This window comes from Macaca nemestrina, chromosome 14, assembly GCF_043159975.1.
Source record: "Macaca nemestrina isolate mMacNem1 chromosome 14, mMacNem.hap1, whole genome shotgun sequence".
Classification (NCBI taxonomy): domain Eukaryota; kingdom Metazoa; phylum Chordata; class Mammalia; order Primates; family Cercopithecidae; genus Macaca; species Macaca nemestrina.
This window is the reverse complement of record NC_092138.1, coordinates 84,564,039-84,845,294: the sequence shown is the minus strand read 5'-3', so window position 1 is coordinate 84,845,294 and position 281,256 is coordinate 84,564,039. Positions and strand designations below refer to the sequence as shown.

The following is a 281,256-nucleotide window of genomic DNA, read 5'->3' as shown; positions in this document are numbered from 1 at the left end:
GCCAGGCCTCTGTAGATGCCTCAGGATGGGAATTCCTGGCCTGGTGGGGACTTTCAGGAACTAGATAGTTTGCTCCCTGCTCAAGGAGCTCAGCCATGGACCCATCGGTCTCTGTGGCACATCTGCCTTAGGACAAGCTGTGGTTGCAATAACTTTAATGGTGGGCACAGAGTAGATGCTCACGAAATGTTTATAAATGAACCACTCTAGATGAAGTCTTTTTTTTTTTGGTAGAGTCAGGGTCTTACTTTGTTGCCCAGGCTGGTCTTGAACTCCTGGGCTCATGCGATCCTCCAGCCTCAGCCTCCTAAAGTGCTGGGATTACAGGCACGAGCCACCACACCTGGCGTAAGAGGAAGTCTTTTTTTGTTTGTTTGTTTTTAAGATGGAGTCTCACTCTGTCACCCAGGCTGGAGTGCAGTGGCTGGATCTCAGCTCACTGCAAGCTCCGCCTCCTGGGTTCACGCCATTCTCCTGCCTCAGCCTCCCGAGTAGCTGGGACTACAGGCGCCCGCCACCTCGCCGGGCTAGTTTTTTGTATTTTTTAGTAGAGACGGGGTTTCACCGGGTTAGCCAGGATGGTCTCGATCTCCTGACCTCGTGATCTGCCCGTCTCGGCCTCCCAAAGTGCTGGGATTACAGGCTTGAGCCACCGCGCCCGGCCTAGAGGAAGTCTTAACCTGCGGGACAGAGGTTGCATACTGCCCCAAGTATCAATCCACATCCATTTAACCACCAAGCTGCTTCTGAAGACCCACTGTGCACCAGATTGGGTTTTCTGCTCTAGAAGTGCTATGGTCTGAGGAAGGAGGCCAGCAAAGAGAAAGAAAAAAAAAAAAAAATGCAGGTCAGGAAGTCCTGCCTCAAATCAAGCCTGTTTAAGTCACACTGCAGAGCTTGGAGGAGAACTAGGGTCCTCCCACCAGGAGAAGAACTGGAGTTCTCCAGTCTTTCCGATACCCTGCACTGCTGTGGGCATACCAGGCTGGGTCTTTCTTTCATTTGGGGGCCCCACCCTGCATGTAGCAGAGGATACGCACACAATACATGTCTAACCATGGAGTCATTCTTTTCCTGGTAGGGAGATGCTGTCATGCTTCAGGCCCTGAGCGGGCCACTGGCAAATACAAGCTGTGGTCCCTGCTGGATGGGGCTGCCATGTTTAGCTTCTGAAAACAACACAAAGCACAATGCCTGGCACACAGGAAGTTCTCCACAAGTGCCGAGCGAATGATGGAATGAAGGCCTCAATGAAAACATGAAAGAAAGTAAATTCAGCAGATTAGACCAGGTTAACTCCCCCGGCCATCTCCTTCCTCTCCTCCATGATGACCCTCACCCACCAACAGATATTTGTTGGGTACGTGCAGACCCAATGCATACGGAAGACCCGATTTTAGGTGCTATAGATAGATATACTGAAGAACATACACACAAAGCACCTGTCTTAACAGAGGAACAGGAAATACACAAATCTTTTCTATGACGTCAGGTTGTCATGAGTGCTATGAAGGCCTCTAAGCAGGGAGTGGAATGGGAGAATGATGAGTGGGGCCATTTTATTTAAATAGGAGCTATTTTATTTAAATATCACCTTCTCTGAAGAGGTGATGTTTAAGCAGGAAAGAAAGAATGGAGGGAAAGAAATGAGTGAGTGAGTCACGTTCAGCGGAAGAACCAGGGGAAAGCAGGAATGGGTCCCCACTGACTTTTCATTCCTGTAATTCCTCGGTTAAATGTAGACCATACATTCCCTGAGGGCAGGGGCTGCTCTGCCCTGCTCATGGCTGTATTCCTAACACCCAGGACAAAGCATTTTGGTAAAATGAATTGAACTGAATTCCAGGCTGGAGAGTGAGGCAGATTCTAATAGTGTCTCCCTCACCCACTCCAGGCAATGCAGGCCCATTTCTCTCCCCAGGACAGGTGGCTGGAGCCAGTGCTGGCTATCCTCACGGCCCACTGCTCTCTTAGGGCCTGGGCTCTGCCTGCAGGACTACGTCACTCTGGCCTGGACTACATCACTCTACCAGAAGGAATAAGGGCAGAGGTCAAAGAAGCTCCCAGGCCACCACTGGGAGGGCAGCACCTTCTAGGCACATGGTCCCACCATCTGGGCCCTTCTGCCTCTTCCCCTCTCTGGGTTTATTTCCCAAGGGCTAGGCCAAGTGGCAAAGGGCTGTGAGATCCAAAGCCCACTTGTGGTGGCCAACACTGACCCGGATGCGGGGCCCCATGAGACATTTCAGACCTGGAAGAACCTAAGGAGCTGCCTAGCCCAAATTCCTCATTTTACAGGTGGGGAAACTGAGTCTCAGAGACAGCGTTCATAATTTTCTCAAAGTCACACAAAGTTAATGGCGGGGCTGGTATGAAGAAGCAGGGCCCCCCACCTTTGTGTCTAACCGCAGAGGGTCAAACCTGTCTCTCTAACCTTCAGCACAGTTAGTCATCCTTGGAAGAATTAGATCCATTTTCCAGATGTGAGCACTGTGGCAAGTTAAGGTCTCTGGCCTCTGCCCGGTAATGTGTCCGGAACCATTGGCTATACCAGACAAGCCCTTAGTGATGAGTTCTGGGTCACCCCCAGCAGCCCAGTGTGGGGATGAAAGCAATAGATGATTTCAGGCCTTGGCTCCTGTGGCCACCTCTGCCTAGAAATGCCCTTCCTGCTCTTCTTCACTGGAGTCCTGTCCCTCCGCTCTGCCATGCCAGCCCCCATCCTTCCTGTTACACCACACACCTATACAACAAGGAGCCCTGCAAGGCTATGGCTGTGTCATGTCCATAGAACCCCTCAGTAAATCTTAGATGGACAAAGGAAAGAAGGGAGGGAAGAAGCAGGGAAGGAGAGAGGGAGGGAAGAGAGGCAGAGCTGGGAGCGGGTTGACCATCATCCAAGGACATCCCTGCAACAGGGGCGGACACTGTTGTTGTGTCTTTGCTAACAGTTTCATCTTCATTCAACCTCTTTGTCCTTCAGTGGAGACTGTGTCCCTCCCAAACCCCAAGGGTTGAACCCTATTTGAACAAAGCCCAGCATGGTGGCCTCCTTCCTCTGGCCAGTGAGTGGCTTGGTCATGGACATAAGATACAGTCGCACCACTGAAATATGAGAAGAATTGCATATGCTGGGGCCTTCTGAGAAAGTTTTCCCCACCTTTTCAAGTGGACACAGACCAGCGACATGTCCCTTTATGCCCTTTGGACTTTGTGGGATGAGATTGTACTGTGTGGAGAGGCTGCAGTCATCTTGCCACTGTGAGGTGACAAGCCCTAGGTCCACGGCCAACAGACTGAGGGTGGCCAAGAGGAAGGCAGAAAGAACAGGATCCTGGGTGCAGTGGCTCCCACCTATAATCCCAGTACTTTGGGGGTCTGAGGCAGGGGGATCACTTGAGGTCAAAAGTTCGATACCAGCCTGGCCAACATGGTGAACTCCATCTCTACTAAAAATACAAAAATTAGCTGGGCGTGGTGGTGCATGCCTGTAATCCTAGCTATCTGGGAGGCTTAGGCAGGAGAATCGCTTGAACTCAGGAGGCAGAGGTTGCAGTGAGATGAGATTGCGCCATTGCGCTCCAGCCTGGGCAGCAGAGCGAGACTCCGTCCTAAAAAAAAAAAAAAAAAAGGCGCAGTGGCTCAGGCCTGTAATCCCAGCACTTTGGGAAGCCGAGACGGGCGGATCACGAGGTCAGGAGATCGAGACCATCCTGGCTAACACGGTGAAACCCCGTCTCTACTAAAAAGATACAAAAAACTAGCCGGGCGAGGTGGCCGGTGCCTGTAGTCCCAGCTACTCGGGAGGCTGAGGCAGGAGAATGGCGTGAACCTGGGAAGCGGAGCTTGCAGTGAGCTGAGATCCAGCCACTGCACTCCAGCCTGGGCGACAGAGCGAGACTCCGCCTCAAAAAAAAAAAAAAAAAGAAAGAAAGAAAGAACGGGGGGGATGCGCTTTTTTTGTTTGTTTCTTTAGTTTTTTTAGTTTTTGAGACAGAGTCTCGTTCTGTCGCCCAGGCTGGAGTGCAGTGGCGCTATCTCGGCTCACTGCAAGCTCTGCCTCCCGGGTTCACGCCATTCTCCTGCCTCAGCCTCCCGAGTAGCTGGGAATACAGGCGCCCGCCACCACACCTGGTTAATTTTTTGTATTTTTAGCCAGGTTGGACTGACGTTTCTCAAAACAAGTGTCCCTCATTGTTGACACCACTTTTAGTTGAGTTTCCCCCACTGGCAGCTGAAAGCATCCTAGCTTATATATCAATGTAACAAAAACTTTGGTCTGTACCAAATAGACCAGGGGATCCCAATGACAATGACAATAACAATCCCCTCCTCCATTCATGGCCGAAACAATGTCACGTTTAGCATTTTGGATTTTCATGCAACAACCTCATCAGGTTGACATGACAGATATCTGCATCTCTGATTTAGAGATGAATAAACCAAATCCAAATCAGAGTCTTGCCCAAGTTCAGTCAGCAGCAAGGTGACAAAACTGGGACTAGAACTGTGGCCCTAAGTCCAGTGTTCATTACAATATACCAAGACTCGTATATGTGCGTGTGTGCACATGTGCATGTGTGCGTGTGTGTGAGCGCGCGCGCGTGCAGGGGATGAGTTCCCTTCACAATGCGAGGAGTAGCCAGTCAGCGTCAGCCGGTGATGGAACCACCTGGTGAATTTCAGAGTTGATAATTCATCCAGTCCAGTGCCTGGTTGGTTCCATGATGCGGTCAGTCAACTCCTATGTGGCAAATCTGCTGTCAGCCACATTGGAGAGTCAATTGTGTTAGAGAGACTTCATTCTCCCTCCTCCAGCTGCAATCTGCACTCCAAGATCTTGGCTGCCTCATTACCCCATGCCCAGACCATGCAATGTGATACATTACTGCTTGCGGCTAGTTCCAGGAAAAGTTGGATGCTTCTCCTTGTCACAAAATGAGGACAGAGGAACCACACACGCGCACACACGCACACGCGCGCGCACACACACACACACACACCCCACTATGCCTCCCATCCGAGAAGCCCTTTCTGCAAAGAGCTTTTCAGATGCATTTCCAAGTGTCATCATGCTAGAGCTCCTTTTACAGTGACTATTGAGAACAGCAACTCTTGCATCAGCTGAAGCCTGACTGTGTGGCTCAAATCACTCTCTGAAAGTAACAACCCTGCCTTCCCCACAGGCCCTCCTTTTTCCAGGCCCAGGATTCTCATTTCCTCCAATCACTCCTCATCTGATACCCCTTTCATATCTTCCATCATTGTCTTCTCCAAGGGCATTGCAGTCAGTACCCAACTACTGCCAAGTGACCACAGCAAAGCTCAAGGGTTTGGGTGGCATCTGGCTAGCACAGAGTTGAGCAAGACTATCACCTTCTCCCATATATAATCTATGCTCCTGTTAATGCAACCTGCGTGCATGTTAACTTTTTTGGCAGCCACACCACAACATTCACACTGAGCTGATGACCATTAGAAACCCCTAAGATTTTCTCATGTGCCTCCCTCCTCTGGTGCAGTAAAGTTTTGTCCCCGAGTGGAGCCCTTATTAAGTATCATCTATGCTTGGCTGAGCATGGTGGCTCACGCCTGTGATCCCAACACTTTGGGAGGCCGAAGTGGGCAGATCACGAGGTCAGGAGATGGAGACCATCCTGGCTAACACGGTGAAACCCCGTCTCTACTAAAAACACAAAAAATTAGCCAGGCGTGGTGGCAGGCACCTGTAGTCCCAGCTACTCGGGAGGCTGAGGCAGGAGAATGGCATGAACTCAGGAGGCGGGGCTGGCAGTGAGCTGAGATTGCACCACTGCACTCCAGCCTGGGCGACAGAGCAAGACTCCATCAAAAAAAAAAGAAAGTATCATCTATCCTTTTAGCCTATCTGGATTAATGCTTATTGAATATGTTTCCCTTGTCTTTGTGGCTTACGGGCCTGTGACTGCATGACCTTGTTAAGGCATGAAACATGCTGATAAATAGTGTTGCTCTGAGGAGTTTCAGGGTGATTTGTGCCAACTTGTCAGCATTGTTTTCTAATAACAAGGGACTAACAATTTGTACCTGGCTTTCATGAGACCCATGGAGGGAACTGCCACTGGCGCTGGTTTCATAGCAAGAATATACCTAAAATGACCAAACGGGAATGAAAAACTTCAGGTGAGACTCCATTTGGGACTCCTGGGTTGTAGGTATTCCATACTCACGTCTGTGGCTTCTGATCCGAGCGAAGAAGTACATATTGGTATGGCCTTTCAAGGGAAGGACAATGGGGGCTCATGCCTGGCCTCTCCAGACCCCTTGCTATGAGATGGTCTTTAGCTGTGAAGCAGATTCTTACGTTAATGCAGTTGGAATGTTGTGCCCTTTTCCTGAAAGAACTGTAGGTGTGTACACATTGTCGTTTTGAGTCCTACCGGTCTTCTTTCAGTGGAGCCCTAATTGCTATCCTTAGGGCAGGATCCTACCACAGCCTCAGGTGTTTACACAAGCAAAATGGATATGACAGGCTGAGTGCAGTGGCTCATGCCTGTAATCCCAGCACTTTGGGAGGCTGAGGCAGGTGGATCACTTGAGGTCAGGATTTCGAGACCAGCCTGGCTAACCTGGCAAAACCCCATCTCTACTAAAAATACAAAAATTAGCCGGGCAATGGTGGTGCATGCCTGTAATCCCAGCTACTTAGAAGGCTGAGGCAGGAGAATCTCTTGAACCCGGGAGGCGGAGGTTGCAGTGAGCCAAGATCATGCCACTGCACTCCAGCTTGGGTGACAGCACAAGACTCTGTCTCAAAATATTTTTTTAAAAACTTTTTAAAAGGGAGATGACAATAAATACTCTAATAGGTGATCAGAGATGGGTGATAGCACTCCTCTCGCTCTTAGATTGGGTAATGTATTCATTGAGGAGTATTTCACCCCATCTTTTCTGCATTTTTTTTCAACCAGATTCTTATTTGGGGTCTCACCTATCTAGATATCTAGAAAGAGTTATGATTTCATATGAAGCCCGTTGCCTGAGGCTGGTTGCAGGGTGCGGCCAAGTTGACACACAGTGCCACCTTAGAGTAGCCATAGCACCTGGAGAGACAGACTCCCTTTACCTCTCTAAGCCTTTTCCTCACCTATGAAATTGGAGAAACTGACCTGCACGTCCGTGGTAATTACTCATTTCTCCCAACTTTACCAGTCCCTGGAAGGTGAGCTATCAGGTCAAATCCAGATGATCTTGGCACAATATGCCCCTCAAGCTAATGAGATCTTCTCTAGTTGCCTTGGACTGCAAAAGCACTTTCCTTCTGTCTTGCCGCCTTTGTGGTCAATGTGGATAGTAGCTAATAGCAGGCTACCTGGTGCAAATCCCAGTTTCCATCTCTGGCTCTATGGTCTTGGGTGTGTTGTTTAACTCTTTGTATCCAAGTTTCTCCACCATTTGAATTGTGATAATAATAGCATCCTCATCTTTTACACTGATATCTTAATAACAATATCTACCTTGTGCCTAGGATTTGATGATTAAGTAAGCTAATGTATATAAAGCACTTAGAACAGTATCTAGTGCATGGAAAAAGTAAAATAAATATAGGTTGTATTTATTACTACTATCGTTATTTTTGTTTTCTCAGATGGTTTAGGTGCCAGTGGCTTCTGAATAAAACAGCATTCTTGAAGTGAACAGCTGATGAGGACGTGAAATATTATGCCAAAGCTGGCATCGCACTGTTCTTTTTCCTGGATGAAAATCTCTCTGAGAATCATTTGCTCTTAACTTTGGTATCCTGGGGACTGCTGCCTTATCCCAGGAAGCCACCCAGAGTCTTGGATGTGTGGGATCCTTGGGACTTCATGGTAAATCTGCTGTAGTCCCACAGGTTAGGAAAATGAAGCCCAGGACATCTGGGAGCCCCCAGCACTTCCATAGAAATGGACCAAAATGCCTTCTCCAGTGGGAGAAACCTGGAATAAGCTCAAGAGGACAGACGGCTGAATTTTCAAAAATCGTGTGAGCTGCTGTTAAACAAGCCATTATTAAAACTTTAATTGTATAAACTTACAATTAGGTGAGTTACATTAAAAGTGATAAAATACCCCAAACTCATCTCTTTCAAGTTATTTTACTGTTTTCTATACGCTTGAAGTTTTTTACATCTATTGTAAGTGTGAGGGGTGGAAATTCAATATAATGATATGCTACCAAGCACCTCTTCTCAACTTGGTGTTTAGTGATATCACCAAGGTAGCTTCAAACAGGCTGTGACGGGAGTATTTACACCTCAGAAATTAGCAAATGCTATTAATTAGGGCTCTTTTCCCCCAGAGACCCTGGTATTAAACATTTATTAGCAGCCGGGTGCAACAGCTCACGCCTGTAATCCTAGCACTTTGGGAGGCCGAGGTGGGTGGATCACCTGAGGTCAGGAGTTTGAGACCAGCCTGGCCAACATGGAGAATCCCCGTCTCTAACAAAAATACAAAATTAGCCAGGCGTGGTGGCGCATGCCTGTAGTCCCAGCTACGCGGGAGGCTGAGGCAGGAGAATCGCTTGAACCTGGGAGGTGAAGGTTGCCGTGAGTCAAGATTGCGCCATTGCACTCCAGCCTGGGCAACAAGAGCAAAACTCCATCTAAAAACATTTATTAGCTCATGCTGCCGTCTCTTACCTAGCCCAGTACTATGGACAATTCAGAAGCAGCTCCCTGCCTCCTTCTCCACTGGATCTACAGTCGAATCCCTTGAGCATAGACCCAGATCTTGCTCAATTTGGGGTCATCATTTGGTGCTGTGGCCTCCTCAAAACTTCCTTCTTCTACAAAATCACACATTTCAGCTACACTCAGCTCCTTGCAGTTTCTTAAATAAAAGACAGGTTTTCCCATTCTTTTGGTGCTTTGCATATTAAGTTTCTTCTTTGGCCAGGGTAGGGGGGATGTTTTTTCTCTCCTTTTCTAGATCTTTATTCTGCAAGAGTCAGAAAGTATCTCCTCTGGGGAACCTTTCTTAAATCCCCCACACCTGGCTCATCCCACCCCACTGCAGGCTGCGTATAGCCATGTGTTGGTAAATATTTAACAGCCAACTTTCTGAAAACGGAGGGGAAAGTCCTGATTTTTAGCATCTGCCAATTTCCATGGTGTAAAGATGTCCATCGTGGCCAATTTTGAGCTAACAACATGCAGTTTTTGAGTGTAAATTTGGGAAGAGGCATGCCAGCTGGTCTGGGCCAATTCCAGCACATCACTGACTGGATCAGGTGTCTTTTCTGTCTCACAGCAGCCACACCCCCATACAGCCCCCATAATACAGTGCCATGCCAAGCCATGTTGGAGCCTGAAGCAAAAGGAAAAATTAATAACACTGATCCTGTCTTCATTTAAAAGTTTGATCTCAGCCGGGCACGGTGGCTCATGCCTGTAATCCCAGCACTTTTGGAGGCCGAGGCGGGTGGATCGATTGAGGTCAGGAGTTTGAGACCAGCCTGTCCAACATGGTGAAACCCTGTCTCTACTGAAAATACAAAAAATTAGCCGGGCGTAGTGGCAGGAACCTGTAATCCCGGCTCCTTGTGAGGCTGAGGCAGGAGAATTGCTTGAACCTGAGAGGCGGAGGTTGCAGTGATCCGAACTCGCGCCATTGCACTCCAGTCTGGGAAACAAAAGTGAAACTCCATCTAAAAAAAAAAAAAAGACATTAAAATATTATTTATCTTGTTTACTGAGATTTTGGCACTACACTGAATTTGTCCCTGAGACGAGTATCTTATTCACCTCTTCTTGTCCTGGCCCTGACCTAATAGCGCATATCACTCTGTTACAATTAATTTCAGTGTAGCTATCTCCCCCACCAGCTTGTGAAATTTGAGGACAGGAATCCATTTCTGTGTTCCTAGGACTTGGCACACAGTAGGTGCTTAATAACTATTGTCCAGTGAGGAAGTGGAAGAGTAGATAGATGAATCAATCACCCAGTTTCTTTGCCCACAAAATAAGACACACTGATGAAAGTCATCCTTGGCTATTAACCAGGGAGAGGTGTTAGTTTTTGAGGTTTAGCTCTTCCAGTTCAGCAAAGATTACTCTGCTTCTGACCCATGGAAGCCAGCTCCTGTGCTGGGCATTTTGACCAGGGCTGATCTGCAGATGCCTCCAGCCTGGGGAAACAATGAAGCGAAACTGAGTCTGGAAAGTGGAGACTCCACCAGGACCAGGGGTGGGAAGTCACAGAGAGGCAGCCATCCCTGAGCCCCCAGGCCTCAGGAGGTGACAGAGCTCCTGTCTCTAGATGGGTCTTAGGAGATTTTCATTTGGCAGGGGAAATAGAAAGGAGATCCAAGCACTAGAAACTTCAGGATGGCTTCCAAATGTAAAATTTGATGGGTCATCTGCCATCCGAGGGTACCAGGACTTGTTTCTGTGTGTGGTCACTTCCTCACTCTGAAGACCACCAAAAAAGAGGTTGTCTGGAGATATGGCATCATAGGCTTTGCAGACATCTCACTGGACTCTGGTCTGCGTGGGTGTGGACGTTAAGAGGCTCTGTTTACATAAGATTGGCCATGACATCTGTTTTCTAAGCACTTGATATCTGTTGGGCCTCCTGTAAAGAGCTTTGCACATATTAGCTCATTGATTACTCACGAAATCCTCAGATGTAGACATTATTCTGCTCCTTTTACAGATGAGAAACAGAGAAACTGGCAACCTGCCCAAGGTCTCACAGCTGGTAACTGATGGAACTGAAACACTAACCTAGAACCATCTGATTCTACAGCCCATGAGCTTAAGCACTCTACGCAATGAAAAGGAATTTCGAAGATGGGCCCCTTTCCAGCACTGGTGTCTGTAAACAGCAAAAATAGAGGTGGGAGTTGGCAGATGTAGTCATCTTTGTCCTTCTCTGAGCTGGCCTTGTCCGTCACAGAAGCCCCCAGGGTCTCTCTCCCCCCACCACCCACCCACTTCTCCAGCCAGTGTTCACAGGGGAGTTGAATGTCTCTAAAGGGAAATTCTTCCACTCAAAGACACTCTTGGAGGAGTCAGGAGAGAAGGAAGTGAAGAAGCAGTGAGCATCTCTCATCTGCCAGGCTCTATGCACACATTAGGGGTCCTTCTCACCCCAGGATGAGGGGGCAGGTCTTTTTCTCATCCTTATTTTAAAGGCTTGCATTGTTCAATATAGCAGCCACTAGCTACATGTAGCTACTTAAATTTCAATTCCTGAAAATTAAAAAAAAAATAGAAATTAAGTTTCCAAGTTGCACTAGCCACATTATAAGTACTCAGTAGTCCTGGTAGCTACCGTGCATACAGTACAGATATAGAACCTTTCCATCCTTGCAGAAAGTTCTACTGGCCAGCCCTGCACTGTGGGAAGAGGACTCAGAATGACTTGCCTAGAGCCACACAGTGAGTTGTAAACAGACCTGGGATGGGACTCATGTTTCTTGCTTCCAAAGCCTCTACTCCCAGAGCTTGGAATATATTTGCCACCGCCTGGCCCCAGAACAAGGAGGATTGTTTGCCTGGGATGGTAGGTCGACTTGGGAAACCAAATAAGAGATCAGAAGACTGCGGGTGAATACCAAAGTGGAGGAAAGGAGCCAGCTGTTCTTGAGGATTATTTTTATCCTGCCCAGATATCCTAGGGAGCTTCCCCCCTCCTCCCTTTAAGCTATTTTTATCTCAAGAGCTGGAATTGAAACACTGTCTCCCTTGGATGGACAGAGGGATCCACTAACACATCATCATTCTAGCACCAGGACCCCCCCAACGCGCCCCTACGCTTGCTTGACAATTTCCAAGGAGGGTTCATATCCATTCTCGAATGCTATTCTCATGCCAGTTCATGAGGCGACAGGGATAGATGGGGAGTACAAGCCCCATACGGCAGCTGGGAAAACTGAGGCTTAAATGGGTGCAGTGAGCTCTTTCAACAGCTCATATGTGTTAGAGCTGGGATTTAAACTCAGGCTTAGGTAGGTCCCTCCTTTCAGGGTGGGGAGTTAATTTCACAGGATGGGTGTCTGTCTGTCGAGTGATGGAAAACAGCCTGGTTTGTTTGCTGAACCTCACATCACCCCTTTCTGGCTGAGAGGGCAGATTGCTTGACATCCTTGAGCTTCTCTCTCCGTGTCCACAAGGCAGAGAATTCTCATCTTTCTCTTGCCTCCTCCACAGTCTTACTGGAAGTCTAGCCAGTGAAAAAGCTTTTGGTAAATTGAAAAAACACCCAATACCCAGAAAAAGACTTTTACTACTATCATTATCACCCTCATCTTCACTCTAAGCTGTAATCCATAATTGCATATATCTGTACTTGTACGCAGTCTCCATCCCTTTCCCCTCTTTGGGCCTCAGTTTCCCTGCCTGAAACCTGAGTAGTTTGGCCCAGAGACTCTCCATGGGGCCTTCTTTCCAGCTCCGGCTTACCATTTCTATGACCCATTCATTCGGTCAACAAGTGTTTATTGAGTTCGAGCAGCTTGACACGGTGGGGAAATGAAGGACCGGCCTCTCCAGAAGGCTCTCTGTCCAGGCTGTTTCAGCCACATACGCAAATTTCCTTGTGTTTTCAAAAGACAAATTATGGGAAACATGTTATTCACCAAAACACACTCGCCCCATCTCTCAGGGAGAAAAAAAAAAATCCCTTCAGTCCCATCAAGAATTAAGCTAACATTGGGTAGAAACTCACCCTTGTTCCTCTGGGCATCTTTCCAGAGGCTCACGTCCGTGTTAAAAGAGGGGAAACTGTACGTGGCCGTGTCTCTCTGGGGCTTCTGTAGACCTGGTAAACAACCTGTGTTTGTCCCAGCTTCTGCCATCCTAAGAGGTCAGCCATAGCCAAGGGAAAAAAGCCCCGTTCTATGCTCAGCCTGTCCCCAGAGTGAGAAAAATTGTCCATAAATATTTTCATCTTCATGATTACCAAGGGAGTTGAGAGGAAGGCTTTGATTCTCCAAGACCCTGGACCCCTCCCTTCCTCTGGGGACCCTGTGGTCAAAGCTGACCTGGGAGTCCCATCTCTCACCCCCAAATTATAGGCTGCTGCCCATGCCGCCTGCCCCCAGGCGGTGGTGGGATTAGAGGTAGGACCACACTGTACCACCCTGGCCAGCCTCAGAACTGCTGGAATAGCCTCTCCCAGGCAGCTGGTTTCCTGCCCAGAGCTGGGTGGTCAAGGCAAAGGCAGGGAGGACCCTGAGATGGCCTTTGGGGGTGGAAGATTGTACTGGGGGCAGGGAGAGGGTCCCAGGATGGGGGCTGGGAAGAGGCCTGGCGTTGCCATCTGGATCTTGAGTTGCTCTGCTCATCAAGGCCACGCAGAAGAGGCCCCGAGAGCACTGCTGACCTGGGGAGGGGTTTATGGCCCAGCAGATCCTTGGAGATTAATGGATTTGCAAGATCCAAAGGAAGAACAGCCAACAGAGGAATTTCAGTGATAGCCACTGACAAAGACATTCGGGGTCAGGAATCTTGACCCAGAACTCCTAAAATCATCCCACACAGAAACCTCCTGTGTCCTGTCCTTCCTTTCTATAACCTCCTTGCTCTACCTTCTGGAAATTTCTAAAAGGGAGTGTTGCATCAGGGTGTCGATCCAACTTGAGAATCTTTAAGGGTCATCCAAGTACAAGGTTCTATGGAGTCTGTGGTTCCTAGATCACTTGAGCCATAAAATTTTATGCCAAAAGTGCTAGACTTCTAATGCCTTTTGATGCCAGAGTTCAGAAGCTCAGAAACCCTGGAATCCTGCCTGGTACTGATTTTCAGCTTCTATGATCCCGTGCTTCTGAGGCTAGGATTTCTGTGATCCTTCAACTCTGTGACCTATTTCAAGGCAGACAGGGATCTTGCACAAGGGGGCGTTCATTCCCGGCAGGGATTACGTGTGGAGGAGCCCCGTGTGGCCAGCTGACTGCTCCTCCAGCTATCATGGGCAGCATTCCATGGCCCAAGGCTCCCAGAGCCCAGCTCACCTCCTGACATTTTTTGGCCAGATACTCACTTGGCCCTCACCTAGCCCTGAGCAGCTCCCCCCAGCCCGCATCACCAGGTGTGGGCTAGGATGCTGCAGCAGCTGGCACCAATGCCTTGGCCTCTCTCTCTCGGCATCCACTCCTATGGGCCAGGAGAAAGGAGGCAGTAAGTATGTCCCCTTGGGCTGTAATGTCCCCCCAGGGGACTCAGAATCCAAGAAAGCAGAGAAGGTGGGCTTGTCCCTGGACCCAGTCCTAACTGCTTTCATCCTGATGGACCCAGTGAGCACCAGAATAGCCATATCTGGGTGATTCAGAGGCCCTTTCGGCCTCAAAATTGTCAGTCCATGGCCTACCTCTGTTGGAAATCCCATGTAGAGGAGGTGTTCCTTTAGGTGAAGGTCTCTGGAAAGACCCTAATGTGCTGCAGGGCAGACAGGGACTCTCCATTCTTTTTTCATTATTTTATCCATATATTCAACATGCTTGAGAGCTAAATCTCAGCCCAAAACTCAAGGTACATGAAATATGACCTTCCTTTACTTCCTGCGGATAAACTAGAAATGCCATTTTGAGTTTACTTATCACCATGCTGGAGGAAATTCATCTTAGTCAGTATGGAGACGCCCTTACAGCCCCTTGCCCTGGTTATGCAAAAGTCCTGGGGTCTTATGCAGCATAGCACATTCTGAGAAGTTTATCTGTCCTTCTGTCCCCATCTGTGGCCCCTGAGGTGCTCACTGGGCCAGACGTCCCTTTATGTCCAGTGACCTGGTGACATGTCTTGGACATAGGAAGCTCTACTGAAGCTAGAATATCAATATGTTGGGTCTAGCCTGCCTAGGAATGCCATGGAACATCCCCTCCTCTCCCGAGGTTTTATCTGAACCCCACGAATCTAAGGACCTGCCACCTTCCCTCTTCTCCTTGCTTCAGAGGTGCTCTGCCTCTCTTCTTCCCCTCTGGGACCCTCATCCTCTCACTGAGCTCACAAAAGACTTAACATCACACAGCTTTGGCTTTCAGCTCTTTCCAAACTCCAGCAACCAGAACATCTAAAGGGCTGACCACCTGCTGGCATTGGGGATGCAGGAAGCAGCACACAGATGAGCACCCACAGTCATCACCCCATACACAGTGATTTGCACATTATCTTGGGAGAGTTCTTGGAGCAGCTGCCTGGCTCCCTGCTGACAATGACACAAGTTGGGCCCTGGAGGAATGGGGCACGGCATGTGTGTTATGCCCTTCTTGCATTGCTATAAAGAAATGCTGAAGACCCGGTCATCTAAAAAAAACAGAGGCTTAATTGGCTCACGGTTCTGCAGGCTGTACAGGAATCATGATGCCGGCATCTGCTCGGCTTCCAGGGAGACCTCAGGAAGCTTTTACTCTGGTAGAAGGCAAACCCGGAGCAGGCACATGTCATGGCGAAAGCAGGGACGAGAGAGAGAGTGGGGGGTGAGGTGCCACATACTTACAAACAACCAGAACTTGTGAGAACTCACTCACTATCGTGAGGACACACTGAGCCATGAAAGATCTTCCCCTGTGACGGAAACACCTCCCACGAGGCCCCACCTCCAATGCTGGGGATTACATGAGATTTATGAGATTTGGAGGCGACATCCAAACTGTATCAGCAGGGGGATAGGTTGTGGGGTCAAGAAGGAGGTAATAAGATCTGAGTACTGGGGCCCTTGGGGAAATTAAAGTTGGGTGTAGCCAGGTGCAGTGGCTCATGTCTGTAATCCCAGCACGTTGGGAGGCCAAGGTGGGAGGATTGCTTGAGCCCAGGAGTTTGAGACCAGCCTGGGCAACACAGTGAGACCTTCATCTCTTAAAAAAAAAATTTAGAAATTAGCAATGCATGGTGGGCACGTGTCTGTAGTCCCAGCTACTTGGGAGGCTGAGGTGGGAGGATTTCTTGATCCTGGGAGGTCAAGGCTGCAGTAAGCCATGATTGCACCACTACACTCCAGCCTGGGTGACAGAGTGAGACCCACCAAAAATAAATAAATAGCTGGGTGTAGCAATACTGGCAAGGTGGGGTCTGGAAAGAAGATGGCATTTGGGGAGATAACTAGACTTGACTAGCTCAGCCATCCCCAGGGCTCTGCCTGCAGCCTTAGGAAAGGGCCCAACAACTGCTAGGGAGAGAGAAGGCCACACCTTCCGAGGAGTGGGAGGTGAGGGGTGGGAGACAGGGTCTGCTAGCTGTGCAAAACAGAGTTGGGAGCCCTGGTTTCTGGCCCTGGGTTTGCCATAACTCACTATGCAACCTTGAGCAAGTTCTCTCTCTGGGCTTGGCTCCATCTGTGAATAAGTGCATCGGTCGGGATGGCACACAGGCTTTCCCCTCCTGTACAGTTGGGTCCTGAATACCTGATGCCCACTACTTCATATCTATCTCCAACTGGCTGTCTGGTACCATCCTTGACTTTGGTCTTTGTTGAGTCCCTCCTGCCATCTTTAATAGAGTCGACCAAGGGCTGTTGTCTAAGTGGAGTTTGGTCTGGAATCACAGCTCCAAGATGGCTGGGGATGGGGTGGAGCACACATCCATTGGAACCGGCTGCACCTCTTGGCTCTTTTTGTCCCAGCTGCAGGGGCCAGCCTCTCCCCTCACACACATAAGCCTCTGACATGCACACACACATGCAAACGTAGCTTGGCCCTCTGGAGGAGAATCAGCATTGCCTGGCAAGGAGGGCAGCCAAGGAACCAATGCTGCAGAGCCTGGAGGGCTGCTCTCAAGGCCTCTTGTTACCCCATAGCCACAAAGGCCCCTGTGGTCCAGCCCTATCAGACCTTTATAGCCCTATGACTCATGTCACTAGTCCCTGCCTGAAACCCAAGTTGCCCAGTCACACAGCATCAGGCCCAGCTGTGGGCAATAATGGGAAAGAAGGAAAGAAAGAGACAGAGCGACTGAGAGATAAAGACAGAGAGAGACAGAATTCGAGAGAGAGATGGAAGCAGAAAGGGAACCAGGAGAGAGAGAGAAGACAGAGATAAGGAGACAGAATCATGGAGAAGAAAAGAGGAAGATGGAGAAAGAGAGAAAGAGGAGTTATACAGAATGGGACTGGCAGAAAGATAGCTTTGAAAGGGAGAAGAGACTGAAGGAGAAATGAAGAGAGGCATGGACAAAGGAGAGAGAGAATACACGCGTGTGTGCGCACACACGCTCACACATACATTCTCATACACACACATACATTCTAATACACACACATTCTCATACACACACACTCACACCCACATACATACATTCTCACACACACATGCACACTCACACACTCTAACACCCATATTCTCACATTCACACACACTCACACACTCCAAGCACAGACCCAGAGAGGAGATGGCAGACACTCCTCTAGCCAGGAGTGCCCTTCACACTCAGCCAGACCAGCCATGACCCTCACGGCCCCTCAGAGGCCCTCAGACGCTGAGAGCCTGGTTAGCTCTCACCAGCCAGGGGAACCTGGACATCACACCTGTGAATGAGACTCTTTCCCTTCAGCAGCTAGGGGTGAGGGTGTTTCCAGGCCTTGGAAGAGTCTGTCCAGCTGCCCCTGCCTCTGGCTTCTTGTCTGACAGCCCCTCCCCATCAGGCACAGTGTCCCGGCCCCACCTCAGGATTCCCGTGACAGAGGACTGGGCTGTGGCACAGGCAACACAGGGAGAAAGGCTGGAGGCCCAGCAGACTGGAATTGCTTTTTCTGGGGTGCATCCCAGCCAGAGATTCGAAGGTCCCCGGCTCTGGGACAAGCAAGACAAAGAGACCCCTTAGGTCAGGACTCCTAGAAAGTTCCAGGCTCCATTCAACAAACATCTCCTGAATACATGCTAGGATCAGCCTGAGCAAGGCTACCCCCAGCTCTGTCATTTAGGCTTCAGCCCTCCAGAGCTTTGGGAATGTGGGCAGATTCTCTCACTAGGATGCTACTCCCCATACCTGCGTGCACCTGTGCCAAAGCGAATGTGCAGCTGCTAGTCTCCAGGTGATGCCTTGAGAGGCCAGTGCCTGGGGTGGGGATCAGAGGGCTGGCTGTGCCTGCTGTGCAGCTCATGCCACAAATTCACCTCTCCCCTGTCCCCTTCCCTCTCCTGCTCCCCTTTGCTGCCCTCACCCCTCTCAGATTTTGTCAACAAATCCCACACGTGGTGGGTCATGCCTGTAATCCCAGCACTTTGGATTGCTTGAGGCCAGGAGTTCAAGATTAGCCTGGGCAACATGGCAAAACCCCATCTCTACAAAAAACACAAAAATTAGCTGGGTGTGGTGGCACACACTTGTAGTCCCAGCTACGCAGGTGGCTAAGGTGGAGGATTGCTGGAGCCCAGGAGGTCGAGGCTGCAGTGAGCCATGATTGCACCACTGCACTCCAGCCTGGGCGACAGAGCAAGACCTTAAATCCCACACATCTGAATCTCTCTCTCTCTCTCTCTCTCTCTCCCCACCGCCACCCGCCGGCTTTGTTTCTAGGAAACTCAGCCAAAGATGACCACCACTCAGCTTCAGTTCTTTCTGAAAACAGGGGTACTAAGGCTGACTCCTCGGGGCTGTTTTGATCATTAAATGGAAGGTGGCATGCAAACCACTTGATATGGGGCATGTCTGGCACCAAGGAAGCCCTCGATACATGCCAGTTGTCATCACCATCATCATTGTCATTATCACCATCAGCAAGCATCACCATTGCCTTCATCACCATTCTTATCATCACCATCATTGTCACCACCACAGAGGGACGTGGGGAAGCCGGGATAGTGAGCCCAGGCAGGCCCTTCTTCTGTCCCATGCTCTATCTCTGGCACAGTCATCTCCCATGAGCTTCATGCCCCTCCATCCAACTCCCCTTGGTCCTCCACAGCTGTCCTCTGGATACATCAAACTCAACCTGTTTAAGACTAAAACTGTCATGTCCTCATACCCTAAACTTGCTCCCTCTCCAGGGTGTCCCTCCCACCTTCTGGCATAACCATTTTACAAGACAGAAATCTAGAAATCATCCTGGATGTTCTCCTTTGTCATGAAAAGTTACCAGTCACAGTGATCTTCCTGTCCCCAAGGACAATAAATATTATGCCATTTGTTTACATTTGTAATGACAAGGACAGAGTCTGGAGTAGAGGTGACACTCAAGACATATTTGCTGAATGGATGAATGGGAAGCCTCAACAAGGAAGAACATCACTTGCCTAAAGACACACAAAGCATGGTGGATACAGGACCTCAGACCCAGGGCTCCTCCCCTCGCAGGTTTCTGTGCATAGAGCAGGCAGCAGAGCCATGGTGAGCCAGCCTGAGGCCCCTTTCCGGACAGTGACTCTCCGGAACCCGGAAAGAGGACCTCCATCCTGGGCCCTTTGAGTCTCTGGGAAGAACACCTTCCTCCCAGCCCCGCCTCCTCCACTTGGCCCCCTGGAAATACAGAAGTAATGAGCAGCACCAGGAGAGGCCCGAGGACGCTCAGAGACTCTTTTGAGGTGCTGGCGATAGGCCTCTGGGAGCTTCCACACGCTTCTGAGTGATCTGTCCAGGTACTAGCCACACGGCAGGCTCCCCAGAGGATAAGGTATCTCCTTCTCTCCTTGGGGCAGATAAGCAGCTGCTGACCTTGCCTCACTGACTTTCAGGACTGGAGGGACCTGGGCCACTTTCTGTCACCCATATGTGAAGATGGAGGCCCAATGGGCTTGCTCAAGGTCCCCCTGTGGTTTATCAGCCACACCTCCCGAAGTCAGAAATAATAGTCACTGCCATAGTATATTTGCTTAGCCCTTTTTCTAGCCCCAGGCACCATGTTAGGTGCTCTTTTAGCTACGATATGTTATTTAACTGTCACATCAATTCCAAGGCACAGGCCTTATAACCCCCATTATGAACGTAGGGGCAATGTGGCAACAATGTGGCCTAGAAAAGCTGAGCCACTCACTCAAGGTCATGCAGCTTCAAGGCTCTGTTAGAACACCGGCTAGTCTAGCCATCTTGCTGTGACACAGGTCCCTCTCCCCGCAGATTTGCCCCTTGTCCTGGGGGCCTGGGCACAGGTACCCAGCCAGTGCTGGGGGCAGAGGCGTCCACAGCTCTCCCCAGCCGGCCCTCAAAGCCCCTTTCACAGTCCTGCTCCACACCCCACTGGGGAGCCAGACAAAACCGCTAGTGTTGGGATTATTTTTCTATTTCCAGATGGATCCGTTAGCTGGCTCCATCCAGGGCCTCCCATCACTGCGTGGGGGCCAGGGGCTCAGCGCCAGGTTAATATTAGGAGGCAGCAGGGAAAAAAAGGCAACCCAATGTAGCTCCTCAAAGAATTCTGGGCTGTTCTACCAGCACAGCCTCGAAGGAATATTCTTGGGGCATTTAAGGGGGCCTGGCAGCTAGGCAGGCCACCAGGAAAAAAATACTCTTTTTTCCCCCAAGGAAGCTCTTGAGTGTCTCAGTTTGGGCAGGGGGCCAGAACAGAGTCCCCTGGTGATCTGGGGAGCTATCTACTCAATGCTGAGCTGAGGAGGGTGTTGGTTAACTCCTCCAGGCAGTCACTCAACCAAAATTTACTGAGCACCCAGCATTGTCAGATGATGTGCCACACCCCGAGGATACCAAGGCTTCCAGCCTGGTGGAGCCTCATGGCCCAGTAGGAAGAGGGACTTTTGTGGGATAATCAACATATAAATAGAAACTTACAAGTGCTGATAAAGTGCTATGGAAAAGAAGACTCAGGTATAGAGGATATTAGTCAGTCATTGGCTTTTTTTTTTTTTTTTAACCACCTAATCTAAAAGTCTCACTTTTTCAAAAGAAGAAAAATAGGTATGACAGTGACTCTCCAGAACCCCGAAAGGGGACCAGAGCCAGAGCTGCACCCACTCCCTTTGACTGGTCCATGGCAGAGCAACACGGACAGTGATGGGATTCTGGTGGTGGGGGAATATGTGAGGAAGATCTGGTGTGGGGAACTCATTGATTACATTGATTGAAGTCAAGTGCATGAGAAAGTTGTCGCCAAAGATCATGAAATCTGGCCGGGCGTGGTGGCTCACGCCTGTAATCCCAGCACTTTGGGAGGCCGAGGTGGGCGGATCACAAGGTCAGGAGATCGAGACCATGGTGAAACCCCGTCTCTACTAAAAATAGAAAAAAAGAATTAGCCGGGCGCAGGGGCGGGCGCCTGTAGTCCCAGCTACTCGGGAGGCTGAGGCAGGAGAATGGCGTGAACCCGGGAGGCGGAGCTTGCAGTGAGCCGAGATTGCGCCACTGCACTCCAGCCTGGGCGACAGAGCGAGACTCCGTCTCAAAAAAGAAAAAAAAAAAAAAAAAAAAAAAAGATCATGAAATCTGTCTGATGGAAACCTGACTCGTTACTATTACCAGAAACTATAGCCCATCCACCAATTTTTTTTTTTTTTTTTTTTTAAAGCCAGGGTCTTACTTTATAGCCAGGCTGGAGTGCAGTGACATGACCACAGCTCACACAGTCTCTACCTCCTGGGCTCAAACAATCCTCCCAGCTCAGCCACATGAGTAGTTGGGACTATAGGTGTGCATGCCTGGCTAATTAAATTTTTTCTTTTTCTTTTTTTTTTTTTTGTAGATACAGGATCTCACTATGTTGTCCAGTATTGTCTTAAACTCTAGGGCTCAAGCGATTCTCCTGCCTCAACCTCCCAAAGTGCTGGGATTACAGGTATGATCCACCGTGCCCAGCCGTCATCCAGCTTTTGATCTCTGCCTGGACCCTTGGATGCCAATGCCCAGGAACAAAATCAGTGGATATGGACAAATTATTATAAGTCTAGATAGGAAGTTGGGACTGGCAGAGATGGGAGGTCCAAGGACCAGGTGAAGTCCCAGGGGCATTTGAGCTGAAACCATCCTCTCAGTCGGGGAGCGTTAACCATCGCCCCTGTATAAGATAGTCCACAGGATCTGGGGGGCCTTAAGAGGAACCTCTGGAGGGAGATTTCCATTTATGCTGAGAAAAAGGGCCAAACAACGAAAGAGTGAAAATGGGAGGTGGTAAACAACCAGTACTGGAGGGGGAAGGGGGCAAGCAGAAATCAATGTCCCTGGCAGAGACTGGAGGGGAAACTTCTGGCCTGGTTAGGGAACTGGACCAGAATCCAGGGCCAAATGAGGTCTACAAATGTTTGTCGCACTCAGGATTCTGGCAGGAGACAGCATACTCCAAAGGGGTCAGCTGAAAGAGCATTTAATGCTCCAGGAAAAATGACCAAGTAGCTTATAAATAAAGATGCTACTACTATTGATAATAATAAAAACTTTTCAGTGGAAATATTTAAGGCACGGCATCTACAATGGGCGGGGTTATGGGAACCAACCAGGGCTGCTAAAGCACCCTGGAGCTAATGACTGTAGCGTGGAGGGACAAGGGAAGGAAATGTGTTATACTGGGGCCAGGCAAGAGAAAGAGTCATGGAAGGGGGTGCCCGACAGGAGCTGTGGCCTCAGGACAGCAGTCATTACCAAAGCCACGGCAGGAAAGAGAGGAAGCAAATACCCTGACCTTGCTCCTTTCCTACCTTTGGATTGGTCAGTGTCTCCCATAAGCCAAACCCATTCAGGAATCAGAGGCAAGGAAGCCAAGTCCGGCAGTACCACCTGGAGAGGACAGCCTTCTGGGGCACAGAGAAGGGGAGGAAGGGCAGAGGGTGGATAGAGGGTGTGGTGTTTCAATGTATGTGCCCACTTGACTGGGCCATGGAGTGCCCAGATTAAACTTGCTTTCTGGGTGTGTCTCTGGGGTGTTTCCAGGTGAGATTAGCATTTGAATCAGTGGATTCCATAAAGTATATCACCTTCCCCAGTGTAGGTGGGCATCATTCAGTCAGTTGAGGATCTGAGTAGAACAAAACCTGTAGGAAGGAGGAATTTCCCAACCGTGCTCCCACCACCTTTTCCCCTCCCTCACTACTTAAGCTGCTCATCTTTTTTGCCTTTGAACTGGGATTTACATCATCAACTCCCCTGGGTCTCCTAATTGCGTGAGCCAATGCTGCTTAAATTTCTCTCTATATATATGTGTCTGTGTGAGATACACACATATAGGATATACGTATCCTTTTGGCTCTGTCTCTCTGGAGAACACCAACTAATATGGGGAGACCAAAGAGGAAGAAAAGAATAACCAAAAGAGATGTGTTTTAATTGATTATCCAAACATATCCACCAGTTAGTTGGCCACAGGCCTCTGCACTCCCAAGTGTCTTACAAGGCCACGACCTAGTTTGTACCTATGCTCCTAGCTGACCCCGAGGCATTCAAGTTTGTGACTCCTGGAAAGATGAACTCAGATGTACCTTCCAAGTCACCCTGAATTCATGATTCTCAGGGAGGTGAGGCTTAAATGAAGATAAGAGAGTCACTTGTTTAACATGTACTAAGTCCCTGCTCGTTGTAGGGACCTGGCCGGTGTTCTGGGGACCCAGAGATTGTTAAGACAGACCTGTTTTTAACCTTGGGGAGCTTACAGCCTGATAGAGGAGACACGAGTATATTCATTGAACAAATATCTGCCAGTCTTGGTGATAGGGTTTGGATTTGTGTCCCTGCTCAAATCTCACAGCGAATTGAAATCCCCAATGTTGGAGGAGGGGCCTGGTGGGAGATGATTGGATCGTGGGGATTGATTTCCCCCTTGCTGTTTCTTGTGATAGTGAATTCTCATGGGACCTGGTTGTTTAAAAGTGCGTAGCACCTCCCTGTTCGCTCTCTTTCTTGCTCCGGCCGTGTAAGATGTGCCTCCTTCCTCTTCGCCTTCCACCATGATTGTAAGTTTCCTGAGGTCTCCCCAGCCGTGCTTCCTGTACAACCTGCAGAACCAGGGGCGAATGAAACGGCTTTTCTTTACCCAGTCTCAGGTAGTTCTTTATAGCAATGCAAAAATGGACTAATACACCTGGTTAAAATATAGCAACAAGTAGCTGGGCACAGTAGCTCACACCTGTAATCCCAGCATTTTGGGAGGCCAAGGCAGGTGGATTGCCTGAGCTCAGGATTTCTCGACCAGCCAGGACAACACAGTGAAACCCAATCTCTACTAAAATACAAAAAATTAGCAGGACGTGGTGGCCTGCACCTGTAGTCCCAGCTATTCGGGAGGCTGAGGCAGGAGAATTGCTTGAACCCCGGAGGCACAGGTTGCAGTGAGCCGAGATTGCACCACTGTACTCCAGCCTGGGCAACAGAGCGTGACTCCATCTAAAAAAGAGAAGAAGAAGAAGAAGAAGAATACAGCAACAAGTATTGATTGCCCTGACCTTACATTCTAGTGGGAGACAGAAAATAAAGGAACCCCATAAATGTGTAATGTAATTTTATAAGTACCATGAAGAAAAACAAAGCAGGCTAAGTGGATTGAATATGAAGAGAAATATGGGGCTTGTTAACATTGTCAATTGCTATATATTAAAAAAAAAAAAAATGTAAATTGAGGAGCACAACACAACAGCCAGTTCTATGCTCATGGATTCTATGGGTCAGGAATTTGGGCAGGGCACAGTGGAAGGGCTCGTCTCAGCTCCATGATGTATGGGGCCTCAATTGGGCAGACTCAAATGGCTGTGGATGACTGGGACAGCTGGGGCTAGAATCACTTGGAGGTGTCTTCATTCACATGCAGTAAGTAGAATAATGCCCTCCCCACTACACAGATATCCACAATCAAATCCCAGGAACCCGTGAAATATGCTACCTTATGCAGCACAAAGGATTTGCAATATGATTAAATTAAGGATTTTGAGGTGGGGAGATTATCCTGGATCCCCTGTATAGAGCTGAAGTAATCCTGAGAGTCCTTACAAGGGAAAGAAACAAGCAGAAAAAGAGCTGATGACAGAAGCAGAGGTCATAGACAGAGAGAAATCAGGAGATGCCACTCTCCTGGCTTTGAAGATGGAGGAAGAGGCTGTGAGCCAAAGAATGCAGGAAGCCTGCAGGAGCTAGAATAGGCAAGGAAATAAATTCTCCCTGCTGGCTCCTTGATTTCAGCCCAGTGAGACTTCTTTTGGACTTCCGACTTTCAGAACTGTCTGAGAATAAGTTTGTGTTGTTTTAAGTCACTAAGGTTGTGGAAATTTTTTATAGTAGCCCTGGGACGCTAATATGGCATGCTAGTCTGTTGGCTGGGATAACTGATAAATGAGCCCAGCCAGCACAGTGACCACAGCACCTACGCATGACCTCTCTGTGTGGCTTGGGCTTCCTCACAACATGGCAGCTTCAGAGTGGTTAGACTTGCCATGGTGGTTCAGAGGTCTGAGAACAAGTGTCCCAGCCAAAACTGCAGATGTTCCATGGCCTTCTATGGCACAGCCTCAGAAGTCCCATAGTGTCCCTTCCATAGCACACTGTCAGAACAGTCACAGCCCACACAGATCCAAAGGGAAGGGACAGAGACCCCACCTTTTGACAGGAGGAAGGTCAGAGAATTCAGAGTCATGTTTTAAAAGTCACCATGAGGTTAATCTAGCTAGGGTGGTCAGGGAAGACTCTGAGGAAGTAACATTTGAAGAGCGCCTGGGGAAAGTGAGGGAAAGCAAGCAGAGAGTCCCACGGAGAGAAAACAGCAAGAGCAGAGCCCAGAGGTGAGAAGGGGGCAGGCAGATTCCAGGCAATTCCAATCCCTGTGACATGTGATGCAGGCTCTAGGGGCTATGGGAACCCAGCTGAAGGCACAGAACATGGCCTGAGAGGGCTCCTGAAGGAAGGCGGGTCTGAGTAGAGGGCTGGTGACTGACGATCGTTGGAGGACTTGGCAACCCCTCTCCACTCCCCTCCCCACCACCCAAGGACTGGTGCCCACAGCACTTCTCACTCTGGCCCCACCAGGTCTGGGGCCCGGATGCCTGTGTCCCAGTCAGGTGCCCACGGCCCAGGCAGACCTTGGTGGTGGCCTCTGCTTCCTGGGAATTGGGTCGGCTCTCTTTCTGCATCCCCTGTCACCAGCCCTTCCTCACAGATGTTCTTTCACTGGCTCCACTAGATGAAGTCTTACCTAATTGCGCGAGGGCTCCACCAGCGCACTTTCGCATTAAGATAAATAGAGCCAGTGGGGAACAGGGAGGCAGTGTTCACAGGGGCGCCTGTCTCCGGAACCGGATACCCGTAGACCTGCCCAGCCGCCCAACATTCGGGGCCCAATCAAAGCTTTCTTGCCTTCGCAGTTACAGCTGAGGAAGTGGGAGGAGGCAGGCCCAGGTTCAGCCAGTCAGGAAGGAGCAGGAGAAAACCTTGCTCTGGTCCTCAGAGTCAGTACGGGGAACTCAGGTCCTTCTAGGGGAGGCCACGGATTCCAGCCCCAGCACAGGGCCTGGTGTGTAGAAGATGCTCAATAAATATTTATAGGAAGAGAGAGAAAGAAAATGAGGGCGAAATAAAAGAAAAAGAGAGAGACAAAGAAGGACAGAAAGAGAAGGAAGGAAGAAGGAAGGAAGGAAGGCAGGAACGAAGGAAGGAACGAAGGAACGAAGGAAGGAAAAGAAAGAGGGGAAGGAAGGAAGGAAGGAGAAGAAAAAAGAAAGAAGGAAGAAAGAAAGAAAAAGCTTTTTCTCTGGTGCACAATGAAAATCATTAAGAATACAGGATCTTGCTTCTGTGGTCGTGGGTTCAAATCTTGGCTCTGACTTTACCTGACTTTCAAGTCATTTTACCTTTCTGAGCCTCAGTTTCCTCATCTGTGAAATGGGGATTATTGTACCATCCTTAGAGAATTGCTAGGAGAATTAAAGAGATCTCCAAAAAGGGCTGATGAAGACGCCGTGGGTGACTCACCTAAGCCCTTGGCATGGGCCAGGCATAGCTCTAAGACCACTAAGAGTCAGTGCATTTCATTCTCATGACAACTTTAGGAAGCATTTTACAGATGAGGAAATGGAGGCCAAGAGGAAATGGTGGCACCAATACCAGTGTCACTCTTGTTATATCCTTTAATGGGATATGAGTGCTCTGAAGTCAGGCTGCCTGGAATTGAATCCTGGCACCACCATTGACTGGCCCTGAGCCTCAGGTTCCCTAACTGTGGGTTGGGGGAGGGGGATCCGTGTACCATCTCACACAGTCTGTTACTGAGATCAGGATGAGCAACGCTAAGCAGAGTGCTTGGGGAGAGTACAGCGGGACGAGCCCAGCCATGGTTATCATCACCATGGCCATGTCTGTTGCTCTTCCGTACCCCAGCCAGGGTTCTCAATAGGACCCTGGCTTTGCAGGACCAGGCCATCTTCCCAGGCGAAAAACAGTTAACCAGGCTCCGTCTGTTGACAGGTAACTTAACTCCCATCTCCCAGAAGCAGAGGCAGAGGCCAATGCAGAGGTGAAGCTGGAACCCGAGATAGGCCCTGGGCCGTGTGCGCCCTAGCTAAATGGCCAGAGCTTTCACCCTGGCCCTTTCTTCTCCCGCTTTCCAGAGCAGTGGTCATTGATATGGTGAAATGAGATCGGCTTCAAGCGCAACTGGGATTGGGAAGGTATGGGAGGTGGGAGCGGGCAGGTTGAGGGTGTAACACAAGCTTTCTCAATGTCCCTCCCAGGCAACACCAAATCTGCCTTCCACATCCTTAGAGACTCAGAGAGGTTAAGGTCCTGGGCCTTATATGGCAGCCATTTGGACTTTCTGAACCTGAAGGTTCGTAATTCTAAATCTCTGTGACTCCTCGCCCCCATTGACCTGATCCAAATCACTTCTTAGGGGGTGGGGAGACTGATGGGGGTTCCTGGAGCCTTGTCTTGGACAAGGAGCCAGGCCAGAGCCTCCAGAGTGGGGAGGGCAGGGAGCCACCAGGAAGCAGGATCGGGTACCAGGCCTTGCTTCCTTGCCCATGGTCTGGGCCCTGCGGAGGATCTATTGCTCAGAGAAGGAGAGGAGGGCTGGCACTCCCAGGATGGGAGGCACTGGAGAGAAATTTCCCTGGGGGAGGTGGAAGCTGTCCCAGCCTCAGTCTTCTTTTCTAGCTCTGCCCGAAGCCCGCTCTGGCCCTCTCCATTGGCGGTCTCTGTGTTTGCATCCTGATCGTCTCTGGTGGTCTCTCTCTGCCCTCTCCCTGTCTGCCTTTCTCTGCATCTCGCTGTCTTTTTCTGTCCGCACCCCTCCCTAGTTCCCCTTGCCTCTATATCCTGTCTCCCTGTTTCTCCCTCCTCCTCTCATCCTCTTTCCACGCATCTTTTTCTGTTTCTGCCTCTCTGTGGCTCTGACTCTATTTCTCTCTTTTCTGAGGTCCCTCTCGCCCTCCCTGTTTCTGTCTTTTGTCCTCTTCCTTTCTCTTCCTCCTCCCTCTCCTCTGCCCTATCACCCAGATTCCCTGGGAGGAGATAAGGGACCCCAGGGTAAGAGAGTGACACAAACAGGGCTGGGAGGTTGGCCAAGTAGCCAGGGGTAGGGTGGGGGTGGGGGCAGCAGAGTGAGTGGACATGAGGCTACTTCGAGGGTCCAGGCAAGAGATAGAAAGGTCTGTGCCCAGTGAAAGCAATGGGATGCTAAAGGGAGGATGCTTGTGAGAAAGACTGCAAACGGGGGGCCTGGATGATGATGTGTGCTTGGAAGAAGGAGAAGCAGTCAGGGAAAACTTCCTGGAGGAGTGAAGGGGAAGGGGGATCAGTGTGAGGAAGTACAAGGGGATCATTTAGGCTGAATCCCAGGTCTGTCAATGGGGTGGGGTGGGGAGAGGCATGAGAAGAGGCAGGTGCTGAGACCAGGAGTCCAGGCTGGGGCCCGCTTGGGGAGGGCCTTGAATGCCAATCAAGAGTGTGGACTTCAGCCCATGGGACGGAGGTTTTTCACGTGAATCTGATGAAACCACATAACTCGCCCCAGACGAACGTGCATGCCTGATGATTGGCACCCAAGGCTTCTGGGACCCTCTGAAACACCTCCATAAGTCACAGACACCCAGGATATGAAGTTGGTTCCAGGCCCTGGGGAGCCATCAGAGGTTTTAGGGCTAAGGAGATGGCAGACGTGGAGCTGCACTTTAGGAAGGAGCTTATGCAGAGGTGCAGGCTTAATTTTGGGCAGAGAGACTGTGACAGCCTGGCCCACAAAACCAGGGCCTCTCCGTGTGTTCCCTTCTTCCTGGAGATCTGACAGGGCTGCTTGGGCCTCACCTAAAGGAGCAAGTCTGACCCCCAAACCAGGGTGGCGGCAGCCCAGGACACCCAGTATTACAGGGAGGCGCTGAAGTGGTCGCCTTGCTACTGCAAAAGAGCCTTGGTCCTGAGCACCTGGGCCTTGTCTGAAAGTACTGGAGCTTCACTTTGGATAATCAGCCCAGAAGACTGAGGCCGTAGCCCCTGCTCTGCCAGGCCCATCCCAGCCGAGCCAGCTCCTTTCCTCCCACCACCTCCTGCCTGTATGCCCCACTTGGAGTCTCCACCTCCTCCAACAATGTCTGTTTAGACAGGGAGCAGCCCCAGCACGGGTGCTGTCCTCATTCTACCAGCTGGGCCAACATGAAATTTGCAGTGGTAAGCTCCTCTGTCCCGACACTCCATTGTATAGATGGGGAACCTGAGTCCTGGAGACCTGCAAGACTTGCCCAGTTATTCCCCAGCAAGTTGATGACCCGGGCAGGCCACCTGTTTTTCAGCCCTAGGGCTCTTCTGCCTGTGCCTACAGGATGGTGCTCCAGCTCCTGAAAGGCCTGCATCCTGTCCCAGCCACGCCCTCCACTCAGGCTGCTCTGGCCAGTCACAGCAGAAGTCCTCGCCATTGCCGTAGCTGCCATTATGAAGAGCCTACTCTGCCTCAGACACTTGATATCAGGCAATCCTCCCAACAACCCAACATGTATAGGTGATAAGTTACCCCATCGTACAGATGAGAAAGCTGAGGCTCAGGGAGATTAAAGTAACCTGTCCGTGTTTATCCTGTTAGTAACTGACAAGACCCTGTTGTGTCCAACTATAGATCCAGTTGTGCCCAACCGTAAAGCCCAGTCTTTCTCTTACACCACATCCCTTTCTCTTTCTGTCATGCACAAGGGACTTCATTGGCTTGCCTGGAAGCCTGGAAGGCCCAGCAACCTGCCTTGAAGACCAGATGTCCAGGAACTTTGTCTGGTACCCAGGAGACCAGCCTGGGTTTCTTCAGCAGCAGAGCCTTGGGGGAGCATGAGATGTCCATGAACCTGGTCTCCAGAGTTCTAGCTCTGCTATTGACTTGCTGTGTGACTGTGACCTCATCAACTTCCCTCTCTGGCTATGTCTCTGTCTCCTGCTCTGAACCTGGGGATCTGGGCTCCAAGCTCCCAGAGGGCCATGCCCAATCGAGTGCCTGCCATTCCTTGGCTGGAAGGAGATGCCTTGGTGCCCTCTGGTCAGAAGCCTTGCCAAGCAAGGGGTTTGGCATGCCATCTTTGCCTGCTCTGTTAGAGGGTGACTGTCTTATTCCAACAAGGAGCCACCCCTAGGGTGGCCCACTCCAAACCCCAGTGAGTCACTTGCAGAGTGAGGGGCAGGCGGGCGGGAGCTGTTTCTGTGGCTCTTGGCGTCCAGCTAAGCCCACGGGCCCACGAGCCCACGCTGGGCGGGAACTTCTGTCAACCACTGGCTCCTGTAAATCGCAGGGGTAGGACAAGGTGGGACTGTCGGCGGCCCCAGAGAGAAAGCTGAGCCTGTGTGCTCCGGGGAGGTGACCCGGGGGGACCCTGGGCTGCTGCTCGGGGGCGTTAATGAGCGCTCCATCTGGTGCCATCCTCAACCACTAGCTGACGCTGACACAGCATTTCGACCTGGAGAGAGAGAGCATGTGTGTTCCAAGGCTAGCAAAGGCTCAGTTTTTCCGATCCGGAAAAATCCGTTCAAAGAAGGGAAAATTGAGGATGAAGAGCCGAAGATAGCCTGATTCGTTTTTCCTCAGTCCGTAACTTTAATGGTTCGTGGGAGACTATCTCTGTCAATGTGGAGCTGCGGAGACCCAAGCTCAAAGAAGTGTGGGCCCCAGGAGGAGGCCCATGCCAGCGCCAGCATGGACATGCAACCTTTCCTCTCCCAGCCCAGGGCTCTGACCATCCTGCCATCCTGCCTCCCTCGGTCAGGGGCCAACTGTGCCCTTGGCCCCAGTGGAATGTGTACCCTGGAGTTCTTTGCCCCGATTTGTATTTAAGATCTTCCTTTCACTGAAACCACAGACTCAACACATATTTTTACTAGAAGGCATAGTAGGCAGGGCACCCAGAGCCCAGAGCCCTGCCTTAAGAGGATTTATTATCTTTTTCAGGAGACGGGAGGGAGCATAGACATGAAACCATAAAAATGATCATTGTGGCCAATGTGTACGTGGGACCTGGTGTCTGGGCTCTGATCTCAGGGATGTCCATGTATTAACTCATTTAATTAACTCATTTAATCCTCACAACAACCTATAAAGCATTGTCAACCTCATTTTTTAGATGAGGAAACCGAGGAACCTTAAGATTAAGTAACTTCCTCTTGATCACACAGCTATGAAGTTGCAGAGTTGGGTCTCAGCCTCCCAGGCAGCCTGATTCTTGAGTCTACTCAACCAAAGAAGACACTCATATGGCAAGTATTAATCCCTCTGTACCAGGCACCATCCTCAGTATTGGGGACCCAGTGGTGGAAAGAATAGACCAGGACTCTGTCCTCAAGGAACTTGTCATCCTTTTTTCACTCACTTATTCATCTACCTAGCCACCCATCCACCATCCATCCATCCATCCATCCATCCATCCATCCATCCATCCATCCATTTACCCACCTACCCATCTATCCATCATCTATTCATGTATTTTTCTGCCTATCCATCATCTAACCAGCTATCTATCTATGTATCCACCCATCTATTCATCAACCTATCCATTATCCATCTACCATCCATCATCCATCCATCCATCAACCCATCCATCCATCATCTGTCTATCCAGTCAGCCAGCCATCATCCATTCATCTATCCATCCACCCAGCCATTCATCATCCATCTCTCTATCCATCTACCCACCCATCATCTGACCAGCATCCATCCATCTACCCATCCGTCATCCATCCATCTGTGTCGATTTTTATACACTGTGTATCTCCCATACTTGGCATAGTACCTGGACATAACAAGTCCTCGATCAATATTCACTAAAAGAATGAAGGAATGAAGACAGACTTGGGTCCCGCCCAAGACCACTGGATTCTTGTCCCTTGCCCTTTCCCAGTCACAGCGCCATAAGGTAGTAAATGCTGCCGTGACCACCTTATGGGATTCTTGGGAGGCTTTAATGGCAAGTAGGTGAATGCTTCACAAACTGTAAAGGGCTCTAGGGGCATAGTCAGCGTCAGGCTACTGAGCTGGTGTGCAGGCACTGAGACCTGCAGAGCTGTGTCTCTCTCCAGTCTGGCTGGTGAGACCTGTCAGACACTTCCCCTCGACCTGCCAAGAGGCCCAGAAAGGAAAGGAAATTGACATTTAATGAGCATCCATGATGTGCCAGGGACCTTCACATACTTTAACCCTCTCTTCTCTTTTCTTGTACAAATTAAAGAAATGGAAGCCCAGAGAGGTCCACGATTTGCTCAAGGTCACACAGCCAGAGAATAGCAGAGCCCACATTTGAACCTCATTCTGTGAGCCCCAAAGCCTGTGCTCATGGTCCTACCTACACTACACCACTTCTTAAAGGGGATGCTGCCAATTTTTCCCTAAGTCCCCACTGTTCAGGGTCACGCAGCAAGCTCCTGGCAGAGTCTTTTAAAATGCATTTCCATTTAGTTTTTGCATTGACTGTTTCCTTTTTGTTTTATAGGACACCTCCTAGCCCCACCACCACCTTTTATTTGCAAAGAAAAGCCAATGTAAATATTCCCTCCCACCCAGGTTAACCCTTGTCTGACAGAGGTGGATTCTCTGCAGCTCTCTGGGAGAGAGGATGAAAGGTCGCCTGTGCTTGCCTGGGCTTCCTGCAGGGCCTGCTTGACAGACCCTCGTGATAGTTCACACACACATGTGTCTCTGCCGCCTAGTGCCATGGGTGGCAGAAACCCCTGACTCTCAATTTACCAGCTTCTTAGGACCCTAAGCACAGACCAGCCTTCTAGCGTCCAAGCGTAAAGGAGACAGTCTTCTTGGAGTCTCTACCCTTGCACTGTGGGCTGGGACAGAAAAAGAAATGCCCTCAGCCACTGTTCCTGGGCCACCCACCGAGGGCCTGGCATAGCGCTGGGCACTTCACCAACATCCTCTCACTGAGTCTTCTGGAAAGGAGGGCTTGGTCTCAATGACCCCATTTTACAAATGGTGAAGCTGAGGCTCAGAGAGGCAAAGTCATCTGTCCAAGACCACACAGCTGGCCAGGGTAAAACTGAGCATAAGACATGGCCCTTGCTTATAAGTTGCTTTAAGTCCAGGGCTAAAAGTAAGACACTGTACATATGAAATGACAAGACAGCTCCTCAGGCCAGGTACTATCCTCAGTGCCGGAAACAATGACCCAACAAGAAACTGGTTGAAGCAAGTCCTAGTTCTGCTACACACTTGCTGAGTGACCTTGAACTGGTCACTTTCCTTCTCTGGGTCGAACATCTCAGTCTTTTATGCTCTTTCTTATGTAGCATCTGGTAAGAATGTACAAAGTAGAACTTCATGAGGGGGTGGGAGAAGATGGCTGAGGTTTGTAGAATAATACAGCATTATAGTTAAGAATTACTACAAAGCCCTGCTCCTACCATACAGAGACCCCCACCACCAGCACCCCAAGAGGCAAATTCTCAGGCAGAAGAGTTAAGGTAGACTGGGTTGGGGGACTGAGCAGAGGAGTTGCAAGCCCTGTGCCAGGCACCAAGGGGAGGAAGGGATGGCACGAGGCATTCCACACCGGTGGACAGGAATTCTCTCTGAGTCGGAACTCCAGTGGCTCCTCCCCAGCTTCTCTTCCCAGGCAGCCTTCACCCCAAGACCCAGCACCCCCAGTGCCCCTAGCCACAGCCCCCCACAGCAGAGGCTCCTCCTGGAGTTGGCTCCAGCTCCAGCAGGCCAGCCATTGAAGGCTCCACCTCACCCCTTTAAATTCTATTTTTTCAAACCACATTCTTGAACTTGGCAGATAACGTGGCAGCCCGACAAGAGCCCTATTTACTCGGAGAGCCGTGAATGGGCCCTTTATAACAAGCTTCATTAATATTTCTACCTATTGGCCAGCTCTCCGTTTCCTCCCCCTATACAAACAGATTCTCCACACAGAAAGACTTTTCAAATGCTCTTGTTGACTTTCCCCAAACAGGGAGGGCAGCCGAGCCGGCAGGGGTGTGTGAGTGTGTGTAAGTGTGTGTGCAGGGGAGGGGGCGGCCGTGGGCTTGCGCCCGCCAGGCCTTATGCAGGAAGGAAAGAGGCCCGCTATTCATGGGCAGGGGCGGGCAGCTCGGGTGAGTCCAGGTATGCCATGCCTCACAAAGGCACACTCAGCCCAGCCTGCCCAGTGAATTCCAGAGCCCTGGCCAGCGGAGGTAGACCTTCCCTTCTCAGCTCCTGCTGCCTGACCAGTGAACCCAGGCAAGTCCCTGACTTGCTCTAGGCTTCACGTCTTATTTTGTCAGTCGGGTCTCTACCTTGCTACTCAAAGTGTGGTCCATGCACCAGTGGTATCAGCATCCCCCGAGAGCTTAGGAGAAACACAGAACCTCTGCCCAGATTTGCTGTCCCTGAATTTGCATCCTAGGAAGATCCCTGGGTGACATGTGTGCCCTATCAACTTTCAGAAGCATCTGATCCACTCCACATGCCTCCTCCATCACGCCCCTGCCACCACCACTCTAGGGCCCAAAGGCCACAACGGACCTGACACATCATCGAGAAGGCGGCCATCAAGGCTGTTTTGCTCTCTAGTTCGACACCACAGGCCTGGCCCATGGTTGGGGCTCAGAAAATCAATGAATAAACAGAAAAGTATATTGTCCAAGTCCACAGCCTTGTGCTAATGACAGCAATTCTTCCTCTTCAGCATTTGAGAACATTGTGAAGGACTGCCTGTTCCATTGTTCTGAAGGTCGTAGAGCATTGGAAGAGACTTCTAATATTGCGGCGGATGGGGTGAGCTCCCTGTCTTTTGGAGATACGCAAACAGAGGTGGGAGGACCTGTGACGGGAAGTTGGAGGAGACACCATGCCCCATGTATAAAGAACGTGCCTTTGGGGCTGAGAAAAAAAATCACTGCAGGGAATATGGTGTCCTCACTGAGCACACCCACAGGTGAAATGGGGGCCTCCTTGAGACAGACAGACCAGAGTTTCAACGTTGGTGATGCCTTCTTTAACAATGAGGACATGGACGAGGTGGACGACAGCCTTCACTTCCCTTCCATCTATTCACTCAATAAATGTTGATTCTATTTATTCGATAAATGTTGATTCCCAGTCACAGAGCCATAAGGTAGTAAATGCTGCCGTGACCACCTTATGGGATTCTTGGGAGGCTTTAATGGCAAGTAGGTGAATGCTTCACAAACTGTAAAGGGTTCTAGGGGCATAGTCATCATCAGGCTACTGAGCTGGTGTCGAGCCCTCTGATGGACCTTGGGGACCTGATAGTTCATAAAATAGACTATTTTTATGGGGAGAGAGACAAACAAAAATCAATAAAAAATAAATATGGGCAGGGCGCAGTGGCTCACGCCTTGTAATCCCAGCACTTGGGAAGGCCGAGGACAGCAGATCACAAGGTCAAGAGATTGAGACCATCCTGGCCAACACGGTGAAACCCCGTCTCTACTAAAAATACAAAAATTAGCTGGGCGTGGTGGCATGTCTCTGTAATCCCAGCTACTCAGGAGGCTGAGGTGGGAGAATCACTTGATCCTGGGAAGCGGAAGTTGCAGTGAGCTGAGATCACACTGCTGCACTCCAGCCTGGTGACAGAGCGAAACTCCATCTCAATAAATAAATAAATAAATAAATAAGAATGCCTGGGAGAAAGTAGAGGAAGGTGACAGAGACAAGGTGTGCGCATGGGAGATGGGGGAACCTATGAGGGAGGGGAGCCAGGGAAGCTGCCACTGAAAGATGACCTTTCACATTCAGACCTGAAGACAGAGGAGCCAGTCACGTGAGAAGCCAAAGGAAAGGCACCCCCAGCATGGGGACAGCATGTGCAAAAGTCCTGAGTTAGGAAACACTGGGCGCTTCAAAAGGGAGGCAGCGTGGTGATCGCATTCCACACACAAGTGGGAGAGGAACCCGTGGGAGGCGGGAATTTCCACCTTACAGAGCTGCAGAGGATGGATGGCACCCAATAGGTGCTCAGAGCAGGACGTGTTTGCTCTTCACTGACCCACAGGTCCTGATCAGAACTGCTGTCTGTTTCCATCTCCCGAGAACAGCAGGGGCAGTGCCTCAGCCTGGGGGCCACGGCCCAGGACAGGGCCAAGGAGCTGCAGGGGCTGAATGGGCCGCCTGTGTGCATATTGGCTTCGTACTCCTGCCTTTTTGGGGAGGGAGTGGCCTGCCCTCTCCTGGGACGCCTGCCCAGCTTCGGCTGGCCTGGGTGGCTTGGAGAGGAGTTCCTGACCCCCTGCCCAGGTCTCAGCAGCCAAAGGCCAGACCCTCTTGGGAGCACAGAGCCTGCCAGCCATCCCACACCCTCCTTCCTCCTCCCTGGCCAGCCCTTAAGTACCAGGCTGGAAATAACCGGTTCTCTCCTTCCCTTGGGGCCATGGGTTCGCCCACCCTAGGGGCTGAGGTGGCTGGACAGGGAGTGGCAGGGGGACTGTCCCAAGAGAGACTTCTTGGAGTCTTCACCGGGAAGCTCCCATCCTCGGGTTAGTAGGGAGGAGCTGGTTCAATCCTGGATTTGCTGCTGTCTCTCCATGAGCCCTTCCAAAGCTGCCTTAGCATTCTGAATCTGGTTTTCCTTATCATGACAGTTGACCTGATCACCCCCTCTGAGGGCTGTTGTGAGAATTAAATAACAGATGTGTGAGCTTTGCAAACTGTGACGTACAATGCACACAGAAGACTTTGTGGTCAGGTCGGACAATTCACTTTGCATTCGAGGTCATGAAAGGACTGAATTCTAGCATCTAGTCCCAATTTCACCTCTTAGATAGACCACAGCATTTCTGAAAATCTCACTGTCCCCAACTGCAACATCAAGATCCTTGTTCCTACCTCAAAAGGTTATCATTAGAATCCAGTTTATTCAAACAATATGTATTAATCACCTACTATGTACATTGCTCACAGCATTCTAGACATCTGTAGAGGTAGGCCCCCTTTCCTTCTTTGACTTCAAATAATTCTTCCCAAAGGACTGAAGATAAGACAAGGATACACTCATGAAGGCAGACAAAGGACAAAGGAGAAAGGTTCTAGATCTCAGACTTGGTCCCTGTCGTTAGGTTGCTGGTTGAGATCTTGGTTCAGTCTTTTACTGTCTCTATGAATTTGGGCAGGTTACTTAGCCTCTGCAAACCTCAGTTTCCCCATCAATAAAGGAGGGAGGATATTGTCAACCAAAAGTAAAATTCTAAGCCCCTTGCCCTCCAACCAGCTGGACTCCCTTTTCTCAGTCAAGGCACTCCAAAGTTCACCTGAAAGATTGGTTCCGTTATGGGAAGGAGAGGTCAGACATGTGTCAGTAGCCCTCCTTCCTTTTGGGATTCAGGAAAAGACGATCCCCATTTAATATCAACACAGATCTGATAAGAAACACTTACAATGTATTATTTCTGAAGCCTGCTGCCTGGAGGCTTCATGTGCATGATAAAACTTTGGTCTTCACAACCTTTTATCATAACTCAGGCATTCCTTTCTATTGATAATAGCTTTCAACCAATTACCAATCAGAACATTTTTTACTCTGCCTATAACCTAGGAGCCCCCACCTGCACTCTGCTTCAAGTTGTCCCACCTTTCTGGCCTGAACCAATGCATAGCTTAATGTGTTTGATGTCTCATGTCTCCCTAAAATGTATAAAACTAAGCTGCACTCAACCACTTTGGGCACAAGTTCTCAGGGTCTTCTGAGTGAGGGCTGTGTCATGGGCCATGGTCACTCCTATTTGGCTCGGAATAAATCTCTTTTTAATAATAATTTTCAATTTAATAATAATTTTTAATAATAAAATAAATATTTTACAGTTTGACTCTTTTTGTCAATAATATTACGCCACAGACATCTGTGGCTATGATTTAAATTGTATCAATTGATACAGGGTGCTTAGCTCAGTCTTTGGCCCACTGTGTGTGATTCATAATGTTTGCTGCTATTAGGAGTAGCTGCAAATAGTATGTAGACATCATCATAGTAGTAGCAAAGTGGTAGTAGTATAAATACCAAGAGAAGCAATCGTGGTGGGTGTACTGCAGTAGAAATACTGGTGGTAGTATAGTAAGAAGTACTATGTTCTAGTCCATTTTCACACTGCTATAAAGAGACTACCTGGGACTGGGTAATTTATAAACAAAAGAGGTTTAATTGACTCACAGTTCCTCATGGCTGGGGAGGACTCAGGAAACTTCCCATCATGTGGAAGGTGAAAGGAAAGCAAGCACCATCTTCATAAGACGGCAGGAGAGAGGAAGAGTGAGCAAAGGGGAAGTGCCACACTTTAAAACCATCAAATCTCATGAGAACTCACTCACTCTCACGAGAACAGCATTGGGGGAACCGCCCCTATGATCCAATCGACTCCCACCAGGTCCCTCTCTCAACACATGGGGATTACAATTCAAGATGAGATTTGGGTGGGGATGCAGTACAGGCAGTAGAAGCAATAGTAGTAGAAGTACTGGTTGTGGTGGTCGTAGTAAGAAGTGCTAGCAGTAATAGTAGAAGCATTGGCAGGATCGTAGTAAAGGACTAGAAGGACGACGAGAAGACAGTGACAGCAATACTAGTAGAAGTCATAGTAATAGTAGTACCAAAGTGGGCATATGTGCCAAGGGAGGGAGGCAAGACTAAGAGAATCCAGCACCCCTTTAATTCTGGGGAGAAAAGAGAGGGTCCAGTTTATGAGAACTGGAAAAGAGAGGGATCTAAGTAGATGGAGCTGGCAAGAAGAAATGAAGGGTACAAAGCTCTAGAAAGTGGTGCTAATTAATCCACCTAAGCTGGATGAGAGGCTAGGACTCGGTCTTGGGATTGACGAGAGTTTCATCTAGTGTGTGGGGGGCTGTGTCTCCCCCTAGGGAGGCAAAGGCAGCATTTGCGCTCAGAAATCCCAGGTCCCTGGAGCAGGCAGGGCTTTTGACGCCTCTAGCCCACGCTCCTCCCCATGTACCTATGGCGACACTGAGGCTCTGGGCGCATGTTGCAGGGTTCTCTTGGGCAACAGAGCAAGGAATAGTGACTCCAGCTTGGGAGACGTGCTTCCCACTGCTCCAGAGGGACCAACTTTGAGGACTTGGATGCAGGACTTCTGTGGAAGTCCCAGCTCCACGTTCCAACTCCTTAGCTGCCAGAGCGGCAAGTCAGCAGCCGGGGCTGGCACCCATCCAGCCCTGGGAACTCGGTGTCCTCCGGGCAGATAAGGCGGGTGGGGCTTCCCAGGAAAAGCCTCAAGGAGGAAGCATCCCCACGTTCCGCTCATCTGGAAGAGGGAGTGGAAATCAGTTTTTAGCCAGGACTGTTCCCCGGGCTTCTGTCCTCTGAAGGCTTGGACTATGATTCCCCCATTCTTCCCAGCCTTCCATCCCACTAAACAACACTTCACCCTTTCACTTGTCTCACCTCTGCTGTTCCCTTTTGCCTGAAATGCTTCCCTTCTTCTCCTCTGCCTGTCCCAATTCCTGCCCATCTTTTCAAGCCTGTGCCAATGCTACCTCTTCCAGGAAGCTCTCCTGGACTCTCCATCCCTTGCTCTCTGGTCAGAAGTCTAGTTCCTTTCCTGGGCTCCCAGGAAAATTCAGTTCCAGCTGCTGCTGCTGTTGTTCAGTGTCACGGACATGCCCTGGAAACCTATGCAGTGTATCAGATAATCTTGCCCCTGCCTTCAGAGAGCTTAGAGTTCTGTGAGGCAGACAGAGGTTGACACCTTCTCCCCACCACCAAATGGGTAAAGTCATAGGGCTGGTTGGTGCGGGAGGCTGCAGGTTGTCAGAGGGGGGCTCCCAGCCCCAATCCAGGAGGGCTTCTTGGAAGAGGACCCATCTGTGTTCACAACCGGACAACACAGTAGGTCGTCAGCATGTGGGTGGAAAAACCTAGGAGAGAGAAAAGGTCTGGAAAACTCTTAAAGATCCCAAGGGCCCCTCAGGCAGGGTTTGTAGGCAGCTCTACTCTATTTGGCTCATTCTTTCTTGGTGAATTCCAAGCTAGCAATGAAAAGAGGGATTCCAGGAACCTCAGTGAAATGGCTCATCGGGAAGTTTGGTCCCAAGAGAAGGGTGGACAGCCTAGAAGGACACACACAATCCTCAAAATAACCACGAGGCCAGAACAGTGGCTCGCGCCTGTAATCCCAGTACTTTGGGGGGCCGAGGTGGGTAGATCACTTGAGCCCACGAGTTGCAGACTGTCCTGGGCAAGACAGCAAAACTCCGTTTCTACAAAAAATACAAAAATTAGCTGGGCGTGGTGGCACATGCCTGTAGTCCCAGCTACTTGGGAGGCTGAGGTGGGAGAATCACTTGATCCCAGGAGATTGAGGCTGTAATGCGCCATGATTGCACCACTGCACTTTAGACTGGGCATAAGACCGAGACCCTATCTCAAAACAATAAAATAAAATAAATAAATAAAATTAAAAGCCCATAGGACCCAGGAAATTACTCTGTCGGAAACCATTCCAATACATATGCGGGGTTAATGACTTTGGACATCAAGAAAAGCAAAAAGCCAAGGTTGTCAACCCTGGCTATGCATTAGAGTCACCTGGAGTGGGCTGGGTGTGGTGGCTCAAGGTTGTAATCCTAGCACTTTGGGAGGCTGAGGCGGGTGAATTGCCTGAGCTCAGGAGTTCGAGACCAGCCTGGGCAACATGATGAAACCCCGTCTCTACTAAAATACAAAAAAATTAGCCGGGTGTGGCGGTGTATGCCTGTAATCCCAGCTACTCGGGAGGCTGAGGCAGGAGAATTGCGAGAACCTGGGAGGTGGAGGTTGCAGTGAGCCGAGATCATGCCACTGCACTCAAGCCTGGGCGATAGAGTGAGACTCCATCTCAAAAAAAAAGAATCACCTGGAGTGGTTACTAAAGTGTCTTTACTAAAAGACAAAACCTGGCTTTAGGGTGTTTAATTTCCTCTTGTTGGACCATCATACTATCATCAAACAGACATTTAGAGGATGTGGCTCTGCATCAGGCCCTGTTCTGGTCATTGGGATGTGATCCTCACGCTCAAAAAGCTCATTGGCTCTCACCTGTAATCCCAGCACTTTAAGAGGCTGAGGCGGGTGGATCACCTGAGGTCAGGAGTTCAAGACCAGCCTGAGCAACATGATGAAACCCTATCCCTACTAAAAATACAAAAAAATTAGCGGGCCATGGTGGTGCATGCCTGTAATCCTGGCTACTTGGGAGGCTGAGGCAGGAGAATCACTTGAACCCAAGAGGCAGAGGTTGCAGCAAGCCAAGATCGTGCCATTGCACTCCAGCCTGGGCAATAGAGTGAGACTCTGTCAAAAAGAAGAGAGAAAAAGAGAAAAGACAGGAAGAGAGAAAGAGAGGGAGGAAGGAAGGAAGGAAGGCAGGCGGGCGTGGTGGCTTACGCCTGTAATCCCAGCACTTTGGGAGGCTGAGGCGGGTGGATCATGAGGTCAGGAGTTAAAGATCAGCCTGGCCAACATGGTGAAACCCCGTCTCTACCAAAAACTACAAAAATTAGCCAGGCGTGGTAGCACGCATCTGTGGTTCTGGCTACTCGGGAGGCTGAGGCAGAAGAATCGCTTGAACCCGGGAGGTGGAGGTTGCAGTGAGCTGAGATCGTGTCACTGCACTCCAGTCTGGGCGACAGGGCGAGACTCCATCAAAAAAAAATAAAAAGGGAAAGAAAGAAGAAACAAAGAGGGAGGGAGGGAGGGAAGGAGGAAGAAAGGAAGGAAGGAAGGAAGGAAGGAAGGAAGGAAGGAAGGAAGGAAGGAAGGAAGGAAGGAAGGAAGGAAGGAAGGGGGGAGGGAGGGAGGGAGGGAATCAACTGGAGTGGTTAAAAAATACAGATGCCCCGACCCCATCTCAATTAATGAGACTCTGTGTCTGGGGTCTAGGGTATCCAGGAGATTCTGGTGCCAGGGTGGAGATCCACTGGCTTAAAGCATCGCTCAGGATCTCCCAGAGAAGAAGGCAGGGCAGTGTGCAAGATGGTATGGAAACATGTTTCAACAGAGATGGTTAAACTAAGGCAAGTTGTCTATTTAAAAGTTCAACTGCAGTTATCCAAGAAGTTCAGCTCTGCAAAACAGCTCAAGGAAGCAGGCTGCTGAAAGGAGAGGATGAAGCTAGGGACTGGCAAGAGAAAGATCCCCACTCTGCCACTTGCCTACCTGCCCAAAGTGGTGCTGGACTTGGGGCAAGTTATTGAACATCTCTGAGCCGATTTCCTCATCTGTAAAATGAGGACAGTCATGGTGTCAGGCCCAGACTTTGACTATTAGTAACAATGAAGTAAAGAAGTGCCCATTGTTCAATAAATATTAATTCCCATCTTCTGACCCAGAAGGTTCCAGATACATGAAGGCACCATTGTGCAAAAGATGGACTTTAATGCCCCTTGACATTTTTACATAGTGATTTACCATTTTTAGAGGAATATATCCAGTTCATAGGTAAGTCATTCCCCGGTGAATGGTAGGCAGACATTGACTCAGGGAAAAGCTATGTATATTCCTAGAAGAAGAGCCAGATCCTGGAAATGACAGGGAGTTTCAACAACCCTGGAGTCCTTTGATTTCCCAACCAACCATAGAGGCTTGTTTTTACTAAAAGACAAAACCTGGCTTTAGGATGTTTAGTTTCCTCTTGTTGGACCATCATGCCATCATCAAACAGACATTTAGAGGATGTGGCTCTGCATCAGGCCCTGTTCTGGGCATTGGGATATGATCCTCATGCTCAAAAAGCTCATTGGCTCACCCCTGTAATCCCAGCATTTTAAGAGGCTGAGGTGGGTGGATCACCTGAGGTCAGGAGTTCAAGACCAGCCTGACCAACATGATGAAACCCTGTCTCTACTAAAAATACAAAAAATTAGTGGGGCGTGGTGGTGCATGCCTGTAATCCTGGCTACTTGGGAGGCTGAGGCAGGAGAATCACTTGAACCCAAGAGGCGGAGGTTGCAGCGAGCCAAGATCGTGCCATTGCACTCAAGCCTGGGCAATAGAGTGAGACTTTGTTGAAAGAAAGAAAGAGAAAGAAAGAAAGAAGGAAGGAAAGAAAGAAAGAAAGAAAGAAAGAAAGAAAGAAAGAAAGAAAGAAAGAAAGAAAGAAAGAAAGAAAGAGAGAGAGAAAGAAAGAAAGACAGACAGAAAGAGAGGAAGAAAGGAAGGAAGGAAGGGAGAGAAAGAGAGAGAGAGAAAGAAAGGAAGGAAGGAGGAAGGAAGGAAGGAAGGAGAGAAAGGAAAGGAAAAGAAAGAGAAAAACAAAGAAAGAAAGAAAAAGAAAGGATGAAAGAAAGAAGCTCCTTGTCTAGTGGAAAGCCTGACTTTAGTATCCTCTGGGTTGGGGGTGGGAGCAGGCAGTTAGAGGAAAGAGTGGCAGCCCAGGAGCACCAATGGGTTACTATGGCTCTCCATCTCTCCCTAGAGTCTCAGCTCTCCCACGAATGCAACTGCTGCCCCAGCCTGTACTGGCCTCCTTTTGTTTTCCCATCTGTAAAATGCAGTAGGGAGCCAGATAGGAGTGAATTCAATGATCTCTGTATGGAGAATTTTGGGAAACGTAATGAGTCCTACGGCCTCCACTCGTGTTTTAATTAAAGATGACAGCAAGCTCTGTTGGGAAAAATTTCACAACAGGCCCTGGACCCATCTGGCTTTTCCTCTGCGGGGGGTACAAGTGGAGCAATGATAGATGATCGTCATGTGATACATGGAGAACCTCCTTCCTCGCAGACCTTCTTTCTCATCTCCGCTCCACCTCAATACTGTGCCGCGCTGCCTGGCAGGGTGAGTCCCAGACTGGGCTCGGCCTCTTCCCACCAAGACTTCGGTCTCTGTATCTGAAAAATGACGATAAGCCCTCCTGTGTAATGTGCTGCTGGGGTGCTGGAAAGAGCAGACAGCAGCGACACGGGGGCTCACCTGGGCCTGGTACAGCCTGGCCTCCACCCTCTGGGGATTCCAGATTTGCATCGGACAGTTTGGTCTGAGAGGCCAGCTTGGCCCGGGCGAGGAGAATGTCACCCTGCTTCTGGGTGCATTTGAGAGCAGCTTTGTGACAGCAGCTGATGATCTCCATGATAAATGAGTCCCTAAATGAATCCTCGCATCACGGAGTTGAGTGTTTTTTGTTAGCCCTCAGAGGAAGGGAGGGAAGAGAGATGGAGGCCGGGGAAGGACACAAAGAAGCACCCAGCAGGCCTCTCACCAGCCCCTCTGCCTCCTTCTGGGCTCCTTTCTTTCCTTCCACCCATGTTTGCTAAGCTCCCAGTGTGTGCTGGGCCCTGTGCTGGCTCATAGAGCTCAGGGCTGAAGCATCCGCAGTCTCTGCTGCCCAGCAGACAGGAAGAGAAGCTCAGTGTGATCAGTGCTGCAACGGAGGGGAGGCCGGGAGACTGTGGGGACTCAGAGGCGGGCTCTGACCTGTCCTGGCGGGTAGGGAGTGGCAGGGAAGGCATTCTAGGGAAAGCTTGCAGGGCGAGTCCACCCGGTGGAAGACAGCACTCCTGAAAGAGGGAGAACCACCGGCCCAAGCAGAGGACGGAAGCAAAGCTTTGGGGAGTGGAGCGCAGGAGGCAAGGGTGCAGGGTGGTGGAGACCACAGCCGGAGGGATCAGCAGGAGCTAGAGCCCGAATGGCCTCGAGTCCCAGGCTGGGAGCTCAGACACTCTTCAGAGGCCCGAGGGAGCCAGGGCAGGGTTATCCCAGCAAAGGATGCCTGGGTTAACTGGAGGAGAGTGGATTGAAGAGGATGGACCGGGGGGCAGGAGGTTGGTGGGAGGCCCCCTGATTACTCGTGTTGCTTTCTTCACTCTCTCGGAGAGTGCATCTTGAGGGCCTGCTCGTCTCTCACCACGCATCAGCTGGTCAGCCCCTCCGCCGGGCACTGGCTCAGGAGCGAGCTGCAAAGCGCAGGCCCGCGCTCCACAAAGCTTCCTTTGTGAGGCGCCCGGGCGGTGGGGGCGTGGTGCTCTGCTGCCCTCTAGCGAGGGCTGGGGATGCGCCCTGCGGGGTGCCCAGCCGGCTGCTAAGGTCCCTGCAGGCCTTCCATCTGTCCTATCCTCAACCACGTCAGGGGAAGCTGAGACTTACTGCTCCTGAAGAAGGGATGCAGTCTGCAGACAAAAACAGGGTGAAGAGGAGAGGGGGCACACAGAAGAACTCAGCCCTAGCTGTGGGAACAGGGAGCACCGTGGTCAATGGGGGTGCCATTGGCTGGGAGCCCAGCTTAGCAGCTTTAGTTTCCTGGAATGAATAAGCCCAGACTCCGAAGGATGGAAGCGTAGTAATAGTGATGATGGTGGTGGTCACGGTAGAGATTTTGATGATGGTGGTGACGGTGGTTGCAGTGACTAAATGACTATGGCGCCTGCTGGTTAAGTAGGTGTTGGTGGTGATGGTTGAGTTTTGGTGATGGTGGTGATGGGGTTACGGTGATAGTGGTGGTAATGATGACGATGATGGAAGTAGAAATAGTGGTGGTGGTGATGGAGGAGGTGGCTAAACAGCTACTATGAACAGTCTGATATGTGTCTTTTTTTCTTTTCGTTTTTCTTTTTCTAGACTGGGTCTCACTCTGTTGCCTCTGCTGGAGTGCAGTGGTACGATCTCGGCTCACAGCCTCAACGTCTGGGCTCAAGTGATGCTCCCACTTCAGCCTCCTCACCCTGCTAATTTTTGTAATTTTTGTAGAGATGGGATTTCACCGTGTTGCCCAGGTTGGTCTTGAACTTCTGGCTCAAGCGATCCTCCTGCCTCAGCCTCCCAAAGTGCCGGGATTACAGGTGAGAAGCACCATGCCCAGTCTCATATAGGTCTTTTGTTGGATATTTGCACTCATTTCTCTTAGGCAGAGACCTAAGTGGAATTGCTAGATCATGGGATAGGGATATGTTTAGCTTTAGTAGATATTGCAAAATCGTTTTCTGAAAATGGTTCACAAACATTTTCGTTTGAATTGTATTCATTCTGTTATGTGTGTACTTGTATCTCACTATGGTTTTAATTTCATTTCCCTGGTGACTAATTATGTTGGGCAATTTTCATATGTTTATTAAATATTTGGATATCATATTTTGCAAAATGCCAGTTCAAACCTTTTGGTCAGTTTCAAGTTGGGTTGTTATTCTTTTTCTTACTGGCTTGTAGAAGCTCTGTATATATTCTGGATAGAAGTCCTTTGTCAGATATACGTATTGCAAATAACTTTTCTCAGTCTGCAGTTTGCTTTTTTACCTCTTAAATGCAATCTTCTGATGAACAGTTTTTCATTTCGATGTGGTCCAATACATCAATTTTTTTTATGGTTAGTGCTTTTTTGTGACTTGTTTAGGAAACCTTTGTCTACTCTCAATGTCAGGAAAATATTATCTAGATTTTCTTCTAAATTTAGATCCACCATAAATTTTAAATTAATATTGTGAATGATGTAAAGTATGAAATCAAGGATTTTTTTTTTCTTTCCCTAAATGGATATCCAATTAATCCAGCCCAATTTGTTGAAAAGAACTATATTCTGCCAACTGAGGGCAGCGCTTCCTTTGTCATAAATCAGGTGATGCTTATGGACAGATGTGTTGCTGGAGGCTGTTCTATTTCATTCGCTGGTCTTTGCACCAATGCCACACTGTCTTGATCACTGTAGCTTTACATTAAGTCTTGGGATCTGGTAGATTAAGTCCTCCAACTTTGCTCTTCTCCATTATTATCTTGGCTGTTGTAGTCTTTAGCATTTTCATATAAATTTTAGAATCAGCTTGTCAATTTTCATTTTTAAAAGTCCCTGCTGGGATATTGATTGGGATTGCATTGAATCTACATATGTCAGTTTACGGGAAAGTAACATCTTCACAATGCTCTATCTTCTAATTCATAAACATAGTAATTCTCTCCTTTTATTTAGGTCTTCCTAAATATCAGCAATGTTTTGCTCTTTTCAACATTTTATTTCAAATGCTTTTTATTAAATTTATTTCTAAGACATTGTGTTTTTTGATGCTGCTCTAAATGTTAACATTTTAATTTCCAATTGTGTATTTTATATGTAATTCACAAGTATATATAATATATGCATATTGACATTGTATCAGAGACTTTGGAGATTCTTAAGAATTTTCTATATACACATATGTCTGTGTATTTATGTATACTGTGAAAAATGACAGTCTTATTAACTTAATTCTTTCTTTCCAGTTTCTACATACGTTTCTGCCTTACTATACTAGGATGATGGTAAGAGAAGCGGAAGTTATTTTTATTATTAAATATGATATTACCTGTAGGCTTTTTCTGGTAAAGAACCTTTATTCAATTAAGAAATTTCCATCGTATTTTTAGTTTGTTGAAAGCTTTTATTTTTATAGTGAGCAAGTGTTAAATTTTACCAAATGTCTTTTCTGTATTTATTGAGATGACCATTCGATTTTCTCCTTTATTCTATCAATGTGTTGAATTACACTGATTGACTTTCAAATGTTCAAGCAACTTTTGAGTTACTGGACTAAATCCACACGTATTATGTATTTTCTATATTGCTGAGTTTGATTGGCCAATAATTATTTGGAATCTTAACAATTGTGCTCATGAGAGCTAAAGGCTGGCAGTTTTCTTTTCTTCTTATGTCATTGTAAGGATCAGATATCAGGGTTAGGCTGGTCGAATTTTTTAAAAAATGAATTTGGAAATTCTCCCTCTGGCTCTATTGCTGACATTTTGTCTAAGATTCATTTCATTACTTCCTTAAGTGTTTGGAAGATTCCCCTGTGAAGCCATCCAGGCTAAGTGCTTCCTTTGTGGGGAGGTTTTTAATTACAAATTCAACTTGTTGAACAGATATAAAATGATTCGGATATCCTACTCTTTTCTCTTATCCATTTTAGGAAATTGAGATTTTTAAGTGATTTGTTCGTGAATTCACAAATATGGTCACGTTCAGATTTATTGACATAAAGTTACTCATAATATCCTCTATTACTCTTTTAATATCTGTAGGATCTGTAGTAAACTCCCTTTTTTATTTCTGATATTTGTACTTGGCATTTTCTCTTTTTATTTTCTTTCTTAGTTTGTTAAGCATTTATACAAGTTATTGATCTCATCAAAGAAACAAGTGTTGGCTATTGTATGTCAGCTACGGGTTTCACTGATTTCCGCTATTAGCTGCATAATTTCTTTCCCACTTTGTTTGGGTTTAATGTGCTATTCTTTTTCTGGTTTCCTAAGATGAAAACTTCAATGACTGATTTTTCAATCGTTTTTTCTTTTCTAATATGAGCAGAGCTTATACATTTCTTCTCAGCATTGCCTAACTACATAGTTTACTTCCCTTATTGTTAATTTCAAAATATTCTCTAATCACCATCATTATTTATTCTTTGATCCAGAGGTCATTTAGAAGTATTTCCGTGTGATTTCCAATTATTTGGCAGCAGGGGAGGGAGGGCGGATTTTCTAGTTACCTTTCCCTTACTGATTCTAGGTTGATTCCTCTATGGTCAGATAACACACTCAATATTATTTTAATCACTCAAAATTGTTGAGGCTGGCTTTACAGCCCAACCTCTATTTTGGAAAATGTTTCATGTGCATTTGAAGATAATGTGTATTCTGCACATTATTGGGTATAGTGTTTTGTATATGTCATTTAGATCAAGTTGGGTAACAGTGTTGTTCAAATCTTCTATATTTTTACTGAATTTCTACCTGTTGTTCTTTAGTTACTGAGAAAGTTGGGTTAAGATTAGCATCTGTGGTGGTGAATTTGTCTATTCCTTTTTGTAGTTCTGTTATTAGATGGATACAATTTAAGATTATTATGTCTTCCTGTTGAATCATATAATATAATAAAATGCTTCTCACTGTCTCTGTTGATGCTTCTTGCATTAGAGTCCATTTTGTCTGATGTTAATATGGCTGTACTGCTTTCTTTTGGTTAGGGCTGGTGTGATACAACTTTTTCAATTCTTTCATTTTCAGTTATTTCTTTTCTTAAATTTGAAGTTGGCTTTCCTTTTTTTCAACATAGAAACATTTTGATTTTTGTATCCAGTTTGACAATGTTTGTCTTTTATTTGAAGTGTTCAGCCCATGTACAATTAATATACTTGCTGATGTAATTGGGTTTAATTGTATCTTGTTATTTGTTTCTTATTTGTTCCATTTATTCTTTGTGACTTTCTTTCTTTCCCTTTCTTCCTTCCTTCCTCCCTTCCTTCCTTCCTCCCTCCCTCCCTCCCTCCCTCCCTTCCTTCCTTCCTTCCTTCCTTCCTTCCTTCCTTCCTTCCTTCCTTCCTTCCTTTTTTTGAGATGGGGTCTTACTCTGTTGCTCAGGCTGGAGTGCAGTGGCATGATCATGGCACACTGCAGACTTGACCTGGGCTCAGGCAATCTTCCTACCTCAGCCTCTCAAGTATCTGGGACTACAGGCATGTGCCACTATACTCAGCTACTTTTTGTATTTTTTGTAGAAATGGCTTTTTTCCATGTTGCCCAGGCTGGTCTTGAACTCCTGGGCTCAAGCAATCCAGCTGCCTCAGCCTCCCAAAATGCTAGGATTATAGGTGTGAGCTACCACACCCAACATCTTTGTGACTTTATATCTCATTTTTTGTCTTCTTTTGAATCAGTCAAGTAGTTTAATTCATTTTTCTCTATTAGCTTCGTAGTTTTAACTCTTATTTTTACAGTAGTTATGTTAAAGATGTCACTATACATCCCTGAACTACTACAGTCTACCTTAAGTTAGTACTTTTATCACTTCCCAAACAATTGAAGAACCAACGCTACAATTCTATGGTTTAACTCCATTCACTCCACTTATCCTTTATTCTAGTGTAATGTCTGTTTGCTTCTATATATATTATAATGGTAGCAAAAAGTTAGTGCTACTTTCTTTTAAACAGTCAAAATGATTCTCTTTTTTTTTTTTTTTTTTTTTTTTTGAGATGAGGTCTCACTCTGTCACCCAGACTGGAGTGCAGTGGCACGATCTCAGCCAACTGCAACCTCCACCTCCCGGGTTCAAGCAATTCTCCTGCTTCAGCCTCCCGAGTAGCTGGGATTACAGGCACCCACCACCAGGCCCAGCTAATTTTTGTATTTTTAGTAGAGACACCATGTTGGCCAGACTGGTCTTGAACTCCTGACACCAGGTGATCCGCTCACCTGGGCCTCCCAAAGTGCTGGGATTACAGGCTTGAGCCACCATGCCTGGCCTCAAAATGAGTTTATATACATCCCATATTTATTCTTTCTGGTGCTCTTTATTTTTTCCTTTAGTTCTCATTCAACATGTAAAAAGTTTCCTTTAGTGTTTCTTGTAGTGATGATCAACAGAGGTGAATTTCTCAGCTTCTGTTTGTTTAAAAATGTCTATTTTACCTACATTTGTGAAGGATACTTTTGCTAGGCATATAATTCCAGTTTGATTTTTGTTTTTTAATCCCAGCATTTTAAAGATGCACTGTCTATTGTCTGTTGGCATCCATAGTTTCTACTCAAAAGTAGTTGTCAGTCTTATTATTGCTACTTTGAAGGTTATGCATTTTTCCCTAGGGCTGCTTTTATGGTTTCTTCTTTGTCTTTGTTTTTCAGCAGCTTCAGATGTGCTAGATATTTCTTTATCTTTAAAGTGGGCTACAAGGTTGCACATAACCAGGCTCCTATTACCTTTATAATCTTTTTTTTTTTTTTTTTTTTTTTGAGACAGAGTCTTGCTGTGTCACCCAGGCTGGAGTGCAGTGGTGTCATCTTGGCTCACTGCAACCTCTGCCTCCCAGATTCAAGTGATTCTTCCTCAGCCTCCTGAGTAGCTGGGATTACAAGCCTGTGCCACCATGCCTGGCTAATTTTGTATTTTTAGTAAAGACAAGATTTCACCATGTTGGTCAGGCTGGTCTCAAACTCCTGACCTTGTGATTTGCCCGCCTCGGCCTCCCAAAGTGCTAGGATTATAGGGGTGAGCCACTGCACCCAGCCACCTTTATGATCTTTTGTCTCCCACTCTTCCCTTACTAACTGTGTTCCAACCACCCTGGCCTTCTTCCATTCCTTGAACACACACTGGTCATACTCCACCTCAGGACCTTTGCATTGGACATTTCTTCTGCCTAGGATAATCTTCTCCCAAATATTTGCATGACTAACTCACATTCCTCCTTGAAGTCTTTCCTCAAAAGTCACCTTCTCAATGAGGTATTCCGTGACTATACTATATAAACAACAACCTGTTCCCCATCGCCAACACTGACTGATATTATTTCCATAGCACTTTTCAGCTTTTAACATGCTATGTAAGTTATTTATATGCTTATTTTTATTATCTTCTTTCCCCACCTCACTAGAGGGTAAGTTCCACAAGGGCAAGAATTTTTATCTGTTTTGTTCACTAATGTATGCATCTCAAGTGCCTAGAAATCTGCCTGACACCTGGGGGAGGCTTAATAAAAGCTTGCTCATGACTGTTCAATTAAAGGGTAGCAGATGTTTGCACTCACTGTTAGAGAAAAGAACCTGGACTTTGCTCCTGCATTTGTGATTCAAAGGACATCAAATCATGTACGCATTCTGACCCAGGATGGGAAGCCTGGTGCACAAGTCCCCACTGACCCGCTTGAAACATATCCCCTGTTTCTGCATTTTTATCAGAATCCCTTCAAGGCTGGGCGTGGTGGCTCATGCTTGTAATCCCAGCACTTTGGGAGGCTGAGGTGGGTGGATCACCTGAGATCAAGAGTTTGAGACCAGCCTGGCCAACATGGTGAAACCCCATCTTTACTAAAAATACAAAAGTTAGCTGGGCGTGGTGGTGAGCACCTGTAATCTGAGCTACTTGGGAGGCTGAGGCAGGAGAATCACTTGAACCCAAAGGTGGAGGTTGCAGTGAGCCAGGATTACAACATTGCATTCAAGCCTGGGTGATGAGAGATAAACTGCATCTCAAAAAAAAAAAAAAAAAAAAAATCCCTTCAGCGTGGCTCATCTCAGTCCAGCCTGAAGAGGGAACACAATCTGACTAAACCAATGCACACTAAGATGCTAGTGACTGATAGTCTTCAACACTTTCAAGGACTTTTAAAGGAGCACCTTGTTCATTTACTGGGTTTACTCCTGACAAAAGCAACTTGCCATAGCAAGCAGCATCAGGATGTACAGCTCATAGTTCTGGGTTTAAACTCTCAGTTCTGCCATTTGTTGCTTTCTCCTTAGGTAACCTTCCCTGCCTTTCACTGTTTTGTTCAGTTTTTTTTTTCCTCTGAAAAACAGGGATAGTAATTTTTGTCTTATCCACCTCAAGGACTCAAAAATATAATAGATTAAGGAACTTCAAAGTTGAAAGGGAACTTAGAGATCATCTAGGAATTTTTATTTTTGTTTTTAGGTAATTCTTTACAACTTTCACTTTCGATAACACTGTCTCATTGAAATCTCAGAACAACCATGTCAAATAGGAGAGAAGTCATTAATCCCTTTTTACAGGAAGGAAACAAGTTAAGAGAGGCCAAGACTCTGTGGCAAGTTAGTGTCAGAGCTGGGAGCAGTGGTACTTTGTTCTACAGAACTTTCCCTGTGGTCCCTGCTAGAGGGTCCTAAACCAAAAGGTCAACTGACTCTTTCTTATACATCTCCATTGCCTGGGGAGCTCACTGCCATCCAAGACAGCCCATTCTCCAGTAGGGTGGCTTTGATAGCTGGCTGTCATTTGTGGTGGTATAGAATGTGTTACATTGAGAAAAAGTGATTTTTAGGGCTTTCACCCTAATGTGTGTTTGGGGGCCAGAGAGTTTGCAGAAATATTCAGAGAACATACAAAGACAGCCAGGATGACAATAATAATAACAATGCCAATCTGATGGTGTCACATCCCTGTTTGTAATCCTTTAATGGCTTCCTGGTTCCCTGAAGAGTCCAGACTCCTTGATGTGCCCGCCATAAGCTAGGTCCAGCCTCAAACTACTTCTCCATGCCACACTCATCTCCCCCACCCCACCCTGGCCATCCTGACTTCTGTTTGCTTTGCCTGGAAAACCTTCACCTCCTCCCCACCCCCACTGCTCCTACAGGCCTCTGTACTCCCCCTAAAGGCCCTACACACTGCTGGGTTGTACTTATCCATCTCTCCAGACACACTGTGAGCTGGGAAGGGTCAGAGGCTGCATGGGGCTCCTCTGCCCTGGTGCCCAGCATGGAGACTGGCACAGAATAAGTGATTGCCCCATCCCTGCACACTCACAGACATCTCTGCTGTTCTCATAAGCCAGACCAGGAGAGGGTTAAACAATCATGCTGGCCTAGGATTAACTTTGGCATTAGAGAGGCAGGTGCCCCAGTGTTTTACCAGGTGCTTGGAAACCTGTTCTCAGGTCAGCTCAGAGACTCAATCCAGCCAGGTCATCCCTAGAGCTGACTGAGACCTGTGCGGTTCCTTGGGCCCTGAGCTGCGCTGCTGGGGGTGGGCGTGGGTGTGTGGAAAGAGTGGGTAGAGCCTGGTCCTGTGCAGGCTAGCTCTGTGGCCTTGGTTGAGTTCTTCCTACCTGCTTAGGTTTCCCCATCTGGGCACAAAGGAGGCGGGTCCGAGTGGTCCCACGGGTCCCTCTTGTGAGGACTGGCCAAGAGCAAGGGATCCTCAGACTCCAGAACCCCCTAGCTAGGGGTCCCCTCGCTTGGGAGAGACTTTCTCCACCGCAGGGGTGAGGAAGGGTAAATCTTTAACGAGCCAGCCCTGGGCAGGCTGGAGCCTTTCCGGATGGATGGCTGCCTGGGATGGGGGATGGGGTGGGAATGCAAGAAGTGTGTAGACAGTCCCAGTGTTGTGGAGAAGGGAGGGTATTGGGGGGAGTAAATAAAGGAGACGCGGGCGGAGCTAACTGCGTGTGCAGAGCAGGACATGGAGGAACGCGGGTCACCCGACGGGTAAGCAGATCTTCAGAGAGGTTCGAGGAGTCCTGAACAGCCGCTGGGTGCAGGTATGGTAACTCGCATTGCTGCCCACAGGGATCTCGCGCGAAGCCTGGAGCAAGGGCCAGAGGGGCCGGAAACGCCCATCCAGGTGGTGCTCAGGTGGGTATAAGTTGGCTAGGAGGCACCTGGGCGAGGCAGGGATCGATGAAGACATCAGGATGTACCATCTGCCCTTCTGTCGGACCCCAGGGTACGTCCCATGAGCGCGGCCGAGCTACGTCGAGGGCAGCAGAGCGTGCTGCACTGCTCAGGGACCCGGACTCTGCAGGTGAGGAACCCGTCTCTCTGTCTCCCCAACAAATCCCGGGGACGCCAGGTCCCTTCCCCCAGGCAGCTTTGCCCTAGGCCCTACCCTCCCCCGGAGTGTTCCTCTCCCAGGTACCCTACCCTCCCCAGAGTGCCCCTCCCTTCCAGGATGCCCAGCCCTCCGCCATGGTGCGCCGCGCCAACCCCTCCGAGTGCCCCGCCCCTTCTGAGGGCCCGCGCACCCAAGGTGCCCGCCCTCACCCAGAATGCCCCGCCCCTCCAGGGTGTCCCACCCTCCCCAGAATGCCCCGCCCCTACTGAGTGTCCCCCTTACCCCCAGGGCAGGGTGACCGCCCACCAAGTACCTCATCGAGAGTCCTACCCTCCTCCAGGGTGCCCCGCCCTCCTCCAGAGTGCCCCGCTCCTCCTGAGTGCCCCGCCCCTCCAGAGTGCCCCGCCCTCCAGGGTGCCCCGCCCCTCCAGGGTGCCCCGCCCTCCTCCAGAGATCTCCGCTCCTCTGCCCTACCTGCGCCAGGTGAGCCCTCCAGGCGGGGGTCCCGAAGTGGCGTTCCGTTTCGGTGCGGTGCTAGACGCGGCGTGCACGCAGGAGGACGTGTTCCGGGCGTGCGGTGTGCGGCGCCTGGGGGAGCTGGCGCTGCGGGGGTGAGTGAAGCTTCGCCTCCGCTCCGCGCCGGGCCTGGCGGGTCCCCGACGCACCCCCAACCCCCACCCGGGGTAGCCGCCCAAGTCCAGCTACACCCTTGCCGCCCGCAGCTTCTCCTGCACTGTCTTCACCTTTGGCCAGACGGGCTCCGGGAAGACCTACACCCTGACTGGACCCCCTCCCCAGGTGGGCGAGCGCCGGCGGAGCCCTCACGGGGCGGGGCTGAGTGGGCTGGAAACCCTGGGGAGTCGCAGGCGACGCAGACTCCCAGAGGAAAGGGACTGGGACGATGCAGCCTGACCCATTTGTTTGCAGACGAGGACGCTGAGGACCAAAGAGAAGGGACTTGCCCAATTTGGAGCATTTGGGCTTCAGCTTTGGCCCCTTCCTAGCTCTCAGTTTTCTCATCTGTAAAATGGAAGTGACAGTACCGACTATGAGTTAAATGAGCCATTGCTTGGGAACTTGGCACGTTTCCCGGCGCACGGTATCATACATGCGCTACAGAGGGTAGTCATTACTGTGGAGATGACGATGGCTCAGTTGGTTTTGCCCCCAGGGGGAGGGGGTGCCCGTACCCCCTAGCCTGGCTGGCATCATGCAGAGGACCTTCGCCTGGCTGTTAGACCGCGTGCAGCACCTGGGTGCCCCTGTCACCCTTCGCGCCTCTTATCTGGAGATCTACAATGAGCAGGTAAGGGAATGCGAGGAATAGAAAGACAGCCCATGAGGAAACGGAGCGCTTCTTTCCAGGGAGCCTGGATCAAAGGGCAGAAGGGGCGGTGGGGGACTCGGTTGTTAAGTAAGATCTGGGGGTGGGTGGACCCGTTTCCCCGTTTCCTCACCCTCCTCCCTCCCCTCCCAGGTTCGGGACTTGCTGAGCCTGGGGTCTCCCCGGCCCCTCCCTGTTCGATGGAACAAGACTCAGGGCTTCTATGTGGAGCAGCTGCGGGTGGTGGAATTTAGGAGTCTGGAGGCCCTGATGGAACTTTTGCAAATGGGTGTGTGCTGACCGCGGGGAGTTTTGCGGGGAGGGGTGCCCATTCCTCAATTATTCACTGAGTGTGGACTTGGGACCTAGACTGCAGCTGCAGCTTCAGAAATGACTCCTGGGGGAGGTGGGGAAGGACCAGTAAACTACAATTCAAAGACATGGCCCAAGGGTACCCCCTGCAGCCACTGCCAACAAGGCCTGCTAATTCTGCCTTCCAAACTCCTTTCACGCTCTCTCTTTAGCCCAGGGCCTCCGCCTCAGCCATGACTCATTCTTGCTCCCTGGTGGTCTCTGCACCTCAAGGCTCTCCCCTGCCAATCCATTCTACTCTATGCTGCAGACCCCATCTCTCTTTGCCTCCAGACCCTCCACCCTTCCAGGACCCCGAGGATCAAGGTCATTCCTCTTAGCTTAGCCTAAAGGCCGTTCCCTTTCAGCCTCATTCTTTTTTTTAAATCAAGTATTTATTGGACACACCTCCTTTGGCAGACACTGGAGATGCTGACTGTAGATTCTGGCCCCAACACTTTGCCACACCTCTCAGCTGATCTCGCTACCTCAGTTTCTCCTCCTTCTTTCACGAAGCCTTGGGAAAGATGTTTATAAAATGCAAATCTGACTGTCATTCTTCTGCTCAGTTTTCTCTATCCTCCATTCACCCATCTCTGCTACAGCAGGACCCAGCATCCCATCGTTCCCTGAACAACACCCACTTTGTTGCCTCCCTGCCTTTGCATGAGGCTTGCTCCTCCACCAGGATTCCTTTGCTCCTTTTTCTTCATTGGTGATGACCTGTTCTTCCTACCAGGTCCAGCTCCTGATGTTTTTCCCTTCCAGGTCTCAGCCGTCGAAGGAGCTCAGCACACACCCTGAACCAGGCCTCCAGCCGAAGCCATGCCCTGCTCACCCTTTACATCAGCCATCAAACTGTGAGTGCCCCAGCCTGGGAAGGTGCTTGTCCAGGGCCACCCAGCAAGAGTCTGTGTCTGGACATACAAACCAACTTGGGTGTGCATGGGGGGTACTAGTGGAAACCCTTGGCCCCATAACCTTGTGGCTTTGGTGGGGACAGTCCCTCCCAAGTCGCCATGAAGCTCTGACCCCTCAGGCCCAGCAGATGCCTCCTGTGGACCCCGGGGCACCCTGTGTTGGTGGGAAGCTGTGCTTTGTGGACCTGGCAGGCAGCGAGAAGGTTGCAGCCACGGGATCCCGTGGGGAGCTGATGCTTGAGGCCAACAGCATAAACCGAAGCCTGCTGGCCCTGGGTGAGACCTGGGGGCCACCAGTGTGATTTCCTGTCTCTCCTCTGCACCTGGCTCACAGCTGTCCACAATAGGGGATACCAGAGGAGTTGTAGTGCATAGAAGAGGGTTAAAGAGCTGCGATCCAGGAACCAGAGGCCTCATTCTGGCCCCAGCTCTGCTATTGACTTCTCCCTTCGTAAAACACTGCTTATGAATCTATAAACTCTAACGGTGTATGAAGTTACATGCTAATTTGGGAAACAGAACCACTCAACTGCAGAAGATGAGCCCTCAGAGACATTTGGCACGTCCCTTGTGCAGCTGGGAAGACTGAGGCCCAGTAAAGGGAAGGGACTTGACCTTTCTCCCCATCCCCACCCCAGGATAGCGAACCTGGAGATCCTCAGGGACTGGGCCCTCAGGATTCCTCTGTGGCATGCATGCGAGATGCCCACGAAACTCCTTTGTGTTCAATCCATTTGTTAGAAGTTTCCTGCTGAGTGCCTGAGTACCAGGCCCTTTGCTGGGCACTGAGGGTCAGGGTATACAGAGCCTTCTCTGCCCTCGAAGAGTCCCAGTCTGGCGGTGGGGACCAATCTGACTGAGTCATGAGATCATGTGGAAAGATGGGTTTTTAGGGCAACGCAGGCCTGGGTGGAGAGCCCAGCTCTGCAGCCTCCCAGCCTGATGGCCCTGGGCAAGCAATGTAACCTTCCCGACTCTTGATGTCTCTCCCCAGGTCACTGCATCTCCCTGCTGCTGGACCCACAGCGGAAGCAGAGCCACATCCCTTTCCGGGACAGCAAGCTCACCAAGTTGCTGGCAGACTCACTGGGAGGGCGTGGGGTCACCCTCATGGTACTTAAGCGGGGCCTGGCAGGGAGGGTTGGGTCTTGAGGAGGGGGCCCCCAGAGAGGAGCACTCAGTGGGAGTGCACTCCCCAGGTGGCCTGCGTGTCCCCCTCAGCCCAGTGCCTTCCTGAGACTCTCAGCACCCTTCGATATGCAAGCCGAGCTCAGCGGGTCACCACCCGGCCGCAGGCCCCCAAGGTGAGTATAGGCAGGCACAGGCTGAGGGACAGGCGTGGAGCTGCTGGACGATCAGGCAGGAGTTGGAGCCTGAGTCCCTTGATTGAGGTCTTGGACTGGGTCAAAGCTGAGATTAGGATTGGAATCCTGGAAATGGTGTCATGGCTGTGTAGGGTGAGGTCAGGGTCCCAGCCAGGGTCATGCCAGGTTTAGGGCAGGTCTAGGGTTGGAGTTTGAGTTGGAATCTGATTCAGGGTCTAACTCAGTTGGTATCATGGTTAAGTGGGAATTGATCTGGGGTCTAATAAGGGGTCTTGTCTGGAATCATCTGGCCCAGGGTTTGGACAGAACTGAGTTTGGGATTGGACTCAGAGCTGAGTCCAGCTCAGAGTGGGGCCCTCCAGGACAGTGCAGTTAGGACAAGGTAACCCCTCCAGGCAGATGCAGCCTTGTGCCAAGATGCAAGGCTGACGAGTGAAGCATGGGCTGGATTTTAGGCCCCAGTTACTTCCCACACCTGGAAGTCCTTGTGCAGTGCACAACTTATACAACCATAAAGGTGGCCCTGGGCCTCTTTCCCTACAGTCTCCTGTGGCAAAGCAGCCCCAGCGTTTAGAGACAGAGATGCTGCAGCTCCAGGAGGAGAACCGTCGCCTGCAATTCCAGCTGGACCAAATGGACTGCAAGAGTATGAGCTCCCTGGAGGCAGAGTAGGATGGGGATAGGGTCTGGGGCTGCTGTGGATCCACCACCTCCTGCTTCCCTGCAGCGTCAGGGCTCAGTGGGGCCCGGGTGGCCTGGGCCCAGCGGAACCTGTACGGGATGCTACAGGAGTTCATGCTGGAGAATGAGAGGCTCAGGTAGGGTCCAGCCCACAGCCAGAGGGATGCTGCCCCCCCACCCATCACTGTTAAGCTGCTTCTGCCAAGCTGCCCCCTCTCCCTGTCCCTGGCTCCCCTATGTCCCACCTGCTTCCTGAGCTGGTGCTATGCTGCAATGAAGAGGAGCTGACTGATGCCCCCGCAAGCCCCATTTCCTACCCCTTTCTGGCTTGTGCTCTACCCTAGGAAAGAAAAGAGCCAGCTGCAGAATAGCCAAGACCTGGCCCGGAATGAGCAGCGCATCCTGGCCCAGCAGGTCCATGCACTTGAGAGGTAAGCAGAGCCACCAACTTGGAGCCAGGCCTCCGGACAGAGGACAGCTGGAAAAAGGGATGAAATGCTTGAGGCTTAATGAAATGCGTGAGGCTGGCCTCTGGATTCAGACCAACTAGGTTCAGTTTCCAGCTCTGCCACCGACTAGCTGTGTCACCTGGGGCAAGTCATTTAACTTCTCACTGCCTGGGTTTCCTCTTCTGTAAAATGGGGGTCATCATCATGCTTACTTTATAGGCTTGTTTTAAAGATCAGAGAGAATGAGTTAACATGTAAAACCTTGAGAACAGGGCCTGGTACCTGGCACGGGATCCAGGAGTATTAGCTGGGAAGGGGATTTGAAAGCCAGCTTGGTGGTAGGGTTGGAGGCTGCAGGCATAGACCCCACTGTTCTTTTTAGGCGCCTCCTTTCTGCCAGCTACCGTCACCAGCAGGGCCCTGGCCTGACCCCACCGTGTCCCTGTTTGATGGCCCCAGCTCCCCCTTATCACGTGAGTCTCACTGCCCAGCCTGGAGGGGTGACAAGTAGGGACATCATGGAGGGAGCCTCTGACGCAGCCTTTTGCAGGCACTGCCACCCGTCTACTCCTGCCCCTGCTGCCACATCTGCCCACTGTGTCGAGTGCCCCTTGCCCACTGGGCCTGCCTGCCAAGGGAGCGCCACCTGCCCCAGGTAGGAAAGGCCAAGGTGGGAGTGAGGGAAGGCTGGGAGAACCGGAGCCCTTGATCTAGGAGTCATCAGTCCAGAGCCCCAGGGATTCCAGGGCTCCATGCTAGATCATGGGGAGTGAATGGCTGGCTTAGGGCTCCCTCTGCCTGGGTTTAAAATAGCTGTTTACCCTCCCTCCTCTCCACCCTGCCCTCTTTTAGGAATTCATCCTGTCATTCACTTATTCAATCACTCACATATTTACTCACTTATGGATTTACTGAATTGTACATTCACTCACTCCTTCAGTAACTCCCCAAGCTCCTTGCTTTATACCAACCTCTCTTCTGGGCTCTGAGGATTCGGAAATAGACCAGACATGGTTCCTGCTCTCAGGAGGCTTCTAGTCTCAGGAGAGGTTGGGAGAAGAACCACCTGCTGCACACAGAAGAAGGCGACCAGGACCCCACCCCTTTATGCCATCCTGACATTCTTGATACCTTGTGGGGTAGGCATAGCAGGGTTTCATGGCTAGCACCAGGTAAGTGGGACACAGAGAGGCAGGACTGAGGTCACCCAGAGTGCGCTCTGGTCTTTCCTGCAGGTGTTGGACCCTGAGGCCTCAGGTGGCAGGCCTCCATCTGCCCGACCCCCACCCTGGGCACCCCCATGCAGCCCTGGCTCTGCCAAGTGCCCAAGAGAGAGGTGGGTCCCTCCCTGGGACACTGAGGTCGGAGGGGGTTGGTCTGGGGAGCTCAAAGGCTCACCTCCCATCTCCCAACTCACCCTGGCCCAGGAGTCACAGTGACTGGACTCAGACTCGAGTCCTGGCAGAGATGTTGATGGAGGAGGAGGTGGTACCTTCTGCACCCCCCATGCCCGTGAGGCCCCCAAAGACATCACCAGGTCTGAGAGGTGAAGAAGGGAGAGAGGGAGGGGCCCCTAATGTTCTCTGTGATCTTGGGGTAGAACCCACCCTCTCCAGGCCTCATCTCTGAAATGGGGTGGGTATTGAGAAGTGGCTTCTAAGATCTTTCTACTTCCAAACTTGGAATTCTCTTTTTAGGAGCACCTGCATGCCCAGATGTATGCTGGAGCCCGTGGTGTATGGGGGTGGGGTGGGGGAAAGGGTGGAGGGCACCTACCCCCTGAGGCTTCTCTAGAGGATGTTGGGACCCAGATGGACCTCGGCGAGGAGGGGCCCAGGAGAGGGCAGGCCTTGAGTCTCACTGCTCCTTAGGTGGGGCCGGGGTTCCAAACCTGGCCCAGAGACTGGAGGCCCTCAGAGACCAGATTGGCAGCTCCCTGCGACGTGGCCGCAGCCAGCCACCCTGCAGTGAGGGTGCACGGAGCCCAGGCCAAGTCCTCTCTCCCCGTTGAAGGCCAAATGGGAACCCAGGAGACTGCTGTGTGACCTCAGACTGGGCTCTGTGCTCTTGGGCCTCAGTCTCCCCATTTGCCAAATGGAGACAGCAGCCACTCCACCTGAAGCTGGGCTGGGGCGGGGCCTGGGGGTGCTATTTAGGGGAGCAAGGGGATTCAGGAGAAACCAGGCAGCAGGGGATGAAGTACATGAATAAAGAGAGGCATCAGCTCCAAGTCTGGTCGGTTCTGTCCTCTGGGATTGTCAGTCACTTCCCCGTGGGGAGTTAGAGAGAGGAAGGGCTAGGACTCTTGGCACAAATGTGTGTCCCCTTCCAGTCTGGAATATCCCAAGCTCCCATCTCCTTTCATGTATTTTTTTTTTGAGACGGAGTCTAGCTTTGTTGCCAGGCTGGAGTGCAGTGACACGATCTCAGCTCACTGCAACCTCCGCCTCCCAGGTTCAAGCGATTCTGCTGCCTCAGCCTCTCGAGTAGCTGGGATTACAGACACGTGCCACCACGCCCAGCTAATTTTTGTATTTTGTTGTTGTTGTTGTTGTTAGAGACAGGGTTTCACTATGTTACCCAGGATGGTCTCGATCTCCTGACCTCGTGATCTGCCTGCCTCGGCCTCCTAAAGTGCTGGCATTACAGGTGTGAGCCACCGCGCGTGGCCTCCTTTCATGTATTATACAAGTTTTGATTAAGCAACTGCTACATGCCATTGGGTAGGCGGGGGGCAATTGAATGGCAAGCATCTCCATGAAGGAGACGTGAGGGAAACTGATTTGGCCTGGTGCACAGGGAGATGGGTGGTCAAAGGGCTCACTCTGTGTCACCGTGGGTCCTGGTGCTGGTGGGGATCAGGAGGCCTGGCTTCTTGTGCCATAGATCTGCGCTGGGACTTTGGGCAAGCCCTGTTCCCTCTCTGGACACTCTGATTTTCAGTCAATTAAGTGGGGGACACAGCTTCCTTCCCATTGAGTTCTAGTGAGGGTCAAGGCTGTGAGCAATATCTGGGGTCAAGGCTGTGAGCAATATCTGATTCATGGCATTAATGCCCTGTAAAATGCTGTATTCGTTTGTTCTCAGCACTGCTGTAAAGAACTACCTGAGGCTGGGTCATTTATGAAGAAACGCGATTTGACTCACAGCTCTGCAGGCTGTACAGGAAGCATGACTGGGAGGCCTCAGGAAACTTATCATGGCAGAAGGGCGAAGGGGAAGCAAGCACATCTTACCATGGTGGAGCAGGAGAGAGAGAGAATGAAGGGAGAAGTGCTACACACTTTCAAACAACCAGATCTCGTGAGGACTCACTGTCATAACAGCAAGGGGGAAATCTGCCCCCATGATCCAATCACCTCCCACCAGGTCCCTCCCCCAATATTAGAGATTGTAATTCAACATGAGATTTGGGTGGGGGCACAGAGCCAAACCATATACAGTGGGTCTGTGGTTACGGAGAAGTCCAGGTATGACATGAGGAATTGTGGGGAAGAGAGAGAGGGCCCATTATAGAAAGAGCTATGAGGCTAACCTAACTCTCCCGCTTACCGTTAGGGAAACAGACCCACATGGTTCCTTCATTTGTTCATTCATTCATTCAACAAACAACACTGATGGCTGGGTGCCTGTAATCCCAACACTTTGGGAGGCCAAGGTAGGAGGATTGCTTGAGCCCAGGGGTTTGGGACCAGGCTGGGCAACATAGTAAGACCCTATCTCTACAAAAAATAAAAAATCAGCTGGGCATGGCGGCACACACCTATAGTCCCAGCTACTCAGGGGGCTGAGGCAGGAGATCACTTGAAAACAAGTGGCTGAGACTGCAGTGAGCCATGATCATACCACTGCACTCCAGCCTTGAAAAACAACAAAGCAAAACACTGCTGGCATCAACTGCAAATCAAGCCATAAGGTGACAAGACAAACAAGGACCAAGGTGGCTTTTCCAGGGAGCTCACAGTGTGCTGGGGGACAGACAGACATTTACCACCTCACATGGGCTGGGGGAAGCCCAAGGGACTGTGGAGGCACAAAGGAAAGTCACTTGATCAGTGACCATTGAGGGGGTCAGGGAAGGTTTCCCAAGGAGGCCATGACTAAGGCTTGGAGGGTAGACAGCATTTGGTTCAAGGGAAGGTGGAGGGGCTGTGGACGCAAAGGTTACAGACCTCTGAGGTTCCAAAGGTGGTCAGGGCCAGGAAGGGCAGGGCCTTCCAGGACACAACCAGAGTTTGGGCTTGTGCCAAGGGCAGAGGGGAGCCATGGAAGGGTCTTGAGGCATCACCAGCCTAAATTTGTATTTAGGTCACGCTGGCCACCTGTGGGAGGTAGCCTGACTGGAGACGGGGTACTATAAAGAGACCAACACAGAGGAGATGAGACACCTCAGCCAGTAGTAGCTGAGCTGGGCCTCGGGCTGGGCATCCCCTCAGACCCATGACCTGGACTTAGGCAAGGTCCGGGCAGGACGGCCTTAGCCACAGGCTTGGGGAGCCCTTGGGAGGCAGCAGGCTGAGACCAGAGGGCCAGCCAGGGAGCAGCTGGGGTTGCTGGAGGGAGGTCACAGCCACCACCTGGAACAGAACTCAGACTGGCCACTTGTGCTCCTCAGACTGGCCACTGTGCTCCTCAGACCTGGCCTGAGGAAATCAGGATCGCTTTACCCCACCACACTCCCCAGTGCAGGACCAAGCAAAGAAAGACTCAGTGCTCTCCCACCCATCATTCTGGAAACTAGCTTTGGGAATGTACCCCCTTTTTCCTAGCGGAGTGGGGACCCAGAGATAAGAGCAAGCTGTTTCAAGGATACTTGAGTGTGCTGTGTGACTTGGGGCAGGCTGCTGGGCCTCTCTGGGTCTCCCCCACTGCAGGCCCTTGGCTCCTGAGTCTATGCAGGGCTGGTCCCTGAAGCTGGGAGTGGTGGAGTCCATTTGGGTTGGAGCCCCCGTGGCCAGGAATTGGTAGGCAACACTTGTGACTGGGCATTAGAGGTTTTCTACAGTGGTGGCTTCCTGGAAGGCCAGAATCTGTGGAGGCAGAGCCCAGGGACAGAAGGTGACAGCCAGATACCACAGCCAGCCGGACCAGGCAGAGCAGGCTGTGGTTCAGCCCACAGATGGAACCACCCAAGCTCAAACCCATGAGTGATCCTGGGCTAGTGACTCAACTGCTCTGAGCCCAAGTCACTTATCCCCAGAAGGAACACAATAACAGTACTTCTTTACAAAACTGTCTTGCGAATGAAATTCCCTGACATGTGGAAAGAGTGGAGCATGTAGCTTTGCCAGTTGCAGACAGTTTCGCCAAAAGCAACCTTTAGTCAACATGGCAATTTGATGGAATTGGTGATCAGGTTAAAAAAAAATTCATTCAATATATATTGACAGAACTGTTTAGAACAGAGCCTGGCATGTGGTTAGTGCTAAATACATGCTAGTGGTCTTTGCTGTCATTGTTACTCATGGATGCTTTCAGTGCAAACATTCTATAAGAACCTGCTTTTTGTGGGCTAGCACTGAATAAAGCATAGGACTTTTACCCTCATGGAACATAGACAACAAACAAAGAGGGCAAAATACGTGGCATGTCAGATGGTGATAAATGCTATGGAGTAAAATAGAGCAGGAGAGTGGAGCTCTGTCGGGGCAGGGGTGCAGTCCTAAGCAGGAAGTTCCGTTGGAGGTGATGTTTGTACAGAGACCTGAACAGGGAGGTTGAGCCTGATGACTGCCCTAAAGCCTTTATTTTCTAATATTGGTAATTTCAATGCCACGTTAGCTTGGGTGGCTCTGCAGGTTTGTGCCTGGGCTCCTCCCCACTCCCCAGAACCCTTATCTCACTGCGTTGTGGGCCTGCTTGCTGGGAGGTCCTCAGCCCCAGGCAGGGGAGGCCTTGGCACCAAGCGTGAGAGTGTGAGAGCTTTCCTTAATCGCCTTGGGAGGATGGAGGGGGACCACCCAGGGGGACCCTGGCCTCACTGGTTCATTCATGTTTGGACGATTCCTGCTGGAGCCAGCCACGATTTTCCAGTTTCCTGGTTCCAGTTCACACTCCAGCTCAGCAAAACCCCACATCCTTTTCCAGAAAGAGACATAGGACTCAAGGAGACTGGCCTTCACTACCCTTGTCTCATAAGTCATGCATCCATCTCTCAGTCAGTGACATAGTTTGGCTGTGTCCCCACCCAAATCTCATCTTGAATCGTAGCTCCCGTAATTCCTATGTATTGTGGGAGGGACCTGGTGGGAGGAAACTGAATCATGGGGCTAGGTTTTCCCGTGTTGTTCTTGTGATAGTGAATAAGTCTCACAAGATCTGATGGTTTTATAAAGGGCAGGTTCCCTGCACATGCTCTCTTGCCTGTCACCACATAAGACGGGACTTTGCTCCTCATTCACCTTCTGCCATGATTGTGAGACCTCCCCAGTCATGTGGAACTGTGAGTCCATTAAATCTCTTTTTCTTTATAAATCACTCAGTCTTGGGTATGTCTTTATTAGCAGCATGAGAACAGACAAATACAGTCAGCATCCTCCCTCTAGAACTGCCATACTTCTAGGATCCCTAAACCCTGGGGGAATTCCACAGGATCCCAGTAATGTATCAGTACCCTTCCAATTCACTTGGTGCTTATCGAGAACTTGTGGACTCAGAAGAACATTTCTTGAGCCCTGCAAGCTACAGGCCTTCTGCAGATTGCTAGAAGTAGGGGGCAGTTCTCTGGACCCCGAAACATGGTAGAGTTCTCAAGAACTGTCAAAAGAAGGTCTTCACTACTTCGGAACATTAGAACTGGGGGAAGCTGTTGGAAATCCTGAGACACTACAGAAATTTTCCAGGATTCCAAACCCCTAGAAGATCTTTCTGAAATGTTAAAACACTGTAGACAAGTTGGGAGGGATTCTCTAGAATCTTTGGCTGGGCGGGGATGTAGTGGGGAAGGGACATTCACCAGAGTTCTGAAGGCCATCCATGGGTTTCTAGAATGCTGGCTGCCCAGATCCTTGGTTGAATTTTCCAGATCCTTGGGGATCCCAACTCTTAGCCCCTTTTCATTGCACAATGAGGAGCATGGCAGAAAGCGTTGCAGTTGGATGGCACAAGCTTCTGGAAGAGCACTCCTGTGGACACTTGTACTTAAAAGGCTATGAGGTCTTGTCTGGGGGGCCAACTCCCAGATAGACCCCAAAACTGGGAGTCATTGTGAGAGTTTGTGAAGACCCTCCTGCCAAGAACATTTTGCTGCTTCAGCCACACCAGCTTTCTCTCAGCATCCCAAATGGGCCTGCCTTCCCCCCCTCAAGGTCTTTCTTCTCTTTGCCTAATGACACATTTGCTCCAAATTCATATTCATTTCCAGCCCCTTCATGATAGGATTCAGCCCCTTCACGGCATATTCTTGTCCTCTTCAATGTCCTTTTTCCATTTCTATCTTCTTGTTTAGCTTCCAGCGACTCATCTTCCTGTATTTTAGGCAATCAAGCATGGCAGCGCAGGTTGGGCAAGTAGGGGCAGTCTTGTTTTGAACCACAGACTGGAAGCTACTGGAACTCGTATATGGGTTAGTGCTGGGGTTGGAGACCAGGACTGGAATCTGGAGACCTGGGTTCAAAGCCTGCCTTGGCACAGACCTCCTGTGTATGTCAGACAAGTCCCTGGCTATCACTGGCATCTGCATGGGCTGGCAAAGACCTTTGAGAGGACTTTTTTGAAAGTTGGGCAGACGTGTCTTTCTCAAGAAACTTCATCCAGTGTGTGGCTCCCCTGCTTATCACATGTTTACTAAGCCCCCACTTGAAGGCCAGGCCGCCTCTGCTGGATACAAGTGACACCAACCTGACCCTGCGCCAACGACCTCTTCTCAAGAAGCTTCCAACCAAGTGGAGGAAAGGACAAGCAAAGCGACAATCAGGAGGCAAAGGGATAAATAATAGCAATTAGCAAATTTATCTGGTGCCAGGCACTGCTCCCAGCACTTGCCGTGTGTTAACTCGCTCATTTCTCACAACTCTGAGAAGTAGGTACTGTCAGTATTCTCATGTTGCAGTGAGGAAACCAAGGCAGGAAGGGGCTCAGAACTTGCCCAAGGTCACGCAGCCAGTAGGTGGCAGAAGCAGGATTTGAACCTGGCTGGCCTTAACCACCAAGCCAGGTGCCACCCAGTGGGACCACAGAGGAAGTACAGGTAGAGGATCAGCTTCTATCCAACTTAGGAACCCCTGAGGACAGTTGGGGTGCTTTCCTGGAGACATTGTTCTCCACCAAAGCCCGGCACAATCCAGCAAGGCCAGACCACGCAGAGGCACTTTGATGAAGCAGAGGAAGGGACTTTCTAAACCTCCTCGCTGGTGGTGGATCCTTCATCACCCCGACACCAAAGGGATTCTTTAAAAACCACCCAGTGCCTGAGCTGGAATCTAGACAATTAGAAGTGCAGCCCTGCAGCCCAGCCTTTGTCCACGGGACAGGGCCCTGGGTGGACGCAGGACATCTCCGTGGTCTCCAGGCTACAGAACTTTGGGCAAACCCTCTCACTTTCTCACCCTCTATCTGCCCAACATACCAGCTGTGGGAGGCTGGACAAAAGAGTGAATCTCTTTGAACCCCAGTTTCCTCCTCTGTAAAGTGGGGCTAAAATTGGTTTACCCTATGAGGAGTTAATATATGCTCACAGCGGATGATGTGAGAACTAGAAGTGAATTCGTATAAACTGTTTAGAACAGAGCCTGGCACATGGTTAGTGCTAAATAAACGCTAGTTGTTATTGCTGTCATTATTACCAATGGATGCTTTCAGCGCAAGCATTCTATCATTTCTGTACTTGCGGGGGAGGAATTGTGTCAATTTCTGGACTCCCATTATTACAGACTCATGAACTTGTTGACGTCCAGTTGGGCTGGCTCCTTCCTCCAGGGAGACCCTCCTAACACAGATTCTTCCAGGGAAAGAAGTGGAAAGAAGGACTTTGTCGCCCAAGGGCAAGAGCCAGGGAAGAGTTCCCACTGCCCTTCCAAGGCAACTGATTCAGAGAAATCCATTTGTCTTCACTGAAGAAAGGCCGGTGGGAATTTCCAGAGAGCTCAGCTTGCCTTGTGGTTTCAGGAAAGAACAATTTTAGTCCTTTCAGAGATGCTGGGTTGCATCAACTCGGGCAGCCAGGAGTTGGGGCAGGTCCCTGGAGGTCCTGCTTCAATGGACAATAAAATTGGCCTGCAACAAGCAGGAATATGCCTGTGACCCCTTCCTGGACACAGACAAGGCCTTTGGAAGTTTATTCTTTAGTAACCATTTCCTCAGGGGTGCAAAAGGAGCTAGCTCCTGGGCCACAAGCTCTGTCCTCAGGGCGCTCTGATCTCAAAGACAATCTGAGCTCCACATATGATAAGGGCAGGAGTGCTTCACCAGGCTAAGCCACCCACTCCTGCAATCAGGAGCCTGGATTGACAACATCTAAGGACACCCCTGACCCAGGGCCAGTGTTTATTATTGACTAAGCTCTCTCCAAGGGGCAAAGACATGACATGCTTCTAATCATTTAATTCTCATACACCCCTATAAGCTCTTATTAACCCCATTTAACAGAAGAGAAAGAAAAGTGAAGTCACTTAGCTAAGATCAAACAGGTAGGAAAGGGTCACAGTCATGACTGGAACTCAGGTCTGTCTGGATATAAAGTTCAGCTGCTTAATCACCACAGCATGCTGGACAACGCCTTGGGAGTATTCCAGGCCATAACACACAGACAAACTCAAATTTGATGACTCAAGGACAAGCCACCACAGAACAAGGGGTCTTTGCTTTGTAAATTTTGCCATTGAGTAGCCCAGTCATTCCTTCCTTTGCTCATTCACTGAACATAAGGTTAAGGGATTTTTGGATGTGGTGAGTCCAATTTCCCAGTATCCCTCAGCTGTCTGCTTGGGTGGTCCTTCTTGGGACCTGACTTAAATCTCCCCCATGGTTCTGAGTAAGTCAATTAGCACTGTTGGCTGAGCACCTATTATGCACCCAGCACAGTGCTGGGCCCCAAGGAGGGACAGAGGATCTGGACTTGGTATAGCAGACACTGAGATGACCCTTGGCTGGGGAAGGGAGAAATAAGCCTGACTTTGGCTATGAAGAGTCCAATGAAGGGAGACTCATCAATTCCAAGTGTCTAAAGAACAGGGCCTAAGTTCTAGCCAGGAGACGAGAGATGGGGTCAGCAGAGTGCCTTAAGTGTAACAGAAACAGATCTTGGTTTGAATTTCATGTCTGGGTGACCTTCAACACATGATCACCTGATTTCTTAGCTTCAGTTTCCCTATCTACAAAATAGGGCTATCAGCAGAATACGATTTTTTTTTTTTCTTCAACTTTTATTTGAAGTTCTGAGGTATATGTGCAGATCTGCAGGTTTGCCACATAGGTCAACAGGTACCATGGTGGTTTGCTGCACAGATATACCCATCATCTAGGTATTAAGCCCAGGATCCATTAGCTATTCTTCCTGATGCTCTCCCTCCCCACCACCCCACAAAAAGATTCTTTTTTTTTTCCCTTTTTCTTTTATTTTGAGATGGAGTTTCACTCTTGTTGCCCAGGCTGGAGTGCAATGGAGTGATCTCAGCTCACTGCAACCTTTGCCTCCTGGGTTCAGATGATTCTTCTGCCTCAGGCTCCCAAGTAGCTGGGATTACAGGCGTGTACCACCACGCCCAGCTAATTTTGTATTTTTAGTAGAGGTAGGAGTTTCACCCTGTTGGCCAGGCTGGTTTCCAAGTCCTGACCTCAGGTGATCCGCCCGCCTCGGCCTCCCAAAATGTTGGGATTACAGGCCTGAGCCACTCCACCCGGCCTCCAAAAAGATTCTTAATAGAGGATTTAGAATGACATGCTCTTGCAGTGCTCTGCATGGACTTGGCAGGCAGTAAAAACTTAGTAAAATTATTGTAGCCTTTGTGGTCTGCAGCAACTGCTCCCAATTCTAGTTCCACAGCAAAACTATTTTTTTGAAGGGCCCCAACCAAGCATCAAACTCTCTAGCAGGGTAGGGATGGGCAAGGTAGAGGCCAAATGTTTTATACTCAGCAGGGGATTTTAAGTAGGCTTGGGGCAAGGAAGCCTGGGCGCGAGCTCTCGTTGTACCTCTTTGAGCCTTTGCTCCTGGCCTGTCTCCATCTCTACAGAATAATCTCTGAGCAAACCCTGCTAGGTCTTTCTGGAAGTTCTCTGCTGCCCCCTGGTGGACAAGGGAAGTTCACACCTTAGTGCAGTTCCAGCTATGTGTGGAGTCCTTAGCTGGAGCGCACGCGGTACCAAGTGCCTATGATGACAGGAGTCCTACAAATCTACACATTTGGGGTGCATTTTCACAAGTGACCCTCATTCAGTTATTATTTCAACTCTGAAGCCATGAAGGGAAAGGACTGCCCTATTGTTCCCCAGCAAGCTACAAGGACTAGGACTCAAGTCTCTGGGTGGATTTGCTCTTTGGGACGGAGGTGTAGGGATGAGTAGCGATGCCTAGAAATCACAGGGCAGTGAGAACACCCCTCCACGCCACTGGTCATGGAGTTATGGGTGGTGTGCACCTCCTGCCACGCCATGGGGACCCTGAGTGGACAGGCTGTGACACGAGGCCGTGGAAACTGAACAAGGTCAGACATTGGAGGCAAGGCCTCCTGTCACGGAGAAAGTCACCTTATCATTCCACCATTGGCAGAGGAGGACTCAAACCTTGACCACACCCTGTGGTCTGAGTCCCAGTCAATGTCCCCGATGTCCCTGCGGGTCCAGTCACCAGGTCCTAGTGCCCTGGCCTGGCCCCTTCCTTTTTCTTGGAAAACCTCCTAAGGAGTTACTTTCCTGGGTCTCCTGCTTACGCTACCTCCTGATGGATCTCTCCCGATTACTTATGTGGTTGGCCTTGACTTCTGAAAACTCGCCAGCGCCCCCCCCCCCCGCCCCCCGTGTACTCCCAAACAACACCCCTTGGCCCGGCAACAAGGTCCCACCTACTGGACCTCAGCCACCTCCCCAGCCTCACTCTCACCACTCCCTTCTGTCCCCAAGCTCCAGACCTGTGGATTTATTTTTATTTTCTGGATTCCAAATGCATCTCTCTCTCTCTGTTTTCTTCCTCTAAGCCTTTGCAATTGCTGTTCCCTGTGCCTGAAACCCACTCCCGTCCCCCTGCACCCACTCCCCCTGCACTGTTGTCTGGCTCACTCCTACTCTTGGGTTCTGACTCCCTTGTCCTGGCCTCTGCTTCCCCAATCACTGAAGCAAACATCCTGTCTCATCGTCTTCTCACCTTGTCTGTTTCCCAATCCCAGGCCTTGAGGAAGCTCCGGGAGGCCTGTCATATGTCCATCCTTTCCCTAGCACCAAACAAGGAGTGCGTATTTGGCAAAAGAATAAGTAGACACAAGAATAAATGATGAGGGGAGAGCCTGGGTGCTACAGTCAGGCCTGTCTGGCCCCAACTCAGCCACACACTGGGTGACCTTGACGAAGTCCCATCCCCTCCCTGAGTCCCAGTATGTGCATCTGAAAATTGAGGTCTCTATTCCGTATTGCACTGGGCACCCCTGAGGCTCTGAGGTCTCCTGCGAGGGGCGAGACCCTCCCCCACAACCAAATGGTTTCAGAACCTAGCAATTCCCATGGACTCTTAGACCCCTGGGCCCCCTAGGAGGGCAGGGACCCCAAAGGCTCCATCCTCCCACCCCAGCAGCCAGAAGGGAAAGGGGGCAGAAGCTCTCTGACCACTGTTGGTCACAACCTCGTGTCCCAAGGTTAATTTTTAAAAAGCAGTCAAAAGTCCAAGTGGCCCTTGGCAGCATTTACTCTCTGAGTTTGCTCTGGTTAATAATCTCAGGAGCACAAACATTCCTGGAGGCAGGAGAAGAGATCAACGTCCTGGACTTCTCCTCTGGGCTTCTCCCCACCCCCAGGAGAGGCTGTGCAACTGAATGAACAGCCCTGTCCAAGAGAGGCTAGGACTGGGGCTCTGAACACACCTGCGCATCTCAGGCTTCCCACCTGGACGATGGGCCTGATAACCCTAGTCGTGCCGGCCCAACATGAAGGTCAGCGAGCCATCTTCATGCACTGTAAGCAGGCTTAGTAGGATGACTTTATTCCTATTAGTGGTTCATTGTTATTTATTCTTATACCAGGCCTGCCTCCTCCAAAGACAGACACCCTGAGCCACCACACAGGTAAGGCAGTGGACAGTTTATAGAACACTTCCTCACACATTGTCTCTCTTGGCCTCTTGACAGAACAAGAACTGTTTTCTTCAGTTCACAGATTAGGAAAGTGGTCTTTAGCGAGGGAACGCCACCCCCAACGTCACGCAGAAAGAGGAGAAGTCGGGGGTTTACCACCTCCTTGCTACCATCATTAACCAAAACCTCAAAGATTGAGAAACTTTGTGAACACAAGGAACAGGAAGATGACTGTCCCAGAAAGCTAAACCAAGACAGTAACTGTGCTTAAACTTACATCATGGCTTTGAGCTTCCTAGCAGCCAAAGCAAGAAGGGAATGCAATCACTGGCCAAGGTTAGGGTGACGGAGCAAAGGAAACACATTTATGAATAGAAGCACGCTTGTTCTGGATACCAGTGAAACAGGGATGTACTGACTGAACGTTACAGAAGAGACATGATGCACCATTTGTTTCTGCACTGACTACATGGGGGAATCCTTCGATTCTCACATAAGCAGGGGTCTTATTCTTGGGACTGCCTGCCTGAAGGGGTCATTCCCAGCTCTAGCAGAGAGGTGGCTGAGAGTATGGAATGTTCCAGGCCAAGAGCAGGGAGGAAGTAAGGACAGTAGCTTTGACCACTGGAGAAGGGAAATTAATAGGCCTGTGGTATTGCTGGCAAGAGTGTGAGCACACAGACAACTGACCTGGGTTTTAAAAAGTTCTCATTTAAAATCTTAAATGTAGGCTGGGAGCAGTGGCTCACGCCTGTAATCCCAGCACTTTGGGAGGCTGAGGAGAGCAGATTACCCAAAGTCAGGAGTTAAAGACATCCTGGCCAACATGATGAAACCCTGTCTGTACTAAAAATACAAAAATTAGCCGGGTGTGGTGGCGGGCACCTGTAATCTCAGCTACTTGGGAGGCTGAGGCACAAGAATTGCTTGAGTCCAGAAGGCGGAGGTTGCAGTAAGCTGAGATTGCACCACTGCACTCCAGCCTGGACGACAAGAGTGAAACTCCGTCTCAAAAAAATAATAATAAAAATAAATAAATAAATAAATAAAACCTTAAGTTTAATAATTACCATATTAGTTTCCTAGGGCTGCTACGAAATATGTCTTCTCCCAGCACTGGAGGTCAGACACCTGAGTCCAAGTTTTCAGCAGAGCCACGTTCCCTTTGAAGGCTCTGGGGGAAAATCCTTCCTTGCCTTTTGCTAGCTTTTGGTGGCTGCCATCAATCCGTGGTGATCTTTGACTTGTAGCTGCATCCCTCCCATCTCTGCCTCCGGCTTCACGGCACATCTTCCTTATGCTTCTCTCTGTGTCCCTGTGTCTGAGTCTCCCTTGCCATTCTTTTATAAAGATACCGGTCATTGGATTTAGAACCCCTGTCATCCAGTTCAATCTCATCTAACTAATCACATCTGCGAATCAGGTTCCTTCTGCGGTTCGGGATGCACATGGATTTTGGAGGGGGTACTGTTCAACCCGCCACAAACACTCAGCTCTTATTCTATGCTGGGTACTGTCCTAGCACATTGCAGGTGCCCACTCAACAATGCTAGGAGCTAGGAGCTATTATGATCCCCATTTACAGATGAGGAAACCAAGGCACTGAGAGGCAAAGTGACTTGCCCAAGGTCACACAGCAGTGAGTGCCACTGTAGGCTGCTTGGCTCCCACGTCCATGGTCTCAACCGCGCCTTTCCCAGCTACTCCACTCCCGGCTGAGGGATTCTGGGTAGGTCGCTTCACTCTTGGAGACTCAACTCCTCTGTCTGTAAAGGGGACAAATAGCGCCTACTTCATAAGCTTGTTGTGGGGATTCCCTGGAAGCCCGTGGCACGTGTAAAGTGCCTGGTACACAGCCAGCACAGAGTAGGTGCTTAGTGAATGGAAGCTCATAACAGTCATCATTCTTAATGTCTCTATTATTTGCAAAGGCTAGGACAAGCCTGGGGGCTGGAGAAGGAAATCTGGGGACAGGATACCTGGATTCTGGGCTTGGCTCTGCCCATAGACTTCCCTGAGGTCTCTGGCAAGCCACTTCCTCTCCTTGGGCCTCAGTTTTTTCCTGTGAGAAATGGGCCCAATCAGCCTTGACCTGCTGGCTCACAGGGCTGTGAGGTCCAGATGGTATGACTCAGCAGAAAGGCCAGGTCACTCCCCATCCTCGCATGACCCCAGTGACAGGTAGGGAATCTGAGGGGGACTTTTGGGGGGGGCGGAGCCCAACCCTGGTGCCCCAGGGCCCTATTGCTTGACCAATGCCTCTTCTGAAGCAGCCATCCCGGCCTCTTGGTACTGTTGACCCCAGCCAGGCTACAGGGATCGATCGGAGCTGGCCTTGGGGCTGTAATTGGCCCCAGCCGAGCAGGGCAAACACTGAGGTCACCGACAAGCCACAGGCCCCTTCCCCAGCCTCAGTTCACAGCTACCCTGGGCAGGGAGGCAGTGGCCCTTCTGTTGCTAGACCGAGCCTGTGGGATACACCAAGGCAGAGGAGCCTAGAGCCATGAGGAGCCTCGGGGCCCTGCTCTTGCTGCTGAGCGCCTGCCTGGTAGTGAGCGCCGGCCCTGTGCCGACGCCGCCTGACAACATCCAAGTGCAGGAAAACTTCAACGTCTCTCGGGTGAGGCTGCTGCTGTCTGTGGTGGGGTGGCTGTGGTGGGGTGGATGTGGTGGGGTGGATGTGGTGGGGTGGATGTGGTGGGGTGGATGTGGTGGGGTGGCTGTGGTGGGGTGTCTGTGGTGGGGTGGATGTGGTGGGGTGGATGTGGTGGGGTGGATGTGGTGGGGTGGCTGTGGTGGGGTGGATGTGGTGGGGTGGATGTGGTGGGGTGGATGTGGTGGGGTGGCTGTGGTGGGGTGGACGTGGTGGGGTGGATGTGGTGGGGTGGATGTGGTGGGGTGTCTGTGGTGGGGTGGACGTGGTGGGGTGGCTGTGGTGGGGTGGCTGTGGTGGGGTGTCTGTGGTGGGGTGGATGTGGTGGGGTGGATGTGGTGGGGTGGATGTGGTGGGGTGGATGTGGTGGGGTGGCTGTGGTGGGGTGGATGTGGTGGGGTGGATGTGGTGGGGTGGCTGTGGTGGGGTGGATGTGGTGGGGTGGCTGTGGTGGGGTGGATGTGGTGGGGTGGATGTGGTGGGGTGGATGTGGTGGGGTGGCTGTGGTGGGGTGGCTGTGGTGGGGTGGATGTGGTGGGGTGTCTGTGGTGGGGTGGATGTGGTGGGGTGTCTGTGGTGGGGTGTCTGTGGTGGGGTGTCTGTGGTGGGGTGGATGTGGTGGGGTGGATGTGGTGGGGTGTCTGTGGTGGGGTGTCTGTGGTGGGGTGGATGTGGTGGGGTGGCTGTGGTGGGGTGGATGTGGTGGGGTGGCTGTGGTGGGGTGGCTGTGGTGGGGTGGATGTGGTGGGGTGGATGTGGTGGGGTGGCTGTGGTGGGGTGGATGTGGTGGGGTGGATGTGGTGGGGTGGATGTGGTGGGGTGGCTGTGGTGGGGTGGCTGTGGTGGGGTGGCTGTGGTGGGGTGGACGTGGTGGGGTGGACGTGGTGGGGTGGACGTGGTGGGGTGTCTGTGGTGGGGTGGATGTGGTGGGGTGGATGTGGTGGGGTGGATGTGGTGGGGGCTGTGGTGGGGTGTCTGTGGTGGGGTGTCTGTGGTGGGGTGGATGTGGTGGGGTGGATGTGGTGGGGTGGATGTGGTGGGGTGGCTGTGGTGGGGTGGATGTGGTGGGGTGGATGTGGTGGGGTGGATGTAGTGGGGTGTCTGTGGTGGGGTGGATGTGGTGGGGTGTCTGTGGTGGGGTGTCTGTGGTGGGGTGGATGTGGTGGGGTGGATGTGGTGGGGTGTCTGTGGTGGGGTGTCTGTGGTGGGGTGGCTGTGGTGGGGTGGCTGTGGTGGGGTGGATGTGGTGGGGTGTCTGTGGTGCGGTGGATGTGGTGGGGTGGATGTGGTGGGGTGGCTGTGGTGGGGTGGATGTGGTGGGGTGTCTGTGGTGGGGTGGATGTGGTGGGGTGTCTGTGGTGGGGTGGATGTGGTGGGGTGGATGTGGTGGGGTGGATGTGGTGGGGTGGATGTGGTGGGGTGTCTGTGGTGGGGTGGCTGTGGTGGGGTGGATGTGGTGGGGTGGATGTGGTGGGGTGGATGTGGTGGGGTGTCTGTGGTGGGGTGGATGTGGTGGGGTGTCTGTGGTGGGGTGGATGTGGTGGGGTGGATGTGGTGGGGTGGCTGTGGTGGGGTGGCTGTGGTGATGGGGACTCCAGGCAGATGGGCCCTGCTGAGCAAGTGCTGCCTGTCTTGGGGTCTCAGGCTTCTACTCAGATCATCTGGGATTATGGGATCCTTTGAAGGGACAACTCTATCCCCTGCCATTCTGTGGGCCTCTTGGCTGACATTCTATGAGTCAAACATCCTCACCTTCTGCACTGTCCTCGTGGGCTCCAAGGGGAATCCTTGTGTTAATGGGAACCCACTCCAGAGAAGGCTTTGTCCTGCCTGCCACTACTCTGCAGCCCCCGTGCAGGCATCTAGCTTTGCCCAGACCTCTCTGCCCACCCCACTCCCAGCCCTTCCTTCTCTAATGACTCCCCTCTCCCTGTAGCATCTTTCCCTTAGCTCTTCCTGCATCCCCTGCCACATCCGGCCTGACTGTGGACAGACACCTGGGGTGGCACAGGGTGGACATGTGGCCAGCAGCTTTCGGGTTGGGCATGTGGGGCTTATGGGAAGAGGTGGAGCAGGACAGAGAATGGGGTTGGGGGACATTCAGAGGCTTGGGCACACGGAGAGACCTGGACTGGGGCAGGACACTCTCCTGCGAGTGTGGAGTGCCAGAGCTGCCTTCCAACCCCCACTCTACCCTAAATCCCGGGGTGGCTTTGAGCAGACCCTTGCCCATCTTCGGTTCAGTCTCCATGTCTCTATAAAGGATGTCAGAACCTTCTAGCTGTGGTGTCGTGTGAGTTTTGTTTACTTTTAGGGATAAGGAAAGGTCGTGGCAGAGGGGCAATGAGAAGCAGGTCCCTGTGGCAGTCTGGGACACAAAGGACGTGGGGCACATTGACCTGTTCTGCAGGAGCCTGAGGGCTCCTTCAGCTGTCCTGTGCGCTTTCAGGAGGAAGAGGCAGCAGGCCTGTCCTGAATGACCCCATCGTGTTCATCACACTTCTGAAATACTTCCTAACATGGGTTTGTGGGCTGCCTTGCGAGGTGGGGCTACCCCATCACTGAAAGAGTAAAAGACAGGACTCCAGCTCTTGGGGAGCAGTGGTTGATGAAGCTATGGAAAGATCCCACATCTCGATAAAGTAAGCCCTTCTGCAGGGCAGGTTGGGACCCCAGTTGCACACCTGCTTCTCCGGGCTCGCTGTGATGCCTGGAACTCCACTCTTAGGGATCTGTCCTCCCTTGAAGGTGTGTGGCCTCTGATTAGTCATAAGACATTATCCCTTAAAAGGATAAGTCATCTCGAGGAAAAGGAGGAGAAGGAGGAGGAGGGGGAGGAGGAGGAGGAGGAGGAGGGGGAAGAGGAGGAGGTGGTGGAGGGCAGGGAGCAGATGTCAGCCAGGTCTGCTGTGAGGTCTGAGACTGGTGCAGACCCCCAGAGCTCGCCTGCCTCCTAGATCTATGGGAAGTGGTACAACCTGGCCATCGGTTCCACCTGCCCCTGGCTGAAGAAGATCATGGACAGGATGACAGTGAGCACGCTGGTGCTGGGAGAAGGCGCTACAGAGGCGGAGATCAGCATGACCAGCACTCGTTGGCGGTGAGCATTGGGGTGGGGCCAGAAAGCTGAGAGAGACCAAGAGACCCACAACCTTCCCAGCCCCGTCCATCCTGGGAAGTTGCAGATGTCTGCTTCCAGCCAGGACCTTCCTGCTGAACCCCAGATCCCTCTACTCTCCTCCACCAGGACCGCCCTTTTCAGGTGTCCTATCTATTCCCTGAGGGCAGTGTGGCCCAGCACTGTGCCTGTTCTGCAAACTGCTCCTCCCCCTTGGGCACTCCTTAGCCCAGTGTGGGCACTTCAACTCCCCAGGGTCCCAACCTGGGAACTGGGCTCCTCTCTCCCCTGTCACCCATCATCAAGTCCTGCCCATTGTCCTCCTAAATCCCCCCAACCTGCTCACTTCTCCCTTCTCCACTGCCACCACCCTGGTCCAAGCCACCTCTTTCTTTCCTGGTTGTCTGCCACAACCTCTCTACTCTTTCCCCATCTCTGATCTCCACCCTTCCACCCCATCCACTCTTCACCCAGTAGCCAGAAAGACCTTTTGAAAACTCAAATCTCCTCGAGACCCTTCCATGACTCCCCACTGCCCTGGGAGTAAGATTCAAACCCTTGATGTGGCTTTCCAGGGCCCTCCCAGAACCCAGAACTCCCTGCCACACACTCTGCCATGTACTCTGAGTCTACCCATGTGGACCTTCTTTCGGTTCTGGAACTCTCACGCCTCCAGGTCCTTGCGCCTGATGTTCCTTTTACTGGGAGCACTTCTCCTCACTTCCCTGGGCTAATTAATTCCTGTGGATTCTTCGGAACTCAGGCTTCATGTCACCTCCTCCAGGAAACCCTCCCAGACACCCAGGTTCAGGTTACCGGCCCTTCTTTGTGCCGGAAGAGCACCTCACACATCCCCCCATGTGGTACTTCTCCCACTGACTGCATCTGCCTCTCGCCTGCCTGCCTGACCCACTCAATTGCAAGCTCCAGGAACCCCAGGGGATGGGGTCTGTTTTGCGCTCTTATGTATCCCTGGCATGTAGCACAGGGCTTGCCACATAGGTGCTGCCCAATAAGTGTCCATTGGATGAATAGTGCTCATGGTAGCAATAATAGCTAATACATATATAGTGCTTCCTCCAAGTTCTTTACATATGTGTCAGTTGATCCTCACACTAACCATGTGAGGTAGAAACTATCATGATCCCCATTTTATAAATGAGAAAACTGGGGCAAGAGAGACACAGAACAATACATGGATGAGTGCAGGAATTCATCACTCCAGCTCCTCCTGCGTCAGTATAATGTGTAGATTTGATTAAGGAAGGCGGTTTCAGTGCTGGCTTTGCCAGCAGGATGGCACGGATTGGTTTCTTCTTCTCTGTCCCTCCGTCATATGGAAAATGGGAGTCTCTCAGGGCTAGTGTGAGGATTAAATAAGACCTTTGGAGATGTTCATTTCCAAATTAGAAAGCAAACAAAACCACACAAACAAAAAGACTCCCCAAAACCAAGGCATTTGGAAAGAGCCCTGCAGGAGGGTTGAGTGTCAGGACGATGATCTCTACCGGGAGTGATCTTCCTTTTGATTTGTTCATTTCTAGGAAAGGTGTTTGTGAGGAGATGTCTGGAGCTTATGAGAAAACAGATACTGACGGGAAGTTTCTCTATCACAAATCCAGTAAGTGGAGTGGAAGACATGCACACTCTCTCCTTTGCTTGAAAATACCTTGATGTCCTCAGCTCCCCCTGCCTCTGTAACCGTTCCTCCCATTTAGCTGAGATGTCATCTAGCCTTCCCCCAAACAACTCCTCCTCTTCCTCCTCCTTCTCCTCCTCTCCTCCTCCCCTTCCCTCTCTCCTTCCCTGCCCCCCTGCTGCCCATGCCCGGAGTAGGGTGATGGTGCTGATTTCACCAGCCTTCATGTTTTCTTAGGCACCTCCTATCAGTTGATAAAAATTTAGTAAGCATCTACCATGTACAGTGGGCATGATGCAAAGTGAGAGAGGAATTTGGACATGAATTTATTTGTTAGTTCAGACAATGTTTATTGAATATGCTCTATGTGCCAAACAATTGTGTTAGGGCTGAACTTATGAATGTTTGGCTGGATAGATGGATGAAAGAAGAAATGATTGGTAACTGAATATATGTAAAGAATAAATGAGTCAATCAGTCAGTTGCCTAATAGGTAAATTGATGGAGTGATAAGGGAAAGAAGGAAGGAAGGAAAGAAGGAAGGAAGGGAGATGGATTGATGTATGGAGAGGATAGATGGATTGAGTGATGGTGGATGAATTAATATGAGTACATGGAGGATATAGATGGGTGAATAGGGAGAGACTGAATATGGATGAATTGATAAATGGAGATATGGAAGGCACGGGTGGATAGATGGATGGATGAGGAGATGATGTGTGGGTAAACAGGTGACAGACCTCCAGCTAGAACAGTCTTCTGACTACTGATCCCTTTGGTCTGCCTGCACCTCCCATGCAGAATGGAATATAACCATGGAGTCCTATGTGGTCCACACCAACTATGATGAGTACGCCATTTTCCTGACCAAGAAATTCAGCCGCCGTCATGGACCCACCATTACTGCCAAGCTCTACGGTAATGGCTTATTACTAGATGTGCCCACTGGAGTTAAGGGTGGGAGGACATTGATTTATGGACAGTGGAGTGGGTAAGGGCAGGGAGTTTTGCTTTTTCTTTCTGACAAAACTCCAGTTTGGAGAAAGGTACAATCGTTGAGTCTCCCTGGAGGAGGTGAAATTCCCTTTTTTTGATCTCTAAAATTCCAGGCCCAGAGAATTACACAGCCTCCAGGCCCTTAAAAGAACCAGTGGGGGCTGGGGGCTGTGGCTCACACCTGTAATCCCAACACTTTGAGAGGCCAGGCAAGAGGATTGCTTGAGGCCAGGAGTTTGAGACCACCTTGGGCAATATACTGAGACTGCATCTCTACGAAAAATTAAAGAATTAGCTGGGCATAGTGCATGTGCCTGCAGTTCCAGCTACTCAGGAGGCTTAGGCAGGAGGGTCACTTGAGCCCAGGAATTTGAGGCTGCAGTGAGCCATGATTGGGCCACTGCATTTCAGCCTGGGCAACAGAGCAAGACCCTGTCTCAAAAAAAAAAAAAAAAAAAAAAAGGGATCGAGATCGAGACCATCCTGGCTAACACGGTAAAATCCCGTCTCTACTAAAAATACAAAAAAACTAGCTGGGCATGGTGGTGGGCGCCTGTGGTCCCAGCTATTCGGGACGCTGAGGCAGGAGAATGGTGTCAACACGGGAGGTGGAACTTGCAGTGAGCCGAGATCGCGCCACTGCACTCCAGCCTGGGTGGCAGAGGGAGACTCCGTCTCAAAAAAAAAAAAAAGGGGGGGGGGGAAGAGTCCTCCGTGGGGACTCAGGAGACCTGGGTGGGAACCTAGGCAGGCCCTTCTTCCTCTTGGGAGCCTGTCTTTCCCTAAGTGTATCGAATAGATTCAACTGCATCAATAGTTTTCAAATTTTCCATAAGGGAAAATCACTGGGCAAAATCATTTCAGGCCCTTCCACTCCAGGCACCTGGTGGTTCTAGGTGTCTCCTCTGCTTCCTCCTTGCAGGGCGGAAGCCGCAGCTGAGGGAAACCCTCCTGCAGGACTTCAGAGTGGTTGCCCAGGGTGTGGGCATCCCTGAGGACTCCATCTTCACCATGGCTGACCGAGGTACATAGCAACCCCCTACCTCAATATCCTGTCCCCTCTTCATCCCTTGTGGGCCCCAGAGACCATCCCAGCCCCTGGGTCCTTACTATAATCCTCTGAGATAAAGAGGGGCCACAGCCTCCCCTCTGTAGTGAATCGGGAAGCCAATGGATTTGCTCCAAGTCTCACAGCTTATTCTTAGCAGAGCTTAGACTAGAACCCGTTCAGTGTTCATTCTACTGCCATGTGTCTCAGGGAGGTTGTAGCCAGAATCCATAGATACCTCTTCAGAGGCAAATAGTTTTGGGACTAAAAGGATGGGCTCAGGAATCAGAGTGTTACAGGATCCTTGGGGCATTGCTTTTCTGGCTGTAAACCTCTGTGGCTGGTGGTGCCTTTGCCTGAGTTTTGCTTGGGTCTGCTGGGCTTGTTCCACCCACTTGGCCTGGTAGATTATGCTATGCTTGGCTCATGCTACTGGCCTGGATCCCACACCTACAAGGGAGACTGCGACTCAGGCATGAAGCGGCAAGGTGTGTATGAGTGAGCGTGGGGTCCAGCCACTGTAGTCAGACATGCTGGCTGCTGCCATGGGGTGGGCAGCTCCAGGTGCTGGCATGGGTGCCAGCACTCTGTAAGGGTGTGGCTGGACCAGGTGTACCACAAGCAGATTTCTCAGCTGGCACCAGGGAATGGAGTGGTGCCTGGAAGCTTGGAGATGCCAGGAACTGCAGGGCCCCAAAGAGGGAGTCACAGTCCTGGCTCGGGGAGCTCCCAAGTCTGGGCTCCCCAAAGGACCCCAGCATTTCTCTCCTTCTCTTCACCTGCAATGTGGTGAGCAAGGGGCATGTTTCAGCCCTGTTTGTGTTACAGTTAGCCTTGCCATTTGATGGGTCCTAAGCTCTTGTCCCGTGACCAGAAAGAATGAGGTATGCAGACAAATGTAGGGTGAGCGAGATGAAGGGGAGCTTTACTGAGCAACAGAACAGCTTGGAGGGGACCTGCGTGGGCAGCTCCTTTCTGCAGCCAGGGTGTTCTGATGAGTGTTCAGTTCCTAGCAGAGCGGAGACCCGGGAATGGGAAGCTCCTCTCCGCAGGCAGGTCATCTGCTGAGGCTGCAGCTCTCAGCAGAGAGGAGGCCCTAGAGTGGGTGTCTCCTCTCTGCAGGCAGGTCATCCCATTGTCTCCCCTTGTCTCTCTGTCCTCTCTTTGAATCTGGCTGAGCCTGGGGTTTTCATCTCTGTCCTTTCCTCAAGTCTGGCTGAGTCTGGGATTTCTATGGGCGCTCTGTGTGCAAGTTTGTACTGACTGGCCCATGGGCAGCCATGGGTAGGCCCAGGGAAAAGCACCACAAGTTCCCCATCTGGTTCATGGGACTGGTGGCCCAGCCCCCAGGCTTCAGGCCCTTCCCGGCTTGAAGGTGGGGCTTCACCGGGGACCAGCCTCCTTCCACTCAGGAGCCTGTCTGCCTTCTGCTGCTATTCATGGCACCCAGGCTATTCATACCAAGGGGCGCCTCCAGGCCAGTGCCAGCTGCCATCAGCCCCCACTTGGCCTTCCTCTCATGCTTGTTGACACCCAAAGTCTGGAGGGGGCTGAGGCAACCGGGAGCTGGCATGTCAGCACTGCCCTGAGCGTGTGCACACCTGTCCAGGCTTCAGCAGCACCCTGGCTCAGACCTGCTCTTGCTCCAAGATAAAGCAGGCACCAACAGCAGGGAGAAGCCAGGCAGTGGGAGCAGTCATCCTGGAGTCTGCGGTGGGCAGGGGACCTTCCTGGGCCTCTGAGAGTGCAGACATGCCTGGGTCCACAGCCACAGCAGCGCAGCTGCTGCTGCACCTGGGGAGCTCCTGCCCCACCAACTCAGAAGGGGCAGGGCTCCCACTTGTGCCCAGCTCTCACCAGCTCAATGGGGTGTGCAGCCCCAGCCGCACCCCCTTGCAGCCTGGGGCAGGGGCTGTTGGTGGGCCCAGACCGGTGTCTAGGGCTGGGGTGACATTGTGACACGCTCCCTCCATGGCCGCAGCACTCAGGGGTGGCCTGAGGCTCCCCTTGCCTGGCTCGCAGCCCTGCCCAAAGGGTGCCTCCAGGAGTGGATTGTAGGCCCCAGGCCCAGCCATCCAGAGTGTCAGGCTTGGCGGTCACCCCAATGTGGGGTGGACCCTGGGGACATGGCCCCCGGTGGCTTCACACAGAGCCTCCTCCCGAGGCACAGGAACCCGGTGCCCTCAGTGGGGTGGGCCTGGTGGCCGCACCACTGGCTGGGTCCCTGAAGTGGGTGCCACTCCCATTTCCTCCCCCAGGCCCCCGAAGCATAGCCCACACCCCAGGCCCAGCCCTGTGCTCTGTGTGCAAGCACAGCAATGCCCTGGGCCCAATTCTGCCCCAGGCGCCCTCTCTGCCCAATTGTGTTGCTCCCCTGCTGGCAGGTGACTCAGCCCAGCCCCACTGTGACGGCCCCCAGGGTGGCAGGCTCCAGGGGCTCCCAGAGGTGGGATCCGGGGACTGTCAGCCTCCTCCCCACGACCTCTCTGCAATGATGGTGGGCGAGAAAGGCAACATGGGGCCAGGGTCTGGAGTAACAGACCCTCGTGCCTCCCTGCTGCAGCTAGTGTGATGGCAGCGGACACTCCGGATGGCCCACTGCTGCCATCAAGAGCACCTGGATTCACACTTAACTGTGTGGCCTCTGGCTAGTCAACCTCTCAGGGCCTCATTTCCCTCATCTGTATATTGGGCATAATAACACCTTCCTTAGAAGTTGCTGTAAAAGGCAATGCAATATAAGCACAACAGCACTGTGCTCATAAATGCTCAGTGTTAGCTCTTGCTATTCTTGCCATGATGCCGATAAAATGATGCTAGTGGGGTGGGGTGGGGTGGACAGATGGTAATGATGGTTCAGTCACCAGTCCGTTGCTTTTCCAGTGAATGGCCTTGAGCAAGCCACGCAGGCAGGACCATTCATGAAGTGGACTAAGGCATGACAAGTTCCCAGCACGATGCTCACCAAAGAAACAAATCTGGGTCTAGGATGGCCCCTGAGCCTGGTCCTGTTATTCACTCCTCTCTCCTGCTCTGTGGCCTAGGTGAATGTGTCCCTGGGGAGCAGGAACCAGAGCCAATCTTAATCCCGGTGAGTGCCTGATCCCCCGACCCCATCCCACGCCTTCCCACCCCACTCTGCCCCAGGCATGCTGCACACTTGATCCTGCTGCAGAGGGAGGCAGAGTCATGGGGAGGGGTTGAGAGGAGGCAGTGATGGGCATGAGTGTTGAAGTCAGACTCACTGGGGCTCCATCTTGATTCTGCCACCTGGGCTAGTTGCCAATCCATCTGGACCTCACTTTTCTCATCTTCGAAACGGGATAATTACACTTACCTTCCAGGCTTGTGGTAGAATTTAATGACATACAGAAAAGTCCTTAGCACAGTGCCTAAAACTGTCTAAAAGAAGTAAAACACTTAATAATGAAATAGTAATAATAATGAAATAATGATATTCAGTCCATGAAAATAAATCAATTGATGTTCCTAAAAATCAGCAAACCTGAGAACAAGCAGCTTCTCAAACCATCTCTTTTCCTATATTGCCTTCTGATTTTGGGGCTTTCTTACGCTTCCCTTTTATTTTCCTGCATTTTGCCATATTGATTACACGTTCTTCATTCTCTTTTCTCTGATTATTTGGAAAATCATATATCCTATTCTACCGATGTATGTATGTACATGGGTATATGTGTGTGTATATCTATGTGTGTATATCTATGAATATATATGTTTATTTAGAAAAATATTCTTGAAAATTGCAAAACTATAAACCCCCCACAAAAAGACCAAATGTCCTTGTTCCTATGTGGAATTAACAGTTAACACATTAGGTATTTGTTCCTATATTTTAAAAGAAAATGACTATTGATCTTACAAAACTAATAAATGGTCATTATGAAGAATTAAAGGAATGTAGAAAAGTATAAAGATAAGTAAAAGTTTTTTTTTTTTTTAAATCTCACCACCTCAAAACTATCAGCAGTCACACAGTTTCTGGAATCTTGCCACACATATGGATAAAAGGACTTATAGAAAAAAGGACAAATGGATGATCAAATTTAGATATACTGTTATTAAGTGGGATTATGTTACAAGTGCTATTTCTAGTTTTTAAAAGCATTAATTGTGGTTTTATTCGAATTTTTTGTTTAATTGAGACAGAGTCCCACTCTGTCACCCAGGCTGGAGTGCAGTGGCATGATCTTGGCTCACTTCAACCTCTGCCTCCTAGGTTCAAGTGATTCTCTTGCCTCAGCCTCCTGAGTAGCTTGGATTACAGGTGCCCACCACCATGCCTGGCTAATTTTTATTTTATTTTATTTTATTTTAGTAGAGACAGGGTTTTGCCATGTTGGCCAGGCTGGTCTCAAACTCCTGACCTCAGGAAATCCACCCACTTTCGTCTCCCGAAGTGCTGGGATTACAGGCATGAGCCACTGTGCCTGGCCTTCTGAATTTTTTCTTAAGGAAACTGAAGTGGAGTTCTTTTTTTTTTTTTTTTTTGAGATGGAGTCTCGCTTTGTCGCCCAGGCTGGAGTGCAGTGGCCGGATCTCAGCTCACTGCAAGCTCCGCCTCCCGGGTTTACGCCATTCTCCTGCCTCAGCCTCCCTAGTAGCTGGGACTACAGGCGCCCACCACCTCGCCCGGCTAGTTTTTTGTATTTTTAGTAGAGACGGGGTTTCACCATATTAGCCAGGATGGTCTCGATCTCCTGACCTCGTGATCCGCCCGTCTCGGCCTCCCAAAGTGCTGGGATTACAGGCTTGAGCCACCGCGCCCGGCTGGGAGTGGAGTTCTTGAACTTCAAATAAATATTTATTCACAAGAGGATTTATGTCTTAAAGATTCTTCTAACGTCAAGGTGGTAAAAAGACATTAAAGAGGCTGCCATCACTGTATATTTTTAAAGAGTATATTTATTGTCTCCGTAATTTGAAAGACAGACAGGAGCACTCTCTTTGAGAGTGAAACTCTGTGGCAACTCTTCTTTCTTCTGTCTTTTTCATTGTCTAGATCGATACCATTCCCGTCTTCTCTGTCTCCATAATCCCATCTTTTAGGAGTAGTTCTCTATTTTAGTGGATTCTGTTCTTACCTTTAGGGAATATAACCACAGCTTCTCTGTTCCTGAGTTATTTATTCCTATTATTCTCTTAATTAGTGCCATTTCTTTGCCAGGTGGTGTTTTTGAGGAGGGTTCATGAGTGTTTCAGTCCATGAATTCTCCCATGTTTGAGAAGGTCTGTCAGTTTCCTTCATATTTGATGCCATTTTGCTTGTTTGCAACAATCTCGGGTCGTGTGTTCCTTCCCTTAGAACTTTGCATATGTTACCCCATTGTTCTCAAGTGCTGATTATTGCTATGAAAAAGCCCGAGACCCGTGTGATATTTCTTCTCTTTGTAGGCAATTTGTTTCTTCTGTTAAGATGCCTGGGAAAACTTTATCATTAAAATCAACATCTTAATAAAACCTGTCTTGATGTTGAAAATTCGGTATAAAAATTTATTGGGGGTTGGGCGCAGTGGCTCATTCCTGTAATCTCATCTCTTTGGGAGGCTGAGGCAGGAGGATCACTTGAGGTCCGGAGTTTGAGACCAGTCTGAGCAACATAGTGAGATTCCATCTCTACAAAAAGTGTTTGTTTTTTTATTTGTTTTTTAAATTAGCCAGCTCGGTGGGTGGCACTTGTAGTCCCAGCAACTCTGGAGGCTAAGGAGGGAGTATTGCTTGAGCCCAGCAGGAGTTCGAGGTTACAGTGAGCTATGATTGTGCCACTGCACTCTAGCCTGGGCAACAGTGAGATCTTGTCTCTATTTAAAAAAATACATCCTGGGCCAGGTGTGGTGGGTCACGCCTGTATAAAAATGCAAAAATTAGCCGGGTGAGGTGGCGCATGCCTGTAGTCTCAGCTACTCGGAAGGCTGAGGCAGGAGAATCGCTTGAACCGGGGAGGCAGAGGTTGCAGTGAGCTGACATCGCACCACTGCACTCCAGCCTGGGTGACAGAGCAAAACTCTGTCTCAAAATAATAATAATAATTATTATTATTATTATACATCCTGGAATTCAATGTTCTCTTTTCATGTACAGATTATATTTCTTCTGTGTTTGAGGGATATCTCTCTTGGTATCATTGAGTTTATTTTCCATTCCCTTTGTTGGGTTTTGCTACCTCGGGAACGCTTGTTTTAGCATCTGGGAGCATCTTTGCCTTCCACATCTACTAGTTTCTCCCCAGTTGCTTTCATGTCTTTGTCTTTTCCATCTGCATTCACTGGGATTATTACCAGTCTCTCTTCTATGACATTCATTGCATTTTTAGCAGTCATTTCCTTCTGCAGACAGTCATTTCATTCTGTTCCTTGCTATTTCTATTTCTAATTTATTCACTGGCTCTGAATTTATGTTGTTTTGGTTCTCAATTTGTTTCTGTAGGCTCGGATTTCTTCTTTTCATCTTATTCTGTTGTTTTTGCTCATGCCTGTAATCCTAGCACTCTGGGAGGCTGAGGCAGGAGGATTGCTTGAGGCCAGGAGTCACGACCAGCCTGGGAAACATAGTAAGACCCCATCTCTACACACACACACACACACACACACACACACACACACACACACACACAAACACGTGCGCATAAATGCATGTTCTAATTAAGTAATTCTATAGCTTGAAGGCATTGAGGAATTTCCTTCTGTTTCTTGAGTTCTGTTTTCTTCTGGTGTCACAGGTTGGGTTCCCCAGGACCAACACCTGTAGGGGAGAAAGCATGAAGGCAGGATTGGGCAGAGGAAGCAGTCCAGCTGCGATGCAGTTACAATGCCTCAGCCAACACCACAGGGACCTCTGATACTTCAGAGATGTCCCAAGATGCTGCAAAGGGGCTGAGTCCTAATATCCCTGTGTTGATCAGTCTGGGAGGTGGGCATGACCTTGGGTGAGATGACTCCTTTAGCTGCCACAGTCCCCAGGCTGACCCCTGGGAGCTGTCTGACAGCAGCACTGTCGGCGACTGAGGAAGTACATCCATTGCTGAGGGGAATCCAAGCAGTTTATGAAAGTGTCCACCACAGTCAGGCTCTTTCTCTTATTCAGGTTATTTATTTTTTTATTCACTTCCGAAGTGGGTTTGGGTAGTTTCTGTACCATTTCTCTTCATCTTGCTCCTTCTTAGTCAGCTTTATGCAGATTTTCTGTTTGTTCTGGTACAGTGGGAAGTGCCATTTACTCCTTGGCCCTCTTCCCAATAAATATGAGCCCACTCCCACCTCCCCCCAGCCCCATCCTACTTTAGTGTAAGATCTGGGTATTTTATGTTTCATCAACTTTTGTAAAGTCCAAGGAAATGGTGGGGGTGGCGATGGGGTGAGGAGCTGCCCCGAGGTGCACGTGCGTGTCTGAATACCATCTGTGTGTTTCCTGGGGCTGCCATAACAGAGAACCACAAATGGGGAGTTAAACAACACCGATGCGCTGTCTCACAGTTCTGGAGGCCAGAAATCCAAGATCAAGTTGCTGGTAGGGTTGGTTCCTTCTGCGGGCTTCGAGAAAGTGCCGTGCCTCTCCCATGGCCTCTGGTGGTTTGCTGGCAGTCTTTGGTGTTCCCTGGCTTGTTAAAAGCATCATCCCAATTCCTGCCTTTATCTTCACAGGGAGTTCTCTATGTGTGCGAATCGCCCCTGTTTATAAGGACACCACTCATATCAGATTAGGGTCCACCCTAATAATCTCATCTTAATTTGTTGCATCTGAACAATCCGATTGCCAAATAAGGTTACATTCTGAGGTTCTGGGGGGTTAGGACCCCAGTATATGAATTTTGGGGGACACAGTTCAATCCATAACATCCTTCCTCTGCTTCTGTTTGGAAGGACTGCTGAATGTTCTGGATGGGGCCCATTATCCCTGGAGAGGGGGGGCTGGTGTGATATAATCCATCCCACAGCAACGTGTCCTGGAGCACTCAATTGCATAGCCCTGGAACTTTTACTGCTATTCCTCCCATTCCATGAACTCCATTTTTGCTTTTTACTCCTTTCTCTCCAAAAGGCATTTTCACTACTCCTCTGTCAGGAAAGGAAAGGGATGGAGTGCCCCTCAATTTTCTCCTTCTGGATTTAGAAGTATTAGGAAAAATTCTAAATCTGATGACATACCAGGCCTAGAGGTTGGAGGGCACAGCTGAGCCATTCTATTCAGTTCCAAAATGTCTTGTGTTTTTTTCCTTGGTTGCCAGTTTTAAAGTTTTTGGCTTTAAGTGGGACTCCTTTCTTTGTTTGAGTGATACTGATGACAATTTGGGGACTGGGGTTATGCTTTTAAACTCATTTTTTTGGCTAAATATTAGGTTTTGGGGGGAGAACTCTAGAGGAGAGTTTCAATTTGCTATTTTAATTCAGATGTCAAGTAAATCTGTATTTCTTTATCAATGTCAAGAATGAAACCACAGCTAATGACTCCCCTTGCAAAAGAGTGAAATATAGCACACTTCTATTTCCCCTGTTTCTCACCATGATTATCCTTTCAGATTTTTCCTCATACCTGTTTTTGTGGATATGATCGGAAATTGTTTACATTTTCTACCTTTATTTTTTTAAAAGAATTGTTTCTAAATATTTCCAGTAAATCACGTAACCATGTTAGCAATTATTTATTATTTAACTCTATATTTTATTGGCTTTATACCTTATCATTATTTCTTTGCCATTACATCTTTAATTTCTGGCATTTAGATTCCCTTCTCAATTGGTGGGACTATGTCTACAAGTAATTTTTTCAGGAAAGATACATGGGTGGCAAATGTCTAAATCCTTGCAAGGCTGAGAATGTCTTTCTGTGGTTTTATCTTACGACCAGTGGTTTGGATGAGTGCAGGATCCCAGGGTTACAATCTTTTCCCTCTTAAAACCCTCAGATATTTCTCTGGGGCTTCTGTCATTAAATGCTGTCATTTACTCTGAAGGCCACCAGGCTCTTTATTCTTTGTCCCTAGGAATGTCCAAGAAGGAGCTCTTCACTAATTTTGCCGGATTCCCCTTTTCCCTCTAATTGGGCAACTCGAATCTTTCTTCAACTCAAAAAAAGTTTTCTTTTATTATTTCTGTATTGATTTTCTCTCCTGGAAATCCTATTATGTGGGTTTATTTCCCATAGCATAGAAACTGCACTTCATCATCTCTATGGTGTGGTTAAATTCAACATCATTTTAATGTTCAACAATTTTCTACTTTCACATACTCATTTCCATCACTGTAGGCTCCTGTTATACGAATGTATGCCATCTTTTTTTGTTTGGTTGGTTTTGTTTTTTGGATGCATATCATCTTGAATTTCAGGGAAGGTTTAAGTGTTCTTCTGTTTCTTACTGCCATCAACCTGAATTCCAGAAGATCCAGAATATCTCCCATTTAGTGAGGGTATTTCTTCAGCCCAACCCAATTCTGGCAGCTGCAGTTTTTAACTTGTCCCACGACTTTTCTCCATTTCTCTATCCTCATCAAGGAAAGCCTATATGCCACCAGCTTAAGACTGGTCTGGAAGACAGAGAAAGTCCCTGACAGTTTTCACAGTGTTCTGTTGCCCCTGAAAAGGTGATGAGAAATTTTGAGATTACTACAGCTACCTTCTCAAGTTCCAGGTCTCACCTGTGGGCAGGGCTACTGCCTACTGGCCAGCAGTTTCCTGCTCATCTCTTCTATAATTGCCTTGGGATCCTGCCTCAGGGACTCTACACCCAGAGGCCCTCTTGACAGCTTTGGCAACCTGCCCTGCTCTGCAGTCCCCACCACCACAATAAGGAGTTAGGATCAGTTCCAGGGTCCCTTCTTTCTCTCTGGAATTTTTTTTTTTTTTTTCCTGCAAGCAGCTGATGATGATCTGGTCAGCACTTCCTGTAAACCAGTTGCACCTGTGCTCTGCTGTGCACCAATGCCTTCACATCTTTAGTGTGAGGGTGCTGCTCTCCCCTGGTTTCAAACTCTGGGAGATACCCTTTCCTCATTACTGTATTCCTTTAGGCACTTCAACTAGAAGTTGGATATGGGGCTGTTGTCATACCTCATGGTTTTGAATTTCACTTCAGATCAGAAATCTGTCCTCTGATGCCCATTCAGGAATTCAGGTTGATACTTTTGGGAAAGCAGTCCTTTAACCAGTCTAGGAGCTGTGTTCCTACCTGCACCCTGATTCCCAAAGCAAGTTGTTCATGTATATATTCCAGGGTTACAGGAGACAATAATGGTAAGGGGTCTGCAACTGCTTCTTCTCTTTCTCTCCCCCGCAGAGAGCCCGGAGGGCTGTGCTACCCCAAGAAGAGGAAGGATCAGGGGGTGGGAGACTGGTAGCTGATGTCACCAAGAAAGAAGGTAATGAGCACCTGCCTTTTCACCGCCCCCCACATCCCCCCCGCCATACTCCAGAAAGGAAGGGCCGACAGTTGACTCACGCTGGCTGCTCTTATCACTGCAGTCTCTTTATCTGTTAGAGACTCAAGGGCTAGACTGAGAAAAGGCAAATCAAGTACTCTGCACTCTGCCAGAGGTTGTGGGGGCAGAGAGAGGAGCAAGAAGCATGGTCCTGAGCTTGAGATCTGTCAGCTCCATGATGAGAAGCTGGTTCTTGCCCTGTCTGTATGACTGTGTGGCCTCCTAGCCTTGGTTTCCTCATCCATATTATGGGATAATAGCCTGTGGGGCTGAACATCAGGGCTTTTGTAGAAGCAAGTTGGGGAGGGACATGGGAATGCTTTGTGCAGTTGACAGTGTTCATGAACAACTTCCTCTCCAACTTAATCAGCAAACACTGAACCCTGCTCTGCCCCAGCCCCCGTGCTGGGCACTGGGATCATATAGACCACTTGTGTCATTTTGGAACTTCTGGTCTAGTGGGGGAGGCATCCAAGGGAGAAGGTGATGGACCCAAAAGGAAGGGTCAGCTAAAGGGCTGGGGGAGCTGAGAGGTTGGTGGGGTGAAGGGATCAGGAGGACTTCATGGATAAAGGGGAAGTCACGCGGTGTCCAGGCATCCAGGTAAAGTTTTATGGAGGGTGGCATTCTAGGGGGCAAGGAACAATGGGAGCAAAGGCAGGGTGGGTGGGACTTGGTGAAAAGATCAGGCTGGCGAGTGTGGGTGCTGGTGAATATGTTATCAACTACTATTAGAGTTTGGGGGCAGACAAGACCAATACAGGGGGACAGTGGGCCTGTGGTTCACTGGTAACTCCCCATGACATGGAGTGGAACGGGCATTGGTTTTGGAGACAGGGTTTTGAATCTTAGCTCTATGTGATCCTGGGCAAGTTACTTCACCTCTCTGAGAGTCAGCTGGCTTATCTAAAAAGAGTTGATAATCCTTTTAGTGAAACTTAAATAAGATGGCACATATCAAGTGCCCAGCCTGATAATGGGTACACAGTCAACACTTGGTCAGTGCTGCTGGTCTGCCCCTCCCTAGATTCCTGCCAGCTGGGCCACTCGGCCGGTCCCTGCATGGGAATGACCAGCAGGTATTTCTATAATGGCACGTCCATGGCCTGTGAGACTTTCCAGTATGGCGGCTGCATGGGCAACGGTAACAACTTCATGACAGAGAAGGAGTGTCTGCAGACCTGCCGAACTGTGGGTGAGTGCAGGCCCGCACCCCTGTGCACTCTGCACCCTCAGGACCCTGTTCCTCCAGTAAACCACCTGTGAATTGGAAAGGTAGCTAAGATAGGGCATTCCAGTGGCAGAACTCCAGGCAGTTTCCTGAAATCATAGGAATTCCACCTTTGGATGTGGAGGACCTCGGGCAAATAATTTTCTTTCTGTGGGCCTCAGTTTCCCCATCTGTCAAAAAGGGATGAGGTGTTCTAGATGAGCAGGGCCCTCTGGCTCCGCAGTCTCATGTATGTCTGATCAGCAGTCACAGGGTTTCTCATGTTCCATGCCTCTCTCCACTCCACAGCGGCCTGCAATCTCCCCATAGTCCGGGGCCCCTGCCGAGCCTTCATCCAACTCTGGGCATTTGATGCTGTCAAGGGAAAGTGCGTCCTCTTCACCTACGGGGGCTGCCAGGGCAACGGGAACAAGTTCTACTCTGAGAAGGAGTGCAGAGAGTACTGCGGTGTCCCTGGTGATGGTAGGCAGCCCTGCAGGGTGCCAGGCTGGGCTGAGGGGCTGTTGGAGTCGAGGTGGGAGAGCCCTGGGAGGAGTAGGGGTTTGGAGAGCTGACTTCTGGACTCTGTTGTGCAGCCCATCTACTCTCTGAAATGGGGCCGAGCCTGGGGCCTTACCCCAGCTGGATTTGGGCCTTGGGGAGGTACTAGCCAGGCACTGGCAGAGGGTATGCAGGGCTGACTGAGGAGTGGTGCAGAGCTGGGTTCTAATTCTGCGCCTGCAACATTGAGCAAGTGCCAATCTGAGTGTCAGTATTCTCTTGTAAAATGGGACAAAGCACCTGCCTCCCAGCCTTCCCAGTACCTGACGCGGAGTTAGTACTCAGCTAACAGCAACTGCTACTACTAATGACGACAACGATACAATGACAGTAATAGCATTCCAGGGAACAGCAACTATTCAAGATGCTGGTGCCTTGATTTTCCCACTGGAAAATGGCACCTGCGGTAAACCAGAAGAGGAAAAAAAAAGCTGATCATTTCGTGGAATGCCCTTTGGAGATAAATCATCAGCAAGCAGAGGTTACTGGCCCCAGGCAACAGCTGCCTTCCCTCCCTTGAGTGTCCCTGCCCACAGACCCCTCCCTGAGTCTCTCTGTGTCCACAGGGGATGAGGAGCTGCTGCGCTTCTCCAACTGACAACTGGCCGGTCTGCAAGTCAGAGGATGGCCAGTGTCTGTCCAGGGGTCCTGTAGCAGGCAGCGCCAAGCAACCTGGATTCAAATAAAAACTAAATTGTGAACTCCTGAAATTCTGTGTCCTCATTGTTCATCGTCATCACAAATGTAACAGGGTGGCGGAGGGAAGAAAAAGCCAGGGTGGGGCCATATGCAACCCCAGCTTTCCCCAGAAGTGAAAACTGCGTTGGAAACATAATAGAACTATCTTCAGTACATGACACTGGCTATGCAAATTATGAAACAAATCACAGTTCTATTTACAATAGTGTAAAATGGGATTATTTTGTTTTGCTTTAATAAGGCTAGGAAAGAAAGGAGGACGAAGCTCTGGGGACTTGTTTCTGGGAGAGGTTTGATGGGTCATCAGTGACCCAGGCTCAGAAGAAATAATTGTGCCCTGCTGTGCCCAGGGAGCTCAGGGCAGACAGCCCACAAATGCCTGAAATAATTCCCCTGTCCTTTGCTGCACCAAACACCTCCCCAAGGTTTCACTTCGGCTGCAGCCACATCCCCAGAACCAGCTGCCTGGAGCTGGAAAGCCTCAGCTGTTTCTCTGCATGGCCCTGGAGAGCCCATCCCCTGGGACCTTTCCCTGGAAGGAAAGTGCTCACTGGCCTTCACCTTGTGTCCAGTGCAACTGCTGGGCCCCTGCCCAGGGCCAGAAGCCCTCGGTCTGGGCTGGCTTCTCCTCACCCTTGGGAAAGGGAGTAGGTGGGCTGTCTAGAGCAGCCCAGGACAAACTCGGCCCAAGAACACGACTCCAGGAGGCTCCAGTGTAGACACACGGGCTTTACAAACATCTGATTTATAAATATCTCTTGCTAACTGCATCCGCCCAGAGCCCCGATGGCTGCCGTAGCTGTAGAGGGATTGGAGGCCCCAGCTTTGTGTGTTCTGAAGTGGACAGATGACCCTGGCAGAAGAAACCCAGGCAGGGCCCTACCTCCTCCTCTCTGTGGGTGACCAGCATCCTAAGGGCCGGTGGCTAGTTCAGTCCTGGGTTTGCCCCTTGTGCCCTTAGCCTGTTGGCTTGAGGGACCAGGAAGGAAGGAGGGATTCCATAGTTCTGGTTGAGGGGAGGAACCTGGAGACAAGGATTTGGGGATAAAAGCTTTGCAGTCCCCTGGGTCAGACACATCAAGGCCCTCCCTTTGTCTCCCACAACATCCAGAGTGTGGGGCTTACAGGTTCCAACAGAGAAGACTGCCTTGAGGGGCAGCATCTGTGGTCCCGGCCCAGACTTTCTGGGCAGAAGCAGGTCGGGTCAGGTGCAGGGAGACAGGCAACTGTCCAGGAGAAGTGAGAGGCCTCCGGCCTGGGACTAACAGAGGTCCTCCCATCCTGTGTCCACATCCTGTTCCTTCCACACGTGCCTCCCTTGCCAGGGCCCACCAGCCACAGCAGTTTGAAGGGGCCATGTTGAAGAGTGACATTTTGAAGAGACTTGAACTGAAAGATAAAAATGTTTAAATTGGAGGGTGTGAGCTGCAGATGCACAGGCCAGCGTCAGCTGGTGGATGGACACGTTGCTCACGAGATTTTTTTTAAATTTTATTTTTTTGAGACAGGGTCTTGCTCTGTCACCTAGACTGGAGTGCAGTGCCGTGATCTTGGCTCACTGAATCCTTGACTTCCTGGGCTCAGGCGATCCTCCCACCTCAGCCTCCTGAGGAGCTGGGGCTACAGGCGCGTGCCACCATGCCTGGCTAATTTTTGTATTTTTGTTTTTGAGACACGGTTTCACCATGTTGCCCGGGCTAGTCTTGAACTCCTGAGCTTAAGCGATCCTCCCATCTTGGCGTCAAAAGTCTTGGGATTACAGACATGAGCCACCACGCGAGGTATTTTTTCACAGCTCTGAATTCGTCACTTGAAAACTGAGTTGCCACATAAAAATCTGGCTTTCTCAGTTCTCTTAAAAACAATTGGCATCCTGATGCCAACCATGAGCTGGGGCTTAGCAGAGATGTCCCGCGGAAGGGCCTCATCTCGTGTAACTAGCTCTGCTCGCCAACCTGCCTGGCCCAGGGGCATCTGACTCTGTGACACTTACTACAACTTTTCACTAAAAATAAATGAAAAAATCAATGTCCCCTAGCTTTTAACCCTCAGGGGTGGGATGGGGGAGCAGCACCTTGTGACCCTGAGTCTGAAGAATTCACAATGCTCATCTCAGAAGGTGCCAGGAATCTTTCTCAGCACAGTGGACACCCCTACCGTGAAGATTCACTCCATTCTTAAATAGTCTCACCTCAAATTTCTCTTTCAAAGGTGCTGGGCACACTCATTTATTTCCATTACAAAATAAATGTAGCTGCAGCTGCTTAATAAAGAAACGTCTTTTTTTCCCCTCCTTTTTAAAGCATCTTTTTTTTTTTTTTTTCAATCGAGGCTGCTCCTTCAGCTGTGAGGGCTCCCGGGCCATGCCCTGGCCTTATTTGACTGCGATGTTCAAGAGCGTGGAGGAGGATTCCTTCGGCCACAGCAGGACTCCCGACTTTTCATTGTAGGCTACATAGAAACTCCTCTATTAAACTTCAATCGTTGGCTCAGAATGTCCACATCAGCATGAAACTCGTAAGGCAGGATGGTTTTGAGGGCAGGGCTGGTGCTCCAATAGCCTCTTCATGCTGTTGTTACATGTGCGGTTTGATGAAAGTTTTTCAGGTGATCAAGCAACACATCCTCTACATTGAAGCAGAGTTGCCCACACCTGGTAAATATGGTGTCAAGCCTGGGGTGTCTGTCACTCACTCACCTGGATGGCAGGATGGCAGTTTCACCTCTTAAAGGGCTGTTCTAGCGGTGGGCCCACTAGGAGGAGTGTCACCCCCTCCTGCTCAGGCCCCAGTTTGCCTGCTGGTCTCTCTTCTCCCTTGACTTGCCTTTGGTTTGCTTCTATTCCAGAAGAGCATTGGTGTCCGCACATCTGAATGGCATCAGGCTTGGTGAGCCCACCAGGGCTGGTCTCTAGCAGCTCATGGTGGAGGGCACTGATTCCTAATTTGTTCAGAGTCCCTCTCGCCATCAGGAATTTGGCAAAACCCACAGACACTCTTCCCCAGCACATGGACGATACACACAACAGTTATAACATCACACGCACCGTTTAGGGGGCCAAAGCCACTAGGTAAAGGGGCACAGGAGCCTCGCAGATGACCGCAGGGCAGGGCCAACCTGCACATGTGCCTGAGGCACTAGACCTGGAGAATGGAGACTAAATCCATCCCTTCTTCCATGGGACAATGTTCCACAAGCCCAGGAGGGTCTCATCTTCCTCGACCATGTCCCTCCCTCATTTATCAAACACTGGCTGGGCCAGGTCTGGTGCAAGAGATAAGCTGTGAGCTCACAGGTAAGTCACTGATACCAGCATCACCACAGGTAAGTCAACAGTGTGGGACGGATGTGTGCTGTCACCCCAGGTGCCCTGTCTCTGGCCCATCTCCACTCACCAGTGCCCTGCAGGTGCTCTGCTCCTAACTGGACAGTACGGCCCAACCTTGAACCCAAGAAAAAAACACCACACGCTGCATCTTCCTAAAGGTTGTTTTATTGTAAAACCATAAATACAACACTGACATGAAATCATTTAAGCAACTGATCCTCTCACCGTTAAAAGGTATCTTTTTGCCTTGGCATCAACCAACTAGGAAATAGTGCTGCAAGAATTCAGGGGGCAGGGGAGGTACTGAATCCTGGGCTGGGGCTTTTGGCGACTTAAGGAACCGAGTGAAACCTTCCTCTTCTCCCTGGGAATGTTCCACTTTTGGACAAGAACAGACAGGTAAAAACAGCAACATTAAACAGCTCAGTTTTAAATTTTATTACTTTGTAAAAATCTTTTTTTCTGTTCCTTTCCTCCATTTGACATCAGTAAAAGTTTTGAACATCATGAAACTGATTTGGCTGTAAATGGAGAAACGGTACCAAAACGAAGTGAAACAAAAACCCAAAAGGACAAACAGAAAACCCTAAATAAACCCTCAAGTTTGGTCTCGGGGGTTTACATATCACAACAAGAACCGTCAACTCAACCCCCATGCAATGTGACTCCCTGGAGAGCTGCTGGATCCACACCGATACAGGAGACCGCACACAACGACTTTTGTTAATTAACACAGCAAGTGTGACACTAGGTAACTTTTTTTTTTTTTTTTAAATACAGTACATGGTACACAGGGTCCCCAAGATGGCCCTGCATAAACCCCTCGTGAAGACTTGAGCCAAGCACCGGCTGTTTATAAAAATATTGTGTTGCTACAAAAGTATAAATTAATGCTACCGGTATTAAGAAATATTAAACACATAAAACTTATAAGGATTAAGAAAAATATTCATTAATACCTGTAGAAAACTCTGGCCTAAAAAAGATATTTTTTGTGTGTTTGTTTTTTTGTAAATTTTTTTTTGTATTTTTTTTTTTTTTAAGATGACTTAAGTTTCTTGCACTCGAAGAGAGAGAGACACAGATGTGTCTGTGGTATTGCCTAGAACGTCTTAACTACTGAGAAAGGATGCGGGGGTACACGCACGTGGTTACTGAGTCGGGGTGGGGAGGAGGGCACCAAGGCTTTCTCAAGATTTACCTGATGTGAACGAATCACTGGCGTGAAGTTGTGGGGAAAAGAAAAAGGCTGGATCAGAAAACAACTGAAAATAATTTACGCTTCTTAAAAAATATCTCTGCTTCGGGTGGTTGTACAAAATGATTTCCTGATGCTTGGGGTCTGAATGGCCCTGGACAAGCTGCCTGGGCCAGCCCCGCCATGCGGCCCTCGCTCTCTCCTGGCTGGCGAGGCCCAGCCCCGGGTCAGTCCACGAGCTCGTTTCACCGCGTGGGATGCCGCCCACCCTGGCTGGGCGGGAGGGAAGGTCCTAGGCGGAGACCGGCTGGCACCTGGGTTGTGGGAGGAGCCCTTCCTTCCGGCTGGTCTCAGACTTCATCATCTGTGCCACCCTGGAATTCAGGGCGCCACAGGAATCCCAGGCCCCTGAGGTTGCGGACAAGGCTGGGCTGTGCCCCTTTAAGGAATTTTGGTTAGAAGAGTCAAGGTGCCCCCATGGGACGCACGGTTGGGCAGGGCCCTTGTGGGTCGTGATGCTAACGCCCAAATGCAAACCTAGCAAATCCTTCTCTGTACAAGAGCTGACTCTTTAAAGCGACACCCGTCGGGGGCGGGGGAATGAATATGTCAAACAGTGACCTGACAATCTTCACCCTCATTAAAGTGGGAGTGGGCGCCTCTTCCACAGAAACCACTGGGCTCCTTTGGTGAAAGCCAGGGCTCTCCCGACCACAACCCTCAAACCCAAATGAGAGAGGAAGAAAAACAACTAGTACAACAAAATCCCCCAGAAAACCCTGAAAAGGCAAAACTAGGAGGGGAACGTTAAGAGGGAAAACACTGTATCATTGGTTCACCATAACTGGCCTAGCAAACATTAGCCACAGTGAAAGGGAGGGGCCGCCTCCTTCCCAGTTCTTCCACTGGCCCAGCTGGACACAGGGGCTGGAGCAGGGCTGGCGGGGATAGGAGCTCCCACCTACTGGCTCCAGCGGATGGCTGGACCTTACTTAGTCTCTTGTTCTGTCTAAATCATCGGCCTTGTTAGGAGCCCTCCTTAAGATGCATCCCAGAGATAGAGGCATTGCCGCTGTTCCCAAGGTGAGGGCAAAGCTATGAACTTGGGGTAGCTCGCTGGGACACCTCCTCTTCCAGCATATCCATCACGATGACAAGACGAGGGGAGTGTCCCCAATGGAGCCATCTCAGCCTGCTCCAGCCACATCCCATCTTCATTTCAAACCTTCCCGGTGACCCTGTGGCCCCCAGAGAGCACGTGCTATATCCCTAATGTCTCTCCAGGAGCCCACCTTCAAGGAGTCCAGCTCAAGTTCAGGCGAAGCAGGTGGCCTTGCTCAAAAATAGGGGACTCCTAAAGGCAGAGGTTCAGCTTCACAGTGGAAACACGCCTTGTAGATTTTTCCTCTGGTGTTTCTTTGAAAGTGCAGGAGATAAAGGGTCAAACTGAAAGAGAGGACTCTTACCAGCCTACACACCTGGTGGCTTCCTCGAATCCTGGAGACTCATGGTACTGCTCTCCTGTCCTTGCCAGGAACCCTGGTACCCTTTTCCCAGCCAAAAACCAATCCCCAGACGTCAAGTGTGAAGCTGCCAAGCACGATGGTGGCGAAGCTTCCTCACTGGTGATTCGGCAGGTGGCCTCTGTGCGCCGAACCCCCAGAGATGAAGTGCGGGCAGTCTGGCTCAGGTGGCATGCGTTTTGTTTCCTGGTTACTAAATGCCATTAGAAGGAGGCCTGGCTGGCTGAGCCAGGCATCGGGAAGTGGAGAACTGTGCCAGAACAAGGGCATCCACCCATGGCCTGGACGGTACCACTGCTCTTGATGGACCTGAGATTCCTTGGGTTACTCCACTCCGAGGCACCACCCACAACGCTGCGGTTCTTGGCTTGGGCTTTGTTGGTGAAGCAAACTGACCTCAGGTGAGGGGGAAAAACTTGCCAGGTGGAGGTGTGTTTTCTCTACCTTCCCCCTTGGGTCCATGTATGTCAAAACAAAGGCCATTTCTGTCCTGGGGACCACACGGCTCGAGGCGAGTTGTCTCCACATCAGCAGGCCGCCACCTTAGGCTGCTAAGAATATGGTAGAAAGGGCCCAACTTCCTAGTTCCAGATCCCCCAAAGGCCTGTGATGGAAAACCTACAGTGGCACCAGAACTGGGAGGCAGATGACAAAATCCTTCCCAAAGTGAAGGTCAGGCTGGACACTGGGAGATGAACTGGAAGAGCCTGTCTCAATCCTTTGGCTGAACTAGAATTTGGTGAGGTGGATATTGCTGGAGATAAAGGGGCCAGTGGCTGGATCAGTGAGATCTTTGGGTTTTATTAAGCTGTTAGTTGCAGCAGGATGTGCACTCTGAGAACAGCCTGTCTGAGAAGAGGGCACCTTGGTACAGCCTTTCCTGTTGGTGACACCAGTTTCCGGAGGGAACCAGAGGTTGCAAGAGATAAATGATCATCTGCTATCTTGTTATCTAACTGGACAAGGCAGCCCAGAGGACAGCTTTCTGAGTACCTAGTGGCATTCACATCAAACCTGCAGAGGCAAGTCAGCCCCCAAGTATTGAATTGAGGTGAAAAAGAAGGGAAAGGGAGGTCACAACCTATGATCAAATCTCTTTCTGGAGGACAGACATCCCATGCTTCAAAGAGGAGAATGCTGAGTCCTCTAAATGCACATCTGGGCATAGTCCGATGGCTTTCCGAGAAAGTGAAATGCCTATTTTATAATCAACTGGCCCAATAATGGGGCACCACCAGCACATCTTTGCTCCAGGTAGAGGGAGGATGGGTTCCCAGGCTCTGCTCTCACCTACCACACAAACTGGGCAGCTCCTATCCTTGTGTGGGTCAAAGTGCCGGTCACGGTCCCTTCCCCAGCAGCCAAGCAAGGCTAGGGGCACCTTTTGCTGTAGGCATCTGTCGATCATCAGCAATGCTGAGCCACTTTCCAGAACACCTCCAAAGGCCCAAATGAGAAGTCTGCTATGTTTCTTTCCATATTCCCTAGGAAGTGACATGAGGTTCCTGTCTGGATTTCTCTCTGTTCCTGCTCCAGTGTGGATGGCAGCTCTTCTCTGATAGTGGGTTCAGCCTCCCAGCTGGAAATGTTGTGGAGGGAATACCTAGAAATTCTCCAGGAAAGGAAATGGCACGGTAGTTCCTGAGACCACGGCTTGCTGGAGCAAACGTGGAAATGGCCCACTTTGATCCATTTCAGTGTGTCCAAGACTCGAGGGGAGAGCTGGGTGAGTTCTCATGAGGCAAAGTGTGCAGGCTTGGCTCCCAAACACTACGCTCCAGGTCCATGATCCTAAGCCTTCATGAGGTTTGCAATCAACTTTACTCCCTGCTCCCGTCATGGACCCAGGGGGAGAGGGCTGTGGTACAGTGCTTTTTGTAGTCGAGGTATCTCACAGTTGAGTAATGCTTTATTATCGGGAAGGGGTGGAGTTGACTTAGCCAACCCCAAGATGATAGAAGGTGCCTCTGCAAACAGCCTCCCGCCATGATGGTCATTCTCAGCCTGAAGCCTTAGTGTAACCACCCCATCCCATGGCTAAGGGTCACCAGGGGAGTGAGACCACCAGCACGTTATTCACTGAGAGGTGCGGTGGGGGTGCAGCACTGATTTGTGACAGAACCACCTCTTGTGAAGGGAATGGGGTGTCACTCTTGGCATCTGAGCTGTGTGTGTAGAACCTAATTTGCTCACGGCTAGGGGAACAGGAGAGAAAAGCCTGAAGACATCGTTCACAGCATCGAGTCGAACGTGGCCGAACGCCATCCACCCTCGGAACATCAACTGTTGGGGCCACAAGGCACCATGCTCACCGCCGTCCGGGAAGGAAGTCGGAGGTGTGAGTGGGGACCCTGGCTTCCGGGAGCCTCAGGGTCCTGGGAAGTGAGGAGAGGCTGTGGCAGGTCTGAGGTGTGGTAGATGTGACTATGGGTTGACTTCGGAGTCCCTGTGGACTGTCAGGGTCGGGGAGGGGGTGAGTAGTGTGATGCACACTGGGTACCACGCACACTGACACTCTCAGTCCCACACAAAGCGGACCAGGAGGGCAGCTCTGGCGCTTACATTCAGAACTCCCAAACCACTGCTTCCCCCTACGGCCACCAAACCCCGCAGCTGTGGAACCCGTGACTCCTCCCCAACCCCTGGTCTCCAAACAGCACAGCCAAGAATCTGATCTTGGCCATTTGAATATGTGAAAACTGAACTGTACAGGGAAGGCCAAGAAAGACCGTAGGATACTGAGTATACCACTGAGATGAGCTAGTTTACAGTGTGACTTGAGGAATAAAAGGGGCAAGTAAAAAAACAAAACTCCGAAACATAAGTTATAGACATTCAGTGCCTCCTAGCAGAGTCTAAATCAAATCTGAAGAAACAAAATGAACCCCCAAACAAGGTAAAAATTGCTAAAATGTTAGGGAGAGAAATTATTAGGGAGTGGAGACAGTATCTATACTTCTCTGAAAAATGTCTTTTTCTTCTCTCTTATATTAAAAAGCAAAACGTCAGCTTTATACTCTTTAAGTCTCCTTTCCTGATTTGGGGAGATAGATAGGTGTGTTTCTAAGGCGGCTGCCCCGGGACACCCAAGGGGTATCTCAAAGGCAGCAGCTCAATGCCCTGAAGGTGAACGAGAAACAAAGTCCAGTGCAGAAACCGTCCATCTGATGCGCGTGGAGAGTCCACAGCAGAGCAGCCGAGGGCGTGTGGGGGGTGCACCATGGGATCAGGAGGGTGGGAGGGCTGGGAGAGGGTCAAGGAGGGAAAAGGGGGACTGGGGTGAAGGACAGAGAGCATCAAGTCACTTCAGATCTCAGCTGCCTGAACATTTCACAACATCAGCTTTCTGCCAATCTGCACACCTGAAAGCGGAGTCTTCTAAAGCCCCCTTACTGAGAAAAGGAGGTGAAACATCTCCCTCTTTCCCAATCGCTCAGCTTTCCTGACACGCCCAGTTCAACGCACACCTGTCCGAGAACAGGCATGTGTACACGCACCAGGGTCGTGTGTGTGTGTGCGAGCGTGTGTGTGTGTGCGAAGTTTCTCTGGCCATGCAGATGAGCAGAGACACCCCCACACTCCCACAACCACAGTACGTGTGTTCAGACACGTGCACACACTTGTGGCTGTGTACACACCCGCACACACACACATATTAAAAAAAGCACTTAAGTTTCCAGGGGGCATTTATAATGAGGTCCACAGTGTTTAGAACTTAAATTCCTTTTCTTTGTTTGTGACAGTGTTGTGTGGTTTTTTTCTAATGTTATCTTCTCTTTTTCTTTTTTTTTTTTTCCCCGAAGTCAAGTCTTAAAGCATGTTGGATTTCAGAAACATGAGTTTATTCATATCTTCTGGACTGAGCAGCCGCCTCCGTTTGATTAGAAGTGCTTGTTCACACATATTTACACACCCGCTTCTGGCGCCCACGGCCGGAACCGCCAGGAGCCAGAAGGCGAGCTTGGCGAGTTTTGTGTGCTTTTGGGTAACGCACGACCAGTACTGGAAGAGATCAGGGGTAGCCTGGAACAGGGGCTCCTGCAGGTAATCGTACACTTCATTTTTGCCCAGCCGATCATCTTCCTGAGCTGCGGGGTTCTCGCCGGCGGCAGAGCGGGGTTTCTTGGCAGCGGGCTCGAAGTCGGCCTCCTCGGCCCAGGACTCCTTCACCTCGTTGATGAGCTCACAGACCTTGCCGATGATCTCCTCGTGCTGGTAGGGCGGCACAGGCCGCAGCTTCTGCTGCGGGTCCAGGATCATGGCCACCTTGTGGGCTGGGTGCACCTTGAAGTTCTCCTTGAGCGCCTCCAGGAAGAGGTGGCAGAGCTTGCTGACAGTGCCTGCGTCGTTGGCCTTGGCCGTGAACAGCTTCTCCAGCCTGACGTAGGTGGGCAGCACGAGCTGCAGGGTGGGTTGGCTCTCGTTGCTCAGCTCGATGACTGCCTGCTTCACCGGCGTCAGGATGGCTGCCAGGTTGCTGAGCAGGTGCTTGTTGAGGCTCTGGATGAGGTTCATCTTCTTGGCCCGGCTGTAGAACTCGCAGATCTGCTCGTAGCGCTCGTGCACCAGTAACAGTGAGTCCGTCACCGAGTTCCAGCAGGGCGGTGGCGACGTCTCCTCCAGCGACCCGAAGGTCTCCTTGGCCAGGCCCGTGGAGCCCGCCAGGTCCTCACACACGTTGAGCAGCTCGATGACCTCGTGCATGCTGCGGGCCTGCAGCGTCCGCTTGCTCAGCACGCTCTGCACCACCGAGTTCAAGGCACAGGCTGAGCAGCGAAGGCACATACCGGCCTTGGAGAAGGCGGACGTGCTCACCCGGCAATCCGTCACATACACTGTCCTGATCTCCGACATCACAAACTCCGACAGCACGTTCTGCACCCAGTGGTGCACAAGGTCGCCGCTGTCGCGAATGTCCGCACCCTTCACACCCAGCACATAGCTCTTGATGTGGTTGCCCTCGGCCTGGTAGGCCGTGAGGATGTAGCAGGAGTCAGGGCCGACACTCTGGGAGTGGCAGGTGACACCGATGCCTAGGCAGGCATTGCTGCCCAAGGCACAGGTCACTTTCACCTTCACCTGGTTGTACATGCGTGGCAGGTGCTTCAGCGCCAGTGTGTTGAAGTTGCCCAGGATTTCAGTGACTGAGAAGGCCCCATAGCGGGCACCACTGTCTACTAAGGTCTGGGCCAACTTCAGGAACTCCTTCCCGCTGACCACGCTCAGTGCACCCAGGTCGGCACACATGACCCTCAACAGCCGCTCTGCAATGTTCTGCCGCTCCTTCTCGGGGATCATGCTGTTGGGTGTTAAACCACTGGTAGTGGCTGGCAGAGGACACAAAGAGAGATGCGATTAATTCTGGCATTCAAGGCTGCTTGGAGCGGCAGTAGCCTAATAACTCTAAACATCTAGTATTGGGAATGGCAAATAGATTTCCTCTTGCACACACATTGGTGGTGCTGGCTGCCTTTAATATGTGACGGTCTCAAGGGATAAAGTTCTATGATTGATTAGTAAGGCCTGCCATGGGCATGGGAATAGAACATACTGGTATGTATGAAACATAATTGTGGTCTATGTCATTCACCTAGACCTTTGAAGCCAACTAGTCTAATTTCTTCCTCAATATAGGAATCTCCTCTAATATGGGAATCTTCAGGGAATAAAATACATGAGATCATCATGTCAGGAAAGAGCAACCAGCAGAAATTGTGGAGAGGTGGGTTCTAGTTCTGATTCTGGCACAAACTGGTGCTTTCTGATTGCATAAAAAAGTCACCTCCTCTCCCTGGGCCTCCTTCTGCCCATCCCCTGAGTTAAGAACTCCTGCAAACAAGGTCTTAGGTGTAAAAGTGCTTTGGAAACTATCATGCACCATCTTACAACATCACAGGAAGCACAAATGGTGGGAATGGGGGGCAGAGAGGAACAATGGGAGCATAAGGGGACCCTCAGGTCCAGCCCTGCTTGGGGAGACCTACTGTTATTGGCGCTGTTCCTCTGGACCTGAGGTTTCCACTTCTCTTCTACAACAGCAGGTGGCGATCGGGACTGGTTGGAGGCGATGTTGTTTTCGTTGTCAGCTGTGGGCACAAAGGGGACAGTGTGTAACCTGGAAGGGTAAGAGTCCTGTTGACGAAGAAGACAAGAACTAGAGTGTGGTGGGTAACAGCAGAATGTGGCCACTGGGACTCAGGCTTGGTTTAAAATCCTGGCTCCTCCTTAGACAACTATCTATGCTTGCAAAGCCTCATTTTCATCATTTGGAAAAACTAAGGTAATCATATGGACATTACACTATGGCTGATAGGACTAACAAGAGCGAATCCAGGAAGAGCTGAGCACAGTGTGTGGTATGGAGCAAACTCTCTGGAAATGGGAAGCACTGGATCCCAAGCCTGGCTGGGAACCCCACACCTACTCCCTCCACACAACCTCAGAGTTCTAGCTGATATACAGGGAAGGGAGTACCGGTCACACCCCCCAAGTGGCCAAAAACTCCTCATGCTCTCTCACTTCCTCAAAGTTTGCATTTTTAAAGTATATTTACTAGAAATTTTATTAAATGAACAAAACAAAACCAAAGCCATGTGTGACACAAAGTACCAAATTACCAACCCCCTCACTGTGAGACATGGAAACTGAAGCTCGGATATAAGAAAAGATCACAGAGAAAGCAGCAGCAGGGCTGGGACATAATCCCAGGTTCCCAGTTCCTGGATGTGTCCTCCACATACTTCTCTAGTTTTTGTTAATTGCACATATGCAGTTGTATCCAGTTATAAGTAATTGGTATATGCCTATTCTCCTGGATGCATGGTTACTCCTTGACATGTTTATGGGATCAATTCTGAATAGGACATGGTCTGAGTCACATTCTTGTCACTACACATGGCCATATGTACTTCTATCATATACGATATACCACAGCTTGCTTAACCACACTCCCAAGTCCTAGGTTTCTGGCTCTGCTGTTTTCAATATTACTGTTCTGCTATGAACCTGGCTGCCTAATTGTGATCCTGTGATGTAATAATCCAGCAACATAAAGGATTCCATACCATGACCAAGTGGGATTTACTCCAGGAGTATAGTTGATTAAACATACAAAAATAAATGTAATACACCATGCTAATGGAGTAAAGGACAAAAATCACATGGTCATCTTAATAGATGCAGAAAAAGCATTTGACAAAATCTAACACCCTTTTCATAATAAAAACACTCAATGAACTAGGAATCGAAGCGAAGTTTTCCAACCTAATAAAGAGCATCTACCAAAACCCCACAGCTAACATCATGCTTACTGAGGAAACACTGAAAGTTTTCTCCGTAAGATCAGGAACAAGGTAAGAACATTCACTCTCACTCTCATTTCTTCTATTCAACATGTAGAGTCATGTTGGACATATATTCTGAGAAATGTGTTGTTAGGAGATTTTGTCATTGGGCAAACATCATAAAGTGTACTTACACAAACCTAGATGGTATATCCTATTATACACCTAGTTATACGGTATAGCCTACTGCTTCTAGGCTATGAACCTGTACAGTGTGTTACTGTACTGAATACTTCAGGCAACTGTACCACAATGGTAAATATTTGTGTATCTGAACATAAAAAAGGTATAGTAAAGATAGGATATTATAGTTTTATGGGACCACTGTCACATATGCAATCCATTATGTACATCATGTGGTGCATGGCTGTATTAGAAATTCTAGCTAGAACAATTAGGTAAAAAAAGAAAAACATCCAGATTGGAATGGAAGAAGTAAAATGATCTCTAACTGCAGATGACATGATTGTGTATATAGAAAATCTTATGGAATCCACATACATACAAAACAATTAGAACTAATAAACGATTTCAGCAAGGGTGCAGGATACAAGATCAATATATAAAACAAAATGACAGTTTTCTGTACTAGTGATAAACATTCCAAAAGCTGAGTTAAGAAAACAATTCCATTTATAATAGCTTTGAAAATAATTAAGATTAAATTTTAAAAAGTATAAGAATCAAACACTGAAAACTAAAACACTGTTGAAATAACTCAAGTAAGACCTAAGTAAATGAAAAGATATTCCATGTTCATGGACTGGAAGACTTACTGTTAAAATATTAACTCTTTCAGTCCATGAACATGGAATGTCCCAACTCATCTAGATTAAACACAATCCTTATCAAAATCCATATTGTTGTTGTTTTTCTGCAAAAACTGACAAGCTGATCCTGAAATTCATACGGAAATGCAAGAGATACAGAATAGCCAAAACAATTTAGAAAAAGGACAAAGTATACTGGGGGAATATACTTCCTGATTTCCAAACTACTACAACGCTACAGTAATTAAGACAGTATAATACTGGCACAGGATAGACATACAGATCAATGGAATACAACTGGAAACACAGAAATAAACACCTACATCTATGGTCAACTGAGTTTTGACAAGGTTATCAGGACAATTCAATGGGGGAAAATAATGGTCTTTTCTACAAATGGCGCTGGGACAACTAGATACCCACATGTAAAAGAATGAAATTGGACTCCCGCCTCACACACATATAAAAATAAACTCAAAATGGAATACAGACCTAAATGTAAGAGCTAAAACTACAAAATTCTTAGAGGTTTATAAGGGAGCATATGAACTGATTAAGTCTTTGTGACCTTAGGTTAGGTAGTGGTTTCTTGATACCACTGCCTGGATATGGCACCAAAAGCACAGAGAAAAATAGATGAAAGGACTTCAAAATTAAAAACTTTTATACTTTGAAGGACATCAAGAAAGTAAAAAGACAAGACACAGAATGGGAAAGATATTTGCAAATAATCTATAGGAAACTTGTATCTAGAATATATGAAGAACTCTCACAATTCAATAATAAAAGGATACAAAAAAACAATTAAAAATGGGCAAAGGCTGTTCACTGATATCATATACCTAGAAAACCCTAAAGACTTGTCCAAAAAGCTCCTAGAACTGATAAATGAATTCAGTAAAGTTTCAGGATACAAAAATCAATGTACACAAATCAGTAGCACTGCTATATACCAGCAGTGACCAAGTTGAGAACTAAATCAAGAATTCAACCCCTTTTACAAAAGCTGCCAAACAAAACAAAACAAAACAAAAAAACAACGTAGGAATACACTTAACCAAGGAGGTGAAAGACCTCTACAGGGAAAACTACAAAACACTGCGGAAAGAAATCACAGATGACACAGACAAATAGAAACACATCCCGTGCTCATGGATGGGTAGAGTCAATATCGTGAAAATGACCATATTGCCAAAAGCATCTACAAATTCAATGTGATTCCCATCAAAACAACATCATTATTCTTCACAGAACTAGAAAAAACAATCCTAAAATTTAAATGGAACCAAAAAAGAGCTCGCACAGCCAAAGCAAAGCTAAGAAAAAAGAACGAATCTGGGGACAACACATTACCGGACTTCAAACTAAACTACAAGGCTATAGTCACCAAAATGGCATAGTACTGGCATAAAAATAGGCACATAGACCAGTAGAACAGAATAGAGAATCCAGAAATAAAGCCAAATACAGCCAACTTATCTTCGACAAAGCAAACAAAAACATAAAGTGGGGAAAGGACACCCTATTCAACAAATGGTGCTGGGATAATTGGCTAGCCACATGCAGAAGAATAAAACTGGATCCTCATCTCTCACCTTACACAAAAAATCAATTCAAGATGGATCAAAGACTTAAATCTAAGGCCCGAAACCATAAAAATTCTAGAACATCAGAAAACCACTTCTAGACACTGGCTTAGGCAAAGACCTTCATGACCAAGAACACAAAAGCAAATGCACAAAAAACATAGATAGATAGATGGGACCTAAACACAAAAGCTTCTGCACAGCAAAAGAAATAATCAGCAGAGTAAACAGATAACCCACAGACTGGGATAAAATCTTTGCAAATGCATCTGACAAAGGACTAATATCCAGAATCTATGAGGAATTCAAACAAATCAGCAAGAAAAAAATAAACAATCCCATCAAAAAGTGGCCTAAGGATATGAATAGATAATTCTCAAAAGAAGATAAATGAACGACCAACAAACATGAAAAAATGCTCAACATCACTAATGATCAGGGAAATGCAAATCAAAGCCACAGTGCAGTACCATCTTATTCCTGCAAGAATGGCCATAACTTAAAAATCAAAAAATAATAGATGTTGGCAGGGATGTGGTGGAAAGGGAACACTTTTACTAGGACAACCACTATGGAAAACGCATGGAGGTTCCTTAAAGACCTAAAAGTAGATCTACCATTTCTTCCAGCAATCCCATTACTGGGTATATCTTCTTTGGAGAAATGTGTATTCAGATCCTTTGCCAATGTGGTCAATGAGCACAGGAACAGATGCTCAACATTATTAGCTGTCAGAAAAATGTAAATCAAAACCACAATGAAATGCCATTTCACATGCACTAGGATGGCTATTATCAAGAAGGAAGATGATAAAAGGTATAGACAGGGATTTAGAGAAATTAGAATCTTCATACACTGCTGGTAGAAATGTAAAAATGGTGCAGCTACTTGAGGAAACAATCTGGTGATTCCTCACAGGATTAAACAGAATTACCTTACAGCTCAGTATCTCCACTTTCAGGTATATACCCAAGAGAGTTAAAAACATGTACATGACTTGTACATGAATGTTCATAGCAGCATTATTCATAATAGCCCCAAACTGGAGATCTACATGACCATCAGTTGGTGAATGGATAAACAAATTGTGATATATTTAGACAATGAAATACAACTCAGCAAAATAAAGGAATTATTGATAACACAGAACATGGACAGACCTCAAAAGTATGCTAAGTGAAAGAAGTTAGACACAAGAGGCTAAATACTGTAGAACTCCATATGTAATAAAATCCACTAAAGGCAAAACTACAATGAAAGAAAGCAGGTGTTAGTTGCCAGTAGCTAGGGTAGGAGAAAGGGAATGACTGCAAAGAGGCATGAAGAAACTTTCTGGGTTGATGGTAATATTATTTTTACATTTTAGAGACAGGGTCTTGCTCTGTCACCCCAGGCTGGAGTGCAGTGGTACCAGGAAAGGAAGAAAGGAAGAAACCAGGAAAGGAAGAAAGGAAGAAACCAGGGTAGGAAGGAAGGAAGGAAGGAAGGAAGGAAGGAAGGAAGGAAGGAAGGAAGGAGGGAAGGAGGGAAGGAGGGTAAGGAGGGAAGGAGGGAAGGAGGGAAGGAGGGAAGGAAGGAAGGAAGGAAGGAAGGAAGGAAGGAAGGAAGGAAGGAAGGAAGGAAGGAAGGAACAAACCAGGTGTGGTCATCTCCAAAATCCTAAACTCATGAGCTGCCAGCTTGCTTGCTGTCTGTCAAGTCTCCCAATCCCTCTTAGCTGTGGTCTTCCTGGCTGTACTTCAATGAGGAGGCTGAAAGAGATGACCTCTGAGAGGGCTTCCATCTCTGCTAATCTTCCTTCAGGGTCTACCTGAGGCTGCACAGGGTGGATGTTGAGAGCGTGGGCTCTGGAGTTCACTGCGAGAGCTGGAATCCTATCCATAGCCTGCCACTGTGACTGCATAGCCTTGGACAAGTTACTTAACCAATTTGTGCCTCCGTTTCGTCAGCTATGAAGCAGAGCTGTTATGGGCACTTAACTCTGAGGGTTGTTCTGAGAATTAAATGAGTGAATATATGTAAAAGTCTTAGAACAAGGCCTGGCGCCAAGTAAAAGCTCAAATGCTATTGGATGCTTTTATTTTAGGAGATGTGCAACTTTGGGCCAGTGATTATGTTCTTTGAGCCTCGGTTTCATCATCTGCATAATGGGGATGAAAATGTCAACTAGCTAATCAGGAAGATCTGATGAAATAACCTGTGTAAAGCTCTCAGTACCACAAGTGACGCATAGAAAGCACTTGCAAAATTTTAGTTATCTTTGGTATTATTACTGCCAAAGCACGCTTCTCCAACGTCACCAAGGCACGCCAGGTTTTCCTATAGCACAGAAAGGAAGTTTATTAGCGGGAATTACCCTGTGCCATTCAGCAGCCCCATAATGAGATTGGTGTTATTCAAGGCTGATCCTCCTTATCGGCGGCGCTGTGAACTGCGCAGCTCATGATGCTTAATTTCTCTCTATGGAGCGAAGCCTTTAATCCCGATTCAGGGTGGCTGGGATTCAGCCTGGCTTTGCGCTTGATTGCCGGCCAGGCATTCTCTGGCTGCGCTGAACCAGAACAAAGCAGCCCGCGGCTCCACTCTGAAAACAAGTCAAGATGCTTGGGAGAGGTGGGGCCACCTCAAGGCTCAGCCCTGATTTGCATTTTAATGGTCTCCAGGGATGGGAAAGCACTGGCACCCAGGCTCTTCCCTAATCACAGCTCAGCTTCCAGAAGCTGGCAGGGCGCGGGCAGAGTGCGGAGGCTTCAGAGGAAGAGTGCAGGAGGCTGTGCTGTGGGAGTCTCAGGACCAGGTGATATGTTCAGGCAGGACCGGGGGTCCTGCTTCCCCATGGGATCTAAACACCTTGAGCTGGCATTCAAGGCCTTCCCTGGTGAGGCACGGCTGACGACAAAGGAAAGCAGGGGGTGGCAAGCGAGGTGTGGGGTAGGTTGCTGGAGACAGGGGATTTTCAGGCCCTTTAGAGATGGAGACACAGCTTCCTGCAGGAGGTCACACAGTACCCAGACACACCAGTTAGAGCAGGTCTCCGAGGCAAGTGCCTTGGCTGCAACTCCAGAGCTCTGTCTTGATTTTAAGTTCATTAGAAATAAATAATAGGCTCCCCCAAAAGATCATGTGATTTTATGCCTAGTATACAGCAGATACCCAATTAATATATGCTGGATGAATGAGTGAATGACAGAGACTACACTAACAGAACAGTACTTAGCCTAAAAGAGATTCTAGTACTGTAATACTCTATGCTAGTCAGGCCAGACCTGGGAGATGACGTGAAAGATTTGTACAATAACAATAACAGGTGAAATAACAGCAGGTACCAATTACTGAACCCCATTATATGTCAGGGACTTCTCACCCATTATTTCTAATGCCTCTAGAGAATTTCTCTGGGGAAAGGGGTGGAGGGACAGCTAGCTGCCTCCCCAGACTCATGCTTCCCTTTGCAGAGTGTCCAGCTGTGCTGGGACAGTGGCTCTGGACATGCTTCCGCTCATGGATTCAGGCTGGTCATGTGACTAATTCTCCACACTGGAATTTGAGCATCTACAGGTGTCATTTGTGGTCTGAAATGGTAAAGAAGTGTGCCTGCTCCACAGCCTCTCTCTCCATCCACAAAGAGAGAGGACGCCGAAGATCTAGAGGAGGATGGAGCCACAAGAAAAAAGAGCCTTGGTCCCTGAATGACCATGTGGAAGCCACCTAACGAGGTCATGTGCATTGGGCTATAATGTGAGTAAGAAGTAAATGATCTGTATGTGTAACCACTGAGAATGTGGAATTACTGACTTATTCCAGCAAATAGTGTCTCCCTAAGACTTGTGTTATGCTGTGGTGAAATATAATAAAAAGGTTGCCTGGAGAGCAGATGACTGCACCTGTAGCTCTAGAGCAGTGGTTCTCAAAGGGTTAGTCCCTGAACCAGTAGCATCAGCACTGTCTTAAGACTTACCAAAAATGCAAATCCTAGTCCTCACCTCTGCAGACCTACAGAACCAGAAATTCACAATGGAGTCTAGAAATCTGTGCTCCAGCCAGCCTCCTGGTGATTCTGATGTGTCCTCAAGTTTGGACAGAATTGCATTCTGGGACATAGGGTGTTAGTGAATGAGACTCTGCTCTGAGGCGGGCCTTAGCCCAGTTTGCCTTGGGCTGCATGTCTCTCCATCCCCACCTTCTGCCTCTGCTCATCTTGATCTCAAACCATGTTCTATTTCCACCTGCACATTTCGCTTCCAGGCTAGCTCCTACTTGGCCTTTAGGCCCAGCCAAGAGGCCACCACCTCCAGGAAGTCTTTTCAATTCTGTCCCATCTCTCTGTGTTCCCACAGAGCCTGTGCTGCCTCCCCACCGCCCCCGCCTGCAGAGCACAGACCAGCCTGTGCTAATAACTGACTGACTGGGGCTCCCTGCAAGCAGGTTCCATGTCCTGTGAGCATTCTTTCCAGGAAAGAGCGGTCTTCCCCAGGCGCCTCAGGTCAGGCCCTAACCATCTCTTCCGTTTGCAGGAACTGAGGAAGGGGAGGGGGAGAGGAGCTGTATCCCTGGTGGGCAGCTGGGCCCCTTACCTGCGTGGGATTGCATGTGCTCCAACAGGTTGTTGTAGAACTGGAACTGGATCCCACAGGCGCCACAGGTGTAGGGTTCTGGAGGGAGAAATGAGGTAGCCGCGTGAGGGGTGGAACCAACGCAGACACCTTCTGCTGGGCTGCAGGCAGCTTTGCAAGTGGGAACCCAAACACACACTGGGTCTCTGTGCTCAGGGCTCCAGGCCCAGCCTGCTTGCCTCCCCTGTCACTAGACCCATGAGGGAGAGGCTGGGGGAAGGAACGATGGAGAGAGAAAGCCATGCAGAGAGAGACCATTAGCTCAATTGAGCAGCTATTTATTGAGTGCTTACTGCGTGCCAGCCACTGTTCTGCACACTTGAGATGGGGGTAGCGGGGACAACATCAACATCAACAGACCAACGGCCCTCTCAGGGCAGAGACCGAGTCTCATGGTGTCACACCCCAGCTCTCTCTGTGGAACCACATGAGGTCACTATTTGCCAAGGGAACAAATGAATGAATGTATGAATGAACAAGAACCAAGGTAACAGACAAAAGGGAAGCAAGAAGGAAAAGGGTAGGAAGTGGAAAAAGCCACAGAGAAGCACGAGGAAGTGGGGATCCGATGGGGAAAGGGAGGAGGAGAGGGAAGGAGGAGTGAGGAAGGGCACGCGTAGGAACAGGTGCAAGGGGCGCAGGGGCCTGGATCACTCAGCTCTCTGCTCTCAGCACTCACGTCAGTGCCTGGCAGAGAAGAGGGAGGAGAGAAGGAAGAGGAAAAAGAAAGAGGGGTGGGAAGAAGAGCAAGGAAAAGAAGAAAAAGGAGGGCTGCAATGGGGCTCGGAAGAGGTGTCCTGAGGCTGCCCAATGACCGTGAATGGGAAGGCCTGAGCTCCTGCCAGGGCTGGGGCAGCAGAGCCAAGGTTGCTGCTCGTTAGGGCTCTGCCCTACTCCATCCAAACTGCTCCACCCGCCCAGGGCTAGACCTCAGCCTGCCTCCACCAGCTGCCGGGTCTGCCCGGGAGGGCAGCCCAAGGCCCATCTCACACAGCCTGGAGGTTCCAGGAGCACGTGGCTGGTTGAGTTCCTTCCCTGCCCTGCCCTGCCCTGCCTTGCCCTCTCCAGCCCCCCGACAGGACCATCACTTACTCTGTAGGAGAGGGAAAGGGTTGGAAATCAGGGGACTTGCAGTTTCTGCAAAAGAGAAACAGTTTAGCCATCTCTTCTAGTTCTGCTGTTCTGTGCTGATCGTCATAATTTTTATTCTTAATAACCAGTGAGCCAGATGGGGCTTTCAGAGGAGCAGGGAGCATCTGAGGGGCAGGCTTACAATCTGGGGTGGGGTTGCGGGGAGGCTTGACATAGAGGCCATGTCTTTCAGAGGATCAAGGTTTAATTACTGTGGGTGCTGGGGCCACCAGGCAGGGCAAGACAAGTCACTGCCATCCCTCCAGGACACCCTTCACTCTGAAACAGTGAGGCCACATGAGTACCGGTGACAAGACATCCTTGCACGGCAGCTCACTTCGGGACAGGGAGCTGGCAGCTCCTTCTAGGTTCTGGCACCAGGGTGGGGATGTTTGGTACCAAACACCAGAGCAGCCATCGAAAGCGGCTGTGCTTTGGAGGGCTCCTGCTGGCTGGCATCTCTCCCTCACTTCTTGGCACTGCCAGAGAGGTTGGCAAGCCTCAAACGCAGCAGGCAGCACAGCGGGGCCAGATGGACGAGATGGGGAATCCTGGCTCCAACACTTATAATCTGGGGGACCTGGGGCAGCAATCTACCTTTCCTGAGCCTCAGTTTCCCACTCTAAAAAGTGGGGATAACAATAACATTGACCCGCACGGGGCTGTGGTAAGGAGGAAGACAGGTAAGACATATAAAGCTCTGAACACATGCCAGGCACACAGTAAGCGCTCAATAAATGGCGGCTGCCAACAGCAGCAGCAGCAGTGCTTGCACTATCATTCCCGATTGTGAATATTAGTTCTGGGGGCAGGGGACACACAGAGGGTGCAGCATGGCTTGGCTGGGAGCACAGGGCACACCCGAGACCTTGGTTCCAGCCCGGCGCTGCTACTTATTCTGTGTGGCCTTGGGCAAGTCACTCCATCCCTTTCAGGCCCACCTCTTGGAGAGGTTGTGTAGATTACATTGTTCAAAACCTCATTTCCTTCCACAGAGCAGTCATCAAATCACTTGGTTTACTTAAAAAATTAAAATGATCAACTATCAACACCAAAAAACCCTAACATCTGAGTATGTAATCTGTGCCAGGCACTCACTGAATGTTTACAACCGCCACGGGGCTATGTGTGTTCGTCAAGCCACTTTATAGCAGAGGAGGGATTCAGAGACTAGCCTAAGTCACTAGTTAGCAAGTGGTGGAGTTGGGTTCACATGTGAGTAAGAGCCCGAAGTGGAGCTCCTGTTACTAGGCAGATGCCTCCACACTCAAGTCTGGGCTCCTGGTTGTCTCAGAGGGTCCCCAATGGTTGTGATGTGTTCATCACCTGTCCACACCCAGGCAGTGCCCAGCCCAGTGCCTGGCACAGGCTGACACCTAATATGTAGTGAATTAAACTTCAACCATGCAAGAAAGTGAGTGGGTGCCTTCCCCTAATGTAACCACAGTGTGAGAATTCCTCTCCCCTCCTGCCCTGCCTCTCAGGGTACAGACTAGCTTGCTGTGTTCTGCTCCGACAGAGGCTGTTGGTGACCAGCCAGGGCCCCCGCAGGCTGACCCTGGGTCTGGTGGGAGAGGCCCCTTGGCTGCTGCTCTGGACATTCGAGGGCTTTGTCGCGGTCCTGCATGAGGCAGGCCATCAGGGGGCGCCAGAGACCTCAGTTTAAACCCGCTTAAGCAGGTAGGGACTGGAAGGGAATCTTCGTTCTAATGGCTCCACGGCCAAAATGAAACCAGAACTTGGGGCCTCTGGCTCTCACAGCTCTCTCTCTCTCTCTCTGTCTCTCATTTTGAGACAGAGTCTTGCTCTGTCACCCAGGCTGGAGTGCAGTGGTGTAATCTTGGCTTACTCTAACCTCTGCCCCCTGGGTTCAAGCGATTCTCCTGCCTCAGCCTCCTGGAGCTGGGATTACAGCTACTGTATTTTTAGTAGAGGTGGGGTTTCACCATGTTGGCCAGGTTGGTCTCTAACTCCTGACCTCAAGTGACCCACCCACCTCGGTCTCCCAAAGTGCTGGGATTACAGGCATGAGTCACGGCGCGCGGTCTCTTTAGAGCTCTTTCTACTGTACTTCCTTTGCTTCTCCTGTAAACAAACTGGCTGAGACGTCTACCCTAAACATATAGCAGTGGCTCTCTCAGGCCCAACCATCTGGGGTCAGCTGAGTTGATGCCGCAGGCTATGGGGAGGGGTGTTGCTCTCTCCATGGGGGAGACAGAGAGGAGGCACTGCCCATTGATGCCCAAGGCTCAGAGGAATGTCCCTGGAAGAAAGGGCCCCTCCTGCCTCTGCAGTCTCCCTCTAATTCCCTACTACCGGCCTCCTCCCAACAAGATCCATCATGCACCACAAAGACCCCAGCCCACAGGGTGCTGCCGCACAGGATGGCCGTCAAGGGGCACGCTCACCGCTGGAGTTCTGTGAACTGCTGTTCGTCTCTTCAAAGTGGTTTTGTGCTTTGCCTTCTACTCTCCGACTGAAAGCGCTTTCTGCTGGGTGGGGGACAGGAGAGACAAAGAACACAATGGTGATTGGTCAGCACTAGGTCTCAAGGGAGGGGTAGGGTGGGCGAAGGCCAAGGACTCTGCTGGGCCAACCAGCTCTCATAAGGGCTCCGAGACCCCAAGTCAGACCTCCCCAGGCTCCTCTGAGTGGCCTAGTCCCTTGGCAGGGCCGCAAGAGACCCTCCTGGCAGGGCCCAGGAGGCCAAGGCACAGGGTTGGGGGAGGGGTGACATGCCCCAAAACACACAGATGAAATCCAGCTGGAGAGCAGATGGCAAATGGGCCTGAGTCTCCCATCTTTGGCTCCCATAGAGCCACATTTCTGACACCAAGTCATTAGATCTACCGCCCACCACTCCCTGTCAGATTCTGCTGCCACAGGCCCCACCAAAGGGCAGAGATGATGACAGCATGTTTTCCGGTGATTCCAGCTCCATCAGCTAGGTGGTCCCTCGTGACGGGGAGGGCATCCTGGAACAGACGGCGTGACAGGGAGAGCCGGGGCAGCCCCACACCCCCAGAGGCCAAACCCAGGCAAAGTCTGGTCGGTGTTCACCCAGCGGAAGGGATGGGTTCCCCCTGAGTGACTATTGGGGTGTCTCTGCTTACAGGCTGCCATCTACCTGAGTGGCCTGCCCTCTCCCAGCACACTCTCTGGAAACCCTGCAATGCAGAGATAGGGTCCAACCAGGTGGAAAACCATGAGTTTATCCCCCACCCCCACCTGCAGAAGGTATTGAAACAGATGATCCGAGCTGGAAGACAGCCCAGCTTTTCCAAGGCGCTCTTGGCATGAGGGGGATGCCAGATGATCCAAGAGATAAAGACCTCAGGGAAGAAGTCGATTTGGGATGTGCAGCTGACCCAGTCCATTTCTTAAGGAGAAACAACTTGCCCAAAGATATCAAAGGCTCCGAGAAGTCTGCCCGGAAAGAGACCCATTTAGGTTTACTTAACCCAGCCTTCCCCAAACATCAGAGGGGTTCCCACAGAACCCCATTTTTAAAACATTACATTCTGAAATATCTCACAAAATTGGTGATCTTGAGAATGCACTTTGGGAAACAGCACTCTCACCTGGTCCACCCTGCTCCGGAAGAGCAAGTACTTAGTTTGTGGGCGCCAGGGTTGCGGATGGTCACGGGGATGATGGGAAAGGAAGCCAGAGGCAGCGCCTGCAGGCCCTGCCCAATTCCCACCTCCCTCTGACCCCCGTCATCCCACTGTAACAATGTCTCCTGACACAGGCTCCTTCCTGCAGAGGCTGCAGCTAACATTACAAGGACGACCCTCCCTTCAAAATGTGTCTGTGAAATGCCTGGGCTGACAGTCCCAGGGAGCATCTACAAATTGGCACAGAAGGCCCCTCTGTTCTTAGTCTAGGGAAAGTGGGGTGGGGGGCTCTCGTTCGCTGAGTACTTCCTATGTACCAGGCACTGGACCAGATACTTTACATCCATGGTCCCTTTAATTCTCCCAAGAGCCCTGTGAGGGCTGCACTGTCTTTCCCATTTCACAGGTGAAAAAACAGAGGAAAGAGTGAGATTGTCAAGTTCCTAGGGTTGGATGTGCTCCTAACCCTCCCAGATGGCAGAATCAGACTTCACTTTGGGGGCAGGTGCTTCCTTTTGAAAAAGGCCTAGGGTAGAGAAGTGACTGCCTACCCCATCTTCATCCTTGTGTACGTCGGGTGACTGGTACTCATCTATGGAGGACTTCTGACCAGCATGCTGGTAGAACTTACACAATTGAGGTTGCAAACTCTTACACTGCTCAGCTGATAATGCACATTTTGAATAGCTTTCCTTGCCACAAGTACCTCTGGCTGAAAAATCAACGTGCAGTACCGGAGGTGAAATCCCATACAGGGACATGCCCATACACACACGAAGGGCCACTTATTCCAGGACGAGGAGGTCACTGACAGCTTCTTCCTCAACCACACACTATCTTACCTCCCATGCAGGCTCCTGCTCCCAACCGGATGCCCTCAGACCTGCCCAGCTGGTGAATCCAGAGGTGACCCCCACCCACAAGGCTTCCAAGGCACATGAAGGCAGCCTGAGGCCTGTCCCGTAGCTTGCTGAATGCCTACTCAGAGACACTGAAGCTGGAGACCGACCACGTACCACACCCTGTGGGCCACCCTCTGCAGAAACCGCGGGCATAAAACCCAGCCACAAAGTGCAAGAGAGAAAGCAAGATTTAAAAGCCATGATTCCATCATTTAGTGGAGCCAATATCTATCACCAATAAGACCGTGATGACCAATCTGCTTCTAACTAATTTATGCTACTGTTGAAAAACACAATGGCTACTGGCTTTTCTTAACACGGTACCTGAAAAACCATGACCTTCCAGGCTGATTGACTACCCTCTTTTTGGGAGATCTAAGCACAACAAACATATCTTCAAAGAATCACACCCTCGCCCAAAATTAGCCTCCTGAACTAAGGAGTTAAGGAAAGCACGGCTTAATCACTCGGCTGGGTTGTCAGGCACCGAATGAACCAAGTGGTTCCTTTACCTGAGTTCTCACCTTGATCATCTATTTATTTAAGAAATGACTTCGGTCTCCTGAGGACAACTGAAGGGCCCACGGTCCCAGAAGCACCACATCATCACTCTGCCCTACAACCCCCAAGTCCCGGCAGGTGGCCCAGGACTGGTTCCATCCAAGCGGGAATCTAAGAATTCCTGACTGCTGCTCCTCAGCACACAGTGTGTCTGGCCAGTTTTCCTGGAGGAAATAACTTCTCGGAACTTTTTACTGTCTGTTTACCCCTCTGGAGCCAGAGTCCTTTGCAGTGTGAACTGAGGAAATGGTTGGCATCCACTGATTTCGTGCTGGGCTTATATCTCATGGAGGAGTTTCATGGGTAGTGCCACAGAAGGGGAGCGCAAGAGACCGGAGATCTAGGTTGACCACCCGGCTTATCCTGCTTTGTTGAGAGCAGATCCTTGTTGAAACAAATTTTTTTAAAATTAAGTTTTCTGAAAGGTGGGAAATGCACACTCATGCCAACAGGGTCCAGGCAGGCAACAGAAACAGATGAACTGGGTTGGATGTAAGACAGACAACACTGTGATCACAATGAGAAATAACACCTGCCACATGGCCACATTGTTGGGGAGGCAGTAGAGAGTGGTGGGGATGTGGCGAAGTGGAGAGCATACACTCTATTCAAGGAGGCAGCCAATTGTTGCCCTGTAGAAAAGTGAGTCCAGGACTGCCAGATCTGACTTTTCAATGTCAGGTAGAAATCAAAAGTTTTACATAAAATTTGATGTTCAAAAGCTGGCAACTAACTCAAAACATTTTTAAACCTTGTGAAGAACAGGCCCCTTAGGCCATGATTTGGGAAAAAAAATTCTACTACTTAAAAACAAAAGTTTGCAAACCTCCTTGTACAACCCTCTGATTTAAGGTGAGAAGACTCGGCTCAGAAATGTCAGGTGGCTTGCCATGGTCACAGAGCCAGCCAGAGGCAGAGCGGGACTCAGATTTGTCCCAGATCACTATGGGACTGCCACTCTCACTCTTGCAAGGGAACAACAACCCCAGGCACAGCTGTGGCAGGTGGTGAGAAGGGCAGGGGTGGAGAAAGTGTGGGGGTCACATAGGCCGTTGGTACCTGCGGTTGCCTTGCTTGCCGGAGATCCCGAATTTGGAGTGCGGAACGTCTGGGTTTGGGTGGCTGGAGGGGTGCGGTGTAAGAGGGTGGCGCATCGGACCACGGAGGCCGGAGCTTTTTTCCCCGACTGGTTCGTCTGGGTCTTCGCTGCCACGAAGCGTGGAGATGGGGAGACCTCTGGATGTGAACACTCTGAGCCCGTGTCTGGATCATCTGGTGGCTCCCACCCGGGGGCAGTACCTGAGAGGGTCACGCTCTCAGTCCCCGAGGGCCCTCCCAGCTGGCAGAGTGAGTGGCCTCTCAGGCCACCAGCCCCACAGTCCAGGGTTGGGACTCTCTCTGCCCAACCTCTTCTTGTGCCACAGAGAACAGGATTCTCACTTAACTCAGAGCCAGAGAAAGTCCAGGAGTCTGGAACCTTCTGTTAGCTCATGCTTAGTTATGTGGTGGCCACCAACCAGCCCACTGTGTAGGTCACCCATAACCCTTGACCAGCCCAGTCTCTGGACTGACCAGTTCTTAGGGCATCTGAATTAGTTAACCCAGGTCCAAGTGTATCTTCTGGAATGTTGGTTTCTAAGCTCCCTTTCCATTAAAGGAAGGCTGGCTTGGAAGTTACAATAGGAAGCAGACAGGCAGGGATGTGCCGGGGCTGGGGCAAGGCAGAGGGGCCTGATGGTGCCTCCAAGGTTTTAGGGCAAGGGGCTCTGTGGCAACTTGTAGGCACTGAGTGGGAACTGTTGCTCTCAGGGGATGCTGCTCGACCCAATGCCTGACGCTTTAATTGAAATAAGTGTAGCAGTTCCCCGATGCTATCTGGGGAACCCTGCATCACCATTACCCAGGCCCCCTGTCTCCCTCACCTGAAAATTCTGTAGAAGCTGGAGTCACTGAGAACCAGGGGCTGACTCTCAAGCGGTTTCCACCTCTGGTGGTCTTGGGGGAGCATCAGTCGGCCTCATTCACCCTCCCCTGAACCCTTAGCAGTGGTGGCCAATCCCTGAACCTGGCCACACTTCCACCATAAAAATGAAAGAGGAGGGGGCAGTGGTCTTCTCCTTCAGAGATCATGCAAAATCCACAACTCTCCCTGAGGGGCAGGAAGGGCGCTAGGCAGCAAGAGGAAGGGGGGGCCCTTTGGTACTGACCAGAGGCTCATAGAACCCCCAGGAATTAGTAACACCCGAGGGTACTGTCTTGACTCAGTGCCTGGCCACAGCCCTGACCTGCCTAGAGAAGGACCTGGCTGGTGCCCCCCCTGGCCCAGGCAGGTGGAGGCAGGCCCCATTATCTCCCTGCTCCTAGCACAGCGTCCGTCCTGAGCACTGTTTGCAGAGCTCAAATGAAAGGACCCCTGGCCCACCACCTCTGCTCATTCCTGGCACAGATGGCGAAGCTCAGGCCCAAAGAAGCAGGATGCAGGGCCTTGCCCAAGGTCACAGAGGAACTGAGTGGCAAAAAGAAAAAGCCACTCTATGGTCCTTCATTTACCATGCTGGTGCGTGGGGTGAGCTGTGAGGACTGGGGCTGTCTGTTCTCTCCTGTGGAGGGTCACCCACTCCTCGCCTACAGTGGTGGCCAGATGCCGGGAGCAGGGGAGCTCTTTAGTCATGCCTCACTTAAACAAGCCCTCATCTGCCCACTCCAGCCCAGAAACAAATCCCAAGGCCTCAGTCTGCAGAAAACACTTTTGTCCCTTGTGACCTGAGCTGCCACTCTCAGGACTCTCTCTTTCTGAATCAGGAACTGACAGGTCGGTCTGGGTGGCAAAGGACACTTGTACACCTTCTCTCCCACTCTCCATCCCTCTTTCTGAGCCGAGGCCCTCAGAGGCCCTGGAGTCCCACCAGGGGACTGCTTGTCTCATAGTTTCCAAATTTTTTTTTTTTTTTTTTTTTTGGCCACAGAATGAACCGACACATTCAATGTTGCAATAGGCACCGGGAGTCCATTTCTAATATCTCTGCTGGCTTCCGGTGCAAGGTGGAGTTTGGGGACCACAGCTGGTGATTCACTGTAATGGAACCAGCCCTGAGTCTGGAGTGAGGCAAATCCACCTCTGAAGCCCAGCTCTGTAACCCTCGGCCTCCGCAATCTTGGAGACGACACCTCCCCTGTCTTGGCCTTTGTTTTCCCCCCTCGACTCCACCAACACTGGGATGATCCTCTCTGCCTAATCAGCCTCACACGGACTTTGTGGGAATCCAAGAAAGTCTCAGAAGCATCCTGAATGATAAACTGCTCTTCAAATGTAAGCAGCTATTACTGGTATTTTTCAGAGATTAAAAAAACTCCAAGGCCCAAAGGCTTATTCTGGCCACAGACATAATAAGTTTGTTGATGGCAACACACAAAGTTACTGCTGAGATGAGACAGGGCTCGAGTCTGCCGGCTGTGCAAGGATGTCTTTGGCACAAGGCCGTGCACTCCTCCGCTCTCCATGGCAGTGACCCACACAGGAACAGAGTTTCTGAGCAACAGCCTAATCAAGCTGCTTTCCCTTTGAGACCTCAGGCTCCATCCCTGCAGAATGACTCTAGGAGCCCCTCTGGATCGGCCCGCTACAGAGTCTACAATTCCTGCTATAAAGATCCTGGCGTTCTGAGGGAGAGAGCCCCCTTTTTTTCCCTGTGGCAGGGAGCTCAGGAATATGCATAAAGCACATAGTATCATAGGCCTGAGGGTATCACCTGTGTGCTCCGATCACCCTGCTTGAGACCCGCTCCCCTCTCCAGCTTCCTCGCAGGTCACTGAGCTCCTTGCCTTCTCCTATCCTACAATATCCTTTCTCTTTCAAGCTCATAGCCTTTGTGCATGCTATTCCCTCTGCCTCGAACATTCTTCCCTCCAACTTTTGACTGTTGGTCCTACATACTATACTTAAAGATCTCTTCCTTAGGGAGTCTGCCTCCTGAAACCTCCCCACCTGGGACCATTTATTTGTCAGTCCCCTCCTGTCTTCCCTTCAAAGGACTGATCACCATCAATAATGACACACAGTATGACTTGTGATCAATGGCTCTCTCCCCATTAGTGTGTATGCTCCAAGAGAGCAGGAAATCTACCAGCCTTGCCTGCCATGCACAGGGTGTCTGGCATGTTCCCTGATACACAGTGCTCAAGAGACATTGTGGAATCCGTGTATCAATGCATGAGTGGCCAGAAAATTTAAAGTCAGAACTGCCAAAGAAGAGCACATCGAAGATGGGATCCCAATGAGGGCACATAATGGGGCCATGAAGCTATCTGACATGTTATCCTCCCAGTGGTCCCAAGGGTATGAGGCAGATGGGGCTACTAAGGCTCAGAGAGGTATGGCTGTCAATTCTGGGTCACAGGGTGGGTTGGGCTGGGCCAGGATCAATGTCCCAGGCTCCTGACTCATTCTACTTAACAGTGTGCTCCCTCTGTTGACCTCACAGTGAACACTGTCATGCTGGAATTCCTACCTGAGCTCTTCCTGAGAAAGAATGAAAGAGTCTCAGACAGACTGGCTGACTTCCCCTGTAGGAAACACACATGCGATATCTACACACAAGAGGTATCTAAAAAATAACAGAGCACTGTGGTCTCCTTTCCAGAAAGCTGAACATTTAACTGGGCCAAAAAAATTTAGAGAATGCAAGGAGCAAAATAATTTAGAGAATGCAAGGATTCAAGAAAAGCAACCACACAATCAAGGGATGGAGAGACCAGGGGGTTTCCCTGAAACTTCCACGAGGTACAGGAGGATGAAACTGCATTGGAGGCGAATGGAATCATGTGCTCAAAGGCTGGAGGTGGAGATGAATGGGAGATGAGACTCAAGAGGAGTCAACCAGGGAACCCCTCCTTGTGGATCTTCATCTTAGAAAGAGAACTGGAGAACTCACACTTCTGGCCATGATGGAGTAACTGGAACAAGCCTAGCCTCCTGCAATATTCAACTATAAAGTTGGACAAAGGTGGTGCAGAACTGTGATTCAGGACAGAAAACATGATGTGAGCCCCATGGTCACTCTAGCTCTCTGCCTGGGGAGCTCCTCTGGACCAGGGCAGAGAAAGGTGGAGCCCAAACATCTCAGTGAATGAAGGAGACAGTGATCTGAGTTCAGGGCTTTTGAGGTGGCTAGAATTTGCACGGCAAATTAACAAAGAAGAGAGAATTGTGCAACAAAAAAGAACTCCAGAAATGTGCAGATGGGCCCCCTTGAAATCTGGCTGAGTACCAAACTATATTTGTGCAGAGTAAGTCTCTGCAAAGCCTAGCAAAAAATAGCTAATAGGGGGTGGGGGTGGGGGTGGGGGGCTGATTAAGTAAGTGAAGATTCAAAAGTCACACAAGAGTAGGAGATATTTTGGAGTTTCCCCCCCGCCAGAGAGGAGAGACCTTGCTCAATACTTCAGGCATTCAGCTAAGAAATGGCCAGAAAGGCCACGCCTTAGAAGAGCTGCTCTAACTCCAGAATAAGAACTATTCTAGACCTGCCCTAACACAGCTTAAAAACCAGCTTTTGAAGTATTGAGTTGATTTGTAATTAACCACCTGCCAGAACAAAACCCTTTTCAAAGGAAGACAAAATCAAGTCAACAACACAGCATTCCCAGGATGCAGCATGGAAGAAACAATTATTTTCCAGGCAACACAGGAAAATGTGACTAGTAATCAAGAGAAAAACCAGTTAACGGAAACAACAGAAATGACAGGGAAGATGAAAAATAATGAAGAGAAATAAAAATTATAAAAAGAAGCCAAATGAAACTTAGATGAAAAATATGATAGCTGAAATAAAAAGTTCACTTAATAGATTTTTCTAATAAAGCAGGTTAGACACCACAGAAGAGAAGATCAGTGAACTTGAAGATGGGGCAATAGAATCTATTCAAACTGAAGCACAGAGGGAAAACAAGGCTGAAAAAATAAACAGAGCTTCAGCTGATCTGTAAACATTATTGATTATCAAACATCTATGTAATTAAAGTCTCAACAAGAGAGAAAAGAGAGATTAGGAAAGAAAAATATTCGAAGAAATGCTGGCTGAGAATGTTCCAAATTTGGTGAAAAATGTACATTCATGATCCAAGAAGCTCAATGAATCTCAAACAGGATAAACACAAATAATGAAACTGCTAAAAATTAGTAACCCCAGAAATACTTAAAAGCATCCAGAGAAAAAAGATACACTAAATATAGATGAATAACAATCAGAATGATCTCTGACTTTTCATCAGAAACAACTTAAGCTAGAAGACAAAGGAATGATATTTTTAAACATAAAAAAAATTATCAGTCTAGAATTCTATATCCAGAAAAAACTTCAAAAAAAGATGTGAAATAAAAACATCTTCAGTTGAGAGAATCTTTCACCAATAGACCTACAATATAAGAAATGTTAAAGGAAGTTCTTCAAGAATTAAAGAAAATGATAATAGATGGAATTCAGATGTACACAAAGGAAAGAAAAGCAAAGGAAATGGAAAATATGTAAGTAAATATAAAAGGCATTTTCTAATTTCTCAGTTACTTTAACAAATTACTGTTAAAGCTAAAAGAGTAATTGTTAGGTTTATAACACATGTAGGCATAAATGTATGATAAAAATAGCACAAAGAACAGGAGGGCAGTAAATGGGAAGTATACCATTGTAAGGCTTTTATATCATATGTAATGTGTTATGATATAAATTCATGGTGCTCTGTAACATATTAAACATGTATATTATAAATCATAGAGAAACCACTAAAGAAAAAGTTATGGCTAGAAAGCTAAGAGGTATTTTTAAAAAAATACTTGATTAATACTAAAGAAGGCACAAAAATAAGAAAAAAATGAACAAGAACAAATGGGACAAATAGAAAAAATACAAGATAGTAAACTTAAATCTAACCATATTAATATAGTATATTAAATGTAAATGAATTAAACATTTCAATTAAAAGGCAGGGATTACCAGGCTGGATAAAGAAAGGCATAAGAACCAACTATATACACATACTTCAAATACAAAGATAAAGGTAGATTAAAAAATGATGAAAAGAGATATACTAATACTAGAGATACGCAAATACTAATCCTAAGCAAGCTGTCATGTCTTACAGCAACCAACAAAGGAAATTTCAGGACAACAGGCATTACCAGAGATATAGAATGGCATTGCACTACTTTATAAAGGGTCAATTCATCAAGGCATAATGATGCTAACTGTGTGTACCTAATAACAAAGGTTCAAATTACATAAATCGAAGACTGACAAACCTAAAAGGGGAAACAGACAAATTCACCATTGGAATTGAGAATTTTGATGCTTCTCTGTCAGAACTTGGTAAGACAAACTAATTTTAAAAAAATTGGGAAAGAGTATAGAGATGTGAACAATATTATCAACCAACTTAGCCTAACTGACACTACGAGATACATCTTTTTTTTTTTTTTTGTCAAGTGGACATGAAACACACAGCAGAAGAAACCATAAGGTAGGTCATAAAACTTATCTCAATAAATTTTGAAGATTGGAAAATGCAGAATATGTTCTCTGACCACAATGGAATTAAGTTAGAAGTCAATAACAACAAAAAATCTGGATAATTCCCAAATATTTGGAAATGGAATATATTTCTAAATAATCCTTCCTACAAAGAAAATTTCAGGCTCGATGGCTTAACTGTTGAATTGTATAGAATACGTATGTAAAATAATACCAATTCTATATAAACTCTTCAGAAAATTGAAGAGGAGGGAGTACTCTTCCCAATTCTATGAGGCCAGCATTACTCTGAATACTCAACGAGACAAGAACATTACAAGAAAAGAAAATTGTACTGCTGGTTGGAAAGTAAAATGGCACAACTACTTTGGAAACCAATTTGGCTGTTGTTAAAAGTTAAACAACCATCTATCATATGATCCAGCCATTCCATTCTTAGGTATTTACCCAAGAGAAATAAATCATTTGTCCTTACAAAGGCTTGTACACAAATGTTCATAATTGCCTTATTTATATTAGCTCCAGAACAGAAATACTCTAAATATCCACCCATAAGTGAACAAAGTGATTGTAGCATGTGTATCTGGAAATGGAATACTACTCATCATCAATTAAAAGAGAATGAACTACTGACACATGTAAGCATAGATGAATCTCAAAATAATTACGCAGAGTGAAAGAAGCCAGACCTCTCTCCTCAAAAATACATACTTAGATACTGCAAGATTCCATACATGTAAAATTCTAGGAAATGCAAACTAATTTACAGTAATAGGAAGCAGATTAGTGTTTGCCTCGGGATGGGGAAGTGGTAAGCAAATTACAAAAGGGCATGAGAAAACGGTTGGGGGTGATGGGTATGTTAATTAGATTGTGGTGACCGTCTCACGGGTGCATGCATAGGTCAAAACTTCTCAAACTGTACACTTTAAATAACAGGCACTTTATTGTATGACAACATACTTCAATCAACATTTTTTTTTAAATTTCACCAGAAATATTCATTTTCTTAATTATGACCTTCGTTAACACACCACTGATTAAATATGGGGCATTCTGCTAATCCTAGGACTGTAGTTCCCTGCCCTTGAGGAGACAGTTTTGGGAATGATATCAAAAGCAAGTAAAATCCTGAGGAATTTTAGATAGAAGTGAGAGGAAAACATGTTTCTGAAAACACATTACTGTATAAACTAACCTTGTATCTTTAAGTAATTTAGATGCCTATGCAAGAACTTGATTGTGGGGTTATTCCACAATGTACACATATGAAATAATCAAGTTATACACCTTAAATATATCCTATCAAAAAAAACCCAGAAGCTTCAAAGAAGGAAGTCATTTTATCTGGCAAAGAATAATCATCCCCAGGTTATAACTTTCTTCAGTTCATTTTACAGTTTGACTTTCTGATATGCTTAATGTGTTTTAATAAAGTATAGGAATGGTGAATTTTTTTAAGTCTATGTAATTCACCAGTACTAACAAAAGAGAATATAAGAATCCATAGAATCACCTCAAAAGATGGAGGAAAAAAACATGCAACATCAATTTATAAGAAAAACTTTTAATAAACTATAAACCAGAGGTAACTAGATCAACTGATAAAGGGCATCTATAAAAACCTACTTTAGCTAACACAATGCTTAACAATGAAAAACTGAACTCTGTGATTGGGAACATGGCAAAAATATTCACTGATTTCTTCTATTCAACATTGTACTGGACTGACCTAATCAGAACAGTGAGGAAGAAAAAAAATAAAAAGAATACAGATTGGAAGGAAAGAAATAAAGCTGTCTTTATTTGTGGACGACATCAATATGTAAAAGAAAATCCTAAGAAATCTACAAAAAATCTATTAGAACTAATAAGTAAATTTAGCAAATTTGCAATATACAAATTCAATACATAAAGATTGATTTTTTAATATGCAATAGCAACAGACAATTGGAAAATTAAATTTAAAAGTCACAGTAGTGTCACAAACCATAAAACACTTGGAGATACGGAATGAAATATGTGCAAGACTTCTCTGAAAAGTACGAACTGCTGCTGAGAGAAACTAAACAAGCCCTAAATACTTGGGGAAATATACCATGTTCATGGATTGGGAGACCCAATATTATTGTAATGATGGTTCTCCCCAAATCGATCTATAGATTCAATATAATCCCAAACAAACTTCAAGTTGCATTTTTTTGGTAGAAATTAGAGAAGACTCTAACATGAATATGGAAGAATAAAGTTCCTAGAATAGCCAAATAGTCTTAAAAAATAACAACGTTGAAAAATTAAGAGTAGCTGATTTGAGACTTACTAGAAAGCTTTCAGTAAGTAAGATAATGTGGAATAGGCATAAAGATAAACAGACCAACGGAAGAGAAAAATACTTACACTTATACATTCAAATAACTTTCCACAAAAGTACCAGTGCAAAGGAATATGAAAAGATAATCCATTCAACACACGGTGTTGCAATAACCAGGTATCTGTATGGAATAAAATGAATCTCAACTCATACCACGCATCATTTGAAAAATTAACTTGAAATATATCACAGACATAAATGAAAAAGCTAAAATTATAAGGCTTCTAAAAGATAATAAAAGAGGATATCTTTACCATTTTGAGGTAGGCAAGGATATCCTTGAGGTAGAACCCAGAAAGCACTAACTACAGAAAAAAATGACAACCTGGACTTCATCAAAATGAAAGACATCTGTTCATCAAATGATGCTGTATGAAAATCAACTGGCATGCCGGAGACTAGGAGAAAAATCCATAATACATATATCTGACAAAGAACCCAGGCCTACTGGAATATATAAAGAACGCCTACAACTTAATAATAAAAAGACAAATAGCCCAACCAAAAAAATGGGCAGAAGACTTAAACAGACAATTTCCAAAGTAAAATATGCAAGTGGCCAATAAGCAAATATAAAGATGTTCAACATCATTAGTCATCAGGAAAATACAAATCGACACCACAGTGAGATTCCACTATCCCCTCACTAGAATAGCTGGAATTAAACAGACCAATGCCATAAAATGTTGGCAAGAACATGGAGCAAGTGGAACTCCCAGGCACAGCTGGTAGCAGTGAAAGATGCTATGGTCATTTTGGAAAATAGTTTGTCACTTATTAAAAAGTTAAACATACTATTCCCCATGACCCAGTAATTCTACTCCTTGGGTATTTATCCAAAGAAATGAACACATACGCCCACAAAATCCTCATATAAGCATTTTCATAGCAGCTTTATTTGTAATAGCCTGAAGTTGGAAACAACCCAAATTAACTGGTAAATGGCTAACAAATGGTATTTTCATACAATAGAACATTGCTCAGAAGTAAAAAAGCATGAACAACTGATACATACGATATGTTAAAATATGAATCTTAAAAACATTCTGCTGAGCAAAAGAAGTCAGACATAAAAGAATACAGATTCTACGACACTAATTCTAAGAAATTCTTCTACAGTGAGCCTATGTCCTTATAGGGACACTCACTAGACCCAGGGAATCAAGTCCTAGCCCTGGAAACCTACCTGATGAAGCCCTCAAATCCACCTCTGCCTCCACAAGGAGTCCACTGGCACACAAATCTCTAGAACCAGACAGAGGCCACTGCAGGAGCTATCTCTTGGTCAGCCTTGGATAAATAATTCTCTGTTGAATCCAGGCTAAACCTCTCATGCCATATTTTAAACACAGATGACCCCTGAGTTCCCAGACTTCAGTAGGTAACAGAGAGATTCAGTCAACAAGCAGGTACAGAAAGAAAGAGAGTTCACAACAGAAAGCAAAAGAAAATGAGGAAGAGAGAAAGAAAAGTAGACAGCTCTTCAGGAGAGATGCACCAGGCTGTCAGGGTGGTGCATCTCTTAGGGGGCAAGAGACACACCCCTTTCTGTTGTACCATCTGACATGGGATGTAGGATAGCTTCATGGTTGAGTATGGGCCTAGAGCTTGCCTGCTGGAATTCAAAGCCAAGTTCCCCATCTTACTACCTCCATGGCCTTACTCAACTTGCCCCAGGAAGCACTGAAGATAGTCTCCAAAGGCTGAACCCAAGGTTATAGTCTGCCCTTGTAGCTAACACCTCACTGAAAGTGCATTCTGGGTAGCATCCAGTCTGGGCACCAGGCAGCAGGGCAGTTGCTGCTTCACTGGAGAACACAGACATGGCTGCCCTGTACCTGCTTATGGAAAGCTGGATCCCCAGAGGGGCGCAGGCCATGGTGTTCAAGCCCGACCATAGTCCTGCTGTCTGGGCATCAGCACCACAAGTAGGTCAACTGGACAGTCGGTGCCTACCTAGTGGAATCCTGCATCCTCTCTCCCCACACAACATCTGGCTCTACGGTGGGTACTGAAAGATCCATACAGCCCACGCTGGGAGGTGGAATGAATTCTTCTAGTGGGGCCATAGCAGGTACCTCATGTCAGAGATGTCTATAATCCAGATCCTGGGCTCAAAAGACCTTAAAGAGCTCTCACAGATGGGAAACTGGAGCCCACAGAAGGAGAGCAACAGGCACAAGGTCACAGAGCAGTGAGGGGCAAGCAAGGATGAGAATCTCAGCCCAGTGCTCGACTTTGGGACTGGAGTTCTCGCCCATGGGGAGACCCCTCAGCCCCTGCCACTCTGCCCAGATGGGAGGAATTCCTGGGGAAGCTACCTGCACCACCCTCCAGGCTCTGAATACTTCTCCCTCCCTATCCGATACCCTTGGTATGCCAACAGCAGGGCTTCAGGAAGGACTCGGGCCTTCCCAGACTATAAGGGGCTTCAGCCCCCAGTGACCTTCTGTAAACCCTCCTTCTCTGTTTGGACCTAAGTCTTCCCATCCACAGAATGGGAGTGGTATCCCCACAGCTCTGCTGTGAGAAACAAAACCAGTAACACTCCCCAAAATGTTGCTAAACATCCAGCCCTTCTGCCCTGAGACTGCACAAGCCCCACCCCCATCAGACTTTGGTTTCCGCACCTGTACATGAAGGGGAAGGGAGGCTGATGGGCCCCCTAGCTCATACACTCGGGGATCCAAGGATGGTGACCCCTCTAATATCCAGAAAAGGAGGTGGGAAATCAGCAAGGTAGGCTCATGGGCACCAGGAGGATAGAAGGCCAGGATGTCCCTGTGGGAAGGGCCCTTAGAGCTCTTTCCTTTCCTGGTCAGAGTGGGAGATAGTGGTCCAGGGTCGGGATGGGGCCTGCCCCGCATCACAAGCAGGCCTGGGACTCAGCTGGGATTAACAGCCAGGGCTTGACTCCCAGCTCAGGGTTCCTGCCACCTCCTTAGCTTCCCACCATCAAGGCCAAGAGGGAGCTTTCCTGTCCAGTTAACCATGCCCCTAGCCTGGGCTCCCTCCTGCATCTGTTCAGACTGAAGCTGTATCACGGGGCACTGGCTTTGGGAGTGAAGATTCATAAACCTCGTGATGTGGGGGCACCTAGAAGAGGGCCACAGCAGGACTTGGAGAAGTGATGTCCACCCTCCTCACCCCAATCACGTGGGCACAGGACTCTGAGTCCACTGAGGGAGGGCTCAGATGTCGCTCTGGCTTAAGAGGGGGACTTCTCAGCTATGCCAGCCACTGTAGACAGGTGGCCCTAGGTCAGACTTAACACCTAAAGACTGACCCAGAACTGAGTTCACCTTGCTTTCACCATTTCCTAGCCAAATTCCAGAGGCCTGGCCAACGGTTGGCCCACCCTGTCCCCAACCCCCCAATCCCCATCCCCACCGGGAGGAGGTACTCACTGATGGGGGCGTGTAAGGCCACATGCTCCTGGTAGGGAGTGTAGTACTTGTACTGTTTCCCGCAGAATTCACAGGTGTAATTGCCAGTTTCTGTCCAGGAAGGAAACGAAGGTGTAAGAATGGGCAACTGGCCCCCACCAAGAAACATCAGCGTGCTCCCACCCCCCAAAAAACTCCTCCCCATTCTGGGACCATCAACTGGAATCAATTCTGACTCTGGAGTTAGAAGACCCCTATTCCAGTCCCAGCTCAGACATTTTGAGCTGGGTAACCTCGGGCAAGTCTCTTAACCTCTCTGTGCCTCAGTTTTTGTATCTATAAAACAGAGGTCATAATAGGACCACCTTGTAGGATTGCTGTGAGGATTAAATTTAGATGGCAAGTGCTTAGAACAGTACCTGGCACATTGCTCCACCCCAGCCCCGGTGCTCAAGAAATGTGCTGACCTCCAACACCAACCTCTTCATCAGCCCCTCTACAAGCCCTGCCCTCTGCAGTGGCCACACCCAGGGTCCCCTCATCTCCAGAACCTTCCCTACCCCCAAGCACCCCCCACCCACTGGCAGCAGGGGTCACTTCTTCCTCTCAAGTCCCACCCAACTTTTATCTTTACCTCTCTTTTGGCACTGCCTAACTTCTTTCTTCTTAAAAATGTCTGATGTAATATTGTTCACTGGGGGAAAATTATAAAATACTGATAAATACAAATACAAAATAAAAACTAAAGAGAAATTTCAATCATCTGTAACCCCCAAAGAGCAGCATCTACCCCCTTGGGGGAGGGTGCCCTGGTCCCCACTCTTCATTCTGTCTCATCTGGGGTGTGCTTCTCTCACTGATACCACCTGTCTGGCTCCTGTGAGCCCTGAATTAGCCAGTCCTGATCAATATCCTCTTTGTAATCTGGTGTATTCAATCGACATTACTTTGTGGACATCTTGCCCAATCAATAAATATTGATCTCTACCGCATTTATTGGCTGCATGGTTCCCCCTGGACTTTGGAATTTGCTGAGCCAGTCCTCTATACCAAGGAACATTGCGATTGTTTCAAAATTTTTTCCCTATTTAAAAAAAAATGTTGTGACTCATGTTTTTATAGAAAATTTTCCACATTTACCCATTAATTTTACACATTATCACAAAACAAAGGCTATTCCATATAATCTTTGCACATTATTTCCTGGGGAAATATTCAAGAGAGGGAAAGGGTATGTATTTTTAAGACCTTTGATAACCACAGCACCATCATCCCAATCAGAAAGGTGTGAAAATGACCGTTTATGCACACTACAGCCAGCATTAAGTATTATCATCTTCTTAAATTGTCTATCTGATAAGAAGAACTATATTACACTGCTGATTTTATTTTCCATTTCTTTGATTTCTAAGGAAATTGATTATTTTTCATGTTTAATTAACTATTGTTTTCCTTTTGTGAGTTTCCTTTTGTGTTTACAGCCAGCATTTCTACAGGTATATTGACATTTATGAAATCACTAAACTCTTTGTAGATTAAGGATATCAACATTTTGTTATATGTGTTAAAATTAATTTTTTCTTAATTGGTCTATTAGTCTGTTTATGGTTTTTCTCTCCCGCTATAGAATTTTTAGTAGTTAAATACTTTTTGTAACTGATTCATAAACACTGGAAACAGTTATTTGCTCTTTGCAGGATTCACAGTTATTAGATCAACTGTATTAAATATATTATTTAAATTCTATACAACCTTATTTGTCTACTTGCTCTGTCAAGGACTAAATATTGTGATAAATCTTTCTACTTCACTGTATTTCTAAATTTATTTTGTATATTTGGAAACAATGTTGTTTGATACCTAAAGGTTCATGGGATCAAAATCTTCACTGTGAACTGTATTTAGTAACATAAAACTATTTTCCAACACAGTGCTTCTCAAAGTGCGGTCCCTGGACCAGCAACATCAGTATCACCTGGGAACCTGTTAGAAATGCAAATTCTTAGGAATCACCTAAGACCTACTGAAAAAAAAAAGTTATAGGTGCTGGGTCCAGCAATCTGTGTTTTAACAAGCCCTCCAGAAAATTCTGATGCATGGGAAAATTTAAGAACTCATGCTGTAACATTTAATTATTCCATTTTATTAGTTTGTGTGGCATAATTTGATAATTGATTTGTCAGATCCTGATTTCTATTTGTTTACATGTACGTAAAGACATGTCCCAACATTTTCTCGTACTGTCATTCGTTAAACAGGTACTGTGCTAAGTGCTGGCACAAAATGCTAAGCAAAACAGGCAAAGTTCCTGCCTTCAAGGAGTTTACAGTCTAACAAAAGGAGATAAAAAAAAAAATCAAAGAGTCACTCAAATTTAAAACTCCATCCACAGTAAGTGCTCTCAAGGAGACATATGCAGTGCTATAAAAACCCATGATAGGGAATTTAATCTAGTTCTGGAAGTAGGAAAGAGAAGCTCAAGTGCAGAGTAAAGATAAGGAATTAACCTTGTCTCTAATGTCTCTAATAAACCATTAACAATTGGATTATTTTAAATCAACCTGACAAGCTTTGCCTTCTAATAAAGGAGATTATACCATTTGCTTTTATTGCTATAATTGATTCGGTTTTACAATCATGCTCCACCCTTTCTGATTGCTGCCTTAATTCCCAGTTGTTTTATATATGAACTCTTTATTTTTCCATTATTCTCCGATATTCCATTATTTTCCAATATTGTCTATTGTTTTAGATAATTAGTACCTAAGATGTATTTCTCTAATTGTTAATAGTCAAGTGGCAAATGACATTTTTCAGTTTGTCACCATTGAGAAAGGTAGTTTAACCCAGTGTTTCTCAAACTTTAGCACATCAAAGAATCATCTAGAAAGACTGTTACAACATAGATTGCTGGGTTCCACCCCAGAAATTTTGATCCTGTAGGTCTGGAGTAGGGCCTAAGAATATACATTTCTAATAAGCTTCCAGGAATGCTGATTTGCTGGTCTGGAGTCACACTATGAACAGGAAGGCTTAACCTACTTTACTGTAGCCCTCACCAATTCCTCCTTCCTTAAAAAAAAAAAAAAAAAACCCTTATTTTAAATATTTTAGAATAATGTGCCTTCTGCAATTTTATAATCGGATTTGGAACATTTTAAACTAACTTCTAGTTTATCTTGTTTTACTACTCACAGTTCCTCTTATACTATGAATTTCTCACAATTGAGTCTTTAAATGTATTCTACGACTTAGTTCATCAGAGTATACCTTCAAATAATTTTGTGAAGATGGGTACATAGAAAAAAAAGTATGTTTTTAAGCCCTTGCTTTTCTCTTTACACATAAACCACAGTTTGTCTAGATATAAAATTCTTAGATTACAACCTTTTCCCTTCAAATCTGATCCATTATCTTCTAAGATTTAGTATTGCAGAGATGTCTAAGGCAAGTCCACCTTGAATTCATGTATAGGTAACTTGCTTTTTTATGCCTGAATGCTTATATAGGTTTTTTTTCCTTTATAGTTTTAAAAAGTCACTGAGATCTACGTGAGTTCAGGTCTCTTTATACCGAATCTATCTGACGCATGATAAGCCTATTAAATCTGCATATACAGGTCTTCCTTTAGCTGAGCAAATTTTTCTTCTATTAGATCTTAGGAGCACTGTTTCTGGACACTGGTACTGTAATATCAATTATCTGAAACTGGCTCCCTGTTCTCCCCGTTTATATTTTCCTCTCATCCTCTCATTATCTTCATCTGTTCAAGTTCATCCTTCACATCACTAATTCCAATTTTGCAGATAAACTCGGTTCTTTACTTCATAGAATGTAGTTTTTAATTCTGTTATTACATTTTCTGCTTTCCTGAAATCCTTCCTTGTCTTACTCCTCTCTCTTTGCCTTCTTATTCTGTTGCTTTTTCACCATACAACTCCGGCTCCTTTTTCACAGGGGTCATGCTATGGACCGAACTGTGCCCTCATCCTCAAATTCATACGTTGAAACTCTAACTCCTAATATGATGGCATGTAGAGATGGGGCCTTTGGGAGGTAAGCAGGGTTAGATGAGGTCATAAGGGTAGGGTCCTCATCATGGGATTAGTGCCCTTATTAGAAGACAAGCCAGAAAACTTGCTCTCTCTCTCTTTCACCATCATGTCCAGATATATGGTGGCCACCTGCAAGCCAAGAGGAGAGCCCTCAACAGAAGCCTGCCATGCTGGCACCTTGATCTCAGGCTTTCCAGCTTCCAGAACTGTAAGAGATAAATTGTTCACACCACCCAGTCCACAATATTTTGTTGTGGCAGCCTAAGTAGACTTGTAAGACAGGTCACATTTTCTTATAAGAGATGGAGGTTGTCAAACAGAATGGTCTTCTAGATTTTGTGGTAGATCATTTTCAGAGGTGTGCTCTTCTCCGAGTCTCTTAAATTCTCTTTTTCTTGTTACATGGAATTTACATAGTTCTCTCATTTTTTTTTAACTATTCAAGTGACTCTTCCTTATTCAGGCATAAAAATCAAGTAACCCATACGTGACTCCAGACTTACTCTGTTTCAACAGACCACACAAATGAGTTTTCCTTGATTCTCCCTCTGCCCATTATCATGGAAGTAATTCTTGGATCTGCAGATGAAGAGCAAGTTAACCCACAAGGCTTCTTGGACCAACTCTCCCTTTTCTAGCAGGATTCTCTGCTCTGTCATTGCCTGGGCTTCTTCCAACCTAAGTACCTAATTCTCTAATGTGCTCAGCTGATGCTGATGTGAAAGGTGTACTTCCCAGCACTCACTCCAGCCGGGGTGTTTCTTCTTCCTCCGACTACAGAGCTTTACTCGGGCAATCAGTCCCTTCAGAATACGTGGTGCCTCTACTGGCTAATCATTTTTAGCGTTCTGTGGCCTTGGCCTGCTTATACGTAGCAGGAGCTGAAGAAGCAACATTTTTGTCTCACAGGCAGCTCCTGAGTGGCAGCAAGGGATGGTCTCACACCACACCAGCAATCTCAGCTCCATTCAGTCCAGCTGGGAGTACGCTGGCAGCCAGACCCAGTCTGATATTCTCAATGCAATTCTACACTCCTAATAATTTGTGGTAATTCCTCCCAGGTCCTTGCACTGGCTGTCCGTCAGACTTAGTTACAGATAACAGAGAACACGCTTCATCTTGTTCTGCATCTTCCTGGGTAATTAACAGGTACCACTTATTTCATGCTTTGCACGCATGCGTAAGGACTACGCTAATTCTTTTACAATTATAATCTCATCTAAGCCCCAAGACAATCCTGAAAGGTGAGTTTTATTGTCATCAGTCCATTTAGAGGTAGAGAAACTATGGATTAGACAGATTAGAAAATTGGTAGGACATCATGCAGCTATTAAGGGTCGAGCTGGGAGTCCTGTTTGGGTTGGCTCTAAAACTCTTGCCCTTGACTCTTTCTTAGTAACATGTCTCACTTACTACACCTTGGATATGAGCCAGGTGCTCAGCGAGACATTCTATGTGTGTGTGCTCCAACAGCACTGAAAAATTCAGAGATGTGCTTGTTCCCAACTTATGGGATGCTCACAAGGGGTAAGGAGCTAGTAAGCTGGTGACGACAGCATTCAAACCCAGGCCTGTCTGATTTCAAAGCCCATTTTCCTAAGGATAATGATACGGTTGGAAGAGCAGCAGTACACTGGGACCACTGCCAGATCCTGCATAGATACTGAACGGGGAGGTCACAGATCCTCTGTTCCTGTCCTATGTCTGTCTATGAATGTCTCTCCCACCAGACTATGAATTCTTTTGAATTCTTTTTTGAGATGGAGTCTTGCTCTGTCACCAGGCTGGAGTTCAGTGGTGCGATCTTGGCTCAAGATCTACCTCCCGGGCTCAAGCGATTCTCCTGCCTCAGCCTCCTGAGTAGCTGGAACTACAGGCGCTCACCACCATGCCCAGCTAATATTTTGTATTTTAGTAGAGACAGGGTTTCACCATGTTGGCCAGGATGGTCTCCATCTCCTGACCTTGTGATTCACCCGCCTTGCCTTCCAAAGTGCTGGGATTACAGGTGAGAGCCACCGCGCCCAGCCTGAATTCTTTGAATGCTGCAAATATGCCTGATTCACTTTTGTGTTTCCCCTGCAGGGTCTAACTTCCTGTATTTGAGCGCTGAGGGTTTCGTCATATGGTTTTTTTTTTTTTTTGAGATGGAGTCTCACTCTGTCACCTAGGCTGGAGTGCAGTGGCGTGATCTCGGTTCAATGCAACCTCTGCCTCCCGGGTTCAAGTGATTCTCCTGCCTCAGCATCCCAAGTAGCTGGGGCTACAGGCATGCATAACCACGCCTGGCTAATTTTAGTAGCGACGGGGTTTTGCCATATTGGCCAGGCTGGTCTTGAACTCCCAACCTCAGGTGATCCGCCCATCTTGGCCTTCCAAAGTGCTGGGACTACAGGTGTGAGCCACCGCGCCCGGCCATATTCTTCATCTTTAAGATGATTTTTATGCTCCTGTTTATCGAGTGTTTACTATGCATGTGACAAGCACTGTGCTAACCACTTTATAGACATGATCTCATCTTCAGTTTCCTGAACGCTTTCAGAAGAGTTAAGAAGAAAGCAAAGAATCATCCCATGACCACATGGACAAGGGATGAGGAAGAAAAAGCATTTGGGGGAAGGGGGAGGGGACACACCCAACCCCTTCCAAGAGGTGGGATCAAGTTCTGCCTGAGGAACGTATCTAACTTAGTGTTTCAGCTCCTCTGATTTTCCTTCACTCAGATATCCTCATCTGCTCGTTCTGTTTTTGTGTATATTTTTACAAGCTGCTTTAGATCCTTATTGGAAGGAAGCAGAGACCACAAAGGTCTCTTCTTGCAGGGTAGTTAAGTGAGGTACAGAAAACAAAGAGATAAATAGCAGGTATGGCAATTCCTGAACAGCTGGAAAGGACAAGTCTCACTCACTTGTGGTCCCCCAGCACCTGCCCTAGGCTGGCCACCCGGCCCCTCCCAATCCATCTTCCTCCCAGCAGCAAAATCAGGCTTCTTAAAATGCAAATCGGATCAAGTCCCTTCTCCACTTAGTAAACTCTCTGGCTCATTCACCTGAGGATGCTGCCTGCTAGCATTCAAGGCTCTGTAAGACCTGAAGCCATCGATTTCTGGGATCAGCAGGGCTCTCCTGCCTTCACATGGGATGCTGGGGCTCATCCCCTACCCTCATCCCCACCCAAAAGCTTCCAGTATTCCCTCAGGCCTCCCACAACTCCCTGCAAGCTGTGTTGGAACTGTTCAATGATCTGCTGTCCCCACCCCCAAAGCCCCATCTGAACTACCCAAGGGCAGGACTACATGTGTCCTGCTCCCTGCTGTGTGCCCACAACACTCAATACAAGTTTATCGAAAACAGGCCAGACATGTGTGTGGCTCCTGCCCTCAGGGGGTGTCCTGTGACAGAGACAGAGTATATGCCTGTGGTTGCCCTGGATAGCTCATTCGCTGAGAGGCCCCTTCAGGTGACTATGACGTGTTATTTTCTGAGCACCTACTATGTACCAGGCACTGTGCTAACAAGTGGTTCACATCCAGGATCTCATTTAATCCCCCAACAAACCTGTGGGGAAATGTCATCCTCACTCGACGGGTGGGGAGGCTGAGGTTCAGGATGGCTAACAGACCGTGAGGACACCAAGCCTGTAAGCAGTAGCGCCAGGACTCAGTCCCATCCTGGCTGCCTTCACTGCTCTGACCTTGACCCTGTGCTGCCCTGCTGCTCCTCGAAAGCTCCAGTCCTAACACTGACTGGCCCAACTGACAGGTGGGCACCATTGCTGCCGTTAAGTGATGCCACCCACTGCTACCCCTGCCCTAGCAGTGAGACTGAGCCCTGCCTCCCTTGGCCAGCCCCCACCCAGCCCTTGTCCCCAGAGGGAATCCCGCATACTTGGCCCGATTTTCTGGAATGGCTCCGGGGGCTCCTCCTTCACCTCGTCAGTGGCCACGACACCTTGGTCGAAAGGGTCTGTGGGAGAACATATGGCCCTCAGCAACCTGGTCCCCCAGGTCTCAGGAGCCCAGCCGGGGACAGGGGAGGTGATGAGCAGCCCCAAGGACTTACCTGCCCGGTTCTCGGGGGCCCCTTCCACACTAAATACTGCGCCCGGGCGGGAGGCAGCAGCCGCAGAAGGAAAGAAGCAAACAGGAGCCCTGTTAGTCCCTGCCCAGAGCAGCCTCTGCCGCTGCTCCCAGCCCCTACCCCCATGGGTTTGCCTTGGGGCCCAGGTGGGCTGCCCTGGCCACTGTGGAAGCCCCCCAAAACCAGGACAACACGAGGATACATCCCAACCAGGACACAGCCTGGGCCTCAATCCCTCGTCCTCACTAGGATGGACACCCACCCATGATGCAGGCAGACAGTTTGCCTGGATCTGTTTCTGATTGCCAGCATGGCTTCAAGGGGCCAGGGCAGGAGAAAAGAGGAAGAGATCAGGAGAGAGAAAGAGGAGGTGAGAAAACGGACAGGCTAGTGGTAACAGGTGGTGGGCCTGGTTGTCACAGCTTGAGATGGGCTGAGGGTGTGGGGCTAGACGGGGAACCTCTAAGGCCCTTCCAAGGTCTAAGACCCTCTTTCTAGGATTTTTTTTTTTTTTTTTTGAGACTGAGTCTGGCTCTGTCGCCCAGGCTGGAGTACAGTGGCCGGATCTCAGCTCACTGCAAGCTCCGCCTCCCGGGTTTACGCCATTCTCCTGCCTCAGCCTCCGGAGTAGCTGGGACCACAGGCGCCCGCCACCTCGCCCGGCTAGTTTTTTGTATTTTTTAGTAGAGACGGGGTTTCACCGTGTTAGCCAGGATGGTCTCGATCTCCTGACCTTGTGATCCGCCCGTCTCAGCCTCCCAAAGTGCTGGGATTACAGGCTTGAGCCACCGTGCCCGGCTTCTAGGATTTTTAAGACTCAAAAATGTGTTAACTGTATTGTTCTAATTTCTAATTGTCTAATCTAAGATGCTAAAAGGCCATCATTCGTTTTTTAAAACCGGTTTAATTTCATCAGAACATAAAAATGCTCAATATGAAACTATAAAATGACTCGATATGAAATTCCAATATTTGACTAATTTTGACCTATAAAAATGGCAAGTTCACTTGGGTTAACCTAAATAGAAGTCATGTGGAGTATGAGGGTGACGTTCCCGCCCCCAGAATCCTCCAGGGCTGGTCATCCCCGTTGTGGTTCTGGCTACTGCCTGGCCTTTTTCTGGGTAAGAGGGAGGAGGGAGGCGGGGAGCGCTGGAGGCTGGTGTCTCTGAGGAAGGGCGCTTCTTGGCATGGCTCCAGGGAGTGAGGGGCCTGACTCACCATCCACTGCGTGCAGGTCTCGGTGCTCTTGGAAACAGCTGTAGTATTTGTACTTCTTCCCGCAGATGTCACACGTGTACCTGAAATTGTCTGCATGGGATGAAAACACACACCTGGTTGGTTACCAGGGCTTCAGTCATGTGGGGTGGGGTTTTTCTGGCCAGATCATCTCAGAAACCAAAGACGAAATTAGCCCAGTCTGGCCCCAACTGAATGACCCCATGGAGAATCAGTTCCTGAGCCAGTCTGTACCTTGGCACTGCCCAAGTCTTCTAGACCACGGAAGGGCATGGCACCGCCTACCCTCTGGAACACCCAGCTTCTCCTCTCCGATACGCAGGAGGGTGAAGCTCCTGCCTCAGCGCCGGCCCCACCCTCCACCCCAAGCCAGCCTTGTATTGCCTCCTGGGTCCACAGGATGTAGGCTGGGGTGTCAGGGGTTGTCTGTGGAGATCCAGACCACACAAGGTGACTGGGAGCCCAGAAGTGACTCCAAAACCAACCCCCAAACCTGCCCTAGGTGAGCTGAGTTCCTTGCGGCCTGGTTCCCAAATGGTCTGGCACACCCTTTGCAGAAGCTCTGTGAGAATAACAATCACTGCAGCGCCCATGCCCAGGTGCTACAGCAACCAGGGCAGCAGGCCAGGCTCTTCCCCTCCATCTCCTCCGTTCTTGCCGCAGAGGGAGGAAGCAGTCTCTCATTTTACACACGAGGAAACTGAGGATCAGAAGGGACATGCCCCAAGGGCACAGCCGGGAGGGCCTGTGATAAGCAGCCTTGGGGATAGCACCCAGGGCTCCTTGCCTCTTGATGCTCATGCCCTACATCACCTCTTCCCTGTGAGTCTGGGCTAGACCTGGTAACTGACTTCTAATGAACAGAATGCAGTGAAAGTGACTGCATATCACTTCTGAGGGTAGCTTACAAAAGACGGAGACTTCTGTTTCAAGCATACCTTCTCTCTCTGGCTCACACCTGCTGGCCTCTGGGTTGTGAGCTGCCATGAGAGGATGAAGTGAGGGGTCAGGGCCAGCTAGCCAGGGAGGCTGGGTAGAGACAAGCAAGTAGACAGGTGGCAGCAGATGGTGGGCAGCATGAGAGAGATCCCACGAGAGACCCAGGTGACCAGGAGCTGACGGCAGCCTCTGGTGAACAGCCAGTGAGGCCCTCAGTCTAAGGGCTTGGGAAGGACCGACCCTAGTAGGGTTGTTAACCTGCTAACAACCACGCGAGTGAGTTTAAAAGCAGCTCTTTCTCCAGTCAAGCCTTGAGATGGGACCACAGCCCTGGCCAAGTCCTTGCCTGCAGCCAGGAAAAGACCCAGCGCCAGAGGACCCAGCAAAGCCATATCCAAATTCTTGACCCTAGAAACTGAGGGATAATCAAAGCTTATTGTTTCCAGTCATCAAGTTTTAAGGACATCTGTTACACAGCAATAGATAACTAACATGGGGTCAGAGTTTGGATGATCCCCCGGGTCTACCTAACATCTGAAGCTGGACATAGGACATGACCCCCTCCACAATGGCACACTCTAATGTTTGCACTGGCACGGACCTCACGTGTGTGTTCCTTGGGCTGATGTAGGCAGGGCCTATCAATCCCACCTCCCCAGGCACAGGGAGGCTTAGTGGTATGCTCAAGGCTGCCCAGTGGGGGTGGTGGATGGGGGAGCGAGAGCTAGGATTCAAATATTCACTAACTCCAAGCTAAGGCTGAGTCAGGGCATGTGGCCCTTCTCTGTCTGAATAAGCCGCAAATCAGTACTGGGCTCGGGGAGCTCTCTCCTGGTCCCTCTCCTGTCCCCCAGAACCCAAATACAGGATCTGATGCTTGCCAAATGTGACCTAATACTGTCACAAATATCAATGTGACAGTAGCATGAGGGGCTAATCTTTTATTCCTTAGTGGACAGATGGGTGAGTGAATATGTCTTTATGCTTCTATGTATGACTGTACTATTTTCCTAATAAATAAGTGAAAAGTCCTAGAACTGTTAAGAAAATGTGTGAGACCTCATTTCTAGGCCTGCCTCCACTACTCACAAGCTGCATGACTCCCCCTCTCTGGGACTTAGTGTCCTCATCTGCAGAATGGGTGGGCTGGACTCAATATTCTCATTTGGGCCCTTTTGGCTTCATGACTCCACGACCAGGCTCCGGCAAAGCAGAGGCCAGGCATTCTAAGCAGGCGCTGCCAGTCTGGGTCAGGGCAGGGCTGCGGGACTGAGAATAAAACAGTGCGCAATGGCCGCGGGGAGGAAACTCCACAGGGAGGAAGGGAAAAGTGATGGAAGGACTAAAAATACCCCTGCTATAGAACCCTCAGCAGCCAGCAAGCCTGCGGACAACGGAAGCCAGACGGAACACAACAGATCATTGAGGGGCTGCTGGAGAAGCCAGGGGCCCAGAATAGCTGAGGAAGGAAAGATAAATAGGGAAGTTCTTTAAATGTGTGGCTGACCGCAGTCAGTCCATGGGAGCCGGAAAAGAATGGAGCTATTGAGGGAGACGGGAGCCAAGGGCCAGGCTGGGGCTGGGGCTGGGGCTGGGGCAGGATAGGCGGGGCTGAAGGAGGAGGGCCCAGCTCCCACCTCCTCCCAGCTGGGGTCCTGTGGCAGGTGTCTAGCCAACCTGGACCGCAGATTCCTCTCTGGAACATGCCGGCTTCTCCTTTGGCACAAGAATCCAAATGGAGTGGATGGGAACATGTCTTAGAAGAAATGCTGTTGGGACCCAGGCCAGTTAAAATCCTTTTTCAGTCATCGGCACCTCTTCAAACTGCTCTGGTTTGGGGGTTTGTTGGGCAGGGGGTGGTAATGTTTATTTATTATGTTAAAAATCTTTTTTTATGATGGTGTGGTGTAACAAACCCATAGAACGGGGATTGGCACGCAACAGTCTGTGGGCCAAATCCTGCCCACCATCTGTTTTGGTAAGGAATTCATTTACATATTATCTCAGTTCCTGGCACGTTCCCACTACAAGGGCAGGGCTGAACACTTGTGACGGAGACGTCTGGCCTATGAAGTCTAAAATACTTACCATCTGGTCCTCTACAGAAAAATGTTGCTAACCCCGGGTGTAGAAAAGTGTACAAACGCTAAGTATACAGCTTGTTCAATTTCCACAAACCGAAACCACCCATGTAACCGACACCCAGCTCAAGAAACAGAGCCCAGAAGCCCCTTCCCCAGGGGAGCCGCTCTTCTGACTTCTACCAGCAATAGTCAGTTTTAGCTGCTTTTGCCCTTTCTCTATGCACAATCTTAGAGGATGAACCCTGTGTATGCCTGGCCTTTTGCTCACCACTGTGTGTGCATCATCCATGTTGCTGTGTATAGCTATAAATTGTTCATTCTCACTACCGTAGTCTTCTGTGTCACTAGACTTATCCATTCAATGAGCACTAGGCATTTGGGGGTTTCTAGTTCGTTAGGAATCGTGTACTAAGAACATTCTAGTTAGCATCTTTCAGCAGATATGCACACATTTCTGTTGGCAACATACCTACAGGTGGAACTGTGACTTCTGAAGCTTCGTATTATTGGGTGGGGAGACTCCATCCTAGTCTACACCAGCCCGGCTGCTCGCTTACCAGGCGCTTGGGGTCTAGAACTGGAGGAATGGCAAGCAGGGCCTGTGAGCAGCAGTGCTGTTGCAGATGGCAAAGCCCTGTGCCACCCCAGGTGCTGGGATATGGCACCCCAGGGCAAATCACCAATAAGCAATTAGTGCCCCTGGCTGTGGGGGCTCAGGAGAAAACTCTCCAAAGCAGTGTTTCCCAAAGGTCAGCTACAGAGCCCCAGAGTCATGGGTGAGAGTCATAAGAACACAAGAAACTGCATATCCTGGGCACCCATGGGAGATGCACGGCTGTGTCTGTCAATGAAGAGCTGGAAATGTCCACAAGAAAGAAACCTGCTCACCTTAGTGAAACTCAAGGTCTCCCAAAGTTACTTGGCCGGAGAAATTGTCACGGACAAAACACCACTAACCTTCCCAGAATGAGCTTGCCACGGAGCACGCTTTGGGAAGGGCTGCTCTGAGGCACCGTGTTGTGGTTTTGTAAGGATGGGCTGGCCCCAAAGCTTGGACCCCAGCACTGTGTCTCTCAGAGGCCACCTGGAGCAGTTCTGTGGGAGGGAACGAGCAGCTCCTCTTTGTACCACCCCAAGCCCTCGCCCCTCAGCAGCCCATGGAGGAAAAAGTACTCACTGCTTTGGGAGGCTCCCTCCCCTGAGGTGGCTTCAGTGTCTGCAAAGAGAGAGAGAGAGAGAGAGAGAGGGAGGGGTGTGAAGCTACCGGGCCAATGATAGGGCCAGTGCCAAACACAAGAGAGAACATAGAAGCCACAGGGGACGAGCTCACGGTCCTGCCCTGGGCCCCTGATGTCAGCCTCTCCTCCCTGTCTGCCAGGCTCTGGGGGAAACAGATGCCATCCCTCCTGTCTCCAACTCCCAAGCTTGTCATGAGGAACACACGCACTGACCCCAGCACGTGCCCTGTGGGGGCCACTGACACCGAGCAGTGATGAGATGTCCTGGGAGGTGTGACGCCCGTGGGGAGCAGGGGGAGCCCTGGGGCACAGGCCTGGTGTGTCCTGCGGACTCTCCCTCCCATGCCCACGCTGTCCCACATCAGGAGGCCTCCCTTCTTCTGCCTGGCGCCCTATCCTACTGATGAAAGTGGGAGGAGAATGGGAAAGGCTGTAGCTGTCAGGGCCTCTGGGGTCACCCACAAGGGACCCAAAAGGGAAACAGACAGATAGTGGGAGGGGCGGCCCCTGGGCTCTGCCCCAGGGATACTCCTCTCACCTCGGTGTGCCCGCACGTGGGTCTGGAAGCAGTTGTAATACTTGTACTTCTTGCCACAGATTCCACATTCATAAGACCCTGGAAAACAGAAGAGGAAAGGACTGGTCACCCAACCTCTGTGACCACAAGGTCCCAGGACCCACAGGCAATGCCTACAAGTGTGGCTAACTCTCTGTCCCAGGGGCAGAGATGGTCCCTGGCAAGGAGGCAGCACTGAGCTAGGAGTCAGGAGGCCTGGGTCTAGATCCAGGTTTGCCTCCCACTCCCTTGGGAAAGGCACCGCCCCCATCTCTGGGCCTCAGTTTCCAAATCTGTAAGATGGAGAAGGTAACTTCTTCAGCTAATTCTCAGCCCTACACCTTGAGGGGAAAAAGGAGATGAACGTAAAAGTGCTCTGAAAGGAATAAATTGCATCCACATAAGGAAATCATCACTTCAGTGCATTACAATAATTTCCAGCGACCCCTTTTCCTTGCCAAAATGGGACAGAGATTAAGACAGACTGAATCAGACACACCTGGGTCCCTGTCCCTGTTTTGTCACTTACCAGCAGCATGACCTTTGTAATTTCCTTAGGTGCATGAAGCCTCGGTCTGCTGATCTACAGAATGGGACCACATGTACCTACCTCGTAGGGTGGCCCTATACTCCCTGTAGGAAGTGCCCAGCCCTACCATAGACATGCTCAGCAAGGAGAGGACCCCCCAACATCCGCTGAGGAGTTGCCTTGTTCCCTCAGACACACAGAGACCGACATGGTGTAAATGCCTGCCTCTAACCCCCACAGCCCCTTGCCAGGCCCTTCTCCCAAGAGCAGGGAGACTGAATTGGCTGAGTTCCTAGTGGGCACTGCAGAGAGGTTAAAAGACGAGCCTGCCATGTAAAGGCCAGAGCAAAAGCCCATGGCAGGAAGCCAAGAAGAGCCCCTCAGATCCAGCCTGGCAGGGACCTCAGGGGCAGAGACCCTGCCTGCTCCCCTACCTAAATCAGCCCTCATGAAGGCCTGATGCCACCTGGGCCCAGGCCTTGCTCTTCCTAACAGAACAGCCAGGGAGCGTGGACAAATGCAGAGGCCCCGGTCCACTCCAGGCTTAGCAATCTAGAGTGGCTGGGGTGGGGACTTGCCTATTCCAAGGTCCCCAGGAAATTCTGGTACCCAGCATCTGGGGATGGGAGAGGCAGACCTGGGATAAGAGTCTTAACTCTGCCATTTACTGGCTGGGCCTCAATTTCCTCCTGGGAAAAATGTGGATGATTCAAGCGTGTTGGTGTGAAGACTGAGTTTGCATGAACAGTGTTCCCAGCACAAGACCAGACCCAACATGAAGGTGAAGATCATTAACTCCTACTCCGTTAGTCTTGCCTGGAAGCAGAGGCCCATTTCCTGGGTGTGTACCCGAGGCATAAGGTGAAGGCAGAAGAGCACTGGATGTGGAGTCTGAAGCCTAGTTCAGCTCTGCTATCCCTTAGCTCGGGGGGGTCCAACCTTTTGGTTTCCCTGGGTCACACCGGAAGAATTGTCTTGGGCCACACATAAAATACACTAACACAAACGATGGCTGATGAGCAAAAAAAAAAAAAAAAAAAAAAAAAAAAGAAACACGAATCACAAAAAAAACTCATAAAGTTCTAAGAAAATTTACAACTTTGTGTTGGGCCGCATTCAAAGCCATCCTGGGCCACATGTGGTCATCGGCCGTGGGTTGTACAAGTTTGCCTTGTCTGTTCGATCTCGGACACATCCTTTTACCTGTCTGAGCCTCTGTTTCCCCACCTGCAACACCGGACTCCAATTCCTACAATTCATGACTGAGGTCCGTATCAACGAGGTTCATCGTGTGAATCGGCTGGCACACCACAGGTACTGAGGTACGGGAGCCGGTGCCACCGGTACTACTGTGGGTCACTCCAGGGGCCGCTGTCATCCCAATGCCAGCGTGGGATTTAGTAGTCTGTTATTTAGTGGTTTGTATGTGTATAACCCTTGTCACGCAGGGAAAAATACAATCACGTGGAGGGCAAAGATCAGATTGCATACTTCTTTGTATTTAGCCCTGTGATTGGCACACAGCGAGGGCTCCATAAATCCATGGTGTCTTGCTGTTGTACTCATCTGTCACTGAGTAATAATGCCTCCAACTCTCTTCCTGCTGCCTCCACCCACTCTTCAGCAGTTTCTGCCAATTCCCCTTCAACCAGTGAAGATTTACGAGTGCCTGCAACGTGCCGGGCACTGAGGCCCCAGCAATGAGCAAGGTGCGCTCCCTGTCCTCTGTCTAATAGGAAGCAGACAGGCCAGCTGGCACGGGGACAATGCAGGATGATGGCGTTAGGGCAGCAAGTGCAGGGCCTGGGGGCACAGAGGCAGGACCCTGGCCCAACTGCAGTGGGAGGCCCAAGTCAGTGGAGTGGATACTGTTTACAGCCAAGCCAAGTCCTGACTGGCAGGCAGTATGGAGTTTACCCCAAGCTGTGGGAGAGCTGAGGGCACATACAGCCTTGACTGTAGGTGTCACCCCACAGAGGGAATCAACGGGGGCATGATGGCTCCTCAGCTTCTCCTTAGCTGGCTCCTGACCCCCAATGCAGAGTGAGACAGACTGTCTGGAACAAGGAGTCTCTGGACTGAGCACTGTGTGCTGGCAGGAGGAACCCTGAGCCTGCCCCTCGCTCAGCCTAAAACCCAGGGCCCCGCCTGCCCCTCGCTCAGCCTAAAGCCCAGGACCCCACCTGCGCCTTGCTCAGCCTGACTCTGGGCTTCAGGTTCCCCTATGTGATGGGGCCAGAAAGGTGAGAGGTGGGGCATGGGGAGAGTTCACCAGAGTGGCAGCCCTCAGTGCAGCAATGCCAGCAAACCTGGGTGCAAACCCTGGCTCACCACATCCCAGCAGAGGGAGCCCTGGACAAGTCATGGAACGACCCACACCTCAGGTTTCCTCTCTGTAACACTGTTCACCCCTTGGGGGGACGGGTTGTGAGGGACAACATGGTGGCTCCTTAGCACAGGGCGCGGTCCACAGCAGGCACATGATACAGGTCAGCTGCTATTACTAGCAGCATTTTCCAAAGTTTATTCTTTGGAACCCAACTTCCTGAATGCGCCCCAGGAAAAAGAGGACCATGGCCAAGTGCGCACGAGGGAGACCTCATGGCGTGGCCCGTCCTGGGGAGGCCGGTGTACAGGAGCAGCCGCAGGCCCTGCGAAGTCCTGCAGGGAGAGAGGTCAACTACTGTTTAACCCAGAGTCTCCCAAACACATTTGGCTTGGAACCCTTTTGTCCCCTTGGCCTGTTTCAGAGTTGCGGCCCTTACTTCCTATGGCAGCACTTCTGCTGCCAAAATGCTCTGGACATTCTAGGCATCCAGATTTCCACGTGCTCTATCGTCCCTCCAGTAGTCCAGTACTGGAGTCCAGGGTCTCAGGGCAGGCTCCGATTTGCTCAGGACAGGGGATGAAGAAGGTGGCCCCTCTTGACCCTGAGGTGCTAGCAGGGCCTGCTTACTCAGTCTGTAGCTGATGGCTGTGTCCAGCTGTGTCCCCAACCCATACTGGCCCCGGATCAGGCACTACCCCTTGGCCATCACGTACCAGATGCATATCTCAATGCTTGGTCAAAAATCCAGGTCCCTGAATACCGGCTTCGCACAGATCCACCGTGGGGGCTGCCTTCGGGCGCTTTTCCATCTGAATTACGTAAGAAATCAGAAAGAGCCCTTAAAGTTGGAGAATGCCTGGAAGGTTAGGGAAGGGGCGAAGTTGGCTGCACTTTGAGAAGTGTGGACAAGATCACACTGCCTCCCTCTTCATTAAAAACCTTGCGCTGGCCAAGGGGCATCCACGCGTTCCCCAGGGAGGCTGGCGCACGGCACGGCAGAATATAGCAGCCATGGGGTCAACAGCTCCCTGAATTCAGTTTTGTGTTTTCTCTGTATTCTGATTCATCATATGATTAGAACACACAATTTCTACCCAAAAACCCTCCAGCAAAATGACCCTCCAAGGAGATGTGCCCCACGGGTGCAGTGCCCATGCATCCCCATGGCCTGTGGCCACCACAGACCCAGACTGATGCAGTGGGGCAAGGAAGGCCTTCTTGGGGACTCAGCTCAGACAGTCCCCAGCCCCGATGCCTGACTCCCTGCCCAGCACGCTCCCTCTTCTGTTCATCCCAGCCACTTTTTTCCTCTATGAACCATGGCTGTCACCATCACCGCCTGTCTGCGTTCACTTCATCTGCAATCTTTCCATGCAGACTGACCTCTGCCCCACTGCATGGGTGAGGAAGCAGAGGCTAGGGCAGCTGTGTGCAGCATCTCACCCAATTGACGCAGCCAGCTAGTGGGCTCGGGGTCCTGGCTCAGAGGCTTCTCACACCAGCTCAGTTCATCCTCACAATTACAGCAGGTAAAGGTGACTATTATCCCCATTTTTCAGGTGAGGAAAGTGAGGACCAGAGGGGCAACGCATAGCACCAGAGGTCGGTCAGATCTGATTTGCTCCCAAGCCACACAACTAGCCTCTTGGAAAGCACCATGAAGAAATGGTGCTTGTGGGCTGTGCGCAGTGCATCCCAGCATTTTGGGAGGCCAAGGCAGGCAGATCACTTGAGTTCATGAGTTCAAGACCAGCCTGGGCAACATAGCAAGACCCCCATCTCTACAGAAAATACAAAAATTAGCTGGGCATGGTGGAGTGCACCTGTAGTCCCAGCTACTTGGGAGGTTGAGGTGAGAGGAATAGTTGAGCCCTGGAGGTCAAGGCTGCAGTGAGCTGTGATCATGCCACCGCACTCCAGCCTGGGCAACAGAGTAAGACTCTATCTCAAAAAAAGAAAGAAGAAAAAAGAAGAAGAAGAAAGAAGAGGAAGAGGAAGAAGGAGAAGGGGAAGAGGAAGAAAGGGAAGAGGAAGAAGGGGAAGAAGAAAAAAGGGAAGAAGAAGAAAGAAGAAGAAAGAAGAAGGAAGAAGGAAGAAGAAAGAAGAAGAGAGAGACAGAACGAACCTTTACTAGGTCTCATTTCCGTCCACCATCTTCCCAGAAGTCCTCATGAGGCTGGCAACTCAACATCCATTGCAAGAATGAGCATAAGGTCCTAGCAGCTCGGCTAGTGGCTGGCAAGGAACTGAGTTCAAAATAGGCCTTGGGGATCCAGAGCCATGCTACTGCCACTACCCCAGGTCACCTGCTGGATGCCAAGTGAGCTGTGTGTTCCTTTCAGTCATGGCACTTTCCTTAAACGCTACAGGGGAGCAGAGTCCCCCACTATGTCTGGTGCTGCCATAGGACTCCCAAGAGTCCCCTGTTGAGAGCCCTGGGACTGCTGCCAGGGATGGCTGGCAGGGCTTGCCAGCACACAGGAGGCAGGAGCGGACTTTTCCTCTCCCCATTCCTGCTATCACAAGTGATGCAACAGTTGCCATCCCAACAAATCCGAGTTCACAGCTCCCACTGAGCACTTTCCCTAAACACCTGGCTTAGCTCCCTCCCAGAGCATCAGACAGACCAGGTGAGGCCAGGGGGTCTAGTTCCTGAGGTCACAGAGGGAGACTCTGGGAAGATGCCTAAGAGAGGATGCAGGCTTCTGAGAAAGAACGTAGGGTAGCAACCCTTTGCACCCAGCCAGGTCTAGAGAAGCTCAGACACCTTTCAGGATACACAAAATGTGACAAGACAGAAATCCAAAGCCGGTGAATGAGAGAAGAAAAACACAAGGGTAGGGACAGAAGGCTGGTTCCTTACAATGGACAGTCCCATATTTAACTTGGAGCATCTCGGGAGCCGCTATTCAGAGAACAAATGCTCAGGAGTGTGTGCAGCCCTCTCTGTTCAAACATGCAACAGGAGCTGGGTCCAGGGCTTGCCGAAGGACAGGGGATCCGAACAGGGAAGGCATGGACAAGTGGGTTTCCTGAGGCTCTGGGGCTTGGCCTCAAACGAAATGTCCTCTGGAGTAGGGTCTTCCGAGTGAAGCGCAAATCTCCCGGGGGTGTGTGGCAGCTGCCCAAGGGGTAAGTAGGTCCACGCAGCCTTAAGAGAACCATCAGCTTCTAAATGTGTTCTTTCCTAACATCAATGTGCCAGAGAACCTGGCAGGTGGGAGGCTCCACTTGCCAGTTCTTCCTACTCTCACCTTCACCCTTGTGCCATGTTACAAACAAAAGATGATCTTTTTACCCACCCCTAATCCTACTGTGGTGGCTGCCCCCAAAGGTTAGAACCTTGGGGCTCCAAGCAAAGAGGTGACCCTACAATACCGGGGGTGGGCTCAGAAAGTGAGTGGATCTAACGACCAGGAACAACTCCTTTTTCAAATTGGGTGATTTCCAATTCTCTCCTCTCAACAAAATTAAAGGAGGATCTAATGGAGTTGTCAGCGAAGAGACCATTAAAAAAATTGTCTGATGATAGACCCCCGTATGATTTCTGGCATACAACTTGGAAGGAATTCAAAGAATTGAGTGACACTGCTAAAACAAAACTCTATCCCCTGCCAGCTACTTATTTATGTGACTGAGCTTTCTAAGCACTTAGACCTACAAAAACCAAAAGATAGGAATTAAATTAATGCCGAATCTTGTCTCCTTCTAGCAATAAGAAATATTAATTCACAGATACATGAGCCAATTGAGAAAGAAATGAAGCCCTATCCATTTCATTAAGAGATGTGTTTTCAATAATTTTTTACTTTCACATTTACTATTTACCTAAATTTGTTTTTGATGAATTGTATGCTAATAACAACTCAATCTGGAAAAAAATGTTGGAGAATGTACAGCTTTATGATCCCAGGAATTTTTTTTTTCCAGAAATTTCAATTTCAATTTATGTACATCTTGCTATGGCATATGAGTGTGAAACAGTAATCAATAAAAGACTTTCAAGCATAAAAAATATATTTTACATTAGGATAAAACCCTGTGGGGGCAGTGGACTGGAAACATGAGCTCATGGAGAAAAAGGAAAGATGTAAAATTTCTGACTCTTAAAGATAGGCTTGTTCATATGTTTTTGAAGTGATGATGGCGGATATCAAATAGTGGTAGTGTTTGGATTCCCTTGGATACATTTTGAAAATTGGTTCACAGTTTTGTTTCCAAAATGCCACCTTTTTTTTTTTTACACAATATCCTGGAAATTATATCCTTTGCAATGATTTAAACTTTGAATAAAAATGTTAGATGTCAACTCAAACTTGTGAAAAAGAATATACAGTGTTCAAAATTCTTTTAGGAGGTATTGAGCAAAAACAAATGTTTGAAAACCTTGGCCTTTTAGGTTCTTATCACTCTAGAGGTAACCCCAGAGGTATCAATGTCCTGGGGTTTCAGCTAATAGTAGTGGTACTGGTTTTACGTTTTTTGTCCCCTGTTAAAAACACTTGCATACCTATTATTTCACTCTGCCCCCAACAATTCTACTGGAAAGAGGGGCAGACTTTATTCTACCTACTGACCATTCAAGACATGGTGGCTTAGAGACGTTAAGGAGCTTATCCAGGGCCCCACAGTAGGGTAAACCCTGGGCTCTTGACTTATAGCCCAGGGGCCCTTTCTAACAGGGACCCTCCAACCCTTCAGACCACAAGAGGAAGTGTCAGTAGCAGAGACAGGACATGCCTGGGAGGGTGGCCAGAACTCCTCCTTTCGGAGTGGCTGCAGCAAAGAGCTGAGTGTTGGTTCTGGCAGGCTCTTGGGTGAGGTCCTGCCAACAACCTATTGAAACAGGAAACTGACTATCAGCTGGCACGATGAAGCAAGACCTGGCACCTACGCTGCCTGGGTCTGTCACAGGCTGAAATCCACGTGGCTGTGTCTGAATGACTGTCAAGCTCTTCTGCTGCTCCTTCCCGCGCCATAGCCTGGTTGCTGCCTCCTGGCTGGAGCTCCTTCCTCCTCTTTCTCTGGCTCCCCTGGCTGCCCTATGAGTGTGAGAACACCTCTGTACCTTGGTCCTGAAAGCTTGCTGACTAGAAACATCCTTGCAGAATCCAGTCTCCCATCTATCTCATCCTTGACTCCCCATCCTGCACTCTGTCCAGTGACCCTCCCTGATCACCTACGTCAGGACGGGGAACTCACTCCCTCACAGGCTTATGTCCAGTTACCAAACAGTTCCCACGATCACACGAAGTCCTTCCTTTTACCGAGTTGAAATCCCCTCCTGGAGACTTCTCCGTATTGGCTGGGACACCCTGGAATGTGTCTGCTCCATGTGCTCCTTGCAAAATGCTGTAAGCTGTGAATATTTAGATTCCATCACCCTCCGCTTCATGCCTCCACTATCCCCAGTCTCCTCCCAACCCACGACAAACAGCCCTTAGCTTCTCCACGGGCCTTCTCTCTGCACTGAGCTAACTCTCTGGGGGAATAACCCAGTTGGTCCCTGTCCCTCATCTGAAGAGGAGTCAAGTCCAAGCCACTCGTGCCCTCCACGGTCTCCTGCACTGCTACTGAGGAAGCTCATTAAGTCTCGGGTCTCCGGACCCCTACTGCTCTCCCTGAACTCCCTCGTTAGTAACCACCCCCGGATTATTAGTAACCACCCCCGGATTAAGGACCAGTGGTTTCACAGCACGGGAAAGAGTACCCACAGCTGGACAGCACAGCTGGACCACCATCATGGGATGCGGGCACCCTTCTCTCTCAGAGCCAGGAAACAGTCTACGGGCTGGATGCCCTGATTCATCAAGAAGAACGGCAAGTAGGTTTCCACTTCTAATTTTTCAATTCTAGCTGACTGGCAGAGACCTTTTGGTGTACTGTGTTGAGAAGGATTCTGAGGTGCATCGTTGGACAATAAACAGTAATTAATTCGTAGTGTCTGCCATGAACATGGGATTGCCATGAACCTGGAGCGAGGCTGGGTGAGCGAAGTAACCAGGAGGCCCTTGGCCCCACAGGAGCAATGGCAGTGCCTTGTGTTTACTACTTCTCCTAGAGGAGCCCCTAAAATCTCAAGTGTGGTCCGCCCTTCCTTCTTAGGGCTGCCGTACAGAGCTGTTCATACAGCCTGTCAGGTGGGTGCAGGTGTCTGTCAACTTCCTTTCTTTCATTTCTGCTTTTATCCAACAAAGTTATGAAGTTTAGTATCTATCATCTCTGCTGTTCTTGCTATAAAAGGAAGCTCCTGGTCTTGCCCCCAAATCCTGCACCAGCTCCAACGGCGGTGACTTACTTTCTCCGAGTGAGAGACGCCCTTCTCAGCACAGGGAATTCTCTGGGCAGCAGGGAAGCAGCAGCAACCACTGCGAACTTGGCAGTCATCCTCCTGGGCACTGATGCCCCTCCTGACGCCAGCAGGAGAAGCTGCCAAATGCCATCTGCGTGTCCATGACCCAGGCTCCTCCACAGGAAGTGCCTTGGATAATGTTTGTGTCACTGGGAACATTGTTTGTCTGATGGCTATTAAAGGGCCAGTGTGGACTCGCGGAGGCTCCCTCATGGGGCAGCACTGGGTGATTGAACAGGAACACTATTCTACTCAGCCACAGAGCCCGTCTCTGAGCCCAGAGCGGGGCTGGGTGAGCGAAGTACTCAGGGGGCCCTCGGCACCACAGCACCCAGCAGTCCCCTGCCAAGTGCCCCAGGAACACGTTAACTTCCCCATGCCCGGCGACCAGTACAACGAATGCACACTGCAGCAGGAGTTTCACTTAAAGATACAGCTCTAACCAGCATCCCACCCCAGCCAGGTCCCTGGGAGAGCTTTCCCTACTTGATATACTTTCAGAAGCAGGTGGGAGGCAGGTGTTGTGAGGTGGAGTGGGCCCTTCATGACCTGAAAGAAAATGTCACCAACTTGCTGGGTGATCCTGGGCAACTCCCATCCTTCCCTCAGGCCTTGTCTGCCCCTCTATAAAATAAAGAGGTCAGGGGTACCAAATTGACAGCATGCATAGCTTCACTGCCCACCTCTACATCCAGGGCAGACAACAACAATCAATCATGCCACCCTTTAGAATCCTCAACAGAGAACTCGTTACAGCCAGTAGCAACTGCTTGGGATTAACCCACAACTTAAAATCTACTTGCCATCTTGAGATGAGAGGAGTTCAAAAGGTTCAACTCTAACACTGATTTTGTTTTTAAATGCCTTTCTTTCCTGGTGATGAGGCCAAGCCAGCTTCCTCTAAGCCTGACCCTTGGAAGAAAACCCCCATTCCTAGGCAGGAGAGCCTGCCTTCAGCAAGATGAGCTGCCATGACAGCAGGGAGCACTCTGGCCCTGCTTCTGTAGGGCTCCACCATGGCAGCTCCACACGTCACCTGTCACTGGGGCTTCTAAACCTTTTTCACAAGGGTCTGCCCAAAGCAGATTACTCAAAAGTTCACAAGATCCTCAAAGTCCCTGAATCGGAGGGAAGCAGTACTAGAAGGAACACCAAGGTCCAGACAGGTTTCCCAGTCCATTACTTAGGGGAGAAAACTGAAGCCCACTTGGAACCTGTGTCTTTTAACACTTTATCCTGTGCCGACTTTCTTCCCTATCCCATCGTTTCAATATATCACACTGGCTTACTTAGATGGGAAAAAGCAGGAACAGCGACTATTCCTTCCCCTTGAAGAGGCATTTTATACTATTAATATTAGTACTACTGAGAATACTACCTAATTGTTTACTAAGCACAGTGTTGAGTACTTGACATACATGATCTCATTGAATATTCAGATAGCCTGATGATTTCGTAATTGTAAGAACTGAGTCAGATAGGGCCCGAGGTAGCACACCTATTAAGTCATGGAGCCTGGATTCACTCTCAGTCCAAGGATCCCAGCTCATTCTCCTCAGGCAACATTGTTTCCTTCCACTGCCACCTTGGATGGCCACTCCCATGAGGTGGCTGGGACAGGGACCATGCCTCATTTAACACAGGAGGACCCTAAGGCACAGCAAGGCCAAGGACCCTGCTGCTGAGCAGCAGCTGAGCTGGAAATCAGCGTCGGTGGCTGGCATGAGGCTCACGGGCCCTGGGGCTCTCACTGTGCAGGCAGCTGGCCTAAGGAAGATTCCCAGCATTTCCCTGGCCTAGCTGCCCAAGGCTTTCCCCACTGAATCCAGAATGCTGGCTCTATCCCAGGATTCAGATTCAGCCACCCTTCACTGGGCATCTCCTGGTGAAGGGCAGAAACAGCTACTGGGTCTAATGAGTCTTAACACACACACACACACCAAAGAGAGCAAGGGCAGGTCTTCTCCATTAACTAACAAATCCACCAGTGATTAACACAGTCCCTGGCCTCAGGGAGTGAATACTGATGGAGGAACGTCAGTGCAGGCCCTTGAAAAGACTCTCTCTCATTCAATACTGGCCTAAGTCACTCCTGCTCCTCCCCAAACATTCCTGGTTCACCCCTATTCCGTCACCTGGGAGGACGGTATTTCCCAGCCTCTTTCTTTGAGGTTGGGTGGGGCCGTGTGACTAGTTCTGGCCAATGACTGTGAGCGGAATTAACGCGTCTCTCTCTGGCTGCAGCAGTTAATTGCCAGCGTAAGTCCCTCCACAGCGTGCTTTCCCTCTGTCACTTGGCTGGCAGCATTCTACATGACGGCTTTTAGTCTGGGACCAGAGGGGAGCAGAGCTCCCTCTTGATCCACAGTGGACATGTAGTGTGAACAGGAAATAAACTGCTGTGGTTTTGAGCTACTAAGATATCTTGTACCTTTCAGGATCTTTTGTTACTGCAGCATAACCTGGCCCCACCGTGACAGTTGCGGCACCAGTGTCAACGTCACCACTCCCAGAAACCAATACTTTGGTATTGTGGAGTGGAAGCAGGGAACATGGAGACATAAATCAGGCAGGTCCTGGAGCCCCAATCTCTAGGGGTTTCCACTTTCATGGAAGAGACAGGCACAGACAGGGCCCCTCTAATCTAAAAAGAAAGTAGAAAGTGCACCAACTAAGGAGCAGGGTAGAAACAGCCCACTCTCACCAGAAGAGATTAAGGAAGTCTTCTGGGAGGAGGTGGCACTGGAGTTGGCCTTAAAGGATAGGTTGGATTTGGGCAAGTGGAAATGGGGGAAGGCATTCTTGGGAGAGGCAACAGCAGACACAAAGTACAGGAAGAGCAGACTACACTGGAATGAAAGGTCTGGGAAGACCAGAAGCAAGAAATGGGACTAGAAGGTTCAGGTTTTGGAGGCTTTTAATGCTCTGGTCTCGACTGTAGAGACAGTAAGGAATCCCAGGGTTATAAGCAGGGCAGCAACATGGTCGGTGTTCTGTTTTGACCAAGGCCTCCTGGCAGCCAGGGCAGAGGGCAGGCAAGCTGCAAAAGCATGGCTATTAGCAGGATGCTGCCATGACCCAGGTGGGGCTGAGATGGCCACAACCAGCAGGGAACAGCTGGGAAAGGGAGTTTGAGGATGATTCTCAGCAGTTGGGAAGAAATGGCACCAGGACTTGAGTCTAAACTTGCAGAAATGAGGCCGTGGTGCCGCATACAGGATGTGCGCCAGGAAGGTGGAGGTGCTTGGAAGTCAGTAGGAGGTGAGCCAGAGCTGGACCAGGAAAGTAGCAGAGGCCAGGGCAGCAGCAGCACTTCTAAGAACACGCTGAGCCTTGGAAACGTGGAAGAGGGTGTGGAGGGAAGCAGAAATCTGGAGCCAGACCAGGCAAGGCCTCCACGCCAGGAATGAGGACTTTATTTCACAGACCAGGGGTTGCAAACTTCTGCCCACAGGGACTCTGACCCACAGACACGTTTTGTTTGGCAGATTTCAAAAGGTCAGTTGGCTGCCAACATTTAAAGCCAAAAGAATTCCCATCAAAATGTTCATTTCTGGCGTGTGATTTGTCCAGAGATGTGGCAACGCTGAGCCGTATCCCCACCCAGCAACCGTCAGCGAAGCAGCCGAGTGGCCGCCGCCCTCCACACACGCGGCGTGCGTTCTCTGACTGGACACGGTCCTCACCATCTGTCCTGTTGGCTCATCTCTAGTTACGCTAAATAAACATATTTGTTGGGCCTCATGGGCATTTGAGTCTGTGAACCTGGCAGCAGTGCAGGGGGGCCCTGAGGGGTATCCCCTGACGCATGCTAGAGACTGGAGGGAGAGAAATTGTTGCTAAGATGTGAGTTTCCACAGAGCTCCTCTGGGTCCGGCCCAGGCCAGAAGAGGCAGGGGAAGCGCCATCTGTCACCGATCCAATCCTGATGGGGTATCTGCTCTGAGCAGCACCGGCACTGGGATCTCCCTCCCTCCAGGAGGGAGAAAAACAGAGAGGCATTTAGGACATTGAGCAGTAAGGGCTGTGCGAGACCCCCCAGGGGTATGGGAGCCCAGAGACAGACAAACGGATTCACTGGGTCCCCAGAAGGTTCCAGGCATTTGACTTAAACCGGGTATTGACGGATGGATAGGGTCCTGCTGCCGAGCAGAAAAAGAAGAGCTCTCCAGCCGGAAACCGCACAAGCAAAGGCAAGTCAAAGAAGCTGAGATCTCTCCCTGAATGCAGAGGGAAGCCAGCAAAGGTTCTCTCAGCCAGGAAGGGAGCAGAGGCGCCAGGCCCCTTCTCCCCAGGACTCTGACTCCACGTTCCCATCCTGGTCTCCACCCTGACCACAGAGGCTGGACACTCACCAAGGGTCTGCTGGTTGCGGACACCGCCGATCACCACGCAGATTTCGGCAGGCACGTCGCTGGTCCCATCCTTGCCGACTGCCTTCTTCTCCTCCTTGGCCTCGCCCTGCCAGATCACCTCCTGGATGTAGTCATCGGGCAGCTCTGTCTTCACCTTCACCTCCGTCATCGTTCCTTGCTCGGCACTCAGTGAGGCCTCGGCTGGCACTGCTTCTGGGCCCTCCACCTTGGTGCTCTTCTGGCTGCGCTTCAAGCGCTCCCTGGAAAAGAAAGAAAGTCCGTTCAATACCTTCTTCCTCCAGACCGACACAGCAGCCCACCAGTCCATGGCACCACAGGAACATGCCAGGCAGTGTGCATAGTGAATGCTAGGGTCCCCGGCCCCCTTAGCCTCCAACACAACCCCCATGGCTACCCCTGAGGCTCCTCCAGGGAACCCTGAGGCTTCAAGGAACAGTTTGAAAACCATTGAGCAAGAAAGGCTCCAATTCCACCCATTTGACAGCTGGGGAAGCTGAGGTCTCAAGAGGTCTAGATGTGCCCAGTTGCCTCACTTACTTGCTTGCAATTATCATGACTGGAGTTACAAGTGACCTAAAAGGGCACCTCCAGCTGGTTGAAATCAGTTCTTCTTAGACTTCAGTGTGCATACAGATGAGCTGGTGATCTTGAAAAAAATGCAGATTCTGGCTCAGCTGTTCTGCGGTAGGGCCTGAGATTCTGCATTTCTTTTCCTTTTTAGAGATGGGTCTCACTAGGTTGCAGAACACAAACAAACTCCTGGGCTCAAGTGACCCTCCCACCTCAGCCTCCCGAGTGTTTGGGGCTCCAGGCACCATGCCACCACGCCTCGCTCAGAGATTCTGCATTTCCAACAAGCTCTCAGCTGGGGCCAGGGCTGCTGGGCCTCAAACTATGCTTTGGGCAGTAAGGGTTTCAGTGCTTTGATGTACGCAGTATCCAGTGCTATTCCGCTTGTTCCTAGGCAAGAAGGCTCGGGATCTTGTCCAGGCTCTTCCTTGCTCCTGTTTTACAAATGGGAAACTCCAATGCAAAAAGACTCACTGGGTTGAGATGTCACGGAGCCAACACTGTGGCATGGAGGGGGCTCTTTAAACATCGGAAAACATCCTCAAGGTAATGATGTCAGTTCTGAAGAGGGCAGGACGTGCGTCACTGAACATCCTTCGTGAGGGGGACACTAAGGACTAAAGCAGAGCTGTGACTTGCTCAGGCCAGACATAAAATTGGGGATAGGCCAAGGCAGGAAGACAGGTCCCTGCCATCCACTCCTGAAGCATCCTCCTTTCAACACAGCTGTCCATGTTATCATCCTAAGGACCCCACATCCTTCTGACAAGCGAAGCATCCTCATGACTGCTGTCTGTGAGGTTGCGGGGGAAGCTGAGGCATGCACATACTGGGAAATCGAGCCATGTTCCAGGCCCAGAGACACTGCCCTGGCCATGCCAGCCTCTCCACTGCACCAGAGGAGAGTGTGGTCTGTGAATTTCGAGGCCCAGACTCAAGGCAGGGGATGCCAGCATTCCAACTGCAGCACAGCAGGGGCACTGGGCTGGGACTCAGGGACCCAGGCTCCAGTCCTCCGTCTATGATGGGCTTGCTGTGTGGCCTTGGGCAAGATTTTTCTCTTCTTTGGGTTTCAGCAGCCCTGTTTATCACAGGAGCATGGGTTTAATCACATCTGCTGTCCTTCCCAGCTTCAGCTTTCATCCAAGGTGGAGAATGGTTGGGAAACTGAGCAAAGATAGAGAGGGAAGTCCCCAGCTAATAAGGAAAGGATAGAGGAAAGCCATGGGGAGCTGCTATGGACTGAATTGTGTGCCCCTAATTCATATGGTGAAGTCCTGACCCCCAGTGTGACTGGATCTGGAGAGAAGGTCTTTGGGAGATTAAGTGTGGTTAAATGAGGTCACATGGGAGGAGCCATCATGAGGGGATTGGTGGCTTTGTAGGAAGAGAAAGAGATTGCTCTCTCCCTCACGTGAGGACACAGTAAGAGGGTGACCCTCTGCAGCCAGGAGGCAGCCCTCACCAGAACCCAACTGTGGTGGCAACCTAATCACAACCCGCAGCCTCCAGAACTGTGAGAAAATACATTTCTGTTGTTTAATTAAGCCTGTGGCATTAGGCATGGCATCCCACAGCATTCCGTTAACAGCAGCCCAAGATGACTCATACGGGAGGCTAGGACTCAGATGGACAGAACACGAGTGCAAAGGCATGCTGGGAAAACCAGTCAGGAGCAAGGGCTATTGTGCCAACCACTTCCTCGCTGCGGGCCTCCAGCCAGCCACCTAACCTCTGAGCCTTGGTTTCCCCATCTGCAAAATGGAGTTAATGGGGTTGTCATGCAGATTTTAATCAACGAACACATGGTAAGTACTCAGCACAGTGCCTGGCCTGGAACTGCTCTAAAGACATGGTCACTATGACTATTGTTAATAATGACACACTGTTAGAGCTTCTTTGGCATCCAGTGGTGCCTCCTCCTCATGCGTCTGTCCCACCAGGGCCACCAGACACACCGCCTGAGCTTTTGCCCTTCTCCACGGTAAGAAAGTGTAAAACTGCATGATTCAATCGCCTCAGAATTCATTTCCTTAATTTACTTAAGAAACACTTAAACAGAGCCTCCTATGTGCCCAGCACTGTTCTAACATACTAATTCCTTTCATCCTTAGAAATGACTCTGGGAAAGAAATCTTGGTATTTCCACTTTACAGTCTAGGAACTGTGGCAGTGAGAGGTAAAATAACGTACCAAAAGTCACATGGGAGGAACAAGGTGGGACGGGGACCTGATGCAGGCAGCCTGGACTGGGAGAGAAACTCGCAGAGGGAAGCCTCCTCACCCACAGCCGAGGCTGCCCCACATCACCCACCCTTGACCTTCAGCATCCAGAACAGAGCCAAAACCAAGGTGCTTGTGGGTGAGCAGGAGGACACGAGGTTCCCTGGCTTTCTGGGCTGCTGCCACCTTTGTGGGAGATAATACCATGAGCAAGCGTCCCCCTGGTCCCCCAGAGGGGCACACGGCCCCGCCTAGCTGCAGGACACCACAGGGCAAAGAAGTCTCAAGTTCTGTGAGGCCTAAGACATAACTAGAACTGGCAGGTCTAGCAAGTCACAAAGGGACAGCTGTGGCTTTAGAGAGAGAGGTGATTCCTGCTGCTGGCAAGAAAAGGGGACCCACTGGAGGTGGTGAGCTCCCCGTCATGAGAAGCACTGAGCAGACTGGCTGATGGCCTGGCAGGAGTGAAATGAGCCAAGTACCAGATTTGGAAGTTGGATCATCCTAGGGTCAAATCTCAAAACTGCCAGTTGCAGGTTCCTATATAAGTGACTTGATTCCTCCAGGCCTCAGTCTTCACATCCATATAATGGGGCAAACACGGTACCTACCCCACAGTGCTGTGATGTAAAACAAGGTAATGTCTATATAGGACCTCGAACAATAGCTACCAGTGGAGATGTTTTACTCTTATCTACCTACTGTCTTTTTTATGGCGGGCAGGGGAGGGGCATGTGCAGAGGATGCAAGTTTATGTGGCACAGGCGTTTAGTGCATGGGCTGTGGAGTCAGACCAACGAGGGTTTGAATGCCAGCTCTACCACTGTTCAGTAATGGGATACCGGCGGTGAGGCAGTGAGGACTTTGCCTAGTGCTGCAGAGGTGGTCATGCTGATGAAGCTAATAGTGAACGACGTGTATCCACATTCAATCTGCGGGGTAAAGAAAGCAGCTGACATTCCCATTTCCTAGCTAAGACTTCATGGGTGCTAATGGTCAGGGCCCTGAGGCTCACTGGGCAAAGAGATGGGAGGCGAGGAAACAGATGGGACCCCCTGCGCAGAACTCCCTTACCGGCTTTTTTCACAGCCAGTGTTCTGAAGCTCAGCCTGAGGCTTCGAAAGCACCGGACCATGCCATCTGAAAAGATTCAGTGTCCCTTCCTGCTCTCAAGTCCTCACCACCATCATGGTATCCTGGTAGGGGAAGGGAGGAGCTGTTGGAGTCAGGCAGGCTGGATGGAACTCTCATCTGCCCACCCCGACACCCTGCAGCCCTGGGCAAGAGACTCCCTTCTCTGAGCCTCTGCTTCCTTGTCTGTTAAAGAAAGACCATGACTCTTGCCAGCTGCGGGCGTGGGCACAGAGTGGATTTCCATGAATGGCAGCTGCCATGATGATGACGATATTGGTTCATGATGACATCCTCACCTCTGGGAAGCCTTCCTGGCTTGCTTGAGGCACGTCAGACTCCCTCTCTGAATGCTACATCTTCCTTGCACAGGTGACTCTGACAGCGATCCTCCCATTGCGTCCTAATGAACTCACCTTGGCTCGCTTGTCCCCTTCCCGGAATTCCAGTCTAGCTTTTAGTTCATCACCTCGTTTTATTTCCTTTGCAGCCCTGTTTCCTGAAAATACTTTGTACACTGGCTCCCCAAACTGCACTTGTCCTAAGAGTAGGTGGGGCCCTCGGGAGTGTTGTGTGTCTCTTATTCCCAGCATCCAGCAGGCCTATAGTAGGTGCTCCATAAATAAAATATTTGCTGAATGACCAAAAGGATACTTGCCTTCTAGTAAGCAGGCACTGGGACGTATGCCTCCTAAGACTCCCTGGGGCCCACTGGAACAGCAGAGTATATCCTTGAGATGGGTTTCCAGAATGGATGGTCACCCATTTGCAACAGGGCCAGGCATGAACGCATCACAGGAAAGGCCCTCTCCAAAGGCACAGGGCGCGTAACAGAGTCGAAACTAGAACTCGCATCTCCAGACTCCCCATCCTTTGTCCTTTACACTGAACCACCAGAGTCTCAGGTCACCCGGAGTGCCCCTAACACCTGGAGGTGAGAGTCGGGCACAGGGGAATGTCTTTCTCCCATGAAAAGGCAGCCTCTCCCTAGTTCTCGTACCCATACCTCCCACCCCAAACAAATCAGAGGTCACACTGGCAAATACAGCTACAGTCAGATTCCTGACTGAGTTCACAGAAGATGGGGACCAGTGAGCCGCCCTCTACTGCCCACAGGCACAATAGCACATAACCATCCCCTCCCTTAAATGCGACGCCCCCAAGTCCTTGCTGCGATGAAGGCATGGGCAACTTCTTTCTCTTCCCCCTGACTTCTAGGCTTTAGATTTACAAGCCCAAATGTTGCTTTTCTCAAATGCTTTGCATTTAATTAGGTGTCCTAATAACAATGGAATCACAGAAGTACTTACATCACTTTGAATTAGTGGCGCGGCTCCTTCTAACTTCTTTAAAAATTTTTTTTCATATATCATTTTTTAAAATAGAGCTCATTATTTTAATTATATCCATTTAAATGTACAGTGGAGCCCTTGGATATTCTCAGCACGAATCATTAGGTATATTAGTGAAAAAGCACTCGGAATCTATCTACATGCTGACACTCCATAATCTATTCTATTTGTGTCGCTGTAAAATAGATTTATATATAGATAACTACAAAATAGTTGCTCAAGATATGCTATGAATTTTATATTTAACCCGAGTCACACTTCAACATAAAATCCAAAGTCAAGCATTAAAAGGCTATTTTTCAGTAAGTACATGCTATCTGTGGTCACTGGTTACTAACTGTGCAAGCTGACCAGGAGAGAAGCCAGACCAAGTGGATCTCTGCCCAACAAGTTCCCTAAGAGTGCTGGCCTTTCTCTAAGGCAATGATGCTCAAAGTATGTTCCTTGAAGGTCTAGGGGTTCCATAGCAATGGCTCTTAGATGAACCCATGAGGCTGGAATGGGGAGGGTAGTGTTAAGCAAGGCTCTGACTCCCCATCTTCAATATATAGAGCTTTGCTTTTTGCCTGATGTATACAGATTGAGGCCTCTTTCTCTCTGTGGTGGGGTTACGGGTAGCTCCCTAAAAGATATGTACACGTCCTAATCTCCTGGATCTGTGAATATGACCTTATTTGAAAAAAGGGTCTTTGCAGATGCAATTAAGTGAAGGATCTTGAGATTAGGCTCATCCTTGGATTATCTGAGTGGTCTCTAAATGCACTAAGTGCTCTTATAAGACAAAGGGAGATTTAAGACAGACATAAGAGAAGTTACAGAGGAGAGAAGACAATGTGCCCAGAGAGGCAGAACTGGAATGATGTGGCCACAAGTCAAGGAATGCTGATGGCCACCAGAAGCAGGCAGTGACAAAGATCAGATTTTCCCCTGGGGCTTCCAGAGGGAATCTGACTCTTCCAACACCTTGATTTCAGACTTCTAACCCCAAGGAGTGTATACACTTCTGTTGCAGTGAAGCAACGGGAGCGAAAGCAGCCATAGGCAACCAATACATGGTGTAACATGAAATTTGAAGAAACAGCTCCAAAGCAGTGAAGTTTGTAAATTACTATCTTCTACTACCCTTGGTTCTCTTCTGCTTTGTTGCTATTCGATCCTGCTACTGTGTCTGGCCAGGCCAATGTGCCTGCAGACTCTGCCAGCAGGGGAGGTTTAAGAAACAAACCAGTCTCTCTCTCTGTCTGGGTCTCACCTGACAGTTCTTCAAGGAGCTCATGCCCACCTCATCACGCTTGGCATTGACAAGAGTCCCGTGGCTAGATGGGGAAACCGAGGCACAGAACAGGGCCTGGGTCTGTTTTATTCACGTCTGTATCCCCAGCCCTAGCACAACGCCTGGCCCACAGAAAGAACTCAGTGGACATAGGTGAAGGAAAGGCATGGCCAAGGTCATACAATTCTTAGTGATGAGCTTAGTCTGAAAACTTTTTGGCTCCTGTTCTGGTACTGTTGCCACTAAAGCTTGCAGCCTAAGACAACATAACCAAGTAACTTAATGTGGATCTGAGGCCCAAAGAGATGCCATTTCAGGCATGTCGGAGGAAAGTCCGCGCTGACGCTAGGTGCCTGGGAGTATGGCGGCTGTGTTTCTGGGCACAATTTCCACATCATTCTGCCAATAATGCTGATGCTTAGAAGTTCTACCAAGTCACAGTAGATGTGAGCAGTGCTCAGCACCCTGGCCTTTAGTCCTATTTCTGCTGTTGATTCCCCGGGCTGGCTGCCCACTCCGAGACTCAGTTTTCCAATCTGCACGAGTGAACAGGGATCAAAGACATCTAAGGCTCTTACACAGGCCAGAACTTTACCCAGCAGGGCGTGTGTGTCTCCTTACACAGATGGGGGGCAAGGCGTACATCTACATCCCAAGGCTCAGCCTGAGGACCCCTGCTCTTCCTCCAAAGTGTGCCATTTACTCTCATACCTCACCCACCTTTAACAATGTTAAGGGTGGAGGAAAAAGTCTCTAATCACAGTGTGTAAATAACGACTTGGTTAACTTCCCCTAGAATAAAACTCCACTCCTTAGGAATGAAGGTGAACTGCTCTCCAGCTGAGCTTAAATACACTCCCCACGAATGCACGCATGCATGGGACGTTAAATGCATTAACGCACATCCAGACAGGACTCTGCCCACTGGCCAAGTCCTCCAACTCTACCCACTTCCCACCCACTGACTATATGAGTGCAAATGATTTTTATCTACTTGCCGATATCGGCAGGCCGGCTCCTTGGTAATACCTGTTAAGTCCAACAGGCTGTTGCCTCCACTACTCCACGAGAGGTTCTCTTTTCAAGATCTCCAGTGGCTGCCACACTGTTCAATCCAGTGATCCCTTTTCAGTCCCCGTCGGACTCTGCCTCTAGTAGCAGCCTCTAACACAGCCCCCCTCTCCTCCATCTAGCTGGTTGCTCACTTTGCTCTGTGCTCCCCTGGTGGACCTCCAGCCTTCTGGACATTCTTATCTCTTGTGCCGAATCCTCTTCATCACTCCAGCTCTTACACGTTGATATGCCCCAAGGATCAGTTCTAGAACTTCTTGCATTTTTACCCACACTAATTTCCTAAGTGATCTCATGGAGACTTGTACTTTTATTTCTTATTTATCTTTTTTTTTTAATTTTAATTTTTTTGAGAGACAGAGTCTTTCTATGTTGCCCAGACTGGTCTTGAACTCCTGGGCTCAAGCGGTCCTCTCACCTCAGCCTTCCAAGTAGCTGGGACTACACAGCTAGAATCTGAGTTTTAAACATTAACTATATGGTGTTGAATCCCAAACTGTATCTCCAGCTTGGACTGGTCCCCCCACCGAACTCCAGACCTACATAAATCTCCAGCTGCTCAACACCTCCATCTGGACACCTAATAGGCACCTCGTATTTAACAAGTCCAAAACCCTGCTGCTCCATCTCTTCTCCCAAGACAGGAAAACAATTCTGCCTCCTAGCCCAGCACTCTTCCGGCTAAAACCTGCAATCTAAGACAACACAATCAAATAACTACCATCATCTCCACTTCAGCTAATAGTAATTCCATCCTTCCAGCTCCTACTGCCCAGACTCTAGAACTATCCTTGACTCTTCCTGCTCTGTCACTCCCCACTATGAATATACCAGCAAATCCTGCCAACCCTACCTTCAAAGTATGTCCAGAATCTGACCATTCCTTACCATGCCACGACCACCACTCCAGTTCAAGCCACGTTCTCCTTTCTCCTGTCTTGTAAACATCTCATAGCCAATCTCTCTTCCTGCTATACACTGCCCTGGAATCCACATTGGACAGAGCAGCCAAGGTCATGTCACTCCTTGGCTGAAACTCATTTATGGTTCCCCAGTATTTACCCACTCAATGTACTCTGTTACTTTTCTGTCCACTTTACTGTCTGTTTCCTCAACTAGAACATGAGCTAGAGGACAAGATTTTGTCTCATTGGCTCATGATACTCAGAACAGTGGCTAGCACATGGGTGATGGTCAGCAAGAGTCTGTTTACCAAGTAAACCAAGGACCAAGTCTAGGAAAGGTCAATGTCAGCATGGCTCTGGAGGCATCTGTAGCCTCTGATCCAGGCAAAACTTTTCTGTGATCAATCCGTCAACATCACTGTAACTGTCGATGGTTTTGCTGCTTCAGTGAATATTCAGAACTGAAGAATGACTCATTCATCTGGCCTTTATTATAACATAGGTTGCAGTTGCTTCACAGAAGCCAATTTTCTGAATAAGTGAAGCTTATTTCTTGAGTGTCAAAGTTGTATCTTTATCCTTTCTGATGAACTGATGAACATTTTCTAAAATGTAAGACACTCTTCCCACTTTCTGAAATGCCAAGATACAGTAGCCTGGTAATACCCTGACATTCTCTCTTGAGGGTGCAGGGTCGCCATCAGGACCACCCATCAGCATAGATTCAGGCCCTCAGGCGACAGGGTAGCTGCCCCCACTAACGGTTCAGGAGCCTTCATTCTCCCACCAGCAGTTCTGGAAACGCTCCCCTCTGCTTCTAACAGGCTCCTACTCCCAATTCCAAATCTGCCCTCTAATTAATTCCATGTGGTTCTGGAAGATTTCCAGAGGCCAGGGCTCTACCCACTGCTTTCTGTATCCTTGTGCCTGGTCCTCTGGCAGGTGTCAGCCAAGGTCTGCTCAATGACACAAACAAAACGACCCGACAAAACACACCAGCATGCAGGGTGGAGGTGATGCTGGTGAGGACAGCCACGATGCAAATGGCACAAAAAACACGGAGAGTGATGCCAAGGGCAGCCGTGGTATACTGAGTGCTCATGACATGCTGGGGGCAGTGCTCCGGGCCCCACACTTACACCGTCTCATCCTTCTGTGCAATGCCTGATACGGGCATTTTTTGGTTTCTAGATAAGAAAACCAAGGATTGGAGAAACCGAGTGACTTTTTCAGTCTCCCCGCTTCCTAGAATTCCACCAGGTCTGTCTGACTCCAAAGTCTAGGCTTTGAACCATTTGGATAATTTTTGTTTTCTCAAGAGAAAATAATAAAAACACCTGTTGAATGAATGAACACATACATGACTAAATGCCAGAAGTCCCAAGACACAGGGAATACATTCCCTTGTTTTTTGCTGTTTCCTGAGCATCCAGACAGAACTGGGCATATGTTAGATGCTAAAAGTCACACCGACATGAAATAAAGGACAGGAATGAAGGGCCCCACCTCTTCCACAGAGAAAAGTGCCTGGGCTCTGCGCTCACTGCCTGCCTCTCTCTCTCTCCCTGATGTGTTTTCAAATGCTGCTGTGCTCAAACATGTCCTTCAGATATAAAGAGTCTCCAGCTTTTAGTGACAAGGAGAGAAGCCATCGTGGGAAAAAGGTCATAGCTTCATCACTAGCCTTAGAGAGCTGAGAGAGGGAACATGGAGCAGAACCACAGTGTCTGCAAATGCCAGGAGCGAGGCCCATGCCCGGTACTTACTATTCCACCTAAGTTTCACATCGTCACACCATCACCTGTTCCTTAATAACCCTCAAAATGATCTGTACTTCCATTTCTGTCATGTATCACTGATATATTTTAATAAATAGTCAAATAGAAAAGATTAGATTAATAGATTAAAACTATTAACCTATTAAACAACTCTTAACAGTCTAGAAATTCAAAGTAACCTACAATGCATAAATATATCATTAGTTGGAGATAATTCTTAGACACTTAATTTTCTTCATTGTACGGTGTCAGTCAGCCACAACGCTGGGTAATATTGGAGTTCACAAAGACAGTATATGATTTAAATATTAACAGTAAATTCCCTGGTTAATTTAAACCTAGGGGGGAAAGCAAGAGTCTTGGGCGATCTTGTCAAGTCATAAACTCTGAAATGCAGCAGGGTGGGGTTCAACAGTTACAGCTGGAAACTTCTTTCGAGGGTGCTGTGGCATGTGGAAGGTTGCCCAGGATGTTAAGAAGCAGCAGCGTTAATGGCATTTTAAACAGACACGCTACCTTCGTTTTCCAGTGGGTCTGGCAATGGTGCAATTCTGATCTATTAGCAATGTGCACTGTTCTCTAAGGAGCCACCTCTCTGTCTCCCAGAGAGAATCTCCCCAACAGACAGGTAGGTAGTGGAGGCCAATGAGGGGCCCATGATCACTGTCCTGCAGAGATGCACCACCCTGCAAAGACTGTCCTGCACACATGAGGTCCCATGCAGACCCCAGAAGGCAGGAAGCTCAACCACTAAAGAACAAGGCCATCCCTAAGCCCTCACACTGGACGTCTAAACAAAGGATAAACACAGTCCCTCTGTTCACCATTACTTCATGCTGAGGCTATGACTTAGCAACTACTCCTTTCTCTCATTCTCTGAGATCCAACTCCTCTGGCCATCTTCTCCTAGGAATGAACGGATAAGGAAGCGCCCCAGCAGGACTGCGACCCCTCCACCTTCCTGCCCACGTCGCCAGCTGATGCCCAGTGCTGCCCAGCTGCTGACACAGATTTACTATCCCTCCACAATGCTGTCCCCGTTCTGGCATTACAACTGCCTTCCTCCCCTCCACCCTGCAGTCTCTAGGACTAGTGGGGTGACAACCAACCAGCTCTTGCCCCAACACCCCAGGGTGAGAACTCAGCCCTGGTTTGCTCACTGCCTCGAGGCACGCTGCCTTTGGATACACGCACAGGACTCTTTTAACTACATGATCCAGTCCTTACAAGGTGCTTGGGGATGACAAAGCAGATGTAGGGATCGTTGCTAGGAGCCGTACCCTGTCCACACCTTCCCTTCCTCATGTGCAAATCACAGTTGTTATACTTACCACTAAGGGTACTCGAGAAGATTAAAGGATGGATGGATGTAGGTACCACATACCTAATAGGAACTCAATGCATATTAGTTCTTTTCTCCCGCGCCTACTAAGTAAACCAGACAAAATGTGAAAAGTTAGGTTAACTATGAAAAAGATGAGCTCACAGGCCGTCAGTGGAGTACTCATAAATGGAAGCAGAAGAGGAATTTTTAGCCCCTATGAAAACAAAAGGAGTGGGGGCAAGGCCACCCTCCATGCAGCAGTGAGGAGGAGAGATGGGAGACCCGCACTGCAGCCAAGTCCACTGCAGGACAGGCAGGCAGGAGTGATCAAGAAGGTGGGTTTGAGGTGTCCCAATGCTGTAAACTGTCACACTCCACATGGAGTCTGGAGGGTGCTCAAGCCAAGGGTGAGCATGTTCTTTTTTTGTCAGCAGAGTCAGACAGATGGTGAGGTTGTGGAAATTTCCTGGGTTGCCTTCTCAGATCAAGGGCCTCTGTTATTAAAGGCCTCAAGAAGCAACTAGGTCAGGTCCTCCTACTTAGCATTCTCAATATTGTGCTTCAGGACAAGGCAAGATTCTGAACACTCTGAACTAACAGCCGCAGGTTCACAATAACTTTCTCACTTTGCTCAAGAAGCATACGTGGGGGGCATGTGCTGAGTGGGAGGACTGAGTTCCCAGAGACCCCCACCAATTCCCTCTGCTGGACCACCCCAAGTTCAAGTGCCCTTTGGCACAAACAACTCACAGATTTTGATGGACGTGAATTGTGGTTTGCATTTCTGTGGCTGTCTCCAGAGGCCAAACCTAACACTGCATATACATTTTCAAGAATCTGCCTTATTTACAGAGCCTAGGTTGAATGGTAACTTATTAAGCAGAGTCAACTCTGCCCACCAAAAAACCAACTGGCCTCTTTGGAATAAGTATGTGAGCCCCCATTCAACCTGCAATTTAGGACTTTTTTGTGGACAAACTTTGCCCGAATTTTGGTAGGGTGAGAATATTTCTGGAAATACATTTCTAGAAATGAAATCTGAACTCCAGGAATAGGAACATAAATCTAGAGTCAAGATGAAGATACCTCCCAAAACATACCCAGTTCTCAATTCATTCTGCTAATACCATACCGTTCATTGACTAGCACTGGGCTGACTACAGGTTGAATATTCCTCATCTGAAACACTCAGGGACAGAAGTACCTGGATTATTTTTTTTTCTTTCAGTTTTTGGAATATTTCCATTTTATTTGCCGGTTCAACATCCCTAATCCAAAACCCAGAAATCTGAAATGCTCCAATGAGCATTTCCTTTGAGCATCATGTTGGTGCTCAAAAAGTTTCAGATTTGGGGGCATTTTGGATTTCTGGATTAAGAATACTCAATCTGTACTGCTGTGAAATTTTGTGCAAATGAAATTGCGTTGTTTAGGGCTACTTTTATTTTACTGCTGAAAACCAAAATGGTAAACAAGAAGAAGATATAAATAATTATGCAGCCACACACATGTGGTTATCAGATAAAATGGTCCACCAGTGAAAAATCTTGGCTTAATTAAAGAACAAGACTTAGCTACACTGAAAGCCATTTTACCATCTGGGTGACTCCAGACAAGTCTATTCCTCAATTCCCTCTGAACAAGAGGGATGTCAGTCACTATCTGAAAGGGCTGCTGGGAAGATCAAATAAGACACATACTTGGATCATGGTAGGCCTTCAACAAATAAGAGCTCCATCATCGTCATCCCTCCCTTCAGCCCTCTCTCCAATGTCCAGGCTCTACAAAAAATCAATGTCACCCCACGTTATCAACTCCTAGGAACCAGAATCCACCACGGTAATAATAAAAATAAATGTTTATTAAACACCTACTTTGAACTAGGCATTGTGCTAAGGGTATATATATTATTACTGACAACACTATGAAGGAGGTACTAGTATAATCCCCAGTTTACAGATAAGGAAGCCAAAATGCAGGAAGGCAAGGTAATGAGCCCAAGGTCACACAACCAGGCAATGGACAGTGCCAGAATCTGAATCCAGGCAGTCTGGGCTCCTCCATTCTGCACTAGGCTGCTGGGCCCTTAGCAGGACTGGAGAGATGGTGAGGAAGATGCTTGATAGACCAGGCAGGGGGTGCAGGGGGGGCATGGAGAATGCGGACCACAGGAGTACAACTGCTCTACTCTGGGGCCATCCAAGAACCAAGCAGAAGGCTGTGCATTTTTGGATGCAGGCTACACATAATCCTTTGCTGAACTTAAAGTCCTCAGGCCTGAAAAAAAAATAGCCCTTCAGAAACTCAGCTCTAAGCCTACCATCTAAGGTCCTGTCTGTCCTGAACCCCTGGCAACACCTATCATCACATCTTATCCCCTGATGCTTATTCTCCTCCTGGCAGCCAGAATGATCCTTTTAAAACCAAATCATATCATGCCACTTCTCTGTTCAAACTCCCCAGTGGCTCCTGATCTCACACACAGGAATGGCCAAAGTCCTGATAATGGTCTCCAGGGACCTCCGTGGCCACACTGGCCTCCTTGCTGCTACTCCAGCTCCAGGGCCTTTGCACCTGCTATTCTCTCTGCCCGGAATGCACTTCCCCCAAATGACTGCTTGGTTTGGCCCCTCAACTTTCAGATCCTTGTTCATGACTCACCTTCCCTGAATGCTCAAATTAGAGAGGCAACACTGTCTCCGGCTCTCCCGATCTCCTCTGCTTTTCCCCCACAGCACTTGTTATCATCTAACAAGCATATACTTTACGTATTCATTACAGCTGCTCTACTCCCACTACAACATCAGCTCTACAAGGGCAGGGATTTCTGTCTGTTTCATTCCCTGCTGTGCCTCCAGCACCTAGGTCAGTGCCAAGCACTTAGTAGGCACTCAGTAAATATTTGTGGAATGAATGGATGAGATTTGATGTTTTTCTTATTCTCCTCCCCAATATCCTTGTCTACAAGACCCTGTTCACTTGTTGGGCAACCTATAACAAAATAATGAGCCCTTTAACCTCTCCTATCCCAGATTTCCTTATCTCTAAAATGAAAGGGCTGGACTACATTTTCTACAGTCCTTCCGGCTCTGAAAATCCTCAGCTGACAAAAGAAAAATATATATATATTTATATATGATTCTTTATTACACCAAGTCTATAACTGATTTACTTGATTACAAATCATTTACTTGATTACAAAAACTGCATTTCCTTTAGAATTTTCCAAAGTTAAGGTCCCACAGCCCCCCTGACCCTTAAGTAGGGTTTGGCTGGAGTTGTGCTACATGATTTGTAACCTGCACACCAGATCGACATTAACCTCAAGTGTTGGGATCACTGGTCTTGTAAAATCGACCCAGTTTGGGTTACAGGGAAGTAAACCAAACCACATTCAGTTGTTTCTTAAGATCAGAAACACCACCTCTCCTTGTCCCCTCAATTTAACACTAATTCCGTAGCAGCCCATGCTGTTGATTTTGGGGTTTAGCCAGAAGCCCTCTGGAGAAATAACATTATGTGTTCCAGGCCAAGAGGAAGGCGCTGGGATGAAAGCAGGCTCTGGTGTAGTAGCAGAGTGTGCCATAGCATAGCTGGGGCTGGAGGCCCATGTTAGAGGGCTGGGGGTCCTTCAAGATCATTCCGCCCAGAGCCATCTAACCTCATTCTGACTTTGGGGAATCTTAGGACCTTCATTTCTCCATCTGAAGCAGGGATTAAATGAGCTCTAATGCTCTACAAAGTGGCTACCCATCGAAATCCCACCTGGCCATGGTCAAATCACCAGTGGTGTCAGCTAAGGCCACTACACCGACAATGTTCTCTCTTTTTTTTTTTTTAAGACAGAGTCTTACTCTGTTGCCCAGGCTGGAGTGCAGTGGCATGATCTTGGCTCACTGCAACCCTGCAACCTTCACCTCCTGGGTTCAAGCAATTCTCCTGCCTCAGCCTCCTGAGTAACTGGGATCACAGGTGCGTGCCACCATGCCTGGCTAATTTTTGTATTTTTTTTAGTTGAGACAGGGTTTCGCCATGTTGGCCAGGCTGGTCTCAAACTCCTGACCTCAAGTGATCCACCCGCCTCAGCCTCCCAAAGTGCTGGGATTACAGGGGTGAGCCACCGCACCAGGCCCGACAATGTTCCCTTGACGGTTAACATATAATTGACTTCTCAGACTGAACATCTAGTCACTATATAAGTAATAGTGTGTTAGTCTTTCAAAGGATTGGTTTTCATCACAGAATCTATAAACTTGCCTGTGAGCTCCTCCAGAGTCCCACCTTCTTGATAGGCCTCCAGCCTACAGCACAGTTCCCGGCCCCAAACAGGCTCCTGTAATATGTATTAACTGATCCTTTCCTACCAAGAAGCAGAAGGGCATGGTGGGTAAGTGTATGCATCACAGAAGTCAGACTCGGGTAGACTTTCTGGCTCTACTGCCTACCTCCACCTAGGCAGCTTTGGGCCGGTAAACCTCTCTGTGCCTCAGCTTCCTCATCTGTAAAGTGGGAATAATAAGAGTATCTCTCTCATGAGGTTGTTACAAAGATTACATTAAATTAAAAAATGAGGCTGGGCGCGGTGGCTCGTATCTGTAATTCCAGCACTTTGGGAGGCCAAGATGGGTGCATCGCTAGAGCTCAGGAGTTTGAGACCAGCCTGGGCAACACAGTGAAACCCCAGCTCTACAAAAAAATGCAAAAATTAGCCAGGGGTAGTGCTGCATGCCTGTAGTCCCAACTAGTCGGGAGGCTGAGACGGAAGGACTGCTTGAGTCCGAGAGGTAGATGCAGTGAGCAGAGACTGCACCACTGCACTCCAGCCTGAGCAACAGAACGAGACCCTGTCTCCAAGAAAAGAAAAATTAATAAATTAATACACATAAATCACTTAGCTCAGAGCCTAACAAAGAAATGCTGACCAAATGGTAGTCATTACTATTAAAAAGTCTGTTTTTACACCTTAAGCCATACACAACCCCAGGTTTGGGTGGCTCTTCCTAATGCATATTCTGGCACCATGGTAGTAACACAGGGGCTCAGTCACTGAGTATGTGTGATAGAGAGGCTAGGCTAGCAGGGAGAACAAGTCAATGTCTCACATGCCACCCTACCCCTCCTGTGACTGGGCAGGCATCTCTAATCAATCTCAGCATTCTTCCACCAACTACAGCCTTAGGGGGATAATACTCAATTCAGAGCTTCAGGCAGCCACTGTGGGAAAACCTGCCTGTTCTTCTCTGGCTACAATTACCAGGCAGAGATGCTCGTGTAGGAGAGATTCACGCATCAGAGAGTGAGGGCAGACCACATTCCCACAGGACTGACGACGGGTGGGTGGTGCTTTGTCTCTTCATTCACTCAGTGTAGTACTTCGAACAGTGCCTGTCATGCAGGAGACACTCAATGTCTGACTAGGTGAATAAATTAGCATCTAACCCATCTGAGTTCATAGCATACAGCACCGGGCCTACCAGAGCAGGTGCTTAGTGAAAGTGGGAGGAAAGTAGGAGAGGCTGTCTAGACCCTCACTTGGGCACGGCACTGAGGAGTGGAGAAAGCACCAGCTTTGGCAGGTTCACGGCCCAACACAGCCACTGACTCATTCATTATATGCCCCCGAGCAGGGCCCTTCCTCCCAAAGGCCTCGATCTCCCCATTGCACAATGACAGGGTGGTCTAGACAAACTCAACGCCCCTTCCAGTCTTGATTTCCTGATCCAAGAAATACTTACAGGCACTGGTATGACAACTGCTACTGCCCCGCAGGCCACAGCCTCACACATTGTTCTTACACCAATTCCACTCCTAGGGACTCAGGAGAGAAACACAAAATGCTGGGCAGCTGCTGGCTACATGGGTCGCCCCCAGTGGCCACAGGCCCAAGTGCACCATCTCTGAATTCTACCTGCTCCTCTCCACACTCCGTGTCTCTATGTCACTCGCACATCTTCTTCCATCTCATCTAGTGTGCCCATCCCATAAACACGTACTGACAACCTGCTAGGGGCCAGGCCCACGGCAGTGAACAAGACGGACATGTTCTCTGCCTATGGAGCTGGCACTCTCAGAGAGACAGAAAAAAAGGAACACAGGGAAGGGAATGAAATAACGAATAATGAAAATGAAATAATTAAACAGCATAAACAGGCTATGAAGGCCACACACCACAGACTGCGGTGGAGGTACCTTGATACGGGGGGTCAGGGAAAGCTTCCCTGAGGGTAGAAGAGATTCCAGATCTGAAAGATGAAAGGACATTCATCATGGGAAGATCAGAGAAAGAACATTCCACGCACAGGGAACAGCAGTTGCAGAGGCTCTCAGGTAGGAGTCAGTTTAGACTAGCGGCTGACAAACTATGGCCATTTATGGGCATATTTATGTATCGCCATGGCTGCTTCAGCATTATAATGGCAGAGTTGAGAACTGCCACAAAGATCATACAGCCTGCAAAGCGTAAAATATTTGCCACGCAACACAGGTCTCTGGGTTGCAGAGACCTCCAGCCTGGTACCATGGCGTCTATTCTACTAGCCTCCAATCCACCCAACAAACGGCTGCCAGGGTGGTATTCCTGAAACACCAAGCTGAACGCATTACTCTCCTGCTCAGAGAATGTCAGTATCTTTCCATGGTTTCTCAAAGTACATTCCAAAGAACATTTGCTCAATGCAATGAACTTCAATACAGGGGTCCCATGGTTAAGAAGTTTGAGAAATATGATTCTCTTTCTCACTCTCTAAACATAATTCTCTCTCTCTCTCTCTCTCTCTGCCTGTCTCTTCTCAAGCACACACATTAGCATATTAAAAGATCTGGAAAGTCCCACAGCAAATAAACCTTTTTAATTTCGTTTAACCCGCTGTCCTCTGAACTTATTGGGCCACAGAAAGAACCCTTTTTTTCCCCACACAAAAAAATCCATTAACATTTTAAAGAACTAGTGTTCCATAGGCCAACGGGCAAATTATTCTGCTTGGCATTCACAATCTGACCCTCAGCTCTAACAGGTAACCCTAGGATCGATTCTAGATTTTATGTACGTGTTCTGGGGAGCCGTCTCTCTTGTCTGTCCCTTACCTTCTTTCTGCCTCCAAAGCCCCAAATAAAGGTCACATGGCCATGGTAGCCTTGCTCTACCCAACAGAACAGCAGCAACAACAGCAGCAGCATGGGTGCTAACATTACCTAGTACCTACCTGTGATACCTGTCATGATGTCCATAGCTTGGGACTGTCTGATATCTCTTTCTCTCTTCTTTGGTAAAAACAGTCCAGTTCTCCATTGGGGACAACCCCCCCTCCCTTCTCCTACCATCCTTGAGGGTGAGACAGGCCACCCCCTCTCCACCCTGGCTAATCAGAGTATCCCATCCCCTGCTTTGGCATGACTGGTTCAGAGAGAGGAGCACATGACACTAGCACGTAGGCCAATGGATTCTGGACAAGGATGGGACTAGCTGCCCCAGGAGTTCGCCATGCAGCAGGCCAGATGGAATTCCAGCCCAGGTCTTTCTGCCTAGTCTTACACTTCACTCCTAAGTTCTCAACTTGAGCGGCCAATGGCCGGTTCAGGAATGAACCATCCTTGGATTCTGGTCACAGGTACCCACATGGAAAATGCTTTCCATGACCTCACACTGTCTGGGGAAGTCTGGATACTTCTTGCCAAGGAGGGCTGGCCTGGACCATCCATCCTTTCAAGGGGAAGGTGAGGACCAGAGAGTGGTAACTGTTAGTTATGAAGACCTGAGTCAGTGGGTGGACAAGCTGGGGGCAGGAGAGGGAGTGTACCTGCTCGCAGTGCTTTTCCTTCCGGCTGCACTGGCTCCGTCAGCCTGCAAAAGAAACCCAAAACACCTACATCAGCCAAGGCAGAAGACGTAGACTCGACCTGCTGCCACCCCGCCAAGCTCCCACTGAATACCAGCCTTCAGACTGTGGGGTGAGCTGGCCACAAGCCCCTGTCCCGCTCCTCCAGGCTGGACAAACTTGCACCCAGTGGTAAGAGGGAGTCAGGACACCTCCCCGCAATCCCACTTGCTTGGCCCTTTAAATCCCACTGAGCACCCACTGCCAACACAAACTCAGCAACTGCACTGCCCTGGGGACTCAGTGAAAAGTAAGTAACCAGCTAAATCTGAGATTGAATTGCACCATTTTTATTTTCAGCTGGGATTTCCAATAAAACAGTAGCTGTAGATTTATTCCTACCAACCAGAGGGAAAAAATCCTATTACGTTAAAATATTCTTTCCCCCAACCCTATGAGCAGAAGGCAAGAGAGTGCCAGTTCTTAATCTCTTTTATTTGGGTGTCGGGGGGAGGGGGAGATAAAGCTAACCAAATGAAATTTTCAGAAATCATAAAATTCTGGTTCAGATGCAGAGACTGGGGACCTGGGCACAGAGGGAGCTGCCTGAAGTCTCATGAAAAAAAATTCCAGGGGTCCTGACTCCTGGACCAGTGCTCAGGGGGACCTCAATGCAGAGGCTGACAGAGAGGTTGCAGACCTGGGAACAATGTCTAGATCCTCCATCACCGCCTGCTGAAGATGCATTCCCGGCCTTTGTCAAAACACTTCTAATAAGAATCATAGGATAATACAGGTCTGAAATTCAGGTGCATATCTGTTTCCAAATTCAGAATTTTTCCAATTTTAGAAAGGTAATGTACGGCCCTATGTCTTATATTTTGAAACAACCCTGGCAGAGCCCCTGCTAATCAAGCATGTTGTTATTTCTATCGTAAAACATATGCATAGGTAACCCTACGTAGGATAAATGCCAACAAGACAACCATCAGGACCGTAACTAGCCTTTTCTCCCTTCAGGTCAAGTTCTGCTGCCTCATCAGTTATAAAAACTTTTTCAAGTTTCTTTGAATTTCAGGACTGAGGATGGACTGAGGATCTGAAATAAAACACCAGCAGCTACCTTTTGATGAGTGTTTACGAGAAGTTGCAAACTGGCAAAATCAGATGGCGGACTTCGATTCAAACAAATTGGCAATATATAAAAATAAAAGAATTGCACTGAAAAAAGGCCAGATCTCCACCTTCTCTTATTAAACTGGATAACCCTGTGATACCCAGTCCTACATGGTGACGGGCAGCTAGAGCTGACATACTTGGTTCTCCACAGTCTCCATCCCCTCCTCCTGCCTTATAATCACCCAGCCCTTGTCTGGTCCCAGCAGGCATCCACACTTGCTCCCCATGGAGAACTTCCCATTAGGCGCTAGGATATGGACATTAACGCCTTCTCTCATTTAATCCTCACCATAGGTCCTCCCCCACTCCACCCCATAATATCCCCATTTTACAGCAAGGGCACAGAAGGTCAAATAATTTATTTATTGAAAGTCCCACAGCTATAAGCTCAGGACTGGGTCACCCCAAAGTCCAACTTCCTCAGTTATGGAGCATTTTACTTCCCACCGATATTCAGGAGAGCCAACTGGGAAATGGGGTGACATCAAACAGCTCCTATTTCCCACACAAGGGAAAGGGAAAGGGAAAGGGAAAGGTTAAGGATGAATAGGGAGGGAGAAATGTGAGGTTGGGAAGGAAGAAATTAATGAGCTGCTCATGTATTATTTCAACAGAAGAAACAAGAAAGCAGAAAACGGTTTGCATATCATTTCAATGGAAGCAAAATAACAGATCAATTACGGCCTCTTTCCGACATCTTGCATTCCTCAAAACTTGTATGTGAAGTGAACAGGCTGAAGTTGTTTGAATGTTTGCATCATAAGCAGCAGAAGTGGTATGGGTGGAAATTCTGCCCCAGAGAGCTTAAAAAAATGGTCAACTCCCAAATGGATCTCTTGCCTTTCAGACTTAATTCTGTGCGTGTATTTTTAGCATGTCACACACACTTTTAAAGTTGTCATTTTTGTCCTTTTCCTTCACAATTTCACACAGAGTTGACCAGCTCAAGTGCAGCAAACATGTGACAGAGTGAGGGATAAGAGTCTCTGTTTTCAGCATGCCTAATAATCTCCACCTTTGTTTCTCTTTTACTGAGTGAATACTTCGGCTTTTGTGTTACTGGTAGCTGCACGTGTTTCTGTTTTCCACCCATTTTATAAAACAAAGTGCTAAAAATATTCAAAGAGTTGTCGAATACTTTCGCAGAGACTCAGGTGGTACTGCTGGGAAACTGGGGCAACTAGAGGAAAGAGTTCTACCTGGTCAGGGTGTGGGATGTTCAGATGGTGGTGGATGAGAGTTGCTTCATTGGGATATGGATGGACAATGCATTCAGTGGGAGATGTCCAAGACACATGTCTCAGTGTCACAGCACATGGCAATCACAGCATGTGCACCTGGCCAAGTCCAGCTACACCATGAAGAGAGAGCCAAAGCCCACTGTATTGGGAGCACCAGCTCCCAGGGTGGAGTTCCATACATGCCAGGCCGGTGTGGTCTGTCCTTACAAATACATCACAGCCATTCCTTCCAAGTGGATTAAGCTGAACTTCGGACACTTCCATGTGCCGAGGCCAAAATGTTCTAACATCAGCAATTTCATATGATTCAACCTAAACAATAAACTCATCTGTACCCTGTGTAATCTGACCTGAGTCTCAATTTGAACTGAAGCTTAAGAGAACAGAGTTTAGAGTTAGATTGAGTTCAAGTCCTGGTTTTGCGTTTTCCAGCACTGTGATCTTCAGCAAGTCACATGTACTTCCAAGACCTCAATTTCTTCATCTGCAAAATGGCAAGATGCTAATCACAAGCCCTATCTCACAGGACTGACTTGAGAGGCGAGATAACTTAAATAAGGTAAAACATGTAATAGCACGTAAAAGTACTTAGTGAGTGCTTGGCTATAACAATGAAAATAATCACTGACAACCCTATAGTTATAGACGCCACTATTTATTGGGTCTAGGAAACTGAGGCACAGAAAAACAGAATGATATGTATAAGACGAACGAGTTGCAGAGCCAGCCTGGGCTGGACCATGGGTCTTCTGCCTCAAGGTCTTCCCCAAATCCCAAGCTGCAAGTCAGCATCTCATGACTGGCCACCAGACCACCACAGCCCGAAGGCCTTCTCCAATGGTGCAGTCAGAATGACAGTAATGTCACTAAACTACTAAGTGCAGCCCTGGTATACGTAGTCATTACTCAGGTAATGGAAACTCCCACTGCAGCTGCTGTTGTTTCACCATCTTCTGCCACTGGACTGGGTGCTTCTTAAGGATGTAGCTTGTTGCCTGGCTCTGAGTCTCATTTTGAACCTTAGACAAGCTCTTTCCTTTCTCTGGACCTCAGATTCTCCATAGGTTAAAAAATGGGGGCAGGGAAAGGAGATTAAAACAGATCATCTCCCCCACTCCATGTTGAACTGACCCAACCTTAATCAGACCACTCTATGGCAAATAAAATAAGCAGGACCCCAGGGAGATCCTCCTTCTCACTCTCGTGAAGCTGGGGTGAAGGTGTATCCAAGCCCTCCAGTCCCGCATAAGGGTGCTGTCCCCGCTTCCCTGTCCCACCTATTCTTATTCACCAGTTTCCCCTCAGGACCTGGGCAAGGCTATTTTTGGTTTCATTCGACCCTCCTCTTCCCTCCCAAATGAATGTGAAGTTGTTCTTTTCCATTCTCTTATTAAGGGTTTTCTTGGAAAGAAAATATTATTCCAAACCCAGAAATTTTATTTCTAAATTTGTGCAAATGTAAGTTGTAAGACATTAGCTGCATTTCACATTTTGTGCAAATGGCAGAAACAGGCAATTCGTGTGCTCCGGGATGGGGGCTGGCCAACGATTTCGATAAAATAAACCCTTTTTTAATTTAAATGCTAATGCACTGAATTAAAATTTAATAACTGAGGAAATTGAAAAGCCGAGCAGGAATATTGGAAATAAATCCAAGCAGAAACAGCTGAAATTAAAAATTCTAGAGAGTGGGAGGATAGCAGCTAAGCTGTCTTATATGATTACATTTTTTTTTTTCAGAATGAAGCAAAAAAAAAAAAAAAAAAAAAAATCCTATCTCTCTCTGGCTCTAGGGCAGTAAATCCACAGTGCTGTGATTTATTGCTCAATTTTCCTGAGGGAAAAAGGCTTTCTTTAATGCTGAAATATTTCATAAATTTCAAGCCAGCATAAATTCTTAATTTAAAAGTTATGGAGGTCACATTTAGTGCACTGGTACGGTTCCAAAATCTTAAAGGAATAGCAGCAACCAAAAAAAAAAAAAAAAAAAAAAAAAAGGTAAAAAGGAGGGGTAGAATTTGCTCTTTTCTTTTTTTCCTTTTTTTCATTTTGGTTTTAATTCACACAAGTTGAAATTTCATTATTAAAGATTCCTCCTGGATGGATAGAACCCAAGCACGTGGGGAACCAGTGTGTGTTTGGAAAAACCTGCTGCAAAAGATGAAGAGATAAAGATTTAATTCAATTATAAAATGGCATTTTTTTTTTTTGTAAGCCACTTGAGGAATTTCTGGTAAAAATTTCCTCCCTTCATTGCCCGGGAAGGGGTGAGGGTGGGGGAGGGTGGCCAATGTAATTGCTTCTCTTAGATCTCCAATCTTTTGTGCACACTGATATATTCATTTGTTATACAGCTGTTCAGCGGCGGAAAGAATGCTGGGGCGCCCATAATTCTAAGCAAATCAATCAAAAATTAATGATTTGTCATGCTTGCACAATGGAGGAAAAACAGCTCCTTAGGTCCTGGCTGCCTGATCTCAAAGAATGAAATGCCTTTCTTCGATAAGAGAGCCGAGCCTGAGGTGCCACAAATGTGGGGGCCTCACAGACCTCCTAGCTCTGTGAGGGCAGAGGGGGGCCGCCATCTTGGAGGGGGCATTTCCAAGATGGCGCCTCAGCTAACCAAGCTCAGGATGGACCTGGCGCAGCACATTTTCACAGTGCTATAATTAGAATTTTGCCTTTTCCTCCCCCACCGCAACTCAAAAATTACTTGGTCTCTAGAGAATTGAATGGCTCCCTCCTCCCCCAGCTAGATTTAATTTGTCCCTGTTCATTGTTTTCCCAACCCTGCTGACACACAGACATCAACCAACTTTATGGGACTGGGACTGGGGCTGCAGTTCTTGAAGCGTCTGTCACCCCTCCGGGGTGCATGTTGTCCCTCCTCCAAAGGCCACATCCCACACATGACCGTGTCAGCAGCACCCAGCTCAGGGCCTGGCACAGGGCAAATACTCAGCAAATATAGTTGAATCTGCTAATTATGACTGTTTCTCAAAAAATACTGATAATGAGGTTGCTTAGATGAATGGTGCATTGGCAGTCATGCTTGAATGAAATATATCAATTGACTGCAAATAATTATTCTTTTATTCACTCAGCAGATAGTTCTTGAAACCCTACTATGTGGCAAGTACTCTGCTGGGCTCTAGGTAGATGACCTCAAATCCACTAGGGGACAATTCTGAATGCCCAGTGGTATTTTTCAGGCTTCTCTGCACCCTTATGGAAGGGAAGCACGAACGTGAACCCAGAAAGAAATGGGAGTTTCTCTGCATGCTCAAATGCCCTCTGAAGTCTTGTAGCTTACGAATTCATTTGAATGTTACATTCACAACCACCAAATACACATGACACCATAATATATATTTAATATATTTTTATATGTTAGTACAAACATCAACATTGTTTTAAATAACCAGCTGGTACAATTAACCCTGCAGGAAGATATGTGGCCTCAGTAGTGGGTGCAACCAACTGCATTTAACCTGGAGGCCTGCAGGGGGCACTGCGCGTGCAAGAAGCATCCACCAACCCAGGACCTGCCCAGAGGATGATTCTACCCTGTGTCCCCTAATATTTAAAGGACAGTTGGTCTGAAACAACTCAAGCCTTATTTATATATCTCTTTCCTTTCCAAAAGCCAGTGAATCCCCAAACCTTAAAGTATAACTTTCTGTCTCTCCCACTGAGGCACAAGACTCAAGGAGAATTCACTCATTCATCCAACAAACATTAATTAAGCTCCTTCTACATGCCAGATATCATTGTAGGCAGCTGGGATATATCCATAACCTCATGGCAATTACATTCAAGTGAGGGGAGACACTAACATAAGGCGTAATAAATAAGTAAAACATATAGCAGGCTTGAAAGTTATCAGTTCTATGGTGTGTGGGGGAGGCGGGTGGGGGGGTCATGAACAGGGAAGCATAGGGTGGTCAGGAATGCTGGGGAGAAGGGAGGAGCCACAGGCTGCAATTTTAAGTAGGGTGGTCAGGTTGGCATCATTGGGTGAACACTGTAAGAGGGTGAGAGAGTTGGCCATGTGGTGTCTGGGGCAAAGTGGATGCCAGTGCAAATGACCCCAGGACAGGAGCACACCTGGTGTGCTTGGCAAACAGCAAGAATGCCAGGGTACCTGGGGCAGAATACGTGAGGACGAGAGGAGGAGAGATCATGGAGGTCAGCTCATGTAGAGCCTTGCAGGCCACCGAAGAGCCTTGGCTTCTACTCTGGAAAGCCACTAGAAGGTTTTTGGCAAAGTGACATAATTTGACTTCCATTTTAGAAAGATCACTCTGGCTGCTGTGTTGAAAGGGGACCATGAGGCCAGGGGGGAAACAGGAGGCTGGCGGGGCTACGGAGCGGTCCATGGAAAAGATGATGGTGGCAGGGACTGAAGAGGGTGAGGAAAGGTTGAGTTCTGAATATACTGGTAGGTGCTGGTAAATAAGATGTGGGGTATGAGATAAAGAGTCAAGGAAGATTCCAAAAATCATGGGCCTTAGCACCAAGGAAAATGGAATTGCATCTCTCCCACACACGAGAACACTAACCATCAGCACAGTACTTTACAGATAGTTATGCTGAATGAGATCTTCCCAGTAACCCTGCGGGGAAAACACTGTGGTTTAACTATGCCCCTTTGACCAAGAATTAACCAAGCAGCTGGAGGGGCTAAGTGACTTATCCATGGCCAAACCACCGCCAATGGCTTGGCCAAGGTTCACACATCTTCTCACTCCAAGTCCACAGCTATTTCCTCTATATCCTTGGCCCTTCCTCTATGGAACCAATGGATAAAACTTAGCCCCAAACCTTATGGATGAACTGTTTTTCTGTCTAGCCACAGAGCTCCAACTCAGGCACAGGCAGCCCCAGCATCTCTTCACCAGGTGTCCCTAAAAAACGCCATTTAAGAGTGCCAGGGCCAATGCTGAAAAAGTTATAAAGAGCTTTGCAAGTTACAAAGAGGATTCTGTTCCCAGGAAACCAAATATATGATAAATTCTCTAATTAGACCTTGCCTTTTAGATCATACTCAGTGGTATGTGTCTAACACATTGTACTTGGCTTTTAATTTTGTGTTATCTTTCCCAACTGAACATGGTAACTCAAAGCCACTGACTACCCCAGGTTCCAAGCTTGAGGAGTGGCTAGAGGCTGCCAGAGAAGACCCTGGCCTGAAAGAACTGGAACTCACATGGGTTTGTGCCATTTTTCCATAAATATTTATGAAGTTCCTATTAGATGTGTGATTCTGGGCAAGGCCTTGGCTGGTGGAGGATGCTAAGATGAATCAGACCTGGTTCCTTATTCACTCACCCAAATACCACTATGTATTACGATGTAAGTGCCTACTATGGGCTGGGAACTAAAATAGTTACTGGGGACACAACAGCAACAAGAACAGTGAAGGGGACAGGCATTGACGACTTAGTGGCTTCAATCTATCAGTTTATAATTACCACCTGAGATGCGTGCTCTGAAGGAAAAGGTCTGGGTTCCATCAGCATCTTTGACAAGAGGATCCAACAGACTTCAGGGTCAGGAAGAGCTTCTCTGAGGAGGGATGCTGGAATAGTGAGCACAGAGCTCACACTCAACAGGGGCAATAGAAACTCTAGATGCAGGTGAAGCTAACGCAGGCTGGATGACAGGGAGCAACACGCACCTCATGCAAGTCAGTGAGGAAAAGGGCACCACCTTGCTCAGCTGGGAAGCCCAGGTCCCTGAGCCTCGCTGGACTGCAGCCTTCTCTGAAGGTTTCACCAATGAAGGAAGCGCCCAACCCACCCAACATGCACAGGCTCATACAAGGACTTCCTGACTAGACCCCCAGGCCGGGGCCCACACCTCCCTCTGGACTTGGTAGCTTCCAGCTCTGAAGGGGAAGGAACAATGGCTTGATCTTTCCCCTTTTTATTTGCTGCGGAGTGGCCACAACGTTCCATGGAACAGAAATGTGAAGACCATCCCCAAACCAGGTCTAAGCATCTTCTCCGCAGGAGGCCCCAGAGACATCGCGATTGACTGGCCAAGTTTCCAACTACGAGGGAAAGCCAGGGAAAATTACCACTTTCTTTATGCCTCTCGGTTCTGATGCCTTTCTTTCTTTCCCAACCCTGGCTCTCTGAGGTCCAGAGTTAAAACTAAATCATGCGTCCCTGGAATGGAACCAGTGTGGGTCTTGTCTGCTTCCTGTGAGTTTCCAGGTACAGGTGGATTCTTCTCCTCTCTCTGATAGGCAGCCATGCAGATTGGATCCAGACCCTAATACAGTCTTCATCATCATCATCATTGTCTTTGACATCACTGTCAACAGTCAGGAATCAGTAAGTCCTGTAAGTCAGGCTAAGGGAGCTAGAAGCTTATGGATGGACTTGGAAGGCATGTGCACCCCAAAAGCAACTGCGAGCTGCAGTATGCAGACCAGAGGCAACAGCCAGCACAGAGTCCAGTGTCCCCTTCCAGGGAAGAGATGATGGTGGTTTGGGGAAGGTGGTGGAGGAGAGAAAGCTGCAGGACTGAGAGCTACTGGGAGCAGCAGGGATCAACTGAGATAATATGAGGAAAACACCCAGCAAGACACCAGCACATATTAGTTGCTCTTTGAACACAGGTTTTTGTTGCTGTTGTTGTTTAAATAAACTGCAGCAGCTATTGAGAAACCCCTGCCAGTCTTAGACTATGTGCAGAGGGCCTGGTTTCCTTCATGCACAGACCTGGGCCCCTGGGAGGGATGGAGGAATAGAATAATTCACCTCCAAACCTGAGGCCTGAGTCACGAAGTTTCAAGGAGAAGGGGGCCAGGCGCGGTGGCTCACGCCTGTAATCCCAACACTTTGGGAGGCTGAGGTGGCTGGATCACCTGAGGTCAGGAGTTCAAGACCAGCTTGGCCAACATGGCAAAACCCTATCTCGCCTAAAAATACAAAACATTAGCCAGCTGGACTCCTGGAATCCCAGCTACTCAGGAGGTTGAGGTAGGAGAATCACTTGAACCCAGGAGGCAGAGGTTGCAGTGAGCCGAGATTGCACCATTATACTCTAGCCTGGGCAGCAAGAGCAAAACTTCATCTCGAAAAAATAAAAATAAAAATAAAAAATAAAAATACGGAAAAGGTGGAAATCTGCAGAGGTGGAGGCAGCAGCCTCCCCTGCAGGGCTATGTGGGACTCACCACCCAAGGCACAGTCTGGTTCCCATCCCAGGGCACCAGGTGCCACCATGGCTGGAGGCCTCAGTCTGCACATGAATCCCACAGGTACTATGACAGTTTCTGGTTGATTAATGTGTGTTCTAGTCCCCGAGCTGGGCAGGATCAGAAAGTGTTCTAAATGTTGTTTCAAAAAGAGTGAGGTTTTTCCTAGATCAGGCCCAGTGAGGTGTTTTTATTTTTTAAAACTCTTTTTTTGAGACGGAGTTTCACTCTTGTTGCCCAGGCTGGAGTGCAATGGTACAATCTCGGCTCACCACAACCTCCACCTCCCAGGTTCAAGCAATTCCTCCCTCAGCCTCCTGAGTAGCTGGGATTACAGGCATGTGCCACGACGCTTGGCTGATTTTGTATTTTTAGTAGAGATGAGGTTTCACCATGTCTGTCAGGCTGGTCTCGAACGCCCGACCTCAGGTGATCCGCCTGCCTCGGCCTCCCAAAGTGCTGGGATTTACAGGCATGAGCCACTGTGCCTGGCCTAAAACACTTTTTATTTTGAAGAAATTTCACATTTACAAGTTTCTCAGGGATAGCAGGGAGCTCCCATATATCCTTCACCTGCCATCAGGGGCTCCAGGCAGGGCAGTAAAATGGTCAGAATTCTGTCCTCCAACTGGCTGCTGGCTAGGGCTATGACAGACACCAAGACCAGTTAGGGGGTAGATGTCAAAGTCCAGGGCGGGTTGGCTGAGGTCTGAGCTAAGGCAAGGCGAAGCCTGGTCTCCCTCCCAGGGACCAGCAATCAAAATGCCCACAGGCTCCAGCAGTCACCAGGAAGAAAGAAGCCAGCAGCAGCAACAGGGTAATGGTTACTGGGAGTCAGCCTGGGCACAAGCGCCCCCATGTGCGAGTAGGACACTGGATGCATCATGATCTCTCAGTGCCTCTGTTCCTTTATCTGTAAAATGGGGAGATCCCACTGCCTACCTCATAGAGACATTGTGAGGATTAAATGAGCTAAGTTGTGCTTGGAACAGGGTCTTTCCATCTATGTAGTGCCAGCTAATATCATCAATTCAGCATAAAGGGCTTCAAATGAAGATAATCCTAGTGATCTAGAAGTGGCCAGCATCCACTGGGCACCTCCCATGTGCCAGCTCTGGCTCAGGGTACAGCATGCATCACCTCATTCAACGTTCTCAACTACCATAAGAGGTGGGGATGTCACCAGTCCCCATATGCAGGGGAGGCCTTAGAGGCATGCTGGGTCCAGGGACCGGCTGGGAAAGACTCAGCCAGGACTCCAATCCAGATACTCCAAGTCCAAATCCACATTTTCAAACCCTACACCATCCTGCCTCCAAGGCTGGTGGGGTGACCTTGGAGAAAGTGACTTGCCCCGTCATCTTTCAGCGTGGACACGTTCCTCTGGGTGCATAAATGCTGCTCTGCTTGTTTTCTTTTTTAAAAAAGAAATGCATCTCAGTTCTTTCCAGTCACAGTTAATCTCTCAATTTACAAAAGAGTGAGTCATGTGACTGAATTCCACAAAAATTCTCTCTCCAGGTTTATGATTTTACAGAAAACTCTAGGGAAAACCGCCTGGAGCGAGTTAAAACCAGATCAGCCATAAACCATGTCCTGGTACAGCCTCACCAAGCTGAGACTCAGATTACTCATTAAAAATGTGATAAATATTCACTTCAGATCAGCAGGAAGTGGGGGTTGGGGATTAAAAAAAAAAAAAGGAAACTTTTTTTGCTTCATGGAGAGAAAAACCTATTATAAATACAAAGGGTTGCAAACTCCAAAGTAGGTGAACCTAGAATTCAGGGACAAGGTTTTAAGTCACCTCCTTAGGTATTTCTATGTATGGCAGTAGGGGAAGAGGCTGTCCTCAAATCTCTTCTGGTGAACTGAAGGCTTCAGCCTCCTTTGATATGGCCAGGGTAATGCTGGCATGTCTGGACAGCCTCACCAGGGAGGAGGAAGAACTTCACACTCTAGGAGACCCCTGTTAGCACCAGGCCCTCCTCTGACTTGTTCGAGAGGCAGTCTCTGGCCCTCAGACTGCCCATCTGTTCAGTGAGGTTGCTAGACCCATGGCCTCTCAGAAACATTCCAACTCTGATATCTGGAGTCAGTCAGGCCTGAGTTCAAATTCTGCCTGGGCCACTTAGTAGCTGGACACATCCTGTCTCTCAGCCTTAGTTTCCTCTGATGTAAAATAGAGACAAAAATCCCCCCATCCCACGGCTGTTGGGTGGATGAAGTGATAGAAAGTCTGCAACATTCTCAGCCAGTGCTAACAACACTACATAAGCCTCAGATCTGGATGATGTCATTAAGATTACATTGATGGTGGTAAGTAAAATTAATACATTTTTTAAAAAGGCAAACATATTCTGATCACTCCAGTCGGCAGGATTTATTTGGCACAGTAGTTCCCAGTATAGAATCTACAGGCAGATGGGCTGGGTTCGAACCCTGGCTCCACCACTTACACACTATGTGTCACTGGGTAAGTCACTTAACCTTTGTGACTCAGTTTCTTTATCTGTCAAATGGAGATAATAACAGTACTGACCTCACAAGGTGACTGAGGACCCCATCAGTTCAAAATACATAAAGCTCTCAGAATAGCGTCTGGCACTTAGTAAGTAGCATATAAGTACTACCTATATAAATAATTACTTTTTATAAAATGATTTATTAGTAGTAAACTTTAGCTATAACTATTATCACTTATTAAAATTTGGGCAAGTCCCTTTTCCTCTGGGCCTCTGTTGTCTAGCTATAAACTAGAGAATTTTGAGGACCCTCATAATTCTGAAACTTGCTAATATTGTCTCACTGCCTAGACAACAGTCTACTCTAACCACGTCTAGGGAGCCTTCCCTGACCATGAGCACCAAGAAGGTGCCTGAGAACACCTAAGAACATCGCCACTCTGCAGCCGTGCTCCCCACCAAACTGTAGGTTGTGTGAGGGTGGCTTGCTGTTTTCAGCTTCTCTGTGGCTCCACGGTACCTAGGGCTATGGACATGTTGCATTAAGATGAGGCTTCATAAAAGTCAGTCAACTGGTTTAAAACATAAAGGAATTGTAGTTCCAATAGTCAGAGAGCCAGGGTGGTGAATGGAGTCCAAGGAATCATTTCATCTACTTTAAGAATGGCCTCTTCTAACCACTTAGTAGTGGCTGCCTGGGACCATGTGTGGAGAAAGATTCTGAGGTCACAGCAGAGCTTGGTTAGAAAGTGCTGTGATTGATTACTGATGTCTGCAGTGAATATGGTAAAGTTGGGGATGGAAGCATGCTTGCCCCCTCTAATCTAGTCCAATGCTCTTTTTTTTTTTTTTTTCTTGTTTTGAGACGGAGTTTCACTCTTGTTGCCCAGACTGGAGTGCAGTGGCATGATTTTGGCTCACTGCAACCTCTGCCTCCCAGGTTCAAGTGATTCTCCTGCCTCAGCCTCCTGAGTAGCTGGGATTACAGGCATAAGCCACCACTCCCAGCTATTTTTTTGTGTGTTTAGTAGAGACAGGGTTTCACCATGCTGGTCAGGTTGGTCTTGAACTACTGACCTCAGGTGATCCACCCGTCTCGGCCTCCCAAAGTGCTGGGAAAAGCTCCTCTTTTACAGACAGAGAAACTGAGGCCTCCTGACCCCCAAAGCACCCTTCTTCCGGTCACCACATTTTCATTTGCAAACCTATTCCCACATAGAAGAAAGAAGCTGAGGCCTTTTAAAATGTGTAGTAAAAAGAGACACCAAAGAAGAAAGAAGACCAGAGACAAAAGAAATATACATGGAAAAAAAAAATATGTGTAAAGTGCAGGGCTTACTTTTGCTGTGAAAGAGAAATAATTACAGAAGGGCAAAGTAGATGTTCTAAGTAAGACTTTTTTTTTTTTTTTTTTTTTAAAGAAAGAAAAGTCTGGAACACATGCTCAAAGTAGAAATCTTACAAATTCCTATTGCAAAATAACTCCTGGTCAGCCAACCACAATCTCTATAAATATATCACAAGATCAACAGCCCAGGAAAATAGGGGGAGGGGGAGAACAACTGCATGATTTTTTTTTCAAAATCAAAACAGTAGACACAAAATAGTCCCTCTCACAGTTGGAAAGGAAGGAATCACTCATATTTCTACAAAATGAGAAGCCCATGAAGAAGTGAAAGACTGTAATTCCACACATCCTGATGGGTGCCTGCTGAGAAATCTAGGCAACCAGACTATTTTGAAATTATTCTACAATTCTGTTTTCTTCACGGAGGGGGGCGGGGGGGGGGAGAAATCTGGTACCTTGAATTCATTAGGGCAGTCATGAGCTTACAGTGACTTCCACGGGGTGAGGCAGGGTGGCAACAGCCAGTCAAACACTCTAAGGGGTCTGATTTGGGAATATCCTTCAGAGTTTAGGCTAGGAAAAAAAAAAAAAAAAAACAGAAGTCATTCTAGGCCCTTTAAATGGAGGTAATTTAATATAAGGACAGGTGATGAGTGACTAGAGAAGGCAAACAGGAGACATAGAGAAAACCAGGGATATCAGCCTATGAGGGAGCTGCTGCTACCACCCACAGCCCTGGAGAGATAAAAGGGATGAAATGGTGTTATCAGAAACTGGGGCTGTCCAGCAAGAGGTAAAATTATGGCAAGGCTGCCCACTGGGAGTGGACCATAGAGAGAAGGGCTGGAGCTAAACAGAAAACACCACCAGAGGCAGAGAATGGGTGGGAAGAAGTACCCCAGGTTTCTCCCTCCCTTTTCACATTCCAATCTTCCTGCTAAGCATCCTACTGGTTAAACTTTAGAAGTCCAGAGAGCAAGGGCACCTAGCAAATGCAATCCCTTGCAATACAGAGCATGGCAGGGAAAAGGAAGGGATGGAACTGAGGTCAAACCAACAGATCAGTTCAGATAGGAAACTCCAGAAGTGCAGGATGCACTTGAAGACACTGCCCTGCACAGCTAACCAAAGAGTCCACCTGAGTCCAGCTCCCCCATTTGGACTCCAGCCTCCTCATCAGCAAGAACTGCCTTGTCTTGAACTGCACCACCCTCTGCACTATCTAGTGGAATCACAGCTTGGAGTTTAAAGAACTCTGAAAGTCTGGGAAATAGATGCCTGGCCACATAGCCCAGTTCCCCAACATGCAGGTTGCTTGGGTATCCTTCTAGCATATTGTAACTCCAGTGTTGCTGAGAAAACTATGGAAAACTCATCATGTGGAAGCGTAATGCTGTCCTCAACCCCCTGCCCAGAAGACACAAGCACCCAGTGGATACTCTAGAAGCATCCCTTGACCAGCCCTATAGGGACGATGATCAGAGGCTCTGGGGACCAAAGTATGACACCAGCTGGGCTAGGGAAAACGCACTCCTAGGGCCCCAGAACTTTCCACATTCAAGGACCCTCCAGAGGCATGCAGGACTTTTTGCTGTTTGCTGAACAGTATCATAAAAGGCAAATGCATCCCGCCCCACACAGACTCACCCCTCAGAACCTCTTTGTCCTAGTTGTTGCTAAAGGCTTGACTTAACTACATTCTGCAAAGAAAGAAAGGGCCCTTCCCCTTCCTTTTGGGTTCCATTCCCACCTCTTCCAGGCCACAGGGGCGATCTCCCTCCCCTGTTTTCTTAAAAGCCCTTATTGCCTGGACCATTCAAAAGATATTGATCAACTGGCTGCTATACTCAGTCATCTTTTTATGACCTGTCTTCACAGCTGGACCATCCATCTTTCCCAGGCAGGGGCTGTGCCTCTGGATTCCCCAGTGCCCACCAGACAGCCCAGCACAGAGAGTGTGTCTACATAGCATCCTTAAAGAGGAAGATGACTCAGGTTCCCGGAAGCCTGAGTCTGGAGTGAGGCAGGAATAACATATTCTATCAATCCCCCACATACATTTGTTTAGTGATTTTTTTACGTCCATTACTTCATTTAATTCTTCACAAGGTAGGAGTCATGATTTCCGTTACGGAAAGGAAGAAGCAGAGGTTAACTGACTGAAGTGACAAAAACAGAATCAAACTATGTCTATAACTTTACATAAGGTTTCTACAAACAAACACCACGTGCACATATACAGTATCCCTAAAAGCACTTGCCCTGGATGGCTCAAAATTGAATGATACTTTTCTCTTTCCTGCTTCACTTTCCATTATTACCACTTTTGAGGAAGAATTCATTATCCTTTCCAATACTCATGCTGTACATCTATAGAGGCAGGTATTAGGATGAGGTGATTTCCTAGGGTTCCATGCTACTCCTGATGGAAGAAGACTGTGACTCTACGAAGACCTGCCTTTACCATCTCTCCTGAGGAGGGGCCTGGGTACACACCCCTTCAGTGGGAAGTTCAACACTCAACGACATCCAAGCTCCACCTGGGAGCTGAAGAGGATGACCTCGGAGTACCTTCATGTACTGAGATTTTCTCTTTCTAAGGGACTCTTGGGGAAAGTCATCTTTAAGCCTATTGCCTTTTTAATACAGTAGACCCCGGGAGCAGAGTTTTTATATTGTGTGTAGTTGCAACCACAATAGATATATGACTGCTAGTACGTATTAAGACACTATTATGTGCCAGCAACTCTAAAAGGCTCATTAAATGTGTCTGATCTCATCCAACATCCTCATTAACTAGAGATTATTCATCTACTTTACAATAGGGGAAACTGATGTCCTCAGACATGCCTTGCTGTTTTAGGGAATGGAATTCAATTGAGAATGTTTGTAGGTGAGCAGTCCAACCGCATGGCAAGTCTGGAATGCGAATGTGGGTCAGGCATCCTTAGTAAACCATTTCCTTTTGTCCTCACCACTTAGTGTGTGGTAGAACATACTATTGTCACTTTCCTCAGACTTCTCAGAGTTCCCAAAACTACCATGATTTTATAGAATAAAAAAACAAGGTTCAGAGAGGTGGAGACACTTATCCAAAATCACACAGCTAGTTAGCAGCAGGGCCTGGATTTGAACCCAAGCTTATCTGGCCCTAAGGCCCATCACTCAACCATCATGCCATCCCTAACTCCCCCAAAAGGGAATGCAATTAGAGGATTACAAGGAGTCAGACTGCACCCCCAAATAAGGAAATATATTCAGAGTCACAGTCAGAGTTAGTCCTGAGGCGGTGTGCTCCCCATGAGAGACTGTCATCAGGGGGTAGACAGCCACCCAGTGGGGAAAAAAAAACAATCATTTTGAGCAAAAGGACAGATCAGCTACTCAGTGTGCAGGGAAGGGGTGGTAAAAGGTGGTATTCCTTGCCAGGATATTCCAATTCTGGATCCTTCTGGAAGATCCCAGCCCTTCCTAAATGCTTCTTCAAACCAGTCTTAATTATCCAGCTTTTCTCCTCCATATTTAAGGGCCACCATCTTTTAGTAAAATGCTGCGGACCAAATATTTCATTTCCTTTATTCCCCTCTTCCTGGCTTCACAAGTGTAGTAAAAAGTTAATGAATCTATAAATTGCTCACTGGCTTAAAAAAAGAAATAACAGTTAATGGAAATTTTAATGAAACGCCCCGTCCACATAACTGATGGCAAACCCAGGGCCGGAATACCTGGCACCAAATGGCCCAAACAGAGTGCCACGAAAGCCTCAAGGCAGTCACGGAAAGAAAGCGCCGCTTCAAGCTCATCAATGTCTGAATGATGACCAAGTCTCCACCCCAGGCTTTGCGGTGGCAACTTGAGTCCCATCTGCCCAAAGGGAAATGGTATCAGCACATTCAATCATCAAACTGGGAAACCTAGTTTCTAAGAAAAGGAAAATGGCACAGAACCATACTTGTTCTTAGCCATGAGGTCAAGGTTTGGGACAAGACTCCAAGATGGGAAAAGTCATGATAACTGAAAAGTCACTATGTACTCAAGAGGCCCCTCAATATACAACTGCCTGAGTTCTCATCCTCTGGAAATACTAGAGTTAATGGGAGAGGAGTGTATATATATTTTGGAAAAAGAGCTCCAAGCCATCCTGGTAAAAGCTCCCTATTCACAAATATTTTTTGGATGCCTAGTCTATGTCAACCACTGAACTAGAACCTTTGCTTATTTCTGATATGTCCCCTAAAACACAGCAAGGTACATATAAATACCTTCCCTTTAATCTGATGAGGAAACGGAAGCACAGAGAGGTTAAGCGACCATCCCAAAGCCACACAGCTAGTCCAGTCCCATCACAGCAAGTTGTTACTCATGAAAAACCACCTAGGTTATTTCAAAAGCCCTCCAACAGGCCTTCTAGCCTCCATTCAAGCCCCCTCCCATTCAACAACTTCCACTTGTAGCCTGTTTGGTCTTTGTAAGACACAAGTCTGATCCTGTCCCCCTCCCCCTCCTCCTCTTTTTTCCCCTCCCCCTCCTCCGCCTCGGAGACATAGTCCCTGCCCTTCTCCAGCATCAGCTCCCACCAAGGCCACCCTCACAGCAGATGCTCCGGCCACACCAGGGCTTCTGGACTTGCTTCCACACTCACTGCCTGGCTCTCCCTCCACATCTTTGAAGTCTCATCCTAGACATCCCTTCCACCAGGGAACCTCTCGAATGTCCCCACCCTGCCCTACCCCACTTCCCGTCTCACCCTGCCACCCAAGGCCGGGTTGGAGCCACTCTGATGTCTACTCTTCCCAGAGATCCCACCATTCAATGATTTGAACGCCTCTTTCTCCAGGCCAAGGGCAGCCTGGATGCAGAGACCAAGGCTTATTCACAGAGTGCAGGCCTGGCCCCCAAAACAGACCCGGAAAATGCTGAGTACAGGCAGGTGGCACAAGACGTCCCCCTATGGCAGCCTTGTCACACAACCCTGGGCTCAAACCCTGAGACCAGGTCCAGCTTGCCCAGCCTCCAATCTCCCGGAGACAGACTCACATGGATCATTAATCCATGGTTACTGGGGATGATGGAGCACTAGCAAGAGTCAGAAGAAATGCTACTTCTTCTAACACCTGCAACCCGACTGCATCTAATAGGGTGCAAGTGGTTGAGACAGAGAGATACAATGAGAGACACAGCCGGCAGAGCCAGGAGCTCAGAGAAGGACAGAAGTGGGGGTGTCCACTAGCACATGCTCAGAAGAGGGGGACAGATAAGGTGGTCCTTATGGCATTCTGAGCCAAAGGCAAGCTATGGAGATGCCAGCTTGCCAGCAACCAGGACTCTCAAAGAAATACACAGGGATGAAAAATACCTGGAAACCGTAACTGCTGCTTTTAGTTTCTGGAGATTTTGAAGTCTCTTTCTTTTTGTTTTTCCCCTAAACCAGTTACAATTAGCATTGAGGGATATAATTACGTTGTTAGTCTAATTGCCTGTTTGAAGCAGGATCTACGGGGGTTTAATGGAAGATTTGAGGGGGGGCAGACAAAATAAAAAAGTCAGGATAATCACAGAAGAGATGAGGTAGAGACAAGATCTGAACTGCACCAGAGGCCAGGGAATTGCCTCCCGTGCCAACTCCCTCGCCTGGCTGGGCAGGGAACCGCGCTACCAGGCGGCGCGACTTCGCTGGAAATTGATTTTGGAGATGCTGACCTAATTAATCAGGAAACGATCCTAGAAAGGCCCTCAGATTTGGAGCCTTCGCACTATTATTGGCAGTGACACACTTACACATCGGCGGGCAGGATTTTCCCAGGCGGAGCCAGTGTGGTGGCGGCTGACGGAGGTGAACCATGTAGGGCCAGAGACCTGCCCTTCAGTCCGGGGGTGGGAGGGAGAGAGGAGCAGGGAGCATACAACCTCTGGGGACAGAAATCAGGAGGGAGCTCTGAGCTCAGGATGAAGAGGAACATTCTCCTCCAGGGAAAGAGTCTGACTGAGGTAGTGGGCACCTTGACAACAGAGGCATTTAAGATGGATGATCCCGTGGTGGGGATGCAGAGGAACCAGCCATGAGGAAGAACCATACACCTCCGAGGGCCTGTAAAAACAACTCCTGTCTCGGACCACAGAGAGGACAGGGGTCTGGAGGGATAGTGGGGGACAAAGGAACTCTTCACATCAGAGGACCATCTCTGCCACCGACCCCTTGAATTACAGGACTTGCACTGTGAACACCCAGCCCTTGATGTGGGACTGCAATGGAAACGCTCCTTCTCTAATTATATCTTTTCAAATGCATGCAGCAATTTGTAATAGCCAGCAGCCACCTCCATGTGGGAGATGTGAAACTCCAATGCAGAAGTCAGATGCAAGGTGATGTCACGGGCAATTATAGCCATCCCATGGTACAACAGCCTCACTCTTCCGTCACCCATTTCATCTAATTACAAGATCTGGACTGGCGACCGGGATTGCCTGCATTCAAGCTTCATCTCTGCCACTTACAGGCCGAGTAAAGAGGCAGAGATCAAATGCCCACTGTCCTTGAGTTCCCCCTTTTGGGAAGAAGCAGGAGAACAGATGATCTCATAGGAAACTCCCAGTTTCAAAATGTAGCAAAGCAGGAACCTTCTCCACCAAGCTGGTAAGTGCAGAGATAATGCCATCAACAGATCTGACCCTGGGTATACATCTCATTTGTGGGGTGGGGAGCACTGCTTTCTTCCTATTACCAGCACTGTCTTCTGTAGCCGCCACCACCACATCAGGGACTCCCACTGCTTCCCCAGCACGGCTGGCTCCTAGCACAATGGCTGGCACATTTTGGGCCCTCAAAAATATGTGGATGGACGAATGGCACAAAACAGGCACTTAACTAGCAACTACCAGGTACATCTGGTTAAATAACACATGGCCTTTTAATCCACTAACTTTTGATTAAAAACGTCTCAGCTTGAGAGGGCCTCCAGAATCTTTCTAGAACCTTCTAACTCCCATGGCTACAGGCTTCCTCTGATGCAACAACTGCAGAGCTATGAGACCCAAGGCCTTGCCCGTTCTCTTGAAGGCCCTGATACATTCCACAGAAAAGTGTGAGGATCTGGATTTCCAGAGTAGACTCAGGGGCACGAGGTGGGAAATGTCATCTCTGCTTTCCCGCCCTATGCTACCTTCTGACTAGCGAGTGCCTAGAAACTGAACTGTCATATTCCAGGTCTCAGGGCTGCCTGGGAGAAATCAGTTCTGCCCGGTTTTCTGCGTTTTACCCATCCCGGGTTGACAACGGGGATGGAGTATGCTCGAGGCCCTCAGTACAAAGGGAGTGAAAATTCCACCGCTCCATTTATGAGGTCGCACTGCATGTATGACCCAGAGCAGAAAGACTCATTGAAATCCAATAAAGACGAGGGCGGGGGAGGCCGCTGTGTTCCTGGAGAGGCCAACAGCATCTCCTTCCATGCAATCTACCCAGCTCTGCCATTGACTGAGGAAAAAACAAGCTGCCATTCTGAGGCTCTTTGTCAAGAATGGCAAGATGGCGACCAAAGGGATGGCCTGGACCTCCCCTCTCCCTCCCATTCTTCTAGGCCTGCAACTTAAAGGACTTCAAAGTCTGAGACAGCTGTGGTTTTCTTGCAGGGAGAAGCGGGGAAGAAAGAGATTAGCAATTTTATTTCTAATAAAACATAACAATAGAGCTGCGGCACTTGTTTTCCTAGTTGAGACTCTTATTGGCTGCTTTCACATTCTGAGAGGCTGGGGGAGACCTTCAACCGGCTCAGAAGCCTCCACACCAGGGCTGGTCCGGCCTCAGGGAGATGTGGACAGCCTCATGCCAAGGGGTCTCCCGAAGACCTGACTCTGAGCTTGTAAAACGCAGGCCAGAACTCTCAGTTCAGCTCAGTTCAGTTCCACAGTCATTAAGAATCAGAGGCGGCACGTGGGTGTGGGAGGTGGAAGGTTCCGGTAGGGGTATGTGTGTCAGGCCCTGTGCAGAACTTTGGGTACTTCAGTGATTAGATGGACACCTCAAGGAACACGTGAGCAGGAGGACCTGGCTGGTGTCACGTGTCACGAGTGTATTATTCCCACCATTACATGTGCTCAGCAGTGTACTAAGCACTCTACACCCATGACCTCTTCATGGTAATGCTGTGGAGTAGGTATTCTTATCTCGATTGTCCAGAGGAGGAAACTGAGAATTACTGAGATTAAGTATCTTGCTCAAGTGAAGGAGCCCAGGTTCAAATCCAGCTCTGATTCCAAAATCTCCTGGACAATCCCAGCCACCCAGTGTAGAAGGATTCACTAAACAGCCCCAGAGCTCTTTGTCGAGAGCACCAAATTGCTTCATTCTGCAAACCTTCCCTGAGCCCTTCCTCTGCAGCAGGCACCACAAGCTCATGACTTCTGTCAACGGTGGTGCTGGATAACAACAGGCCTCCACTCAGACGGGGACAGGGGAGATGCTGTCTGTGTCATTCCCAAAACAGAAAACAGATTTAAGAACCAAAGACAGTCAGGAGGAGGCAGGCTTTCCCGGAACCACCGCAAATAGAATGGGCTGCAGGAATATGTGGGTGAGCCCAGCTGGAAACAAGCAAACACCTGTCAGGAATTCTGTAGCAGGGGTGGCATGCAGGAAGGGTCCTGGGAATAACCAGCCACTGGGCTCCCTTGCAGCTCTGCAAGGACAGATGAGTCCAAGAGCACGAAATCCCCAACTTGCCAGCTGCCATTTCCAGCACATAAACACACACACTCCCATCTACATCCTGCGAGGGGTACTTTCACAGCCCCTCTCAGAGAGGAGGCAAAAGACGCACGCAGACACTCACTCCTCGGCGGTGATGCTGATTAACATCGCAGCTTGCCCCACACCTCGTGCTGGTAATTACACACTGGGTCAGGGCCAAGTCCCTTCCTCTAGGTGCAGTGTCTGCCATCAGGGGGATGAAGGTGGGATGTCTTGAAGGAGTGAAGGGCTGCCTGCCTCTGTGAACTCACGAGAAGTCCCAGGACTCCCCGTTTCCTTGGAAAATAGTTTCTAGACTTGTCACCAATAAATTGCCTGAATCTTTTTTTTTTTTTTTTTGAAGACTTCCCCCACTTCACTAATTGCATTCACTGCCTTTTTCTCCATAAATTTAATTAACTTGCTATGTGACCTTGGGCTAGGCAAGCCACCGCCCCTATTTAAACTCAGTTTCCCTGTCTGTAAAATCAGAGTGGGGCTGTAACTTCTTGTTCAAGCCTGAAAGCTTGAATACCCCAGGTTTCCGTGAGGGGGCTAAGCCTGTGGCCTTGATATTCCTGGCTGCTTTGGCCCAGGGGGCTCTGCAGAACGCCAAGACCATTCTGCTCTGAACAGCTCTTGGCCCTGACAGTGGTGCTGGCTCTCAAGGCCTTGCATTATTCTAGAAGAAAAGGCGGGACGGCCTAACTTGGCGAGGTCCTCTTTGTCCCCGATGGAGCCTCAAAGCTCAAATTTGCCTCCAGCATTTCAGCAAAGCCGCCAGTCCCTGGGAGTAGCAGAGACTCCAGATCAGGGACTGGATCAAGAGCATAAGCGTGAGGCTGAAATTGTAATAATAATAACTGACATTTATATCACGCCTTTCATCCCCAAATCCCAAATTAATTAACTTTTTACGAGACATTTTTAAACTAGTGCCATTTAATAAAATTCTATTAGGAGAAGTCTTTTTTTCTCCCCCCAGCCCTATATTTTTATTAACAGCCACCAAAAATATAATTTACAGGCAACCAAAAGCCAGTCAAGAGAGGGACAGGGAGAGGCTGACTCTGCCAGTGACAAAGCAGGAGACCCAGGACTGGCCACAGGGGCTGATGCCCTGGCCCCACTGTTAGGGGTCTGGATCCTCTGGAGGTCCCATGGGCCTGGATTACTCTACAAAACTGAATCTCAGCCCTGCATCATTCATCCCATATTTATTGATCATCTATTTTCTGCAGCCACTATACAAGCTGCTGTGGACAAAGCGAGTGAAGAAAGCAGTCATGACCCCTGCACTCTTGACATGCACCATCTGATGCAGTAGAGAAACGTAAAACCAAGATCTCACCAATAACTAGATACCTATCATTGTGTACATGCGGAGAAGGAACACACTCCTCTCTTTCCCCATGACAGCATCCCACGGGGCAACAGTCTAGTCTGGAGTTGGTCGCAAGGACGTAAGGTAAGGCCTCCCTGAAAACCTGGTATTTAACCTGAAAACGTGGTTTGGCTTAAATCAAGCAAAGGGAGGAGATGAGGGAAGGGGGCATAATCCACGCAATGGGAACAGCATGTGTGAGGGCTCAGAGGCTGGAAGGTGTTGGGCATGTGGGAGGAAGGAACAGAAGGCCAGCCTGGCAGGACAGAGTGAGGTGGGGAGAGGGGGGATGGGGCTAGAAAGGTAACCAGGCTGGTTGATCCACCCTGAGGAGAATGGAGAGCTGACCATGGCAGGATCAAATGAGTCATTCTCATTAACGGGTTCACAGGTGGCCTGCACACTACTTCGTATCTGTGGAATGTCACTTTTTTATGTGCATCTGTTACAGCCACACTGTCCAACATGGTTGCCACTGAGCTTTTGAAATGTGGCTAATCCAAATTGAGATGGGCTGTCACAAGGAAAACACACACTGATTTCAAAGACTTTGTAAAAAATTTAAAATGTATATCTTAAAAAGAATTTTTATTATAATTACATGTTGAATTGATAATATTTTGGACATAATGGGCTCAATAAAATGTTATGAAAATTAATTTCACCTGTGTCTTTTTCCTTTTTTAACATAGATACCAGAAAATTTCAAGTTACACATGTGGCTTGCATGACATTTCTATTACATAGTTCTGTGTTGTGTATTTAAAAATTTTAAGTATGGCCGGGCATGGTGGTTCATGCCTGTAATCCCAGCACATTAAGAGGACAAGGTGGGCAGATCACTAGAGGCCAGGAGTTCAAGACCAGCCTGGCCAACATGGCAAAATCCCGTCTCAACGAAAAATACAAAAAAATTAGCCAGGTGTGGTGGTACACAACTGTAATCCCAGCTACTAAGGAGACTGAGGCACAAGAATCGCTTAACCTGGGAGGCAGACGTTGCAGTGAGCCGAGACCATGCCACTGCACTGTAGCCCGGGTGACAGAGCAAGACTCTGTCTCAAAACAAATAAAAATAATTTTAAATAAAAGATTTATTTTCATCTACTCTAGGGGGAAGATGAGCATTCATTGACTAGTGAGGCAGAAAAGCCCACATCAAGGGCTCATTTAGGCCCAAGAGTGTATTTATCTGGCCCTCTCCCTGATCTTCAATAAAGCAGAAAAAGAAGGTAGAAAGAGGAGAAATTCCACATTGGATCAAACTGTGCAGGGCGAGGTGTGAGCAAGGGCAAAGGGAGCCTAACATTTCTAAGAGGCAATCCAGCCTCAACTATCACCCATCACATTCCCTATCCAGATTGAGAAAAGAAGGAAAAGGCATTAAAATGAGGAAACCTGAAAACCTAAGCCTCATTTGACTCTTACTCTCTGAATCACAGCAAAGCAAGGTCAGGGAAAGATCAAAGTTCTCCAAAGTCACCTGCACTCTGTTTCAACACTGAAGTCCAAGCCCTCCACTATCCTGACCACCGGCGCAGGGGAGGCTACAGAGGGCAAAGCCGAGGCCAGGGCAGGGGACCTCAGTCCCCCTCGTCCCCTCTGCTTCTCTCTAGTCCTTAAACAGGTTTCATAAACCAATGGCCTTGAGTGGGACTTTTGAGTTTTATAAGATCTTTTTTTTTCAATTAGTTGTCATGATTTGAAATTTTGGGAGGTTTTATATAAAACTTCAGATTTACAGCTTTTCTTAAAAAAAAAAAAAGAAAATCAGAAGATCTGGCCACACTGGGTCTGTGTTCTGCCATGGCAACGATCAGCTGTGGCTGAGTGGCAACTGCTCCCCTGAGATGGGATACAGCCCCACTGTACTCCCCAGCCCCACTGTACGTGGGTCTGCACCCTGCCCAGACACTCCCTAGCAGTACTCAGGATATAGAGCTGCCAAGTGCATTACACGTGACTCCAGGCTTCTGTACACGCAGTCACTGCTGCCCAGCACTCTCTCCCTTCTCTTCCCTCTCTCCCCTTTGAGCCTCTCCTCCCCCAACAATCTTCCCCCAGCCGCAAGCTTTCCTGACCCTCTGGCTCGCTTAAGCTAGGAGCAGAGTTCGCACTTACCACAGGCTATCACAATGATCCATTCCCATGCCTGCTCTGAGCTACTGGAGGGCAAGGATGGCATCCTGCTTGTCTCACCAGTGCCAGACAGAAAAAAAGATGCTCAAAAACATTTGCTCTGTAAACCATGCCAAGAGGAGTGTTGGAAGTCACACCCCCACCCTATCTCCTTCCCAGTGGAGTTTCTTCTCTTCCTGGTGATGTTTCCAGATGCACCTGGGACAATCCTCAACTTGATGAGACCAACCCGGAACACTCCTCTAAATAAATTACACTTTCACCAGTTACCTTAGAGGCTAAAAAAGTCATTAGAAGTTGAAAATTACATGGAGTTTGGGGGTGACTCTGAACCATGTAAACACCTAAATAGCTCTTTCTGTTGAGCAAACAAGCATTTCTTGATTGCCCTTTTTGAACTTGCCAGAGCCTGGTCTTGTTGCTATTAAAATGGAATTTCATAATGGCTCTAAACCAGTTTTTCTCGTTTTCCTGAAAGAACTGACTGTCATTCAACCACAAATAAAACTTTTTATAAAACAGCAAATGCAAGGGAGACCTGCCCAGTGACATGAGATACAATCGTTTCTCCATGCAGGAAAAATGAAGCACAGATTCATCTTCTGCTCCAAAAGCCCTTCTTGAGCACCTACTGCATACAGTGCCTGGGGAAACATAGGTGAGCTCATAGCCCAATAGAGTGGCTATGGATACAGAGAAGACTGGAGGGCGTGCCAGATATAGATCAAGCTCAAAGACATCTACCTTTTCATTTACTGTATCAAAACAGACTCAGGTAGGCCGCTCTTTCTCTATGGCAAAGTAAAAGCTTCTTTCAACTACTGCATCCTACCTTCAACAAAGTCACATTCACTGGAAAGAACAAACACCATGGAAAAAAAGAAGAGAGGGGCCAGGCGCGGGGGGCTCACGCCTGTAATCCCAGCACTTTGGGAGGCTGAGGCAGGCAGATCACGAGGTTCAGAGATAGAGACCATCCTGGCTGACACGGTGAAACCCCATCTCTACTAAAAATACAAAAAATTAGCTGGGCGAGGTGGCAGGTGCCTGAAGTCCCAGCTACTCGGGAGGTTGAGGCAGGAGAATGGCGTGAACCTGGGAGGCGGAGCTTGCAGTGAGCCAAGATTGCACCACTGCACTCCAGCCTGGGAAACAGAGCGAGACTCCATCTTAAAAAAAAAAAAAAAAAAAAGAGAGAGAGAGGGAAGAGGAAGGAAGACTTAAGATTCAGAAGTGAAAAATTAAATCCCACGAAGCCACTCTTCTGTGTGAAATTTAAAAAAAAAAAAAGAAAAAAGAAAAGAAGAACTATTACCTAAAAACCTATCAAGCTCCATCATTTTCAGTGGGTAGACTGAGGCTCAGAGAAGGTCTTATCTTGTCCACCTTCAAAGTCCTGCTCAAAAGCCCACTTCTTCCTCCACCTCTGATACTCGCAAGGAATTACAGAAAAAACAGTTCCCATATTGACCACTTCCTCCATGCCAGACATTGCCCTAAACGTTTTGTCCGTTATGTCCTATTTCCCAACAGTGCTATGTGGTAGGAGCTGTTCACCTGCCTTTTCCAGAGGAAGAAAGTGAGTCTGGAGAGGGTTGACCAGCTATCCAGCTGCACTTGGCATGCCGGGCAATCTGGCTGCCAGCGTCTCATAGTCTCTTTATCCTGAAGACCCAATATTCACTCAGCTCTGCATGGCAGAGAAGAGAACAGTAAAAAAGGCTGAAATTTTCATTACAAAAGGTCCAAGTGCCAAAGAAGAAAAAAACAGGACACCTACACACATCCTGATAAAAGTTTCCCAACTCCAAAAACAAAGAGGAAATCCTAAATGCTTCCCTAGAAGAAAAAAATCCCATAGAGAAGTAAGACTCAGTCTAGTATTAGACTTCTCATCTGCAAGATCAAGAGGCAGAAGACAAGAGTGCAGTAGCTATAAGATCCTGAAAAGGGGGACTCTGGACCTAGAACTCAAATGCAAACCAACTCATCACTCAAATGCGAGAAAAAAATAATGGCCTCTTCAGATATGCAAAGACACTCAGGCCACCTGGACACATTTTCTGAAAAACATTAAGGAAAATAAACCCAAGAAGGAAGACATCAGACAAAATTTTTAAAGAAAGAGAAAGTAACCCAATAAAACAGATTAAGTCTAAACAGTAACTGGAAATAAGAGCTGTGAATCTCAAGGAAGCTCTTATGTAACCCCCAAAAACAATGCAGAAAAAAAAATTAAGTTGGAAATAAAATTCCATGTCATATTTACTAAAAACAAACTATAGAAGGAGAATGAGGAAAATGTAAATATCTTTAGAGGTCAAATATTTGTGGTGGGGGAGGATTCCTTGGGCAAAATTAGAGATTTATTCTTGCCCAAGTTTAAATATGTTTATTAAAAATTTAAACTTAAGAAATGAGAAATATGATTATGACTTCCAAATCAGTAAGTGCAAGGAACTGGGGAAGGGACAAGCAGGAAGGAGAGGAAGAAAAAAAAGAGAAATAAAGAAAAGAGGGGAATAAGGAAAACTTTGGCAGTCCAATGATAGGCTAGGAAAAAAAAAAATCATGGAAAACCAAAACCAAAATTAGGTGGCAGAAAGAAACTGACACTTAAACGAGAAATCACAATAAATATGAATGGTATATAAATTCTCCTGTTAAAAGGCAGAATATCACAAACTGGGGGGCACAGGTAGGCCAGGAGCTAAAACAAAAAGAGTCAGAAAGGCTAAAATAAAGGCTATTACAGGGACGCAAGATGTTATCAATGAGGAAAGCTGGATGAAGGGTGGGAGCTCTCTGCATTGTACTTGCAACTACTTGTGAGTCTTAAATTATTTGAAAACAAAAAGTTTTTTTTACAAAAATAATGAACAAAACTACACCAGGCATATGTCAATAAAAAGCAAAAAGGGTAACAAACACCAAGGCAAACAAAATAATTACCAAGAACCCCCCCAAAAATTTTAACTGATATAAAATTAAACCAACAAAAAGATATACAGTCATGAACTTTTACGTATCCACAAAATACAGAAAACAAAAACTTGAAAATAAAAGGAGAAACGGGAAGAAAAAAATCAGTTACAATAGGGAGACTTAAGCATACTTTCCAGAAAAGGACAGAAGATGAGGATAAAAAACACACAGTAATAGGGACTTGAAAAACACAATTAACCAGTTTGATGTATTTTTATATGTACTTATAAAACAATACACATCTTTTCAAAAATCCATGGAACAATTACAAACTGATCATGTGACAGCCCACAAAAAAACCTCAATAACTTTTTTGAAATAAGAAATTATACAGTCCATATTCCCTGACCACAAAGCAATAAAACTAAACAAAAAGCCACAAAAAGTTTAACCAGTTGGAAATGTAACCTAAAGGTTATTTGGAGGAGTATTTTTTTTTGGGAAATTAAAACAAAGTGCAGACTATTTAAAAATGAACAATGAGAGCACTATATAGCAAAACCCATGGGATATTTCCAAAGCAGTCACTCAAAAAAGAAATGAACTAAGAAGAATAAAATCAAAATAAGTAGAAAATGAATAAAAATCAAAAAGAAAGTAGAAAATGAATAAAAATAAACAGAAGTTAAAAGAAATAGAAAACAAAACACTTGATATTAAACATAAGAGCATGTTCTTGGAAATTACTGATAAAATGGCTAACCCCACTCCCTACCATGTGTCTGGCTAAGAAACTAAAAAATAAATTTGAAATATTAAAAAATGAAGAAGTGGCTATGACTACAGAATCAGAGGGAGGGAAGGAGGGAAAGAGGGAAGAAGAAAAGAAGGAAGACTTTATATTGATATATCTTCAATTATACATGAAACAGACCATTTTCCAAATTACCCAAAATTGACTCAAGAGGAAACAGAAAACAAATAGGCCAATAATTAGAAGAAGAAATCTGAATTCTTAAAATACTGGGAATATTTAAATAATTTTACTGGTAAATTCTGTCAAATTTTCAATAAGCAAATTATATCTATGTTTTCTAAATTGTAAGGGGTGAGGAGGAGATCATTCCAATTCCTGTTACCAAACCAACATAATTCTCACATTAAAACTGGGAAAGGTAATTTAGAAGAGAAAAGTATGGGTAAATCTTACATAAACATAGATCCAAAATTCCTATATAAATGTTAGCAAATAAAAAATGGCACTACATTACAAAAGTAACACAACTCCAAAAGACATCATCCTAAGTCTTCTGGGATAGTTTGAGGCAAATAACAACAACAACAAACAAAAAAACCACTGATTAATGTAATTAGGAATTTCTTTACATCTCCATAAGGGGTATCTCTCAAAAACCTCCCTCAAATATTTAACAATATAATACCAGAACTACTCTAATTAAAGTCAGGAATAACCAAGAATGCCCAATATTACTACCATATTATTTAAAATTATTTTGGCTATGTTAGCCAAGTTGAAGACAAGAAACAAGAAGCATAAATATTCGGAGGGAACAAACCAACATGCCATTAACGGCAGATACAACTGCCTGAATAAAAAATCCAAGAGAATCAACTGAAAAACTATGAAAACAAAAGAACATTTGGCAAAGTAACCAGATACAGGATACATATTCACAAGCCAACAGCTTTCCTACATATCAACAACAATCAATCAGAAAATACAATGGGATGGACGGATGTGGTGGCTCACACCTGTAATCCTAGCACTTTGGGAGACTGAGGTGGGTGAATCACTTGAGGTCAGTAGTTCAAGCCCAGACTGGCCAACGTGATGAAACCCCGTCTCTACTAAAAATACAAAAAAGTAGCCGGGCATGGTGGTGCATGACTGTAATTCCAGTTACTCGGGAGGCTGAGGCAGAAGAATAGCTTCAACCCAGAAGGCAGAGGTTGCAGTGAGCCAAGAGTGCGCCACTGCACTCTAGCCTGGGCGACAGAGCTAGACTCCGTCAAAAAAGAAGAAGGGAAGGGAAGGGGAGGGAAGGGGAGGGGGGGGAGGGAGGGAGGGAGGGAGGGAGGGAGGGAGGGAGGGAGGAAGGAAGGAAGGAAGGAAGGAAGGAAGGAAGGAAGGAAGGAAGGAAGGAAGGAAGGAAGGAAGGAAGGAAATATAATGGGAGGAAGAATCGCATCCTACAAATAACACAAGCTATAAAACACTAATAAGCAAACCTATTAAGAAATATGCATGGGCTGGGTGTGGTGGCTCATGCCCATAATTCCAATGCTTTGAGGGGTCCAAGGAGGGAGGATCACTTGAAGCCAGGAGTTCAAGACAAGACCAGGCACCACAGTAAGACCCTTTTCTTACAATTTTTTTTTTTTAATTAGCTAGGTGTGGTGATGTGCATCTGTAGTCCCAGCTACTTGGGAGGCTGAGGCAGGAGAATCACTGGAGCCCAGGAGTTTGACTGAGGCTGCAGTGAGCTATGATTACGGCACTGCACTCCAGCCTGGGCAACAGAGCAAGACCCTGTCTCAAAAAAAAAAGGAGGGGCATGAAGCTTTCCTAAAAACAGCAAAGACCTAAAGAGACACATTCCTGCATGGGAAGCTATAGTATCATAAATATGTCAGTTCTCTCAAAATTAATCTATAAATTCAATGTGATGCCAGTCAAAATCCCGACAGGACTTCTGAGAGACCTTGTGGAGTTGATATAAAGCTCATGTAGAAGAACAGCTTTTTAGAGCCCCCTGGTACAAATCTGAAACACTTTTTAAAAGACTAACATATGCCATCACACTAGGAAGGCATAGTAATAAAAACAACAAAAAAAAAGGCACATAATTAGGTAAAACTGATCAATTTAAAAGACTAAAAAGCCCAATGGCAGACCCATGTATATACGAGAATTTAGAAAACTGATTGTGTCATTTCAAAGCAGTGGGAAAAGGAATAGACCATTCAATAAGTAATACCGTCTCCTGGTATGATGCACTGAGAAAGCCACAACATCACTTCTGGACATTACTGCACAAAGCGCTTAACCTGAATATAATTGTAAGGAAACATCAGAGACACCCAAATTGAGGGACAGTGTACAAAATAACTGGCCTGTACTCATAAGAAATTTCAAGGTCAGGAAAGACAAAGATCGAGGAACTCCCCCAGATTAAAAGAGATGAAAGAGACAGGAAAACAATTTCACTCAGAATCCACAGTTTTCTTTTCCTATAAAAAACATAGGAATATACAGTGAAATATAAGTAAGGTCTGTAGATTTGCTAAGAGTATTCTGTCGGTGTTAATTTCCTGATAATCATTGTGGTTATATACATAAATGTCCTTGTTTGTAGGAAACATTTCTGAAGTATTCAGGGGTAAAGGAGGATCATGCCTTCACTTCTGTCTCAAATGGTTTAGAAAAAGAATTTTATAGAGAGAGTGGGGTAGGGAAGAGAGGAAGAGAGAGAGAGACGAAAAAGTAAATATGGGAACAGTTAACATTTGGGGAATGTGGGTGAAGGGAATGTGGGTATTCTTATTCTTACAACTTCCTGAAATTATGTCGAAATAAGTTTTTCAAAAGGAAAATGTAAATTCCATGATCTCTTGGGATAGTTATGGTTTCATCCATATATAGCATTATTATAAAACAGATCTGAGAATTTTAAACACCAAATTAGATTAGATTGTTGTTACCTCTGGCGAGCGAGAGGAATGAGGTTGGGGAAGGAGATTTCAACTCCCTCCATCAAGTTTTATAAAGAAAATCAGATACAGTAAAAAAACAAAGAGTTTATAAACAAACAGATAAGAGTGAGACACCTGGAAAAAAACACACAAAAAGAAATCCCAGATGGATTAAACAGCAAAACAAGGAAAAATGCTAAAAAAAATAATAAATAGAGCATAATTTAAAAAATAACGTTGGAATGAAGAGGTATTTCAAAGCATCTTGAGAAAACAAAAGTAAAACAATGACCAACAAAATAATACCAGGTTCTGGTATTATTGCCGGGTTCTACTCCAAGCACTTTACATGTTATTTCAGCTGATTCTTATAACAACCCAGTGATGGAAATAATCTTACACCAGTAGACAGATGAGCTTCAGAGGGGGCTTTTGGTCACAGGCCCAAGGCACCTTCCAGTCTCCAAATTCTGCACCAATTCCCAGCCTATGCTGCTCATGGCAGAAGGTCCCCATTCCTGTGCAACTTCTGCACAACAAACTGAAGCAAATAATCTGGGAGCAGTTATATTCTAGAAAATTTTAGAAGATTCCCATTCATTCTTTCAACAAATATATACTACTCACTAAATAAATTACCTGTTTTTACTGGCACGATAGTGGACACTTTTCTTATTTTATATAATCCTTATATCACCACCAGGGAGTAGCTTTTTTGTTCCTACTTTTGAACTGAGGTAACAGGCTCAGACTCTGGGAGTGAGTTGCCCATGGTAACATCGCTGGTCAGGCAGTGCTGGGATTTGGACCTGGGTCTGTCTGCCTCTGGAGCCAGGTCTCTGACCACCAAGCTGCATCGACTTTGGCTTCCCCTGGAGAAGAACAAGGAATCCCAGTCTGTGGCATAGGACATGGAGGCTCGAGCCTATAATCCCAGTGACTTGGGAGGCTGAAGCAGGAGGATCACATGAGCCCAGGATTTCGAGGATGCAGCGAGCTACGACTGCACCACTGCACTCCAGCCTCGGTGACAGAGTGGGACCCCATGTCAATAGAGAAAAAAAGAATCCCAGACTGTGATCACAGATGACCCGTGCACACTCCCCACTGGGATAAGTGCATTATCACACTAAAGATGCTGGGAGGAAAGGGCCTGATCTGCTGCCCTGGGCCTCAAAGCCACCCTAGGAGCAAGTAAGCAGGCATGTGATCCACTCAGCAAACTTTTGCTGAGCAGGTCCTGAGTACACAGCACAGGGCAGGGTGCAGGGAGATACTTCACCCACCCTCAAAGAGCTTGCAGTCCAGACAGTATCTGTCATCACACCTAAAGATGGAGCCAATTAAGACTCATTGGGCCTGAGGAAGAAGAGTGGAGGTAAGGAGGCTTCACAGAGTCCCCAAAAGGACTGTTTATTCAGAGGTCAGCCAGCAGGAGAGACAAACTCAAAGTTTCCAACTCCAGCCCCGGGCAGTGCTCATTCTCTGGAGTGACATGACCAGCAACAAGGACACACTCTGGGCACAGCACATGGTGTTTCCAGGGTCAGGTGGCGTGTAGGTGGTGCTTCTATCCCTGCAAACAGCTCTCGTTCCAATGTGCCTTTATGGAAGCTCAGAGGGCATCAGCTATGCCCTCTCTAGGACCAGCCTCTGGGCTGGCAGCTACGGCTTTACCTCCTGCAATGACACTTTTCACCTTGGTGAGATGCTCCTCTTAGTGAACCCGCTGCAGTTGGCCATGATGTAAAGTGGGAGGCAATGTCCATCTGCTCCCACAGGGGCACTACCCAGAGAGGTCATCAGGAGGGGGCCACTCTAAATGGCATGGTGAGCCTCTCCTTCCTAGGGCCTGGGCCATAAAGCAGCTTCCTGCCAGGTTAGGGGACCCTCGTCAACAGCCCCATGTCAGCCCAGGGGCTCCAGCCAGGACACCGAGGTTCCTCTCACCTCTAACCAGCCTTGCGGCCCTGCATTAAATCAGGCCCTGGGTCTAATGCCCCTTGGGCTTGCACCTGCGCACAGCTGGGCTTGTGAGGGACCCTGGGCAGGACCCAACTGTGCGGAGCCCCACGCCCCTCCTCATCCTGCTGCGGCTCCTTCACGGAGCTGCCGCAGCAAATGAGCTTAGAAAGCATAAAGAGCTGTACAAATAGGATACTCTGGCGGTCCCCAGCCTCTCCACGCTCAGGCCACGGCCAGGCACATCCTCACGCCCAAGGCCTTCCCTGACTCCACACGTCTGCCTTGAGTCTGGAATTAATTTAATCCATTTTGTATCATTATCTGTTTCTTCATGATATGCCTAAAGACCAATGCTTAACCAACAGGCCAGAATGCTCATAACCAACAGGGTACCTTTCTCTCAAAGTGCCCTTGGGAGGCTGTATTCTCACTCCAACAATCCCATTTTGGGCAACACATTTGCAACTCTCTCTCTGTAAACTAATCTTCCTCGTGTAAGGACAGATGTGCTTTGGTGAAAAGAGCGACCAGTCCGTGGTGCTTTCCATCCACCAAACATGGGCTTCAGTGCATTCCACGTGTTTTGTCCACTTACTCCTTGCAATCCACAGAGGGGGTTGGTGTAACTGTCATCTGCACTCTGCAGATGAGCAAGAGTCACCTGCCCCAGATCAACCAGTGGGTGGCAGACCTGAGGCTGGGCCTGGGGTGCCCCCAGAGGGTGAGTATCCCCCTCACCCCTCCTTGCCATCTCTACAGCATGGACCCTCTAACTTCCTTCCAAACAGCAGCAGCCTGAAGTCTAAGTCCACCAAGCCCAGCACACCCTCCACCAGACAACCCCTCCCACCAGCCTAGTGGTATCATCTAGATACCATGTGCCCGGGAGTTGAGCCCTGGCTCACTGACTTTCCTGCCACCATTACTTCTGTCTTCAATTTTGGCAATATTAACAACTCATTTGACTCTGGTCAATCAGTTCTTGGATCTCCTGTCTTTCAGTCCCCTTTTTGTCTCCCCTATCCCCAGCCCACCAGCTCAACCCCTGCTCCCAAGTAACACCCTAGATCTTGCCCTTAGCGATCACATCACCATGCCATGATCTCAAATTCAAGCATCCTGTCTCCAGACTCCCAGACCCTTCCACCAATCCTGGCCCCCCACAGGAGCTGCAACCCGCCCTGTCACCCTTGCCCTGCCACGCCCCTCCCCCACTGCTATCCCTCCCCAGCAGAGACCAAGCCCATCACAATGATTGCCCCTTTGCCTAATCTTTCCACCTTCAGACCTTTCTCTCCTTTCACTCCCTGGCAAAACCCCAAGTCAACTCCTTGCCTACCCAACACTGGAAAAACACACACAACCCTGTGGATTGTCTGACTTTAAATGTGTGACCACAAACCTCCAGTGGGCCCTTAGTACAGCCCAACAATTTCCCTCCTCAATTCACGATCCTAGATGGGCATTTGAGACTTTCGCCTCTCTCCTCAAACCTCAAACAACCTGCTCTCCACTAACAGCTACTTTCCCTGAGAAAATCAAAGCAGTCAGAAGAAAACTACTCATCTCCCCACCACCAGATCTAACGGACTCTGAAGTCACTCTTCCTCCGTGCTGCCCCAGTGGAATTGTACTTCTTTCTCTTGGCTTGGACCCGAGGTCACCGAGCTGACAATTTCCCTGCTCTCCTGCAACATCAGTTTTCCCTTCCCGACCAGAGGCTTTCCACAGCGTAGCAACAGGCTGTAATATTAGCGCTAGGGGACAAGCCCCTAACTCTGTTCCTCTTTAAAGCAAAACTCAAAATGTACCTACGCTGACTGGCTCTACCTCAATTCCCATTCTGTTGATTCCATTCCTCTCTAATTAGCCAGCTCTGCTCCCCCAGGACCCCACTGAAGTCATCCCCCCAAGGTCACCAGTGCCCAGTGTTGCCAAATCCAATGGACAGTCCTCAGATCTCATCTTAGCTGACATGCTTGATCTCTCCTTTCTTCCTGGCTTTGAAGACCCCTCTGGCATCTCCCCACCTTGCTGGTTGCTCCCTGGTCCGTTGGCTGGTTCCTCCTCCTCTCCCCGAGTCTGAGGCTTATTCCCTAGGTGAGCTGTCAAGTCTCACTATTAAATGCTATCTATATGCGGATGATCCACCAATTTAATATTCAGCCCTGACCACTGCTCGTCTGTGCTCCGGACTTACATCCAATGGCTTATATAACATCAGCACTGGGGCACCTCAGAGGCATCTTAAATTTCACCTAATGGCTCCCATTCCCCACCTCCACCCAACCCCACCTGTACCTGGTCCTCAGTCTCATCCCATCTAGCAATGGTGCTCCCAATCACCCAGCACTCAGGCCAATACCTAGGCTGGAGTTAGCCTCAATTCCTTCACGCTCCACATCCAACGAGGCCAGGAAGTCGTGCTGGCTCTGACATCGACATTCATCCAGCCTGGCCTCTCCTCACTCTCTCTCCACCCCCTCTCCACTGTCCTCTCCTCCAAACCAGCATCACATTTCACCTGGGTTCCCTCTAAGTTTCCCAACCAGTCTTCTCATTTCCATTCTTTCCCTCACAGCAGCCAGGGAATCCTCTTAAAATGTAAATCGGATCCTGTCAACACCCCTGCTCAAAACCTTATAAAATCCTCCAACCCCTTCCCAGTGGCCTCCATGACCCTCCATGACCTGACTACCCCTGCCTAACCAGCAGCACCCCCTCCTTGTCTCCATCTAGCCACAGTGGCCCTTCTACTGCTCATTCCAACCTTTGCACTCACTGTTCCCTCACCTAGAATGCTGTTCCCCATCAATCGCAAGGTTTGCTTCCTCATTTCATGCACGCTTCTGTTTATCAGAGAGGTCTTTCCTGACTCCCAAACTCAAATAGCCCTCCACTCCATTACCTGCCCCTCTCTATCCCAAATCCATTTCCTTTTTCTTCACGGCACTCAACAGTATCTGAATACCATTCATCATTTAGTTGTCACGGCAGGAGTCTTATCTTATTCACTGCTATATTCCCAATGCCCACAACAGGCCTCGGCCCACAGTAGACGATCTATAAATACGTGTTGAATAAATGAATTCACAAATGAATGAATCAATCACTACACTATACAGCCTCCCCTCAGCCCAAGGAGTAGAGAATAGCACTGCCCAACAGGAATAAAATATGAGCCACATACGCAATTTTAAATCTTCTAGTAGACACATTTAAAAAAGTAAAAAGAAACAGTGAAATTAATTTTAGTATGGTATTTTTTTAAACCAATGTATCAAAATGTTATTTCAACCTATCAATACTGAAATAATTATTAGTGATGTTTTACACGCTTTCATACTAAGTCTTCGGAATGTGGTACGTATTTCACACTTACAGCACATCTCAATTACAGCACATCTCAATTTGGACTAGCCAAGTTTCAAGGGCTCAACAGCCCCATGTGGCTTGTGGCTACTGTATCAGCCCAAATCTAAAACGTGAGCCTGATCTGGTCCTTCCCGCACCTAAACCTTCCCCTGACACTTCATCACTCCCAGGATGAAATTCCGACCCAGCCAGGCATGAAACCTGCCCATCTGGAGTCTCAAGCCTCGTCTCTCAACACGCCCCTGATATCCAACACAACTTCAAATCTCCGTGCCCTCCACTCCCTGCCGTTGAGTCTGGGCACATGCTGTCCCTTCTGCCTCAAAGGCTCCTGTCCTATTCATCTGAAGACCTCCTACTCAATCTTCAGCACTCCTGCCCCACGCTCCTAAACTGCCATCTCCCCAACCCGAGTGTGCTCCTGCAGGGCAGGGACCACCTCATGCCTCTGTGCTGAGTACACAGCAGGTGTTCCGTGATTATCACTGAATTAGTGACGGAAGGTGGCTCCTTGGCAATCAGGCCATCATTCACTCCTCACTTCTGCCCACTCCAGCTCTCAGCACCTCTCTGACCTTACTCACCACACCATCCAGAAAAACAGTGAATGGTGTATTCTGTGTCCAGTCTTCCCTGTTTCTTCTACATCTAACCATTCTCCCTGAATTCTATCCTTAAAAAGTAAAACTTCAAGTAAATTTCATTATTTCCCCCAGTATTCTAATGGAGGGGGAGTAATTATCACACAATTTAATGTAAAATTATTGCCAGGTGCTTATTGGCCTTTACTTCCTTTTCCTGCCCCCGAATAAGGCTAAAATCCAGAAAACAGAAATAATTTTATGCGAAAAACTGATCCTGTTGGATCATCACAGTCCTGAGCCCAAAAAAGGGACAGTTCAATACCAACACCAGAGGCACCAACAGCTACCATTGCTGCCCCCAGCAGCAATGGCATTGTTTCAAAAGAAAGATCATTGCTGAGTGAGGAAGGCAAGGGCAAGGAATCAGAGCCTCCTTCGCTTCTGGGCACCTTCTTGTCAAACTTTAAAGGACACAAATGTGAGTACGTTACCGCACTCAGTAACTCATTCAACAAACATTAATGAGCACCTCGTCTTCACAGGGCACCAGGCCACATGCTGGGAAGCAGCCTTAACAAATAGAAATTACACCTCTGAGTATGTTTGCCTAAAACGGCAATAATTTCTTATCCATTCAAGGACAAGCCTGCTTTTTTTGAACAAGTTAAAAAAAAAATAGGAGCCCCCTGAACCTATGAAGTTTACCATCATGAAGTTCAATGCATATCTAAAACTAAACATTTTTAAGGGAATTCAAGTAGTAGAACTGGACTATGATTTAAACTAACTAGCTTTAAATGTATAAACCCAACATGAAAGTTTTATGAGCAAACAAAACATGTGCAACACTTTTGCTAGCCCTAAATGACTTCGGTGACATCTTATGTAAGAAAATGAGCAAAAGGTAACCTTTATATAGATTTCATTTTCCCCAAAAAACTTGCGGGAAATTCCGGAAGGAAGGCAATTTCCCCACGTTTTGGCTTCAGAACCCGCAGACAATGTGTAACATTAGGTCTCCTTTGCAAACGAAGGAATGAATGAGGGCCACTGGTTTATCACACCCTAGGACCACTGCACTCCTCCCAGAACACAAGAAAGCCCTACAGGCCAAGCCTGTTATCACAGTAAATGCTTTTAAAAACACACTTATCACGGGGGAAAAGCCAAGATAAACAAGCTCTGAGTCACTGGTTATTCATACAATGTCATGTGATGACTGCTATTTCCACTCTTCTTATTAGAAAGCCATTTTATTATTTAAAGCAACAATAAAGACAAAGCTGGCATCGGGAAGTACTGCCAGGAAACACCAACTCATTAGAAAATCATTTCCTTATCTCTGGTAACGCATGAACTAAAGGTTACGTGTTATTGTCACTAAAGCACAGAGTACTGGAAGAGCTTTGGCCTTATCCCCAGTATAAAGCTGGGAAAACTGAGGCCCAGAGAGCACATTTCAGACCTGAATTCAAGATTCTCAGCCCAGCTTGGTCCACCCAACATTTATCCCTGACAAGAGGCAGGGATACTAACCAAACCACAGACTGGTGATCTGTCTAGCCAGGCCAGGCAGGGCCAAGAGGGAAGGGGGAAGGCAGCAGGCATTATTACATACCCCAGCCCTTACTGTATCCCTGTCTTCCAGCTAATTTAAGGGTGCCACGTACTCCAGCACAGTTCTGAAATAGAAGAACATCAAAACCTACCAGGTGAGGACTTTCAATTTCAGTCCTGATATGTACAGAGCTTGAAAGTCATCACTCCCATCCTTACAACAACAAAAAAGCTGCAAAAACTGAAAATCAACAAGTTTTCTTAGATATATCAGAGGATTGAGGCCACAGAGCAAACCACTCTGAAATCTGGAGAGACAGGCAACTGCAGTGAAACACAGCTTCCCAGGAGCTGCAGCGGCTGGGGCTGGTAACTGGTAGGAACATTTAAACGGTAACTGACTTAGCTGCTAGAAGCTGAGTATGCACTAGCTTGAGAGTTAAAATCTCCTGGGGTCCAGTCTTAGGGGAGTCATCACACTATCATAGATTTTAACTCCAGGAGCTTCAACAGGTTTTCATGGTGGAGATTAGAGAATAATCCCATGGTCCTTCAGTGAGGTGAATGTGGAGTTGGGGGTGGAAAATAACCATTTAAAATACACCAAGGGAAAAGTAATCATTCTGAAATAGCATAGAGTGTGCTGTTTTCCAGAGGAAAGGCCTGCCCTTGAGAGAAACTACATTACCACAGACTTATCTGACCTAAGGAAAGGACAACTGGACAACTCCAGCCTGTCGAGCCTTCCTGTCTCAAACAAAGGGAGAAGAAAAGGCTAAGAAATGTTTCTGAAGATCACAGCCCAGGGATGCAGGCCTACTGTAAAAAAAAGATAAAATAATTGAGATCGAATCATGAGAGTATAGACTACTTCCTCTCCCTAATACTTAACCACATAAAAAGACTCCAATATAATAAGAGTGGATTACAAATGAGATGGCTGCAAGACACAGATTCTATTTAAGAAGGAGTTTCTAGGGAAATCCAAAGACAACAGGAAAAGGGAGAGAAAACAATAAACAAACAAAGAAAAGAGGAAATTGAAGCTTCTGGCATCTCCAGCTACAGCAAACATTAAACACAGAGCAATTCCTAGCCACATAAATACAAAACTTCACACTAATATCCTCATGACCTCAGTTTCTATTAATAGATACATCAGGTCTGACTTTCAACAAAAAAATTACATGGTATTCTAAAAGGCAAGGAAAGAAACACAACCTGAAGAGAGACTGCAGACATCAGAACTGGCTTAGATATGACACAGACTTTGGAACTGTCAGGTAAGTAATTGTAAATAACTACAATTAATATGTTTAGGGTTCTAATGGAAAAATTAGACAACATCCAAAAACAGATGGTTAACATAAGCAAAGAGATGGAAACTATAGGAAAGAATGAAATCAGATACACAGCAACAGAAATGGAGAATGCCTTTAATGAGCTCATCAGTAGCTGGATACAGCTGATTAAAAAAAAAAAATCACTGCATTGGAAGAGTTCAATAGGAACTATCGAAACTGAAGTACAAAGAGACTTTCAAAAAGAGATGATGCAAACTTCTGATTTCCATCCCAACATGTAAAGAGCTTGGAGGCTGTCACTCCATGACTCGTAACAAGAAAAAAAACCTTAAACTGAAACTAAAGAACTTTTTAGATCCATCAGAGAACTGAGGTCACAGAGCAAACCACTGCCCCTAAAAGTGGAGAGACAGCAAATAAAGAGAATTGCAACTTACCACAAGCTGATGGACTAGCTTGAAAGACAAAAACTTCCATGAGCTTCACCAGCTTCTGAGTTAAGATGGAAGAAAAATCTCCTCACGTCGGGGTAGGGACAAAGTAACATTTTGAAATACCTGCAGAACATACTGTTCTATTCAACAAAAGCCTGCCCTCAAGGGAAACTATTTACTAGGGTCTAACCAAAGTGGGTTTTATCAGGGTCTGACTGATATGGGGGAAGGGAAATGTCCTTATCCAGCCCCCTCTAGTTTTCAACACAAGGGAAAGGAAAATATCCAACTCCAGACTCCTCTAGCCTTCCTGTCTCACCTAAGGGGTTAAAGAAAAATTTCAGAAGCACATGTAAAGGTCACAACACAGGGGCACAGGCCCACTAAAAGACTGAGAACCAATGAGAGGATTCTAGAACACTACCCCTAGCCCAGTCCTTAGCACCACATCAACAGGATTCCTGTATGAAAACAGGATCACAGCTGAAAGAATTACAAGGATTGGTCACTATTTAAGGAATCTCTAAAGAAACCCAAAGACAACAGGTGAGACAAAAACAAGGACCACGGAGGAAATTTTAGCCTCTAACACCTACAGCTACAATAAATTGTAAGCACAGCCTAATTCCTAGCCTGGTAAACATAAAACTTCACACTAAAGGTCTATTTACCTCAGTTCCTTTTGCAAAGCTTTAAACCTCACACTGAAATGCTGATTACCTCTGTACCTGCTACTAGATACAACATGTCCAGCTTTCAACAAAAAATTATAAGGCATGTTAAAAGGCAAAAAACTGTCTGAACAGCTAAACAGGCACCAGAACCAGACTCAGATATGACATACATTTGGGAATGTATTTACTTTTTATTTATTTATTTTTGAGACAGGGTCTCATTCTGTTGCCCAGGCTGGAGTACAGTGGGACAATCTCAGCTCATTGTTAACATCTGCCTCCCAGGCTCAAGTGATCCTCCCACCTCAGCCTCCTGAGTAGCTGGGACTATAGGCACATGCCACCATACCCAGCTAATTTTTGTATTTTTTGTAAAGACAGGGTTTCACCATTTTGCACAGGCTGGTCTTGAACTCTCGAGCTCAAGCGATCTACCCATCTTGGCCTTCCAAAGTGCTGGGATTACAGGCATGAGCTACAGTGCAGATTCGGGAATTTAAAATAACTGTAAAAAATGCACAAGGTGCTCTCATGGAAAAGGTGGACAACATGCAAGAACTGTTGATAATATAAGCAGAGAGATGGAAACTAAGAGAGAATCAAAAGAAATTGCTAAAAACAGAAACTTCATAAATAGAAAAGCCAGAGAAAAAAGAGTGTAAAAAATAGAGCCAAATATCCAAAAACTGTCTGATAACTACAAAAGATACAGCATAAATGTAACAGTAATACCAGAAAGAAAAGAAAGGAGAAACAGAAGAAATATTTGAAGTAGCCATGGCTGAGAATCTTCAAAAATTAATGACAAACACAAAACCACAGATCCAGGAAGCTCAGAGAGCACCAGGCAGAACAAAAACCAAAAAAAAAAAACCCAACAACCTGTAACTCAGCATATCATACTCAAATTGCAGAAAATAAAAGACAAAAAGAAAATATTGAAATATTTTTGCAAAAGGGGTGCAAAAAGCCTTACTTATAAGAAGAACAAGGATAAGAATTACATATTGGATGTCTCTCCAGAAACCATACAAGCAAGAAGACAGTCAAGTGAAATACTGAAAGTCCTGAAAGAAAAAAAAAAGACACCAACCTAGAAATCTGAACCAGTGAAATTATCCTATCAACATGAAGGAGAAATAACAAAAAACAAAATTTGAGGGAATTTGTTGCCAGAAGATCTGCCTTGCAGGAAATATTGTAAGAAGTTCTTCAGAGAGAAGGTAAGTACTTTGAGTCAGAAACTCAAACATACAGAAAGAGAAGGACAGTGTTAAAGAAGGAATAAATAAGAGTAAAATAACATCTTTTATTTTTCTCATTCTTACATAACAGATAACACTTTGTTCAAAACAGTAACACCAACAGGATACTGGATATTATACCATGTGGATAAATGAAATGAATGACAGCAATGTTATAAGGGAAGGGAGGGAAGAATTGAGACTACTCTGTTATAAGGCACCTGGCACTAACCATGAAGTGTCAAAGTGTTACTTGAAAGTGGACTCAGATTAACTATACATGTATACTGCACACTCTCAGGAAAAATCACTATTTTTAACAAATAATTGATATGTTGAAAGGGAAGAAAACAGAATCATATAAAATGCTCCAGAGGAGGGAGAAAAAGAATGGAAGACAAAAGAAGACACAAAGAACAAGGGCAACAAATAGAAAACAATTATAAATGTGGTAATATTAATATACTATCTCAATAATCACTTTAAATGTGAATGGTCTAAACACCAATAAAAAGACAGAGATTATCAGAAAGGATTTAAAAAAAAAAAAGATCCAACTAACTATATGCCGTCTATAAGAAACTCACTTTAAATATAAAAATGCAGATATATTTGGATTAAAAGTCAAGGTTTGGAGAAAGATATACTAAGACTAATTAAAATAAACCTAGAGTAGCTATATTAATTTAAGACAAAGCAGAAGTCAGAGCAAGGAAAATTACCAGGGATAAAGAGGAGCATTATGTAATGATAAAGGGGTCAATTCTCCAAGAAGACACAACAGTCTTTAATGTGTATGTATGTACCGAACACGGAAACAAAATACATGAAGCAAAAACTGACAGAACTGCAAGGAGAAATAGACAAATCCACCATCAATATCCTCTATCAACAACTGAGAGATCCAGCAAGCAGAAAAATCAGTATCTAATTAAATTAAACAACATCATCAATCAACTGGATCTAATTGACATTATTATAGGGTATTGCATCCAACCACACCACAATACACACTCTTCTCAAGGACACATAGAACATTCACCAAGATAGGTCACATTTTATTTCACCCTAACAAGATTAAAAGAACAGAAACCACACAAAATCTGCTCTAAGACCACAACGGAACTAAACCAGAAATCAATAAGAAAAAGACTGCTGGAAAATTCCAAAATATTTGAAGACTAAAGAACACACTTCTAAATAACACACAGGTCAATGCAGAAATCTCAAGAGAAATTAAAAACTATTATGAACTAAGTGAAAATGAAAATACAATTATCAAACTTTATGAGAAGCAGCAAATGCAGTGATTAGAGGAAATTTTATAGCACTGAATGCATGTATTAATAAAAGAAATATATAAAATCAATAATCTGAGCATCTACCTTAGAAAACTAGAGAAAGAACAATATAAACTCAATGCAAGTAGAAGAAATCCTAAGTTAGAGCATAAATCAGTGAAATTTAAAACAGGAAATGAATAGAGAAAATTAATGAAACTAATGGCTCATTATTTGAAAAGATCAATTCAATTGATAAGCCTCTAGCCAGGCTAACCAAGACAAAAAAAAAAAAGAAGACACAAATTACTAACATCAGAAATCGAAGAGGAGTCATCACTACTGATCACATGGACATTAAAAGGAGGATCAAAGGAATGTTATATACAACTTTTTGCCCACAAATTTGGTAACTTAGATAACATGGATCAATTCCTTGAAAGACATAGGCTACCAAAACTCACATGAGGAGAAACGTATCATCTAAAAATGCCTGTATCTATTAATATAAAGGAAACTGAATCCATAATTTCTTTCAAAAAAGAAAGCCTTAAGTCCAAGTGATGAATTATACCAAACACTTAAGGACAAAATGATATTAATTCTCTACATCACTTCCATGAAGTAGAAGCAGAGGGAACAATTCCTAACTCATTCTATGACACTAACATTACTCTAATGCAAGTTTAGCATCCCTCATCCAAACATCTGAAATCCAAAGTGCTCCAAAATCTGAAACTTGTTGACCACCAAGATGATACTCAAAGGAAATGTTCACTGAAGCATTTCAAATTTTGGATTTTTGGATTAAGAGTGCCCAACCAGTAAACATAATGCAAATACTCCAAAATCTGAAAAGAAGTCTAAAATCTAAAATACTTCTGGTCCCAAGCATTTCATGTAATGGGTACTCAATCTGCACCAAAACCACATACAGACATTACAAAAAAGGAAAACTAAGACCAATGTCTCTTCTGAACAAAGGTTGATAAATGATGAACAAAATAGTACAAAATTGAACGCAAAAGTGTTTAAAAAGTGTATGCCTCTACCAAATGGGATTTATTCTTAGAGTTCAAGACTGGTTTACCACTTGAAAAACAATAGTGTAACCCATCACATCAACAGGCTAAAAAAGAAAAATCACAGGATCATATCAATAGATGTGCATTTCACAAGATTTAACACTCATTCATAATAAAAACTCTTGGCAAGCTAGGAAAAGAGGGTAACTTCCTCAACTTGATCAAGAACATCTACAAAAAACCTACAGCTAACATCATACTTAATGGTGAGAAACTGAATGTCTTCCCCCTAAGATCAGGAACAAGGCAAAGATGTTCTCTCTCATTATTCCTATTCAATGTCATACTGGAAGTCTTAGCTAATGCAGTAAGACAAGCAAAGGAAATAAAAGGTATACAGATTGTAAAAACAAAACAAAAAAACCCAACTATCTTTATTTACAGACAATGATTGTCCATATAGAAAATCCCAAGTAATCCATTTCAAAAACTGGAACTAATAAGTGATCATAGAAAGGTTGCAGGATACAAGAGTCAATTGCTTTCACATATCCCAGCAACGAAGAACTGCGATCTGAAATTAAAAACACAATTCCATTTTTATTAGTCTCAAAAAAATAAAAACATGTAGGTATAAATATTTAACAAAACATGTACAGGATATCCAAGGAAAACTACAAAACTCTGATGAAAACAAATCAAAGAAGATCTAAATAAATAAAGAGATATTCCATGTTCATGGAGGAATACTCAGTATTGTTAAGATTTCAATTCTTTCCAACTTTATCTACAGATTCAATACAATCCCAATCAAAAGTCCAGAAGTTGTTTTGTGCATATCAACAAACTGATTATAAAGTGTATATACTGAAAGGCAAAAGACCCAGAATAGCCAATACAATTCCAAAGAACAACAATAAAGTTGGAGGACTGACACTACCCAACTTCAAGACTTACTATAAAGCTACAGTAAACAAGACAGTGTAGTGTTGGTGAAAGAATAAACAAGTAGATGAGAATAAACAGAACAAACAGAATAAACAGAACAGAAAATAAGCAGAATAGAATGCCCAAAAATACACCCACACAAATATAGTCAACTGATAAAGGCACAAAGGCAATTCAAAAGGGTAAGGATAGTCTTTTCAACAAATGTTGCTAGAACATCCGCATGCAAAAAAACAAACCAAAACAAAACCCTCTCCGGCCTGCCCTCATCTGCCACTGTACATAACTTACGACACCAACCACAACCACTTTCTTTGGATAGAAGGTATTGGTCCTCTGGGCAGCTGCCAACTTATCTTCCCTCTGCCCCATCCAGCCCTCCATTTCATACCTAACCACTCCAGAGTGAGATCAAAACTCTCAGAGCCCATGACGACTTTCACTACCAGTCTCAGGCCTTTTCTCAGTCCCATTTCTGTTCCAGTTTCTTCTCTTCCTTTTATCTGCATAAATTGTCCCCTGGAGAAACTATGTCTATTTTTTGATCCCTGGTTTATCCCCAGCATCAAGAGTAGGAGTTCAATAAACACTTCTTGAATGAACAAGCTTTTAAGTTATGTACATGTCATATGTGTTTTGAGTACATACATCAAAGTATCAATACATCAAAAATCAACACCCAAGGTGATTATCTCTGCATGGGAAAGTTATGGGTGATTTTGATTTTTTATTCCTTTTTGCTCATCGGAACTTTCTAACTGTTCAACAGTGAATGTGTATTGCTCTGGATAATAAAAATAATAGGAAAAAAAAACCTCCCTACAACATAAGAAAGGTCAGATTTATACAAAGGAAGCATCCGAAGTGATGATTCACTTTATAGAAGGCATCTTTTGCTTTGTAGAAAGCTTTGTCATAAAAATATTTTATGTAAGGAGTAGTCAAAAAAAAAGGATTTGATTTGTGGGACACTTCAGGATGATGAAGTTCAGAAAGTCTCATTTCCCCTGAGGAGAACAGAAGCTGTTCCTTCTTCCTTCTTTCCAGATCATGTTCTGTTTCCCCCTCTTCTCAAGGGAGACCACAGCACATTCCCAGCTGGTCAGTTCCAAGCTCACTGACTCCTAACTCTGCCTCTGGGGTTTCTCCTTCAGATGTGGGTATTTTGAGACTCTGGAAAACCAGACTGGATTCTTTGCTGGGCCATAACCAGGAATAAGCCTTTCAACGGACTGGCTAAAGAGAGAACACCCTCAGCCTAACATGTGGATGGCTAAATCAACTCTGAATCTCTGACCTCATGAAAACCTTTCCACTCAATGAAACCAGACATCATAAAGGCAGTCCCCAACAAATGCTACCCTGGGACAGGCTTGCCTGTGTGCTTTGCACTCCTTCTCTCTGAAGTCCAGAGCAGAATCTAGGTGCATAACACTGGCCTGATTTTACAGACGGGGAAACAGACCAGAAAGGTGAGATAATTTGCCTATGGACACCCAGGTATTAGTTGGGAGACACAGGACCCAGGATTCCAGCCTTGGTCTAATGGACGCCAAAGCTGCATGATAAATGAATACATATGCTCAATTAACTTTTTAAGATAGCAAAGGTACTGAACATCTGATCTGTGCCAGGTTCTAAGAGACAGATGCTGAGCCGGAGCCACCAACTGGACAGCCACTGTCCCTAACCTGATGGAGTGTGCATGCTAGCAAGGGAAACACACCACACAACTGACTTCCACTTGTGAAATAGACTACCCAGGTAGCATTGTCACCCTCAGCTAGGTGGGACACAAATGTATGGCTTAGCAAAACTACAACTAGCCACACGGCAAACTGCAGAAATCTCCAATGCTAAATCCTATTGATACTATCACAAACTGTCATTGATGTGGCTCCTCCCATGTGCTAGGTACTGCGCTTGCCAATTCATATCCATTCTTTCTTTTTGAGACGGAGTCTCCCTCTGTCACCCAGGCTGGAGTGCAGTGGCGCAATCTCAGCTCGCTGCAAGCTCCGCCTCCCAGGTTCACACCATTCTCCTGCCTCAGCCTCCTGAGTCGCTGGGACTACAGGCACCTGCGACCACGCTCAGCTAATTTTTTGTATTTTTAGTAGAGACGGGGTTTCACCGTGTTAGCCAGGATGGTCTCGATCTCCTGACCTCGTGATCTGCCCACCTTGGCCTCCCAAAGCGCTGGGATTACAGGCATGAGCCATCATGCCCAGCCCATATCCATTCTTTCATTTAATCCTCACCATCACTTTATGATGTAAGTTCATTAAAATTGCGACTCTCGGCCTTGCACAGAGGCTCACACCTCTGAGTCCCAACCAGGTGTCAGGACCCTGTGTAGCCCAGGCTGGACCAGACCCTGGCTGCAGCCTTCAGCATCCCCACCCACGAGGATGGCATAAGAAGGGGAGCCTGGGGTGACGCGAAGGCTGTGCATCAGCTCTGCAGTCGACTGTGATACTGTGATACTTTTACAATGTTCATGACTTCCAGACTCCTTAGACTATGAAGTGCCAGTCACTTCCCTCTTTTGGACCTCAGGTTTTCCATCTGCAAACTAGGGGCAACCTTCCTTGTCTGGCCCACTTCCCAGGACCAGTGTGCAGAATCAGCAAGAACACAGGAGTCTGCTCTGCAAATCCGAACCACAGAATCGAGGCAGCATGGGGACGGTTCCACCTCCTCACGAAGAGGTCTGGCCCTGCCGTAGGAGGACACAAGCAGCAGCTGGCCCAGGAGCCTGCCAGGCCCCTCCTGACTACGAAAAGGCTACCACTCGCCAAGTTCACTCCTGGCATAACAGCCTGCCAGCACGGATGGCAAGCCCGCCAGCCAGTTTTCCTCCTCAGGGATGCACACACACACACAATTCAACTCATAAATAAAAATCTGATTATCACAGGCTTTCTCAAAGCCAATGTGGCTGAGTTTTAATCTTTTATAAAGAAAAACTCATTAAATATTCAAGCGAGGCCTGCGCATCTCGGGAGACTGAAAGAGGCTCTCGGCAGCCCCCAGCTACAGACACACCAGTGGGGGTCCCAGGACCTCTGCCATCAGCCACCAGAGCATCAGCCGCGGCTGCTGTTCAACCAAGTCATTAGCCACAAGCAGGTCCAGGCTCTGCCAGGCCTGTCTCACTTTCCTGCCAGCCTGCTCCCCTTGGCTGCTCACACTCTTGGCTCTTCCTGCTCTACGAGATCGGGGATGCCCTGGGATCCTTTTCAGACTGGATAAAACTGAAAATAAGCTGAAAGGGACAATACGTGAGGAGATGAGGGAAAGCCCCTCCCCTCCTAAACTGCTAATTCAGACAAGCAGGGGAGGTTAGTGAGGATATGAATTATGGCCTCTGGAAGGTGGCTGCTGAATCTTCCTTTCCAGTTTTCATTCGTTCGTTCACACCAAATGTATTTACTGTGATTCCACAGCATGCCAGACACCATGGGCGCTAAGAATACAACAATGAGTGATACAGACAAAAACCCTTGCTCTGTGCCATGGGTTAAGGGCTGATTCCAGGGCTGGGGTGCAAGATGAGCCTGGTACATCCTGAAGACCCAGAAAGTAAGAAACGCTCAAAGAATGACAGGGACTTGTTCAAAGGACAGAGGAGCCTGCGTGAAGGGGCTGCCACTGGCCAAATCTGGAATGATTTGAGCATCAGAAAAAAAATAATGATGGTAATTGATTATAACCCATAAAATAGACATCCAGCAGTCTAAATTGATCTAAATAAGCAGGTAAATAAATAAATAAATGGAGGAGAAAGGAGAGATCTTTCCATAGTACAATTCCAATTAATAAATACAGAAGAAATGATGGAAATAGGAAATCACTATTTGGCAAACAGCACAGTTATCACTGTTGTAGGCAAGAATCAACAATAGATGCTAAAATTAGTGGACAAAAAAGCATGATGAAAAATGAGATATTTGCATAGTCTCAAAATATCTCCGTACAAAACATTTATTAACGCAAAGAATAAAAGAGTAACTTTACAAAGAAGGAACCTGGCAGACACCACCTTAACTAAGCGTTCAACGCTAACATCACCAGTAGTAAGTCATCAATACCATATGTCCCCTATGTCATGCACTGAGAAGAAAACAGCATCACTTCTGGGGTATTCTTGCCGGAAATGCATACCCTGAGTCATCCTACAAATGTCTCACAAATCCAGGAGGAGCATTCTATAAGACAACTGGTGGGGACTCTTTAAGGAAGTCAAGGGCACAGAATTCCAAGAAATGACGAAGGATCTGCCCCTGACTGACGACTAAAGAGGTAAGACAACTAAATGCAATGTGGGATCCTGGATTGGTTCCTAGGCCAGAAAAAAGAACATTAACGGGGCCATTGGTGAAATACGAATAGGTTTACAGATTAGTTAACAGTATTATATTAATCCAATTTCTTGTATAAATATTAATTTCATAGTATAATCTGAGCATTATACTATGGGCATAGAAGTTAACATTTGAGGAAGCTAGGTGAAAGTGTATGGAAACTCTTAGTATTTTTGCAGGTTTTTATGAGTCTGAAACTCTTTCAAAATGAAAGTTTTTAAAAAAATATGTTAAGCCCTTCTTTCACAAAGCTTACGTTCTTGGGAAACAGGTGGGAGGATAGAGAGGAAGTATATACAAATTGTTTTTTAAACAGTAAAATAACCGTTAGATGCGTACCAGTACTATGAAGAAAAATGAAGCCAAAAAGGAGGATGGAATGGGGAGACGGTATAACTTTAAACAGTGCTTAAGACAAGGCTTGCCAGACACGGTGGCTCACACCTGTAATCCCAGCACTTTAGGAGGCCGGGACAGGTGGATTGCTTGAGCCTATGAGTTCAAGACCAGCCTGGCCAACATGCAAAATCCTGTCTCTACAAAAGACAAAAAAAAAAAAAAAAAATTAGACGAGTGTAGTGGCACACGCCTGTAGTCCCTCCCTACACGGGAGGCTAAGCTAGGAGGATCAATTGAGCCTGGGAGGCAGTGGGTGTAGTGAGTGGAGATTGAGCCACTGCACTCCAGCCTAGGTGACAGAGCAAGACCCTTGACTCAAAAAAAAAAAAAAAAAAAAAAAAAAAAAAAAAGGACAGAGAGAAGGCTTGCAAAGAAGGATATATCCAGAGGGATGAGCCAAGAAAATACCCCAGAAAGTGCATTATTCTGGGCAGGGAAACAGCAAAGGCCCTGAGGTTGCAATGTCTGGTGTGACAGAGAAAAAACAGTGTCAGACTGAACGGTGGCAATAACTCAGCTCCATTCCTGCCTTGGTGGGAGCTGGCCACCCCAACCCACCCTCTCCATGCCCCTGTTCCTTCTGGACAAGATGCCAGATTAGCTGCCCAAGATTAGATGCCAGATTAGCTACTCCACAGCAGAGTAGCATTTTAGGGAAGATGCAGTCTTGAAGCCAGTACCTGAAGTTTAAGTTTCCCTTGAACAATCTGTTAAGAAGGTACCATTGCTGGAGACTGTCTTCCCAGTTTTCTAGAAGCCCAATACCCAGTTTGTCCTCCAGAACTGGGACAGAGCAACGTTTTTCTGATTGAGCACCCGAAGATGCCGGCTTGTGTTAAGGGAGCATGTTGGGTGAAGGATACACACCTTGCAATACAAGAATCACAGTTAGGTGGGTGAGATGGTTCCATTCTGAGAGGGACCAAAAGCTCCTCAGTTCTCATCTCCTAGGCATGCTCACACCAGGGTAACTGCCACCTGCATGATTCTTACTCTCCACGGTTAAGTGCCACGATACTCATTGGCCAATCATGTCTCTGCTTCAAAACCTTTAGTTTCTTTCCCTTTCCATGGGACAGCTCCCAGCCTAGACTGGTACACTTATCTCTACAACTGAACAACAGTGGGCATTTCCCAACTGCCAAGAGAAGTTTATGAGGGGTCAAACTAAATTCAGTTTTAGGCTTTTCTTCTGTAAGTTTTCAGCTGAGACCTGTAACCTCATCATCAGGACCACGAAGGCACACACAGCAAACGAACTCCAGCAGAAAGACGCGGAATCCACCAGTCCAGGCTACATCATCAGCTTGTTTCGTTTTCTGGGCCTGAGCTCACGGCTGTGGTTTTTTATTGCAGCCATATAACACGGTCATATTTTCTGCTAGTAAAATTGTCCCTGGGTCATACAATGGAATCAAATTGATCAATATTTCACAGAGCTGTTGCAAAAAAAGCTTTCTGGTGTTCCTGCCCTTTTCTCCAACACTGCAATACACACACACACACACACACACACACGCGCGTCTCAGAATGGCCCACCTTCGTCAGCACAAAGCGATAATACTATCTCCTTATATAGCTGCCATAAAGATAAATGTGATAAATACTATAATTATTATTATTCATTCACTCAACCAATATTTAATAAGCATCTACTATGTGTAGCCCTTGCTGGGAACAGAGGACATAGTAATGAATAAAACACAGGCTTTGCCCTCATGGGTATTTTTCATTTCCTTGGTTAGAAAAATTCTCTACCTGGTTTACAGGGTCCTCCAAAAGAATAGCTAGTATCTGTCTGTCCATCTGTCCCTCCATACATCCATCTACCTCTCTGTATCCCTCCCTCCTTTCCTCCTTCCCCCAGAGACCCCACACACTCCCTTTATGTCCCACCACTCCCCAAATACTCCCTGCTAAGTAGACCACCTGATATTTTCAGCTTCCCTCAAAAGATATTTTTAAGCATTTTGAAATGCTATTTGCATACAAAGCCTTGGCTAATTAGAATCTTTCTACCTTTTCCTTAGAGCCTGGCATGGCTTCATCTTTCCCCTTTACCAATTTCAGCATTAACTACCCACAAGCCTGCACACCTCCTCCAGCTGGTGTCCCTGACCCTCCTCAAGCCACCAGTCTCCCCCACTTCCTCCCTTCACCTTGGCATCCACAAAGCTCAAAGGAAGCCAATGGCCTGACTTCTCAGGGGCTCATCTAGTCCTTCATCTCATCTCTGACAGTAGCAGATGTCAACGGCAAGAACCACTTGCACTATTTCAGAATCTTCTGCTGAGGTCCACCATAGGACAGGCAGGGCAGAAGCTTTGAGTGACACCTGGCTGGTGCCTAGAAAGCAACCTCAGATGCACTCAGTGATGCCAACTATAGCAGGTAGCAAGCTACATGGACGCCAAACTCCAGCACCTCGCACAAAGCCTGATGCATAGTAGGTGCTCAATAATGGTCGGCTGCTGTTAAAACTGTTTATCTTCGAAAGTTTTGCTAAGTAAGGTAGAAGATCTTCCCTCTATAGTTAAACAGAGAGAAAATGAGCAATTTTATGCTAAGTGTGCCCTTAAAATATTCGAGAAAACTGTTCTTAGACAGGGGTGCAAATTTCAACAGATCAGGGGCCATGGAGGTAAGCTTCACGAGTCAGTCAGGCTGAAGGCCAGTGCTGGGAAGATGAGGGGGACAGTCTAGCTCGCTCCTACTGACTGTTACAACCAAGTTGTCAAAACAGGTGGGACGTCAGAATTTTTAAGGATGAGCAACTATTGTGGCCAGATGGTGTTTGATCTCTGGTTCAACCTCTGTTTAAACACTCCTCCCTTCCCCTACCCAGCCCTCTCTATCTTGTTACACCCGTTTGGAACAGAAAAGGTGTTTTGATAATTAGCATAGTGTTTATATTCCAATGGGAGCATTCAAAAGGCTTAAAAATAGAATGATTCCTTACACACCTTAGAGCTTTTCCCCTGAAGATCTTGTTTACACTAGCATTTTCCCTAGCAAATCTTTTGCAAAGGTCAACTGCAGTTTACAAAATCATAAACCAGCAACTCCGAATGACTGGGATTTTGTTGCATACACTGAGGCAACTTCAAAGTCCCACCCATTGGGTTCTTCTGCTTCAGTGCTTAGTGGCTCTGAGATTAATGGCTCTACAGACAAGCGCACGTGAGGAGAGCCCCAAGGAGCGTATATCCTACGTCTCGAAGACCTGGCTGCCAGAGGGAACCAAAAGAGGCTCTTGGAATTTGGCAGGCCTCTGGGATCCTGGAACAAACATGGACTTTGGTTTAAGGAAATATGACTCAGAAGACTTAGACACTACCTTGCTAAGGGCCATTTTATCCCATTTACAGAAAGGGTGTTCTCATCACAGAAAAGAACCGGGGAAGCAACCGCCTTAAAAAGCAGCTCTCTCCTAGGGTAAAATCTCAGTGTTTGTATCTCCTTATCTTAGCCAGCAGGATGTTAAATAAAATGTGTGCTCAGAGAGGGAGACGGTGGTCCAGGTTGGGGGAGGCTGAATAAACAAAATTCATCTATTTTCTTTACCGCAGGACTTTTCAGAGCCTTTAAAGACCCAATGGCCACTGTGAATTTCTAAGACACAGTGTTCCACTCACAGGTTTATCTAGCCCTCAATTCATCTCCACCTTCCTCTCCCTTGTCCCCGTGGAGCATACAGCCTGAGCCACATTTCAGAAGTAAGGGGAACAAGCCTCAACTTCTAAGATTAGGAGAGAAAGGGACGTGCCCAAGATCCACAGCTCATTAAGTCTAACCTCAAACCTAAGACAACAGTCTTTCCACAGCACCCACCCTCCCTCCCTCAAGACCAATGCTGCCTGCCCTACCGGTTCAGCCAAACAAGATCTGACCAAAGATAGACACTGACTGCAGTGTTCAAGAACCAAGGAGTGATAGCTGCCAAGTTCCCAAGCCTGGCATAAACTGCTGAGAAGTATGAAGCAACAGCCGGGCCCAGAGCTGCAGGATCTTGTCTCTAAGAGGCCTGCCTTAGTGGTCAGCCAGCAACTGCTTTCATACCTCCAAGGGTGGGGCTGTCACCCCCTCCTGCAGGTTCCTCACAACTGGATACTGGCTAAAGAACATTGCTAGTGTTTTCTTCCCCATGACTCCAATGTTGCACGTTGCAGGGTTTGGCAGGGGGATGTAGCTTTATGTTAAATCCATCTGCAGAAGGAGGCAGTCAACCGCACAGACTTGAGGGACAGCAGTCCTGAATTCAAATCTCAATTCTACCACTTACTAGTTAACACTGAGATCGCTTCAACCCTGTGAGCCTCAGTATCCTCATCTGTAAAAGGGGGGAATACCACCTCCCCACATGTGGGCAGGTGGGCACTGAGAGAGATTCTAGGGGCAGCTTCCCTTCACTCAGCACAGGCGTTAGGGAAAGCAGCTCTTACGTGTGGCAGCGGTTCCTGCTCACTCTCCCGTTTCCAGAGTTTGAACCTCCCTTATAGATCACTTGCCCTGACAGCTGCCCCTGGAAACTGCCCAGATGAACTTGCCAAGAGCAAAGACCAAGCAGCATGTCTGGAGTAACAGCCGCCTCTGACCTTGGAGGGTTTTCTTGAAGACCCAAGGTTCCCTGGTACAAGGCAGCCCAGGCCGGAAGAGATCAGAAAATCCTAGTAACTGTTGCTAAGGGATGTTCAAGCGCTGGTCCATCACTTAACTGCACAGATGGGGAAAATGAGGCCAAGGGGGGTGGGATCTGTCTCGGCACCCACAGAGGTCAGCGGCAGCACCAGACAGGGCCTCCAACATCCTCCCACCCTCCTTTGGGGCATCCCACGACAGGGGAGGAAGATGAGGGGAGGAACTCTAGGAAGGTGATATGGCATCCCCAACCCTCATCACGTTCCACTGATTTTTTAATAGACTTTAACAATTTACTGACACCAGCGGAGCTTATAAAATAGTTTAATTGAATTAATTAGGCAGTCCCGACTTACTCCTGAGTTCCCCCTTTGGCTCCGGGGAGGCTGTGCCTGCTGCCTGTTTAACCCCTTGCATCCTAGAAAGACTGTCACTCACTCACATTTAAAATGATTCACCATATTCTCTGACAGTTTCTTTCCTAAACTGGCTCTTACCCTGGCCCCACCCATATCCCAGCCCTAAGCACATGTCTGCTGCCAGCATCTGCCAGACCTGAGTTGCTGAAATCCCATCCTAATCTCATCCTAATCAAACTTAAATGGAGGAGATCCCTTTGTGTAGATGAATGTTCTTCTCCTGTATGTTCTCAGGGGACACGGGGCAGCAAGAGTGGGGTCAGTGCCCCAGCATGGGAGCCACTCATTGGTCTGTCCTGGGCAATGGCCACTCCTCACCATTCCTCCAATCTCCTTAGCCTCAACTTCCCTTGAAGGAGAGGCTGGTTCCTGCCACACAAAGTGTGGTCGGTGGCAGTATCAGTACTAGCTGGGAGCTTATTAGAAATGAAGACTCTCAGGCCCCGCCCACACCTGCTTAATCAGAATCTCTGGGGGTGGGGCCCAGCAATCTGTGGTTTAGGCCCTCCTTCGGGTTCTAGGACAAACTAACATTAAAGAAGTGGTCTGGGTGATCACCAAGACTCCTTCCAGATTAAAAAGTCTGAGAAACAATCTAAAACATGAAAATGAATTCACGTACAAGATATTCTTTACAGCAATATTTATAACAGGGAAAAACTGTAAATAGCAAAACATCCCCCAAAACAGGGCTGTTGAGGGTACAGCCACCTCATAGAATACCTACAGTCAAAACCCTGAAGGCTTACAGTAACACTAGAAAACAGGACTCTTATAATGTTGAGCTTTTTTAAAAAAATCAGGAGAAAATTTGTATCCATCCCACCTGTTAGTAAAAACACAATACCAGCCGGGCATGGTGGCTCACACCTATAATCCCAGCACGCTGGGAGGCCAAGGCGGGTGGATCACCTGAGGTCAGGAGTTCGAGACCAGCCTGGCCATCATGGTGAAACCCTGTCTCTACTAAAAATACAAAAATTAGCTGGGCGTGGTGGCGGGTGCCTGTAATCCCAGCTACTTGGGAGACTGAGATAGGAGAATCGTTTGAACTTGGGAGGCGGAGGTTGCAGTGAGCCGAGATTGCACCACTGCACTCCAGCCTGGGTGACAAGAGTGAAACTCCATCTCAAAAAAAAACAAAAACAAAAACAATACTTGGAAAAAAAGATCAAAATGTCACAAGTGTCAGTATCTGAGTAGGGAGGGATCTCTAGGTGATTTTCTTTCTTCCTCATACTTTTCTGTGTTTTCTAACTCTTTCTATAAAGAGCACTTGCTATCTGTTATAACGAAGAAAAACAAACTTGGTTTAATTGTGTTTTAAGACAATGCTTAGAAACAGTTTCAGGCCAGGCACGGTGGCTTACTCCTGTGATCCCAGCACGTTGGAACGCCAAGGCAGGCGGATCACTTGAGGTCAGGAGTTCAAGACCAGCCTGGCCAACATGGTGAACCCCCATCTCTACTAAAAATACAAAAAAAAAAAAAAAAAAAAAAAAAAAATTAGCCACTCATGGTGGTGGGCACCTGTAATCCCAGCTACTCAGGAGGCTGAGGCAGAAGAATCGCTTGAACCTGGGAAGCAGAGGTTGCAGTGAGCTGAGATCGTGCCACTGTACTCCAGCCTAGTCGACAGAGCAAGACTCCGTCTCAAAACAAAAAAAAAAAAAGAAAAAGAAAAGAAAAAGCAGAAAGTTCCATGCTAACTTGGAATTCATTCAGATTTGGGCTAGGTTGGGCTCTGAGCTTCTTGTCAGCTGGGATGGGAGGACAGGCCCTGAGCACAGGTGTGAAGGAAGGAGAGGAGAGAGGATGGAGAAAAGGGCTTTCAGATGAACCACTTTAAGAAAGTGACTTCGTCCTTGGCAGATAATCGGACGAATTACTGAAGTAAAAATGTAATGGTGGGAGAGGAAACAACCCTGAGGAGCCAGATCCAAGCGAAAGGAAAAGAAATGCATGCCCATGAAGACGTCCTTCACAGCAGCCTCACACACCTGAACACACCTGGCTAGCAGGAACACGCTTGTTATTAGGCCAATAATAAGTCACTGTTTCCAGGAACTTCTAAGCCCCGGAAGCTGATGCTGGGCTGCAGGTCCACCCCAGCTGGCTCGAGCTAAGTGGACTCGGCAGGAATCAATAATTACAGAGTGAAGAGTAGGAACCAGGTGAACAAACACAGACCTGGAATTAGAAGCTGGCTGGCCAGGAGGCTCCCCTACTTAGAGGCCAGAATGGAGACTCATCCTGCACCCTACTCTCTTTCTGTGGTCTGGGAGGCCACGGCACCAATGGCCTCAGCAGGAGAGACGGCATGAGCAAAGTGGGGAGGTGGAAAATCAAAGTGTATCTAGGAGAGCCATTTAGCAGGTATAAGGGGCAGCCAGGCGGGGAGTGGTGAGTTCATACAGGCTAGGCTGGCCGGGCCCACAGTGGCTCATGCCTGTAATCCCAGCACTTTGGGAGGCCAAGGTGGGCAGATCACGAGATCAGGAGTTCGAGACCACCCTGACCAACATGGTGAAACCCTGTCTCTACTAAAACTACAAAAATTAGCTGGGTGCAGTAGCGTGTACCTGTAATCCCAGCTACGCGGGAGGCTGAGGCAAGAGAATCGCTTGAACCCGGGAGGCGGAGGTTACAGTGAGCTGAGATCGCGCCATTGCATTCCAGCCTGGGTGACAGAGCGAGACTCCATCTCAAAAAAAAAAAAAAAGGCTAGGTTGTGAGTATCGGGGAGCAGGATACAGCATGGGAGCATCCGCATGCAAGCACCAGGGGCTAGGAGGCGCTGGACTGGGGGAAAAGGAATGAACCTTCTGACCCTGTGGAGCCACCACCCATTCCTAAGCAAGCCCAGGCCCTGAGACGGTGGCACCTTCAAGCTTGGGCTAACAAGTCCCAGGGAAGAAAGCAAGCCACCATCCTCATTCCCTTCTCCCCCAACGTCAGTGGGCATCACATGACACCCCAAGGGTTCTGGACAGCTGCCCACTGAGCCCTGAGATGCCCAAGTTTCCCTAAAAATCTCAGGAAAACAAATCTCAGGAAAAGTCCATCTGCAGCCTCGTAGGGCACAAGGAGTGGAGCCATGGTCTGAAGCCACCTGATTTTTCCCCTTCCTTATCTACACCTGTGGTCAAAGTCCCAGTAACGATGCTCCACCCAGACCCAGGGGGACAGGGACATACAAGGCCTCTAGCCCCCAACCACCAAGCAAGAGCCACAAGTCCCAGAATGACCTGAGCTGCAGGTATCAGGCCGGGATGTGCCTTGATCTTCTGTTAGCATCACTGCACACAATTGCAACAGGTGACAGGACCATCACCTCCAACGTGCTCCTTTCCTAAATGAGGCACCTCAAGCTCAGAGAGGGAGAGTGTCCTTACTCAGGTCCCACAGCAGCCGAGGGGCAGAGCTTCGCCTCAAACCCCAGACTCCTGGCTCCTATCCCAGCTCAGCAATGACTTGGCCACTCTGGGATTCACCGGCTTCAAGGTATAAATGGCGATTGACCCAGGAACTTACTGAAGCCCCACAGACCAAAAAGGAGGACTAAAACACAGTCATGAACTCACTGTCCCTAGAAGGGGCCCAAGCAGAGGCAGGAAAGATGATCATTTACCAAGAATGGCACTTAAGAGATTGAAGGGCAAGACCTGTTTGTTGGAGGGTGAAGGTGGCTGGGGTATGAATGGCCTTGACATTCCATCCTTATTATGCTATCTTGTGATTCTGTGACCCTCACTTCCCAGTGAGGCAGAAGCCTGAGAAGGGGCAAGTGATAACTCTGCACAGTGGTCCTCAAACTGACTTCCTCCAGCTGCCTCAGGGGCCAGCCAGAGAGGGGCCAAGCACATAGGAACCTGCTCCCTCGGGGCTGACTGATGGGGACATCAGGCACAGCACCCAGGGCCCAAGAAACTTTTAGGGACCCACAAAAATGCTTTCATTCCTTTTAAAATCAGAACTTAAAAGATGAAATTTCAGATCAAAAAAATGTGTAACACAGAATATTAATACATTCACCTCTACACCAATGCAGTCATAAAAATACTTTTTAATATTTTTTATATGAAGGAAGGAGTCCATGAAGACAAAAGTGCCCAAGGCCCACAAAAGTCATAACATGGTCCTCCCTCCTCCATTTTTTTAAACTGCTTTTATCTACGTATTTAACATCCTGAGCACCTGTGTGAGACTGCATTTATGAAAGAGTTCTTTAGCCAAAAAGGTTTTTGAAACCTCATAGTGGGTAAAGATAATGTTTTTCTCTACAAGCGTTAGGGTCTTAACTTACGAACAAGTGAAATGTGCTGTTACATCACTCACTGAGCTTTCCCAAGCCAAAGGCTCAAGACATGAAGACTATATTGACTGCCCGAGCCTCCCAGGTCTCAGGACCCAACCTGCTAAGGCTGTGGGTGCCATTGTTTCATGGAAATGCAGGCACACTGTGCACCATCCTTGCTTTTAACATTCCTCCCAATTTAAGTCTTGAGACCCACAAAGCACTAGATAGAAAATAATCATGCCGACCTCTTGAGAAAGGGATCCCCACACTGCAGACTCAAGCTCCCACAGTGACACCCCCATGATTCTGAAGGGGGCAGCTCTCATGGGAAGGAGAGGAATCCTCAGATCGGGATAAATCAAACAACCCCATCAGAAGGAAAGAGAGTCCTTGAAAGAAAACCCCAGCTCATCTGAGGACAATCATCTAACTGGCTCTCAACCATCTATGTGGAAGCATCGCCTGGCCAGTTGGTGAGACTCTCAAATGTACTTCCCCGCGATGCAGAAACACCAGTCTACAGGTGGCCCCAGGGGCCTCTCATGCAGGGGGTGCTGGACAACCCTCTGGAAAGTTCTTGCCTACTCATGATGAAAGAGGTAGTGTGGAGGTGTCCTCAGCCTGCTGGGCCTGGGTTTCTTGGTGCTGAATATTGGATAAGAATTCAGCAAAAGGGAATGAGAGCCAGGAAGCCTCATTGCCTGGGCAAGTCCCTGCCCAGGGTGGCAAGAGAACAGTGGACGGCCAGCAACCAGGAGGACAGAATGCCACTGTCAAGCCAGACAAGGAAGCCACTCACCAGGGCAGGGGCCAAGCAGACCTGTGAACACCATGAACAATTGGAGCTGCAAGGGCCAGAGTGGTTGAGCTTGCTCTAGAGGCCAAAGGGGGTGCAGTGGACACGGTTTTGTTTCTGCCTCCTCAGCACCCCATCTTGTAGTACAGAACTTATCCCTTCAGGTCCCCACAACCTAAGTGATGTCAATGGGCTATCCCCAGCCCCCAACTCCAGCAAGAGAATCAAATAACCCAGGACCATCCAATAATAACAACACACCATCCTCACACTGTGATTGGCTTAGGGATGAGCCTGTGGCCCTCATTGGGCCAATGAGAGTCGTCCTTGGGACTTCTGTTAAAGCTCTTGGAGAAGAGATGCTCTCTTTCCTCCAGGACTACTCCACTGGGGGTGAGAAATAAGCATGGTGCTCCTACAGCCATTTCTGTCACCACTTGGAGAGGGCCTGCCTGAAGAAGTCAACACAAGGAAACAAGAGCTGAGAGATGCAGAACACCACATTTCCGATGGCATCATCTGCATATGTGGGCCAGCCATGCCTAAAATTGGCTAACCCCTGGACTTTTCAGTAGGTATGCCAATACATGTCCCTTTTGGATTAAGCAAGTTTGAGATGAGTTTCTGTCACTTAAAACCTAGGGCCCTGACTACAATGGATGGTCTGTTGTATAAACTGGCAGGTTTGGTTTAAAGGCAGAAAGAATCCTCACTTTGCTACGAATTAGCTGCCTAACCTTGAGCAAACCACACCACCTCTCTCAGTTTCCATTTCATCTCAAACTCTCCAGCTTGTGGTGCAGAATTAAATTACATCACAATGACTATACAGAGCACTTGGGACATGATGTGGCATCTGTAGGTTCAGCAGATGTCAGGAAAGAAAGGAGCAGTCTAGAGGAAGACTCCTCCCCAGCCCACCCCTACTTGCTAAGGAAATAACAGTCTCAGGCAGTGAGTAAATGACCCTACAGTCCGACTATAGCATGGAAGAGTGAAATGCCCGTCAGAGACCCCAAGGCAAAGGAGAAACAGCCAGGAGAAGCCCTTTCTCCAGAGCCATAAACTCTGGCATCTTCCCAACACTTTATGGAGCTCAAAGTAGTTTCATATCCATCATCCATCCCTACAACCCCTGCTAAGAGAATGAGACTCGAAAATATAAAACAGCACAGCCCTGACATGGGCCAATTTGGTAATATCTTTGAAATGCGCAGAGTCTATGACCCCACAATGCCTCTTCTGGTATGCTATCTTCCAAAAGTACTCTCATCAAGGCAAAAAAATACTGATATAAGAAGCACTGGTGGCTTCTAGTCATGACGGAGTAAGAAGGATCAGATTCACCAACCATTAAACAACTAAGAAACTGGCCGAAATATATCAAACAATGATTTTTAGACACTGGGTCACAGACAACGCAGGGCAAAGCGCCCTAACAGAGGGAAGCAAACAAAGTGGGTCCTGTGATTGTCCCAGCTTGCTGCCTGGAGAATGATAAAACTGCAGTGCAGGGAGGGGAAAACCAAGCAGAGCTCAGAGGTCTCCTGAAGTTGAGGAGGTAAGAGTTTAGAATTTGGGAAGAGCAAGGAAGGTGAAAACGTGCAAGGGAGAGAATCAGAGAAGAGAATGCTGCAGAGAATGAGCTGCAATTCTTCAACAGCTTCACCCAAGTACTCATCAGCACATGTATATAAGGAAAGCACCTGAGGCTGGAGAAAGAACCATCACAAAGAACCAAGCAGAACCATTCTCAGAGCTCATCCAGGGTTACGAACAGTTCACACTCCCAACAGCGAAAGTGGAGAAATTTCATAATATACAGGGCATCGGGTTGAGGACTCACAAAGATATGGCCTCAATAGTTGCGGAAAATTAGCCTGTAGACCAGGGGTCAGAACACCTTTTCTATAAAGGGTCACAAAACAAATATTTTAGGTTTCATGGATTGTTGTGGAATGGAGAAGCAGCCATGGACAGTACACAAAAATGAGCATTTCTGTGTTCCAATAAACTTTTATTTACAAAAACAGATGGCAAGCCTGATTTGCCCCATGTTTGGCCTGTAGTTTGCCAAACCCTGCTGTATTCTGAAGGTTGCTCTGGTCTTGCCGAACAAAGCTGAATAACAAGCCTCAAAGATCAAACAGGCACTTTGGGAGGCAAAGGCAGATCACTTGAGTCAGCAGTTCAAGACCAGCCTGGCCAACATGGTGAAACCCCATCTCTACTAAAAATACAAAAATTAGCCTGGTGTGATGGCGTGTGCCTCTAGTAGCAGGCTGAGACACAAGAATTGCCTGAACCGGGAGGTGGAGGTTATGGTAAACCAAGACCATGCCACTGCACTCCAGCCTGGGTGACAGAGTGAGGCAGTCTTAGAAAAAAAACAAACAACAACAACAACAAATGGTTTCCAAGTAATGTAATGACTGTGATAGGCAGAATAATAGAATAATGCCCTCCCCGCACCCCACAAAGACATGTGCGTCCTAATCCCCAGAACCGTGAATGTGTTAGGCTACTCGCAGATGCAATTAAGCTTGCTAATCAGATGACTTTGAGATAGATTATGCTGGATGGTTGGAGTGGGCTCAAGGCAAGGGTCCTTCCCTGGAAGAGGGAGACAGAAAAGAGAGAGCCAGAGACGGGCAACGTGAGAAGAACTCTGCCCAATGTTGCTGGCTTTGAGGATGAAGAAGCCACGGGCCAAAGAGTATAGGTAGCCTCTAAAGGTTGGAAAGGGAAACAGATTCTCCCCTACGGCTTCTAGAAGCTCGGCCGACACTTTGATTTTAATCCAGTGAGGCCCATTTCAAGATTTTTGATCTCCAGAATTACAAGATAATAAATTTGTGTTGTTTTAGGCAACTAAGTGTGTGATAATTTGTTAGAGCAGTCAAAGGAAACAAACACAGCTAAGACTTCACCAATAAGAGAGCAAAGCACAGCACAAAAATACTTAAACCCCAAAACAGCCAGCACCAAAACGATCAACAATGTAAAATTCAAAATCAAAATTCAGAATCAAAAATTGCTCAGCATGAAAGCAACAGAAAAATTAATAGGAAGAGATACAAAAACGACATATAGTAGACTTTATGGATGTTGAAACAGCCCTCATAAATATACTCCATATGTTCAGGAAGGTAGAGAAAAAACATAAGCATGTTTCAGGGACACAGGAGATATAAAAAGACCCAAACCAAACTTTTAGAGATGAGAAATACAATGCCTGGGATTAAAAAAATACACTTCGTAGTATTAACAATATTTTAGATGTTAAATAAGAAAAGATTGATGAACTTGAAGACAGAGCAATAATTACTAACAACGAAACACAGAAAAATAAAAGATGGAAAAAATAGGGCATCCATGAGCTATGGGACAGATTCAGAAGGCTTAATATACATGCAATTGGAATCCTTGGGGGAAAAAAAAAAGGAGGCATGAAGAAGGGGAGAAGAGAAAGATATCTGAAGAAATAATGGTTGAAAGTTTTCTACTTTAGTGTGAACCCAGAAGCTCAATAAATCCCAAGTAGAAGAAACAGACACATCATTAATCAAACTGCTTAAAATGAGAGATAAGGAGAAAATCCTAAAAGTAGTAAAAAAAAAAAATTTTTTTTGAAGACATTACACACAGAGGAACAAAGAATAACAACCAACTTTCCATCAGAAACAAGCCAGGAAACAGTGAAGCAACATCTTTAAAGTACTGAAAGAAACAAACCAAAAAAAAAGAAAAAGAAACCCTGCCAACCTGAAATTCTATAGCTAGCAAAAATATCTTTCAAAAACAAAAGCAAAATAAAGAAGCACAAAACCAAAAGGAATTCATCAGCAGCAGACGTACATAAGAAGCACTGCTTCTCTGCTCATAACAGCCAGAAAACTGGGAACACCAAAATACCCACCAGAAGAAGACTAGTTACATAAACTATGATAGATCCTTACAATGAAACAGTGTTGATTAAAAAAAAAAAAAAAAACAAAAACCAGAGGCAGATTCATTGGGGCTAACATAGAATGACCTTGCGAACACCCTATTAAATGAGAAAAACCAAGCTGTAAAATAGTTATGAATGGCTCACAGTTGTACCTGTAAATGTATAAGAAAAAGACCTAGGGTAATATACTCCACTGTCACCAGGACTTACACACTGGAAACGGGGCTTAGGAGGATGGAAAGTAATGTCAAGGGGTCCTTTCCATTCTTATTCTTCATTCTACTTATTTCTGTGTCATCTGTTTTGTTTTCAAAGAACATGTATTCGCTCATGCATTTCAAGTTAAAAATTAAAAAACCAAAAGAGGTCCTTAGATGGGATTCAAGGCAAGCCCAACAGGCAGTCAAATTCTTTATTGGCAAAGTGATTTTATGACTTACTCAGTTCAGGTCAGGAGTTCAAGACCAGCCTCCACTCCTTTTGCTTCCTTCAAATATTCTCTATTTCATTCTATCCTAAATTCCACACCTGAGTATACATCATAAAAAAGGCCTCCCAGGGGTCCATGTGGAAACATACACAAGGATGTTCACTGCAGTTTTATTTGGGGTGAGGGGGAACAGTTAAGGCAAATGAGAAGTACACAAGCTAAGGAATTCATCACCAGCAGCTCTACACCACAAGCAGCATTGGTTCTCCGGTTATAATAGCCAGAAAACTAGGAACACGAAAAATACCCGTCAGAAGGGGACTGTTTATATAAACTACGGTAGTTCCTTACAATGGCATACTGGGTGTTGATTAAAATGCTCGGAGGTGAATAGGTAAAATGTGGTGGCTGCACCGAGCAGCTGGAAGTAATGTGGACGGATCTCAAAAACAGAGCAGAGGCACAAAAGTGAGAAACAAAATGAGATTCAAACACTGTATTATTTATGTAAATGTTTAAAGCATGCACACAAAACAATAGTGCATGTCTCTAAAAACATACAAACAAAAAGATGCATGTTAAATACATTAGAATAAGTGGCTTGGAGGTAGGGGAGGAGGAGAGAAGGTGGAGAAAATGGGGATAAAAATTAAATAAATCTAGAAAGGACCCTACATGAGCAAAGATAGCCACACACCCTAAACTGAGCAAAATTAACTGGTGGCACATGATTTTTAAAAGGGAGGGAAAGAAAACAGGTAGCATCTGAGTTCTTACTATGCGCTAAGTGTTTACATGTATTAATTCATTTAATCTTCATAACTAACTCCACACGGGGTTCTCTGAACCCGCCCCGACCCTGCAATTTACAAAGAGGAAACAGAGGTTTAGCAAACTGCTCAGAGTCATACAGGGAGGAAGGAGCAGAGGCAAGACTTGAATCCAGGTTGGCGGACTCCGGTGCCTTCACTCTTCACCTTCTCATAGGCAGCTTCTGACTGTTCTTAAACTACTTAGTTGAGAAAAATGGAAGCATTGCCCTTTCTTCTCAGAACCACAGAAAGTTAGAATGAGAGTCTGTATTACATTGCATTGGACCCCTTTATGCAGATGCAAAAACAGGCCCAAAAAGACATGAAGAGGCACCTCAAGGCCACAGATGCTCAGCTCGATGTCCCTCCCACTGCGACACACTTAGTACCACAGCTTCAAGACCAGTTAAGACACGCAGAGGAAAAACAAAACAGAAATAGTCCGGAGAACAGGAGTTTGGAATAAAAGACTCAGAGGATTAGGGACCAAGGAGGCAGCAGGAGAGAGAACAAAACTTGCTTGCAGGTTTGCGACCCAGCCACCAGGCCACTTAGGAAGCCGTAAGCCTTAGTTCAGCCACTAAGCAGTGGCCTTTCTGAGCTATGAGACCCCATGATAACCATGTCCCCTGGCTGGAGCTTCCACTCAGCCAGAATGGGGACTCCGGCCAGGGAACAAGGTCTTTTGCTGGGCCCGGGTTTGGCATGTCCCGGAAAAGCCCGTGAGGCCCTGGCACGGGCGCTGATGTATCAGCTAATGTCTCACTCAAGTTGTCAGCATTTTGTTAGAGCCAATTCAGTGGGTAATTAAGAAAAAAGTTGAGACCAGATGGGGAAGCAGATGCTAGCTCAGCCGCAAGAGCAGTTCCCTGCAAGTGTCTGGCAAAGCACCGGGCTGGCCAAGTCCACACAGAGAAGGGCGAGAGCAACAGCTGCCTAGACAGGAGAGGGGGAAAGGAGATGCCCATTTTAAAGTGGGAGACGCTGAGGCCCAACGAGGCAGGAGAACTTGAGGAAAAGGAGAGATTCTGCCCTGAGGAGAACTGAAGACAAAGTTTAGACCCTCAAGAGCAACAAAGGCTCTCCTGCAGCAGTGGGAGAGGACGGTGCTAGGAGACAGGAGCTTGGGTTCTGGCCTCAGCTCTGCCAGGTTCTCTTGGGTTACTGCCTCACCTCAGAGAAGTCACTTTTCCTCTTCCTCTCGGTGCCTTAGTTTACTCATCTGTAAGATGAAGGAAAGAATCCCTGTACAGCCCACCCAAAGTAGTGATGAGGTTAACTACTGTGCAAAACTGTTAGGGTTAATGGCATTTAAAAATGGCAGTTTGTCGGCCAGGCATGGTGGCTCACACCTGTAATCCCAGCACTTTGGGAGGCCAAGGTGGGCAGATCACTTGAGGTCAGGAGTTCGAGACCAGCCTGGCTAACACGGTAAAACCCCATCTCTACTAAAAATACAAAAATTAGCCAGGTGTGGTGGTACACAACTGTAGTCCCAGCTACTCAGGAAGCTGAGGCACGAGAATCACTTGAACCTGGGAGGTGGAGGTTGCAGTGAGCCGAGATCACACCACTGCACTCCAACCTGGGCAACAGAGCAAGACTCGGTCTTAAAAAATAAAATAAAAAAATAAAAATAGAAATGGCAGTTTGTCAAAAAAATTAAATGCAGAATGACTGTATGATCCAGCAATTCCACTTCTAGGTACATACCGAAAAGAACTGAATGCAGAGTCTCCAAGAGTTGTTTGTCCATCCACGTTCATAGCAACATCATTCATAATAGCCAAAAGGTGGAAGCAACTGATATGTCCAATGATAGACAAAGGGATAAACAACATGTGGTATGTACATATGAGGGAGTATTATTCAGCCTTTAACAAAGAGGGAACCTGCCATGTGCTACAACACAGATGTACCTTGAGGACATTATGCTGAGTGAAACGAGCCAGCCACGAAAACACAAATGCTGTGTGAGTTCACTTCTATGAGGTACCTAGAGTCATCTAAGTCGGCAGTCCCCAATCTTTTGGTACCAGGGACCAGTTTCTTAAAGACAGTTCTTCCATGGACAGAGGTGGGGGCAGTGATGGTTTCAGGATGAAACTGTCACACCTCAGATCATCAGGCATTAGATTCTCCTAAGGAGTGCAACCAAGGTCCCTGTATGCACAATTCACAATAGCACAATTCACAATAAGGTTCACGCTTCTGTGAGAATCTAACGGTGTTGCTGATCTGACAGGAGGCGGAGCTCAGGTAATGCTGGCTCAACTCCTGCTATACAGCCCAATTCCCAACAGGCCACGGACCTGTACTGGTCTGCAGCCCGGAGGTTGGGGACCCCTGATCTAAGTCACACAGAAAGTGGAATGGAGGCTACCAGAGGCTGGGGGGAAGGGGAAATGGGGAGTGGCTGTGTAATGGGCACAGAGTTTCAGTCTGGAATGGTGAAAAGACTTCTGGAGATTGGTAGCCCAACAATGTGAACGTACCACTGAACTGTATTTTAAAATGGTTAAGATGGTAAGTTTAATACGTGTACTTTACAATAAAAAATTAGGGGAAAAATGTCTTAAAATCTAGAAAAGGAGTCATGCAAAAGCCACCTACTAAGGAATTTCTGCTGATGCTACAGATATGGGGATAAGTCACAGGGCATCACAAGGGACCATCTCACAGCCACCCTCCCTGAGACTCTGATGCATGCTGATAAGAGGAAAACCGAGGTGACAGGACCTACAGGGAATGCCAGGAGAAGCTAAGCTACTTCCAGCTAGGGCTTTCAAACCCACCCCACAATCCCACCAGGAAAGAATCTGAGCCTAAACCACTGGACACTTCCCAGCACAGCTTCACCAAGCGAAAGGAAAGAACCACATATTGAGATGACTACAGTCTCAGCCTCACCTCATCAACCTTAGGCTGCTGCATCGCTGATCTGTCTACAAATGTGTAACATCTAGCCCTCCTCTTTCCACTCAAGGTTTGAGGAAGCAGTCCCAGCTATTCCAGAGGCTGAGGCAGAAGGATTGCTTGAGGCCAGAAGTTTGAGACCAGCCTGGACAACATAGCAAGACCCTGCCTCTACAAAAAAATTAAAAATTAGCTGGGTGTGGTGGTGCGCACCTGTAGTCCCAGCTACTCAGGAGGCTGAGGCAGGAGGACTGCTTGTGCCCAGGAGTTCAAGGTTGCAGGGAGATACGATCCAGGCTGGGTGACAAGGCAAGACCCCAGCTCTTAAAAAAAATAAACTAAAAATCTGAGGAAGCAGTTACTGACTTCATTTTAGGATACATACCAGGTCAAGCCAAACATGCCAAACACGAGACTTCCCTTATTTTGAATGAATAAATGAGGCAAACAGGGGGAGGGCGAAGGAAACAAAACGGGGTTACAAAAATAGGAGTTAAGCATCATGCTCAAGATTCAGAGAAGAAACATCCAGAGCACAGTGTTACTCTGGGAAACAGAAATACATCTCAGACACGCTCCTTTGTGTGCTCAGTAAAATTAAAGAACAGAGTAAAATAGAAAGAGAAGCTCCAGGAATGAAAAGTGCATGGAATCAAATAACGCCATTAAACCAGTATGAGGCCAGGCACAGTGGCTCACACCTATAATGCCAGCACTTTGGGAGGCTGAGGCGGGCAGATCACCTGAGGTCAGGAGTACAAGACCAGCCTGACCAACACGGCAAAACCCTGTCTTTACTAAAAATACAAAAATTGGCCAGGCATGGTGGTGGGCACCTGTAAATCCCAGCTACTCGGGAGGCTAATCAGGAGAATCACTTGAACCTGGGAGGCAGAGGTTGCAATGAGCCGAGATCGCGCCACTACACTCCAGCCAGCCTGGGCAACAGGACAAGACTACTTCTCAAAAAAGAAAACAAAAAAACAAAAAACAAACACGCCAGTATCCAAAGCAGTAAAGGGCAGAACCGTCAGTGCAGAAAACTGAGTGAGTGATGCAAAGGAAAAGCTGGGGAAACACATATAAAACTAAAAAAAAATTAAAAAGATTAAAATAACCAAAAGTAAAGATAATTACGGAAGGCGAACAATAGGAGTATATGGATATATAGAGATAACCGCCATTTTAAAAAGATGAGGCCAATGGGACATATGGAACAAAACATTTCCTATTATTAAGAAAGAAATCTATAGACTGCAAGTACATGCCATGTTCCCAGCAACTAATTAAAAGACATTAAAATATAAGAGCCTGGAATAAGCCTCAAATTTTGAGGGTGAAAAAAGAATGATACAGGCATTCAGGAAGGCTGGGGACAGGGAGGAATTAAGCACAAAAGCAAAATATCGTGAGTCCTCTAAATTATATTCTAAAATATTAATAACATAAGACTACAGAACATCTCTTGAGTACTGAGGGATGAAATGCATAACCCAAAAATGCTATATTTATCCAAACTGCCATTCACATATGAAGGAATCAAAAACATCTTCTTAGTTGTACTAGTACATAGGGGGAAAAACTGTAATCAGATGAAACAAAACACATCAGTTATGATAATAAATATAAACAGGGATAAGTTCCATATTAAAAAACACAGATCTCAAGACTCTTGAGTTTTTAAATATAAAAAAGCATGATATCCAAAAGAAATACATAGTAGCTATTTTTTTAAGTACATAGAACACGCAAAAGTAAAATAAATATGTAAAACTATACAAGGTAAATTCCAACAACAGAAAGCAGGAAGTGCTTTCATAAAAATCACTAGAATTAAAGGTAAAAGCAGGAAATGAACTATAAAAATTAGAAAATCCAGAACTGAAAGCAGAAAGCATAAAACAGGTCAAGGAGGGCCTATTTTTACAAATTAAGGGTACAACCCATAATAAAATGTAGAAGGCAGGTATATTTCTGTTAAATGACCTAGTAATAAAATACATAAAGTAAAATATATAAAGCAAACAGTAAAATCAAAAGAAATAATATTAGAAGACATTAACGGGCTCTCAATTTCTTGAAATAATTAGAAAAACTTAATAATATACCTAAGGCCCTATGGGGAATCTGACAAATATAATTAATAAAGTCAATGATATACAAAATTGGCTTATGTAATATGTGAATACAAGCAAAAAATAAACCCTAAAAACAGAAATTACTTCTTTTGCAAGCAGATGAAACATTTACACAAATTAATATTTAAAAGGAATTCAAAAATTTCAATAAATTACAAAAAGCAAAAACTATTATTGGCAACATTTCTCACAACAGAATAAACTAAAAATGAATAAAAATAAACACATTGAAAAAGAAATAACACGGAAATTTAAATTATACTTATAAATAATCTTTAGGCTACAGAGAACATCAAAACTACAATTATAGAATATTTAAGGGAGAAAATAGTAACGACACTTCACAGTAAGTGACTTGGGTCACTTACAGAAGTGACCAAAGATGTACTCAGAGGAAAATTCATTGATTAACCCAGCACTTTTATTACTAAACAGAAAAACAAAGAGCCAGGCTTTCACCCAAGATTTTTAAAAAAAATCTAAAGAAAGCAGAACGGTGGGCTTACTTAACATAAAAGTATAATAATTTGGAAGTAGTTAGAATTGACAAGCAACTTTAAAAATTTAAGGGGGAAACAATAAAACAACAGAAATCAACCAAATACTCCCTGAATACTAGTGATTCAACCAAGGAATAAAGAAAAAAATAAAACAACTACAAAAAAAATCAGTTTAGGAAAAGAACTATACAGAGGACATTCTTAAAATAACATTATATTCTGTTCTATGCAAATACAGCTCAAATTCTTGATGAAATGAATACATTTCTCAGAAAATATAAATGGTCAAAACTGTCATGAAAAGAGCAAAAGCCAAAATGTTATTGAAGAAAGGATTATAGTGGAAAATAATTATCTCCAAAAACCTGACAAGACAGAGTTTAATGGCAAGTTATTTTAAACTCTGAAAACATAATTCCCGTGCAACATAAATCATTCCAAGCAGGGACTACAAATAAACATCTGGCATGCACACTTAAACCCTCATTTCCTATACTCTTACAAAACACTAAATTGTTTACACATGACAAGGCCTCAGAATCCTTCTCAACACAGCAATCTCAGCGACCACTACCAATAAGTACATAATCTTAAATGTATTTATCCTCCATGTTTCAGATCACTGGAAATGCTGGAAAGCTTTCTAATTTATAACCCCTATACTAGCATGACCCCCCTTACAAAATGACAAAAACCGCACACTAAAAATAAAACTGCAGGGCAATCTCACTAATGGATATAGACACAAAACACTGCAAATTGGACCCAGGATGCATTAAAGAATAAAAACACCATGAACAAAATGGGCTCCTTCCAGGATAGTTTAATATTAGAAAATCTATTAATATAATTCATCACATCAGCAGATCAAAGGAAGAAAACCATATGGCCATCTGGGTACATAATAAAAAGGCATTTGTTAAAAATTCATCATCCTTTTTCCCCCTATTACTAAATAGCTTTATAGTGGGGGAGGGGAATGATTCACACTCCATTGCAAAAGAAAAATTCAAATACAGAAATTTGAAAATCACTCCTCTATCATGTCACTCACCTCCATCTTCACAAATTTTAAAAATAAAAAACTCTTAGCAACTCAGAAGGATGCTTACTTATATGATAAAAAATATATATTTCTGAAACAAAATATCATACTTGATTACAAAATGCTAGAATCCTTCTCACTAAAAAAAGAAATAAGAAATAGGACAATACAAGAATACTTGTTATCCCTGTTATTATTCAAATTGTTCCAGGAGGTCTAATCAATGCATAATATAAGAGAAAAAAGGATAATATTGTAAAAAATGAAGGAAAATGAGTATTATTTGCATATGATATTGTCACCTACCTAGAAACAAGAAACTGTTAGAACTATGAAGGTAATACAATAAGTTATCCACTAACATAACAATCACATAAAAATCAATAGTTTTTCTATATACCTACATTAATTAGGCAAAATATACAATGAGGGCAATAACCTCAGTCAAAATTGCCGTCAAAAATATCAAATATCTAGGAATAAACTTAAAAATAAGTGCTCCAAACTTATTTGGAAAACTTCAAAACTTGAGTCATATAAAGGAGTATGAATGAATAAACAGACCATGTTACTGGGTGGAAAAAACATAATATTGTCCTACCCAAGTCATTTTATAAATTCAATACAATTACAATTACAAATACAAAGCTAAGTTCAAATGCCACTTCCCTCAAGAAGTTGCCCTGGATTCCCTTTACCAGGATTCATCTTTCCCTCCACCACCCTTGGCAATCAGTCTGAGAGCACTGAACTTTCTACAGCACATTCCAGAAGGCTGTGAACAAAATTCATATTGATTCAGCACCTTGGCACCTATTAAGGGTCAATGCCCACAGTTGGCACAAATATGTAATGGTCAGTCAGGTGGATGGATACATTGAAAAGGTGTTTAAGATCTTGAAAGACAAAGAATCATCCTCCAAATACAAACTGTTAACATAAATGCAGAAAAACTGGTTATTACAGAATAATAATAAAATGTGAGATCTAAAAATAATTTACCAAAAAATTACTATTTGTATAAAAAAATAATGCAAGGATAGATATGAAATTGACAAAATCATCTTGGAGCACTGTGGAATTATGACTCGTTTTTTGCATACATACTCTATGTTTTCCTCATTGAACACGAACTCCTTTCATAATAATAAGTCAGTAAAACCTTTTTAAAGAATATACTACATTTATTTTCCAAATGAACAAAGCTTCCCAAAGCCTAGTATCAATAAATGTCAGAAAAGGGGCAGGTGGAAATATAGAAATGTGTTAAACTAATATGTACTCTTGACCCAATAATCTCTCATTGGGACAGTATCAAAAAGAGACGGTTTTAAAATATCAAAATATTTTTATATATAGGAGATGTTCATTACAGTATAATTTTGTAAGTGAAAAATCAGAACCAACCTAAATGTTCAACGATAAAGTATGAGTTAAATAAATTATTTTCATTCTCGTCTGTGAATATTATGTAGTCTTGAAAAATGGCTTTGTCATTAGGAAGACAAAGCAGCTTGAGAAGATGGGGGAAGGAAAAGGCAGGAACAGAACTCTAATACGTTATGACTTAAATAATAAAAATATGCTTACAAAATAACCTGAGGGAAAGGTGTCCAAATTTTAATGGTAAATGTAAGAGGAATGAAATTTATTCGGGATGATCTTTTTATTTTCTGATTTCTCTATAATATCACTAGATTGTTTAAAAATTAACTTATTAAAACAAATATTAGTATGCAACTAACTGCAGCCAGGGAAACATTTCAGATAAGCCACAACTACCATATTCTATCTGATTCAATAAGGTATTTATATAGTCCCTAAGGAAAGATACCGGCACATCCAAAGCATGTTTTGAAAGGAACTCCATAGGCTTTGGGGCTGGACAGACTCAGGCTCCAATCTCTGCCCTGCTACTTCCTACAGCAAGTTTCTTAACCTCACTCAACCTCAGTTTCCTTATCTATAATGGCACTGATGCCAGTCTGGCTAACAAGGCGAGTCTGCCCAGTGAAGGAGTCCACCAGAAAGTGGCCCAACTTAGTGAGCACAGCAGGCAGTGCAGTCATTTATCTGCTATTTCCTAAGTCTGCTCTTAAGACATGATTCTAACGTTAACGTTTACTTTAAAGTGATCAAATTAAAATAGTGTGATACCTGTACATATGTACATCAAGAGGACACAACAGACAGTTCAGAAACAGTCCTAAGTATATGGAAGTTTAACGTAAGATGAAAACAGCATTTCAAATCAGGCAGGAAAAGATGGATCATTCAATTATTGGTGTTATAGCAAAGGGCTCACCACTTGGGAAAAAATAGAGCCTCATCCCTATGTCCTTCCTTTAAACCAAATATATTCCAAATAGATAAACCATTTAAGTATAACAAAACCTATATAAAAAATAGAAGAAATTTATAATTTCTGTAAATGCTTTTCTGCTTGTTTCCAGTTATTCCATATTATTTATAAACCCAATTCTACTGTGACCACTTATACACATATCGCATGGTATAAAGACGTAAATATTTCTTGTATGTTCCTACAAGATAAACTGTTGATGTGTTAGGTTATGGAAGTGTTTAACTTTTTTTCTTTGACCATCTGAACCATTTTGAAATGTGCAATCCAGCAGTGTTAAGTATACAGGCAGCCCTCTGTCTTCATGGGTTCCACATCCACGGACTAAACCAACCTTGGATTAAAAATATTCAGAAAAAAAAATGAACAGCTGCATCTGTACAGAACATGTACGGACTTTTTCCCTTGTCATATTCCCTAAAAATAGAGTATTTACAAAGCATTTACGTTGTATTAGGTACTATACATAATCTAGAGATGATCTGAAATATAGAGGAGGATGCTCCTAGGTTCTGTGCAAATACACCATTTGACATCAGGGACTTGAGTATCCATGGATTTTGATATGGGGGGCGGGGCATGGAACCAATCCACCATGGATACCAAGGGACAACCATGTTCACACTGTTGTGCAACAGATCTCTACAACTTTTTCATTTTACAGAACCGAAACTCTCACCCATTTAACAACTGCCCATTCTCCTTGCACCAGCTGCTGGCAACTACCATTTCACTTTCTGTTTCTGCGTTTGACTTCAATTTCTCTCATGAGTGGGATCACACACGGTGTGTGTCTTTTTGTGAATGCCTTATTTCACCAAGCAGAATGTCCTCAAGTTTCATCCATGTTGCAGAATGACAGAATTTCCTCCGTTTTTAAGGCTGAATAATATTCTATCATACATTGTTGATTTGTTGGGTTATGTAAATGTTTAACTTGTTTCTCTTACTATCTTAACCATTTTTAAATATACAATCCAGTAGTGTTAATAATAGAATATTCTTCAGCCTTAAAAATGAAGGCTGAATATATCATATTTTGTTCACCCATTCATCTGTAGATGGACATTTCAGTTGCTTCCACCTTTGAGCATTGCAAATAATCCTGCAATAAACATGGGTGGAAAAACATCTCTTTGAGACCTTGCTTTGAATTTTTAGATATATGCCCAGAAATGGCATTGCTGGATCATATAGTAATTCTATGTGTAAGATTCTGAAGAAACACCCTACCGTTTTCCATAGCAGCTGCACCAACAGCACACAAGAGTTCCAATTTCTCCACATCCTCACCAACACTTTTTTTTTTTTTTTTTTAAATAACAGCTATACTAATGGGTATGAGGTGATATCTCACTGTGGTTTTGAACTGATGAATGATGTTGGGCATCTTTTCATATGATTACTGGCCATCTGTATATTTCTTTGGAGAAATGTCTATTCAACTTCTTTGCCCATTTTTTAATGGGGTTATTTTTTGTTGTTGTTGATTTATAGGATTTCTTCATATATTCTGGATATTAACCCCTTACCAAATACATAGGATTTGCAAATATTTTCTGCCATTCTGTAGGTTGCCTTTTCACTATAAATTCTTAATACGGAGAAGTCTTTTTAAATGTGACATGCGTTTACACATACACACAAAGAATTCAAAACACAAAAATATAAATATTTTTAAAAAGTAAACATTGCATTTAACCACCACTTCCACTAAATAACATTGTTTTAAAAAGTCTAGGGAAAAAAATGGAATCTAAATAATAAAGTCAGTATCTCCAAAATCCAAAGAGCTTTTCTTTAAAAATGTAAAAGAAAAGATAAACACCCCAAGAGAAAAATGGGCAAAAAGGTTGAACAGGCAATTCATAAAAGAAATGCAAGTTAAACATATCGACCAAAATATAATGCAAGTAAAACATACCAACCAAAATGTAAAAATACACCAACAGATATTCAACCTCATTAGTTTGCCCATCAGGCCATCAAAGGTTTAAAATACAAGCACAAGGTGATGACCAGGATGTGTAAAATGGGCACTCACAATCTCCTAATAGAAATGTAAACGGATACCACCTTGCTGAGAGACACTTGGCAAGTTCTGTCTACATATAGAATATAAATCCACAGTGGCCCTGCAGCCAGCTTTCCAGTGACGTTAAGGAGATGATCATACAAGTGAGAGGCTGTATGAAAAAGATGTTTCTCACAGAGTAGATTATAACAACAACAAATCAGAAATAACCAAAATCTAATCACACACTGAATTTTGGGCCATACAGAGAGTGGAAACACAATGTAGTCAGTAAAAAAATAATAATGAGGATCTATCTACATTTGCTGCTGATGAAAAATATCTATGAGTTTAAAAAGGAAAAGGTATCAGGCCTCAGAACAGCATGGAATATAATCCCATTTGTGTAAAATCATATGTACTTAAATATGTAGAGATGGCCTGAATAGTGCTCATCAAAATGTGAAGAGTGGTTATCTCAGCATTTCAGGTGATTTTTTGAAAAGAACAACATTCTTTTTTTTTTTTTTTTTTGTACTACTTCAATGTTTTTGTAATGAACATGTTATTTTTATAGTCAGGGAAGAAAAACTATTTTCACTTGGAAAAAAAAAAACAGAAGTGGAGAACTAACTCTTGGTAGACATTTCACACTCAGAAACCAATATAGAGCCTGCATTCTATGCAGAGACAGTGTAGTCAGGAAGTCCTGAGTTCAAGTCCTGGCCCTGACACTAGTTACCTGAATGACCGTGGGCAAGTTATTTAGCTTGTGTCTTGGTTTCTTCCCAGGAAAATAAAGATGATAATTCTAAGTCATGGAGTTGTTTTGAGGATCAAGGGACTAACATTCACTAGGTTCTCAATCAACATTAGTCTCATTCTCCCTTCGAGCTCATTATTGAAAGCATATAGCTGTGCCTGGCACATAGGTCCTCAAAATGTGTTAGCTGATTGAATGGAATAGACAGACGAACAGACAGTCACATAGAAGAAGAGACGTCTGAAGTGTGGAAAGATGGAATGGGTGAGTGGGTAGAGAGAGAGATGCATGGAGAGGTAGAGAGCTAGTCAGACAGATTGATGGGCACACTGATGGAAAACCCTTGTTTTCCAAAGACGGCCACATCAACATATATCCCATCCTACATGCTCAATGTGATGTTGACATGGCTCCATAGACAGATGAAGTTGATGTCCTGCCCTCTGAATGGCGCACACCTTTGAAACTGCCTCAATCAATACAATGTGGTGAAGTGATGCTGCCTGACTTTGGAGGCTAAGTCATGACAGGTGAGGCTGCAGTTGCTTAGTGCTATCTATCTTGGCACATGCGTCTTTGCAGCCTCAAGATGCCACATAAGAAGTCTAGCCATATATGAAGCCTCTATGCTGGAGAGACCACACATGGAGAAGGAGGGAGAGAAAGAGAGAGAGAGAAAAAGAGAGAGAGAGATGATAGCAGAGAGACAGGCCCAAGGAGCTCAGCTGTTCAAGTCTTCAGAATCCTGGCACCAAATATGAGCATGGAGAACCCTTTAAGATGACTCTGCCTCAGCCACCATATGACCACAACCACAGAAAGACCCTGAGCCAGAACTGACCAAATGAGCCACTGCCAAATTCCTAGCCCACAGAAACCATGAGAGACAATAAATGATCGTTGTTGCGTTAAGCCACTGAGTTTTGGGGTGACTTGTTGCACAGCAATAACTATCTAAGACAGTGAGGTGAGTGTATGTGTGGGTAGGAAGATGAACTGGCACTGACTGGAGGATTTCCGCATGCGGAACCCTGGCAATCAGCACTGTCTTGCACTTGAAATCAGACCTTACCTTGTACATCTCTCTTGTCTGTTCCAATGGCCTCCTGCTTATCTGGCTCTTCCAAGCCTCTCTTACCTCAGCTGTTCATACTTCCAATCGCCCTCTGATTCTCTATTAACTGCCCTCCTGCCCAAACTAACAGCACATGCTTTCTAAGACAAGCTAGTCCAAGCCCTTATTGTACAGTAGGGAAAACTGAGGTCCAAAGAGGGCAAAAAATGTACCCAAAACTGGAGAGCACTCAGGGCTATTTCTCCTCCGACAGCCTGTGGGCTCTAGGTATCCCTGGGGTTGAGTTCTGACTCCACCTCTCACGGCCTGTTACTGCCCCATCAGGGCAGCAAGCGATGCCGCAGGCCCTGACTGGGACATGCCAGAGCTCTTGGCTCCAAGCATACCTTACATCTGTCTGGGCATAAATTTGCATTCTGAATCTGGGAGGCCCTGATTCCAAGTATGTCAAATGTAATTAATTACAGCAAACCTTCTGCAACTGTTTTCAAACGTGGTATTAAAGGCTTTGTGAGCAAGGAACACACAACCCGCTGGTCCGCTGAGGCACATGGGGAGCTGGGGGCTGAAAGCCAGGGAGTCCCGGACCCAGGCCCCACAAAATGGGGAGAGCAGCTTCCCCAGACGCCATGGTTCAGAACCCACCACAGACAAACGGGTGGCCGTGTCTAAAGTCCCAGCCCATCCACCGACTCCACATCCTGGGCAAGTTACTATGCCTTCCTCAGTTGTACAACAGGAATGATAAGATTCCACACCTCAAAGGTCTGTTGTGAGCTTAGAATATGGTGGCCACCTAAATTTGAATCCAGCTGCCACTTACTAGCTGTGTAGCCTTGGGCAATTCCTTTTACCTCTGAATTTCCACTCTCATACTTAAAAAAAAATCCCTACTTTACAAGGTGACTGTTTTTTGGTTTTGTTTGTTTGTTTGTTTGTTTTTCCGAGATGGAGTCTCGCTCTGTCGCTCAGACTGGAGTGCAGTGGCCGGATCTCGGCTCACTATAAGCTCCGCCTCCTGGGTTCACGCCATTCTCCTGCCTCAGCCTCCCGAGTAGCTGGGACTACAGGCGCCCGCTACCTCACCCGGCTAGTTTTTTTGTATTTTTTAGTAGAGATGGGGTTTCACCGTGTTAGCCAGGATGGTCTCAATCTCTTGACCTCGTGATCCACCCATCTCGGCCTCCCAAAGTGCTGGGATTACAGGCTTGAGCCACCGCGCCCAGCCGAGGTGACTGTTTTAAATGAGATAATAGATATTAAATGCTTAGTCCAAGGCCTGTCATATAATAAGCACTCAGAAAATGTACAATGATTATATTTCAAGGCAGATAAATTCCACTGTGCAAAAATGTGATTTAAGAATGCTAAACTTCAGTCCTTGAAAAGTTCCCAATTAAAAAAAAATAGGAGTTTATAAAGCTGAATTTCCAACACATGGCTCAAACTCCTTTCAAAACATGAAGAGCAGGAGTACTACTGAATTGGAAAACTAGAGACTGTTGCTCCTGGCCTGGGCCGCTCACCCACCTCCAGGTCTCTGATCCAGGCTGGAAGTCAAGGGAGATGACCCCCCCACCCTGCCAGCTCTGCCCACTATAAAAGGATGCCCTCTGGGTCTTTTAGCAGCCTTCCTTCCCAAATCATTACAGGAAGCAGACAAGACTTGGCAAAAGAATGGCTTCCAGTCCCTGCAGGACCCAAACTCCACAGTCCCCAATGTGACCTGGGTCTCTCTGCCCCAACTAGCCCAGAACTGCAACCTGATCCAAAAATACCCCAGTTCAAACTCAAAAACGAATTTGGAATTTTTTGGTAGGCAGAGAAATTGTCAGGGATTATCTTTTAGATTTGTGTTTGCTCATCTTGTTGGATTTGCTTTCTTTCAAAGTGTTCAACTAATGTTTAGGGGAGGGATAAGCAAAGTGGGAAGCAATATAATTTTTTCCCTGAATTACTAATCTCTCTCTCTCTGTCTTACAAACTCCCACTACCTCCTCCATTTTAACCACCTACTTATACTAATGCCTACACTACTACATCATCATCCCATGCTGGGTTCTGAGTCCTGCAGTCTGTCCAAGTATCTGATGACAGTATTGTGTGACCCTGAGCAAGCCACCTGCCCTCTCTGGGGTTCTACTTCCTCTACTATAAAAGGAGCAGGTTTGCTTACATCAGCACTGTACAATAGAAATATAATATGAGCCATGGAGGCAATTTCAAATTTCCTAGTAGCCACATTGTTTAAAAAAAAGTAGAAAGTAAAAAGAAACCAGTGAAATTAGTATTAATAATGTATCTTATTTAATCTAATACGTAAAATATCATTTTAACCTGTAGTATTTTCAAATTATCACTGAGACCTTTTATAGTCTTTTTTTTTTCTACTAAGTCTTTGAAATCTATGGATTGACTACCCACATTTCAACTACTTCTAGCTACGTGCAGCTAGTAGATACCAATACGTACTGGATGGCATAGGCTTAGATGCTATCTGTGACCCTTATAGCTCTAGACCCCTCTGATAAAACAAAGGCAGGCCTTACAACAAATTCCAACTAAGGCTAGTAGCACCCCAGGGAAGTTTCTCTTCCCTGAGGCCTCATTTCAGACTAGTTTCAGTTTTATTTCAGATCCGTTTCACTTTCTGCTTTTCCAGCATACTTTATAAGAAACACCCACATAAACACAATTAAATTTTTATAGTTATTTTTCCCATTTGATGAAATTAAGAAAAAAAAAAAAATTCCCCAACATCCAAAAATATCTTCGTTTATTCTTTTTGGGTATTCTAACTTCCCCGACTACATCTTCTTGGCTTGCAAAAACTGAGTCCAAAATAAAACAAAACACAAATTCTCTGCAAACTTTCACCTGACAAAAATTCCCACCCTTAGTCCCCCAATTTTCCATAAAAATGTTGAGACAGGCAGGAATTTGTATGGCACAGGCTCAAAGCTGACAGGTAAGAATGGCTAGCTCCTCAGATACGCTGTCTTGGACAATAACACATCCAGTAAGCAAACCAAAAGTGCTTTTGACTTTGAGTGCTACCAGCAAACTGCAAGCCGAGGACTTGCCAAGAGATACTCAGGCCTCCTTCACTTTGCAGTAGCCATTTCCACCCCTGGGGGAGACACCAGGTTTCATTCCTCCCTGGGTCCTCACCCAGGAACAGGGCTGACCCCTGGTAATAAAGATCGACCCCTGACACAGAGCTCACTTCACTAGAAAGCAATGTTTTTCCCTGTGTTTTCTACAGCAGACTGGGGGGCCAAGCATCACCTGACTCCATTTATTCACTTTAGCTTATATAGAAAGCCTCATTCTGCTTTGTCAGCCAAAATATTTATATCATTTTTTGTCGACTCAATACCATCCTCACCTCAGCCTCCCTCCTTTCCTTTTTAAGAAAAGAAAGGAGTTGTCGCCAACATGTTTCTCCAGTTCTTTGCTGTTCATGAAGCACTTTCTAGTCCATTAACTCATACAATGCTTTCAAAGAGCCTGGAAGGGTTTAAGGATGGCCTGTCCTCCCACTTAACAGATGAATAAGTAGAGGCTGTCCCAGACCCCAAGGCCTTCCAGGGCGAGGCAGGCCACATACATGATTGAAATAGGATGAGGCTGAGGACAGATGCAAACAGGAAAGAATCCGTGAAAGGCCCACAAATTCCAAACTTTCTGAACGCTGGGCTGGCAAAAAGATAAAATAACATACAAGAAAAGGGGTCCACTCACCTTGTGGCCCTTAGTGTGAGACTCGGTTTATACAACTTACCCAGCATAGCACTAACAACTGGTACTAATTATAAAAAGTAACATATATTTAAAAAGTAACACATATGTCAGAGTTTACAAAGCATTTCCAAACATGTTATCTTATGTCATTCCTGTGAAGAATCATTATCAGCCCATCTCTCAGATCCAGAAATTAAGATACGGAAGGACTAAAGAACTTGTCTGTGGACTTAAGTGTGTAAGCAGCAAACCTGTCCCAAACCCAGGTCATCATTGAGTAACCCCAGGGCCTGCCTTTCCCCGCTGCCACTTTACGCTGCTGAGAGACACCATCCAATCCAGCTGCCTAGCCACAGGCGTCTCCCCTTTGAAACCTGATCACTCCAGGATCAGGCAGAGAAGCAGGTCATCCAGCCCGGCTTTGATGACAACCCCAAGGGTATCTAATTATAACAAGGAAGGGAGGAGTCAGGATTCTCTCGCTATCTCTCAAGACCAAATTAATTTTAATTCCTTTTGATACAGTGTATACGCACAGGGCAGGAAAAGCACTGGTTGAGGAGTTAAGAAATTTGAGGCTTTTAGTCCCACTTCCGCTTGTTCACTGAGGTCTTGGGCAAGTCACTCCACCTTCTTCCCGAGGCCTTAGTTTCTGTGTATGCGCACGTGTGTGTGTGTGTATCGATAAGGAAGGACAAACTGGCTTCATGTCCCATGGGGTATGTATGTGTGTGTGTGTTGACAAGGAAGGACAAACTGGCTTCATGTCCCATGCTAAGCCCAGCTGATGGGTAGCATTATATAATACTAAGGACCCTGAGGCCACTGGCCAGACTCAATGGAAAGGACCGCCATGATCAATTAGTGATGTCTGCCATGATCAGTTAGTGATGTCTGCCACAGGCTGGAGGATGGGGAATGGCAGCATGTATGTTCCTTATTTACCATCCTTGGACTAGATGATGCACAAATAACATGCTGCAAGTGAAAAGAACTTTGCCCTTTACAAAACTTGTTTCTTACATCTCTCACAACTTTTAGAAGAACCCTGTGCATCGTCATCATCGTCATCAATATATTATCATCTCACCTTTACAGATAAGGACTCTACGGTGCAGGGAAATGAAGTACTTTGGCAAACACCACAAAATGATTAGCTGGTGGAGCAGAGAGGGGAGCCGTGCCTTGGCTCTCTGACTATGCTCTGCTCATTCTGCCCTTGGAAATGTCAAACTGGTGCTCTGCTCTTGTCGGGCCAGCTCATGCATGTGGCTGTTCTGAAGAGACCCCCCATTTACAGGGCTTCGTCTCCCTCCCATGGGCTACTTGCCCCTTTTAGAGGAGAGGCCACAGCAAAATCACAAAACCTACACACAGACATGGCAGGAAAGTAGTGCTAAGTCAGAGTTCCAGATGTTTCTTCCCAAAGTGAAGTCCTGCCTTCACTGTATGGGGTGGGGCAAGCCCCGAGAAAAGTGAGGTAAACAGAGCATGGAGCCCCAACAGGTCATAGTCCTCCCCACCAGGAGGACAACACTCAATCCTAAGATGCTTTCAAACTGATAGATGCACCAATGATTTTGTAACAGCTTTTGGAGAAGAAATAAGAGGGAGAAAAAGTTCACTAGAAGAACAAATCTACTGTAAGGCACATCCTCATTTCAGAAATATAGAAACGTGGGAATGTGAACATTGAGAAGAGATGTCTACCTTCACTTAGGATTCTATGCTCCCTGGCTGAAATTGGCCATAAAGTGTTAAAAATGACAGCGTTTTATAAAACGTGCTGAAAAAAAACTAAGCAAAGAAACAGAAGGTTCTGTTTTCTCCCATAAGCATCTTTGACGTCTGCAAACTAAAATTCAACCAAAGATGGGGTCACATCACACATTTAGCTGCTTCAGGCTGAAGGGGCCCATGTGCCCGAATATTCTGCAAACAGGCCCCTGGTGTTCAGTCCCAGGACACCTGGCTAAGAAGAGCAGGCACAGATATAGGGCACTGCTGTACTCCATTCACTATACCTGCAAAGCAGGCAGCTGGTGGCCCCCCACCCACTTTAAAGAAATACTTTGTACAAAAGGAGTGAGGAGGGCAGGGGTGAAAGTCATCAGACGAACTTTTTAAAAATCCCCCAAGACATGTAAAGGAGCATTTCCCCATCTGAGGATCCCTGTTGGACCTATTATTCCAGGGGAGCCATGGCTTCAGAGCCAGCTACAAGAAAATGTGCCTCGGGCTCCGTAATAAAACACTGGCTTTGACCAAATGGCCAAGCCCAAATTGGTCATCCACTCTTCACTACACCTAAAGCCCACTGATCTGAGCTATTTCCAAAAATCAAATGAAGTCATCAAATATTTATGGAGCTGCTGCTCTGCGCCAGACCCTAAAATGAATAACCGGTGATCTCTACCCTCACGGATGTTACAAGTTGGCTGGAGAAGCAGAAGTGCAACCAACCAACTCTGACCTGTGGGTCGACAGTGTCTGGGGGGGTGCCATGGGGGCAGAGGGAGAGGAAGTCTACCTGGGGTAATTTGTTGGGGGGCTCTACAGAAGAAGAAGCGCAGCTTATCTTGCGGAAGGTCTGGTTTCTCATGGAGCAGATATGAATGAGAGAAAGGGCACCAGAGGCAGGGGCCCCAGCATGAGCACAAACTCAAAGACACACAGGTCCACCCGCCATTGAGATGTATCCCTTTTAAAGCCTTGCCACAGGCTCAGAAACAAATCCAGAAACATTCCAAGGAGCTAGAGCAGCCCCAGAATGAAAGCATCCAGAACGCTTTAACAAGAAAGTCTCATGGATGGCAGGCTGTTTTAAAGCAACAGCCAAGAGTGTACATTTTCACTTGTCACCTAACTTTGCCTGCTAAAGATAAGCCACCAGGCTTCCAGGACTATCCCGAGTGTTGTCAGTGGGATTTAATCTCCCCAAATGGAGAATCCCTGGCCACTGGGCTGAGTCAACTCACACGCATTGACCACCTTCTCAACATGCATTGACCACCTTCTCAGGTCCTCAGACTGGCTGACAGTCTCCCCATGTGACCCCTTCATTTAATCCTAAAACCCTGCAAGGTTGGGATCATTAACTCTCTTTTCCCAGATGTAGAAGCTGTGGTTCCAAAACCAAGGTGACTTTCCTGAAGTCACCCAAAGCTAACCACACCATGAGGTTGGATTTCAAACTCTGGTCTGGCTGACCTCAAACCCAGCTTTCCATTTTGCCAACTGGGGTGGATTCGGAAAATTTCTATGCATCTGACCTAAGGCCTGGCCTGGGGGGGATTTCCTGCTGATGCCATGTTTTCGGCTCAGAAATAGATTTCATTGCCAGGCCATCTTTTACCTCTGATCTCTTTCCTCTCCTCAGACCCCAGCCCTGGTCCTGGCCACCTGCTGCCTTTTTGCAACTTCATCCTTCTCTCTGGCAACACTTTATTTAAAATGCACTTCAAAAAACAACTGCCTCCCAGACTCACACTCCTTGACTTCAACAGCTCACAGGCTATGACACATCATCCCGGAGTTACTAGCTATCATTTGTCATTTTTAACTACAGCACAGTGGCCTAACCCTGGCAGAAGACTGCTTTGGGACAAATAAAAGGGAAATGTGGGCCAATCTAGCCAGGAGAGCTATATGGATGGAACTCATCGTCACTATAGGCTGAAATGCCTCAGAGCATGTGAGATTCAGATACGAAGTCCCACCAACAAAACCAAGAGGTCTGAAAGGTGTTGCTACCCTTCTGGGGCCAGCCAGTGATGACGACAACTGGTCCAATCCTACGGTGTCCAATATGGTAGCCACCAGCCACATGTGGCTGCTGAACAGGGGAAATGTGGCTGGTCAGAATTGAGATGTACTGTAGGAGTAAAATACATTAGATTTCAAAGACTCACTACCCCCCAAAAGAATGTAATTTGTCACATTAATAATTTTCATATGGATGGCTTAATGAAAGGATAGTATTGTGGACATACTGAGTTAAATATGTTAAAATCAATGGCACCTGTTTCTTTTACTTCCTTTAATCCACTATGAGAAAATTAAAAATTATATATGTGGCTCACATTGGGGGCTTGAATTATATTTCTATTAGACAGCATGGACTTGACACATTTAAAAGATGAGGAGACTAAGACAGAAATTCTGGGATTTTCAAGGAAGTGACCACACACAAAAATACAGACCGTGTTCTTGTCTGATTAAATTAAATATAGCACAAACACAAACTCTCTAACTCCAGAAAAATTTCTCTGGCAATTCAAACTAAAAGTGGGGAACAAAAGACAAGGACTCTACATACTTTAGATCTCCTCTCCAGCAAGAAGGCCTTGCAAAGATACTGCCTTCAAACTTGCATCTGCCCTTCCATATGTCCTTCCAGACTCATCCAAGGCCAACAAGCTGGGGTATGTGCCTGGGCCGCCCATGTGGCTGAGCTTTCTTCATAGGTGGCCCTTGAAGTGGGCTCAACCAGGGCTCAAAATATGTGGCACAGGACACCTAACCCACAGGGTTCACCTAAAAGTTAACTGAGATAATAAATGCGAAAATAAAGTATAAGCAATAAAATGCAGTATACCTGCAGCACATCATGGCGGCTCAGCTAGTCCAGTACCTTTCAAACTCTCTTGACCGTGATCCACAGGAGGAAATCTATCTCACATAAACATACATCCACAAATATAAACAAAAGTTTCATGAGAGGATACTCACCTGTACCCTGTGCTATGCCTCTGCTATTTTTGTTCCCCTATATTCTATTCTTGTTTTTAAAAAATTATGACTGTGATTCACTAAATTGATTTCACAACCCACTAATGGCCCATGATTCAAGGTCTCACCTGGGAATGGTAATTAAGAGGTACACTCTCCACTCTCATTTACATTGCTGTTTGGCCACTGCACCCCTCTCTCTAGAATATGGGAGTCAGGATATAGCCTCAGAATCCTTCTCAGCACAGTGATCCAGGCAGCCATAACCAATTCCTTGGAGTTACATTCAGAAATGAAACCTATTCATCATTATCCTTGATCTGATCCCAAGTGTTCATTTTATAAATGCAAAAATTGAGGCTCTGAAGGAAAAAGTGATTTGCCCAAGGTCATACAGCAAGACTTTGTGGGGGGTAGGGCTCCCAAAAAAAAGCCACTTCATTTTACATCACCAGAAAGAAGGTACAACTGACCCAAAACATCACAAGAACAAGGAAAAAATTCAAAATTTCTTCATGACCATGAAAAGTCAGCTCATATACATCCAGTCAAATATGGCAAGGAAGTTCTTATCACCCACCAAGGAGAAGACGTAACGATTCTGAGGTCAGAGGAAGCAGCATGCCAAGAGCTGAGTCAAAAGTGAGAAAAATATTGTATCTGACACTGGAGGAGTTTTAAACCCAGTTTCTCAAGTGAAACAAGCCATTGGCTGTTTATTTTCTAGGACGAGGGAGAGGTCAGCCTTACACTGACCAGCCATCTTTGTTGCTTTCCTTCTGCAAAAGCAAGAACCCTTGTTCAAATTCACCTCTGTGCAGGGCTGGAAGAATAAGCAAACCTCTTTTCCTAGCTTGCTCCAAAGTCAAGCTATAAAGCAGGCCCTTGAAATTTCAAACCTTATCAGAAAAAAATTAAAAAAAAAAAAACAAAAAACCTCCTTAGGCAGAAAATCAAAACATTAAGTAATAAGAATCTCCACTGTGAAACTGAATATAAATGATCTTTTGCCAAAATAATTCAGCCCATCATCAAATTACCACCCCTCAAGTCCAATTTACCAGATATTTTGCCCAACAATCTAAGAGAATGTGGTGAACAGACAGGAGCTAATAAAAATTAGCTCATATATCCATTTCTGGTCACACGTCCACCTAAAATAGGAGGTGAGAGAGCCAAGGCCAAGGTCAGATCTCAATCCAGAGAGAAACACCAATAGAAACAAAAGAAAACTGGCCCCGCCCCCAATAGAACCATCATGCACCTCTACTTCCTTTACAACAAACATGATCAGAATAACCAATTAAAAAAAAAAAAAACATGTCTACAAAACCAGAAATGATTTTCAACTTCTAGCCATAGACAACAGAACAAAATTTCAGCAGAAGGAATGAAGGAATCTGAATTGTGTCAGGAGATCCAGGCCACACAAAGGGACGTGCTGCAATATTTTTATTCCTTGCACCAGAAATAACCTGTTATCTGCAACCCTGACTTTTTTCTCAGATGCCCCTACCCCGCTCCACCCCTCCCCAGCCCATCTCTCCTTCATCACTGCTAAACTCAGGCCTTCTGCCTCATGAGGCCTCCAGAGCCCCTTGGAAATTATAAATTCCTTGACCGTCCTAGTCATCGGCCTAAATAATTCAACAGAAAAAAAATTTTTTTAATTATGCTGCCTAAAAAAAAAAAAAAAAAAAAAAAAAAAAAAAAAAAAAAAAGCTCATTCCAAATATGTCAGAATGTGACCAGTCAGCCCTGAAGGATTTCGTTACTAAAAAAATAAAATCTCCCAAATGCAATGGCGATGATGGGAAATGTCAAACCTCTGCCATTGTCAAATATATTTCACAGAGATAATATATTTGACTTATTCCACTTAAACATCCAAATTTCCACAAAATCGGGTTGGGAATCTATGGACTGGGGCCACCAGTTTTTCCAAGACCAGCTAGTGGCTGGCAAAAGGGGCAAACGGTTTCCTTTCTTGCCCCAGGTGACCCATCACCAATTTCCAAGCCAAGGTCCCTCCAAGATCCCACCCTGCAAGTCCTAACAATATGCTCTTTTTGGACAGAAACATTATAACTTTTGGGGGGTAGGCTCAAAATCCCCAGCAAGTTCAATCAGATACTAATTTATCACAAAACCATTCATCGTTGGGTGGGTACTTTATTTTCATCTGTCAAATTTCAATTCAGTCAATATTTATTTGCCTTCTTAAATTTTTTTTTCTTTTTTGTTTCACCTTCATTTGATTCATTTTAAGGCCAAAACCTCCTCATGAAATATTGTTTGCATATATGCTTTCATATTCCAAAGGCAAACCTTGGGTTTGGCTTTTGTTTGTATTTTGATTATTTTTCCTTTATTTTGTTGCTGCTAAAATCAGCTGAGTTGGTGTTTTATCACATTTCTTCAGCAAAGTAAGTGTTCTACCAAGGAAGATAGATAAGAATTAGAATTTTCATCTCCTTTTTGCCCATCCCTCTTTTATCTTTTTCTTGTTAAGTCAGTAAAATTTGTGCTTTTTTTTTGGTCACAAACTCCCCAAAATGATTAAGGCTAATGGATTTTTTTCCCCCTTTGAAAGTAATCAGGTTTCTGAAAAATAACAAATATTGATAAACTACCAACCTCACATCACAGTCAAAGAGGCCTGAAACCAATCTAAATTTTTTTTTAAGTAATAAATTTTTCAAATTGGAAGAGTGAACAAGACAGAAAAGCGAAAATTTTCTTCCTTACCAAGGATTCCTCAATCCTTGTCTTCATCAATTGATTCAGTTGCATGTCATAAAAAATGAGCTTCTGTGAATCCACTGTTAGTTTTTTCATAATAATGTTAATTATGCATATCTTATTTTAATGGCGGTCTCTCCTACAAATCTGTGGGTTACTCAATTTGTATAATGTATGAATTTACATTTTTTCCACTGAATATTGCTCAAAAAAGGTCCCTGACATTTTCTGGATAAAACAACAACAAAAAAGAAATGCCTAGACCTTTCAGGAAACAAAATCAGAAAACAGTCTTAATTATTCCATCAAAACAAAACAAAAAAAATACCCACACACAAAACCCAACAAATAGAGAAAAAAAGAAAGAAAGGATTTCACTGTAACTTTTTCCGTTTCTGTTTTCTTTAGAATCTTAGGATTTAAATGCAGTAAAATGTAAATGCAAAATTAAAAAAAAAAAACAACTACAATTTTTGGGTGTGTCCAAAGCCAACATTTTAGGGTCTATTTTCTCTTTTAAATCCTTCCTTCGTGGAAATAGAAAAACTTTAAATATTGCCAAATAGAGAAATTAGTCTTTTTTTGCCCGCTGAGCTAAATAAGTTCCAAATTACAATGAAGTACAATTTCTAATTGCTTCATAAAGCCAATTCTCTCAGTTTTCCCTAAACTCAACAATTTCCCTCCTTTCTTTATTCCAATTAGTTTTTTTCTCAAACTAAAATGAGTTGGGCACCCAAACTGACTTTGCTTTTAGGAGATTTTTTGCTTTCTCCCCTCCAAGAACTGAATTCATTCAAATTCCAGCTTAATTTTCATTTACATATTATCTGGATTTGGCTTCAGAAATAAAAATTGTCTCCATGCTTCTGGAAAGATCAAAGTGAAAATTTTCACCCGAAAAACGAAAAAAAAAGAATCTCTTACCCCTCCACTGCCTGGTAGTGCAAACTTTTGAAAAAATAAGAAATAAAAAATATTTCTTTTCAATTTTAATTTCTTTTTTTATTTACAAAATAGTATCCTCTAGGTGGCGTCGTTTTAATGGGAAAAAACTACCGTTTGAAGAAAAATTAGAAAAAAAAAATTGAGAAAGGAAAATATGGCCTAAAAAAAAAAAAGATTGTTGCAAAAATGGGGGATCTGGGGGGAAACACCTCCCGGGGGGTCATCGGGGACCCCGAGCGCAGAGAGGGTCAGGGGAAAATTGCAAATTTGAGGGGGAGGGGGCAGAGCTGGAAGGGGTTGCATTTTTGCAAAATGTGAATTGTCCAAACTGAAATGGCTGCTCTGTTCTCTCGCCGCTTTGTTTTCTGGGCTCCGGTCCGAGCCCGGGGCCGGAGGGGGCGCTGGGTGGGGGCCCCAAAAGACCCCCTCGTCACCCCCAACCTCCTCGCACCCCGCAGCGCCCGGGGGGGTGCTCTCCGGACCCCGACTCTCCCGTTTGCGCCCACAAAAAGCTCGCAAACGTGCCCAGGCACTTTGCATTTTGCAAATCTTGCAATGAAGTGGCGCAGCGCCCCGGGCCCCGGCCCCCCGGGGTCCCCCGCGCGGTGCATGCCCCCGGCCCCCCGTCGTACCTGCGGAGCCGCCGCGCCGCCCGGCTGGTTCATGGGTCCGTGCGGGAGGAGGCGGCCCCGGCGCGTCCTGCTCCTCCCGGGCCGGGCTGCTGGTGCGCGCACAATGCCGCCGCCGCCGCCGCCGCCACCGCCGCCGCCGCCGCCGCTCCCTCCTCCGCCCGCCCCGCTCAGGCCGGGGGGGCGGGGGCGCTGGGGGCGCGCGGGGGGGGCGCCGGCCCTCGCCCCCACCCCCGGCCTGCACCGGCCGCGCCGCGGCAGCCGCTGCCGCCGAGCCGCCCCTCGCGGGGCCGCCGCCGCCCCCCGCCGCCCTGCCCGCCCCCGGGCCGGCCTCGCCGTGCGGCCCGCGAGCTCCGGGCCTCGGCCTCGGCCTCCGCGCTGCCGGCCTCCGCGCGGCACACAAAGCCGGCCGGTCCAGGGGCGCGCCCGCCCTCCCGTCCGCCAGCCCCAGGGCAGTGGCGCACCCGCCCCCCAAACTTTCCCGCGCCGCGCCCTGCCCTCCCCGCGCCCCCGCGCCCGCCCCCCGTCTCCCTTCTGCCCTCCCCCAGTCCTCCAGCCCCTCGGAAATGTCATTTTCACACTGGAAAAAAGTTCGGGGAGCCGGCGGAACGCAAGAGGTTAATGGGAATTCAGTACCCTGCTGTACCCCCCCACCAAAAAAAAAACAGATTGATTTTTGAAATAAAAGTTTTCAAGAGCTGGCTTGCTGAAAGACTGGAAGGCTTACCGGGAATATTCTATTGCCCTGCCACTCCTCCCCAAAAAACTAATGTAATAAAATAAAAGTTTGAAGGACTGGTCCCATGTCAGACAAGAGGGGTTAAGAGGAGTCTAGCCCCCTAGCCAGATTGATTTTTTAAAATAAATATTTGAGGAACCGCTTTTATGTGAAATGCCAGTGAAACGGCTGTTTCTGCCTATCCTCGCCAAATTAAAAAATATATGTGTGTATATATATATATATTTTTCCAAATAAAAGTTTGAAAAACTCGTCCTACAGTAAGACAAGAGGGGTTAAAGGTTAAGGGGTATTAGCCCCCCCCCCCCCCCCGCGCATATCCACCAGTCAGGTTGATTTAGAAAAGGAAAATTTGAAAAACTTCTATGTGAAATAAAATGTGAACCAGGAAATTTTTTTCCAACACCCCAAAAGAGTCAGGTTTTTTTTTGTTGTTGTTTTTTGTTTTTTTACTTGAGCAACTGCCTCCTTGTGACTTGGGAAAGTTTAAAAGAGATTTTTTTTTTTTCTGTTCTCTTCCCCATTCTCCTAAAAAATCAGATTTTTTAAAAACTGAGCGTGTGAAGGACCTGTCCTATTAAAGAGACAAGGGGGGATTGCTGGATCCATCCTACATCTCCCACAACTGGCTGATTTTTGGAATAAAAATGTTAAGAATTGCTCTTCTATGAGATGCAAGGTGAACAGAAATCCTTCTTTGCCCCTCCCCGAAAGAAAACTACAAGGGTGCTTTTCAAAAATAAAAACATTGGAAATTAAGAGTAAACAGGTATCTTCTCTCTGCCCCCACCTTCAAAAATCAAATGTTCTTTTTTGTAATGTTTAAAGAACTGGAGCAATATGATACAGGAAGGGTTACAAAAATGTTTTCCCTACAACCCTCAAAAAAGTTCTTTTTAAAATTTTAGGAAACAGAGGCACTGTGTAGAAGACACCTCCTTTCCCTAATAAGTTAAACTGGGAATTTAGCCCTATATGGGAGACATGAGATTAAGAAACACAACTCTTGCCCCGCTTAGCAAACACTCATACACAAGAGGTTAAGAGGAGGCTCTGGCCGGGAGTGGTAGCTCACGCATGTAATCCTTTTGGGAGGCCAAGCCCAATGGATCACGAGGTCAGGAGTTGGAGACCAGCCTGGCCAACATAGTGAAACCCCATCTCTACTAAAAATACAAAAATTAGTCGGGTGTGGTGGCACGCGCCAGTAGTCCCAGCTACTCAGGAGACTGAGGCAGGAGAATCGCTTGAACCCAGGAGGCGGAGGTTGCAGTGAGCCGAAGTCACTCCATCACTCCACTGCACTGTAGCCTGGGTGACAGAGTGGGACTGCGTCTCAAAAAAAAAAAAAAAAAAAAAAAAAAAAAGGAGTCTTCTAACCACTTCCCCCCAGACGCCTAAAAGTTGGAGATTCGTTAAAAATTGAAAGTGGCCATTTTTCTGCTCACCAACCTGGCAAGTATGTCTCTGCTGGAGGTTTGGCAGCCTCTGCCAAGGCTGGTGTGCAGCAGGCACCAAGGGGAGAGGGGGCAGCTTGCAGAGCGTGGCAGAGTTGGGTCCTGTGAGCTCTGAGCATACGTGCTGGCCAGGCAGCCTATAGCCCACCTGCCCCTCATCCACCAGGTGGTTGGGGCCTTGTTACGTGGAGAGATGCTCCAGGTTTGATGTCTGTCTGGCTAGATCCTTGTGTGAAGGTTTCTGGGCACCTGCCTCAAGGCCAGGTCCCCGCCTCTGCCTAGTGGAGCCAAGCCTGATCTTAGGCCTTAGAGTAGAAACTAGATCCAAAATGACATGGGGTCTCAGTCACCACAGCTGAGAACTGTATGGTACAAAGGAAAAACTCCTGCCCTGGGAGTCGGGAAAACTTGATGCGATATTCATTTGAGCGCTTACTACGTTCCAGTCACGTTGTAGCTAGACAGACAGACACACACCATGAAGAGGAGAACTATTTGCAGCAGCTCTTCTCAAATGCTGGTGATTCTTGGAATCACCAGGAGAGCCTGTTCAGATTGCTGGGCCCCACCCCAGAGTTTCAACTTCATTTGGTCTAGGTTAGGGACCAAGAGTTTGCATTTCTAATGCGTTCCCAGGTGATGCTGATGATGTTGCTCTAAGGGTCACCTTCTTAAAACCTTTGCAGTACAGTGCCAACAGTGAGGTGCTCAGTGCAGCTCAAGGAAGGGTCCCATCCAGCCCTGGTGGGGGTTAGTGAAGATTCCAGGAGGGTCTTAATTAGATGGCAGGTTCTCTCCAGAGCAGGGATTCTTAAATGGGGTCGTTGCATTGGTTTGGGGAACCAAGAACTACTCCTTAACCAAATGTATGTCTGTATGTGCATTCTGGGGGAGAAAATCTGTGGCTTTCACTCAAGAGCATCAGTGACCGCCAACCTGGAATAATCCACAGCCTGTCTCCAGGCACCTCTGGCCTATAGAATCTCATGGTCCTTCTCAGCCTTCTTTTTCTGGAATCACTGCAAGCCCTTTCTGTTTCTCCACCACCCATGGGTCCCAGGAGCTGGGCCTTCTGTCAGTACATCCCGACCATAGAGGCATCTCCTGCCCAGGGGTCTCAGCCTTGGAGAGTGCTTCCTTTCTTCATTCTGTACCAAATGGGCCATGAAGGGTATCCTCAGGGGACAATGGCTGAGCTTGAAGTCTTCTGACAAAATCCAGTTTATAAATGAACCCACATATTTCCCAAACAACAGCAGAAACTATGCAATCACCCTGAGCTGTGGTTTGTCTCCATTTGAGAATTAACTGAGGGTACACTCACCATGTGGAACTTTTGGAGTGTCCTGAGGGCCTGCCCAAGAAAGTGGCTAGGTACTGCATGAGGTGGCTGTGGTCCCATCAGATGCACTGTGGTCATATCTGGACCCCTCACTTTCGAGAGCAATGACACTGTGACCAGCATGGGGAAGCCACGAGAAGGGGAGGACCCCCACAAACACCAGACAAGCTCTGGGCAGGGCTTCGGAGGGGGAAAAGTGTGGGGGTGGAGAAGCCAACATATTTTGTGATCGCCCAGGGGACAAGACCAGACCTGCTCTATGATGGAGCTCTGTGATACAGTGTTGGAAAAATGACTATTGGTCAGGGGTGAGGAAGAACAGATGCTCACATCAGTGGAAGCGTGGTCCAGGAGGGATCCCCAAAGGCTTTCCCATCTTCTGAGGGTCTATGGTTCAACGCGGCATGCCTGAGTTTATCAAATTCTGGAAACTTTTTACTCCTTCCATGCCTAGCCCACTGCCTCCAGAACTATCATTATTACATCATTTTTAGAGCCCAGCCCCTGGCATCAGTTCCCAGGTTCACCTCTGGCTCTGGTCCTCCTCACCTGCGGTGCGGTCTCCAGCAGATGGCTCATCTTGTCCCCACTTCTTCATCTTTAAAAGGATAGGCCAGGCTCGGTGTCTCACACCTGTAACCCCAGCACTTTGGGAGGCCAGGGCAGGCGGATCACAAGGTCCAGAGATCGATACCATCCTGGCTAACACGGTGAAACCCTGTCTCTACTAAAAATACAAAAATTAGCCAGGCGTGGTGGCACGCGCCTGTAGTCCCAGCCACTCAGGAGGCTGAGGCAGGAGAATCACTTGAACCTGGGAGGCAGAGGTTACGTGAGCCGAGATCGAGCCACTACACTCCAGCCTGGGCGACAGAGCAAGACTCTGTCTCAAAAATAAATAAATACATACAGACATAAAACAAAGTAAAATAGAATAAAATGATGCTAACAGTTTTATCTACCTCCTGGGGTGGTCTGAGGATTAAACGATGTAACCTGTAAAGTCCTTAGAAACTGTCTCATGTAGAGAAAGCACATACGTTGTCAGGTGGAATCTCCTCTGCCCCTCACTACCTGGGTGATCCTGGCCTCAGGGCTTCATCTCTGAGCTTTAGCATCTGTCTTTGAAAAATGGGGATTCTATGGCCGGGCGCGGTGGCTCAAAGCCTGTAATCCCAGCACTTTGGGAGGCCGAGGCGGGCGGATCACGAGGTCAGGAGATCGAGACCATCCTGGCGAACACGGTGAAACCCCGTCTCTACTAAAAAATACAAAGAAACTAGCCGGGCGAGGTGGCGGGCGCCTGTAGTCCCAGCTACTCGGGAGGCTGAGGCAAGAGAATGGCGTAAACCCGGGAGGCAGAGCTTGCAGTGAGCTGAGATCCGGCCACTGCACTCCAGCCTGGGCGACAGAGCAAGACTCCGTCTCAAAAAAAAAAAAAAAAGAAAAAGAAAAATGGGGATTCTAAAACCTACCAGTCTTATCAACACTCTTTCAGTTGTAACCAATAGAGAAGAAATCACGCTGAACTAAAAAAAAAAAAAAAAAAAAAAAAAAAAGGAAAATTAGAAGGTGGATCATAGTATCCAAGGGCAGGAAATGGAATCGAGGGCATTCGGAGTCAGGAACTAGAAAGGTTTCAGGACCTGGGCTTTCTCTCTCCATCACTCTGGGCCACAAGTCTCTTGATATCTCAGTCCTAACTTCTCCCTCCTTCCCACCGTCTCTCCGGGTGGGGGGATCGTCTCTGCTTCCCTGGGCACGAAGTCAAAATGGTCAGCATACCATTCTGTCAGTGCAGGAAGTACTGACTGGTGTCTCTGCACTCAATCCAAATTCAGGAGAGAGAATGGGGTAAGTCAAGCTTGGCTCAGGTGCCACCAGGAGCTGATCCTCTATGGCTAAAGATGGCAGGGTCACAAAACACAAAGAGCCTCTTGAGACCCTGCCTTGAGAGAAGGGACGTGGTGGGCTGAGCAGAACCCTCAAATGTTCCTCAGAGAGGACTGCGAAGGTTTGCAGAGACTGGGAATGTGACGTGGAGACACACCAAAGCTGCATTTCTTTGTGCTAACATCTGGCAACATTTGGGAAACCCAGGAGGTTAGGAGGCTGAGGCTTTTTCTAGTAGGTGATGGGCAAATGTCAAGCCTGTGTCAAGCAAGCAGGTGGTGGGAGTTGCCTCAGAAGAAGTCTTTGGGTCCCAAACAAAACCTGGGGGCTTGGCTAAGATCTGGTGGGTAGGTCCTGGTGGAGAAGTTGCCTTTATAGAGAAACAGTCTGCTCAAAAGGGCATGGAAAAGAATGAAGGCAAAGACTTCACGAAATGGTGTTTTCTTCCTCAAGCTGAGTTACTTTTCCTTAAGCCTCAAAAACAAGGGAAATGCTCTCTTGTAACAGCCCAGCTAGGGTAACTTGGGCTTTCAAGTCTCTACACAAAGGGGAAAAAACCCACACGATCCGGTCTTAGAAAATTCCTTAGCAATTTATCAAACAAGTTGGCAGCATGTTCTTGTTTGATTGACTACTTCTCCAAAGTGGGCAGAGAAAGTACAGACACCCCCATTTTAAGGCTGAAGTGTCTTGGCCCGGTGCAAAATTCCAGCTTTTGCTCTGGAATTTTTTTCTTTTCTTCCATTCCTCTACCTCCCCATCCCCACACAGGGAGAAGTTGGGAAGGAGATGGGATCAACCCAGCAGCAACATACTTCCTCAAGGGGGGACCTTGCAGGTCATGGCGAAGTCTCCAGAGAAGCAGGTACCTGAGGCCTTGGCAGTCCCCCAGAGAGGTGAGTCCAGGAGGGAAAACAGAGAGAACGAAGATCCAGGACAAGATACTGGCAAGTAGAAAGAAAGAGATCAAACAGATCACCCAGATAAGGAATCCGCATTGAGGCCAAAATCTATGTAGCCCGTCCCAGGAGTCAACAATAAATGCTTCTTATGTTTCATAAACCTGTTCCATGGAGCCTGCCAGCCCATGAAGCCTGGAGAAAGCCTGGCATACTAGTGAAGATCTCATCTAGTCTCTGCACTTAGACCGTGCAGATTGTAACCTTAGCAACTATAAAAGCCTC

At 47.3% G+C, this 281,256-nt stretch overlaps 3 protein-coding genes across 24 annotated transcripts; 2 read left to right on the top strand and 1 right to left on the bottom strand.

Moving 5' to 3' along the window:
• Positions 1 to 45,254: 45,254 nt before the first annotated feature.
• Positions 45,255 to 66,073, top strand: LOC105487074 (kinesin family member 12). Of its 6 annotated transcripts, XM_071078228.1 has the most exons (21): positions 45,255 to 45,388; positions 45,949 to 46,040; positions 54,247 to 54,312; positions 54,403 to 54,481; positions 54,995 to 55,122; positions 55,234 to 55,309; positions 55,683 to 55,817; positions 55,989 to 56,124; positions 56,955 to 57,046; positions 57,226 to 57,382; positions 58,101 to 58,219; positions 58,306 to 58,410; positions 58,975 to 59,077; positions 59,159 to 59,249; positions 59,457 to 59,543; positions 59,944 to 60,034; positions 60,112 to 60,216; positions 60,797 to 60,897; positions 60,989 to 61,098; positions 62,120 to 62,210; positions 62,649 to 66,073. In XM_071078228.1, exons 1-20 carry the CDS (start codon positions 45,365 to 45,367, stop codon positions 62,170 to 62,172), a joined length of 1,950 nt encoding a protein of 649 aa, XP_070934329.1. In that variant the 5' UTR covers positions 45,255 to 45,364; the 3' UTR covers positions 62,173 to 62,210; positions 62,649 to 66,073. The 6 variants fall into 6 exon arrangements, 5 of the variants coding, with proteins under 5 accessions (XP_070934329.1, XP_070934328.1, XP_070934327.1 ...); XM_071078227.1 differs by lacking the exons at positions 62,120 to 62,210; positions 62,649 to 66,073 and adding an exon at positions 61,433 to 62,089; XM_071078226.1 differs by lacking the exons at positions 62,120 to 62,210; positions 62,649 to 66,073 and adding an exon at positions 61,433 to 62,088 and having other exon boundaries at positions 60,989 to 61,107.
• Positions 66,074 to 75,182: 9,109 nt separating this feature from the next.
• AMB (alpha-1-microglobulin/bikunin precursor) lies at positions 75,183 to 95,143 on the top strand. Its single transcript, XM_011750368.2, has 10 exons — positions 75,183 to 75,398; positions 78,389 to 78,531; positions 80,094 to 80,170; positions 80,990 to 81,106; positions 82,107 to 82,208; positions 85,277 to 85,323; positions 92,521 to 92,602; positions 93,690 to 93,857; positions 94,182 to 94,355; positions 95,000 to 95,143. Exons 1-10 carry the CDS (start codon positions 75,282 to 75,284, stop codon positions 95,029 to 95,031), a joined length of 1,059 nt encoding a protein of 352 aa, XP_011748670.2. The 5' UTR covers positions 75,183 to 75,281; the 3' UTR covers positions 95,032 to 95,143.
• A 3,464-nt stretch (positions 95,144 to 98,607) lies between these two features.
• On the bottom strand, positions 98,608 to 274,764 carry LOC105487070 (zinc finger protein 618). 17 transcript variants are annotated; one of them, XM_011750352.3, is made up of 17 exons: positions 274,645 to 274,764; positions 182,184 to 182,227; positions 162,740 to 162,999; positions 152,746 to 152,841; positions 149,157 to 149,234; positions 148,558 to 148,596; positions 144,340 to 144,429; positions 143,101 to 143,136; positions 142,927 to 143,004; positions 135,619 to 135,678; positions 135,006 to 135,095; positions 122,764 to 123,003; positions 119,033 to 119,116; positions 116,586 to 116,630; positions 115,455 to 115,532; positions 107,166 to 107,267; positions 101,708 to 106,508 (listed from the first exon to the last, which is right to left on the bottom strand). In XM_011750352.3, the coding sequence occupies exons 1-17, from the start codon at positions 274,675 to 274,677 to the stop codon at positions 104,992 to 104,994; spliced, it is 2,970 nt and encodes a 989-aa protein (XP_011748654.2). In that variant the 5' UTR covers positions 274,678 to 274,764; the 3' UTR covers positions 101,708 to 104,991. The 17 variants fall into 17 exon arrangements, with proteins under 17 accessions (XP_011748660.2, XP_011748669.2, XP_011748662.2 ...); XM_011750353.3 differs by having other exon boundaries at positions 119,033 to 119,113; XM_011750356.3 differs by having other exon boundaries at positions 122,764 to 122,910.
• Between the last annotated feature and the right edge of the window lie 6,492 nt (positions 274,765 to 281,256).

Bases quoted from the DNA above. Each gene is read 5' to 3' on its own strand.
- LOC105487074 (XM_071078226.1), top strand. From the start codon at position 45,365: ATGCAGTCTGCAGACAAAAACAGG. The intron at 55,818-55,988 runs GTAAGGGAATGC...CTCCCCTCCCAG, and splicing joins TGGAGATCTACAATGAGCAG to GTTCGGGACTTGCTGAGCCT. The intron at 57,383-58,100 runs GTGAGACCTGGG...GTCTCTCCCCAG, and splicing joins CCGAAGCCTGCTGGCCCTGG to GTCACTGCATCTCCCTGCTG.
- AMB (XM_011750368.2), top strand. From the start codon at position 75,282: ATGAGGAGCCTCGGGGCCCTGCTCTTGCTGCTGAGCGCCTGCCTGGTA. The intron at 85,324-92,520 runs GTGAGTGCCTGA...TCTCCCCCGCAG, and splicing joins CAGAGCCAATCTTAATCCCG to AGAGCCCGGAGGGCTGTGCT. The intron at 94,356-94,999 runs GTAGGCAGCCCT...CTGTGTCCACAG, and splicing joins CTGCGGTGTCCCTGGTGATG to GGGATGAGGAGCTGCTGCGC.
- LOC105487070 (XM_011750352.3), bottom strand. From the start codon at position 274,677: ATGAACCAGCCGGGCGGCGCGGCGGCTCCGCAG. The intron at 163,000-182,183 runs GTACACTCCCTC...TTTCTTTTCCAG, and splicing joins AGGAAAAGCACTGCGAGCAG to GGAGCGCTTGAAGCGCAGCC. The intron at 135,096-135,618 runs GTAAAGATAAAA...CTTCCTGGACAG, and splicing joins TAGGCAGTGCCAAAAGAGAG to AAACTGGCAATTACACCTGT.